This window comes from Lagopus muta, chromosome 7 (genome assembly GCF_023343835.1).
Source record: "Lagopus muta isolate bLagMut1 chromosome 7, bLagMut1 primary, whole genome shotgun sequence".
Lineage (NCBI taxonomy): Eukaryota > Metazoa > Chordata > Aves > Galliformes > Phasianidae > Lagopus > Lagopus muta.
In genome coordinates, this window is record NC_064439.1 from 46,433,766 (window position 1) to 46,722,123 (window position 288,358).

A 288,358-nucleotide genomic window follows, 5' to 3' on the forward strand; every position below is an offset into this window, starting at 1 on the left:
GGTTAACATTGACAACGAGTAGATGCATGCAAACAAAATCCCTTCAGCACTCATGAATGCATTTCCTCACCAGTGGTGTTTCATCAAGTAATGAATAATTTCTGCATCTCTCTTACTGAACAAAAAATTCCAGGTAGCAGTATATTTAGAAGGAGCAATTTAGATTTAGCCTCGATGTAGCTTAATGCAGAGAGGTTATAAAAACAAAAACACACAAAACAAACAAACCCCCACCCTGAACTCTCATAGTATTACCTTCATGTGTATGGAAACTGTTAGATCACGGCCTGAGCCACTGATTGCTCACCTGGGGCAAGCACTGAGTCAGCCATGGGAGCACAGGTGAAGGCGATTCAGCTGTGTGATGAAGGCTGGAGCCTGGCTGCGCCTCTCATAGACCCCATTTAAGAGCTGACTGCCACTGGGGAAGGGTCTCTTGCTGGAGATCCTTTCTTTGTGGGGTCTTTCCTGTGAACCTCCATCTTTGGATACAGGTGAGCATTCCTTTGTTTGTTTCTTTTCTCATTTTCACCTCAATAATCTTTCCAGCTGTAACACTGTTTCAATAAGAGGAAAAGAAAAACCCAGTTCTTTATTTTTGTTGATAGTGCCACTTTGCCGTTGATTTTTGGGGCTCAAATTTTGGACTCTAAAATAATGAAATGAAAGTGCAGTGAGAAATGTTTGTAGGTCAGCGGTTGTGAAGGCTGTTGCCTGCCTACCTCGTGCTCATAGGTGCCATGTTGGTAATCCCACGTGTGAGATACTGGTACATGTATTTTGCTTTTAGAGATAGGCTCTCCCTTGGGCATGGCTCAAGTACACTGAGGTCCTAGCGTCTCTGGCCAATTCATGGATAGGCTTTTTTCTTCTCGCTTAAGGCAGTGGTGTGCCATGTGCTGAGGTCCTTCCAAGAGATATCCTGACCCATTGCTGCTTGGCTGCAGGTGTTCTGGCATTTAGTCAAAGGCAGTTGTCAACTTGTTTCTGAGGCAGCACATCTCAATAATCACAACGGACCATGGGAACGCACTGAATAGAGCCCCTTCAGGGGGGATTAACACTCAGTAATCCTCCATTCAGGACAGAAAAGTCTCAGGTGTTTGCCAGGAACTTATGAGCCAATTTTTTTTTTTTTTTAATAAATAAATCTTCCTGAGATTATGAAAGCAGACCCAAGCGATCGTAGTGACTCAGCTGTACAGCTATAAGCAATTCGCGTTGCAGATTAAATTTGTGGTAGGTAATATCATTTTGCTGCACAGATGAAAATGAGAAATGATTCCTTCCATATTTGCTCTGTGCAATGTGCCATATGCAAAATTTTATACCAAGCCAGAGCAGTTTCTAGAAGAGGAAAGAGAGGAAGAGACATAGTTTAAGAGACCATTCTCACCTATGTCTTGCTGTGACAGTACAGTGGTCTGGGCTGGGTGTATCAGCAGAGAAACAAGAAGATATACCCCAAACAAATAAATGACAGGGCATTCATTCACAGCTGGATGTTGCAGGGAATGGGATTTTATTTCTTACCCAATTGTGGTAACTTTTGCCTGGAAATAAAACAATTTTTTTTTTTTAAACTGTGACTCAACCAGAGTGACCAAAACTGCGGTTGCTGCTCCTGTGCAGTAAAGTATTGGAGAGTTCACAAAAGGTTTAAGCTGATTAAGCTTTAGCACAGAGTACTGAATTCCAAATGCCAGCATGTTAATTAAAATATTACATTTACCATGATTGCTTGCAGGTTTGATTGCCTTTGTAATTGATATTTCTTCTCTGGTTATGGGACAAACTAAATAGGAGAGTCTAGCCTGCTCTGTCTCTCTGTTCTATGTACCTTATTGCTCTCCTTATAAGTCATTTGTCCCAGCAGTATGTAAATGGTATCACTTTGTTGTACAGATTCTGACTTTTTCCCAGGGATGCAAAACAATGTCTGTGTGAATTCCTGGTTCCTTTTGAAATCAAAGGTAGAATTGACAGCAGGAAGCCGGAGCTCCTTCATAGCCTCAAAGCTTCCCCCTGCTACCCAGCTGTTGCTTTGTTTGCCCTGTCTTTTAACATGCCCTGTTTTTACTGTGCTCTCCTGGGATGAGGTCAAGAATTGGCTTTATCCACGCTGCAAGTACCATATGCTGGTTTTTCTGTGCCACCACAACGTTATCTAAAAGATACCTGGACATTTTACTCATTTTCACTAGATATTAAAAAAAAAAAAATCAGTGCTTTGAGTTTGTTTCTACCCAAAAATATCAACACAAAAATCAGGTTTGGGGGCTTCTAGAAACTAGTCAGCTTTTTTTTTTATCTTTGGTTCTTACACTACTCAATGCAGTTAACCATTGCTGGAAGAGTTCATGCAAAGCCATGCAGAAAGTAACTTTGATGTTTAAATATTTCAAAATGTGGAAGGGCAGTTAATTTCTGTTCATGAAATATAAGCAACTCAGCTTTGATTAAAAGGCATTGAAGATGAGCAATCCAGTATTTCTCACGGTGATTCCTTCCACTAGTTAAACATTTTCCCTATTAAAGTGAGATCCTTATGTCTGGTTTGATTTGTAGGTTTCAGCTTTATATTACTGATACATCATGCCCTGCTCCACTCAATTTAATTTTTTGGCACTTTGTTTTTCTCCCTGTGAAAGTTCTTATACATTGCCACTGGTAATCTCTTTCTAAGCAAAATAGATTGATTCTGAAGATTCTTACTGCACCTGATTTTCTTCCATCCTCAGACTTTTTTATTAATGTCTCTTTGCTGAGAAACTGCATCAGTTTTGTAATTGTGTTTGAAAAAGATATTATATCCACATCTGTTCTTCCCATTGCATATGGAAGGGTATCAAACAGCTTTCTTCTTTTCCCTGATCTCATCTAAGCCTCCAATCGCACTGAGAGCTCATGCTATGTTGCTAATTTGTTGTTATACTCTCTAGTTCCTTTCTAGATTGGGTTTTCCAGCTGCAGAGCCACTATCCCTAGATAAAGGGGGCATATTTTCCCCTTGATGCATAGGTTGGTATTTGACTTTACTGAAATGCACTTTGTCAGTATAAGGCTAAGTTATGGAACGCACATCTCCTGATCTTGTGAAGATTCAGCCCTCTTCTGCATTTATTTGTTTGGTGTTAGCACAACTTAGCAGAAGAGATTTCATCTGTATTTCCAAATGAGCGGTAAGTGTACAGAGTTATTTGATCACCATGAAACATGAAAAGACAGTGAAATACAGCACTTCTACGTGCCCTTTTTGGCCTCTCTACAGGCCTCAGGCTACCTAATGTTTGGTGGCAATGTGACTGCTGGTGAAGGGGCTCTTGCTGAGGAGGAATTGCCCAGAGCCTGTGTGTCTTTTCTTAGTCCCCTTATTCCCTCCTGAGATGTCCATCCACTTGTCTACTTAGCAAGTGGAGCAGAGGACAGAGTGGAAAGGACTGGATGACTATCAGGATACTATGCTCCAGGTGTACAACATCTTACAAGGAGGTGGTGGGAAATTTCTGATGTGCCCTAAGGGGTTCTAAGGTCTTTAATAGAGTGGCAGAAGAAAGGCCTGTATTTGAGAGAAAAAGGGGCTTAATATGTTCAAATGCTATGCTAAGACCTGTTGGTATCTGAAGTGCTCTGTAAACAAACTTCCCTTGGGGTCACTCTACATGAGAAACATCTTTTTCTTTTTTCTTTCTTTCCCCTCTCCTGTTCTGTAACGCATCAAATGAGTTACAAGGCTCTTTAGAACAGAAGTGCCCCCTTTGCCTCTGTTTGCAGATATCCCACCTAGAATAGTATGAGCCATAGATTACTTTAATAGATAGCAGCAGCAACTTCACAAATCCACATGATTCAAACTTCAGAGGAAGCTAATGTAGCAATTCAGAGGAGGAGGATTGCAGTCATGCATTTTCTGATTGAAAAGATTATGAACTGAATTTAGCTGATCGCGTAAGGGGTGTCAGTCAATAGAGCAATAGTAATATGTTTAAAGGGATTAATGACTCTGCTCGTGAAAGTCCTATAGCTTGATAATTACTTGTGCTGGAGTTAATTATCTGAGCTACGTTTGCTTTGTGAGGCAGTGATGAGAGGTGAGTGGCTTTTGTATGCCGTAGAAATACTAAAATAAGATTGCTGTATCACTAATCTCTAAAAAACAATGTCTTGGCAGGGGAAGTGCTTTCATTTTGCAGCTGGCCTTTTGCTTGTGTCTCTTGGACAACCAGCAAGACAATCAGGCGTGACAGGTCTTTTATCCAAAAGCCTTCACTTTGTTAACAAGATAGACATCAGCCTTGATTTGGCTGTGGCCTGACCATAAGCGTGGCACACATGCAGAGGAAGTGTCCAAGGATGCTGCAGGGTGTGGGAGCATGCAGAGCTGTCTAGACCAGCTCTAAATCCAAAGCAGAGTTGTCAGGATACTGTGGCCCCTGTCTTCCTGTCTGTTTCCACAACCCTACATGTGCACAAGGCTGCTATATAGATGGTTTCATAACTGATAGGCTTGGGTATGGATTTTTCACTTGTGAGTATATCTTTCCCAGACTTTCTCCCAGCCTGCTTCCCTCTCTCCCCAGGCTGGGATGTAGGCTGCAGTTTCCCTTGATGCAATGAAAGAATGCAACAGTGACTCCTTGAACTCTTCATCAAGGCACTGGCACTGTGGAATACTCCAAAGTCAGATGGTTTTGATCATGGCCTGAGACCAAGGTAGTGAATTTTACTGACTCTAAGACTTTCTGTCTGTTAGGATCTTTGAAACAGATCCCATGGTGTTTGTGCTGCTCAGTCCCAGTTAAGAGTGAGAAGAAGCAAAATTCATTGGAAATCTTATCTTGACTAGGAAGGTCTTACCCTGTCCTTATAGATTCCTATAAGCAATCTAAGTCCTTATAGATGTAATTCCAAGCATACTCAGTGAACCAGGAATTATGTTATTTCACTGCTGAGACTATAATGAAACCAAGAGCATTCAGGAAGTTGATGTAGTAGTCTTGGAGTACCCTATGTCCCCATAGTGCCACTGAGTACTTGTTTCTAGGCTGCTAGTGTTTTATGATTTCCTGCTTGTAGCGTCGCTTGAATCTTCCAAATGCTTTCTTGGTATCAGGACAATCTTTCAAGAAACAGGAATGACTTGTGCTTCTAGGAAATGTGTTACTTTTTCACTTCTCTCAATATTGAAGTGATATCTCCCAACCTATTTATTAGGTTTTCTTAAATGATTCTGTGTCAGTGTGCAGTATTTCCTCTGTGTTTTGCTTGGCTGACCTGAAAAATCTCTGTGACCTGTTTTTAAAATGTCAGTTTGAATTGAGATGCCAGTTCAATTAGCTCAGTACTGAAATAGTAAGAGCAAACATGTTAAAGGGGTCTTGTGTTCTTGAACTCCTACTAGAAGCAGAAAAAGAATCTACCTGACCTGTGCTAAGTATGGGTCAGTCTATCACTGATATTCACTTGTCCCCTAACAGGCATCCTCTAGCATGTGAACTAAAGTTCATGTTGCTTTATCTAAGCAAATTAAACTGATTAAATAACTTTCAAAATATAGCAACCTATTTGCCTTCAGGCTTCTGCAAATATCCAACTGGGTAGAATAATGACCTTTTACAATTATTCTTATGAATTTACAATTATACCTGATTTTGTATGGCTGCTGATAGCTCAGAATGATTCTCTTGTATGTTCCTTGATGCATGAATGTAGGCCTCATTAAAAAAAAACAAACAAACATAGCTTCAACTGAAAGTTATAAAGCTGTGCTAAGACACAATAACTGACTCCTGGGTCAAACAATTTCTGTGAATACTTTGAGTTATTTTTTAAGAATTCAGTTTTCTATCCTCAATGAGAAGTCCCAAGGCACACAAAAATCCTGTTGCAGTAAGCGTCCGTTCCGCTTCCCCAGGAGACCGTAGCTGGGCCAATTACTGAGGTGACACCAATGTGATGAGCAGCAAATGGCGTTTATTACACGTATACACTAACTTACGTAGCCTAATTACTTCGTCTACACCTCTAAGGGCACGCACCACACATCAATCATTAGAGCAGGGAGGGAGCTTAGCATGTCACAACCCACAGGGGGGACTCGCAGTTGCTGACAACAATCCTGTGGAAAGGAAGGTAGGCTGAGAAAGAGGGGAGCAACCAAAAAAGGATGAGAAAGCAAAGGCAGCCTCAGGAGTGGGTCCACTCCCTTGAATGTGGAGTTGCAAGCTGAGCCTGGAGCTCTCACTACCTCAAGGGCCATGGACTTGCTGAGATGCCTCCCCTTTCTGTTTGGTCCCAGAGATGTTCTCTGCAGGGAAAAACCTTCAGAATCAAAGTTATCTTAAAAACAGCGATTTCCTGCAGGAGTTTGTCTGACAGTAAATGTTCCCAGATGACTCTACACCCTACCCCATATGAATAACCACATTAACAGCCCATTCTCTGAGGGACACTCAGGGGAATTGCCAAGTATTCCCAAAAGAGCGAGTGCATTTATCTTTCCTCTACAAATTATCCTACATTCATGTCATTTTGTAAACACTGCAAAACAAAGTCGCCTTTAAATTATTATTTTGGTGCCGTGTGAACATGTCTTTCACCTACTTGCTGTCAGTGCTTATCACTAATTCCCCTATCTAGATTTTTAAAAAGACTCTTGGAGTAATCCTTCTTTCCCAAATAAGGAGATTAAGCTATGGGCTCCAAATGGGAGTTAGTGATATTTTCCCGTTTGATCACTTTAAAGCCTTTTCTCGCTCTATGATAGCTTCATAATGTACCTCTTAGCTTTTAGCATGACCAAGGGAGCCTGATTTCACTTTAACTTTCTGTGTAATGCATTTAAGGGACCCAAATCCTTTAAGTCAAGGACACTTTGTTAATTTACAGCTACGTGGATTTTTCCCTTTGGCATTACTCTGTACTGTCCAGGAAGTACAGTTTTCCAGTCATTTCATGTGTAACTGCATGCCAGTTTGTATGCTCTTAATTGCTTCTTTGTAGAACCATGAGCACATGTGAAGTTAGCTGAATGGCAACACAGCTGCTGGGAGCCGTGGAGCCAAGTAGTGTGAAAGCCTCCAAGCATGGCTGTGGGCTGCTGTGTGAAGTTGAATTGTGTGAATCTCGGTGTCTTGGGCGAAGAGGAGAGGGATTAGGGTTCCGAAAGTAATGCTTGTATAACTGTGCTATCGCCAGTGTGAGGCTCAACCTGAAAGCCTGAGCATCAGCTAAAAGGTCAGCTGCCACCTTGTGCTTTTCTCAAACTTGTGATGTGATCTGGGAGGGCATGCAAGTGTCTGGACGTTTGTATGCTTTCCCAGCTCCACCAGTTTAACTGCAGAAGACATGAGGTCTCAGAATAAATGTCACCCACAGTAGTGTTCACAGAAAACCTCCTTGCTGTACCACTGCAAAGGTAGGGCCATTAACTTGATGCAAAACTAAAGGAATCAGCCACTTCCTCCCTTTCCCTTCTCCGTAAAGCACAGAGAATTGTGCCTTACCTTGTTAAATCTCAGTAAAAGGCCATAACACAAAATAGGATACGTCTCTTACTCCCAAAATCTTGTTGCTGATCCATGCAATATTGCTGAGTAAGCTGATTTGTGTCTCTAAAATATATTCAAATTTATTCACAGTAAGATTATTCCAGGGGGTGGCATTTGTTGCACAATCGTTACGCGTTTTTAGTTGTCTCCTCTCTGTCCTTTCCCCATTCAATGTTCCTAATGTGCTAACAAACACCTCTTTTCCACTTCTCATTTTACTAGCCCCAAAAAACTATAACCTCAGGTTTCTTTGTTCCGTGTCTCTTCTTTTTCTTTGTGTAGAATGTTCTCAATGAAGGCTCACAATAATGCAATTGGAGCCTTAGGTCTTCTAATAAATGCCTCAGCAGATGCACATTGGATTATATTAGCCCCTCACCCTGTGTTGTTGTCAATGACTGGGCATCATCTGACCTCTGGATACTCTCAGCACTTTCTCCTCCTCAGACATTTCCAGCTGATGAGCTCCCAGTTTATAGTAGAATTTCTCATGATTGAAGTAACTGATTATTAGCACACAGTATTGTACATAATGTCATGTTTCTGCTAATATAGTTCTAAAGATCATTCAGCTCTTTATGAGAAATGTTCAACTGTCTTTTTTTTTTATTGAATTCATTAAAGATGCTGAATTTTAGTCCATTTGCATTTGTTTCACTTGAGTTTAAATTAAGAGTTAGGCTTGTAATTATGTACCACTATAAGCAACTCAGTATGAGAATCCAGCAGTGCCTATTTGTAAACCCATGCCTGTGTTTGTACGTCTAACCCTCTACTCCATATGTTATGCGTACTCAGAATAAGATGCCATCAAATGTGACTAAAGATTATCTGATGAACCATTCAGCTCTAATGCTTATCTAAATTGAATGCTGTGCAAAATAAATTGCAGTTTGCTAAAAGAAAATGAAGCACGCGTTACCTTACAGTAAAAATTGCATCTACTCCCCAAATCAATCATTTTTCTGAAGGTTGATGAATAAATGGAAAATTCTGTGAACACTGGGCTCTTGGTTGGAAGGTAAAGTCCGATAGTTTCTACTGTAGTTTATTTTTATCATGGAATTATTTCTCACTGGGGAAAAAAGACACCCCAACAATACATACATACATTTTTTTTTTCTGTGCTTTCTGCAATTCCTGTTGTAGTTCTTCTGTTTTCATCAAGTGCTTCTGAAGAGTACATGCAGTCCTTGCGATGGGTAAGGTGAAGTGGCAGGTAGTGTTATGCCTTCTGGTTATCGTGTGAAACAAACCTGTACAAACAGCACAGTAATTCCTACTGAAGGTGCTCATAACTTGAGGTATCTTGCCAACAAGTGTCTTCCCTGTTCAGAGAATGCCAAGAGACCGTTCTCAGGAATCTCTGGTTGGTGTTGCCCTAAAGCTCTCCTCCTCAGAAATTCTCTGCTGAAGTTGTGTTTAAAATGATCTTTTATTGAGCCATTTGTTCCTACACTTGAAATAGAGGCCTTTGGTTTAGAAAGGATTTTGCTGTTTTCCTGTGGTGTCTTGTAGTGTCATGAAAACATAAGGTCCTAACAACCATAAAACCTTCCTGTATTGAAGTACCAGAGTTTGAACTAAAATAAGTACTAGTTTCATGTGTACTTCTGCTTATGTGACCTTCTTAGGGACTTCAACCCATATGGGTCTGATGCTTGCAATATCCAGGACTATAAAACCATGTAGGCCTGTTTCTATAGCCTGATTTCCATTAAAACAATTCATATTTAGGTGTCTAGGTGACTTGTAGAACAGGGACCTTCACTCATTTATGCTTTCCATGTAAATCTTGTTTTTGTTCTGTGGGAGACAGATCATTCTGTGTCATAGGACAAGTTTTTTTTTCTGTGAAATATAGCTGTGAAGAAGAAGACAAGCATATAGAAAATAAACGGATCTCAGAGGCAGAGATTTGGAATGGAATTTTATTCTAGAAAACATCTCTTTCCTAAAGAAATGCACTGAGCAGCCGTCGTGCACGGTACCCTGTGTGCACCTACTTCTTCCCAAAGGTAATCTGTTCCAGAAACTTAAGGTTGACATCTGCTTAACTGCAGGTACTACAGAATCCATTTGCTGCTACAAAAATGGAGTGCTGTGGCATTACACAAAAGAGAAATGTTAGCCCTCCTGGGAACCCTGCAAGGCAAGCACCATCAAATGTTCTGTGTCTCCTATCCTGAAAGCAGGCAGGAATAGGGATAGGGGGGTGCCTGTCATCTCTTTTCCCAAGGGCATAAATTGTTGCAGAGGTGAGAGCATGGCCTGTGGTCGTGGGGTGCATGGGTTGATTCAGTGGAAGGAGTGTGTGGACCTTGTGTGTTCAGATCCTTGAGATCTGCACAGAATCTGGCTCCATCAGCTACAGTGGATATCATTTTTCTTGACTAGCCCACCATTTTTCTTGGCTGATAACATCTGTGCCTCTAAGATCTCAGCCAGAAGTATGCAGGAGGATGCAAAATGCCTCCGGGTAGGCTTTCACTTTGTTATTCTTCCACAATTTCATTGTGGAATACTGTACTCCATTACTAGATTATACCTACCCAGTGGTTTGGATCTTAAATTTTCTTGCCTGCATTAGCTTTTGTTCAAATTAAAATGTGAATGGAGTTTTTAAGGACTAAACCAACAATATGGACAAAATACCACTTTACACTTTTTTGCAACAGATGGAAATCTGGACTGAGAATTTAATTTTAAACTGCATCCAGAAATGAATGAAAGCTGGATAGCTTTCTCATTCATATTTTCTTTGTGCCTGTCATGGGAAAGACTTATTTCTTATTTGCTTGCATTACTTATTAGTTTGAAAGCTATACTAGTTTTAGGCTGTTTGGTGTGACTTGTCTGAGGGTTGAATATCTCATTTTCACGACTCCTAGGGATCTATGATCACAAAGGACTTTATAAACAGAAGGTATTCTACATCCCCGCAAGCATGCCTGTTGACATCTATGGTTACTGTGGGCACGTCAGAAGGATCTCTCAGCTGGGTCTTGAAGTGTCAGAGAAGATGCAACGCACAACTCACAGACTGTCACAGGCAACAACCCAACTGAGTGCCACATTCTTTTGTTCCAGACTCTGTCTCTTGGCATCCGGACCCTGGCGTTGCCATTTATTACCTCTGCTGGTTACTCTGGGATCTTTCTTAACAATTGCATCACAATTAAATCAACAGGTGAAGAGTGGGTTGTGGACACGAAATTAGAAATCCACCAGAGTTAAATGAAAGCTGCCAAATTATTCACTCATGAGACAAAGGACTGTGAATGTATTTTGTGGGCTAATGGCAAAAATCAGTTCTTTTTTTAGTTTTTAAGTATAATGCATGCTATCTTCCAACAACAACAACAAAAAAGCATAAGAGCTTAGCAAATTTGCCTGTGCTACACAGGAATGAAGCAGGAAGAAAATGGGAAAAATTATTTCTGAATACATGCTTGGAAGGGGTGCAGACAAGTGAAATACAGGAGGATATTTAAAGAGAAATGTCTCCTAATGGAGAAGGGAATTGCAGTCAGGGCCCCAGGCAAAGTGACAGGAACAACATATAAATGGCACCTGACGCAGTAGTGCTTGAAAGATACCATCTCTTTGAAAAATAAGTGAGTAATGACTCCATTCAAGGCTGGATTCCTACATTTATTTATGAATATGTTTAATTTTGGTGGGCTAATCCATATGCTGACCAAATATATATGTCTTGGGAGGGGGAGTGTGGACGATGACCGAGGCATGTAAGTTTGCAAACCAAAGTACTAATAAAAAAAGTATCTGATTTCCAGGTATTAAGTCTGCAAACTGCATTGAATGCTCAAAAGTAGGCAACTGGTGTAATTGTGTCAGATGAAAAATAGTGTGGGGGGGGAAAAAAACCCAACATCATTATGAAGATTAAACCAAGCAGTCCACTAATGGAAATGTTATGAGATGCCTACAAAAAAGTTTTCTGGTTCTTATAGACAGTCTATATACATAGGTAGGGGTTGCAAAGGGTGGTGTGGATTCATGGTTTTAATTAAGCTGGTTTTAACACCAACATTTATATGCGACAGAACTTCATAACAATAAAAAGAGAAACCCTACTCATTTTCCTAAGAACATAAAGCCACATGATTTTATATATCCTCTGCTTAGGAAAAAACATTTTTGTAACATAGGTAATGAAGTAAATTTTATTCAGTTCTTGTTTCGCAGGGAATAAACTCAGTGTGAAGCAGCAGCATCATAAAATAAAAAAACAACAAACCTGTTTAAACAGACTCATGTAAGGATGCAAATTTTCCACAGGGAGAAGCAAAACTATGCTGTGCAGCTGGTGAGAGCACATCATCATGCAAACAATTCAAGCTGACCTACGGTAAAATAAGCATTGACGTTCATATTCTTCACTCAGTTGCTAAAACACTGAGAACATTTGTATTCAAACTCAAGGGTTTGAGGGAAGGGATGTCCAGCAGCTCAGGATACTGTGCCACAGGGTGCTGCCTGGTACTCTGTGAACCCCACAATGAATTTATAAGACTGGAACATCAGCCAGTAATTTTTAAAAATATAATTTGAGTTTTACAATTTAACCCATGCTTTTCTCCAGCTTTGAGCTGCTCTAAAGATGTATACGGTTCCCTCTATAATTTAAGGGACATTAAAAATTTTTGTAGGGAGGGAAATACCTCTAGATATATCTCTTATGTAGAGAATCTAGAGCTATATATCATCTCTTATGTAGACAGGGAGAAATACCTTTATGTTGTGGAAAGATTGATCTGCACTGCTGGAGTGTCCTGTATGTTAAATGTACTCATGTGGCATGAGCGTAGAATCCCCCAAGGGCTGCTTGGGCTTTTGTCACAGGGATGTGAGCAGCAGAGCAGTTGAGGAACAGTAGGATTTGGGGTGGGCTGGCTGACATCTTATTATACAGTAGCCCAGAAGAAACTTATCACCCATATTTGTCATGGCAAGTAAAGGTAGGGGAACCAAGATAAAATAGCAGGGAAGTTCTGCAAGGGAATGGGAGGATGAGCTACAGAGATGGTGTGTATGGGAGGATGGCAAGGTGGGAGGGAGTGAACCATCCATCCCTACAGTCCCCTCTTTTCTGGTAGGGCATTGTCAGTGGTTGCACGTGAAGCCAAGGCATAAACTTAGAGTAACAGTGGTGTATTCTCATTTGAAAAGTTCCTAGGTTCATTTTAAGCAGGGTACTCTCCTGTAACCTTGTAAACACTTCACCAATTCTATGAGCTGCATGGTACTGGATGGCTGCAAGAGACTCTTGAAGAACAGAGAGGCTTTGACTAGACACTGTTTACATTGCTTTTTGCCATTTGGAGTACAGATGTGTTACATCTTGCTTGAAAACAGATGGCTAAAATGAGCCATCACAAAAGTAGCATGCAAAGCCCTTGTGGCTGGCTTGGTCCTGGCAGAGTGTGATAGCTGAAGGTGCAGTGCTGGTCCCAAGTGCTTGTGCTGTTCAACAGCAGCAAGGCACAGGTTCAGTCCAGTCAGTTCATGCTTGGTGTCTGTCTGTCCTTTGGGGAAACCTCTGCTCTCCTCAGCATGGGTCCTGCTGTGCTTCTGAGGGCATTACCTGTGCTAGATGTATTCTGGTTTGGACAGGACCTGCATCTCCTGCCCTCCATCACTCCGGTCCCGGAAAGTCCCCTCCAACCTTCGTGTTCTTCTCTCCCTAAGGAAAATAAGGAATGGTCAGGATTAAAACGGGTGAAAATAGGGGATGAGTTCAGCAGCTGTGCTTATCTCTCCCCTCTGTTTGGGATAGTCAGGGTGAGAGTAAAGGGACGGTACTCAAAGGGGGTGCAGAGGTGGTTGCTGAAGAGGCAGTAGATGAGGGGATTGATGGCACTGTTCAGGGCCGGCAGGTTTTGAATTATCACGGATGCGTAGAAGCGCTCTTTGGTCTCGGGGAGGATGTTGAAGTTGTCCAGGATATCAAACAGAAAGTAGGGGCTCCAACAGAGAGCGAATGCTGCAGGAGAGACAGAAGAGCTTGACAGTATGGTTATTTAAGGAGTTAATCACATACGCACAAATAGAGACTGTCATAACACATAAGTATTTGTTCATGCAAGAGAAATTGCTCCCTACGCAGGGTCTTATTTAAGAGGATAGTTATTAAATTGTGTTTTTATTTGTCTTCATTTTTATTTTAATGCCCATAAAATACATTACGTGTGCTCCTTTAAGTGCTTAGAGTGCTCCCTCTAGATGTATTGAGGCACTTCTGTACGCTGCACACACATAAAGGGTAAATAGGTAGCCAGTTAGAGCATCATCACTTACAGAAAAGCGCTCTCTTAATGGTCCCCTGAGTGAACAGCCCATCTAAACGCAGACAGCACCAAAGTGCTGCTCTGTGACAGCCCTGCCTATCACAGCCACCTATTAAGAAAAGGCTCTTAGGCACCTAGAAGCAAGGAATGACACTTTCACTCTGAATTACAGCAGGCTGACGTACCGTTTTGCATGCTGGTTGGAGGTGCCCTGTAGTAAGGGAATGTAGGAAGACTCTACGATTCCCCTACTGCTATTGGAGAAACAAGTCTGAGAGGGCTGCGTCATTCGTAGCTTTTGTTAGGAGGTGGTAGAAAAAGAGGCCATGGGTTTCGCTTTTTTTGCAGGCATTCAGGAATAATTTGTCTCATAAATGCCTACGTCAACTGCTCTCACAAAGAGTGTTGAGCATGCTGGGGCAGGCAGTTCACTCAGCTAAGTCATAGGCACCTGGATTGCCAATGTGCTGGGCACAGAGCTGGGCGCTCAGTGAATGTGCAAGGAAGAAGTAAGCTCTCCTGTTTTCTGGAGTAACCAACCTAATAGTGTGCACACACAGGGGCCGTAGTAACAACAGTGTGCCCTGTCAGTGCGTGGATCATAGCACTGACTACAGATCCCCCACTATAGGAGGATTTATGGAAATCCATGAGCATTACATGCCTTCACTTTCTCGCACAGTGAGAGTTGCTGGGTGCCTGATATTATCAAGGTCCTCTGAAATACTGAGCACCTAGGTGAGCTCTTGCCATCTGGAGGCATTGTGGTAGTGACTGTTTCTGTGTTTCTTGCACAGTCTTTCTCTGATGGCCACACAGATAAGTTCAGATGCAGAGAAGGTGTCCTTGGATTTCTGAGAGCTGTGAATCACAGCAGCATCTCTCATGTCCAAGGACACTACAGCTAACCAGTGAACTAAGCACCTCTAGTAGTAGCTATTATCACAGTATCAATCAATCTGAGTTTTGTGTAGGACTGGGAAGAGGAGCGATCTCTCCTGCAGTGCCCTGGGGAGTAAATAGCTTCAGATATCTCCCTGTCTGTCTCCATCAGCTAATCACAAGTGCTGTGTGATGTTGCCTTTATTTATCGAGATTAAATGTCAGCCTCCTAATTCCATCAGGATAATGTCATCTCCCTGGGAGACGGAGGACACCTGCACTGAGTCATCAGCATCCTGGCTGGGCGAGGAGAGCTTGTTCTCCCCACCTCTGCAGGCAACGTGCTTCTGACATCAAATTTAATTGCTCTGCTTCCCTTGCCTCTCCTTCCTGTTCCTGCCCTAATGAAGCAGCCTGTATTCTCTAAACCTAAAAGACAACTCATTTGCCAGGTCCTTTAGCAGCTTGGCTGTGTGTATCACTGCATACATCAGGTGCCTAAAATAGGATCCTGTCAGTCATAGGAGGGCAGAGGAGAAGGTCAGAAGGCAAGTTAGAGGTCTAAGTAAAACTCCTTTGCTGAACCACTTCATGCCCTTTATTTGCTGGTGATGAAGGGAGATCCCTAACTTCAGTATCTGCCCCAGTTGCAGGCTTTTTTTTTCATACTTACCAAGAACAATTACAATGCTGTACTTGATGGCTTTCACTTTTGCTCTGGATATGAACCCACGACTGGTGTAGCCAGCAGAGGTTCTGCCATCTGGGGACGGAAGAGTAGAACCAGTGAAAGAGCAGGGCTGGTGTATGCATTTCCTGCAATTCATATATTAGCAAGTCTTCTCCCACTAGGCACAAAAAACCTGAGCCCTCTAAAATCAGAAGTGGAAATATATGTATAGGAGATGTTTCTGAAGCACTGTAGCAGCTGAATATCCCTGAGTCTCCACGCTTGGAACTATAGGCAGGAGGAACATTGTAGATAAACCCAACAATATCAGTTTAGCAAAAACCTCTGGTCATCACAGCTTCAAAAACACAACTGGAGTGGTGTTAGAAGAGATGTTTTGTGAAAGGATCTGGCAACTGTAATTAAAAAAAACAACATAGGATATAATCTGGCAAAACAGACTACCTGTTCAGTTTTTAACTGCATTTCAATTAGATGGGTTTTGAAAGCTACATACTCCATTCCCTTAACCTCTTTTTGATGCTTTAGATACAGTCATGCATTTTGCTCTTCTGTTGGACTCAGTAATAAAAGAAGAAAAGAAGAAATGCTGTTAGATTTGCTTTTCAGAAGTAAAATGTGCCTTGAATTGAGAAGCAAAGTCTATTCAGTTTCGCACTAAGGCTGGTTGATCTCATTTCCTCTGAAGTCACGCTAATGTCTCTGAGAACCAATCTCCACATTTCAATGGCAGTACCAGCATGATTGTAATAATATGCTTGATTTCATTATTCATGACAATTTGCTGCTCATGTTGCCCTGTGAGAATAATTAGGTTCATCATAGTGAACACACAAGAAGGTCATTTTTTATCAAAACATCTTTCAACTCTTGAAATCCGAGCTGAGAAATTGAATTTTAATGAATGTCATTGGAAATAACTATGTGTACATGACTTTCTGCACCTCTTAGAAAAACAACATATCCAGGCTATGTAATCTGTGAGGAAAAAATATAAATAAAATTAATGAGAGCTTGTTATCAGTGAAATATTGTATAGAGGAGCTTGAAAACAGTCCATACCTAATAGTACTGGAAATTCCTTGGTTTTTAGTGCAGAATCTATCTCTTGAGTAAGAAGAATGACTTTTTTTTTTTTTTTTTTTTTTTTTTCCCCAAGGTTTCTGGTCTTACCAAAATTCAAACTTCCCAAGGGCATTTGAAAACATTCTGAAATTTTTATCTGAGTGGCTGCTAGAAAACAAACCATTCTACATATGGACAAAATTCTTGGATTAAGGATTCTGAGTTCTAGAGTAAGGATTATTACCTTCTAATTCTTTTCTTGTAGATGTTTTCTATCGTTTCTCAAAAGGGTACTTAATGTCAAAGGAAAGAAGTATGGAACAGGTATGAAGGAGCAGTGGCAGATAACCCAATCCACAGTGATGGGGTCCCAACTCAACACCACATATGTGGGCATTCCCAGATTTGATGTGGCTCCCCAAATCTGAATCCTGCGTCTGGAGACATGTGCGTGCTGAGACTCACCAGTGCAGCTGGATATAGTGACAGCCTGAGCTTTGCTCTTCATCCAGATGGTTCGAATCACGATTGAGTATATGACACTGCAGAAGGGAAAGAGTCATTGATACTGTGAGGCATGGTAAATTTAACTGACATCTCAGTCATTCGTTCTCTGTGAATATACTTTTCTAAGTGTAAGAAGCCCACGGAGATGGCAGAACTTCATAAAAATGATAGTAATAATAATAGAAATAGTAAATTACATATGACTCTACCAAAATATTTCCGGGAGCAACCCAAAGAATTTTCACATTGAAGTTTGTTACCACTGTCCAGGTTTTACAGATGTTGGCTTTGAAGTCAGAAGCAGAGACATGGTTTTGGCCAAGCTCTCCTAGGCAAGAGCTTGTTGGGGATTTTGAGCTGTCTGAGGCCAAAACTGTCTGATTATAAGATCCTGGCAGGAGGCACCTCATCCTGTGCTAGGATGTGCTTGTGAGTGCATAATGTGAGAACTGCAAGGAGGAAATTTGTCCTGAAATGGGGGAAGCAAGAAGAAGGAATTGTTTCAGCTGTATGTCTGGCTCTGTTCTGGTGTTACTTTGGGAATATGAAGCTGATGAATAAGATGGTAACTCAGGGAAGAGAATGGGGACACAACCCATGAAAACATAATGTACCTCAGTGCTCACTCAGCTCTTGAGGTCCTGGGAATCTAATCAAGGAGCACAGAAGTGCCAGGTAGATCGAAAGAATTAGGTAACTTAGAACCAGATTCGTTGCGGTTTGCATATTTAGAAAGGAATATATGCCTGTATCTTTGATGGGAAAGATAGAAAGTGCTCTAGTGCACAGTAACCATGGGTAGTTACAGCTTCTGCCTAGGTGATAAAAACTGTGGGATTCTATTTATTTGACATAGAATAGGTGAATATAATTCCTCTCAGCTGAAGAGATGTTTGAACTCACATCTTGGATGAGGATGTTATCATAGAATGGCCTGGGTTAAAAAGGACCACAGAGATCATCTGGTTTCAACCCCCTGCTGTGTGCAGGGTCGCCAACCAGCAGCCCAGGCTGCCCAGAGCCACATCCAGCCTGGCCTTGAATGCCTGCAGGGATGGGGCATCCACAGCCTCCTTGGGCAACCTGTTCCAGTGCCTCACCACCCTCTGGGTGAAAAACTTCCTCCTAATATTCAACCTAAACTTCCCCTGTCTCAGTTTAAAACCATTCCCCCTTGTCCTATCACTATCCATCCTCATAAACAGCCATTCCCTCAGTTCCCTCAACCTTTCTTCATAGGAGATGTGCTCCAGCCCTCTGATCATCTTAGTGGCCCTCCTCTGGACTCATTATGTTTGCAGCAGCTGAAAGAAAAACAACACACAAGGCCTTGCTCTGACTTCCTCTTCCTCCAGAGAGTGGATAACATTATTATTACCAGAGCTTTCAGACTAATACACAAGCCTTTCCTATAGCACCTCAGCTCCTAGCCATGCTTCCAAAGGCAGCACTTGTGCATCCTGTAGGTATATTTTCTGTACAGGTTTGAGAGCTCTTGTTCCCAGGCTTAGAAGGTGAGAGCTGGAAATTCAACACACAGACCAGGTTGTGCAGCAGAGCAGCACAGTTCTCACCCAGCAAGGATTTTGCATGCCTCTTCCATAGACATCAGCTTGCCCTCCTTAATCCCTTCAAAGGTCCAGCATGGCTCCCAGCTGACTCAAACATTTTCCTTTTATCTCCTGGCTTTTCAAGAGCCTGTTTATTTATCAGCTGGTTCACTTGAGAGTTTCTGTGTACTTTGCTCTGATAAAAGTCGAAAATCCATGCATCATTTCTCCTTTGATTGTTTCAGTGAATCAGAATGTATTATGATGATGACTGTTGTTATCATGAGAAAACTTCAGCCAGCTCCTGCAAGACCTGTCTCTATTTTATCTCCAGCCTGCTGTCTCTAGCCTGACCTTCTTTATTTGCCATTAGAACAGTGCCCCCTTTGATGCAGATCTTTCTGTGTGCCCAGAAGAACACATGCAGAGTTGCTCAAGTATCAGGATGAAGGAGCTTCGAATACTCAGTTTCCATCCTTCCATTCAAATGCTTCTGCTATTGAATTATGAACCCAGGCTCTTCACTTGCTTTCTGCTGAGGGCTTAAAGGATGGGAATAGATTCACACTTGATGGTAAACAAAGTGGCAGATGAGCAAAGAGTAGAGAGGGACAAACAGGATCTGATGTTCAGATGGTTGGGAAGTCCAGATGTTGTTGGGTTTCTTTGCCAGAATGTACTTAGTGTACTAGTCTTGCAACCCTGACTGTGACTTTTGGATGCCATGTAAATGTGCTATGGTAGTAATACATACTACCATAATGAAATACTATATGAGTTGTTGTGGCTCATTATTTACAAGGAGGGCACTTATTGAAAGGGAAGAAGAGATCAGATGCAGTGGAAAATCTAGATGGAAAAAGAATTAAAACTTTTTTTTTCAGAAGGAGTCACTCAGGCTGTGATGAAGACCATAGGATAAAGTGGATATGCTGTTCATATGAAAATGCAGTGCTTCTTTTTCATAGCCCCAAGGAGATGCATACGTGTAGAAGTGTCAGGAAATTACAAGAACATAATTTAGTCTAGGGATGTAACTCAGCAAATTACATTCATTGCACCTCCAAAAGCAATTTAGATTGATCCAGATTCTGAAGAACTAAGAAGCACATTCATTGTAGCATGTTATTAGTTAATGGTGTTGGTTAATTTGACTCCATGGGTAATTTTGGCAGCCTTTGTCCTTGTGAATAACCAACTTGAGGTAGCTTCCTACCTCACTTTTGTTTTGGAAAATAAAATGCTTTCTGGTAAAACTAGGTATTGATAAAAACATCCCTAAGATGCCAGCTCTTCAAGAATGGGAATTATGCTTTTGTTTTAAAATAAATGATGACATCATGTTAGCATCTCACCTGGGCACAGTCTTTACTAACAAAACGAGCCATTGCAATGGCAAAGGGTATACTGAAGCTCCCTGTTAATTGCTTGTATTTGTCCTCCAGCATTGTCTATTGTTTCTCATACTGTATTTGTGCAGAGGGCTGCAGCTGTCCTATGTTGTGTGGTGGCTGATTTGCAGCACTGTTTATCCAAAGACAAAAAGTGCATGTAACTTCATCCAGACGAATCATTGTAGGCATACATAATGAGCAAGTGAATAGACAGGCAGATAGTAGAACGTACATACAAGGTCTAGAATTTCTTCCTTTGAAATGGAAATTGCAGGCAAAAATGACTGTTCTCTTTGAATCAAACTCAAAATCAGATCTTTGCAATTTTTATTAATACCTTTTTTTTTTTTTCATTTTATTTGATTTAATTCTGATAACTCATCTACTCACCATTTCATTATAGAGCTTGTATTTCAATTCAATAATTTTTCCTTATAGGTTAGGTGATTCTGGTTTTTTTTCCCTTCTGACCAGTTTTTTGCTGCTCAACAGCAAATGTTCTCTTTGGAATTCTGATTTTAAACAACAGATGGACTGTTTTTTTCCTCTGTACCTCAAGAGGAATTTTTTTTCTTTTAACTTGTATTTGGAATTATATTAGATGAATGTTTATATATTGTATTCAAAAGGTTAAAACAGAGAAAATGCATCTGACAATCTTGAAGAACAGCTAAAAAGAACAAAACTTTATGAATTCCAAATTTCTGATATCCAGCTGACAGAACTCAATTATGGTGTGGCACAGAGTAACAATGCAGGACAGAAAACCAGCAACTTTCATGTCTCTCCATCACAGGACCTGAGAGGTCAGGTGCAAATGCTTGCAGGAGGAACAACTGTAATCTTGATCTGGCCCCTGTTTAGCAGTGCCCCAAAGTATCTTCACCTATCACAGGTATCATTCAGAGATTCACTTGGCTTTATTCAGTGCAGCTGAAATGGCTTTTGTTGTAGCTGTGGACTCTCATCCTGGAAGAACAAATCAGGAAGATTCCCTTTTCCTTTTTCTGTGCTCTTTGGTGTTTGGTAGGTTAACAATATCAGCTGCAGAAAAAGTGGTAGTGCAGCCCAAATGAGAAGAAAGAACAGGCCAAACCTTCAAGTGCTGCAAGGAAAAATGGGATGTGATGCAGGACACTTAGATCTCCCTGACCAGCACGAAGAAAGAGGAGGGGATCTTTAAAAAGAAAACAACAAATCTTCTTTCCATTTCTCAGCTTTCAAAGATAACCAGGCTTAGATTAAAGAGCCTTCATTCTCTTTCTGATATTTTGGTCTTGTTCATTTGTATTACAATTGGGTAAAAAACTCACCATTTGTGCAAAGTGGCAGTGGAAATACATCTGTCTAGCACTGAAGTATTTTGTGGTTTTATAGATAGACTGCCTTTTTATGTGGACATTAACAGAATTGAAGAGCAGGTTATTTGCATGTTTTTGCCTGGTTTCCAGAGAATTTGCTCACATTGTGTCTGGAGGGTTTGCTCACCAACGGAAGGGCTTCCCAGGCTGACTGTGAGGGTTATCAGCAGAATTACATCATTTGTGCTGTGGTACTATGGACGATGCATCTCGCCTGAGTTACTTGTAGGCTGTATTGGGAACATGTGAAATCAGCTCTGAGTGCTGGAAGATGGATGACAGAAACTTAAAGACGACGGTATGTGGATTGTAGCAACTGAAAACTTTGCAGCCAGAATGGCAGATCAGAGCAGAATTAAGTTCTGCACTGGAAAAGCAAGATTTTATTCTTTGCATGAACTGTGCCAGAAAAAGTGCTTTCCTAGGTGAAGTGCTTTGCTCTGGATGTGAGGCTTCCTGCAGATGCAGGTGGCAGAACTAATCAAGAGTTAATTCAGGCAGCATCCCACATTGCTTTGGGCACCCACCATGCTCTTAGGTTGGAGTGCTTCAGAGGAGAAAATAAAGAAGCTGCACAAGCAAAATGAGTTATTGCAGAAAAGGTCTTAGTATTAATCTATGTGCTGCCTGCACTGTAAGGCTTGGCTGCTTTGGTGACCGTGCTATGCACTCCAGCTACTGCTTTATTCATATTAAATTTGTATTTCATACAAGAATTCACTCCATATAGGAATTTAATACAAATAAATCCTTTTCATCCATACTACTATTTGAGTTTTCAGTTGCACATTTATGTATTGTCTCTCCATTGTTAAGTTATGGTCTTTTTTTGGAACACCTTCACCTAAAAGCCACTAAAATCAGAAACCACACAATACCTTACTTCCTTGACTAAATAAAACCTCTCATTTTTATAATTAATCTTTCAACTGAATGTCGCACACCAGTTACATCTGGACATTGCATCTGTCCTCGCTCACCCTTCTGCAACAGTGTCTCACCGGTCCTGCAGAATGTCCAAAGGGACTTAGTGGAACGTGTCTTTTGAAGGGAAATAGAATCCCTGCAGGAAATAATGGCCATTCCTGGTGCTCTTTAGCTGCAAACTGCCTATTAATATGCTGCAGCCACATGAGGTAGGTTAGATTCAACCTCCTGGACTGCCAAGAGGTGTTAAAGGAATAGGTGTTGTGCCTCAAGGCTGCATCGACAGAGGTCTGGCAGATGTGTCAGATGGGATGTTGCAACCTTCAGCTGTATACTTGGCAATCCAAAACTTGAAAACATGGTTCAAAAACTAGACAGTTGTTTCCAAAGCATGGGGTATTTGTTCAGTGTGTCTGCTGATTTTGTTCTAATGGTAATCTTCTTCTGTGGCTGTAGACATTCCTCTCTGTTATAAAGAAAATAGAATCATAGAGTAGCTCTGGTTGGAAGGGACCTTAAACCTCATTGAGCTCCAACTCCCCTGCCATGGGTAGGGCTGCCAGCTAATAAATGGCCATAAACCAAGAAATGGCCCTTACTCATCCTTCCATGATCCACCCACTTCCATGTGCCTGCCACCACTTTGGACCTGTCCAAAATTTGTCTTGAAGATGAGGTGGGAGCACTTGCACTACATACCCTGAAATGAGAAACTGGCCACGGTTTTAAGTTCCTGCCCTGGCATAAACTTTTTGTGTGAAAGTCACTTAAGGTTAAAGCCACGGAAATTTGAGGATGTTTTATTCATCTCTCAGCTGTCAGGGCAATCTCATGAAATGCTGCCTTCACCGCTTTTCCCTATTCCCTCCTGTTCTCATTGCCTTCTTGCTTCTGGGGATTTGCTGTAAGTCAAGTCACATAGTTTTGACAGGGAGGAGGGGAAACATAATGTCAGAAAACTGGAAAAGACTTTCTGTGTGTTTTTTTCTGTTGTCTGTAAACCTATACATATTCCATGTGAAAAGGAGTGGCTGAGCTGTCCTAGAAAATGTGTGGACATGTAAATTGGAGTATGAAGGTGAGGTTTTACACACCTGTGTGATTGATAAGTTGACAGGATACAGGCCTCTCCCCAGAATCATTTAAGGTGCTGGATAGAATTTCCTAATTGCTAACTATTCAAAAAATTCACAACAAATCTCTCCCAGAAACAGTAGCCAGGCTCAGTATTCTCTGAGATAATTTCTATTGCACAGTGAATTAATTTTGTCTGTTTATGTTTATTCTTTGTGCTGAGCTCCTTTCAATAGCAGATTTTATTGTGGACCACCTTTGTGGTCTCAGGCAAATCAATCTGAAATACTTGCAGTTCAAATTTTCCTTTGCAGTGTGTTTTTTTTTTTTTTTTCATATTGTGGAAGTGCCTGACAGCTTCAAACAATTGGGAATTTCTTTTTGACCCTGATGAAGTAGCACTCCTCAAATACTATGAAGCTTGAGAGCACTTAAAATTAATTTCAGTTTAATTAGCGCTAAGTGTATTTTCTGTTCTTTTATTAAATTCATGTTTTATCGTATAAGCTAAACATTCATATTGCATTTATAAAGGTCTATTTAAAGCCTGAAGCTGCAGAGATAAGTGGACACACTTAGAGATGCACTCCTTGTTCAGAAATAATGTTCCTGGCTATTACTGCGTGGAGAGCACTGCAAGGCAAGCACAGCGACCCATGTGCTGTGCAATATGAATCAAAGCCACCGTGAGACAGGTGTGGAAATGAAACCATAATGAGTGACTGAAATTAAAGCATTAAGCTGATTGCATGCTTGACAGCTTTCACCATGCACTTCCAATGGCAGGCTTACCTGATAATGATCAGAGGAATGAAGTACACAAGGAAAGCAACCACCGTCATGTAGGGGATCCAGTAGGAATCATCTGGCCACAGAGCCCAGCATTGCACTTCCCCATTGGAGAGCTGTCGTTTCCCAAAAATGATCAGAGTTGGTATTGAAAACAGGAAAGAGAGGCTCCAGGCCACTCCAATAAGAACTTTCGCCTGTCTTTCTGTTCAACAGATTCAAACAGACATTGTTAGCAGGGTGGGCAGTGGGATTGGCCCTTTGTAGCAGAACTGAGAGAGAGGTGGGGATGGTCTCTGAATAGTAAGTGCTGAGAAGACTGCAGAGGAGTGTGGGAATTTCATCTCTTTCTTGTCCCTCTTGCAAGGGACAACAGACCTGTCCTGCTGCACATTTGTACCTGGGCACAGCAACAAATCAGCTGGTATGGGAACAGATGGAAAAGAAGGAGCCCTTGTGCTTCAGATAGCAGATAGCTTCAGATAGACCAGGAAGGGTTACGTAAAACATAAATGGGTTGGAGGTGCTGAAAAGGAGAAATGACCTCCTTAGATGTTCAACATTTTGCTGCATTTTGTAGTGAGAAGACTTAGAAAAGACTTAGGAAAAACTCATCAGCTCAGTGTTGAGTCAGAACTGCACATTCATCTGCCTTTAGCCCTGTCTGCACTCCTCAGCATCCCACGCAGACCTTTGTGCTCCCAGAATGCTCAGACATCTTTGCCAATTCCCAGTGATGCAGTGGGGACCAACCTCATCTCCAGCTGATGGGCACATGCTCATTGATGCTGAGGGTGAGCATCACTGAGGGTGAGGAAATCCTATGGTTGTGCTCAAAGTGCTGAGCAGTTTTAATTGCTGCAGCAGCCAGCAGCTAGGAGATTCTGCCAGGCTGCCTGGTGAAGAATGGCAGTTCAAGGATCAAGAATAGGAGTTCAAGCAAATTTGTGTTACTACTTACACCTGGCTTATGGCCTCCTCGACAGATAGGGAGAGATGGTAGATAACCAAATGATGCCATGTGGCACCTATGGGATGCTATAAAAATCAACTGGTTGGAGCAAACAGCCCTGAAGCTTTAGTTTTCATAAATATATATCTTTTGACTAAAATCCATGTAGCTCTTGCTAAAAAGTGTGAGGAGGAGCAGCTGATCTGTGTTATACAAGTGATCCTCAGCAGTAGTTATGCCTTCTGAGTCAGATTGCTAGAGGAGCAGATGAGGACAGATTTTTGTGAGATCTGAGAAGGTTCAGCGTTGAAACTATTTACTGTCCAGCCTGCCTACAAAATACCTGCAGTGGCAGTGAAATAGAAAATCACTTTAAATTATGAATATGAAAAAGTACAACTTTCTTCCTTGAAGCTCAAAGAGCAATATGAAAGCGTGTGGGAGAAGCATTTTAAAAGTAATTTTATGCTTTATAAAACATCAGTTGCAAATATTCATTTATCCTGCTCATCTTTAAATGCTGCCCACATTCAGCAAAATATAGTCCTTCTAATCTTGGGTTTAGGAGAGCTCTGATGACAACCACATAAGTGAGAGGGTTAGATTAAGTCTATAAATATTGCACTAGAAGAGGAAAACCATGAGGTTTCACAAAGCATAACAGAATAAACTTAGCAAAAGGAATATTAAGAGTTTCACAAAATATTTCCTGACGGAAAGGGCTTTAGATTGTGAGCAAGCTACTTGAACAGCATGCACACAAGCCTCGATGGGACCCACAAGTCTGTTTCTAAGGTGGAAAGGTCACTGTTAGATAACATACCTAACTTTTTGTACACCCTTAATTTGACAAGAAGTAGGCAGCTTGGTTTTGGCAATAGAGTTGTTTTATTTTTGTGTTTTATAAAATATTAACTGAAATGTTCACTGATTTTGGTTTTTAAATGTTCCGTGTGTTTGATAAAACATGGCCTTGCTAGTCTTAAAAGCTTTGCAGAGCAATGGTAGCATCTGGGTAGATGCCACCATTACTGGATTAATGTTAATTGGCTGCCTCATAAGCAGTGTATTTGTTCATTGTAAATGCTCTAAATGCTGGCAAGTGATATAACTAGACCATATAAGTTATAAATGGAATCAAATAAGTAACACGTTTCTAATACTCTGTATAACAATCTGTATAATATTCTATTTGCCCTGTGTTTTCCTTTCAAAATTGTACTGAGCTTTATATTGGGAGTTTTCCATACTAGAATGTTCAAAACCAGCACCCAGCATTAGCAGGAATCTGCCATCAGCTCTGGTTATTGGCTCTCATAACTGTCCTTTCCACAGAGCCATAGAATCACAGAATAGCCTGGGTTGGAAGGGACCTTATAGCTCACCCAGTTCCAGCTCCTTGCCATAGGCAGGGCTGCCACCCACCAGCTCAGGCTGCCCAGGGCTCCATTCAACCTGGCCTTTAATGACCCCAGAGATGGGGCACCACAGCTTTTCTGGGCAGACTGTGCCAGTGCTTCACTACCCTCTGTGTAAAGAATTTCTTCCTGACATCTAACCTAGACTTCCCCTCTTTTAGTTCACAACTGTTCAGCCTTGCCTATCTCTAGCAGACCATGTAAAAAGTCAGTCCCTGTCCTTTTTAAAGCTCCCCTCAAGGTGCTGGAATGCTACAGTGGGGTTTCCCAGGGGCCTTCTCCAGGCTGAACAAGCCCAGCTCCTGTTGCCCATCTTCATAGGAGAGGCAAAGAAGGAAACAATCAATTCTCTTGCCTTGTTGGCCACTCTCTTTGGATGCAGTCTCAGCCTCTCTTGTTTCTCTTCCTTCATCCACACTGTGACAACAGCTTTGTGTACCTCTGCCTGCCCCCAGCCACATCTGGTGGGAGGCACCTCCCTGCTACTGTGAATGGCGGTGCTGTGCAATCCTTCCTCCAAAAAAATGCCTTTTTACATCTGGAGAGAACCATTCCAGGATCTCAGTGATCTAGTGGACCTCCGTGTTTGCACCCCAAAACAGCAAAAGGGACAGTTTCCATCTGTTCACATTTTGTCTTTTATTTAAGCAGTTCTGTTGACTGCTGCTGGTCAGTTTGCACACTGGTCATACGTATCTTCTCAAAATGGTGAAATATTTATGTAATGCGTTCTGTTGTAACTTCTCAGTTTCTCTTTGAGCTTACAGTCTTCACATTTTTTAATGATTTGGTTGGTTGGTGCCTCATAGAGCAGAAGTGCTGGCATTAAAAAGTATATATAGCATATAAAGTTCTTCTCCATCTTGCAATTTCTGTGGTCAATTAGGAATTTGCAAAGTGAGTATGAAATATTTAACTGTCCAAGTCTATCTTCTTAGAAGCCTTTAAGAAAGCAGCTTCCTTCAAATGTTTTTTTTTCAACATAACTTGTGTTTAGGAATTAAACATATAATTAAAAAAATCAAGTACAAATTGACATTTTCTAAAGAAAATGTTTGACCTTATTTTTTTTTTCCAAAATAATATTTTCAAGGAATGTAATGTTTGAAACTCGAGACTCACCAGGGGAGATTTAGGCTGAATGTTGGGAAATACTGCTTTTCTGAAAGGGTGGTCAGGTGCTGGAATGGGCTGCCCAGGGAGGTGGTGGAGTCACCGACCCTGGGGGTGTTCAAGGGATGTTTGGATGTTGTGTTGAGGGACGTGGTGTAGTGAGAACTACTGGTGATGGGTGGATGGTTGGACTGGGTGATCCTGTGGGTCTTTTCCAACCTTGGTGATTCTGGTAAATGACTTGTGTGTTTCTTGACTGAAGGGTTTTGGGGGATGAGCATTTCACTCTGAAAAGAAAGAATACATGCTACTTGCCACTGATTCTCTCAGGGCTGTTTTGACAGTATCTGGGTCATCACCAGTGAAAAAGTTTTGTAAATCATTTTATTCTTCTACAAGACTCCTGAGAGCTGCACACAGGAAAGCTCTGCCAGGGATAGCTAAGTGCAAAAGGTTAATGTATGCATGTATGTATTCCAGGAAGTTTTAGTGATGAACATGCCTTCTTAGGCATTCTGATGAATTTACCACTGCCTCCTTTTTCCCACTTGAACATACACAGCTGGTTACACGATTCTGGCTCCATGAAAGACATCTCTCCATGGTACCAGCCCTGCTGGAAGCAGGTGCTGCTCATTAGGGTGCTCATCATGATGAGCATGCCAGATCTTAGAAAAGCATCCTGAACCAATTGGGCTTCAGTAAATGTGATGAGGGGAAACAGATGTACTCCTTCAGCCATCCTAGACCCGTTATCCCTGTGTTATACAATGAACTGCAGCTCAGCCTCTGGCCATCCTGTGTCGAGTGGTGGAGGAATGGTGTGCTTCTGCATGCTGTAGGACAGATGAGGGGTAACATGCATTGTGGTGGAGAAGGATGAGTACTGAGATCTCTTAGGACTGAGATATTCTGCACCCCAACAAGTGTAGGAAGTGTTTAAAGGAGCCTGCATCAGATAAAAGAAAGCACTCTTCCTGTGAGAGTAGAAAAATATTGCATACAATTTGTTCTTTAAACTAGCAAATTTTCCATAGCAACAAAAAAAGAAAAGCACTTATAGAGGTTTTTGTTGTTGTTGTTACAACCTCTTTGCTAAGCTCAGTAGGTACTGTAAGGAAGAAATGTCATCGGGCCTGCTTGGCTCAAGGTGATTTGGGAACCCCAGGCTGGTGGGAGCTGCAGCATGCACTGCACACCCAAAAGCCTGCTCATAAAAGTTTGGTAGCAATCCTCCCACTCTGCAAAAGCCAGCCTGCGTGCTGGGGCTGAACTTCACATAAGCATTTGAAGCTTTCGGGCTTTAACATCTGCCAAGGGTGCAACACTGCCTGGGTTGTGATGGATTCACAGCTTTCCGAGTCCAAAGAGGACCACTATTCTGATCCCCTGAATAGAGCAGGCTGTCAATAGTCGTCATTTGTCCAAAGTAAGAATGATATTTCTTCCTGACTGAAGTGCATTTTTCAGCTGCCATCTCTTTTGTAACCGATCCCCTTCCCCCCTGCTGCTATTGCTATTTATTCCCCCGGTGCAACATACATAACTTCAGACTTTAAGCTGCGTAGGAAAGAAATCGTGTTCTTTAAATTGTGTCGCTAAGCATACAAGGTGTATTTGAGTGCTGCAAAAATGACAAATTGAAGAAATTTTAAGATAGAATCAATGTCCAAACTTAGTTGCTATAGTTTTTGAAGTTCACATCAAACTGTCATGTCAATTCTCAATACTGCACTCTATCCAAATTATTTTTTCATGTGAATATACAGGTAATAAAGCCGTTGCTGCTCCTAGAGTCAGTATAGCTGTAAGGGATACCTTTTGCTCATAATAATTTTCTCAAAATGCTGGAAGATAATGAAAACCTCCGTGCTTTTAAAATGTCATTTCATTCCTTGCAAACACAATGCTTATAAAAACTGCTGAGGGCTAAGTGCAGTTTAATAAATCTGGAAATCACAGCTCCTTTGCCATTCAGAGAATGGTAACAGAATCCAGCAGGAATTAATAATTCACGGGAACAGGATGAATAATTTTGAAACTTTTCTTAGCAAAATGAAGCTAGCTAATACTATCCATGGCAGTAGCAAGGTATGCAAATGCTCCTACCTCCTTGCATGAACTTCATGGGGTAAACTATGGCATGATACCGGTCTATGCTCAGTGACACGAGGACATAGGTTGAAGCATAGAGGAGGACCACCTAGAGCAGAAGATACAGAAGGAAGTAGTTGAGGCATGTTTGCTGTAGAAATCAGTGCCAGATAAAACACTGCTCTAGGAATATATGAAAACTTATACTACTTTTTAAAAAAAAAAGTCTTACAGTTAGACCTATATTTTCACCCAGACCTTTTTCCTTTTCCAGGTCTGCAAAAGGTAAAGGACTTAATAGGTTTGAAATAAAACGTGTTTTAATGTTAAATGACTACTGGCAGCATTTAGCAGTCCTGGTGGAAGCAAAGCATCTGTGCAGCATTTTGTTAGGGTGAGTTCAGGCATGCAGGATAGCATGTGGTTTTGTACCTGTAAGTAGCGGACGACTCTGCAGACGATGTCAGGGGCCATGAAATCTCCTGTGTAGCGCCAGATGATATCAGTCATTATGTTTATGAGTCCCGTGAATGAATCTGCAAAGGAAAGCCACCGAAACTACATGAGAAGAAGTGCAGTTATGCTGCAGAGGCAGGCAGGGCCCTTGGGATGTACAACTCCCATCACCTGCAGGGGCAGCCCCTGTTGCTGGTAGCATAGGATGCTGAAAGAGATGGAAAAGTCTCAGAGAGTGCTGGATAGCTGGACTTCTTTGATCTTGTTCATTTGGAGAGACAAGGTGAGATGAATGCACACTTAATATACACCTGTGTACACCTTCATGCCTCCCCTTAGAGAGATGAGATCTGGTTCTTCAGCACGCCTGCAGCTTCTCCTCCAACTCTTTGCCTCCTGTTAAGGCCCCCAGCTTTCCCACCAGGAATAGATAAATTATAATCCTGGAGAAGAAGTAGGTGAGCGCCCAGGTGCATCTGCTCCAAAAACTGAGATATCTAATGTCTGGTTTTCACTGCCTTTTGTTTCACTGCAAAAAGAAATGCACATCCCTTGAAAGCACCTGGGGTGAAATCCAGATGCTGCTGAAGTTAGCAGGAATTTTGTCAGGATTTTATTCACATGCTTAGTTATTTAATAAGCAAACCCACCCTGTCAGCTTGAAGTTAATCTACTTATGCCTGGTCAGTCCTGTACACCAAAGTGAACAGACCTCAGGCCATCTTTTATTCTTTGAGGAGATCGGAGAAGATATTCCAGTCTCCATTCTGCTACTTACTGAACAAATGAGCACTCACAGCAATGCGAGTTGTAGAAAGAGACTGCCAAAGCTGTTATTGCTCCTGTGCATGTGGGCAATATTAATTCATGTACCTAAAATCAAAATATTAAGAAAGCTCTTCCCCATAGATTAGGAGAGTTATTTTGATGTCCATCAGTGTAGTGTTTTGCTGTTGAGATTAGCAGAGCACATTGCTCTTCTTGTACAGGTTACCACAAGGGAAGGGAGCAGGCTGGGAAAGTATTTTGTGCAATTTCTGAGGACAAAAAGCAAAAAAACTTCAATTAAAAAAAAAAAAGAAAAAGTAGAGCAGTGAGATAAAATGCTTCATTCTGATGCCACCACTTTGCACGTTTTAAATGTGTCTGTAATATTTTCTGTGATAAAGGCATTATAACTCCCATATCAGAAAGTGTTGGTTTGAAAATGTGTGTTTTTGGAAAAAAGACATTTGAACAATTGGAAAACTATTATTATTATTATTTTTTTTTGTCAAGTAATAAATGATTGTGACCAGTGCTTTCATGCAAATAACTGTGATTTTGGCAGCAGTTGTTTATTTCACTCTCTTTCACATTACAGACATTTCAGGTACTTCCAGATGGAATTTGATGCTTTGGAAGCATCAACCAGTTTTGTTTCATTAGAAAAATAGGCTTGGTTTTTTTCTGTATCACTAATCCTTTATCTCCTTTTTTCATCAAGGTTCAGTTCAAAATGAAATTAGAACAGCAATATTATTCCTGCTACAAGTACACCCAATGCTTCCCTACTTACATCTTTATCTCATGGCCATTATTTCAATTATTTCAATATCTTTCAATTATTGCCAGTTTGCACTTTTCTCTCACAGTATTTCCCAACGCAATTTTCTCTCTCTTCTCTCTTCCTCTGCCTCAAAAATGTCTTTCTAAGCAGCATTTCTGTGTTTTCTATTTTCACAGCCACTCAAGGCAACAGAAAATCCTGGTTTGAAGCCATATATTAAATTTTGCTTGTTGATTAGACTAATGGGGGCAAAGGATGATTTTAATTCTCTGATGAGTATTACTGGCTTTAGGACATCATTGAAGAGACTGTAGGTGTCTGTAATTAAGGTGGTTTTTGAAGAAACCATAGAGTTTAAGTGCTTTAAAGTGAAATGTGTCTAGCAGTGGCTCAAACCCAGCTCTTTCCCTTTCCTTACTCCTGAATTATTGATTCATATTCTCTCTCTCCAGTAATGAAATATTCATTGATTCAAAGTAATACACATCAATAGAGCTTCAGCTCGGGGTATCTTCCAGCTTTTGACAATCTTAGCATCCTCCAAGCAGGCAGTAAGTGGGGGCTCATGCTCCCTGGGGAAGAGGAGGATGCACAGTCTGCTCTTCTGCCCACCCATCTCAGTGCACTCCAAGGAGAAGGGAGGCAGAAAGTAATGACATCTTCTCATCTTCCTCTTCACACCAGCATTTTGTCATCCCTTCCTGATACCCTTGGGAAATTCTTTGGACATGTGTGAAGGGTCAGTCGTATCTGGGATGCTGGCTGTGCACCCAAAACCTCCCTTCCAGCCTGTGCCCATCTCAGTATTTTTGGTTTGTGTTCCAAATGCATTTTAAAACTGCAGTAGGTCTCCATTTCTCTGACTCATGCCATGAAGCCAAGTGAATGAGCCTTCACTTCAAATGATGCTCGTCCCAGAACTGTTCTCCACTTCATGTGCCTTGCAGCTGTCAGCCAGTGCTGGGACACCATGGGGGCAGCCACTCATCTAATGCAACCCCCTCGAATGCATGGTGTGAATGCCAGCTCCATATCCCTCACTCTTCACTCCACTCTGTTCCAGCTGCACTACAACACCTGCCAGGATAGCTGTAGCTTTAGGTACTTTCAGTCAGCTCAAAGCTCTCCTTCCCTTTAAAGCCCTTCTGTTTTTGGGTGAGTGCAGAGGCTTTTTTATACAAGTTTTAAACTTTGCAGCTGCATTGTGCTGGCAGCTGGAACCCTTGCTCCTGTCTGGTGGTGTAAATTTGGGTTTCTGAGTTTCTGGAAGCACTGGGCAGGCGCTCAGCAGAGTGTGTCCCCAGGCACAGCACAGCTCCGTGTGCCAAAGCAGATAAAGACAAATTAGATTTCTCAATTCCCTTTCATTATGGAAACACTCCTCCACACAACAACGTCATGTCCATTGCACTATCATGTACCAGCCAGTTTTTTCCCTCATCTTTTGTTTCAGTGCCACACACATGAGACATGTGAGTGGAATATATCGTTGATATCTCTTATGATAAAAGTTGGTATTGAGGATCAGCTCAGCTGATACATTACCCTAAACCCCAGCATCCTGATTAATGCTAGTGTCTTCAGTTCTCCCCACTGAGCTGGGGGCTTGCATGTTAGGTACCAGTGTCCTTTCACCGATGTTTTGTTTCCAGGCCAAATGACACCACTTGCTTTCCTGAAAACAGCACTTATCAACCTTTGTTCATAACTACATGCTAGCTTGTCATTGCGATTGATTTTTTAATACTTTTTTAACCAGGATGTATTCTATGTGCTGCATTTCTTCGCCTGAATTGCTAGGCAACTGTGCGACTACAGGTTCATTTAATTCTTCAGAAAGAATAGTGGAAAAATCAATTAATTACTTACATTCATTTCTGACAGAAAATTAAAAAAATAAATGCAATCATGTGATAGCATGATCCAAAAGCGCGCTCAAAAACGATACAAAATAGTGATTCTTGGTTAAGGAGAAGACAGAAACACTAATATGATAGGAGCAGTGACAGTTTGCTTTTGAGAGGAGGTGGAGTTTCTAAAAATGTAATTTAAAAGAAGAAATCCACGAGACTTCAATAATAAGAAAAAGTAGAGGGAAGCAGGGAGCAAAGGTGGATTTGCCTGGGGTGCATGGGGAGAAAAAACAACTGATGGAGTCTGCATGAGCCAGGCAGCTCCGCAGCCCCTCTGCTCCCTTCTCATCCCCATCACAGCAACAACAGGTCTTCCAGGGCACAGCAAGTTCCTGGCCTTATGAATCCGCCACTGTTTCAAAATCACACATGCAGCTTTTTTAAACCAGCAGTTACTGAAAAGAGTGAGAAAAGGACTGAGAAGCAGCCTGTTCTGTAAGGAGTCTGAACCACACAGAGTATAACACTGCAACATCTGGGTAATTTGGCAGGTGCTGAAAGCAGCTGTGAAAATCCTAAAAAAAACCCAGTACTTACCCAGTCTCCACTGTGCTCATTAAAATCCCTTTGGACTTTTTGGGGTATAAATGAGTGCAAGACCTTGACTCGTTTTGTTTGAGTACAGGATCCACTTGGTTCCAGGAGTGATTGCATGAGCTGGTGTGGTAGACACTGCCTCACAGGCCTGAGGGCTGGAAAAATGGGAAAAAGACAGCATTGCCCTTGGAGGGACAAATGTGAATGTGCAGCAACTGCTGCAAGTGAGAAAAATGTTCATGGCAAAAAAAACTCCACTGAGATTGAAGTCCATTATGGAAAACAAATGGAGGTAATTAGTGATCTAGCATGGGAATACGGACATGTTACAACTGTCCCAGTTAATCTTTTTATAGAAATTCATTGACTTGATGGCATTGCCCAAGGGATGTATCTTGTGCAGGCTTCAGGATATTTCTTTCATTATGACCAATGAGGTTAAAACAAAATTCTGTGCTAGCGATGCTGTGAAAAAAGCCCTCCATCATTTGATTATTAGTGCTGACACTGATGTTCCCTTAAGTCATTTCCCCTAAAGATGCTGAAGGTTTTTCCTGTTTGGAAAGGAAGGAGCAGATTGCTGATAAGCTGCCATGGGTTAAAAAGCTTCACATGTCATCTCATCCCCAGGTTGGTCTTTTTTCCCTCGATGAGAGCAGCCCTATTAAGCTGGACGTAGTGATCCATGACTCTCAGACAAAGCTGGTAGCTGGGGCCACTTACTGAAATTTCATGCCTCTGTTCACATAATTTACTGAGCATTCTCATTGTTAAGTGGGATGCCTTGTCTTGTTTTGTTGACTGCACCAGACTTTGTAAGGCAAGTTCTTCCTCAGGGCTGAGCAGCAGCTCGTGTTTCGGGGACATCACCAGGTGTTCCCATCACCTGGCTGTGTGCAAAGAGCACCAGAAGCAGCACATCAAAGACAAGACACCAGTTACGTACCTAAAAATGCCATTTAAAGTGCCAACATTGTAGCTCTCAGAACAGTGTAGTGCCAAAGATGAGGGTACTCCTTCTCCCAGTGTTGTGGCTGCTCACAGCCCCTCTCAGCCCTGCAGATCATCTGGGTGCAGGGCTGGAGTTGTGGTTGGGCAGCACTTTGAGCAGGCAATCAGCTGCAGCTCTGCAACGTGCACTGCTGACACGCTGTGCTCTGCAGCTGTGTGTTTTCTGCTTAAGGCCTGGAGCAGAACGCAAAATGTAAGAGATGAAACAAATCCCACTTGAAAACCTTTGAGAGGGAACCTGTTCAGTTCTCCTGTTACGGCTATACAGACTTTTTTAAGTGGCAGAAGTGACGTTTTTCCTTTTCTTTTTCCCCCCTCTTTCTTCTTCTGGTTCATAGGAAGAGAGAAGTCTTGTTACAGTGGGTGAGCATTTTATGTATTTATTGAATTTCTTACATTTCTGTGCTCAGGTCCCCTACCCCTGAGATGAATCAGGCAAGATGCTAACAGAATGGTCTGAGTGAGGCTCCAGCCTCACCTCAGAGCTCTCTAGCTTAAATAATGAAGGGCTGAGACAACCTCATGCCACACAGCATCAACCTCTAAAGATGTAGCACTTACCAGGGAGCAAGAGATCAGATGCTTGACAGTTCAAATGCAATGTGTTGCAGCTGCAAGGGGTATTAGGCCTTTGAGTAACCTGCCTTTGTTAATAAATCTCTTCCTAAGCACTCTTCCCAACCCCCCCCACTACCCCATACTCACAGAGAGCTGGACTAAGGGCTGCAAGGGGATTGTGTGGAGTAGGGCACCTGCTAAAACACTGCATACAAGAAGGAGAACTTGGTTTATAGAATTGTTCATCCACATCAGCAGTGGTCTCAGGCTCCCAGAAAACCCTGTTCCTGTTCCTCCCACAAGGGTGAGGAGCTGAATGGAGAACTGAGTGGAGGACGAATGCCGTGGAGAGATGAGTTGATGGCAGTTCTAGGTGTCCCCACTTCCCTTGTTTTACTTGCATGCAGAAGAGAGTGGCCTATGAGGTTATGCAATTTTTTGTTCAGTGGGAAGTTTCTGCTCCAAGGAGAAATCTTCTCTGGAATGTAGCTCCACTCAGGTATTTGAACAGTAGACAACATTTCAGCAGCTGCTTAAGCAACAGATAAAGGCAAACACTGAAAACACCATCCATAAGTTGTGTTGGATGCTTTGGAGGTGGCTGCGGGTTTTGAAATAGGAATCAAGCAAATCTAGGTATATGAACCTAAGTCCTATGCTTGCCTAAATATCTACATCAAAACTAAGAAAGAACAATAATCACTATTATTTGGCTGCTGGGAAAGTATATCTCAAATGCAACTCATTAATTAACTCCCCTTCTCTCCTTCAGGCAAAGCAGAACAGGTAGGAAGAATGAAAGCAGTACGAAGGAAAATTCTAGCACATAGGAAATTGGCCTCATTTAGTGTAAATGCAGCTTCTATAGATCAACAGAGACATGCCTCCTCAAAGGACAAAGAAATTACACAGTTTGTAATTCATTGCTTCTTGATTTATATAAAGTGATGCCTATGTCTCTAATATTTTTCAGGAGAAATATACTTTGTAGGATATCAACTACTAACAAGTCCACTTTAATTCTGTCCTTCCCCAGTGTTTTCTCCATAGATCCTTTCGTTATTTCCTCTGGGTCCTTCTTATTGATCCTTTTTGGCAGCACTTTATCTCAAGCATTTTAAGGTCTGCTTATTCTTATATTGGTCACAACAGCAGCTGCATGAATTTTCTCATATAAAAATTGTGCACTATCCATGCAAGAAGTTTATATAGTAATTCAGATATTCTGGTCATTATTACTGTCACTGAGCACCAGCATTTATAATCCTTTCCTATTGTTTCAGATACTGTTGATGTAGCTACTTTAAGTTGATAGGTAAGAGTACAGTCTTTATTTCTTCCTCACTTTAAACTGTAAAGCAGATTGCCATGGTGTTCAAGCCATGATATTGCAAGCTGCAGCTCAATGTTTGTCTAACTGTAGGCTGGCAATTACACAGCAGTAGGACAGCATCCATTCTCATTTTCATACCTGCTTGGTCTCCCTTGGTATTTGCAGATAACACAAATAAAATATACTGGTAAGATTCCCTGGAGGAATGCCTTGTAAAATCGTCACGTGGGAAATACAATACATGAAAATACATGCTGAACTTCTTCCCATGAAGTACACTGCAATGCCAGAATGCACTGAATATTATTTAGCATCTGGATTTCACCTAAAACTGCCATAACCGATTTCTGAGCTTTTGATCTTATCAGATCATCTAGGTCTCCATCATAGCACGTTATAGCATCCATAACAAGTTGTCCCTTCAGTTGGAAGGGACCTTAAAGCCCATCCAGTTCAAACACCACTGTACAAGATGCAGCTGCCCGGGGCCCCATCCAACCTGGCCTTGAATGCCTCCAGGGATGGAGCACCCAAAGCTTCTCTGGGTAGTCTGTCCCAGTGCATCACCCTTCAAGTAAAAACTTTTCTCCTACCATCTAACCTGTAGTACTGCAGATGGGACCTCATGAACATACGGACACAGTCATGTTCATATCTTTCATGCAAAATCCAAAGTCCTTTAAAACCTTTGCAAACATTTGATACACAGCTATGCAATGAATTTGAAGGAAGTAACTGCAGAAAAAAAAAACAACTTTGGCACTCATGATAGAGAGTAGCATGAATTAGAGGTAAGGAAGCATGGAACATGAAAATGCTGGGTGCTTTGTGTGCAGCAAGATGGAGAAAAGTCTGTCTAAAGACAGATTCAGAGTAATAAATGTCACTGCTTTAATATGCAAGAGGGGAACAGTAAAAATCCCTGCTTTCTTAATGTAGCTTTATGCTCTACGTGCTTTTTAGTGCATGCAAAGGTTCTTTCCATTATAGTTTTTTTAGATTGCAGTTAGAAACGCTGCTGTAGAGATGTTGGACTAAAAGGTGTTAATAATATATTTGTACGTCTAATGGCAAAAGTTGAAAGTCATGTCTGTTAACAAGAGCTAATGAGAACCTAAATGATGATTCTTAGGAAAGCATACTCATTAGAGCCACACTGCTGGCAGCACCATGCAATGCAGCCTGTGCTCTGCAGTCATCTCTCTTAATGTCTGCTGCTGGCATATAAAGAGGCCAGGTAGAAAAATCTGCACACGTATCTTCCTTTAGCAACAGAAGCCAAACCTTCATGTAGAGTAACTGCAAAATTAGCATCCCCTCTGTCAGGTGACAATCCTGCTTGTTATTTCTGCGGGGAGTCAAACAGGAATCTGTATAATTTAGAGGCAACCTTTCCCAGGCAATTCAGAAAAAAAATCCACTTTCTTCCTTAATGCTGAAACACGGGACCCAAAGGATTACACACCTTGGCTGCGAGCACCTTTCATTACAAACAAAAACAAATGCAGCACATCTGTCACTAGGATTTGAATGTCTAAAACAGGCTGAAGGTAGGAAAACCATAATCAGTCCTTCAGGCCCACAGAACAATTTTGGAGCTGTCAAAACCAGAATTAAGTCTTCCGATAAACCAACAGAAATTGACACAGTGAAAGCAGATTGCTGCCAATGTAAAAAACACATCGTTCAGCCTGCTGGCAGCTGAGTGTATCTATAAGGCATACTCAGAACTGCCAATGGGACCTTTGAAAGACTGTCAAAGTATCAGCCATCCTAATGCCCGGTTTTGCTCTGGGGACCCAAAGAAAAGACCAAGCCCACCTCTTGCCCTTCATGTTTCCACACTGCGTGCACTGCATGTGGCAGGGATATAAAAACAGCCCTTCTCCTTGTACTCTGCCTTGTCCAAAAGCTGGGCTGCTTTGAAGAATGTCATTTGTGAAATGATGCGGTAAACAGGACCAACATTTTGTTATAGAGAATTACTGATGCTACTGGTCCCTTTTCCCAAACTTGTAACTAACTGAATGCTTCTGACACGCATTCAGAAATAAGCTGAAACAGAATCAGTTTCCCACCAGCAACGAGATCCTTTGGATGAGATGTGATTTGTTGTTTGAGGGCTAGGTCCACCAGCAGCAGGTGAATTCACAGTCTCAGCCCAAAGTGACCCCCTAGCATGCTACAAACATACAGGTAACAGTGTTTTCCAAATGTGCTGCTTCTCTTCCTGGCCAAAGTGTGATAGAGATGAATATCCAGAAAGTTGGGTTCTCCCTGCAGGTCGTTCAATGAGACCGACGAGCACAGAGAGTGTAAACCAACAACACAATTAAAAAGCAAAATCGGTTTACTTGTGCCTTTTCCACATCTTCCTAGTGCCATCCTGGAAAAGCTCCACTGAAATCTGAATGATTTCTGAAGTAGTGAATATAATTTGAACTTTCATATTTAGCTACAATTCACACAAGAAATGTAACAGTGGGAAAAGCTCGGTGCACATCAAAGTGGCTTTCCGTGGAGCAAAGACTGGTCAACCAAGGAGAGATGTGAACATTTTTAGGTACCTACTAAGAATGAAAAGACATAACATAAGCAGCAGACCGTATCAATTCAGCAAGGCAGTGAATGTACAAAGCCACTATCTTTTTGAAAAACTTTTCTGCAAAGTATAAAAAGTGTTGTGGATGCATCATCTGCTGAAAGTGACATTAACCTGACAAAGTGCTTATTTGAAAATGCAACAGTGTATTAATGAGGTGAGTGTTTAAGGATTTGGAAATATGATTGAAAATACACAATGCTATCTTGCAAGAGCAGGCAGTCCATTTGTTTGTGACATTTCAGGATGATCAAGTCAGTCCTGAGCAAGAGCGAAATAATTTGTTTTTAACGTTGCTCGCACATAATGAGGTCCAATAAAAGATCTCTTAAACGTTTCCTTTTGCAGATCCTTTCACATTTACAGCTACATTATAAACCAAATAAGAGTTATTTATTAGCATACCTTCATGGGGTCTTGTTTTGGAAGCACTGCTCTGAGGCGAGGCTTTTTTTGTTTTATTTGTGCTTTGATGGATCCCGTTGAATTGATTTTTTCCAGTCTATTTGTATTAGCTGTGCAAATTGTTCGCAGAAATGCAATTGTGTATTGTAATTTCACTTTGATCACAGTCATTTTCTCCCTTGCGTTATCCAAGCAGCCTTCTAAGAAATGCAGCAGTACTGGTATGCAGCGGTGGATATTGAACTGCTTGCAAATCACTCAGGCAGCTCATAAAAACATTATTAAAAGGCAAATGCCCTTTGTGCTCCTAAACTACGCACACTGAGGTGCTCTAATGCATCTCACGCACTGCAATGTATTGAGACGTGCTCTGCTGGAGTCAGCATCACTGCTTTCCAGCTGACCTCTCATCTCCACCTGTCAGTCACAGCTCGATCTGATTCTCACTGCAGTTCACAGTCAGATGTCTGAGCATGGTTTGCTGGGGACTTTGGTGCTAGGCAGGTGGCACACAGAGTCTCACCCAACAGCTGGGCACATCTCTTTCATTTCTGGATGTGTTGAAGAGCCATTCTCCCACCTCCCACGGTTAGTTTGTTCAGCAGTGTCCACAAACACAGTGTTCAAACCTTGTGTGAGCTTAATCCTTTACCTGAAGTACTGGGAGTAGGTCTGAGGACTCATATTCTCCCCAGACCGGACGCTGTGTGGGTGGCCTGTAGCTTTCCCCACGTAAAGGAGAGCAGCAATAATTTATTGCCATAGCTTGTTGTCTGAATGAGCTTTGCCAGACATCATAGCATGCTTAAGACTTTCCATCTGCCATGGGTTCAGTACAGTTGTTTCCTTTTTTGTGCTTGTAGGGAGTGAGGAAGCTTCTCCTTGTATGAAGGACTTCATATTTCTTTCCCTAAAGAACCTGCCTGCTGGTGCTTCTTCAGAATATGAAATTTACATTTTCCAGGCTGATGTCCAAGAGGGCTGTCAATACCTATGTGAAAGAGCTGAGCTCATTTCTTAAACCACACAGCTTTCCAAAGCAAGCAGCTTTTTATCTGGAAGGTCACAGCACTGAATGAAAGGATGCTGGAAATTTCAGTAACAACCCTTATTCCCTTCTTTTTTCTATCTTGCCTACCTTTTCAAAGCTAAGAAAAAGTTTTATACTGTCTATAAGGTGCAGGTTTTGTAGCCTAAGAAGTTTGCATTTGTAAAGGTTGCAGAAGACATCCTAGTTTAGGCTGGATATCAGGAAAAACTTCTTTACACAAAGGGTTGTTAAGCACTGGAATAGGCTCCCAGGGAGGTGGTTGAGTCACCATTCCTTAATGTGTTTACAAAGCATTTGCGGTGCTCAGGGGCACGATTTAGCAGTGGGTTGTTAGAGGTAGGGTAGAATGGTTAGGCTGTGGCTGGACTCGATGATCTTTTCCAATCTGAACAATTCTATGATTCTTTGATTCAGAATATGGTGAAGATCTAAGACTATAAGGACTAATCTAGCTAGTATCAAATTGTCAACATTTTTTTTTTTTTTATTTAGCCTCAAGAGCTTCATCCCAAATAATAATTTCTGTATTTACATATGATTTTCCCTTACTGGCAAATCATTTTTTTTTTCTTTTTCTTTTGGTCCTTTAGTGGAAAACACTTCCCCTTTTGTAATGAGTAAATTTTACCTGCCTTTAGATATGGTATGCACTTACAGTAAACTAGTCCCTGAGAGCAATACGTGTTTGTAATACTACTGCTGACAGAAAATCCATATTTGAAGTAGCATGCTCTTATACTGCACCTTAGACACAGTGCAGAACACTTTCATGTTGGTTACTGTCAACCACCCATGTATTCCAAGGCCTCAGAAGATGACTGGTGACACTGTCCTCCCCACTCCACATCCAGATCCTTGGTACATAATGTGCTACGTGCCCACACTACTCAAAACTTTTGTTCTAACAAGTGTTCACTGCAGAATAGATATATATATATAAAAAAAAAGCACTTTGGGAAATACCTGAGTGTAAAAGATGCCACTTTTTAATCAGAAATTTTTTGTTAACTTAGTGCCTTGAAAGAACATGAGTATTTGGGAGGCACTTGATGAAAACCTTGTGTGTGGTGAGTGGATGCTATTCCAGTTAACTTGACAATGGTGCAGCACTTACCACTGTTTCATTCATTTTAGAAACTTTTGTGTTTGAGGGGTATGCTTGTGCAGCATAATATTATGAGAGGACCCTTCAGGGGAACTAGCTTGATGTGCAGCTGATGCAGTTGGTCCTTAAGTATTAATATTAGATCAGATATTTTGCTTTGCAAAGGTTTCAAGTGGGTAGCTTTCTTTGCCGTGTTGCCTGTGGTGCATTAACATTTCATGAGAATTTCTGACACAGAGCAATGAGATTTGTCACTAAAAACACTTTGATAAAGAGAAACACATTTGATGTGTTGAGTTTTAGTACTGCAGAGCTGTAAAAATTCATCAGAAGATCAGCATGAAAATGCACGTGCTGCATACAAGTGCATCAGTTCTGCTGTGCAGACTTGAGGGCTCTCACTCTTGATGCAGTCAGCACTGTGAGGCTTACTTCAAATGGGTGCCATCGTGCCAGCCCAGTATTTTAATGTGTCAGACTCCTTGTCTGCCCGTGTGCACTTCTGCCAGGGAAATCCACATATTCAAATGTGAATTGACTGTGAAAATGAAAGATGGAAGAGGGGACATGCTATACTCCTTTTTGTAAGAGAAGCGAATCAAAACACCAAAGAAGTCTCATGCTATCAAGGTTATGTACAAAGCTGGCCTCAGAATTGGTGATGCTCTTTAGATCCCAGGCTGGGGCTGAAAGAAAATGCTTGTTTTGCTTTTCATGTTTTAAGGGGGACCTGAAACTGATTTCCATGAGTAAAGGCCCATGGGCTTGCACTTCATTACATATTGACCACTGTCATTTAAACAACAGAGAATGACTCCTTGATTTTTAAATACTTCACATGTTTCACAAAACAAAAAAAGGCTGGGCAGGAACTGACATTTCTTGTACTGAGTTAGACTTAGTGTACATCACTGGAGAGATAAGTTCTTAAGGAGCAGTGTGAAACAACAGTATTTAAGACAGTGTAACCTGTTTTGTGGGCTTAGCAGTAACATAGAAGTAACTCCACAATACTTTAGAATAGCAGGATTTATTTGATCACTATCTCTGAGCGCGGAAAAGACATATTCTAGGATCTCCAGCTCACTCACAGCACCAGTTCCAGTTTTTATTTCTGCATCTGTGAGCTAAATGTGGAAGTGGGTAGAAATCAGCCCCTTCACTCAAGACTAGAACACCTTTCGTAGAACAGTATCATCCTAAAATGTAGACATGTGGTATTTGTCTCCTGAATTAAGGTTACATTAAAAACCCAGAGGATAATAAGCTGTCCTAGCACATCCAGTGAATGGCTTCTAATTTTTGCTTTTAAATTTATTTCCTAATTCATTAATGGCAATTAATTCATAAATGGCTTCATAAAAATACTTTCACACACTTTCAATATAATGATTTTAAATATATATGTATATATTTATACTTTTGTCATGTTTCTTCAGGTTCATAGAGCTACAAAGCAATTCCCATGTGTTGATCCCCTCCTAGTAAATCATTCTAGTCTACAGGCTTTGGTCATGCTTGGATAATAGTTTGCCCATTCTCTTTTGCTAATTTACAAAAAAAGTACAAATATCTTTGAAGGAAAACGTGTATCATCATCAGTAACCTCCTCAGCTAAGAAATCAGTATGATCAACCAATCACTTCTGCTTCTTAGTGGTGCTAGCCTTCTTTCTTAAGCAGCAGCAAAAATTCTGTCGTGGAAGTGAAAAGCTTGGGGGTTTGTCCAGGTGTAATTTCCATCCAGTTCTGAACACCCCTGTTCTTGTTAAGCAGATCTTCTTCACCTTTTTCTCTCTCTAGCTACCACCTGCTATTTATGCCCTCGTGCTGAATAAGTCAAGTAGATGTGGATAAATACATGACCTACTTGCAAGTTTCTTCTCCATTTCGAATGTTGTACTGTGAACCTCATTTTCGCACTGTAAAGTTTGTTTGTTTGTTTGTTTTCCTCTTGGTGTGCATTAATGTGTGCAGAAATAAGGTGAGCTGCTAAAATATGCCCATATCCACATCACAGCCTTCAGTAATTTCATGCTGTTCTTACTGCTCAGCGCACCAGAGCACAGCAGCTATTTTCTGCATCTATCTGCCTGCAGAGGTTCCACTCAGGTTAGTTGTGCAGCCACAACGTTACTGCACAGGTTTGGAATAACATTTAATGTTTCAGATACACTGTTTCTTTTTTCCTTGATTCTTCTTGAATAAATTGCCTGTTGGTAAGAGGCCAAAAAAGTCTGGAGACGTTCCAGGTGGCTATTTAGAAATATAGATCAGCTGAAAATGATGTGTTTTCCTTCAGATAACATGTTGATATGCATTGCTGTGCATTAAAAAAAAAAAAAAAGACAAAAATACTTTCTCTTGAAAGCTTTATATTTGCTGACGGCGTTTGATTCAGAGCCTTTGGAGGCCTTAGTCTTGCAGTAGAGGATTAGGTTCTTAGTTGTCAGAGAGGAACATTAATCTTGACATATTTGATGATGTATGAATGTCAGAGGGATTTATATCGTCAACTTCAAGGGTCTAAATTAGGAACTGAATCCTTCTGTACAGCCAGAGAAACCCAATGGCAGCTCAGAGAGCTTTCCTCTGTTGGCTACAGACAGATCATAGCAAAAGCAACTTCCTATCTTACATACCTACAGCGAGGTGCCTAAAATAGATGGCATGAATAATCCCTACTATGAAAATCCGCGTGAAAGAATGCAGTAATGAAAATTAATCCAGCTATCTCTAGGATGGTTACAGCCCATTGTGTTTCTCAGGACTGAAGTTCAGCCTCATGCTTTCCACCGGCCCTAGTTTGCTATATGTGAAAAGAAGCTAAGAGATCATTTCACCACAAAATCACAGAATCACAAGGTTGGAAACGACCTGCAAGATCATCTAGTCCAACCACCCTCCCATTCCTATTAGTACCACAAGTGCTAAACCATATCTCGTAGCACTAAACCGTATCTCGTATTTCCCTTCTTCCTCATGATAATGATGCCTAATAAAGCTGAAGATGTGATGTCCCCAGTAACAGTAACTCCCTCAGGTGAAAAAGGTCACAGATTAAACTCTCTTTGGCTCATGGACTTGCAAACATGTATTACCACCAAAATATTACGCTGCCCAATTATAAGAGAAAGAATGATATTACACTGCCCAATTGTAAGAGAAAGGATGTATCTGGAGATATTTGCTTAAGTCACATTTCACGTGAGTAAATAGCAAAGCTTCTAAGATCAGAAATTGTTTCAAATATGGTGTGGCTGCTCCAGCATACACACCCAGCCCACTTTTTGCTCTACGGCCCTCAAAAGTGCTGTAGTTGGCCAGGCAAACCTTTATGATCTCCAGGCACTCTGTATCAGCAGAGCCGTGATGGCACAGCAATTTAGATGCATAGTGCAGACCTCAGCACAGGGTTAGAGAAATCACGTTGATGGTGAAAAAGATGCCACTAGCAAAAGCTGGCTGGAAGGAAATGCTTTCATTTTAGTCACACAGGCACGTAGTCAGGAACTGCATTTGTATGCAAGGTTCTGAATAAATGACAGCTCATTTTAAATAATATAAATGGTAAATGTGGCTCTCCTGCATGGAAATCTGTAGGTGGGAAGTGGAATCAAGTTTCAGCTTTGTGTATCTGTCGAAACGAGCAGACAATGCCTTTGAATAAAGATAGGGCGCCTGAGGTTCATTCATCATTTTTTAATCCTTTCAGAAATGACCTATTACCTAGGCAAAGCAAAGGAGTGACCAGTTGCACCACAGATTAAACACAATCTGAGGTGAATTTGGGGAAGCTGGATTATCACCAGGTGTTCCAGTAATTTTATCTTTTCCACTGTGGCAGTGCCCAAGGGCCCAGGCCTTTGGGATGGTATTTAAAAGCAATACTGGGTGACTTAGAAAGAGAAGTCTGGTGCCTGCTATGATTTAAGCATACATATACAAAGGAACAGTCACTGTGCATGGCACTGAATAGCTACAGGCATACTGGTGTCTGTTTTTCTCTGTGCTTCAGAGGCAGGGGGATTTGTGGGCTAAAGACTATTAAGCAGGAAAAGTTTGTTTATAGAAAGGCTTAAATTCTTTATAAAGGAATCCCAGCCTATACTGAAAATGTGGTGTGAAGTAGAAATTAAAAATGTCTTCTCTGACTTGAGAGTGTTACAGTGACTGATACACAGATGAGACACAGACAGCTCCTTTTCATTGCCAGATTCTCGGGGTTCCAACTAGTCCTGTGTGACAGGAAAAAAGCCACCTTGGCATACTTAAACTGGATGCAGTTTGTATCAGCAGGCACTGTGAAAATACCACTCTGAGCACCTGTGGCTGACATGAACTACCCCCTGCCAGAGCAGTTTAGCACAGGGTATAGATGCTGTACATTGAGCAAATGGGGAAGAAGTTGTTTTGCTCAGGGCTGATCCTTGTCTGAGGGGCACTATGCCTCACACAGGCTATGCTGCAGTGTGGTTTTTGCTACCTGCAATGGATCTGAGGAGCACTGCTCAGACACAACAGCCTGAAAAATGCTGGTTTAAGGATGCCTGCTTAGTGGGTTGTGATTGCATTAATGACAAACCATGAATCACGGACATTTTGTTCCTGCATTTGTAAGATTAAAGTAGGCTATATAAATAACAATCATTACAGAGTTTTTAAGTGGATGACCATTCTTGCTTCTGGTAGCAAATTTGGAGAGCTCATTATCTTTATATTTCCACTAATGGTAGGGACATTTCTTTCTACTGCTAGAAACATAACACCTCAGTTATTTTTGCTTCTGTAGCAGTGTTACTTTTTCCTGTTGCAATGCGCTACAACAGATGAAGTAATAGCAAATGGGCATATTGCTTCCAGACCTAACTCTCCAGTGAGCCTCTGAGAAGGTATTTGAAAATGCAATCAGTGAGCATTAGGCAAAATCTGAAGTCTAAAAGTCTGGGTCCAGGGTGGTTGAAAATTCTTAGTATTTGGTTCAGCACTGGAAACTGAAACTGAATGAATGTTCCCTATCCATATCTAGATTTATATCCATATCTATCCTTCCCTGCATAATTCCTTGCCCATGTATGCAGAAGGCAAAAGCAATCCAGCTGTCTTGCACATCAGCATTACTGTCAGTTCTCCAAAGCCACATTTTCTCCTACAGCCTCAGTCTTGTGGGAGCACAGCTTTACCTTTTCAGGGGGAAAAGTTTTCCTTCTGCATCAAAGGCAGTTTCTTTACAGCTGCAAGGAAGCTGTGTAACTAGACTGTTCATGTGCATTTCTCCATTTCATTGCTTTTGTGATACTAGATTGGAGCTACAAGTTTTCAGGATGCCAGGTTCTCTCCATTACATCTCTAGTGTCACAATTTCGCCTGTGAAACATGAAATCATCTTGATTTTCCTTGACTATTTTCCTTTGGCTGTATGACCAAGCACTGTGGAATGCAGGTCCATATCCCCCCCAAGAGACAATGTTCCTCCTTCACACAAAGCTGCTTTCTGTCTCTCACTATAGGTGTTAAAGATCACTCGGTTTCCTCTCCCAGCTTCTACATGTATTCCACTTTTTACCTCATCTAAATCAGGTTTGGAGACATCAGAATAGATACACAGCAGAAACGTTGCTGGCTGTCCACGCAAGAGCCGATAGTACAGTAAAACTGGAATTATATCACATCAGTGCCTGAGTGATTTATTTTGATCTAGGGCACTACGACTCATCTTGGATGTAAGAGTTCAAAGGAGAATTTTGGTTTTTATAAGGTGGCATTAAATTGCCAGGAATGGCAGTGGGTATCAAATGTGGCTGCCATGAGCTACCATGAGGTAATGCAGGCAGTGACATCACTGCATTTATCTTGTCCTGACTTATGTCTCAGCCTGGGGGATTTACTCTAAGGAAGTCTCCTGCAGCTTTCCACTTACTGAATTAGTCTTCTGGGCAGCATCAGGATGGAAAATGACTGCTTCTTCTCCAGGCACCTAATGCAACCATGCAATGAATTTTCTTATTCACTCCCAGTCCAGAAAAGTCAACATAGTTCCACAGGATACACTGAATAAATAATATTAATATTGCTGTTCTTAATCCCTGAGATCATTTTTGCTCTTGGTTAATTGATTCTCATTTACTCTGTGAATACAAAACGAGTGGTTTTGTCAAACCTCACAGTTGCTCTAATCTGCAGAGACAAGGTTGGTGTCATCTATTTTTTTCCCTGTTTTCCAAGACACACACAGATGATTTGCAGAGTCATTGGACTTCAAACTGGGTGTCTGATAAACAATCTGCTTCTGAAATGGTGGAATGCAGCTGCTTTTGCATTCTCCAGCAAATTCCAATGTCTGTGCCTGTGGCAATATTTACAGATGCTCTTCTTCCTTCCTGATTTTGACATACACTTTTCAGTAGTCACAGGAACATGAAGTGTAGAGCACAGACACTCCATTACCAGGAAGTGTTTCATTACCATATGTTAATTACATTTTTTGAGAAGTTCTAGGAAATAATGAAGATAAAAAATGTAGACATCTTCCTTTCAATTTATCAGAGAACTGTGCAAAGACTTCTCCCAAGTCTTTACTGCAGGAAGGATTCTTAAAAGAAAACAAGAAAAAAAAAAGCCTCTCCCTTTTTCTTAGGCTTTTTTTTTTTTTTTTTTTTTTTTTCCCTTTTCTAAAAATAAAAAGCAAATAAACGTGTAAAAAGAAGAGAAAGTCAAGGATTTCTGGGGATTGCTGGAATAAACTCTACTTAAGTTCACCATTCTACATTATGTTTCTGTACCTTGGGAGTAAATCAGTGGCAAGTTCTAGGCAAGACCCAGCTGGCAAAGTGCAAGTTTTCAAGTATGGCCAGGAACTGCATTGGCTCTTTGGCTGCCAAGTCCACCTCCAGTAAGGTGACTTACTGAATTAGAAGCTAATTGGCTCTATGCAATTAACTTCCAATGCTCATTATCACTTTGATATTTAAGGTACTTGTAAAACTGATGAATTTGTACTTATGATTTCTCTGAAGTGGGGAAATACAACAAATTCAATTTTCCAGATGACTAGCTGGATTATAATTATCTGTTAATATTGTTCTACGTGTTAATTTTGGTAATGGTTTTATTATATTAACAACTAACAAGTCCTCTTCAGTCCTTCAAGTGCAAGTGAGAGGCTGACTCGCCGGGAGTGCGTTTTGCTTCCAACACTTTGCTGGCTTGGTCGACGTTGTACGAATCACACGCCGTCTGCAATGCTTTGCATCCTTTCTTCTTCATTAGCAGGTATCATCAGAGGAGCCAGAGGACGATGGCGTGCAACAATCCAGAGATACAAAAATGCTGTCAGAGCATCCATGCTCCAGCGCTTGAGAGGACATGGAGGAAGATGGGGTAGCACAACCCAGACAACTACAATCCTTAGCTAGCCCCTGATGATCCAGCACTTGGGATGGCCTGTAGGAGGATGGAATATCACAACCCAGACGACCACAGTCCTTAGCCAGCCCTCCATGAGCCAGTACATGACAGGAGCTGTGGCAGCATGGGTACCACAACCCAGACAACCACAGTTCTTAGCCAGCCCACTGTATTCCAGCACACGGAAGGAGCTGTGAAAGGATTGGGTGCTGCTTCCCAGGGAAACACAAACCTTAGCCAGCCACCTATGATCCAGCACATGGGAGGTGATGGAGGAGGACTCTTTGGTGCCTCCAGTTTTGGAGCAGCAGGCAAGAAAAGTGCAGTCTCCTTGCAGAATGCGCTCTCTGCATTAAGCAGTGCAAACCCAGGTGATGACCACAGAGATGGACAGCAGAGACTTTTGTAAGTGATGACCCTGTCCCCTGGGAAGCGCTCGCAATGAGCTGCTTAAGTGCTTACTGGCTTCCTCTGGATAATGGAGAGGATGTGTTCTGGGGGATGGAAGCTGGGATGTGTGGGGGGAACCATAGGAAGCACTGAGGTTTTGTTTCTCTTACAGACCTGATGTGATTTACTTGCGGTTCGATGATACGGTAAAATGCTTTGTCGGACATCTGTGTGTCCAGCAGAGCGACTGCTGTGTCTTTCAAGATGGTTGTAGTATTCTTCAGTTGTTCCCTCTGAGCAGCATCCTATGGAATTAATTGGCATGGCTTTGGCTATTTGAGTTTGACTTTGCTTTTTGCCATTTGGCTTCCGACTGTGTAATTTCTTTTGCTGTCATGTTCTGTTTTCTAGTGACTGTATAGCAGAAGACAAGGCAACCCGGGAATCTTCAGTGGATGTTTTCATGTTATTCTCCTGTGATGGGCAAGCCTAATGTTTCAGGTCAGTACTGTTTTTAGCCTTGCTGAATGCTGCATGCTGCTACTGTTCAGGCTGCATTTCTATACTTGCCCACACTGCTGTGCCTCAATGGAAGCACTTGCAAGGTGATGTCTTGCCTTGTGATGCAACAGGGGCATTGGATTACGTTATTTCTTTGGTGTGTTTGCACCCCTGAAGTTGCACCAGGAGTCCTTTTTGTGTCTCCAAGTAGAACTGGCTTGTCCCAGGTGGTGTAGCAAGGGCAGTTTCTTATGTAACTCTAGAGGGCAATTTTGTATTTTTGTTGTATTTCCTTTGGAGCATATTGATTGTTTGCCTCCCTGCAGGCTTCCCAGAGATCTCCCCTGAGGAGCTGCGCCTGGGGTATTATAACTGCAGTGCAAAGGAGAGCACTGGATACTACCTAAGTATTCAAAACAGCTGACCTTTGGTGTGGACGCCTTCAGAGTAGGAGTGGTTACTGTTCTTCAGGTGGCCACTCTTGACTCAGTGAATACCAAACTCGAGGGGAATGTAAGAATGCCCCCATACGTTCACTTTTCTGTGCACCTAGTAGAAAACAGCAGGAGCTGCTGGCCTGAATGCTTTGCCATAACTGAGCAATCTGATCTGGCCATAGGTGTCCCTGTTCACTGCGGGGGAGTTGGGTCAGATTGCTTTAAAGGTCCCTTCTGACTCAAACAGGTCTACGATTCCCTTCCCTATGATTGCCTTCAACGTAGTTTTCAACAACCCGCTGTATTTGATTTTACCAGAAGCTGGTGCATGCAAGGGAATATGAGATAAGTCCACTCAATGCCAAGATGTTTGGCCCAAGTATTTGCAAGGGAATTTTCAAAATGTGTCCCACCATCTGACTCAATTCTTTCTGGAGTGCCATGTCACCACAGGACTTGTTTCTCCAGACCCAATATGGTGTTTCGGGTGGTAGCATGGGGTACTGCGTACGTTTCAAGCAACCCAGTGGTTGCCTCCACCATGGTGAGCACTTAATGCTTACCATCGTGAGTTCGTGGCAAGGTGATTTCATCAACCTCCTCATATTTGTACTTTTGCCATCGTCCTTCCCCCCACAGAGCTTTCACCTCTTGGCTTGTTTAATTGTGGTACGTGTAGCACAGTCATGAATAAGCTGTGCAATAGTGCCCATAGTTATGTCCACCTCTTGGTCTCTAGCCCACTTATATGTTGCATCTCTTCCTTCACAGCCCGAGGTTTCATGGGCCCATCGAGACAGAAATAATTCACCCTTGTTTTGCCAGTCCAACTCCATTTGAGCCACCTCAGTTGTGGCAGCTTGATGTCCTTGGTGGTTATTTTGTTGTTCTTCAGTAGCCCTGCTCTTGGGCACATGAGCATCTACATGATGTACCTTTACACATTCTTTATTTGAATAGTAATGTATTTCCACAGCTCAGCAGCCCAAATGGGTTTACCCCTTCTTTGCCAGCTGTTTTGTTGCCACTGCTGTAACCAATCTCATAAGGCAGTTGCCACCATCCATGAGTCTGTTATTGTAGGCAGATGAACTACTTAGTAAAAAAAGAAGCAGAAAGAATGGGAGCTTCTAATGTGTTTGTTCATGTTTAGCCATTGTAGTTGTAGAGTTAGATGCACAAATTTTATATAGGGAAACTCTCAGACTCTGCCTTTAGTCATTATGGCCAAAGTCATCTCAGAAGTCTGAGGCTAAGCACCAGAGAAATGAAATAATTCTTGCATCAGCACAGCCTGTCTCCACCTATTTGTTCACATAACACTCCTATGGCTAGCTCTTTGTGTACTGCTATTTTACTAAACACTAAAAATGAGTACACTAGCTTGTGGACCAAAGTCATTTTCCATGGTCCAATTTCCTGGGAGCAAGTGAGAAAGCTGCAAGTGATGCACAGAAACACTTTAAAAAATACATCCTTGTCTTTCCAGTGTAAATTTCTTGTCATTACTTAGATTTTGGTATTTCTTTCACAAGTTAGACTGTAGCTGAATATTTTTTTCACATCTTTCTCTTTTGCTTTTCTTTTTGTATGTATTCTACCATACAGAAGTTTAGCTGGCATTCTTTTTAGTTTTTTTCTTCACTACAACCGCAGCAATACCTAAATAAGCATGTATACCTTTCAAGTCTGTTGGCCTAAGGCTTATAATTAGGCATGTGGTGAAGTTGCCACTTTATATCTAACCCCAGTAACAAACAGAATCCAACATTCTTCAGATTCTGATTTCTGCTTAATGTTAGGACAGAAAGAGAAATCTCAGAGTCTTCTGTGAGAAATCACCTTAATATTTCCAAATCCCACTTTTTAGATATTTACTTGGGAAGGAAGTAGAAAGAAACAAACCAAAAATAACCTCAGACAAACAAATGTAGAACACAAAAACATATACATACACACATGTCTGTAGTCATTAAATCATAAGAAGGAACTTAAATACATTCTCCAGACAGTAGTGCTTGAAGTTGAGTGAAGGATACAGTTTATCAAAATTGATCTTGTGCTTCTTGATCCACTTTTGAATAGGTGAAATTACTATAATTTTTGTTGAATGGACTGTTTAGGTAATATATAATGCTTCTTATCCAATGATACTCAATGTACGAGACTGGTAAGGAATATCTCAAATGAACACGAGGCAATCACCAACACTTTGTGGACAGTTTTGCAGTTGAAAGCATTTCTTTGGAGTTGTTTGCCTTTGAATGGAAGGGCCCAAGAGTGTTTCCTGTCTGAAGACTTGCCTGAGAACAGGTGTTTCCAGCTTAATAAAGGAGACTGGGAGATGACACCACTGTATCCTGTGAAGGCTGGAGTATCCCTGTGTGCTCTTACCTGCTGATTTAAGTTCACAAGGCCTGGAAAATGGGAACAAAGGAGTTCCTGCTCAGATCTCAGAAGTCAGAAACTGTCGCTCCAAAAGAGCAGGCTTGACCACTCTGGACTATAAGAGTAAGTACTGTCACTGTAAGCAGTCAACTGACCACCACAACCTTGGATGACCCACCACTACCAAAGATCAGCACCTGACACCAAGACATTGCTAGGTTGAGGAGCGGTGAACCTCTTTGCTTTGCTGTATCTGTATATCTGTGTATCTGTATATCTGTATATCTGTATATCTGTATATCTGTATATCTGTACATCCATATATCTGTATATCTGTATATCTGTATATCTGTATGTCTGTATGTCTGTATGTCTGCCTCTCCCGATTTTCTGTATTTTCTCATTTTCTTCTTTTATACTTCTGCTTCTGTAGTAGCCATTGCCCAATATTGTCTTAACTGTAATGATTTTTAACCATAATTAGCCAATTAGCCAATTTTACCTTCAAGTAAAGCATTAATTGGTGTTAAGAAAGCTCTCAGTAAATTGATATGTATTATTCCTCTGATCCTTGGATGACTCCGTCACTGCAGCAACCCCTGCTAACTAGAGGAGGTGCAGCTCAGGAGACAGAAAAAGATTCATCTCCCTTGAAACCCATGGAGTGGGATGAGACATTCAAATACCTGAGATATTAATAGAAAAAAAAAATGCATGATCGTCAGCTGCTTTTACATTTTGAAAGTAGGGGTAAGGTGGCCTTTCTTTGGTAGAGCTGGGTAAAGTGTCTGAATAAGTAGAAATATTTTCTGAGTGCAACCATATTTCACTTGAAAATTTCCAGCATGATCACAGTGTCTGTGAACTTACCAGTCTGTCAGACCCCCACTCTCTTCTTGAACAACTTGGGGAATTCGGTCAGAGGCAAAAATGTTAAAGACTCTAAGGCTCTGCAAGGTATGTGAAATGGCATCAGATAGAGGGGGATGTGAGAGGTTTCCTGCCAGTAGAGATAGCTATGCCACAAGGATAAGTTGTGTTAAACTCAGAAGAAATCTATTTGGGAAAAAGTGTTTAGAAATACTCCCCCCACAGGGTAATCTTCAAAGCTTACACTTTCTGAGAAACTAAATTGCCTTGGAGATAGAAATCTGTAGGAAACCTACCTTTAGTTTCAGTCTTCACAGAAGAGCTTGTTTCTTGTTGGTGGTGAAAAAAAAGCATATGCCCAAAAGCAAAGTGAGCACTAGACAAACTTAGCAATATTACTCTTTGTTAAATTAGCTGACGAGTGATTAGTACTATTGTTCAACTCAGCTGTTAACTCTTAGCTGATTTCCTGGTGCTTAATTCCTAGCTAATTTCAAAGCAATTTATGCATGAGCTAGGAGTTAAACAGAGGCATAAATGCAGTACTGATACAGACATTCTATGGGCACATACTTAGTAAGAAATACTCTCTGAAATAAGCTTTAGCAAGATCTTTACATATCTACATATTCCTGTATCCTCCAGCACCATGACAAATTATGATGTAGAGAGGGATACGTATGAGTCTTATCTGTGAATCTGCCAAGTGAGTAAGACCACTGAATTTTAGTCATGTTGAAAGAAGCCTCAACCAGTTTGCTACTTCTCTTCCCCATCTGGCTTGGCAATGAGTCAAGGAGAATATCAGTGCTCATTTCCTATTCGTGTATTATGCACAATTTGCTTTGAATGCCTTTTCTATTGTAACACAAAAACTAGACTTTCATTTTATATTAGTGCTATGTTAGTAGGAGGATGTGAGAATTGAGGATGCTACTCAACTGATGAAACATATCTATAAAGAAGAAGTTTTTAAATGGCTTAGAAATGACTGCTTAGAAATGACTGCTTAGAAATGCCTGCATTGATGAAACTGTATTCATTATTCTTCTCTCTTGCTCCTCGGCAGAAATAATTAATATTTTAAGAATTCAAAAATAGATGGAAGTAGTAAGATTGAGTAAGCAGAAACTGATTGTCAGGAGATTAGGCTTTAGTTAGTAGGATTTAAATATGCCTGGCGTGTCAAAGCAATGTGACAAGCCAGTGTTTTCATAATGTTCTGTGTCTACCTCATAACTTGTTGTGAAAGGCTGATGACTGTTGCCAGCTTGCTTTGTTCTTATTAATATTTTTGAAGATAAGGAAGTGAAATGGCTCCATTTCAGGAATTAAGTCATTTCTTTGTGCCAAAATGCTGACAGGAACTCTTGGTGAGGGAAGATAAATTAGAGGTCTGACTCCTGCATCATAAGAAAGAAATCCACACTGCTTGAAAGGAGCCTTGCTGTTCAAAGTGGTGTTAACTCTTCTAACATTGCAGATGTGGGTGAGTTGCCTGTGTGAATTCATTTAATATGAAATGGAACACACTGCTGAACTGAGGCACTTTCAAGGTCTGATTTTAAAAGTTGGGAATAATTTTAGGAAAGAAGAGATCGAAAGAGCTAGCAAGTTTAACACATTGACCTTAGTCAATATGTTAATATCAGCTGTAGAACATTATGTGCTGCCCACATCTAATGGGATGTCTCCTTGTTTTTGTCACTGACTACTGCAGCTTCTTCAAAACTGTGTCTGCAGTCCCTTCTCCTCTCATCATATAGACTGTGTTCAAATCCCCAGCAAATAGCTCTCCATCCAACTCTGTATTTGTCCAGTAAAATAGCCTTTCCAATGCAAAAATGACAGAACTACCCAGCACAACACCAATAGTAGTTTCCTCCTGGTGTACCTCATATGGACCAGATGTCTCTCAACTAGTTCTGACCAATACTATCCTGCTATTTCTTTTGATTTTCCAGCTTAAACAGATACAACAGACGTCAAAGGAGGACTCAAAATTGCTGGGAAAACATGTATTAAATAGCTGTTTAGTAGAAAATTCTTGTAATTACTACTATTTCTTACAAAAAAGGAAAAAGAAAAAAAGGAACAGAAAAAGAATCAATGTATCCTATATACACAAGCAATACAACACAGATTTCTTGTAAACAGGGATTAGTAGCAGGACATTGTTATAGAAACTGTACACTTTTTCCCTTGGGAAACTGTTAAAACTCCATAAATTCAGGCAATTTAAGGCCACAGAGAAACAAAGCACTGACTATGCTCTTGTTCCCATTCCTTGCCATTGTGACATTTTACAAGCCAGGTTTCTGTACGCTCTCCCATATAATTCTTATTCCCCTCCCCACAGACACAAAACCCAAATATATTCCTCTCTACATTTACATCTTTATACCTCCCTTACTTGGTTAAATCAGACCACAGGAAATTATTTTCACTCTTCAATGCAAGCGTGCAATTGATGAAGCAACACTTTAATGAAGTACTTTAGAAAGGATTTTAGCAGAAAAACACTAGAGATTCATCTTGAACTATTTTAATCTAAACAGTTCTATGACAACAGCTGGGAACATAACTTTTGGGAAATGTGGATGCTAATTCAGACTGGGAGATAAGATTCAGTGAAAACAATGAGTTGCAGCTGCTGCAACTGACACAGACACTGCTACATCTAGCAACATCTTTTGAGATCAAAGGCAGACTGAGCCCTAAGATAAGCACCCATCCATCTGTCTTATGACAAGCTGCAGCTGCAAGTTGGGTGGCAACCGAATTCTTCACCATTCAACTTGCATTTCCATGTTTATGCAAAAACTTCTTGTCATTTTCATACTGATTTCTGTAAAGCTTAAGTGGCCCTTTCCCTCCCAAACACTACCTGTGATTGCCAGCTGTGTAACAAAGAAGGTCATTCGAGATTTCCGCTTCCTTCTCCATGTAGAGAAGAGCACGATGGCATTTCCAGCAATAGTAACAATAAAGAGGATCCAAAGAGTCACCAGCTGCTCTGTCTGCATCAGAAAGACAAAAAAAATGATGTAGGCAGGTGAGTGGATAGTGACTTGGGTTAAGCCAATCAGTTAACATAGGACAAATGAGATGAGAATGCAAAAAGGAGTGGAATGTAAGTTTTGACAATTGATTTTTAATTATATAGACTAAAAGATATTCTTGTTCTTTCAGAAAATACCTCATATGCATCATCACCAGTGATGTCCCTCCCAGATTGATTTGCAGTGCCTGTATATTACTGCTATATTCACAAAACTGCTATCGATGCCTGTGTTCAGCACTGGACACTAAAATGAGAGGCAGCCATCAGCTTACTCTTGTTGCTCCAACAAGCTGTGAAATAACCAACTGCCACACTTTGGAATACTGATAGACATGCTTCTTTGGAGCAATGGGGGAAATAAATACTTCTCTCCTTCCCAGGCCCATTGAGTATGGGTCACCCATAAGCCCTATGAAATTCAGACACCCACTCCATGATCTAGATGTATAGCAAGATTGAAAAGTAAGCATGACCCACTGTAAGAAAAAGTGAAATTGTGCAGCATGCAATACATGATGACAAAACGTCCCCTAGTGGTACTGTCTACAAAGAAAAGAAAAATAAGAAGCACTCTGGAAGCATTATGATCCTCTGACTGCAAGACTAAGGGCAAACACACACACATTTGTTTGCTTCATGTGCGTGAGCACACAATTTGCTCCCTCCTTTATGGCCTACTGAAACGTTGTTGGTCTTCTCTAAATGCAAGTTAGTTATTTTTCAGTGCTATTCTGTAGGTTTCTCCTAGCCACGTGGGACTGCAAAATTCAGTTTGTCTACATCAAGCCAACCAGCTTTAATGCCTGAGAAGCACTGAGTCTGCAGAGCATGGAGTCAGCCTGGAGAAAACATTCAGCATTTCTGCAAACTTAGAAAACCTAACTTGGATAATGCATGTATGGCAAGGGAGAAAACAATTCTGCAGCTCTTCTGCAAAGACAAGCAGAACAGACAGCATTTTTCACAGCAAGACTTTGAAGGGCATAGGACAGAGAAACAAGGAAAGGCAGAATTAAGAAGTTCTGAAGTATCCAGCAGTGATAAGTATCACTAGTATTAAATGGGGAGGTCGGTGGCCGTGCATATGGCAGGGGGGTTGGAGATTCATGATCCCTGGGGTCCCTTTCAACCCTGGCCATTCTGTGATTCCATGATTCTGTGATTCTGTGATAATACACATGTTGTTATTACAGCCAAGGGGAGAAAAAAAATACACACGTGGCTCAGCAGCCAGCATGCATAGCTCCTTTTCTACTGAGGAACAGAACCAGCTCTGCTTCAGTCTGGTAGCAATGGGACTTCATGACCTATGTGGCTGTGCAGAAGAGGCAGGACCCACTTGCTGTATGAGCAATTCCAGGCTGTGCTCCATGCCTGAGCCCAGGGATTAGTTTAAGCACACAATGAATGCTGTGTTTAGATGGTTTCATTTTTCCCAGCACGATAACTTCTGTTAGTTTAATCTGTCATTTGGGTCACCTCATCTAACTTTAAAGCTCTAAAGAGAGACAGCTACTCTAAATGGTCTTTGTAGTCTAGATAATGGTAATATCTCAGACATGAGTCATCATTCATCTCACCCACCCTGGGATAGCTGTCTCCACTGATTATAGAATCACCTATACAAGACAACCAGTGTGGGCTGTGTGCTTAAATTTTAGAAGAAAAAAAAAACAAAAAACGAGCAAATGAAAAAACAAAACAAGCAAGCAAACAACAAACAAACATGTTTTAAAATCTAACAATCCCTTGGAAGCAAATTCCCTTTGCAACACTTAGCAGAGACGTGGTAAAACTATGCTTACGGGGACACTTTTTTTGTACAGGGATTGGAAGGAGACATCTTTTTGGAAGATAAATAAAGTGGGGGGACAAAAAGAAGTAAGATTTCGTATCACATTTGTCCTTGAAATCAATTGGTTCTCCTAAGGGATTGGCTTGTCTTTTTCATTTCAGAAAAGATCTTTCATATGTTAAAAAAATAAGGGACAAGATGTGCTCCCATTTTCTCTGATATAAAATTGGGAGAGCATTTTTTAAAAAGAAATTCTGCATTCCTGTATTGTAATGATAAGGCTAACAACAGAACAAGGCTCTGACACAAATCTTTTTGCAATTCCTGCATAAGAAAATCCTCAGTGTCAGCCAAGCCTGTGTTAGAGGGGTGCTTCCTCCCCACATAGGGGTAAGCACACATTGTCAGTCCTCTTGCCAACTTAAAATGAGTGCTTTAAGCTCTACAGAAGCGTACAATTAAGCCAATCTACAAAAATGACAAAAAAGGTGCAAAAGTTGAGTAAGGAGAGCTAAATTTGAAAGACTGTAGACAAAAGCATATAGACAAAGTTTCTATTCATCTATTTGTGGTAGCTGCTGTTCAGAGAGCAGAGAAAAAGATCTCATTCTTGGGGATTAAGGAACTACATTAATAGGCAGCTTAAATCACTGCAGCCTCTATCAGTCTGAATTAGCTTGCGGAATGAAAACTTCTGTAGGTATTAATGGGATGCTCATCATGATAAAGGCCTTCATAGAAGCTACGGCTGGAATTCAAAATGTTCTTGATGAACTGGAAACACACGCTTTTAAAAACAGGATTCCATTAAATAAAGGAGCAGCACAGGACACTACGGTGCAGTAGCTGTAGTGATTCCAGGCTGGGTGAGCCTTCAAAACATCACCCCCAACACACAGCAGGTGAAGGTTCTCTGCAGGTGGAATACTTGGCCTCACCTCCAGCACTGGGTGCATGTTTGGGCACTGCACTCTAAGGGGGCCTACAAAGATGGGGAAGGATCTACAGGCAAGAAGCATGGGGACAACACTCCCGGACGTAAGGTTTGAATATTTGGGTGGTCCTCTGTGGAGTCAAGGGTTGGACTTGATGATTCTTATGGATCCCTTTAACTTAAGGGTATGTTTAACTAAAGATTAGGGTACCCTAACTTAAAGATATTCTCTAGTTCTACACTGAAAACAATGACAACTGCCATCAGACCAACACGTGTTGCATGTCTCTGCTCCACTGAACTCAGCTGCTATACTATTAGCACTTTGGGACACTGCACTTCAAGAGAGGCATAGGGTAAGGAGTTGACAGCAGTTCAGAGGATACAGCTGAGCAAGAAGAGTGAATTATTTAAATTGCTCGACCTAGCAAACAACAGACTCAAGGAATAAATGAACATATCTTTGAAGACATGATAAGGCTGTAGGAATAATAATAAAAAAAAAAGGAACAAAATATTCTTCTGGTCCACTGCAGATTGGCCCAAAATCAATGAACTAAAATTACAGCATAGAATTCAGGATGGTTACTTAAAAATTTTCATTTACAAAATACCTGTATAGATTGATTGAGTCAATGAAATCTCCGTCTATGAAAATAAGTCTTAGATTTGAGATACAGCTGATTGATCCCTGAACTTCACTTCAGCTGCATTGTCCAGAATTCTGTTCTATACTTCACAGTGAGGTGAAATTTTGCTTAAAAATGAATGTGTTTCATTTCATGTCATGTTCATCCAGCAGAAATTGTCTTTTTGTAGCAACCTTCAGCAAGGTGATTTGCAAGAAGAAAAGAGAACCACTGTTTAATAACATCTTACACAACTGGATAAAAAGATAATAACATCTCCTTGTGTAGAAGCTTTTTTCAAGGGCTGCTTTTGTAGTGGGTGGACTAACCACATTACAGAAGAACATCATGAGCAAGACCAGTGTCATACAGCAGTTCTTGTAGATTAGAAAAATTAAAAATGCTAGTGACCTAAATAAGGTTATAGGACAAATCAAAGTCAAGAGGATTTCCTTGGCTTGACGATTACCGTTGCTTATGCTTCTATTCCACAAGACTGCTGTTTGAAGCATGGAAGTGCTTGGCATCTGGAGCACATATTCATGTTTTGCTAATTTGCTTTAAGATTAAATCCAGCTTTAGCCAATGAAGCAAGTCGCCTCATGGGTGAAATGTAAGTCAAGAAAGCTGTCTGAAAAGTGCATACGTTTTCTTTTGCTTCCAGAAGTGTTTTGTTATTTTGTCTCTTTAACAAAATTTTGGAATTCACAGGCTACAATAAGTCTAGCATGAGGTGTACTGTGCTTTATGTTTGAAATGAAGTGCATCCTTGTAAGCCTGGTTTACCACTCACTCACCATCAAAGGCAGAAGGGATCCTTATGGATTCTAGTCATCTGTGCTATCATGATGTGATTTGTATTTATCTTGTATCAATGACAAAATTCACCCCTGAGCTCTTTCAGGGTCTCAAGTTCTGTGTCTATGAGTTATTGCAGTGTGGGGAATAGTAGTGGAAAAAGTTTAATATCTTCCCTCATGTTGCTGGCTGGTGTCTTAACATGTCGTTAGGAGGCTTATAGCGAATTCAAGTTGTCACTGACCTGGTGCTTTCCTGCTTCATGCCCTTGGTCTGTTGAGTGATGAAGACACTACTATTCTATGCACCCCTACTATCACAGGTTGGTAGTGATGTAAGTCTCTGAGCAGCTTCTTCTTACTAGGTGATTAAGTTCTGGGAATACGTGAATTATCTGGGGATAATCTGACTGCTTGTGTTTTGTTCATTTTAAAAATGATGTAAGAATTGTAACCTATTGCAATCACTGAGATGTACTCATGGAGTAAAGTAAGCAAATTCACAAGTAAGTTCCTCTTAACATGTAAAAAGGACACATAAAATTGCTTGCTAAATTGGGAAACTGACATACTGAAGATCATGTTCACCACTAGTAAATTGTATTGCTCTGTTCTAAAGGAAGTTTTAAAGAAAAAAATAGAGGGAAAACTTTTTCTCATCTCCTGAAATAAACACTTCAACTGCAGACCATGAAAGCAAATGGAGGACCCCAGGTTCTGCATTATTTTCACCCTGTTATAGAAAACATGGAGTCCTGAATTTTGACTACTGAAAATACGTAAGAGCAATATGTTATTTTAGCTGATTCCATGTAGGGTGGAACAGAAGAGGAAAGGGAAAGGAAAGGGGGAAGAAAAAGACAAGGGTAAATTTTTCTGAGGCAGTTGAGTGCCATGCAACTTCACTGATTCCAGCTGGGGATTTACAGAATCACAGAATGGCCAGGGTTGGAAGGGACCTCAAGGATCATGAGTCTAAAACCCCCCTGCCACATGCAGGGACACCAACCTCCATGTTTAATGCTAAACTAATTTAAACTAATTTACAGTCAATTTGCTTCTACTGGACCGCAACATTTAAAGAAATAATAAGAAGACACCAGTTGGAGCAGTTTAATTAAGAAGCTGCATCAGAAAAGGATCAGGTTGAGTATTAGGAAAAGATTCTTCACTAGAGAGTGTCCAGGCACTGGAACAGGCAGCCCCAAGCTACCAGAGTTCAAGAAGCATTTGAAAAATGTTTTCAAACATAGGGTTTGGTGGTACTGCATGGAGCCAGGTGTTGGACTCAATGATCCTTGTGTGTGCCTTCCTGTTTGGGATATTCTATGATTCCATAATGCAGTTCATGATGAAAGGATGAGAAGCACCAAATGGAAGCAACTCAGGACATTTTGATTATAGATTAGGAAAACAAAATCACTATGAGGATAGTAAAACACTGGAATTGGAGTGCAGAGAAGATGCAGGATCTCTGTCTCTGAAGATGTTCAGAACTTGTTTGGGCACTGCCTTGAGCATGCTTTTGAGTGGTCAGATCAAGTGACCTTCAGAAGTCCCCCTGAGCCTGAACCGTACACATGAGAGCGTGCATAATACTCATAATGCCTATTTTCTTAAAAACTTACATACTAAAAACTAAATTGTACTCATGCAGATATGTATTCAGATGGGAGCTTTGCACAAGACATATATTATTTATTGTACCACAGAAACAAAAACAACTCAGATCTTCGGGGAATTACAATTTACATCACCCTGCAAGTCAGGTGTAAATGCTGATGGGAATGGCACAAACATATCAATTTTAAGTAACTTAAAAAGTCATAGGTGGTGTTTAGCTAAAGCGTGTGCAGAAGTTTGAGATGAAATATTTCTGCCAGGGTGTGATAGGTTAAGCAACCTATCAGAAGTAATGTGCAATGGAAGTGAAAGATTTATATCTATTGTGATTACCTACATAGGGTGTAAAGTATCTCCATTCTTGGATGCATCTGAAGCCAGGTTGGATGGGGCTTTGGGCAGACTGATCTAGTGGTGGCAACCTTGCCTATGGTGAGGGGTTGGAACTACATGATCTTCATCAAAGGCATTCTCTGATTCTCTGATCCTGTGATTTAAAGTATAAAAAATAACAACCTTGGTTGAAGTGCCAATAGGAAACATCCATGTACCTTCCACCACGATTTGGATTGAGAAAAAAAACACCACAGAAATCTGTTTGATGATAAGCCATAGGTGCGTTATACATAGTTTAGTAGTGGCTAGCAGGTCTCACTGTCAGAGGACAAAATAAAAGGCACCAATAATTTTAAGGATTTTTAGGCTAGAAGTAAGCTTCATACATTAGATGTTAAGCATCTGAATGTGAAAGTTCAGATGATTAATACAAACTACCTCCTACTTCAAATGAATATGTAGGGAGGGGAAAAGCCACAAAAATATGGTTGGATCAATCTTGATTCATTTGCAGATGAACTATGTCTCAGAAGAAACACGTTAAAGAACTGAAAGATCACTGATATATCTTACGACCTAATTGTCACAACTGACAATTTGTATAATAAAATTATGCCTTGGAATCATAGAATTCCTCAAGTTGGAAAAGACCTTGAAGATCATCAAGCCCAACCACGACCTAACCATACAACCCCTAACAGCCCTCTGCTAACTCACCCTCCCATTCCAAAAAAAGCTACTAGCAGAGGATGGTTTCGATCCATCGACCTCTGGGTTATGGGCCCAGCACGCTTCCGCTGCACCACTCTGCTTCTTAAATGCTTCCCATCTAGCAAGGCACAAATGAGAAGCTGTTATTATGCACAAGACTCTCCTGAAAGTTTTTGGAATGCAATTTGATCGACATCAGAAAACTCTAAGAAAACTTGTGATGAGGTAGCAAAAACTGAGAAATGAATTATTTCAAAGCTAAGTTTTGTATCTTTTTACTTAAAGGTTCTTCCATTGCAGATGAATTTGAGAGGAAGGCAGCAAAGCCCTTTAGGAGTTGAATTTTTTGGTAACTTGGCCTGGAATTGAGCCCAATTCACACTGCATGAATACTAGCTCAGCTTCAGGTCTCTCTTGAACCACTGATTTCCCATTTAAGCCCTGGGGCTAAAACACAGCTCTGACTGCTATGGACCTTGACTATTAATTAGGCGGTTACTCTTCAAACACCAATATCCCCAAGCAAATTTAACAAAGAAAGCTTCTCACCCCTCTCTGAGTCAAGCACAAGCTTCGAATTCAGCAGATGCATTTGTCATGCCCAATAGTTTTCCCATCTCCTGCACAGTGGCTGCTTTACTGTGATGATTTCTCACAGGATGACTGTGTTAGCCTTCCAGCACATGGCTGTGGGATATTCTGGCATCTGTTGTCACATGAGGCCTTCAACACATGTCAGAGATTCTGGCAACAGTCACATGTCCATGCATCTTCATTCCAGCATGGCTGGAAGGAGACCTAAGACCATGTTTTCTATTCTGCCAAACTTAGGAAGTAGTTTTGTAAGAGTTTGTATCTAGATGGTATTGTACTTAGAGTCTGTGAATGCTAATGTGTTCTACAGAGGAAAATCTAAAGTATTTTCTACTTTTTTGGTGCAAGGAAAACTATTCATTAGATCAGAATACTTTCCCATAGAAAGGAGTAATTATGTTACTAATATTATTTTCACTTCTAAAAATATAGCCATGCTCTGTTACCTTTTTTTGTGAATCCTCAGTTTTTAAAAATATATTTCTTAGCTCTCACTTCACCATCATGGCTGAGGCAGGGTCACTTCAATGGGCAGCATTTAATGAATGTAGATGTGACTGGGGTAGATGGGGATCAAAAAGATTTAAAGTTAATAACAAATGGTAAGAATTCAGTCTTACTGGCTGATAGTTCACATTCACCATTTTGTTGTGTTTTGGTAAATGGATAATAAACAGGGACAGTTCTATTCAGAGAGTGACCAACTGGGACATATAGGACAGGGGCAAATGCTTTTAAACCAAAGGAGGGAAAGTTTGGAGCAGATGTCTTGGGGAAGCAATTCACAGAGAGGATGGTGAGGTGCTGAAACAGGATTGCCCAGAAAAGTTGTGTATGCCCTGTTTCTGGAGCTGAACAAGACCAGGTTGGATGGGGCCATGGGCAACCTGACCTAGTTTTTGATCTAGTAGTTGGCAACCCTGCCTGCAGCAGGAGGGCTGGAACCTGGCGATCCTTGAGGTCCCTTTCAACCCAAGCCATTCTATAATTCTATGATTCTATTGAGTTATTTCAGGGTTGGTTTTCTTTCAATAAATGTATCATAGAAGATTCCAAGGAAGGAGTTAAACAGATTTCCCTAATTTTGATGTCATCAAGAATGATGTATTTTTCATTATGTATCTATTTTTCCTAGAATAATTTCAACAGGAAGAGATAACATTAGGTCACTCAATAGCCCATCCATAATTGCATGATTTTGAAAGGCCTATTAAAAGCTGTGAAACTGTTCCTTCTTAATCACAGAAAAGGGCAAGATGATTAAATGTGCCTAATCTGTGAAATTAAAACAGTTCATAGACTAGAGACATTTTAAGCATATTTACACTAGAGATTCAGACAGATCCAAACCCTACCTGTGGGTCACATGGACAACAGTCAGAGGTGTGAGGAATGCTGGTGTAAAACTGCCTGAATTGGTTGGCTCACAGCTTCTGCATGCTGGGCTATTACCAAGTTAGCTCCCTTCTGTGCTGCATTTAAGCTAGTAGATGAAGCCAGCTCATCCAAGAACAGCTTTGTTTCACGAGGTGGGCAGCTATTGCCTCCTCAGCATGGCAGCTCAGCTCTAGCAGCACTCCTTACAGCATACTGCAGTGCCTGTGTTCAGGAGTTCTTGACAATGTATTTGTGTAGACTTAATTCTCCTCCTCTCACTCCAATTAAAGATAGCAAAGTCACTTATGAATTATTTGGTTGGCTCATTTTCCTAAAACATACAATTGCATTTACAGAGATTACTCCAGAAATTTGACAGCACCCATTAATATTTTTCTGTTATGTATTCAGGGATGGGATGCTCTATGCGGCCTGAAAATCAGAGTGAGCAATAATAAAGGCAAATGCTTTCCAGGAGATAAAGAGACTCCTGCATTTGGCTGAAATCATAGGGACACAGATACTGACTTAAATAGGCTCTGAGGATACCTGGAGACAAACCCTCACTAGTTGACAGTTCTGCAAAGCTTGTCTGTGGAAACCTGCTCTCCTTGCATTGATCTTCTCAGTACTTTGGTGGAAGTGATAGGCCCTGACCTTTGCAATGAAGATTATATTCCATGGATGAGAAGCACATGGTTTTATATTTGTGGTTACACTAGCATGGTTCTACAGTCTCATTTATTATCTGAACTAGCTAGGCTACAACATGCAGGTACTGGCAATGCTATGGTGTTGGAGGACATCATAGCCACAGGTACACAGTTCTTCCTGGAAAAAAAAAACAAAACCAAACAAACTGGGAATCTTAACTATTCATGAATAATCATTTGTAGTGGATTTAACGTGCACAGTATTTTTCCTAACAGCTCTTATCCTTCACTACCACTGCTGGGGTGACGCTGCACAGCACAGGGACCACGACTGATGGAGCTGGAGTAAGGAAGTTATCAACATATAGACCTGTTGTTGGGGTTTCCACCTCGCAGCATGGGACAGGGGTTCCCAAAAACACTTGGGGGAGAGCGACAAAATTCTGTGCTGCTGCACAGATAAAGAAAACAAAATGAGAAAGTGCAACTAGATGGTGGAAGGGAGGTGGTTGAGTCACCATCCCTGGATGTGTTTAAAACTGTTTGGATGTGGTGCTCAGGGACATGATTTAGCAGAGGGTTGTTAGAGTTAGGGTAGGATGGTTAGGTTGGGGTTGGACTTGATCTTTGAGGTCTTTTCCAACCTGAGCAATTCTATGATTCCATGATTCTAAGGCAGGGAACACCACCTGTCATTCCTGCCAAAGAAGGAAGAATGCCTGGGACTTTTCAGTATTTGAGTGCTCTTACCTTTACACTACTGCATCAAAGTAGAGCATCCCATTGTCCAACAGCCACGTCATACATAAGAATCGAGCCCCACTGGAGTCTTTCTAACCTTGGAGCAGCTGGGGCTGCACAAAGGGAGGTGCATCTTCCAGCCTTCACAAAGATTCCAGCCTTGTTGGCTACAGGGACTTCTTACTCAGCTTGATGAACCTATTCTGAGATTTTGGCTTCTCCCCAGGCTCTCTAGGAAGGCTTGTGGATAGCACCTTATGTCTTAGGCCCCCATGAGTCAGGTAGGCAGAACTGAGAGACTCTGAAAGTAGAGAAAAGTAACAGGCATTCTGATAACGTTTTCTACAGCTCACTGTATTCAGCAAAGGGCATTTGACACACAGAGTCTTCTTACACAGAGACTAAATGCATGTGGAGGAGACTGTAAAGGGATGTAATGAGCTTTCCATTGGCCTGGGAGGTTGGAGCTGTGATTAATACCAATTTGCACATCTGTTATGAATTTGATGCCAGTACAGACAATAGAATTCCTTGCATTTGTGGTTCCAGACGGTGAGCTACCAGCATGCCTCATACAAAGGCCTCAGGCAGAGACACGGGCTCAGCTTTCAGCAATAGTTTGCCATGTGGAGGTTGGAACTAGAAGATCTTTAGCGTCCCCTTCAATGCAAGCCATTCTATGATCACAGAACCTGCAGGCGGGGACGAGCTGCTCTCTTTACCACAGAAAGCTCTGGCTCATCTCATGAACTACATGACACACCTGGTCCTGCCAAAAAGATGTGACAACAGCTTTGAGCCCATTGCACATGGAAGCAGCCTTACAGCAGACCTGGGGGTAAAGGCTCACATAGCAGCTGGCCAGGCAGCTATCAAAACGTCTAACAGAAGGGAAGAGCATGTTCCTCCACGTGGATGAAATGCTCCTTTTCCCAGCTCAAAAAAATAAAAGGAGGGAAGAAAAAAAAAAATTAACTGAACTGGCAAAATGTTTTTTAATTTGAATCAGCATGGGATTCAGTTATTATGTTCTGAAGAGGACTGGAAAGGAAAGAAATTCAAATTGTTCTGAAAGGGGGAGCAGGGAAGCTTTCACAACTCAGCCCATAATAGGACCTTTTTTTTGGCACTGAAACGCTCTGAGTGGCATTATTTTACTTTTGTCACATTGCCACCACAATATAACCCAGATATTACCTGGGGGTTGGTACAGGTAGTACTTCTGAAGCATGGGTGGAAAAGAAGAATACAGTATTCTCCTTTCATCCCATAGTTTGAGCAGTGTTTGAGACACCCTACAGAGCTGCCAGTGGATAAAACTGTTAGAAGTCATTTGTGTTGGAACTGCTCCATTTACTGCATGAGCATCACTCCTTGGTCCCCTTCTATTGGTTTAGATTGTTTTCCTATTAAATCCCTTAAGGTAGATAACACAATTCCATATTTCCCAATGAGAAATAGAAACACTTGCTTGTTTTGTGTTGGATGTACAACAATGTGGCAATCCCCCCCATGCCACAGACACAGCCCCACATCCACCCTGAGACTTCTGCTTCATGGCCACACAGGGGTCAACCTGCACTTGCATGGTGGCCTTTTGTCAATCTTCTTTAGTCAGCAACAGCTATAGCATGTTTGAAAATCCCAGTTAATGGCCAAAGCCCATTTGCAGCTGTATTTTGAGCACCAATTTCAAATGACATGGGTTTTTAATCCACTCAGCCTGTTCCAAGCTGACCTTCTATTTCTCTAGCTGCCAAACCAAAGCTTTGTGAAAAGAAAGGAGATCCTGGGCACCTTGCTGGAGCAGACATGGACATGGTCATCACACAGTGTGGATGGTGAAGCACAGGCAGCTCTGTCAGCACCTTCCACACGTGAAGCTCTCATTGAGAGCTGAAATGGCTGGCAGAGAGCCCTGCCTTGCATAGTAGGTGTCAGCAGGTGCATTATTCCTCCTTTCCTACAGCAGCAACACCAGCTGTCACTTGTCTCCCGAGTCAAAATATTTCCATGCCTATCAGTAGTCAGTAATTGATGTGAAATCAGTGAACCTCCTTGCAAAGTTCGTCCTATATTTGCCAAAGCTAGACATCAGGCAGCAGAGTGCAAGTCTAATGAGAAGCTCTCAGCTAATAAAATCAAGTTTCCTTCAGCAATGGACGAGCATGCATGACTATCCATAGTATCCTAATTATTGTAATTTACTCAATCTGCCCTATTAAGAAGCATTTTTCTGCCTGGGGACTTTCTAATCATGGAATTAATTTGTCATTTTTACCATTATAAAATATTGCTCCCATGACATTGTTCAGATTTACAGCCCTAAGTGTGGAGAGAAGAGAGGAGATAAGAAGAAAATTGTGAAAAAAGGTTTTGCTCCTCACTTCTCTACTTTCTGAAGAGCCTTTTAAGCGTCTAACATGGAGGAGGGGGGGGGGGGGGGGGAGGGGGGAAGAAGAAAGGACTGTTGTGTTAAAAGAAACTCCAGTTAATGAATTGTAGGACTACAGATCAACTTTTTCCATAGAAGAGGTGACTCCCTGTTATAATTCCACTGATTCCAGGGGCAATGTATCAGAGTACTAACAACCTCCTGGAAGTCAAAAGTGCATCTGAATACATCCCCTGATTTCCAACAGATTGCCATACGATGCGAGTGCCTGCATCTTTCCATCTGGAAGTGATCTGCTTGGTTCTGAGCTCCGGAGGGAAGGCGGGGTACTTCTTGTAGTAGCTCCTTTTAGTAACTTGAGCACAACTTGTACAGTGTGCCACTACAGCATCATAACACATGGCACGCAGCATAAAGCTGAGCAATGACAACAGACACGGAGAGCTGAAGCAAAGATGTAACTCAGCACCTCTTTCATCTGTTCTCTACCATCACATACTGTGAGGGTGATGTTTGTTTTGGGGAGATGAATGAATACACTTCTCACACCATTCAGCGGCTTTTAATCCTGAATCGTTTGCCTGCTACATTCTAACAATGATCCTGCATCCTCCTCACAAGTTTAAAAGAAAACCAAGCCAATTAACTAATTAGAGCTAATCCCTGTTGTTGTTGGTTAAACACACACACACACACACACACACACACACAAAGCCCTCTTGCTTGAGTGCAATGTTTGTTGCAGCTGGGAAATTGAAAAGAAATTCCTTGTGTCAAGAGATGGCTAATAAGAAATTACACAAAAGGTGTGTTAAACTACAACACACTTTTGATTAAAGATGCACGTATATCTGCAATGCCACTTTAGAAAAATATTACCACCCCCTCTTGTAAGGGAATACTATTGCTAAGATCTGCAAGTCTGAACTCCAAAACCTGCAACTCTGTTTTCCAGTTAAATGCCTCACATATACTGTCAGGTGCCTTCGCAGGGCAAATGCCACCTATATCTGGGATAAAACATTAATAATCCCAGCTGCCTGCTTGCAGAGGCACTGAGATGCACTAAAGCTTGTGAGAAAAGCAATGCACCAGCTGTACCTTAAAGGAGTAGTAAAAGGATTTCCACTCCTCTTCCTCCAGCACTTCGGTGAAAGTCACGGTGTCAGTGCAGGTGACAAAAGTGACATCCAGCCAGCCGGTGCCAGCCGGGGAGCTGCTGCTGGCTGCTGTGGGGCCAACCTCCATTGCCAGGCTCTGCTCCAGCTGCCTGGGCTCTTGTTTTCCTAGGAGTTAATGCAGCCAAGCCTCTCCTGTAAAAGCACAGCAGCAATACCAGCTTCTCACTGCTCCACCACTGGCTACCAGAGGCATCGGGCTTCAGTGCAGCTGAGTGATAAGAAAAAAAGCAAAGTGAAGGAAAAAAAAAAACAAAAAAAAACAACCCAAAAACCAACAAGCTAGCGTCGTCCCTTTGAGCTCTCCTTCAGTACAACTGACAACAGCCATCCGCATGCTCTTTCAGCAGCAGGACCAGCAGCTGGTAAGAAGTCAGCACATACAGAGGTGTTCATGTGCATTTCAGCCTGCCAGGCATCCACAGCTGCCACGTCTGTAAAAGCATAGACCTGAAGAGCAAGCATGCATTTAGCGCATCCAGAACTTGTCCAGCCTCATGGGCTGCTCTGCCTCAAGAGCAATACACTCCTAAGCAGAACTCAATCTGTTTTCACAGCTATGCCCTGTGCTGCTATGCTACCTGAACCACAGGTGTAGGTAGATTTAACCAAGTAGAGCCAAGTTCCCTGATCTGAAACAGTAGCCCAATAAATGTGCATTCTTATAAAACACTGAGGCAGTCAGCATTACCTTCAGGGATGGAGCCTGTGGGGATTAGAGAGACCTCTGGGTGTCACAGAATGTCCAGCCCCTGGCCTGGGCCAGCCAGGGGAAGATTCTGTTTCTGGCCCATAGAGGTGACTGGTACCATTCACGATGAGAAAGAATCAGTGCTAACCCATATGCATCAGTAATAGCTATTTAAACAACAGAAAATTGTGCATCCATTGGAATACAATCAGATAAAACATAGTTTTTCAGAACAACCATGTTGAGCTGAAATCAACAGGGAAAACAGTAACTTACATATTGATTGTGTGAAAGAGAGGAGGACATCTCTTTGAAGCCCGTCCTGAATGACTGCTCAGGTCAGCTCAGAACCTCTGCTCTGAGGCATTCAGGCAGCAACCAAGCTTCCTGAAAGCATCCCATCTCGCTGTCTCTTTTCTCCTCTCACCTTGTCCTCTCCTATTTGTGGAATAAGCTAAAACTTCTTGCATTGACTGGTTGGTGTTTTTTTTGTCTTTTTTTCCCCACAAGCATATCACAGGTGCCAAGAGGCTTCTCAGTAGTTCTTACACTCTTACACTGCCTCTGAATATTTCTTTGTTGCTGTCACTGCCCTGCTTTCTTGTTGGCTGCTTTGCTATGTTTTTTGTTGTTTGTTTATCTTGTATTTATTCTCAGAATCTTAGGCTATGGGCAGTCTGTGATACCTATATGTCTATAATTAGATTTCTATAATTAAACTAATTATTTAGGAAAAAAAACCTTATTTTTTAATCCTCTACAAAGGCGTGCTTGCTCTCTGAAATTTCCCTTTGGGTTTTCTCCCTCTCCCCTTGCCAGTATTAAGCAAGCTATTTGAATACCTCTGGAATGAATGGTGAAACAGCAGACTTTTCTGATTGAATCTCAAAAGCCTGTAGCAGGCAACATCAAATCCCAGCAATTCCTCTGTGCAGAATTGATTCCTACAGCTGACTTTGTTTTCCCCGGTCAGGACTTTCAGAAATCTCTAAGAATTTCAGCTTGAAGAGATTTAGGTAGCTTTACAAAGGGAGAAATTAAGTTTCCCCAGTGTTTTAACATAAAATACTCTCAAATTATTATTCTAACACATTTTTTCTAATGCATAACAAAACGCGATAGCGCTTTCTTAACCTAAGCTGTTTCTTTTAAGTCTCACTTTGGTAGCACACCACAGCATAAGCACGCTTCTCAAATAGGAAAGATCAAACAACTTTGAGATAATCCTTAAGCAAAGGGAATGGATTATATGCAAGAAGAACAGGGAGGGCTTCTTTAAGAAGCCGCTTCATTGGCCGTTCTCTTTACCTCGGACTCAGAAGCCACACAGAATTATATTTCTCAAATCTAGCTTTGAATCAGAGGACAAGAGAACTTGAGAGCACACAGTGGGGAAACATGCAGCACATCTTGACCCCACAGCTGCGCTGTGAGACAGAAAACAAAATCACTTCACCACTGTGCACCATGTTGATAATTTCCCCAGATTTGGCTGATATGAATCTTCTGATTTTTTATCTTGTTTAAAAGAAACAGGTACATCTGAACACACATCTGCTTAAAGCTCTCTATATATGTATATATACACACATATATATAATTTTTTACTGAGAATTTACTTTGGAGTTGACTTCTCTGCTTTTATTCAGCATCAAGAGAAAAGTGCCAAAATATTACCCAAATCTGTATCTAGTGTCCTTGGAAGAGGAAGGTCAGCCTGTTTATCTGGAGTATAACTGCATTTGCAGCCACCTTTTTTAGCCACACCAGATAGAGACAACATCAAGTTTCTAGATCTTTTAAGACATGAAGAAGTGAAAATGATCTTTTAGGATTTAACTTGTGAGTTCTAAAGTTAGAGGCTGGCAGCTGGAGTAGAAGAGACTTTCTTTTACACAGAAAAATTTCTGTTTGACTTTCCTTCGGAATCTGTGCAGACTCAATTTTGATACATTCAAAGACTTCATGGAATGAGATGCCAGATCTCTGTCTGCCTGGGCCCAGCCTGATCTCTGACCGGTCAGCAGCTATCGAGCTTTGGATTAAATCTCCAGACTGTCAGCATGTGGGTTCTTTCTACCAGTTGCACTTTTGGATGGAATCTTTTGCAAAAATCTGAACTTCACCCTCCGTAAAAAAGGGCACAAAAATCACAGTGATGAAATCACAGAAATCACGATGATGAGCACTTCACTCCTTTTCTATAGATAAATGAGCTTTAAAAGGACTTCTTTTTCATCTCCATTGCTGTTTGTGATCTAAATTCAAGGTGGTCCATTTTACGAAAAAAGATACTTGGCCATTTATCTGTATTTGCAAATACACTCTTGCAGAAGAATAAGCAATTCCTAAGGAAATGTCTTTGAGAAGAAGCAAGTGGATGAAGAAAGTGCATAGAAAAATGCTATTAAATCTGCAGACTATGTTAGTAGAACTGTCAGCACCATGGAATTTAAAATCTCTTCATTCTCTTCCCCTCAACATAACCACCAAGATAATCATGCATTTTGCAAGGTCTCGATTCTCCACTCTCTCCTTCTACTGTGCATTAAGATTGCTGTTCCGGGACAGAACCACAGGTAACTTTAACCAAGAAGAGCCAAGTTCCCTGGTCTGAAACAGTAGCCCAATAAATGTGCATTCCTATAGAATATTGAGGCAGTCAGCATCCTATCATTCACTGTACAACAGAGGAACACTCCTGCACTTTAGGAGCTGAGCGGCTAACTGTCACTAAATCCTGCCCTGATTTAAGAGCTGCTCCCCCATTGGAAGGCAGAGGCTGCCTGGAACTGACGAACCTCTTTCTTCCTCTGCAGGGGATGGAGAATAACCTAACGGCTAAGCCACAGGCTTGCAGTTCAGAGAAGATATGCTCCTTGCTCCTCTGCAAGTTCCCACCTGCCTTTGACTAAGCAACCCCTTCCCCATAACTATGAGCTCTGTCTATGGAATGCAGGTGGTGGGACATACTCACACAAAGCACTTGAAGAATCCAGCTATGTGCTTAACTATTGTTTTTGATAGAGCCTCTACAAATAGGGAGCTAACCCTCTGCTAAAGAGGACTGAGCCCTTGTTGGACGGGGTCCTGGGCAACCTGATCTAAATGTGCATGTTTGGTGGCCCTGCCAGGCAGGGGGGTTGGAACTACATGATACTTGAGGTCCCTTCCAACCCGGGTGATTCTGTGGTCCTTGAGTGCCCGATCCGAACCAATGAAATCAGAACCAAGCTCAAACTCCAAAGCAGGAGCAAGCAAGCCCATCACTGTATCTGAGTTGTTCATTTCAGAGCAAACTGCAGATCTGCACTGAATTTCTGTTGGATAGCAGATTTAAAGCAATACAGTTCTAGATGAAGTTTAAAATGAAAGTTTAAAACTTGGCAAAAAGCAACAAAAAAACCCCAAAACATTAGAACAAACTTTCAGACTACATCACCAACATAACTCTCAGCTCAAATGGTATTACAGAGGCTACAAAAAGAGGAATGGGACATCAAGGAAAATCAGACTAATCTATCAATGCTGCAAGCTTGGGAAAAGTCTGGCAAAAACCTCAATGAAGGGCAAAAAACTGGGGAACCTTCGTGCCCAGGAGGAGGAAGGAGAATAAAAGAATTTAAAATGCCTGCATTCCAGTTCTCATTTCTGTAGTAGCAGTTGTGTCTGAAGTAATGAATACACTCTGTCTTCTGGCGATGAGCAGCAGCCTGGAAGTGCAGATTTACAATGGAGGTGGAAAGCTGTTAGAAGCATTGCAGGACGTTTTATTGCCAATTACAATTTCATGGCAGGGTTATTATTTATTAAATATAGAAGCAGTCAGCTGAATTCTAACTGCTCCTAAGCTTATTTCCACTTATAAAACAGCTGAAGAAATTATGTAGAGATAGAGGAAAAAATCCTTCGCCATAGCAAGCGTGTTTCTCATGGCCTTCAAGTCTGCACACATGAACACACATGGAGAGTAAGAAAATAGACCACACTTCAGAGAGGGAATGGGCTATGCTCTATTTCCCTTTAACAATGCCCGAGGTGCACTAAACTGAACTTATTGCTGTCACTAACAGGCTAGTGGGGGACAATTTGAGCTGCATAAGTTCCTTGATCACCAAATCTCAGAGTTCAAAGCTCTCCTGAGAAGTACTTCACCCATGGCTCTCCACTCCAAAAGGAGCATGCAGACAGAATGAAATTTGATCACAAATGGAATCTGTCCCACAGCAGACCTGCATGGTACTGGCCACAATATACAACACACTGAACAAATAAAACCATTTGGTTGTCATAGAATCATAAAGGCTGCAAAAAGACCACTATATCATCTAGTCCAACCACCAGCCCACCACTGGCATTTACACTAAACATGTCCCTCAGTGCCGTACTTACACTTTTCATGAACAGCTCCAGGGATGGTGACTCTACCACCTACATAGGAAGATTATTCCAATTTCTCACCACTATGAGAAGAAATTGTTTCCAAAATCCAATCTCCTAGTTCTGATCCAATGAAGAAAGAGGAGCAAAACAAAACAGCTCACCACAGTACTTTGAAGACAGAAAGGATGTTCAGAGAAGCCAAGCCAAAGAAATATACAAAATTCAGCAACTGTCAGAAGATGTTGGAAATACTTGATGTAAATACTCACACTCCCTGGTGACTGGACATTCAGCAAGTTGTGACTGGGTCAATCAACTCAGCCCATTATCTTTGTCCCTACATTTAAAGAGATTTCCATAACTAATTAACCTTACTGGCATTTCAAAAAGATGCACACAGTCTTGTATATTTTATGCTAGTGACTCTGTTCACCACTTTAAGTATATCATAACACAAATGTTCGACAGATGTCAGAATGGGCACAATCACTCATCTAACCACATTGTTCGACCTGCAGTGAGTTATGGGCAGGCTGTGCCAGGTCCTCGTGGAAATGAATGGGGTCAACACTTCTCAGCTCACAGATTGCACATAAGCATATGAGCTGCTGATCTGGCTTTCCGGTGCTGCCTGGGGGTAAGCTATTGATTTCTTCATATGTTCACGATGAAATTCTTATATGTATAAGCAGAGCTGATTTTCTGTTTATTTAGTCAGATAAAAAATTTCAAGTCTGTGTCCAAATATACCCCTGAATAAGGCTGTCTTGTTCTTGTAATAAAGCTAGATAGAGTAAAATGCTAAGTATCCACATGGAGTGAAAAAAGTATTCAGCGCTTAATAGTGGAATGAGCAAAATGGCACATACAAAACATGATTTGTTTGTCATCAGAAACAAACATGGGATCATCATGGGATGTGTTGCTTCCTGTTGCCCAAAACCATGTTTTCAGCATTTCTAAAAGGGCTAAAACTGTTCAAGAGTTCTTTGGTTCCTCTCTTTGGAACAGCAAGAAGTTTTGAAAAAGAATTTTCATTGCTATGCATCCACATACATACCAAATTAGGGAGAGACTAAATGAAGGAAAAGCAAACTAACTCTGCACTTAAAGCATTCATCATTCTTTGTAACACAATTTGCTTTAGGAGAATATGATGCTTTCTGTGGTTATGAAGATGCAAAACGATTCTAGTCTTTATATGAACTGCTGCTTGGGGATTAGAGGAGGATTTAATATCTTTCTCAAAGAAAGGATTAATTAAAGTGTCTCCTCTTTGGGAAGGTGATGAGCAAAACAATACATTGAGCTTTTGATTTATTTCTCTACAGAAATAAATGATGATTTTTCATTTCATTTTCTTTAAAAAAGGAATCGTTTCAGAAATTTATCTGGCATAGGAGTTGCTGAAGGGATTTTAACATGCTTTCAAAGTGTCAGCTAAAACTGAACCATTGGGTCTCCTTTAGAAAACTCTGACAATCTGTTGTTACAAGCTAAGGAAATACTGCTTAAGCTTCACTAGGGATCTGTCCTTTTGTTTCATTTTTCACATCCTTAAGTGGAATTGATTGGGAAGCCTCGTTTTGTTGACAGCCCTCCCTGTATTTTGCAGTACTATGAACATCTCACGAAAAGTTTTGTTATTCTTTTCATAAAAGACCTCTATTTTAATCAAAAGCTGAAGCATGAAAAAAAAGAAACAATCATTTTTATGCTGGCAAAGATTTCCAGTTTTCAACTTTTATGTTTTTTTTTTTTTTTTTTTGGTCAACAGAAATGTCAAGGCAACCTCTACCATGAAAAATACATTTTAAAAAAGTTTCATCTACTTCTGCATAATTTTCAGCAGGTTCCTCTCTTTTTTTTTTCTTCCCAATGTTCCTTCTAGGTTTAGGAATTTGCCCCTGGGTTCTTTAAAACTCTGGTACAATTTGGACTTCTACATCACTAATGCAGAACTGCTTATTATCAGCTCACAATATTTGCAGAATCTGATGAGAATAATGATGAAAAAGTGATACAGTGCTTAAAGACATGGCTGTGATTTCATTTAACCTGGAACCACCAGTGGGATTAATGATCCCCTATATTCAATATACTATGGAAGAACAGTGGTACCTAACGGTCTATAACTCATTTATGTGCCCTGCTCCTGCATTGTCCTGTCAGCAAATTGAAGACAACAGAAAACTGTGATATTTGGTCCAAAACACTTGCCAAAAAATAATGAAACTTTCATTCAAATGCATCTACACTATTCATGCCTGGATTAAAGCACAGCTCATAGGACAATTAATGACTCCCTTCTTGGATAACTCAGTAAGAAAATGCAAAAACTTAAGTAAAGATACTGGAAAGATCATCAAAAGTCAGATACTGTAGACAGGTGGGGTTCATTTTCTAGAGCTCAGATTTGATCTGTACATAGATATATGAGGATAATGCATTCCCCATCAGCCAAAGCCCTGAGCTGTTACAAGAATGGCATCCAACTTCCTATTCTCACAGTAGGATTTGTGTTAGCAAAGTACTGTTTACACATTCTCTATAGCCAAGTCACTACTTGCAGGTTAATTAGAAATCCTTTATAGGCGTCACTAATAAGAAATGCCGTGGCTGCACTGAACACAATTTGGTGTCAAAGCATCTAACATATTTCACTCAGTTAACCAACAGCAGGTGCAAAGGATGCTTATCCTGAAATACATAAAATTCAAGGGAATGAAAAAAAAAAAGGAAGAAAAGGCAGTGATAGGCTGCTGAGAGAAGCAGCACTCAAGGAAGGAAAAAGCAAGGCTTTCTGTGCTGACTTACTGTCAATCTGCAGTTTCAGCAGTCCACGCTGCTGCTGTTTAATTGTGTAAATGATCCCCATCATGAAAGAAGATCAGTGCTTTTATTAAAATTAGAGACATACTAAGGAAAACCTTCTCTTTACTCTGAGTCTTCCATTCCAAAGATCTTTATCCAAGGTTTTCTAAGATGCCCTTTCCATTACCATACTTACTGCTACCTAACAGCTAGCAGCCCACACTATCAATCCCATGTGAACTTCAGGCACAATGCCTTTTGACAACCTCTCTCCAAGGTTGGTGACATTACAAGAAAATGTCAGTGTGAGACATTACACTAACTCACAGGAAAGAAAGAAAATATATTTGCAGGCCTTACAACTGTTGATCTAAGGAATTCAGATGAAAATGCAATTAATCTGGCCCTACCTCAGGGTCTGAAAATCTGGAATGACTTTCACCACTGTGTCATCAGAGCATCTCAGAGGAAATCTGTTTGTGCCCGGCCCCTTTCTTCTCTCCCTCCACAAAACAGAAATTTAAGGCAGTTGTAGTGAAAAAAAATAGATCAGTAAAGAGAGCAAAATCATTAAAGAGACCAAAATTTCTTATTCATAACTTTTTTGTCAAAACGATTTGCTGTCAAACCAATTAATTTTACTCAACCCCGACAAGCATTTTTGTGAAAGTTATTTCACAAGGATAACTTTTAATATCCTGATATGAGGAGTTCAACACTAGCAATTCTTAAAATACACCTTTTTGTTGGCTTTTTTTTCTGACAATATATCTGGCAATTTTTATACATAATTTTGTGTTAAGTGTAAATACCTTAGGTGGACCACTGCTCTGTTAGACTAAATTTCAGAGCTGCATATTCTTATGAAGCCCAAGAAATGTGAAAGCAAAGTTAATTTACCAAAACCAGAAGGACACATGGGACATCAATGCATATCCCATACGGGATATGGGGAAGAGGTGATGAATGGCAAAGAGAGAGTAGGCTCTAAACTATATTTGAGAATACAGGCTCAAACAAGTAACTTCACAACCTTTCACATACAGCTGCTCTCCTGTAAATGACCCGGACCGTGTATGGATTTTCACGCCCCAGATGCAAGCTGGTCAAAGCTTGTAGACCATGCTGCTTGATGATGAGCACCAGAAGAAGCACTGCTCTCCCTCACCCTGGAAGGCACAATCTTTGTCCCACAGCACAGCACAGGGCAGAAGAGAAAAGGAGGATATCTTCATGCAGATGAGCAACCCAAGGAGCTACCATGTTGTTTGCATTCCAGGGAATGTCTCACCACTGAACTGCAAGAAACATCAGCTTGAACTTTATAAGCAATCCGATCCCATCATTTTAGCACAGGTATTTCCCAGTGCTGAAGAAAGGATCGATGCCAGAAGTTTTACAGTCTCTGTCATGGTCTTGTAAGGCAAATATTGATTAACTGTCCTGGATTCAATACTCAATGCAATTAAATCATTTTTTACAGGTATGGAAGTGTGACTTTGTCATGTATTTTAATTACGCTTCAAAAAATGTCATGTCAGCATCTAATTTGTTCTGTTCAAACCCTAACATGCTCTGAAGATAAATGTCTTCTGTTTGAAGAAGGTTAAGATAGTCAAGGGAGCAGATCAAATAATTAGGCGTAGGTGAATTTAAAATCACTGTTCCAGACTGTCAAACAGATAAGAGTTCAAAGGCTGATCAGCAAATTATACATACATAAAATATACATGTACGATTTCTCATTCCATTTTTGTAATTGAATAAAATTATATATGTTACATTAATTCATCTGAGACTTTCATGATATTCGGTTGTAGGTCAGCAACTACATCAAATAAGCTGTAACAAAGTCTTTGGGGTGCCTGTACAGAATTAAATTGAGATTGGAGGTGCTGGTCGACAACTAGCTGAATGTGAGCCAGCAGTATGCTCAGGTGGCCAAGAGCAACCTGGACTGTACTGGAAATAGAATGACCAAAAGAAAACCAGGGAAGATTTTGTCTCTCTGTACTCAGCTCCAGCGAGGCTGCACCTTGAGCACAGTTTCGGCCCCTCACTGCAAGAAGAGTTTGAATTGACATGAATGATCAGGAAAACAAGACCTATGAGGAGAGGCTGGGGGAATGGGGACTGTCCAGTCTGGAGCAGAGCAGGCTCAGGGGAGACCTCATAGCTCTCTGTAGCTATCTGACAGGAGGCTGTGGTGAGGTGGATGACAAGTGATAGAACACAACAGCCCCAAGTTGCACCAGAGGAGATTTAGATTGGCTAAATCTCATGAAGAATGTCATGAAGAATTTTCTTCATGGTGGTCATGCATTAGAACAGCCTGCTCAAGGAAGTGAAGACCCCATCCCTGGAGGTGTTTAAGGGATGTGTGGATGTGGTACAAGGAGACATAGTCTAGAGGTGGGTTTGTAGTATTAGGTGGATGGTTGGACTTGGTGATCTTGAAGGTCTTTTCCATCCTCAACGATTCTATGATTCCACATCATAGCATACCTGTAGCTCAGCTTAGCTGACATGCTGTATGCACATAGCCTTCTACATTAGTTTTTGGAGCTATGATACGTAATGATGAGGTGAGGAGGTGTCAGCTAACCAGTACAGCAAAATGAAAACAAAAATTCAGCTTTCTTGCTTCAGGTCAGGTAATCATTTTTTGAATTGAATTAGGCATGGACAGATCTATAGTATTTCAAGATTTCCAAAATGAAGAGAATCTAGTATTCCACAGAAATAGAGCTGAAGTTCTAACTTATCTAACCTTTTATTTTAGCTAAAACTTTGCTAAGATGTTGAATGCTATCTGTGAAGCCAAGTGGCCATAAGGCTTCACAGCACTGGCTTCTTACTGGTTTGTACTGGTTTGCCTACATTCAGGCTGTGGTCTGTGCTGTGTGGCATCATTAAAAAGCATGAACCTGCTGCTCGGAAAAGAAGAATCATAGAATGGTTTAAATTGGAAAGGACCTTTAAGAAGACCTGGTTGCAAACCTCCTGCTACAGGCAGGAACACCTCCCACTAGACCAGGCTGCTCAAAGCCCCATCCAGCCTGGGTGGGGGCATTCACTGCCTCACTGGGCAGCCTGTTCCAGTGTCTCACCACCCTCACGGTAAATAATTTCTTATCTGGACTTGACTCCTTAGCTGTTTTTACAGAGAAGTTCACCAGTGGCACAGAGACTCAGAATCATAGAATTGTGAAGGTAGGAAAATACCACAGATCATCTAGTCCAACCATCAGCTCATCACCACTGTGCCCATAAACCATGTCACTCCATGCAAGATTCACCTTTTCCTTCACAGTGCATCACTGTTGCAGAGACAGCCTTGTGGAAGACTGCTTCTCCATTACTTTCAGTGCAGGAACAAGTGAAAAATAAGTGATAATGAACAATGTTGATGTTCAAAATCAGCAATGGCACCCATCTATCCAAACCTGTGGCCACTGTGCAACCTTTCAAATTTCACATTTTGAGGGATTCGGCCCGTGAAGAAATCCCTGGTTAGTTTTTAAGAATTGCCACATGCAGGACCTCATAAAGCATTTCTTACACCTCAACCCTGCTGTTCCAGTCTTCATCTACATGCCATCCTGTCTCTATGACACTGGTCTGGAGCAATGAGCTCTGGGCTTTTTCAAAGGACTTGAGCCCTTGAGAGCCAGGGCCCATCCGAAACATAAGAGGAGTCTGCTGAGCATGATGTTAGGATTTAACTAAAATGATTTTTTTCTGTCATCATCTCTCTCCTTCCCTTTCTCTATTAAGTACTTACCCTATTAACATCACTCAGAAGGCTTGGGGTATTTCCCACACACCCAGGAAAACCAAGCTGCCCTCCTCGCGCTTCACTTTAGCATAGGAGAAAATGCAGACCTTGGTGTGCAACACAGCTTCGCCACTGCCATTACCCTGTATTTTTACTGGTGGGTATCTCAGGTACCTGCCTGCCCTTTCACACCCTGCTCCTTGTCACTGGACCACATCATCCCCTGCCATCTTTAATACATCCACTTGTAGTCTCCACAGGCTCAGTATTCCACAGAAAATATGGCTAGTTGTCTCAAGTTTAGGCTGGCTGCCAGTCATTCTTAAGCCAAAAAAAGCAGTAACTGTCTTTTACAGTGAAATGCAACAGAACTTTTACTGATGCTCACACATGAGGAATCTCCTACATTATTTAATGTTATTCATCTTCAAAAGCCATCTTCAAATAAAAGCTTTAAAAGCATCTGTCACTATTGCATTTGGGTTCTTCTCCAAGCATATTCAGCTTGTAAGCCCCTTCTATCCTGTGTAAATAGCAAGACTGGCTTTGCTGGCATTTCTCACAGAACAGTGAAGCTTTATCAAAGCCCTCTGGGGCCAAGAGCTCCGTATGTTATCCACAGGAATGAGCAGGAAATCCCCCACAGAGGTCAGAGGCTGCAGGAAGGTTCTCTTGAGGTGATTACAGGTGTCTAACATACTAGTCCTGCCCTTATAGTTTCAGTAAAGTCTTGGAGGAAGGATGAAACCAACAACAAATCACATAAAGCTCAATATGGTATTAGTCACACTGCTGCACGGTTCATCTGTATCACTGAATTTTCTGCTGTCTCATATCCAGGAACATTGTGGCACCTTCAGGTATTCCCAGCTGCTACACAGACATATTTCAGTATCCCAACTTAAAGTGGAGAAAGCTAAGAAGAAAGGCTTCTAGCTCATGGAGACTTATTTCTCCTCATTCCCACAGTCCCCAGTCCTCCAATTCGCCTTTCCAAACTTTTGCACAAATTGATAAATAGCCCAAAGAGAGCAACTGTCTGTCAAGGACCAAAAATTCATGAGCCTTTGGCTTACTAAATTCAGAGACTCTGTGAGCTCTGGTGTGTTTCTGCGGGAACTGCTTGGGATTCACAAGAAACACACCGAGCCTGAGGTGTATTAGATCCAGTACTTCAAATAAATCCCTGTCTTTTGATAAAAAAGAATCCTGCTTTCTACTTCACTAGCAGCTGTTTTTTCAAGTTCTGTCTCTCAGTCACTAACAATCCTTTTTACTGCCTATAATTTGTCCATACCATAAATTGCAGCGTCTCCTAAATGAGGGGTTTTACCGGGAGCATCCGGTCATTTATGTATTGTACCCAGCACAGTGATAAAAGCAACCTTACTGGGACAATTATGAATTCACCAGGACCTAGCTTTTGCATCTCTGTCCTCCGTCACCAGTACGACAGCAGCTAATGCAGCAGACAGCATTGATTCAGCAGGTGGGCTCCACATGCACTGTGCTGGAAGAGTTAGGTGCTTACAGCACAGATTCTGCAAGTCAACAGGAAGAATGAGAGAACACGAGCTAATGAAGAGCAATTGCAATGCTGTCTAAAGCCCCGCTACATTTACAAGGATGTTGTTTTCAGCTGCCAGCAGCCTGAAAGTCACAGTCCCTCCTGCAATTGTAGGAGAGCATCACAGCAATTCCACATAACCACTTGAGTTCTCCACCCAGAGGGACTTCGCAATAGGCAAGAGAAAAACAAGAGAAGAGCGTTGCCTCTGTTCAGGAAACAGCCACAGCTTTAAAAGCCTGGAGCCTTTGCAGCTCTAAAGCAAAAACCCTCCTCTGTGTTTCTGAATAGCTGATGCAGTTACTCCTTCAATAACATTTTTTCCTTAGCAAAAGCAAAAATAATGCAAGTGAATAGAAGACATTACATATAATGTGAACATTAGTTAGCACCTCATTTAACTATTAATCTTTAACCTTCACAGATGTACTGACAACACACAATGGTATTTGCTACAGGCAACTGTTCTTTAAAACTCACACAGCAGCATTATTTATAGCACCAGTACACATCTGAACAAAGGAACATGAAAAGTAGTTATGAAAGATGTGTTGTATGACAAGCAATAAATTAGACAGCACTGGACTGCCAAACACTAAAGAAAAAAATCCAGTTTAAAGCAACATTAGCAAAAAAAAGCCTTTAAAAAGTGCTTAATACAAAGCACATACTTGTTTCTTACTGAAGTCAGTGAAATTTAAACTTTTATTCAGAATTAGGTGTGTTCCTGATTCAGCAAATCAGCTAGAACTAAAAGAGGATGAGACACGAAGATTTCCATCCAAGATTATATGATAGACAATGTTTTCAAGCACATCTCAGTTGATAACAATGAATATCACCGACAGAATAAATCCTATTATCATTCAATCCAGATAGAATCAGTAGCATTCCTGTAAACATTCATTTTTCAATTCTCACTGAAGTGCTCTGGCTCATGAAAATCTGCTTTAGGAGGCTCCAGGGTCTGCTACAGCTAAACTTCCCTCCCTTACCCATTATTCTCATGCAGCACCGGGGCAGAAATTCAAGAAAGTCAGGAATTAAACATCAAATTCACATCTTTGGTCTCTGCCTTTGAGGACTTCCTATGATTTTCATATGTGTGGGATGCTTTAGTTTGTACGTAGGTCACTCCAAAAGTAATGCCCCTTGTTTATTTCCATGGAAACCACAACAGATACAAAGAATGCAATAGCACCATTTGATAGAGCAAATTCTCAGTTACAAAAAAATTTTCAGCACAGCCATCACCAGCAGCTGTGCATTTTGGCCACAGTGAGGAAAAGCCTGCATGCTGCACTCAAAAATCTGCACAAATGGAGGTGACCCACTTTTGCTGCTACCATTGCTGAAAGCACCACCTACCACCTCACTGAGCTCATATCCACTGCTTGGTCTCCATAAACGTTCTGCAAGTGTTGATGATAGCCAGTGGGTGCAGTTTTTTTCTGCATGGAGAAATTCACTGACACGTCTTTGCTTCAGATACACTTCCATGTTAGATGCCATTTGGTCAGACTGCCACTCTGCTGCCATCTGTCAGATGACAACAAAACATAATGGAATATTAGCAGCAAGGTTCAAACTCTACTGCAACACCACCAGCATCCATCTAATATCTTTTGGGCTGACAAAATAAAATAGGAGGCATTATTTTCAGAGCAACCTTCGGATATAAGTGTGTGCTTATCATCTTAAATAATGACAATATAAACATTTAGTAAAGACATCTCCATATTTATCCCTTTGCTTGCAGAAGCACTGTTCTTTAAGCCATTAAGATTTGGTATTTTCTGTATTTAGCATGATTATTTTATTCAAATAATTTTTAACTGATTTAAAATAAATTTAAAAGCCTTTATAAAAAAAATAATCAAAAGCTCAGGGTATACAGTCCATGCAAAAACACAGAAAAACTTTTAATCATGAGAGGAATTGAATGAAGAAAGACATAGAAACAGTCTTCAAAACCATCAGCATAAGATGGGCAAGACATAACAGACATATACTGCAGCAAGGATTTTAACATGCACATTAGGAACTAAAAAAAAATTATAATTACAAGGCAAAGGAAAGCTCTGAGATCAACTGCCTGCAGAGGTAATGGAAGCCCATGCCAGGGGTTCTTATTTGGTTAATAAAAAAAACATCCACCAGGAAAGGTTTAAGAATAAATTTGTCTTGTCAAAGAAATAGGAGACAGGTCTCTCGAAATGTCATTCACATGTGTTTCTTCTGCTTGTAGGGTAAAAGCTAAGTAGAAAATATTTGAGAAAAGAGGAATGGAGGAGAAAGCCTGATCTAGTGGTTGACAACCCTGCCTGTAGCAGGACACTGAAGCAAGATGGACTTCAAGACCCCTTCCATCCTACACCATTCTGTGATTCTCTGATTCTATCACCTCAGCAGTAAGAAACAACTGCCTACATGCCCTCAAGTCTACAAAATACCCCATGGGGCCGCCATAGGTTGAGGCAGTTTTCACAGATTGTATTAGAATGGAATTCTAATAGCACCAGGTAATTCCATCTATTAAGACAAATGCAAATGCACCTGCTCTCTCTCAGTGGAATTTTATTTTTTGTAAAAGAGGATCATTGGCTTCATTCTCATATTCATATACATACACGCTCAATATGCAAAACTAGCCAGTGTTATCGGTGTTTGACAGTGCAAAGTAATGTATCTGACAGTGATAAGCAATCTTCGATACAGAGAACATCCTCAATCACTAAATTAGTTGCAGCTTCAGTTTATTATAATACGGCAGTGTTTTTGCAATGAAAGGCATTTGACTCATACTCTCCTTAAATAAAGAGAATCCGAGCGGCCACAAAGGTCGTCATCAAAGCAATGAGTCATAAAGTGAGTTTCAAACTCTGTTATGTAATGAATGCAAGCATATATTCCTCCTCTGCTCAGAAACAAAGCAGAACGTTATGAAAGGAATGAAAAATGCCCAGAAGGTGAAAACAGTTTTCTATCCTTTGATGTAAGTCACTGGCCTTTTTCATTTTGAAGACCCCATAAAAGTTTTCCATTGAAGCTTTATATCCTCCTCAGTGAATTTAAGCCTTTGCTGATAGCTTTCCCTTGCTCAGTACTCCTACTGATCCCTTAGATGTTGAAAAATACAGACATGTGAACTCCCTGAATCCAGTGAAATTTACAAGGGAAGAAAAATGACGTTCTTTGCAAGCATGCCTGAAAACATTCATAATTACCCAGCTGTTCTGGTTGCAGTTAAGGAAAGTCCAATCTGCTTTCTGTAAACAACCTAAAATGAACATATTTTTACCCTCAAAGTGTTTCAAAATATGTATCTCACAGCAGATAAGGGCATATATATATAAGGTGTCTAAGGTGTCTGCTGATCCCTTTTCTAATATCTTCACCCTAAATTAATTTCAGAAGACTTTTAGGCTACCGTTCCATCACCCACTGAAGCCAATAACATTGTAATTAATGAGGAATGAAAACCTCATGCATTGCAGCTCCAGCACGTTTCCAGTTTTCTGTGAACAAGTAACTAACGACAAAACACACTGGACACCTTTGCACATTTACTCTATGCAAGGTACTTACATAGATATTATTCCAGCTGCAGCAAGACCTAGCCTGATCTTAAAATTATTTCTCTTAACTTTGTTTAATTCTTCATAGAAACACAAGATTTTGGCTGTCGATACCTGGAACACTGTATGCAACTTTGGAACTAAGCCAGTACAGGATTGCAGAAGGCCTTCTGCAATGAACAGAAACCCACCTCTTTGAGCATCAGCCCTTATCCTTCCACCAGTTGGAGCTTTGTTCAGGCCATTACAGAAGCAATGTGAAACACAGCAAGGACTACATGATAGCTATTTTTACATGCTTTGAACAGCTGCACAAAACAACACTCTGCAAAGAGAAGACAACGAGATTTGCCTAGCCTTCATCTGAAGCTTTTAACCACTCATTTATTATTTACACCAATATGTAAAAGTGAGCTGTTCTTGGCAGGCCTAACAGCACTGAAATCATCTAGATGAAGTGACACTGTGCTCAGCAGTTGACCTTCCTGCAAGTGGAGCATACCTGATGCATCCTGACCAATAAAACACAATAAATTGTATTTTATTTTCCAGTTGGAAACACGTAATTCTCTCCAGCTGCATCTTTAGATACATTTTATATGTGGTTCCATCCTATTTAAGTGTCACAGCCTAGGCAGATACTTGAGACTTTTCACCCAGAAGCAGCACAGAAATATTAGAGATAATTACAGAAGTGCTGCATTTTTAGTAGCAACATTGTTGATAGCAACATGCTAGGATACTGATCCTTCCATATCAAATTTCTGTCTTGAACTGAGTTGATGTGATTTCCCAATCCTCCTCTCCTCACTTTAGGCATTCACTTCAAACGTATTTAATTTAGAGCTTTTCCATTCACTTTCTGGGTCAGGTCTAAATGGAACCAACTTCCATCTTCACATCCAAGGCATAAATTCTACTCTTAAATTCTCCACCTTTCCATATGTTTTTATCCTCCAGCAAATAACTTTTAACAACCACTTCCTTTCCTCCAATTCAAAAAAAGCTAATTTAATCCATGGCACCAGCTAGATCTTTTTAAGCAAACTCCCCACTTATCTTCTGACTCTTTTCATCTATGAGGTTTGGGGATTGTTTTGGCATGCTTTTCATTATCAACGTGTTCTTGAAGACCTAGAAACACAGAATTCTCTTCTAATACCAAACAAAACGTAAAGGCTGTTTTGGAATTTATAGAAAACCTCTCGTCAGTTTCAGCACAATGACAAGGTCATTTTTGAGGAGAACAGCAGTTGTGTTACTAGTGATTTATATCACTGCACACTAATAAGATATTGCATTCTCTGACGGCACAAAGAATCCCTTCTTCATGCACTTAGATGTAAAAGGCATTTTTATTGAATGACCCACTGCCTCACTCTGTCTGGTAAGAGTGATCACCCTTAAAGACCTTTACATACATCTACTGCTGCACTGGCATTCAATATCCTTTGTGTGTGCACCTCCCACACCAAAATCTTGGCATAAACATCAGAAAGTTCTAATCAATAACCTCATTCTGGCCCGTCCCTCATTATTATCACTGTATATTATGACATATATCATATTCACACTAGCTAGGGGCCAGAGTTTTCCATGAAAGTCATACAAGTTGGCAGGTGCAGGTTTCTGACTGGGGAAGACAGCTCAGGTAGCATTTCGATTTTCCCAGAACTTACACTGATTGCAAGAGCTGCAGTGCTCTTCATCAGAGACCTTTCAATTTGCCATGAAAGACAGCGATCCTGTTCTGTGCAGATCTCTGCCTGTGCAAGCTGCCATCAGAATAAGCAATCACCCATATACAAACTATCACTTGCCAGCAAAAGATATATATTTGAGTATTTCTATGGCACTTCTTGAATTGTTTTGATTTTGCAACACGTTTGCACATTCCTGACAACCATTCTCAGCTGATCTTCCAAGACAGAATACAGCTTCCCACACATACCTTTCTCAAAGAAGATACACTGTTATTTACCTTCCATTTTCCTTTTTTGTCCTCCTTTCCTTTCTGAAAAGTCAGAAAGAAAGTGAAAGAGCAGAGCAAAAACAGACTGACAGAAAGGCATTTTATTTTTAAAATAAATTGCATTTCTGTCACTAATTTAAAACCTACCTCGTCATAGTTTTCAAACTTAATCTAAATCTTAGCTCTTCAGTGTCGTATTTTTAGTTATTTTCTTGAGCAGTTCCTTTCAATATGATTCTTCAGTAGCTTAGAAGCAGAAGGAAACTTTAAGGTAAGTGCAATGCCCTCCTGCAACATCAACAACAACAAAAACCAACGAACACCTACCTGTCTTCTGTCCAAACGCATTTTCGGTGTTTTTTCAAACAAACACTTGTTATACCAGGCATGTTGTGTTAAGAACACACTCAAGAAGCTTTTTATTTCCATGTTTTTGTTGCCGCATCAGGTTTGGAGGCATTTGCTTCTCCATTCTCTTCCCACTGTACTGCTGGTTCAGTTAGGGAGAAAGGAAAGAGAACAAAACACACTGTTTCAAACTACAGCTTTGCAACTCTTGTCATTTATTTACTAAAAATCTTCAAAAACCTCAAGCAGCCAATAGTCATTTATTCTCTGTAAAAGCAAAAACCGTTCAATTTCTAAGTTAAACTGACATGCCCAATTCATCTTGGGGTAAACAAAGCCAAACTCAGGAATCTCTAAAATCAGCCTTTCAGAGTCACCAGACTTCTGATCTCTTTAAGTGATTTGCTCAGTCCTGTTTCTAACGAGAGGCATGGGTTTTTCAGTGAAGGAGCAATGGGAATGACATTCAGAAGTCTTCAGCTGAACTGCCTTGGTCTGGGAACTATGACTCTGTGCAACTGCAGAGTTTCAGACTGCAGCTGTCTCAAAAATAATCTTCTCAAGATATATTTAAGGTGAACGCAGAGCATTCTAGTTGTGCTGTATTGTCGTGCAAGTTTATCTGAGATTGATTATGACTGAAAATCTTTAGTAAACTACTGGTTTGTTTTTTTCTTGTTGCAACCAAAATCAAAATAACTGGTTCATTATGACTCTACTTTGGTTTTTTTGTTTCCTCAAAATTCACAAATAAGAGTTAATCAGTCAGTAGGTAATTTGTGATGGCACGAGAGCAAGGGATGTAGACAACTCTGCACTCCTTACTACGTTTCAACAGAGTTGTTCTCCTCTTTCAGCTCACAACACTATCAAACAGATTTCAGAAAATACAGTTTTCAAAAGTTTTCAGACAAGCACTGTTTGTCTCAGGGTAACCCTTCTGTTGTGGAAGTTCTTGGGGCATTTACTTCCTCCGATGTGGACACCATCAGCTTCTAAAATTGCCACCATGTAAAGCTCCCGAGTTTAATGGCCTCTTTTTTTCAAGGGTGCTTGTTTTTAACCTGGCTCTAAATGCCACGCTGAACCAATCTGCAGTGGCACATGTAACACATTTGTCCTTTCAAACAGCACATTCCCACCAGCAGGAAAGTAACAGAAGTGCACAACTTTCCAACATCTCTCACAGACTGTTTCTAATACTCTGCTGAGAGAGAGAAGCATGTGAACATGATTAAATGGGTGTGTTCTCCAGGACTTAGCTACGTCCAAGCTCTGCAGCAACTCCCTCGTTCCCTCCAGCCCCCCAGCACCTGGTCAGGGATGATCATTACACAAATCCTTCCTTCACCACACCACAGAGAGTAGAGGGAGGGGTGGAGGGATTATGATTTACCTGAAGATGTCTCTTCATATTCATCCAGGAGAAGCCTGGAGCTGCTTTGATTATCTTTGTTCTGAGCAGTCCCCGGTGCAACTGCAAAGGTAATGCTGGGTCTTTGGTTGCTTGCTGTTCATTTGTTTAGATTTCTTATAGTTAAAGAAGATACAACCTAAGCAAATTGGCTTGACAGAAAGACAGGCAAGTTAACAGGGAAAGCCTTTTGAACAAGTTGTTGAAGATCAGCTATTCCTAGTTAGCACTGTTCTTTTTTGTGATTTTTTTCTGTTGTATGTCCCTTTAACACTTTGAGAAACATTTGTCCCCCACCTATGATGGAAAGGAGAAATTCCTGGGATGCAACAAAAGCACTTCACTTCCATTCTGGCATAGTGTGCATAACACAGTGCTTCGGACCCTGCAGGGAGGTATAATAACACCAGATGTGCTAAGCCTTTCGTGGCCCTGCAGGAGAAAAGCAAGGGTCCTTCCTGAGTTATGATGAGTATTTCTGAAAAGAAATATGGTTAAAATAGCCTTTAACTTTGTGAGAAGCAGCTGCACTGAAATTTTACAAGGAATTTAATAGAGGCCTCAGATATAAGATCTGGCACATTGGTATGCTTGATTGAAGGGACACAGGCTGGACCAGCCAGGAGGCATGCTGCTCTGTTAATGCATGTTACCGTTGCCAAGTAACATAAATTCAGTGCAACATTCAAATACTGCCATAAGTCATCAGCTCTCCTCCAGCTAGTCATCAATCTTGGAATAAGTTCTTGAGATGCAAACGTAACTTTCATCATTTCTATACAAAGGAATGTTGTTTTTTTCCACCTTGCTTTCTCCTCTCCATTTCTTTCTCCTCCCAGCCCACTATGGACTAAAGACTGACAAAAAACGTCCACTGGTCTGTGACCAGCATTTATTTAATACCCATTATAAAGTCAACAGCTACTGCTCTCAGTTCAGTTTCGCTCCCTAATCAGCCCAACAAACCCAAAGTCAGGACTTCCAAGAGTTTCATTCTCACTCCTGCTGTGGTTTGCCAAGCCACTCCTGCTCACATGACCCAGAGTTTGTGCAAGTTTTGTTCAGAAGTCATGATGCTCCATAATGTACAATGAAGTTGGAAGAAGAAGAAAAGATGCCTTCCTGGACTGCAGAGCTCTTTCCAAATTAACTGTTGCTGTAATATACATCGCAAGTATCATTTAATGAGTTAATCAGAGACAGGAAGAAATGCCTGCTTACATAGTCCCAGAAATGTGAGAATTTTTGAAAAGCATAGGAGGTCTGAAATGCTACTCAGTGGTCTTGAGACACTAGTGATCCATGCACAGCCATTATACTTTGAACTCCAGTGCTGTATACAAGATTTCTGCTATCTTTGCATTGCCAAGGAGTAGGACTGAGAGAAAAAATTTTCCCTTCCCAAAATGGCAAAAGGCAGGCCATGTTTTTTTCCATATGTCCCCCATTCCATCCGTCATTCCTAAAATAGCTGTATAAGACACTCATCTTTACTGTTGCTTTTAGAAGAAAGATATATTTTCAAGCATAAGATACAAGTAGGTTGCTCCAAAAGTAACGCCTCCTATTTATTTAAACAGAAACTGGAACAGATCCAAAATGCACAATAACACCACTTGATAGAATAAAATATCAGCTACAAAATTATATTTTTCAACATAGCTGTCACCATTAGCTGTGTATTTTCACCAGCAATGAACAAGAGCCTGAATGCTGTGTTCATTAAAAATCTGTACCGGTGGAGGTGACAGTGTTTCACAGCTGCTATAGTGGCATTGTTGCTAGGAAAATGTTGCTCATGCAGTCCATCTTTCATTGGCCCAAATACAGAAATCAGGAGGTGCCAAATCCAGACTACATGGTGGATGTGCTAGGATGGTCCAGACAAGATGGGCAATGTGATCTGTGGTATTCAAACAGATGCAGGGCATTGTCATTTTGCAAGAGAAAGATTGTCTTCTTTTCTGGTCTGCATCTGAAAGTTCAAGTTTTCAGCTTAATGAGCATTGCAACGTAGTGTTTCAGACTTGGTGGTGTCGGTCTGAGTTCTAGGAGATCCAGAAGGGTCACTCCTTTCCTATCCCAAAAGGCAGTGCACATCACTGAGAGCTGTGTCTTGAACTTTTTCGTCAATGAGGAATTCACCGTTCACCAATCCACGCCTTGCAGCTTGCAGAAGCCTTACCTGGTTAATGCACTTGGCAGCTCTGTTGTAGTGTTCCTTCTGCCTCAGCAGCTCTTGGCACAGCCCAGCCTTTTCATCATCTGGATTATTTTCCAGCTGCTTCCTCCACTCTCCAACTCCTCCAGCAGCTTTCTGGCAACACAGTCCCTTAGGGTCCCTGTCCCAGGAAACATCCTTCAGATGGAAGATGACTGCAATAAAATATTGATATTGTCAAAGTCCAACAGCTGCACTGGGCCTACTGGGACACTGCCACCAAGTTCAAACTTCCATCTCGAGATCCAGCACAGTGCTCATCTGAAACCAATACAGAAGTGTTGTGTCATTTATTTGCTTTTTATAAGCTGTGTTAAAATTTCCACATGATCACCCTACTAAGCTATTTTAATCAGAGGGGTGCTTTCATTAACATGTTTACTGGATTGGTTTACGTTGTTCTCAAATTGCTAAAGTCTTATCTGTGAAGAATGCAACATGCTAGACTGTATTTCCTTTAGTGTCAGAGGTAACAGCTATTATCCTCTTCAAATTGGTATTTTTGAACTCCTTCCATGGTACATTGTGAAAGATCTCCTCAACATGGATCAGCACTGTACAATCCTCCCTGCACTGCATGTGTTTCCAGTTATTCTTCCCTTGAGACTCTAAGAGTTGATAGAAGATTCTGAGAACATATGACTGGAAGAGAATGCAAGAAATATTTTATAGCACTGATGAACACCCAAGATGCACTTAGAAGCTACACAGGATCCTAAGCCCCACCTTTTTCCATGGGTGCAAGGACTCCAAATACCTTTCTCATGCTAGGCTGTGCTGTTCTCTTTATCCGCATTCTCAGCAGCAGTATGGATGCACAGATTTCAGTCCCCAGTGTAGCAGGTGTGGACAGTGTGTTTTTTGATTCCAGTTCCTGGTTCCAGCTGCTTGGAAAGAACATTGGTAAGTACTGTTCAACCAGCTGTTCGTTTCTCACTCTTAAGTCAGTAGACTATTCCTCCTTCTTCTGAAGGAACACTTCCTGGTAAAGACACAACCACAGGTTACCTCTAAATAACATGCAAGCAAAGAATCCTCTCAGTTCGCTATATAATACACAGCTTGTTAACATGGCATGCCACAGTGTGCTAACCCATGCTACAAAATTTAGCTAAATCTTTCCGAAAGTAGAGTGAATGTTTATGCTCTTTGATCCATCTTAATTCCCTTCTGCTGCAGGCTAATGCAAGATCCCACAGGTATCACAGGGGGCAGGAAAAGCCATCTTTTAGTGCAATCTGCTCTTAATAAACTGACTGTGTCAATTGGTAATCAAATGATTACCAATTTTTAATCAAATCCTTATTATTAAATTCTCCTTTTTAGTGTAAATCTTTCCCACAACGTCTCTTGGTGCTCTGGAATCCTTCAAGCCACAAAAGCTGTGTAACCGAGGCTGTCTACCCACCCACAATTATCTACACACTAGCCACAATTAAACTAATTATCTGCCTTTTCCACTGACAACCGATCCCATACTCTTACTCTGCTTTAGACACAGTCTTCCCTCAAGACCATCCACACTGCCCTGTTTCCTATATCCAGTCATTGTGGCAAACAGTGAAAGCCCTTGTCTGGACAACATCTAGCATGTTCTGTTGATCAAAGAGCATCTAGCTGGAGCCAGCTGTAGCTATCCAAGAGAAAAAAAATCAGATTATAGTCTTGTTTGCAAATATTTAATCAAGTGTTCAATAAATGCACATCCTGTACTTTCCCTTTCATTAGAATGTTTAATTTCTTTAAGCACGCAATTGAGTCTCAGTCATTACTAGCAGCATGTATCCAACTCAAACTTTGTGTCTCCTATTGCTATACTTGGACATTTCCAGCTTCCACGTCCCTGGCATAAAATATAGCAAGCAGCTAGCATTTTCTTGGATTTCTACTAGGCTACAAAATCCTGGTTGTTAATCTTTTATCTGCCTGCTCACCAATTTCACGCCTTCATTACCTCATCCACGCTGCTATAATATTTAGACCTCCTGCTTGCAGGCACAGATAACATTGCTACAAGATGTATATACTTCAAGCAAAATTCCAGGCAAGTGAAAATGAATGAAATATATCCCAATCTAAAGCACATGCAAAAACATAATTGTTATTTGGCCTCTATATTGGAAAATGTACTTCTATCAATAAAGAATACAACACTGCCTCTATGCTTTATGTTGATGATATTTTTACAACATCATCCTGAGGAATAATCCAAAGTTATTCATTTATAAAAATATTCACTTCTACACAAGTTGCAATTTTTTTTTTTTTAATGTGTTCCAGCAGCTCAGTGTCATAGCACAAAAATTGAAGGGACATCTTGAAGTGTTATTAATCCATGTCCACTCCTCTTTCAGGCAGAAAGCCATACTATTCCTAATGAAATTTTATCTGCCTTAGACATGCTTTTTGCCCCCACTGCCATTAGAAGGCTGGTCCAGGACCTTGCAGCTCTGATAGCTAGGAATCTAATTTCTAGGGAATATTTCCTCATGGTTTAACTTTTTTTTTCCTTTGTGTGTCACTCTGGTCATTCCACTTTTAAGTGAATCTATTGTTCTGAATGAGAAGGGAGATTTCTTGAGTATTTCAAGCCATAAAATTCCATGAAGTCAGTACTTGATTTGAGTAACCAAACCATGCTTTTTTAATCTCTCTTACAAGATTAGGATCTCTGTTACTCCCATCATACTTCTATGACTGTCCCAGTCTGAGTTCATCTTTCAAGAGAGAAGACTGGAAGTTTGCACAGTTGTCCTGATAAGCCTTTATAATGTCTTGTTCAATGACCCAAGCTACATCTGTCTTTACTGATGAAATTTCCAAAACCCCACTGAACTGCAAATAGGGAACGAATTTCACATTCTTAATTCCCAGACGTTGCCTTCAGCTTCCTTCCTTAACTCAGGCTACAATACACAAGAAACAACTTCTGCAATCATGTTCAAAACTCTGGCAAGCTCATCTCTTACACGTTCAGGAAGCCATACTTCACACTTGCTCACCTTCAGTTGAAAAAAATACCAAAAAAAAGAGAAAAAGCACAACAAAAAACAGATGGATTTTATTGAATAACTTCAATAAGGAATGCTAGTAAGTACTTGAGCTTTTGCATCTGCCCTACAGGTAAACCCAATTAAATCTGATCCATTTGCTTCTTGATCACAGTGTCGCATACCCTCTCAGTAACCTCATGGCAGAGGTTTTCAGTTACTGAAAACATAAGCTGTATTTTTTTCCTCAAGCAAATTGCATTCAATGCAGATGATCTTCCCTGGGTATCTTGAGATATTCCTTCTATTTTCATATGCCCATAATGATACTCCAAAAAAAAAAAAAAAAAAAAGAAAAAAAAAAAGAAAAGCAAATTTGCTTTCAAGCAACTTTTCTGTGTGGGCTGCTAGAGTGCATTAAAACAGCCTTTTCACAAACCCCAGCATGTGCAGTGGTTTTTACCACCAGTTAAATCATAGAATCACAGGAAGGTTTGGGTTGGAAGGGATCTTTCAGATAGTTCCAAACCCCCTGCTATAGGCAGGGACACCTTTGCTCAAAGCCCCATCCAGTCTGGCCTTGAATGCTTCCAGAGAGGAGGCATCCACAACCTCACTGGACAACCTGTTCCAGTGTCTCACCACCCTCACAGTAAGGTATTTCTTCATAATATTTAGTCTAGATCTATCCTCTTCCAGTTTAAAGCCATTTCCCCTCATCCTGTCACTAATGCCCTTACAAGAAAATACACTACTTGAACCAATGCTGCACATTTAGCTTGGGAAAAAGTCACCTTTGCCAGAGCTGTGATAAGAAGTAAACATGAGATCTCTGTATTTCTTTCAGGTTTATGGAGAAGCCCACTAATCTACTTACTACAAGTCCAGGATGAACTGGAAGGATTACAGGCACTTCTATGTTAGCACTTTAGTTCAAGAGTGTCCTTCTGAAGTGTACCTCCCAGTCACACCCCGTTACCTGGTTCATATAGCTGAGCAGTCTCAGAGAGCACAAACTGAACATCCTCCTGAAATAGCGTATCACGAATGTAAGGTCTTCAGGATCAACTGTTTTGCTGTACAGATCCACTCCCGCTGGCCCACTGCACTGACAGCTGAGATCAACTAGAACATCTTGTTTCTCAGGCACCTCCTCCTCTTGCTTCATTTCATCACTGTGAAATTTCAGGAGTTTCAGAGTTGGAATTCAGCTGTGTCTCAAATAATTTGGATATTTCTTCAAACACATCTGTGCTTCTTAAGGCAGAAAAAATGGTCTAAAAATATTGTATGCATTTACTCACTTGCCAGAAATGTGGTGTTTCTGTTGGAGGTAACATAATGCAGACTTTTCTGCTGTTTGAGCAATTCTTCTTCCATGCCTGGCTGCAAACCAGTGTGAAAAGGAATAAACAAAAAGTCAGAAGAAGAAATAATCAGCTAACATCCCCCACTCAACTAAAATGTGACTCTTAGTCTGAATCATAATATGGCTCTGTAGTTTCATTGCATATGCCTGTTCTTGTTCTGGCCCCAGATGAGAAATAAACTATTCTCAGTGTAGCCTGTTCCTGTGCTTTACAACCCTTTGAGTAAAAAGTTTCTTCCCAATACCTAACCTAAATCTCCCCTCTTTTAGTTTAAAACCATTCCCCCTAGTCCCATCACTACCAGACTGTAAAAAGTCAGTTGCCCTCCTGTTTCAAATCTCACCTTAAATACTGAAAGGCCTTTAAGTACTGACTCAGTAACTAATCAGCCAGTTCCTTCAGGACCCTAGGGTACATGTTGTCCATCCCCACAGACTTGTATACATTCAGCCTCATCAAGTAGTCTCAAAATTGCACTTTTCTTACAGTGATGGGGGATCTTGCTCCCCCAGCCCCTGTCTAGAGATTCAAGGATGCAATAAACACGGGAATCCTGACTGCCAGTGAAGACTAAGGCAAATAATTTTTTTAAGTACCCTTGCCTTCTCCATGCCTTGTTGTTTATCAGTGGGGGTACAGTCCCTATGGCCTGTCTCTTCTGACCAATGTGCACGTAGAATCCCTTGTTATTTTCCACATTCCTCACCAAGTTTGATTCCATTCACACCCCGGCTTTCCTCATGCCATCTCCGTATGCCAAAGCTCTTTAAGCATACTTTTGGATTGTTCTGAGTCAGTGTTTGAACAGCAAGGCATGGGGAGAAGAAGCACAGTACATTTTTAACGCGACTGATGTGCTAAATTCAAAATAAGGGCTTACACATTGAGGCAAAGGATTACAAATATCATCACGCATAAGCAGCCCATCACTATTATTTCATCCTGTCCCGTCTCACACACACAGGCTATGGCTACATGCATCTATTCCTGCCAAGAGCAGTCTCCAAGGAGAGATTATCATGTGCTATCATCCTACAATGCATTAATTAGATCTGGGGAAAGTATTAATAGTACCCAACTTCTCTATCAATTTTCAGCTTTGTTTACTTCCTGTATGTTACCCACATACACGCATAAATACCAAACTATTCATTGCTATGGGAGGGCTGCTAATATTAGAGGTGGTGCTAGGCCTCCAAGGGCATGAGTAGCCCTTTCTGCCCTTGGTGGCCTCCCCTGGGGACGTCTCTGTTCCTGCCCACAGTTCAGATGGCTTCAGGTCTTTGGCACAGCGCTCCTCCATGAATATTGCTGCCATAAATGCATTTGCTAGGACATTTTTGCAAGATGATTTACACAGCAGGGCCATGTGTTCCTCTAAGCAGCATATGACAAGCTTTCTTAAAATAGCTATGTTAAAAACAAATGCACAGGTTTATTTGCAAAACACTGAAAAGGCAAACACAAACTGAAGTCATATTCAAGGCTCTGGGTCCAACCAAATATCAACCAGATGAAATAAATATTGGAAGTACTGAAAAAAATAAAAGCAACTCTTTCACATCTCAGAAGCCATTGTACAATGATAAGGGAGAAAGGAAAGCTTTCCACAGATGAAATTTGGATGCCAGCTCAAGGAACCTGGAGGAAAACAAATACTTCTGTTTCCTCTTCTCAGCCTGAGCTACCTGAAAGCTGTCTGTAATAGAACAAGTATCTTCTTTGAATTAAGTCGTATGATTTTGTGGTTTATGTTGTTGCAGAATGAGCTGAAGCAGAAGTTCTCAGCTCCGCCGCCCTGTGTAGCCCCTTCCTTGGCTGGTTAAAACCGAGTCAAGCTAATCACTAGAAAGACAGATAGACAAATTATAAAGAATTAACATTTTCAGGTGTGCTTACATAAGAAGTAGACTTAGAGACAGTTCAATTTAGTTAAGAAATCACCTACTGTGAAGTCTTTAAATGGAACATTCTGTGAAGTAATTTGTTTGGGATTTGATAAATGACAAGGACTCCATGGAAACTTCTGTAAATGCTAAGTCCTATGTAATCAGAAGGTAATGCTTTGTAAGTGACCACAAAGCATGGGGTAGTTGCTGTTCACTGAGATGGTGACCCAACTGAATAGAAAAGCAAACCTAGTGTGATCAAGTCTGCTGTAGTTTCTCCCTTTTACACAGTTCAAGAAGCTCTCCAAGAAGTTCTATGAGAGTGGGTCTTCTTAAAATGTCACCCTAATGACAGGATGCAAGCAAATTTACTCTCTGAATGGTAGAACCACTAATTTAGTAAAATTTGTATGGATGTGTAATCTTCTATCAGTTAATAATGTTTAAGAGTGGCCTTCAGTTCTGCCTGGACTCATAGTCTCCTGAGAGTGGCAAGCACAGAACAATATTCAATCACTGTGCTCCTCCAGCTTCCAGCAAGCTGTAGTTACAGCACTTGTTGAAACACAGGTAGGGTCAACAAGAATGGCAGCTCCATGAACATTGTCTGTTTGCATATAATATGAATAAAAGGAAGCATTCCTCTCTGAATGCTGCACGTGAGTTTTTCCACAAAGAAAAGCTTTCTACAAAGTCTGCAGGATGATGCACTCCTAGAAAACATATAGCCTTGGTATTAAGTAATCACGCTTGGTAAGTGGTGAAACAGATGAATGCTTTAAAAGGCTTGAGAGGAATCAAAGACCAGTTAGCTGATTTCCTCTCAAAAATTTAAATTTGTCCAATGATCTCCATTGTTCTGATGTCATAATTAGTTTTTCTAATTAGAAAGAATCATAGGATCAAAAGAAAATATATGTCATTAACAGATCAGCCACTTATCAAAGCAACTGTAGCTGGGTGAAAGAGCAGGTTTTTCCCACTCAAGGTCTCTAACCTGAGTCTGGAACCAGCTGAATCCCTACAGTCAGTCAGGCTCTGCTGCAGATGCTGTTTTTGACATGTTCTTTCTTCCCACCCAACTCCTGCTTCCTGCTTTTCTCAGGGAATTCCTAGCAGCATCTAAGGAAGAAATATCTATCAGCGCATTCTGCAGGCAAGAAAATAAGCTGTCCTTTAAACTGTCTCTGACATGATAATAGTAGCAGAAAAAGAGGCTTTAAACAGAATAAAAGAGAAACTTCTCGTGGACTTGTTTCCAAATTAATAAAACCTGCACCAAAAAGCATACAGGAAAGAAAGTTAGTTGAAACCAGAACTGCACAGTGGGAAAAGCATGCTGGTCTCAGCTTGAACAACGCTGTGCAGCTCCTGTGAAGCTATTCCCAGCCAGATAAGGATCAAACAAAAGGTAAGTAACTTTGGAGCAATCTGCCCAGTTTCCATGAAATCGGAGAGAGTGAAGAGAGGACTCTACAACACGTACAATATTTCCTTTTCACTTTGTCTTTCCCTTAGCAGTGAGTGCTGATGCTCTGCACGCTTGGTAGCTGACTGGGTGAGATCCTTCCAAAGCTTGATGCCAACAGCACTGCCCTTGCTGTGCAGTTGTGTTTGACAGCGTGACTGAGAAGCGCTTTGGCAGACCTGAGCATGCCAACCAGAAGGAAATGCAACAACTTGAAGGTAGTCCATGGGAAGGCATGTAACTTCTCTAGCAAATCCACATCCAACAAGGCTGCAAAGTCAAGTCAGAATATAAGTCTCCCATCTTTTTCTCCAGTATGCATAGTACCACTGATGTGAATGAAGTCAAGCAGCAAAACACCAGCCAAGTTAAAATACTGTCTGCATGGCATTTGGTCCATTCACATTCACATCCATGTTCAGAAACACTTTAGGATTTACAGAAGGTGAAGTCATTCACCCAAGACAGGATATAAGCTTCATATAATTCATTTGTGGAATGAAGTAGTTTCTCAGAGATTACTGATTAAACTCTCTCATTGTTAAGAGTTGCTATTTTTTAAGCTTCACTTTGAGGAGACCACTTGAAAAATTTACTGTAAGCCCCACTATGAACATAGGAAGAAAATGAGATCTCATCCTATACAGTGCCCTTAACATTGAAGTAAAGCCTGCTAAGATTCAACATGCCAAACACAACATTGTCTATCTGATAACAGAATTGTATACACCTAAAAGTTATCTGTGAAGTTACCCTGGGCAATAACAACAACCAAGATACTTTTCAGGCAGCTATAAGATTATCCAGCGCGTATTCTCTTCACACAAGGATGAATTACATTTGCAGGAGTTACATGAAAAGAGATACATGGAGGTAATACACTTCCTTGCTCGTATTCTCCATAACCACTCATTCTCTTCTCATAATTAAGTCCATGAATTAAATAAAAGGAAAGAAAGAAGGATTGGGTTAGCAGCCAGCTAACAACGTACTACATTTGGGACTCATTTTCTTTGGAAGTGATGGCATTTGTTCAGTAATGACATTAGATTGAGCAAAATATAATTTGCTATTGCTTCAGGCTTGTACATACTGTTGTATTAACACCAGAAACCATTACTACAGCTCCCGGTCATGAATCAAGATCTCAGATCCACATGTAAATTCTGCCTCAAAAAAAAAAAAAAAAAAAAAAAAAAAAAATCACAAAACGACAGAGCAGGTGAGGTTGGAAGGTGCCTCTGGAGATCCCCAAGGAAGACAATCCAGAGCTGCTTGCCCATGACCATGTCCAGACAGCCTTTAAGATCTTCAAGGAGGAGACTGCACAGCCTCTGGGCAGCCTGTCACAGAATCATAGAATCACAAGGTTGGAAACAACCTGTAAGATCACCTAGTCCAACCGTCCTCTCATCACCATTGCCACCACAAGCACTAAACCAGATCTTGCAGCTCCTCATCCAGATTCCTCTTGAACACTGCCAGGGATGGCGACTCCACCACCTCCCTGGGCAGCCATTCTAGTGTCTGACCACTCTCTGAGAGAAAAAGTTCTTCCTGATGTCCAACCTAAACCTCCTCTGGTACAACTTGTGGCCATTTCCTTGGGTCCTGTTCGTTGCCTCTGAGAAGAGGCCAAACCCCTCCTCATCACAACCTCCCTTTCAGGCAGTTGTAGAGTGCAGTGAGGTCTCCCCTGAGCCTCCTCTTCTCCAGACTGAACAACCTCAGCTCCCCCAGCTGCCCAAAGTGCAGGACCCGGCACTTGGCCTTGTTGAACCTCATCCCATTCACCTCAGCCCAGCAATCCAGCTTGGTGTTACCTGCAAACTTACTGAGGGTGCACTCAATCCCCTCATCTAGATCATCAATAAAGATATTAAACAAGATGGGCCCCAGTACTGACCCCTGGGGGACACCACTTGAAGCAGGACACCAGCCAGACTTGAATCCATTCACCATGACCCACTGGGCACAGCCCTATAGCCAGTTCTTTACCCAAAGAAGGGTAGGCCTGTCCAGGCCATGGGCAGCCAGTTTCCCCAGAAGAATACGGTGAGAGACCGTGTCAAAGGCTTTGCTGAAGTCTAGGTAGACTACATCAACAGCCCGTCCCTCATCTACCAGACAGGTCACCCAGTCGTAGAAGGAGATGCGGTTGGTCAAGCACAACCTGCCTTTCATGAACCTGTGCTGGCTGGGCCTGATCCCCAGGACATCATGCACATGCCGCGCCACAGGCAGGGCCACCAACCTGCCCATTTAATACTAGCCCAGGCTGCCCAGGGCCCCATCCAATCTGGTCTTGAAGACCTCCAGGGATGGGGCATCCACAACCTATCTGGGCAGCCTGCTCCAGCACCTCACCGCTCTCATAGTAAAGAACCTTATGCCCATTGCAGCACAGGATACCAGATCGAACAGGAAAAGCAATCTGATAAACATGCAGTGCTAGTGGCACAGACCACAGCTTCCATTAGTCTAATTCATGTGCTACTAGTGATAATCTAATAGATAATCTATCTTTCAAATACCCTTCCAGAATGTAGCCCTTCCTTCTCAAGTCAGAATGCCTCAAGTACATGAATCTAAAGCAACAGCTTGAACAGTCACCTTTGTTGACCTCTGACTGTGACTCTTCCTGCCAGGTTTAGTACTGAATATCAAAGATGAGCCTTGTTCTATACTTTTTCAAACAAAAGGGATTAGAACCAAAATTTACTCTGAATAAGTTGAGTTATCATAAAAAAAGTTTATTCATTTCTACTCCAGGCTCTGGTAGCTGTACCTAAGTAAAGGCAGATAACCAGTTTGCACGGTAATCTTTATGCTAAAAGAGAGCATTTATGGGTTAATAAGCAAGATTTAAAAGCAGAAATCTTTGGGAACCAAGGAAATAAAAGTCAATATGTGGAAATACAGGGTCTAAATCTGTCATATTAACTCAGGTCTTTAAATGCTAATCTACCTATCTCCACATAGAGTTTCCTAATACAATAATCTTTTTTATATGCAGATTGGTATGAGTCAGGAGGTAACCAAGGGATACCACTCAATTGAATCTGTCTGAAGGAGGTAAATGCATTGCTGATTCCTAATCTTGACTACCAGCAAGGTCCCTCTGCGAGACCACATTCATACACAGGAGGAACAAACTGGTCTTTCCTGGGTAGCTCTTTCTGTTTTTCTAGATGTAGGATAAACACTCTGTAGACAAGCAAGTGTGACAAGTGGATGCAAAGGTACTGTAAGGGCAAAGGAAAACTTCATGTCCACAACAGCAAACCACGTGTACCACAGGGGCAGACCTGCAGGATGAAACACTTTGTGCTGAGGACCCAGTTTCCAGACCATGCTGTGTTTTTATTTTCAGACTAAATACACTCTGGCCTCCCAGTGTGGATGGCCATTTGCGGCTGAAGTGCTGCACTAGAGCACATCTTCCAACTTCATTTTCCTCTTAAAACAGCATGGTTCATGAGTTCTGAGACCACTCCACAATACAAGGATAGAGGAGAGAGACAATGGAAAAGAGGAATCCACTCAGAAGTCTGGCCAAATTCAAAATCTTTTTGCCAGAAACTGAAGAACTAATCAGCTAGGTCATTATGGTACCATATATCTTTTCTTGTACTGAGCTGCCCAATATTTTTGTTCTTCTCATTTATTACATTGCCTATTGGTTGTACTTTATATAGAAAATCACACCTGATTTCAAGCAGTTGAAGGTTATAGGGCGCATCTGTGAGGGAATAAGATTACTTTCAGTAATCTCACTAGAGGAAAGACATGCATAACTCTCCACCAGAAAGAAGAAATTTTGAATGAAAAATGAAATAGGAATAAGAGCAAAAAGATACAAAATGGCCATAAGTAAGCAGAATGTGGAAAAAGAGAATTATAACCATCAATATGTTTGGACGGTGCAACTACTTTTCCAGCAGAACACAAGAGACAGATTTTCAGATGGAACTCAATCATTTTCTAGAGGAAGTTGCTAGAAATATCTGCCTACCATGGTGGACTACATTCAAAAACCTCCCTCCCCATTCCATAAGGACTAGATCAAATCTCAACATTGAGGAGCGCCATAAACATCATTCACCCCAGGGCCACAGAAGTTAACCTCCTGCTCTCACAGCAGAAGGATACTGGGTTTGCATTATCTTTGGATGAATGCTAGGGATAGTCAGAGCAGCAGCATTAGACAGAAGTCAGCCTCCACACTTCAAAAGCCACTGCCAGATCCTGTCTTTAGCATATAGAGTTGAGCCCACAATCATCTATCTAATTTTAGACATCACAGATCTTTTACCTACACAGCATTGTGCTCCAATTTGCCAAGCAGAAGAGATTTCTATCTTTGGGAAGGATGCATTTCGGTAAACATGCAAATGCTGGGCCTTATAAACTGTGCATTCTAACACACCTAGTGCTGGTTTGGAATAGTGAGTGCATACCAGAGCAGTGACCTCCAGTACTACCTGCATTCATAGTGCCTTCAAGCAATATTGCCTGAAGTTACTTCATTCCCAATATGTTATTTGGCTTTCAAATGTTGAGATTCTGTTTTTAACTATAGGGAAAACTATTAATTATTGCATATAGTGGTTTTATAGTGCATGTAGTGGGTTTGTGTGTGCATATACAGAGAGATAAACAATCTTTCATCAATGATTTGTTCCAAAGTGCTTTGGAAATGAAAGATCTACTTCACTGCATTAAAAATATGCACTGGACTGTTGTTATGGAAATGTTTACCCTTGTAAAAGCCAGTTATACAAAAACAAAAAGAAAGCTGAAAAGACTAGAAAATGATTTTCTGCATTATAACATATCAAAGGGCTACACTGACAGACCCTGTGAAATAACAGAGAGCAAACCAGGAACAGCTAATTGCTAGGGTGGGCCCATAGTAAATGTCAGAAAGGAATCAAAACACAAAAGTTATCAGTTAAACCAACAGGAGCATCTACTTTGCTACCTTTCTTTTCAAAGCTGCCCCCTTTTATTATCATCTTTGTTTAATTCAGCTATTGCATACACATGTTTAGAGCACATAAGACCTGAATTTCATGTTCTGGCCAAGCCCCAAAAAAATCAAAATATATTAATATTACTCATTTTCCTTCATACAAAAATAAGCTTTTTAATAATAATGAGAGATGCCTGTTACTGTTTCAAGGTGCCCACTCAGTGCAGAAGAATGCTGTTTTGAGATGAAGTATTGTAATGATTTGATTTAAAAAGATTCACACTTGTTCTGATTCTTTTTTTGTTTTTTAATCTGTGCAGCTAATACTTAGCATTGGCTTCTTCAGAAATTCTTTCAAGCAGACTGAAAATAGACTTTAGAAAAAAATGAATAAAGGTATTTGTACCAAAATAAAATCCTCAAACTCTATATGGACACATCCAGTGCTTCTCACAAACTTTGTTTTTATGGATTTTACCATTCCTTTGAGAGCACATCTTGCATCCTTGGCAATCTGTAGCAAATTAGTAATTAGCTATGGTGATATTTCAGTCCCTTTCCTTCTCTCTGTTTTGGGGAAAAAAAAAAAGATTTGAGGTTGAAAACCTGGCAGATGGCTTCACTCACATCAGAACAACATAATTCATTGGATAAATAATTATCATCATAACTGTGATTTCATTCATTAACTTCATCAACACCCTGTGTCCATTTGTGTTATTAGTTAGCTGAATTGTGATAACTTTGCTTGTTTCAGATTGCAGATATGCAATATATATGCAATATATTCAGATATGCTCACACTCACCTACTTACAGTACAGTTTGCTTTTAACTACCCTTTCTCCCCACTTCCATAACTGCTTATCATCTACCATTCGTAAAACTACTTATGCTTTTGAGAAGCTATAGAGTTCACTGGCACCGTTAACAGCACAGCTTTCTGTCTAGCATTTACATTTGTATTTACAGCCCAACATTTGTTCCACTCCCTGCGGTAGCAGAAATACCATATGCAAGGCAGCTCCTGGGGGAGAGAAAAGGATGAGTGCACCTGTGTGGATGCATTTGCACAGGCAGACTTCTCACAGTCCTCTGTCCATGGTACATGCAGAACTTTCTGCCCACTCTGGTGGATGACCTGCCTATTCCCATTGACTACACAATCACATTTGTCATGATATACACACAGCTTACAAGGCTGGGCACATACATTATGGCCAGCCATGCTAAGACAACTCTTCTTCTAGCCTCTGGCAGTGGGACATCTCCAAATACCTTCCAGGGGAGATGCTGTGCCAACAAGGAGCAGTAGGGTACCTGTGGACTTTGCCAAGTGCTAGGGTAAAACCTTGGCTCTTCTGGTGCCCAAGTACTGGGTCATGTCACTCAGCGTTAGCTTCAGGCCACTGGGAGAGTCTTCAAACCTGAGGCCCACAGCTCCTCTGACAATAGCATTTAACCAGAGGTACTCTTCATTGTGTTCTCAAAACAAATTCAGGTGTTTTCTTTCAAATAATACAACATGCATTTCCCTTCCTATCCCTCACACACATAAAGGCACAGAACTCCAATCAATCTCTGTAATGTGTAATTATCCTTCTGATCAACCAGAAAATAATCCTTTTTTCCAGACTGACTACTCAAAATGAATGCTATGCGACCTCCTAAAGGTCAACACCACTCATATAATCCACAGATCATTTTAATGTCAAAGCAGTCTTGTAATGTTTAAATAATGAAGTCTCATTTTCAGCAGTGACATCATATCAGATTTGTCCTTCTGTGCTTAAAACCTCACATATGTTCCTATCAGTCTTCTTTGAAATAAGAAGGTACATATGTCTTATTAAAAATAATTGGAGTTGAGCATACTGCTACTCTGAAAATATCTTCTAAGTACTTGCTTGTATCTTTAAGCACCTAAACACTTTTAAAATATGGGTTGTAGTGAGCACAATTTGTCCACATTTTCTGTCAATCACTATTTTTATTCTGAATTAAAGTGACAACGAAACGCTATCTTTGTTGATCCCTCCAGTCATTCTGGTGATCAAATGCCAAAAATAATAGGTTCTGAATTAGGGCTGCGAAGGTTGGATGGAGCATCACCAAAAACTTGCCTAATGACAGCCTGTCTTTGCTCAATGCCATCAGGGCATGTTGCAAACATAGAAGAAGGTAGAGAGGCCCCTGCCTTGTTACCCTATCTGATGCAGCCCTGCAGTGTGCTGGGGTATCACACGAACCTTGACCAGAGCCTTCGAGCCTGCTGGTGTCAGAAGTAGGGCAGATTGCCTGGTCTTCACTGGTAGTCACATTAATTGTGCCCATGTATCTTATTAATGGCACAGATGCATACCTTCAGGTTTTTGGATCATTTGAGAAAGGTGGTTTACTTCTAATTTGCTTATGCTCAACTCCACCAGCACACAACCTTGACAGAGTATGACTGAGATCTTTTTCAGAAGGCAGAACTGCATTTATTTTTAACAAATAGACTTCTTGATGCAAGAAGGTTTCAGTGAAGTTGTTTGTAAGAGCTGTATTGGCAGCACACCTTGCTCTGAGACTATACTAAAATCTAGAGGTCCATGCATCTAGGCTGATCCAGAAGCACGTAAATAGAGCACAGTACTTACATTAGTTTATTTTAAATGATCTTAAATACAAATTCTTTAAAATGAAGGTTAATAGATTGCATTATGCTAATATGCTAATCTCATTGTTTAGAATAGAAAAAGAGGTTAACCTCTCTTTAAGAAGGAGGCAAAAAGTCACTTTACAGATGCTGTACAGAGGCAGTACAGCATGCTCTGTCAGAGACAACAGGCATCTCCAGCTATGCCATAAAAAAAAAAAATGCTAGTGCCTATAGGTTATTATTTATTATTATTATTTTTTTTTTAAAGAGAGTTGGTCTTGGAAAAACATCAGATTGCCTTTCTGAGTTCTTGGCAAAATCCTGTCTCCACTCCTCCCTGTTCCCAACATCAAGAAAATACTACATTTTTTTTTCATAAGCAAAGTATTCAACACCAAACAATTCCACGTGCTTCAAATCCTTGGCAAATGCAAGAAGAGCACAGACAAATTACCACGATTTTGTTATTTCAGAAGTTACAAATATATTGATGAAGTGGTTAGATGCATATATCCCAGTTAAAACTTGCTTTCTCACTGCACAGCTGTTCAGAACAACCTGGCTGATGAATGACTAGCTCTGTCAGTTCTGCCTAGAAGCAGTGTCTCTCCAACATTTATATATCCCTACTACCTACCAAAGGGCTTTTAGACTGGACTCTTAAAAAACCCATCCATTTCAGCCTATAGAAGTGGATTTGCTGAGAATTAAGTTCAGATTTGTTCCTCGCATTTCCCAATCATATTAATACTCTAGTAGTGAGACAGATACATTTTAAACTAAGCTGATATCAATGCCAGTCCTCTTACCTGCATTTCAGATACCCTTCCCTGGCTACCTAATGAATTCTGGATGCTCTGCTTCCTATGATCAGTAAGGCATATACCACAGTGCAAGAAGAAATGCAAAACAAAGCACTAATTCTCCATATTCTGAAAAACAAGTACATAAAATGAACATATGTTTCTGTTCAGAGACCTCGCGGCTCACTTCATTACCTCTGCCTCTATTCTGGGTTTTAAAAAACATCCACCCAAGACATTCCAGTGCACACAACTCACAGCCTGTAGTGTATCCAAATTCACACCTCTCAGAGGGCTGAATAAACTACCCCTACTTTGTCAGGAGCAGACCAACATAAAGAGACATTCTTCTGCTGCAAAGAAGTCAGTAATGTGATAGGGTACCAAATGCAGAGCTTAAAAAAAAAAAATAATATACACAACTACTCACTAAGCAATGGCACACCTGATCTCTTGCTAATCACAGAATCACCAAGGTTGGAAGAGACCTCCAAGATCATCCAAGTCCAACCATCCACCTACCACCAGTACCCACTAAACCACATCCTTCATGACTACAACATAACTACTAATCCCTACAGCGTCCTCTACTAGGAGAAAAAGGTAGAGTTGAAAGCAAATGTTGAGATTCATACAGCAGACTGCAGGAAGAAGTTCTAGGCTCCCTCACCTCTGAGGCAGCCTGAGCCCAAATGTCCATCAACACAGTTTATGTACAACAGACTAACACACAGTTGCCAGAGAGATGAGGGCTGAATAAGCATTCTATACCCCAGGTTTCACTTTAAATGCACGCCTGCTTTTCTCTCTCTCACAGCCCTGTATCATCCAATAGAAGACTGCTGAATTGACTTAACTCTTTTTTTGTATTTTTTTTAGTATATTCTCTGCCAAAATCTCTGCATTTCACTATGAAGTCATCTCTACAGTTGTGTGAAGCAGCCTATCAGACTTCCTATTGTCATCTTTCATACGGTTTTGCAGTATTTTCTCAGCTTCAAATTATCTACTTGCATGAATACCGGTCAGGAAATTCAGTTCTTACTCTGTATATCGTTTTAGCTTTTTAACACAGCAGTAACATCTAAAATTGTTGTTAATATACGGTGCAGAAAGTTTTGAAAAAGAACAAAATACTGCCCAACAGATTCCTCAGCTCTAATAGCTTTATTTTGGGAGTGCAGGTACTGATACAACTGAAAAATACAGTGGTAATATTTGATCACTAAAAGCTGCTTTTGCATGAGGAGAGAGCGAGGGTAAGAGTGCTGTGCTGAAGGGACTTTGTGATATGCTTGTTGATGAGTTTAAATAAATCCCTATTTTAATTGCACTGATGAAAGTTGTGGTGCAAGCGCAAGAGAAACTTGAATTGAAAATCATAGAGATTCCCTTGCTTTATTGTTCTTAATGTGATGTTTATTCTTCCACTAATGAGATCAACACCTTCAGTTTCAGCTAGGACAAACCTCACCCAAAAAGCTGCATTCCCTGGGATTCATTGAAGGGCTGAAGGAACCAAACAGGGTTATACATCCATCTTCAGAAGATACTGCCTCTGAGCAGGACATTCATTCTGTCTCATTCTCTAGATTAAGACAGTCATGGCTTTCAGTAACAGAAAACTTCAGAGCAAATTTTCCTATCTCTTCCAGAATGCATCGGATCACCTTCAAAACTGCTTTTCTCTCAAGTCAAAAGAAAGAACCTTGATGACAATTCAAAGTGGATGCATAACTAACACAAGGAAGGCTTTTCCTTGGAATCACAGCAACTCATTTTTGTCAGGACAGCAGAGGAAAGCAATATCCAGGTATCTCTCTCAGCTGAAAGGCTGGGAAAAACAGAAGAGAAGCTAACTGCTGGAAGGAAAGACCCTTACCAGCTTGGTCTACTTTCTTGTTTCCTGTCTATGCCATGGCAATATTGATGGAAAGATGGAAGAAAAATACTGAGGCCTGCTATAAGAGAGAAGCAGCAGATGCTTCACCATTGTTGAAAGGAGAGTGCTGAAGTAAATAAAGAATGGAAGGCTATAGGATTCATATAAAAATAGGTATTTTCTTTTAAATTTTCATGTTCAGTCTAAATACAAAGTAAGTGCACATTTCTGTTCATCTTTGCTTCGTCCTGCAGTGATGCAGCTGTTTTACCAAAGCAAACCATCTGCCAAAGGAAATGGACTGTGTAATCTCCTTCCCAAAACACAGGTTTAGAATCAGAAGAAAATGGCTGATGTCCAACTGAAATCTCTAATTAGGAGTCTGCTTCTTTAGCCTGGAAAGGCCATGGAGATGCAAGTGAAAAAAACATGAACACCATCAGAACATGGCTCCTTTCCCCCTGCACCAACTGTGAGAACATCAGAGAGCAGTTCTACCAGAAAAATATGAAGATAACTGGCTTTTACCTACTGCATCATTGAATTTAATATCACATTTTGGCAAATTAAGCATAATCCCCTCGATTTAAGCAGGTAGCAGATGAACCCCATTCAAGAGAATAGCATCTGAATCTTGAACATCTGTGTTTCCCAGGTTACCTTGGTAAAACATAAGAGTGTATGGGCCATTTATGCAAGTAAGAAGTGTTTCCTTGGTTAGAGACATTGCAGCTGCCTCGAGACTACCTAGAAATTAACTGTTCAAAATTTGGATGACATTAATTAGCCCTTCAGAAAGGAAATGTGTAATCTACCGCCACAGCCATGAATGGGAGACTTCAAGAAACAGCAATTTACTCAGGGCTGCAGCTGTAAACATAAAAGCACCAGCGTATGCACAACACATGCTTTCTCCTACAAACAAACAAACACTTGGGTTTCCTATTTTAAGCCTTTGAACCTCATCAAGACACGCAAGCAGCATCATAACACTTTCAATAGCTCAAATTATTACAGCTACTTAAACTGATTGCAAGATTTGCTCTGAAATTACCTAACAACATTTTGCATACTTAAAAATCACAGCTGAAGGTGGGTCACTTCTCCTGGTGTACATGGAAACACATGAGGGCATTGCACTGTTTTTAAAAGCCTCCATGGGTTTTTGGAAGAGCCCTGTGGCAAGAAAGAGCAGAGAAGAGCAAGGGAGAACTCAGCTGGGCACCAAAAGGCTTGCCTGATGGCTTTGTTCCTTTGTGAATGTGTGATGCATCTGAGCTTTTTGTTATGGGGACATTTTAATGAAAATATCTTTGTGCCATGATAATTGGGACGGGGGTAAGGGTTTGGACAAGAACTCTGCCCACTGTGATTCGGGTGAGACAAAAATCAGAAGCGCTGCTGAACTCTCTGGATCATTTTTAAAGAGTCATGAAGCAATTTTTTTCTGACATAAAACTTCACAGAGTTCTGGAAAGAGGGAATATTTGGAAATGGTATAATTGAGGAAAGGAGTTCAGCCTTGTGGTTCAGGTGATGATTTTAAGTTGCCATCCCATTTTTGGGTATTAAATGTAATTATAATTTTAAAAATAAAATTGCAATTTTAATTCATCTGTAATTATGATTTTAATGTTGCAGTATGAATCCACCTGCTAGAGCTTTAAAAATAACATAATGAAATACTACACCTGACACCAGAAGACTAACAGCCTAAAATAGGGTCCCCCAAATCTGTTCACACTTATTCTGGTCAGGCTGTAGCCATAGCACTGTATGCTGTCAGGAGATCACTCTGCTCCACAGTTCCCATCTCTGAGGAAGTTCCTTAGTAAGAATGTGCCAGACAAAAGTTCCTCTTCAAAAGAGATGCCTGTGCTGAATATCTGCAACTTTTTCATGACTGATCCACCAGGAAAGTGTTTAATTAAGTTCCTGTGCCAAACTCTGAGCTGCTATCTAGTCCAGGAAGGATATTATGATCTTATTACAACAAGATGTCACAATTTTTTTTTCCTGAACTCAGAATAACCTGTCAGTTTTAGATTATAAATCTAATTTTACAAAAGAGCTTCAGAACATCCATATTTGAGTTAGACTGTTCAAAGAAAATCTGCTACTGCCCATGTAAATGAATTAAATATAAAAATTAATGAAATGTGGCACTTTTATCTCATCATACAGAAACCAAGTCAAAGAAGGTATGTCAATCAGCATGAATACAAGCCTACTTAGGATCATTATTTCCCATTACATTATTTTTGCACCCGTGCAAACAGTTGGAGTTCAACAGAGTTAAATTAGCCAGTGACATAACATAATGAAGAATCAAATTCCCTTGCAGAAGCTGCAAATAGAGACTGCCTCCCCATTTGTGCAGGTCTGGGTTGTTCCTTATCAGAGATTGTTGCCACGAATTGCTCTACTGGCAGGATTCAAGGTCCAAAGCAATAACGCTGAATGGAGGCAGATGTTCGAAGCAGGCAAAAACCCACTGAGGAGCTGAACCTTAAGCTCTCACCTCATCGTGCATTCAGGGCTGTGTTTCCTTCTTTTCAGTGTACAAGCAGAAGTTAACTTGGTAAGAAGTGAAGGCATGAGACAAGGGAGCCTACCTGCTGGAAGCTAGAGGAGTACCAGGCTGTACAGGCCTTCACAGGGGCCACCTGGAGCAGCAGGGAGCTGGCTGAGGTCACTAAAAGCATGCCACAGACATTCCATCACATCGAATGCATGTGATAACATTGTGGTCCCTGAGTGATTCTCAGATGACTATGGCTCATGCAGCTGCTAAAGCATTCAGTGCCATATCTTCAAAGTTGAGTCAAGAGGAAGAGGTCTCATTCCTACAGTGCATTTCCCTGTGACGTAGCAAAGGCTGTTTCCTCTTTCATGCCATCTGGAAAAGGCTTTTGGAGACTGAGCATGACCTTGTGAATTAATGGTGGTTTATCAGAACACTGAACTATGCAGTGCAAAAACACCCACATGCACGCAATACCACGCCTTGCACTTCAGTCATTAAAAAGATGGAATGTTTAATGATTAAAAGGAAGCTTCTAAGATTAAACTATGTTTCTTTAAAGAACTCCAAAAAGAAGGAAATAACAGATAATAAACAGAGAAATGTTTCCAACTGTCCCACTCCAGCATCCTCTCCTTGCCCAACATTGTACAACCTGATATTTATAAGTACTTCCAAACACATGGAACTGCACTCACTAGAATAGCAAATGTGAAAACACTATTTAACTGAAAGCCTTCCCCTTAGTTCATTCTGCTCATCTCTCTGACTACCAAGTCCCCTTTTACTCGAGTTTTGATGCATTTTGCATGCATGGAAAGTCATCCTGGAATTGGAAGGGTGTTCATTCAATTGAATCTGCCTGACAGATGTGATACTGTGAGATAGTCAATACACAGTTGACAGATGTCTACACTAGTGTATACACATATTAGGAATCAGGGACATATATTCCTCATATGGAAGACAGAGGATGACTCCGACACTCACTGGAGCTGAGCTCAGAATTGTTGCAGATCTACTTTATTTAAGCTAATTATACACTTTGAGACATGGTGAATTTGGGGAAAGTTCCAGGCCACTGGCAGAATGAATGCTCTTAGAGACCAACCACTGCTGTAAATACCATCCACTTCCCTCTTCGGCCCTCCTATAGCCCTAGAAGTGGCTCAAACTCTGAAGCCCCTTCCCACACACCTACAAACACTAAGAACTGGCTGGCATACTGCAGACTTTGGAACATATAAGCAGCAGGGATCACTGTGCCACTCTTACTTTGTGCCAGTAAGATGGTGGCACTGTGATTGTGCCTGACAACACAAACCACTTATTTCAACCCCATATATCTTTGTGCAAACTCTGATGCTATAGGAACTAGGCTCAGGGAAGGACTTAAAACGAACATTTAAAGACACTGTTAACAACAAGGTAGGGTCCCCACAAATTTCATCCAAATTTAAATGTTCAGATGCAAACCACCAGGTAAGTATGATTATCACAGTCCCTAGTAATAACATCACTGCTTTACTTCTGAACAGTAGTGTTTTGACTCACGCTGTACAAAAACTACGCCCACATACTGTGAGTCCTCCTTTGGCAGTGCATCAGCCTGAAACTTCCTTCAGAACACTTCACAGGACTCAATTCCTAAGCCAACTTACTGTGCCAGTGTCAAAGGCATGAGAAACTTGGACCTTCTCCTAGAGTGCTCATTGTTCAATTGAAATTGAAAATTGGAAAGAAATTAAAAGTGGGGAAAAAAGCCACATCATTCAGGTCTGCATCTGCAGCAATTAAAGCTGGGGATTATGTGAATGGAGCCTGTGGTGGGCTGGCATCCTTTCTGTATGCTTCGTGAAGAGGATCTGACTCAATGCCACTCATGTCCCCATGTTCCCAGTGCCCATCAGCCTCACAGAACCACAGCAATGAACTGCCAGAGGATTGCACAGCCCCTATCTGAGGAGATGCTGGAGATAACAGGTTGCCTGTTTCCTTTCATCCCAGATGGAGCATTTGCCACAGGCCTTGCAGAAGCCACATTAAAAAGCACGGAAGATTCTAGGGCCATTAGTCATGTGTTTGAATGTTCCAGTTCCAGGCAGTGAGATATAATGCAGTCATGGAACAGCAAAATCCTGGACAGGGACTTGTGAGTCATACTGCTCAACTAGATGCTAGGGAGGTAGTTGAGTGTTTCTCAGAAAATAAACAAGCACATCCTTCTGTAAGGATTTATAAATACCCTTAAAACAAGCACATAAAAGAACAGAAGCTAGAGAAGAATACAACCTCATCTTCTAAAAGGGAAAATAAAAGGTACCAGGCCTTTTTGAGTTCAAAACTAAACCTGTATCACAGCCTCCCTCATAAGCCAATCCTTCCTCACACCATGTTTTTTTGTCTCCTCTTTCTCCATCTGTGGGATAGAGGGAGACATTGCCTTGTGGGTTTACTCTTAGAGGAGTCCTCTCTGTGGAGCAGTCCAGTGGGACAGCATGCCATCTGGAGCTAAAATGGTGCTGGGCCCATGCTAACAAGACATAGAGAAGTATTTTACACCATCACAGTAGAAACACAAGACTTAATATCAAGAAAAGGTACTGAGACATATGTATGCTTATAGAGACACAAATATGTACGGATATGCATAGACAGCAGTATTTACCCTTCAAAATGGATTATACCCTGAAAGTCTGAAAATTAAATCCAAATCCCAGTTAAACTGCATAATGGAGTAACATTTATTTATTAACACTTTCATCTGCAGGCATTTGCCATGGTTTCCTAGCTGAGGAAGATGTAAAAAGATAATACAAAAGATTGGTTGAAGTTTGATTATATTTGATCATAAATAGTTAAATTCAAGCTTTCTCAAACCTACAGATCCAATGAACATCCAGAATGTTGTACTAAACCATTAGGACAATTAAAATGGTACAGCTATACAAAATGAAACAGAAGCTCAAGCAAACTGGCACATTCTGTTCAAATTGCAGAAACGCTGAATAACATCATTCCACATCTACTTGTTGAACTGCTACACAGCATCACTTTGTGCTGCTTAACAGTAGCATCTCAGAGTTATTTCATGAAGGTCAAAGAGTTTCCCCATCCATCTCCCAAAATAATGCAACCGTTCCTCATGTCAGGCACTTTAACATAGCAAATACAAGTGAGGTATTAATGATGCAAAGTGCACAGAACATGACTGCAGTCTCTAAAATGTTTTGAATGCGTTTTGAGATCAGTAGAATGGAAAAAATCTAAAGCACTCCACATAATTGCTTTCAAGGCTTGGCAGCATCCAGAATTAACATTATGCAAAACTCCACTTTATTAACAGTTTCTTAAGTTAGAATCTGATAATAAAACAATACTATATGATAAAATTTATATACCATAATAAAAATCTATGCAGGCCTTTTCCACTGCATTTCCAGAAAGGACTTCAATAATGTTGCCAAGCATAATAGGTTGTGGGTGGCTTTTTTTTTTTTCTTTTTTTTCTTTAAATATTTGCAAGGATCACTAGAATTCTTTTTATAAACGAAGCATTTACACATAACAGTTCTAACTACACTTGGTGAACGTGTGCAGTGTTAGAATATTCACCAAGCATTAAAAGCTTTATAATGAGGATTTTGCAAGTGATGAACAGAGTGGGCTTTCTAGAAAAGTCAGATGATAGCAAAATACAGACATATGAGTTTTTCCTCTCAGAACTGTCCCATTCCGCCAAGAACCTGAGCCTTAAGAAAGGTGAGCTTAACTCAACTCCTGAATGAATTTGACAGGCAATAGACAATCAAGACAGCACCACAGAGAAGAAAACAGTGAAAATGGCAGTAGCCAGACTTGCAAACAGGGAGATACCACCCAGACGATGCCTGTGGTGGCTAGTAGCACACAGTGAGTGGGCTCAGAGGCACTCATTTCTAAAAACACATCTCCATCTGTTTCTGCACTTGAGCACTGTAACACAGGTACCTTCCAGCTGCTGATCTTGGCAACCATTCTGCTTGTCAACTGGAGGTTGTGCACCTGGTGCTGAGAGATCAATTAAAAATGCCTGCATGCTGTCAACTGCCAAAATTTTCTTGTCAGTTGTGAGAAATGCAACCAACATCATTGTTTTTTTTTTTCCTCCCTATTTCAAAGTATACATTTTTTATTAAATCAAAGCTACAATAGTAGTGGATAGGATAGAAGGAAAAGCTGTAGTTTAACAGCTACAGTATCCTTCCTCCTTTCCCCAGCGCCCACCTCTTCAGTGGGGGAAGCCTTCCCACACTTTAGGGTTTCTCCTACTTCAGATGAAATATCCAATTACAAAAATCACAAGCCTATGAAAGCAATAATCATTGCTACAGTTTTGCTACTCAGAGTACACATTTATATGGGCTGACCACTCACTTCACGTATAATAATATAAAATACTCAAATAACTGATTGAAGGATACTAGTCCTAGATGAGCTAGATAATGCTGGGCTTGCTGCTCCCACTGTTGAGATGCCTGGAAGCAGTTACCCACATGGTGTATGCAGAAAGGGTTAAGGTAGTTGCAAAAACATGATAAGGCAGGTCATTTCATTATCTCTACCACAGAAACCTCTCATTAGCCTGAGCAAGTCTTCTGGCATGGTATTACAGATATGACAGGTTTCTTTTCTATATTCCAGGCCTAACAGAGAAAAGCATAAGAAGTCAGTAGAAATCAAAGATGAGAAGAAAATACAAAAATGAATTATTATTATTATTATTTTTTTTATACAAAACTCTGAGAAGAAGAACAGGGGTGTTAAAATCAGAAAGATTAGTGCAGAGGAAGGGTAATACAGGAGTGTAACAGCAAGGGGACCAGTGGGGATGGAACAGTGTTTCAAGGAAAAAGTGCTCACCGATCTCCACAAAAAGGCTCCACAAAGAAGAAATCTCCAGAGAACCTTACCCAGTAACAGCCAGCCCTTAAATGAGGTTTAAGAGTGCAGCCAGGCTCCACCCCTTCGATCACACAGCTGAATTGCCTTCACCTGTGCTCCCAGGGCTTACAGTCCTTTCCCCAGGTGCTCAATCAGTGGTTCAGGCTGTGACTCGACACTTACCATGCAAGTGGGCAGAAACAGTCTTGCTGTAAAAAATATTATTAGCTCTGCTAAGCAGTATTTTCTTACCTAAAATTATCATATTATCTATTAATTCAGTGTGTGTGTCCTTCTTGCCTGGATGTTATTATTGTTTCTGCTAATGTCCAAGTTGTGCAAAACAAAAAGATATGGAAAAGATGTGGACAAGATTTCACTTAATGTGTTGCACCAAGGAACATCAGTTAGGCATGCACATCTAGCTACAAAATTATCATCACCTTAAGTCCCAATTAAAAATCAACTGCATAAGGCTTCCGTTGTGAAGGCACGCTACAATCTATCTGATACTCACAAACATCAGAGAAAAAAAGAAATACAAGAAAATGCTTGGTTAAAGACTAAGGAAATTGCAAGAAGAACAAAGAATTAATTCGAAAGTCAGGGAGAAATCTACGCTGCATTGAAGTAGCCTCTGTTATATTGATTTCTGTACATACAATGCTGGTGCATTACAGTTAGGCTACTGAAAGGTCAGCAATTTGTACATAAACTTTTAATAGCTGAAAGATATGTAAATTGATTGAAATTTCCAAACATTTAGAAATCCTCTTCCAAAACCTCTTTTTATCTGATGAATGAGAAACAGGGGAGAAAAAGTATATAGTACAGCAATTTACAAGGATACAAGAAGAGCACTTGATTTACATGTCTTTTCTGCAGAGGCATCAAACAGTGCTACACCGCTGAAAGCAATGGAAAAAAAAATAGTGAAAAAGATTGAGGGCAAAAGCAGTCAAAGTCTTCACTTTTCTTAAGAATTTTTGTGCATTAAATCACGTGCACAACTGCTGTAACAAACAAAAAAAAATCAGTATTCTTCATGCTGAGATGCTAATCCTTAATCCTGTCAAACCAGCTGTCAGTGAATTGGACAACTAGCCTCTGCAACATTCTGGTAGGAAAATTATTTTCTGATAAACTGCAATTTACCCAATCACTGCCATATTTTGGAAGTCACAATGTACCATTTCAATAAAAAAGACAATTCCCCAAAGGCTGCAGTCCAGTTGTAATGATAAAACAAGTAAATAAGGAAAAGAATGATTTTGTGGTTACAAAAAACATTTGAAGCATTTCTCGAGCGTAGAAGAACTTTAATGAATTATAGTTTAATGAGAATTATACTATGGCCTATTTATGTTACTTAATGATAGCAATAACAGAAATGTTCTCTGAGATGAGTGTGAATACATACTTCATTGCTCCAACACTTTTTCAAAAGAGACACTTATTTCTTCCAAGTCAGCAAAGACTCAGAAGTCCATAATAGATCTTCCTAAGAATTTAATAATATCACAGTGCATTTACAGTGTCTAGGAATAATCACTGCCACCATATACTGGTAACCTCAATGTCAGCTCAGAGCAAAGAGGGGAATAAGTCTGTGGCACTCTTCACTTTCTATGAAAGGAGATACACCACCACCTTTAATTGCCGAAGGTCCATACTAAAATAAATCATGTAACGATCTACTTAACTGCTAACATCTTCCCCACTTCTTCAAATGACTTTAATAGAAAACAGGAAATGTGGCAATATTGTTTTTTTCCTTTTTTAATAGTGCTTTTTCTTATTCAAGTCACTATTAGTGGAAGTTGACAAGAATAGAAGACTTCAGTAAACACAGACAAGATTTTTATGCTTCCAATCAGTACATGGCAATATTTCTGTTTTACTGTAGGTGGCTTAGTCTCTGTTAAGACACTTCATCTTCCAGACAGTCTTCAGAGTTTATCTTCACTTAATATCCAAATCTGCACAAACTCAGAAGTTTTTCACTATCAAACCCTCCCAATCCGAACTCACTAATGACCTTGTAGTATTGAGCTATCTCCCCTCCAACAGCACAGTCCTAACAAAACGATAAACTACAAACTCTTTGGATTTGGCATAACCTGATCCAGACATGAATACAGACAGTAAACTCCTGGATAACCAAATTTGTTTTTGCAGCCAAGTTATCAATCACAAGCTATACGTGTGAAGCTGGGGGTGGCTGTGCAGCAAAACTCAGCTGTGCTTTCTTATGCTATCAGTCTTAATGGTACTCCAAGTATTCGCATGCAGCAAGCTTGAGGCAGACATGCTGGCTCAAATCCCTTTTCAAGTACAATGCTGAAAGCCAAACAGTCTGTTTCCACTTGCTTCTCTCTAATTCTATACAAGTTTATATTATTAGCTCAAGGAAACACTTGAGAAAGAACAATTATATTAACTATCCTATAATTAATAGCCATGTGTGTCAAGAGCAACCACCAAATCCACTTAAGTTGCACATCCGTAAACTTCGTGTTAGGCAAAAGGTAAGTGCTCTTGTTTAGCTTTTGAAATTTCATGGAGACATCAATTTGTGGAGCATACACAAAATAGAATCATAGAATCACTTCAGTTGGAAAGGACCCTCAAAGGTCATCTAGTCTAGCTTCCCTGCAATGAACAGGAACACCTACAGCTAGCTCAGGTTGCTCAGAGCCCCATCCATCCTGACCTTGAATATCTCCAGGAATGGAGCATCCACCTGGGCAATCCGTTCCAGTATCCCATCACCCTAACTGTAAAGACCTTTTTCCTTATATCAAACCTAAGTTTCTCCTCTTTTAGTTTGAAACCATTTCCTCTTATCCTATTGCAACAGACCCTGCTAAAGAGTCTGCCCTCTTCCTTCTTACAGCCCCCCTTTAGGTACTGAAAGGCCACTGTCAGGTCACCTCAGAGCCCTCTCTTCTCCAGGCTAAAAAGCCCCAGTTCTCTCAGCCTGTCCTTTTAGTAGAGGTGCTCCATCCCTTGGATCATTTTTATGGCTCTCCTCTGGCAGTGCTCTAAAAGGTCCATGTCTCCCCTGTACTGAGCTCTCCACATCTGGACACAATTCTCCAGTTGAGGTATCACAGATCCTGTGGCCTGCAACATCATGTATTACAATTCTCTTTGTCAACATAAAAACCTGCTGTCTTTCTTTGAGCATGGCTATTTCTATTTTTTTTTAGTAAGCTTTGTCAGCCTGTTACTCTCTCTAGAACAAAAAAACCAAACAAACAACAAACACATAGACCTGGTCATATATACAGCCAATTTGTAAGGCATTTACTTTACTCTGGTAAATGTTGTTCTATTAAGCAGCAGGAAAACTGAACTACTGCCAGTAAATTAAGAAGAAAGCTACATCCCTCCCCTGTGCTATATATTATTATTCATTGTAAGAGGATCAGCTGATAAAGAGAGACTGTAGTACTCATGATCCTCATCTCACTACTTTTAAATTTACGAGTAAAAAAAAAATCTCAATTAGAAATGACATTGTAATTACTTAACCTCTTGAGATTAGAAATTGAGAATATAAAAACATGATCATTAAAGTCATTCTGGTAGAAAATCCATTCTTCTGCATGAACTTTGCATTAGGGCTGAGAGATCAGAGAATTTTTTTTTTCTCTCATTGTGAAACAATACCTTTCCCAGCATTGCTAAGGACGTGAAAGATACCAGTCTCATTTGCAAGTTGCAGTACTGTGCAGGACTTACAGCACACTTATCGCACACTTATACCACCCTTGTCCTCCATCAAAAAGAAGAGGAAACAACCTGAAACTGCATGAAAAACAGTGTGAATAAGTGCTTGAGAAACATGCTCCTTCAGCTTAACTTTTCATATCCTTATAGTTATCTTCTTAGAGACAAAGTCAGGCGAGAGATGTTATACAAAAGCTACATAAATCCAGAGCCTTAAGCCTGGGCTTGGCAGCTGGTCATGAAGTTAAAGAATATTGCTTGAGCTGATCTGTATCATTGTATGGCCACTGACTCATCCAGCCTTTCACCAAATCAGTTCAGCCTGGTTAGGCAGAGGAAGGGCATCCAAAAAACAGTGCAAAAAGTCCTCCAGGAGTTAAACCACTTGCAGGGATGGCCTCAGGTGCCCTAGAGCCTGAGAGATTTTTTCCTCTTCTTCTTGCATAAGAACTATTGGAGAGCATAATTCTCAAACCAAAGAGGGTTTTCAGAATTGAAAATATTCCCTCGCAATGACTGTAAAAGCTCACATTCTACTATCATTGGAGCTTCTTCTTCCAGCATGAACGACAATGGTAATATGACAATTTTGCACATTTTTGTGCTTCTCTGGGAAATTTCATTTTTAGCACTTTGTTATCATTATTTAAGGGATGTTGGAGGCAAAAAGAGACAAAAACCTGTCATGTATGTAAGATAGATAGCCACATATGAGGCATATGTTGCAGCCCACATGCTTTACCGTCTGAATGTGAACATGGCTTTTTAAAGACTTTCTTTTTCATATTATCAAGCCTTAGATGCATATTTTGCTGATGAAGGACTGCATTATACACAGCTGCTGCAACAGTACCACACTTAGGGCAGTTTATGCCTTTCACTACTGCCATGACATATTTCCTACGCTTTAAAAAACTATGTTGTATTCTGAAATTAAGACAGCTGATATATGACAACTGGTACTTGGTTGAATACTGTCGTATTTTATAAACCCAAAATTCCAGTCTCATGACATAATAGAGAAATACCCATGGCCTTTAAAAATTTATTTCAATTGTATTAGCTTGTACGAGATGAGAAGCAAGGCTCTGAAGTCCTTGAAAGAAAGTGCAGTGCAAGGAAAGAGACATGTTCATGATAAAGACAAACCCATTGCATGCATTTCCAGGCAGAGATCCATCCATGCCATGTCTGTGCCACACAGGGAAGAACAATTTGAAAAGTCTTCTCAAGGGCCCAGTCGGTGGAAAGAAGAATCAGGAAGGACTGGAGAGAAGACCAGAGAGGCTGTGGATGCCCCATCCCTGGAGGTGTTCAAGGCCAGGTTGGATGGGGCCCTGGGCAGCCTGGTCTAGAATTAAATTGGGAAATTAGTGGCCCTGCATGTGGCAGGGGGTTGGAGATTCATGATCCTTGAGGTCCCTTCCAACCCTGGCCATTCTGTGATTCTGTGAAGCCTACAGGAAGATAAAAGAATGGTCACATGTGTGCCTGTGAGGATGAAGAAAATTCTGCAAGTTGCTGGATTATTTGAACATTCACTGATACATTCAGTAACCCAGACTGCACTTTTTATTCACCAAAATCCTTATGCTCAGCAGGAGTTTTTCATCCCATACCAGCTTCAGATTTATTTTTGTTCTGAACTTCGAGGAGACCGTGACTAACAAATCATACTGTTAGAACAGCAAGCCTTCTAAAGCAATCCTTTTAAACACTTCTCCAGAAGGAGAACTGGAAGACAGCAACTAAATCTGCTGGGAAAGAAGAAAGCAACTACAACAGGAATTACGAGTATGGGCACAAAGCACCAGCGTTAGGCATTTGATAATCTCTTGGTTTTGTTCTGAAAATAGATGAGAGGGAGTGCTTCTGTGCATGACTAGTTCCAGAGCAAATAAATTCATTTTTAAAAATACAGCTTATGCACAGATGGCTGCAGAATGATTGCTACCTATTAGCGCTTCTCATTCTGTATGAAAATTCTGACCTGCCAGTAACTCCCTCTTCTCCCACTCCAAAGACTCGACAGACAGACCTTGGAGAGATTTCGTAGCATCATTAGTTCAATAATTATGGCATAGTTGTATTGTATTTCACCTTGTTTTAGTTCTTCAAATACAGAATAACTTTCTTTTCAGTTTCTTTCATCCAACAAAGTTACAGTCTTCTTCTGATAACAAACTAGGGAGTCAGATGCCATCTGGCCATACCAATCTGCTTGCTGCCTGCACATATCATCCAGACAAAACGAAATATGACAGCAGACAGCCAATCTTGCTAAAATTTAAATGGTAGATATTTCGAGCTGCCATACGTTAACAGCAGCCTATACTTTTTGGTACATGTACCATTTATTCAGATTGACAAGGTATGCTCAGGCTGCAGTAAAGACATACCAGCTACACTCCAAAAAGGATTCCACTTCTGAGAACAAATATACAGCAATTCTGACAAAATACAGGTCTGACACGCAAATTACAGTCCCTTCAACTCAGACTGGGTTTACGATCAGGGAACAATTACTGACACAAGCAGGCTTGGAGTTACAGATTCGATTTCTTTTGTTCCCCTTTAAGAGCTGTGCCAAAAGTGATACTTTTCTTTTAACACAATAATGCCATTTAATTTTAGAACACCTCACTTTCTGAGTGAAAATGTAGAATTAGTTGCAAAAACATATGTTCAGTGATGAGATCCTTTTTTAAATTCAGTTTGCACTCATCAGGACCTGTTCTGGGCACATAATCAAGGCATGTCAGTGACTTCTTTGCATGTCTTCGAACTATAACTGTGCCTAAGTTCTGTCTGCCCCATCTATCACGTTCTTTCCCTTTATAAGTTATTGACATAAGGACATTTATATATCTGTACATTTATAAAGCCACCTGGAAAGTGGCATCCATTCCTTCTTCTTTTCAAAGCTTTTGGAATTAATGTCGTTTATGGGAGGTTTGGAGAAATCCACAGATGACGAAAGGTCAAAGGAACTGGATTTTTGCAGCCTAGAGAAGAGATGGCTCAAGGGGATCCCAGAGTTTTTCCCAAAACATAATTGTAGCAGAGATGTAGGAACTCCCTCCACAAAGATACGAGGTGACAGAAAAACAGCAGTGGGTGCAAACGGCTTTAAAAGTCCATCTAGGTAAGGAAAGGAATGGTACAGGCAGAAAAAAGAAACAACACAAAAAAAGGATTGGAACAATTTGTCCTATGGGATCTCTCTGACTGGAAATAACAAGACCGAACAGGGCCCTGAAAAGCACAACTTAAGGCACTGCACACAGCAAGAGTTTGTGCCATGCAGTCCCCAGAGGTCCCTGCCCTCCTGGCCTTTTGCACCATTTAGCAGTGCTATGCAGACCTCTGGATGGTCCATATTCAGCCCTGACAAAAGTGAGGAAAAAAGGGAAGCAAAGCTTTTGGTTTTTGAATGGATTATGAAACAGGATTCACAGCAAGGCATCAAATTAAGAAAAGACAAGGAAGAATGGGATAGCTAATGAAAAAGGAGAAACGACGAAAAATTCTGAGGAAATTGTTCAAATTTTTACAGCTCATTTCAGTTTGATCTAAAGGCTTTTGAAGATTTGATCATTTCCTGTGTCACCAACTACTAAAACAAATTTCTATGTTGTTTTTTTCTATAATATCAGCTATGTGTTTATTCCTAATATTCCTCTATGTTCTGTGGAATGACCACCTCTTCGAAGTGTCTGTCTCCTTCTGAAGGGTATCAGAAGACAAGATGCTACAGAAATGATTTAAACAGGTTAAAGAGATTGTTCCACATTACTAAATCACTGCTTATACAGTTCCTCTGACTGCTAGCTTAGAAGAACGGCCAAAAAATGTATAAATGCCTGTCCTGTGAAATAATTTATTGCTATTACTCAGGCTCTGTATTATACTAATAAAATTGTATTCCAGAGGGTTGGAATTATAAAGAAAAACACAGCAGAATATACCCAAAGTGATGTTATAGCTGTGGGTCTATAAGATTCACACTTCATACAACTACCAGAAGATGGAAGGAGAGGAAAGAAGTGGAGGAGTAAAATAAAATGTGGCATGCAAAAATAACTCTTCTGGAAGTTGCTGCCTCTGTGGCTTATGACAAAGCGTAAAGAGAAGAAACACAGTGACAGCTACTCATCCACCAGCTCAGCCCAGCTGACTGTCTCTACTGAGTGGTTCCTATTCAGTGTCCTCACTTTTACAGATCCTGTTTGGTCATTCCTTACCCTGAGCTTAGGCACTGCACAGTGGACACTACTTTACCTCAGGGCCGGACACACATATAACAACTCTGGCATTGTAATACCTATGTCCTTTCTTCAGTCTACAGGTTCTTTCAACACTGGAGAAAAAATATATGTGTATATATATCACAGAATCACAGAATCACCCGGGTTGGAAGGGACCCCAAGGATCATGTAGTTCCAACCCCCCTGCCTAGCAGGGCCACCAAACATACACATTCAGATCAGGTTGCCCAGGACCCCGTCCAACCTGGCCTTAAACACGTCCAAGGACGGGGCATCCACAACCTCCCTGGGCAGCCCGTTCCAGGGCCTAACCACTCTCCACACAACTGCCAGCATAATTTTAAAGTTCAGCTTTCAAACTCTGCTTGTGAAGACCAGAAGGACAATAGATTCATATGCAGGTTTTTGGGTTGTTTTTTTCCATCAAAGAAAGTAATTCTAGTCTATCACTTAGTTATTCGAAAGAGCAGCTGAAGTTCCTTTTATCAAAGTGCTCTTTCACACAGTCTTCTTTCTTCAGAATTGTCTATCCAGAGTGTCTCCATAGCACTGAGAGCACTCCTGTGGGATATCCGAAGGGTGACCGAGTGGGCAGTGGGGCACTGAGCAGCGGCAAGAGCCTCTGGATCCCCAGGAGCCCTCCCCTTTCCTAGTGCCCCAGGCTCACCTGGATGCTACTAATGCGATCTGTTCACCTCCTTCAGCGTTAAAACATTATCACTGCTCCCTCTAGTGTCTGTCCTGATTGCAGCAAATGCTCCCCGCTGACTTCCAAGGGCATCGGTTCAGTATGAAGAAACGCACGGTGAGAAAATATTCCAAAGGTGGGACGTTTGTGGAAACAAGTAATCTGCTCTGCTCTGCAACTCGTGTTCTGAATGAACAACAGGCACTATTATTTGTCCAGATTTACTGCCCACAGATGAAATCCTGACCGGTTTAACTGACCAGAGCCAATGACAAAACTCCCACTGAAATCTTCGCCTCCTCATTAAGAGCAAATGATGACACAAAGTGGCACAAAACCAACACCGCTAGCTGGAAGCACAGTATTGATTCACATGATCATTTTAGACACCTTCTAACTGCAGCAGCATTTTAAATTATTCTTCCCCCCTCCAATGGGAGAAGAATTAGAAAAGCGTGCCATAAGCAGAGCCCTTCTGCATGCAAATCACTGCCAGATGAAGCGATGGAGGCAGTAATTAATGGACATGTTGCGTTGTTCCCATGTTGTGTAGAACTACGGCTCAGACCAAAGTTCTGCTGAAAACATCTTTCAAGCTGATTGACTGAATAGTCTGTAATGACATCTGAAAAAGATGCTCGGTTTAATAGAGTTTAAGGCATGCTTTTAGAACAGGAAAAATGACAGGCTATTTTTAAACAGAGCCATATGAAGAACATACCCATGTTCATTGACATTTCAGTGTTAGCACGGCAATATCTCATCACAGAAAATGCCCCTAAAACTAAATGCATTGAAGGTGACGTGGTTACATAAGCTTAGTATCTTCTGATCCCTTAAAACTGAAGAGACAAAAAAAATCTCTCTGAAATTACCGCTCAGGAAACAGTCTCCATTTCCCTGCACTGCTGCTGTTCTGTTTTTTTGCTTATCTCACACCCCCTTGCCTATCTTAAAGGACTTTGCACTTAATAGTGTCATTTGCACAGCCAAAGGCCCATTACAGATAAGACCCTAAGAGGACATTGGCACTTGAAGATCTCTCCTACTTCCCATCTCTTAAAAATGAGATGACAAAATTCCAGATACAGATACTATCTTCATTCCCATGTCAGTGGCTGTCTCAGCCACAATTTCAAACACAGACATAATCTCTTTCTTTTCCAGTCACCCCTAAGGAAAAGACTGCACAATTTATCTGACCATGAAAAATGAAAGGATACAAATATTAATATCTAAAGCCATAAAATTTCACATTAGAGAGCTGATGAGCCTACACAGCGGTGATGGTTACAAGAGGAAGGGAAGATTTACCATAAACCATTGAAAAAAGTTGCTGTGCTTGTTTATATGAGAACTGCAGGAAAGATGGCAAAACAGAGATTAAAATAAACCATTAAGAGATCATCTGAGTTAGCAAGCAAACAGAAAACAAACACAGAAATGAAAGATGTTCCAAAAATCAAACACAGAGTCTTTCAGTCTTTAATCATGCTAATTATCTGGCCATTTGTCCTTCAATACTCATTAGCCAATTACCATAATACCAAGCTCTGATTTTTGATTACTTTTCAAGAGCTGCAATTCGAAGCCGAAAGACATGAAAACCATTACCCTTTTGTTCTAGTGTTTTTCAAATTGTCTTATGCTGGTACGTACAGATGTTGAGCTAGGAAGGAAAAAAATCACTGTTTTTGGAAACAGGACCTTTCAGTTTTAGAATTGTGGCATGGTTTTCCCTCAGCAGGGCTCTGCAAGCTCCCCAGAATATGCAGCCCTGAACAGCAGGAGCAGCCCTGCGAGAAACCAAGGCAGGAGGCAGCAGGGGCCAATGTCCAAGGCTGCTGCTGCAGCTGCTCTGCTCTTGCACAGGTGAGGAAGTGATCCTCTGGATGGCCCTGAAAAGGAGAATAATTAACCAAACTTCTTTTAAAATATATATGTATTTATTAAAACATAAAAAGAGCATCAAAAACATAAAACTAGTAGGATATTTGACTTTGTTTTTGTGAAACTAATGCCTCACCCTGATTTGATGGCAGTGGCTGCCATTCTCAGTGAGCTCTCAGGGTGTTCATCAGAGATTTCTGATGAAATGTTACTCTCCTGAATTTCATCCCTGAAAATGGTCATTCACAAATGTATGAACTGCCAAATAGCAATGGTGTGAATAAGGTGTGACTGAATGGAGGGATATTTCTCTTTGGTCAGAAAGGGGGGTACAAAGGTCAGCTGAAGCGACATAATCAGATTGTTGAGTTGAATGCCTGATTGCAACTCCACGCGCTGCAGTTGAAAATTTGCAGATAATGTATTTATGTCACCTCAGAATGGAGTCATAACTACAGCAACAGATTTTTTTTCAATCTTGAAACCTGTTCTCAAATTGCTGTATCAGGGGACAGCCGCAGTGTGTGTGGTGCAGTGCTTCTTCCTCTGGCTAGAAATGAGAGGTTCGTTCCTGTTGGGTAGAAACAAGGAGGGGACGCAGGAACCTACGTGCAAACTCTACATTTCCAAAAAAAAAAAAGAGACAACTACAGTTTTTATAAAAGAAAAAAAAAATGTTTATTTTGTGTTTTTGTTATTTATTTTGAATTGTTATTTTAAATTGTTGGTTGTCTAACCTTGAAAAAAAAGTCCACGTGGAGCATCTGGATTGGATCTTCCTGCTGAAGTTCAGCGCTTCTTCCTGTCTGAACTAAAGTCTGCTTCTCCACAGGAACAGCTGTCACTTCTCATCCCTTCTTTCCCTTGAGAAAGGATGAGGAAGGAGGAAAGGAAGGATGGGCTCGTAACAGCCTTGGCTGTCAAAAGAAGAATTACCAGGAAATGAAGGCTCCATGTGAGCCCACAGGATGGCCTTGAGCTGGGGCTCTCCTGGGTTATAATAAACCTATGGGATGGGAGGATCAGCACCTGCATCGAGGCAGCTGTTTGGAGGGAGGCATATTGATCCCAGCGCCCCTATGATAATCTCTGGGGCGCAAATCTCTTCATAGTTGGCCTGACAGTGATGGCTTGGTGACCGGTCTGCTCCAATGGAGGTGGATCCACTTCCATCAGGTCATTCTCCAGAGGCTGACCCACCTCCATGTGGCTCTTCATCACTACCATGGGCTCGATGTCATCATCCATTTCCATCATCTGTCTCTTCTTGAAAGGTGGATTCCTCATCCTCATTCCAGGAAATGAACTTCTTAATATATCTCACAAGTATCACTGGCTGCTTCAGCTCAGCAACTGGTGTTCTGTATGCAGGGTCCCCGTATTTATAGGGCTCGAAACAGAAGGTGGCCATGGCAATAGGATTCTGAGTGTCCTGTGGTGAACAAAACATGGCTGTTGGGAGTTGGGACCCATGGCCCATTCTGTGAGATGGTTGCAGGAAGGTACCAAGAGGGTTGGAGAAGGGGGCTCTCAATGACCCTGCAGCCGCATAGAGTGAAGCCATCCTGGTGTCAGACAGCAGCAGAGAAGAGGCAAAGCATACTGACATCATGCAAGCAGCCAAGGGATATGCAATCATTAAAAAATGGTTGACTTTTAAGGGTTCCATCAGCTGCCCTTTCCCTCCCTCACCTCTGTATCTGGGTATGAGAAGGTGGCATCTCTTCTGCCCTGATTCCAAAGGAGAATGATGGGGAAGAGGGGGCCTGGCATCCTCTGGGCCATACTGGGACTGCAATGGGTTCCTTGGAGGGCCTGTGAGGTCCTTGGGCCCTGGTGCTGGGGTTCTCCACCCTGAGAAGGCCAATTAGGGATTGCTGTCCTCAGCCTGTTCTCTCCTTGTCCCATTGACGCTTGCTGAACTTCCATGGGGACCAGTGAATGGAAACTACAACAGAGACAAAGCAGACAATAATGTTGTTTGATAAAGCAAATTCTCAGCTACAAAAAAACTACTTTTCAACACTGCCACCACCAATAGCTACGCATTTTCACCAGTGATAGACAAGAGCCTGCATGCCATGCTTGTAAAAGCATGTCATACGCACTTCCATGTCAGAGGCCATTTGGTCAGACCGGGATACTTGGTGGGAAGGTTCAACCTGTCATCCTGGGCAGTGCTGACTGCACACCACTGTGTGGTTGTTGTTGGGCCAGGCCAGGCTGCTCTGTGGAGCAGAGCTGCCACCATGTTGGCACACGGCAGGGAGAGGCTGCAGGGAGGGCTGGGCCGGGTCACAGCTGGGACATGGCTGAAATAGACCATTTGGAATCTTTTTTCTTATTATTAAACAGCAGTTATACAAGCTATGAAAAGTGCATTTACTATTCAGCCTGCACGGTAGAGATGCTAAGTTTGTGAAATGTTGTAGAACACGTGTCAGCATGTTAACAAGTCTGAATGTCAAGAACCGAGTAAAAATAGTGCAGTTCCATGAGAAAGTGGTTATGATTATAGCATCTCTTATTAATTACAAGCCACGGGGCTCTTTTATGGAGCTAAATGTGTCAAATAGTACAATAGTACTTAGGCTTTGAGTCACAGAAAACAAAACAAAGGGACCAAACTAGCTGAGCAACAAGAAGGACGTAAAGAAAAGTAATGCAGCCTTAAATACAGTTTTTTGTCTTTTCAAAAGGCCATCCTTCGGATATTTTAAAGATATCTATACAGTTAACACAGATTCAAGACTGAAAAAAATAAATAACAGTAATAAAAACAAAAACTAAACTAAAGAAACAAAGTGGGGTACAGTCTCTACCAGATCTTCAAATTATTACTTTTTACTTCTTCCTCGTGACCAAGGAATTCACAGCAAGGTACAACCCAACTGTATGCTGACATCTGAAAAGAGATTACCTGGAAGGGTTTCACAGCAAGCAGGAGGCTGGACAAGTAGACTTCTGAACATTAACAGGACAGAAACACACTGCGGTCTTCCAGGTCCCCTATGCTCCTAAGAAACAAATCACAGTCACCCAGTATTAACTCAGACCGAAAATGTGAAGATGTCATCAGTTTTCTATTCAGACTTTAACAGAGCAAATCTCCCTGTAAAATCAGTAGCAAATAGTCCAAAATCAATGGGCTGAGTAGTGACCTCAGGATTGAAAACCTGATTCAGAAAATGAAATAATATCACGATTTGCCACTTGGAATAGGCCAAAAATATGTATGTATACATACTCAGATAATATGCATATATACAGACACCCACACGTGCTTTTAGTACTGGATAGAGACACTCCAGTGTAGCCAACATATATGCATATACTGTAAAGAAATTTTCCAGTTTTATAACAGGCAAAATTAAACCCTTTATACCACTACTGCTAAACGCTCTGTGCATTTTGCTGTCAAAGCCAGAGTACTGTGCTCTCAGTATGTTGGTTAACCAAAAAAAAAAAAAAAAAAAAAGAAAAGATTCATGTTTAGGGATTTTTTCAAACAAAAGGCAATTCCCTCTAGAAAAACAGAGCATTCAATTCTGAAGAGATGTGCTTTTGGAAGGAGTATGGCTGTTACAATGCTTTGCATATATTAATGCAAATCACAGATGCTAGAGTGAATTAAAAAATGCATTCCCAGAGAGATTAATCCAAAACGAAAACTTATTCTATGCTGAGTTAAATAGGTGACATTGGACCCTCCTTTCATCACAAGCATAATAAAACACTATTTTGGATTGGGAATTTCACGTGTTCTCATAACAGTGATGACTGTTTCGATATTTATTTGCTTTGGTATTTCTAAGGAACACTTCCTACATTTTCCTTTATTCTTGGTATGTACACATTCCAACAGCCTTGTATCAAACAAGAACCATTTAAAAGGAAGATTTTGTTTGCAGAGATAAGCAGGTCAGCAACAACTTGAAAGACAGAGCTACTGCAGGCAAGTCTGGCAACCTACCACCACCAAATTTCTTACTGAGTGTAGTTGCCACCTGTGGCTACAATTTCCATGACATCTCATTTCTTTATTGGTGGGAGGATCATTGCGTTGTCCAGGTTTTGCCACAAGAATCATTAAAACTGTAGAGAAAAAGGCAAAAACCCACCAACAACCTTTGTCCACAGCAAAGCATTTACTGGAACACGAATTAGAGAAGCAGTCCCTGGCAAAGCCCACTAATCTTTACGCACATGCATTGCCCCAGCTCCCTCAGCCTGTTCTCACAGGAGACATGATCCATTCCATGGATCATTTCTGCGGTCCTTCTCTGGATGCACTCCAATAGCTTCACGTCTCTCCAGTACTGAGGACTCCACATCTGGATGCAGCACTCCAGTTGAGGCCTCACCAGCGCACAGTAGAGCAGCAGGATCACCTCCCTCACACTGCTGGCCATGCATCTTTTGATGCAGCCCAGGACCTGGCTAGCTTTCAGGGCTGTGAGGGCACATTGCTGGCTCATGTTCAGCCTGCCATCCACCAATACCCCCAGGTCTTTTTTGGCAGGGCTGCTCTCAACCCTTTCATCCCCCAGTTTTTATTGGTAATTGAGCTTCCCTCAGCCTAAGTGCAACACCTTGCACTTGGATTTGTTGAACCTCCTGAGGTTCACCTGGGTCCATTGCTCAAGCCTGTCTAGGTCCCTCTGAAGGCATCCTGTCCCTCTGGTGTGTCCACTGCACCCTACAGCTTGGTGTCATCAACAAACTCGCTGAGGCTGCACTCAACCCCACTGCTGATGTCACTGATGATGATATTAAAGAGCATCGGCCCCAGCACTGACCCTGGAGGACACCACTCATCATTAGTTTCCATCCAGACACTGAGCCACTGACCACCATCTCTTTGGACCCGGACCTGCAGCCAGTTCTTCATCCATCAAACAGTCCACCCACCAAACCTCTATCTTTCCCATTTGTAGAGAAGGATGTTGCGGGGTACCACGTCAAAGGTCTGAGGTTGAGACAGGTGACACGAGTGGCTCTTCCCTTGTCCACTGCTGCAGTGACACTATCAGAGAAGGCCAATAGGTTGGTCACACAAGATTAGCCCTAAACACGGGGCACACGGAGATAGGCTCCAATGGCGGCTGCAGAAAGGCAGATCACAGTAACTGAGTCAGAAAACGATGAGTTCTGAGGATGGGGGCGGGGGGGGGGACGACGGGACAGGACGGACGACGATTAGAATAAAGCACGAACAGGACGAGGACGATGTGTGAAGAGACAACGGCAGACGAAGCCGCGGTGCCGGGAGGGCTGCTGGGAGGCCGGGAGACGGCCTCCGCGGCCAACGGCTGTGCCCGGCGGGCAGATGCCGGCAGGCCGCGGGGCGCCATGGCGGACGGTTACCGGCTGTGGGCTCCCTCGCCCTTGGACGAGTCGCTGGGCTGGCTGCGGGGAACGCGGCCGCAACCTCCGCCCGCCGCCTCGGCGCACCCCTTCCGCTGGGCCGGCCTGCAGGCGGCGGCGGGCGGGCAGCGGGGCGGCGGGGCCGCGTTGCCGCGGCCGCAAGCCGTGAGGTTGCAGAGCCTCGACGCCGTCTTCGAGCGGCTGGTGACGGCGCAGCCGCCGCGCCGGATCGGCGTCCTGCGCGTTTCGGAGCGCTCGGCTTTCTGCAGGGTGGTCGACCCGCGGCGGTGGCGGGCCCGCGGGCTGCGGGAGGCGGAAGCGAGGGTGGTCGCCGCCATGTGCCAGCAGATGATGCGCGCCATCCTGCTGCTGTACGCCGCCTACAAGAAGTGCGCCTTCGTCCTGCAGCACGCCCACTGCACGCCGGCGGAACGCAGCTCGGCGGGGCTGCCTTCGAGCCGCGCCCGGAGCTCTCACACTTGGAAGCCCCGCTGAGGCTCGGCATGCTCAGCGCGCAGCCTTACCTGTGTGGCCCGACTCCAGAGCAGTACCGGAAGGCGGCTGGTGGAGGCAGGAGGCTGTGGAGGTGGCCGCCAGCTCCATCCGGTGGATGAAAGCCTGTGCGCCCCTTGCACAGACGTGACTGCAACGCCTGCCTGCGTTTGCGACCTCCGCCTCACTGGTGCTGCGGGGAAGCACGATTCTGGCTTGCCGTGCTGTGCGAAACGTTGAGTGCGTGTGGAGGGACTGGAGGGACCTCACCCAAAGGAGAGGTGCTGCTGCTGCTGGACGGCACTCAGAGAAAAAGTGTTTACACTTAATGTATAGCTGCGGGTACAGACTGCGAAGCTGCTTCCCCAAGCTAATGAACTTCTAATTAAAATCCTTCATTTATTCATTTCTAGGGGAAAGGAGACCTGCAGAAAACCCTCAGGGACCCCTAAAGATAAGCCTTAGTCTCCTTAGTTTGTACAGTTTACCACCCTTGTCCATTATGAGAATTAACTGGCTTACAAAGGATTCAAATTGCTGTTCAGCATTCAGAACAAAATCTCTGCTCATTTACAACTAGTGAAGGCACTCGTGGAAATACAGTCCGCAAAGTTAACCCATCTACTTTTTTCTTTGTTAGTTTGTTTTACTTAGAAGTAGAACTTACTAAGAAGTAGAGGAATACTTAGAACAAAAGTTGTGCCAGAAAAGTTATCAAGAATTTTTGCCTGTTTTAATTGAAACTTTCTGCACAATCAAATGCATAAATATGGTGCGTAGCTTGTTTACAGCTAATGAAAACAACTTGTAAAGAAAGTTTTTACCTTCAAAGTAACCTAAATAATATTTCTAATTGTTTTAAATGCTTTTTAAAAATGTGTACATAGCTTTCTAGAAATGTACTGCTTGTATTTTAGCAGTCCAAATAAAAATTGTTCTGCTGTATTTTCTGCTAGTATAGGTCATTTATTACGAGTTCCATTAAGTAGAGTTACAAAGTATCACAAAAATTATAGCTTTCAGGTAGAACTTCAGTTAATCTTGCCCATATAATTACAGGGGAAAACCATTTATAATGCGTTCATAGTCAATATTTAACGTCACTCTGATAACATAATCATTATTCATTCTACTATGGAGATGAACATTCAGGGTCATCCTAGCATTCAGTTTTTGCTTGTGATGACCTTCAGAAGTGCTTTTTCACTCCCATTTGTGTGAAGTATTTGTGCCCCCTCTTTCAGTAGGAGCTGGTTTGCTTTCTCTGCTCTCTGGAACAAGCTAACAAAGTTAGAATAGGCAAGTGTGACTGCTGAGAAGTACAGAACAAGAAAGAAAGAACTTAATGCAGAGTGTGTTCTTTACAACTGTTAATATTGTTAATGAAGTGTTCAGCATTAAGAGGAACCCAAGGTTTGTGCTATGCTTGCCTATGGTATAGCAGCAGGGTATCAAAAACAAATGCTAGCTTTGGAGCTGGATCTGCAGTTCCTGATTTTGATTCAGAGCTGCCTATTAAAACTGTATGGATTCAGCCCTGCAGCACTGGAAGCTGGATTTTTCCTGTAAGTCATCATCAGAGCAGTATTCAGACCTGGCTCTGTGTTTTGGGCTCCTTTGAAGGCAAATTCATATCTGCTATCCTTCTGAATGGGATGCTGCTCCTTTAACTAGGAAACGACAAGAGTAATTGAAAGTATGAAAGTAATATTTATGCAAATGGGTTATTTGACTAATAACTGATTTTTCTAAAAATCTTTTTTTAAAGTGATCATGAAGATTTTAATAAGCATCCTATTAGCTGCCATGCAGATAGGTAATCATAAAGGACTGTACAAAGGAAAGTGAGCATTAGGGTCTGTTGATGGAACCCCTGTGCTTGGAAGGGTTGCAGGATCTAAGCATGGGCCATTAGAACTCTGCTGTTCTAACGATTCCTGAGAAAGGGATTGCTCTGCTAAGTCTGGTGTATTTCTGAGATGTGTCTTTAATGAATTGCTGGTCTGCGATGATAGGAATTAAAGGGCTGTGTCTGCTGATACAAGCTGGTGCAGATCCCACTGTTTCACAAGCTACACTGGGAATGGATAGATTTTGAACTCTGTGGTACCGGGCCTCTGTTCCACACTCCTGACTTGTAAGTGCTAATCCTGAGGCAGGTAGGCACAACTAAGCAAGTTGGTCATGTTAGGCTGCAGAAAGAGCTACTGCTTTTGATACAGCAATCCTGTTCATATACAAAGATGGAGAAATACAGCCTTTTTAAACACAGTTCTGTGTAGATAAAGCTTTCCTTCCAGGAGGCCACAAGTTTTTCTAACCCTTTTAAGTTTCACACTCTCAATGGTTTCTCCTGCTGTTTGCTCGCTTTCCAGTTCCTTCCACACACACTACTGCAATGAAACCAGTGCACCCAGCACATCATTGCCACTGGCTGAGATCAGGCCTTAATCATTACACTCTTGGTACCTTGCCTTGGTACTGTGCTGTCTGTTGGTCCAATGACATTAAACAAGATGTGTAATTGCCTTTCTGTTTTCTCTGAATAAGTGCATGGCATAACTTTAGATTCAGTGAGAGCTGAGCTTGGATGTAAATTGAATAGCAGCCACCCGTTGCCGTACAGGATGCCTCTGGAGCCAGTTCAGTGGTCCAGGCAGTCAGGGTAAGAATTTATTTCCAAGCCAGCAGACACTTGCTTAACTTCACTGACATAAATCATTTTTCTTCAGCTTAGTTGGTGTGGTTCTCAGGGGTAGAGACCCGAAGATAAGAAAGAACAACTCATACATCTTTAAACAATATACCATCTGCTCCTGGGGACACTCTTACTGGTGTCCCCAAGTTAGCATTTTCACTTTTGAGTGAACAAAGTAAACCTGTGAAATCCAGATATATTTATACAAGCATAGTAGATACTTTCTTCTAAGGAATAAAACTCCTTCTATTACCTCCATTCTAAATTTCACCTGTAGCCAGGCAGTCTCAGTTATTTTATTATTATTTTTTCCTCAGTGGCAGCTTGTGACACTGATTAAGCATCCCCTTTGAGGGGTGCTGATCAGGTACCTGTAGGCACAGCTGCAAAGCATGCTCCTTTCAGTCTAGTCAGGGCTTTGCTCAGGTATTTTAAAGCTACATTATTCCTACCACCCTTGAAGCAGGTCTGCATAGAGCCAGCTGTGCTCTTTGTTTCAGCTCGCAGCAGGCTGCAGTAGGGACAGAAGGAGACAGAGAGGACTTGGGCTGCAGGTGACTGCAGCTTAAGGCTGCAACTTAGTCCTGGTTGCCCTGGAAAAGCTCAAAGTAGCAAAGCACCATCATCCTCCATGCTAGAGAGGGATATGCTGACTTGGGAGGTCTAGGAGAAGGAGAGAGAAATTGCCTTCACCATTTAAATGACAGCGACTTCTTTTTCTCAAAGCTTCATAGTCATTAATGATTTGCAACATGAATTACTCATTCTGTTGCCCTGGATTGTTTCACTGAGTTCAAGATTAAACTTGGCATTCTCAGTAGTAAGCTGAATTCAGAGCAGCATTGATTGCTGCCTCAGCAGTGCTGTGATCTGCTTGCAGCGGCCATGGAGACCAAGAACTTAAACAAAGGGAGAAGATGGGCCAGCAGATGCAGCTGAGCTGATGCATGTTTACATACAGACTCTGGACAATCTTGGCTGTGATTGTGTACTCCTCAAAACACTCCTAGGATCACTGCTCGGAGGCTCCTACAATTGCCTCTTCTACTGTGCTTTCAAAAAGAATTTGGCCATTTAAGTTTGGCTATATCTCAGATGCATCCACAGCATTTCTCGTCATCTGTGAGCAACTGTGCCATCACATGCCACAGAGACATTAGCAGCAGCATACCCTCCTCAGCTCTGGAGCAAGAAACAAGGCCCCTTCACACAGCTTGCACATGTAAAGCCCTAAGGGACCATCAGTCTCCTCCCTGAGCTGGTCTTTCACTCACATCTCTGGGGCTTTGACCCTCACGAGTCATTCATTCACTTCCGCTCTCAAACCTGAGCTCTGGCTTTGCTTGATCAGCAAAGCTGGTTTTTTTTTCTATTTAGAGATATGATTCATAACATCTCATGGCACCACGTATTTTCAAAGTTAATCTGATCAGGCCCAAATTGTGAATCACTCTGTTTTTCAACCACACTAAATGTACTGCAGATGTGAGACTTCTGTCTCCAAGTTCAACTGGCAGGTCATCACATGCATCCTTATGCAGATGCAGTGGAAAAGCATCCAATTCATATGTTCAATTCCTTTAAGGCATCTTAACACCAGCACTAGACCTGCAGCTGCATGGGGCTGGCTTATTGTTCAAACTACTGGAGGCAGGGATGAGGATGGCCTCCCCAGCTGCTTCTATAGGATGTGGAGATGGGTATCCCATTCTCTTTGCTTCTGGGACTTTCAGAGATGGCCAGATGTGGCAGTAATTGGGAATCTGGCTTTGACTCTAAGTTTGTGGCAGTTCTGTAATGTGACTGGCTGCTTAGCAAGCAAGCAAAGCATTGAAAAATGCTGCATTCTTTCACATCAGTGCAAATCCAGGGGTTTAAGCCAGTTTTGTAGGCATAAAAGGTCTTCTCGATAGGCTTTGCGTGGCCATTCCACAGCACATGGTCTGCAGCTGACCAAGTGCCCTTTGGGTTAAGGCAGAGATCAGACAAGGTTGGGATTGATACACAACTACTAGCAACTGATGTCAGTGTTTCTGTTCCTGCTGTTTGTACCTTATCAGCACTAGTGCACAAGGAATCTCCCTCTTCTAGATGTTCATTGTGAGCCCTTTTGGAAAAAAAAACAAAACCAAAAATACCCACATTGTTTTTGTTAAAGGAAATCAAACTTTTTGGGGGAAAAACAACAACAACAAAACCGCTTCAGAAGGAGTAAACCTGAGTTAAAACTTTCCTAAGCATGTTACTGAATTCTCTGTAGCATCCTGACTCATTGCCTACTGTCGCAGTATTCTGTTTGCTCAGGGTAGCTTTTGCTTATATATAACGACAGCTGCCTTATTAGGGATTCATCTTGAGATTCTGACACTGCAGAACATACATAGCACCTCGGAGCTGCAGCACCTTGCTTATCTTGCTAATAAGATGCCAAGAGGAGAAACAATGACGCAAGTTCTGGCTTAGTCATGAGACAGGTGCCACCCACACTTGGGTTGCGCACAGCCACAGCACAGGCTGATCTGTTGGTGCCAGAAGGAAAAAAAACCCTTGAATCAGTGACAGGTGTAGGAAGCAGTGCTTCCCTAGTGAGCATTCAGCAGCATTAGTCTGGGGCTCATCACATAATTTTCTTCCTCTTCTTTTGTCCACATGGCAAGTAGTATTTGGGAGCTTGGATCTCTCCCATTCGTTAAGTAAACCTTGATGAGCCTGGAGGGAAAGGGCAACAATCGAGAGAGAAACGATCCTGTTATTACCTAACTCCTTTCCAAATGTAAAGTTCCTTATAGCACACCAGAGGCTGTTTTGGAAGAATTGCTGTTATATCCTCATCCTTCAGACATTGTGCACACTGTGTACACTAAAGTAAGTCAATCCTGTTGGGGGCTTTTCGTTCAAATGGCTGTTTTTTCAATTAGAAAGAAAACAAGAAGCATGATTAAATTTCAGATTGCCAGTCTGTTTACAGACATTGGCTTTAAAACGTATTTGTTAAGCACCATCTGCTGTACATTCAGAAAATAGCAACTAAACCTGCTAATCTCTTCCCAGCTTTTAATGAAGTTAAAAACTATTGGAACATTATCTATTATCAAATATATTACTTCAGCTGCAGAATGTTCATTCTGCATTTCTATAGTACTCCAATTACATTAGCTCTGTACCGTTACACGCACAACAAAGACTGAAACAGGCACTTGGGGGAGAAGCTGCATTACACAACGCCACGTCCTAGGTCAGGACAGCAAAGGAGACAGGGAAATAATAGCTGTGTTGAGCCTGACTTCCAGATGTATTAAATAAAATGAGATGAATGCAACTGAAGACAAAACATTGCCTTTCAAGGGCAAATTGAGCGTGCCGTGACTGCAGGACAGTGATATAAACAGAAGCTACACATCAGCTCAAGATCCTAAATGGAGAATTTTAGCTTTGCAGTACAGTTTAATTATCAGATCTGTTATTACCAATGCTCTCAGCCGTCGCAGCTCTACTGACAACGAGCTGTAGGTGATGAGGGAAAGCACTCCAATTACCAGCCTGAATTGAGTGAAAAGCCTGAAAGGAGTAAATAAACATAGAAAACATTCAAATGAATAACAGCTGCCAGTCATTTCTTTTCCCTCAGCTTCTGTTAGGCCTTTCTTTCATATTTTTTTAAAAGATGATTTTCTTTCTGAGCAAGAAAAAAAATATATGAAAAAGAGTCAGTACAGACTGACCAAACCAATGAAGGAGAATCCTGATGCTTAAAAGTGAAGCTTTGAGTTCTGGCCTGGCCCTTTCCAGGAGGTTCCTATGTAATGCTGGGTGTCTTCACTGTTTGTGGTTCTCACAACAGATTTGGGGTGCAAGCACTTGCAGCAGCTGGAGGTATCCATAGGACCTATATTGTGCCCCAGGAATAGCACAAGTGCTCAGGAAAAGCCTTGATGTTGAGAGGACAAGGTGTTGACTGTTTCTGAGCTTAATCTCACCAACAGCCTGGTGAAGTCTGGCAAGAGAGAAATGAGGGCGAGGAACTGCACTTTGCTTGGGAGAAAAACAGTCACTGCAGCATTCTTGGTGAGGATGCCACATCTAAAATAGCTTTGAAAAATAACACTGAGGAGCCATCACCAATGAGTCCAAGGTTAGAGATATGTGACCATGCAAGTAGTCACCCATCCAGGCCTGCTCACCCAGCCTGCGAACTGTAGAGTGTGACACCTCTGCACTGCCTGACATCCCTGTAAAGGAACAAAGACTGGCAAGATGAGCCTGTCCTCCTCGCAATGAGCACTCCCTGTGCTGAAGAAGCCTGTCATGGGCACTTCACAGAAGTGTACTTAGTATAGACCAAGCAGGGAGTCCCATATCACGCCCCTTGAAGCTGGCATACTGTGTTCTTTTGGAGTCCTCAGTACAGGAGGGACATGGAGTGCATCCAGAGAAATGATCCAAGGGATGGATCATTTCTCTCCTATGAGAACAGGCTGAGAGAGCTGGGGCTGTTCAGCCTGGAGAAGAGAAGGCTCCAGGGAGATCTGATAGCAGTCTTTCAGTATCTAAAGGGGGCTGCGGGAAGGAAGGGAACAGACTCTTCAGTAGCATCTGTGGTGGTGAGACAAGGAGAAATAGTTTTAAATGAGAAGGGGGGAGATGTAGGTTGAATATAAGGAAAATGTCTTTTACAATGAGGGTGGTGAAGCAGAGGAACAGGTAGACCAGAGAGGTAGTAGATGCCCCATCCCTGAAGACATTCAAGGCCACGCTGGACCAGGCTGTGAACAGCCTTGCTTTAGATGTGGATATCTCTGTTCATTGCAGGGGAGTTGGACTAGGTGACCTTTAAAGGTCCTTTCCAGCTCTAAGGATTCTGTGATTCTATGATTCTATAGCTATGAAGCATGCAGCACTAGTAAACCTATGAATTTAAAAGCAAACAAACTCTTACCTTCTGCACTCTCCCTGTCTCGGCCCAGGAGTGTGAAATCCACCAAAAATATCTTCTTCTCACTCAGTCCTGGCCATCTGGGTTTATGAATTATTTGCTCTTTCCAAAGTAAAGCAGGTTCTTCTTTGCAATATCTACTTAGCAGCTGCAAGCTCTGATCTGCAGCCCCATGGATGCTTACAGGAGCTTTGCACAAACACAAATCAGTGAATTTCTAAGAAATCCATTTCTCCCAAAGTTTCAGTGGTTTTATAAAGCATTACCATCTCAGTTCCAGTATCACATAAGCCAGACATCACCAGAGGCCAAAGTATCAGCTCCTATGTCACAGGTATACCTAAAAGCAAAGCCTCCTCTCTCCTCCATCCACCCAGGAAATTACTGAATTTAAGATCTTGGAGAACACAGCATCAGCCACTGTGTGGAAAACATTGTGTGTTTCTGAGTTAGACCACGTAACTCAGAACAGCTGTTTCCACTGATAGCTATGAAATAATTGAGCCTCAATTTTTATCTAGATAAAGATAATAAATATAAACAAGTAAAGTCTTTAAAGGGAATAAATGAAGTATTTACAAACATATTCATCACAAACCTGCTTTTACAAAATCATATTAGTACAGTATTCTTGCATAAGCTGTATAGACGTGCAAAGACAAGTCATGTCCAAGTTGGAATTTTGGAGCTCTAGAAGATACATTAGACTATGTATTCATTTTAAATTCAACCAGGTATAAACTGAGATGTACTGATAACAGAAGTTTGTTAAAATCTTAAATAGATTTCAGAGTTCCATGAATGCACCTCAGGATAAATCTGTTAAAAAGTTAGCATGAGTACACAATGCAGTTCTAAATATTGCACTGTAAGCATTCTGCAGGAATGCTCTGGACACCTCAAAGCATTCTACCCAAATTGCTTATCAAATATCTCACGTAACCAATACAGACATTAACGACTTCAAACATCTAATATGTGTGATGCACACTGTAATTTTCCCTGCTGCTTCTCTTCCCCTTGGTCATTTGCAGGGTAACAGTGAATTATAATGAACAAGAGGTCAAAAACAACCCCCCCCCAAAAACCAACAGTGTAAAACTCCATTCCAAACTAAAAAAAACCCTCATGTCTTTTGGCAGAAATACTATTCTATGAGTTCCTCCAGGGTTATTCATGATGCACGTCAAGATGAAGAAATTCAGGACTGTTGTTGTCAGCAACTGCGAGACTGAGAGACCCCCCCACGGGATGTGACGCGATAGGCCCTCTCCCTGCTCTATGATTGATGTGTGGCACGTGCCTTAGGGGCGTAGACGAAGCACATAGGTTATATAAGCTAGAGTTCACGTGTAATAAACGCCATTTTGCTGTTCATCATATTGGTGTGTGCATGCAGTCATTTGGTCCTGGCCTGGTTTTAGGTCAGTACCGCAGGAGGCAATGCAACAGACTGTACATCAGACATGGGGAGATCCAAACCTCTGCATATTTACACCCCAAACTAGAAACATCCACGTGTCTGAGATGGGAGAAACAACTTCCTCCAAACACTACTCACTTGTTCCTGTCCATTCAAGACCTAGGGTGCTTTTAGCTGCAGAACTGCAGTAGTACATAAGCACGTCTGGATTTTGATCTCTATTCTGTTGAACCCAGCTGAGTGTTTCTGCAGGTCTTGAAATTCACTCAGTCCTTGTTAACGCAGTTGAATACTTGAAGGAAATGCAAATAAAATAAAATATTTAAAAATCAGTTTTGAAATCCATTTTTTTTTTCAACAGTTTCTATATTCACTCTTCCTTTCCCCTTCTTAATGCTATTTACCACAATCTGTGAAAGCAAGTTAGCTGCAACAAATTACTTTTATTTTTTTCCTTCATTTAAAAACCACAATTGTTTACACTGATTTAGGTGGTAGCTACTTTTATTCTAACACAGTGCTATCAGAGATTGATATTGAACTACAGTAGCAGCATTTAGAAGCAATTAGAAGTGAAATAATTGGGGGCAGATGCATCAGGATTGTAGTTTACTTCCACGACTATAAAATCTCAAACAGTTTAAAACCTGTATGGCTAGCAGCATTTAATTCACTGAAATCCTTCCTAAATAACATAAAACCAACTCCAGTGTGTTCCTTTTCTTTAAACACCCTTTTTCTTTTAACAAAATAAAGGAGTAAAACTGAGTAAAGGATTAAAATGTAAGAAATGACTGCATTAGCATCAGAAATCAGTAGAAAAAAAACATTCCCCGATCTTTTGAAGTCTCCAGAAAGCACTGACTTCTGTGATGTTCTAATAGCAGATAGCAGCATGATCATAAAACAGATCTATAGAAATGATAAAGTACAAAATATCGTCCTGAAAGATTTAAGATTTGATGCTGCAGGTGCTGAACTCCTTGGCCCTGACCCAGCAGACCATTTAAGCATGTGGTTAGGAATCAGCATGCATGTTACCCCGTTGAAACAAACACAGTTATTCAAACTTGGAGCACACAGTTAAGTGCTTTGAAAGATTGGGTCAATAAAGTACCAACCACTTACTTCCAGAGCATAAGTCTGAATTACTGCTAAGGCCAAGTATTACGTAGCTGTTTGCTACATGGCTTATATACCACTCTCTGAAGCACACTCTGAAGCATTTCTTCACCACAAGAAAGAAATGCAGGTCTGTCTGGGCAGGAAATTTCTCCATTCCCATCACTTCACTTACATGTGCAAAACCAAATTACACTGATGCTCAAGTATAAGCATCCCGTGGGGAGCTCATATCACTATCAAAGGCACGGTGGTTATATGATGCTGCCCGCTCCATCCCATGCACACACTCCATTACAGCCGACTTCCTCCTGTATGCAAGCCTAGCATAACAGCTCGCAATGAAAAGGGTAAAGTCATGCTAATGGCAAATGTCACATTTCATAAGAAATACTGCTTGATGCTGAGCAACGCTGCTGCCTGGTGAAAGAGCTGTTATCAAAAAGAAAGCGTGTGCCTCCTTAATACTGAGTAGAATTTGCAATTTGATCTTACAGGTAGGAGCAGGACTATTTCTAAATGTGCATTTGTAGCCTTTGTTCTGACTGTTGTAGACTGGGGAATAGCTGTGCGCTCGCTATAATACATATCAAGGAGGAAACCAAAACACATTTGTTACACTCATGGAAGCAAGAGAGCCGTATTCTGCAGATGTTTGCTGCTCTCAGACCAGGAAATAAGATCCCTTTCCTTAACTGAAGTGACTTTTACTACTGTTATTTAGAGGTTGTGAAGTTGGAATAGAAGCCCCTAATTTTATTTTAATTATGCTTTTATATACCTGTCAATATATACCAGTTCTGTTCAGATCTGAACATACGATTCCACTGTGGTTAGTGCTTTTTTGTTCCGTTTTGTTTTGCTTTGTTTTTGCTCAAGGTCTACACACCAATTTTGCCTTTGTTGGGCAACAGTTTGTAAAGTGAAAATATCCACATAGGACAAAAGTGTAAAACTCCTGTTACTGCTTTCTCCTTTCTTACTTGCCTCTGACCTTCTGCCTGATTCTGTCTCACCTTGTTGTACCATCTTCACTCAACTACAGCTACCTGGCCAGCTGGAGGATCCAGAGTAACCTCCTCACCTTCATTGCAGAACCCTATCCTGCTGTTACAGACTGCATAGTGCTCAGCTATCACGGTGATGATTGCACTAGAAATACTGATCTGTGCAGCAGCCTTTACAAGAGAGAGAAGGAATTCCGTAATGGCAGCACAGTTAGGTTTTTGTCCTGAAACGTTGCAGTGTTACTGTACAAAGGCAGAAATCCCTCTCACCACAGGGCTTTCTAATATGGTAAAATCAAGGATAGCAGAGCAAGCATTTGGTCAGTGCACCTAACATAAAGTTCCTGTTTTTCAAGAACTGAAACCTCAGAATAATGCTCCCTTCGTTGGAACAGCTCTTGAGATCCTGTAACATCTCACTGCTTTGGGCTAAACGCTATTGACTGCACCTCTTTCTCCAACTTATCCATCTGCAAATGCATGGGCTATTGTTCACACATCTCTTATCGCTGATGTTACCTTGTCAACTAGTCATGAAAGAGAAATAAATGTAACTCTAAGCAGTCGCTCATCAGTTCAGCTTTTGCAAATGTTGGCTTCTGTCAGGGAGAAGCTAAGCAGTGCTTTTGAACCCTGTGTTCAAACAAAGCAGATTCTGATGAGAATAGCTTATTTCTTTTAGTTTATCTATTGATGTGATGTAAGAATAGGGCCACATCTGGGCAGGATATAGAACTCTTTTCATTTTTTCTCCAACTGCATACCTCACTCTGCAGAAGAAAGGGATTCTTGGAAGAACCAACAAGGTCTTGGGCTACAATTCAAATTGCTCTGCTTGGCTATGTAAACCTCAATATGTATGATAAAAATAGACACAATTGAAAGTAAATGAGGAGGAAGTAAATGTATTTTACCTCCAGAAATGCCAACTGAAAGCTGGCTTTGAAGCAACAGGGATATGGGAGATAAGGGACAACCTGATCCAAAGCAGACCTAGACAGACCAGTAAGATACTTGCTGACATTCCCCTAGTGAAATTTAGCATTTTTCTACCTACAGACTTGAAAAAGGTGCATAAATAAAAATACCTCATTTTTCCCAGTGAAGTACAAAGTATTAAATGACCTGCTGAGGAACACATAACGGGTTAATGGCAAAGCTACTGATCCAAGTCTTCCCTTGAGTCCATCCACAGTTTCTCAGACTTCCCTTTTGGATCAAGTTTTGGTTGGAAGCTCTGCTCCTTCGAATATATTTCACTTATATCGGCAAAAAGTTATATGCATGGATTGACCTGAGCACAAACAAGATCAAACCCATCTGTTTTGTATGGTGAATACACCATATGAATCGTCAGCCTTCTGCTGTTATGAAAAATACATTTTTGCCATAGCGTACTAAAATGGGAGTATCAGTAAATTTTGTCAAAAATAAATCTCCACCAACACACAGGAACTTTCCAGCCCTGGCACACTAGGGATAATATTTCATGAGCCATGAGAGGAGAATGAGAAAGAATGCTGCATAAAGGAGGAAGATAGGCTGTAACCCAAACTTTCTGAGGCGTGTGGCCATCTTATTATTCCTGTTATTGGGGTAGACTTCCAGCTTCTGAACAGTGTGGAAGATGGGCAAACAGTGGAGTAGAGTGAGACAGCCCCAGCTGCGACTGACAGAGCATGAACAGCTCAGTTACACGTGTACCCTGAATAGCACTGGGTGCTATTGCATATAGCATATGGGTGCACCCATAGATGGGGATGGAACAACTCGTACCAAGCTGAAATGTGGGAGCAGTCTCTGGAAAAGCAGAGCTCCTTTAGCTTATCCAATACAAATGATCTAGGCAGATGATAGCTCTACCATGGCCTCAGTAATTGGAGTTCAGAGGAAAAAGCCCAGCAACGCAGCTCTAGGGCACAGATATCCTAGAAGGAAAAACCTCTTTCTTTTCTTTCCCAGTTTACATCACTAGCAAAAAGCAGGGGGCTGCCCTCAATTAGACAGATGTAGAAAAGCAATGCTGAGGAATGAGTCCTCATTTTGAGATAACCTATAGATCAGGTTTCAAACCGAAGCATTTAGGATTTCAAAAGTAAAGAGTTCATCCTACAGATAGTCAGCATCACCTCTTCACCTGGCAGCAATTAAGCACTGCTTGAATGCTGTCGGTAGCCTGAGAGAGCTGGAGGGCTCTCCCTTCACCTTTCACTCACCTTCATTAGTCAGGAGAAGAAAAGAGGACACCTTTGCATACTTTCATCTATGCAATTCACTGTGCATGTATTTTTGTTTTGGAAACACAGTAAGTAATGAAAATCAATCAGCAATGAAAATCAATCCCAACCTAGAGCTGGGCAAATAACCTTTTTATTGGTTAAGACCTCACATCTCAGCACCTAAAACTCACAGGCTGAAATGTTCTGCAGTACAAACTGATGCTTTAAATTATTTTAATGACTACAATTTTATGCTTGAACTCTACGGACCAATAGCAATTGTTCTACATTTCAGCTCCACTATTCAGTTATCACACGAGCCGCATAAAGCCCTCTGAGTTTCCTGCTCTGACAGGATCTGCACATTTGCAATTCTGCTTTCCAGCACATTTGTGTATGAGCCTTTGAAGCCTCCTCTGCCAGTAAAACTGAATTATTTGATTGTTCCAAGAAAAGAAACACAAAATGGGACATAAAAACAGCAAGCTGATTTTATTCAAATTTGGGTAAACATCCGTGGAATGCTCCTGGCATTATTTGCCCAGCTCTTTTTAACACTATGGTGGTACAGCATTTTGGATTGTGTGATGCCTACCCTACTCGTGCTCACTCAGCATCCTCCTCCAGGATAGGACTGCAGAAAGCTGTATAACTCAAATGCATTACATCCACTCACTCACTGCAAACTCAGATCCTGCAAAGCTTCCTGGAGGGTGAAATAAAGGAGAAAATTGTTCAAGGCATTACAACATTACAATGTGCAGTTTCGAATGGAATAATGGAAGTAGCTGTGTGGGAGGATATTACTTCATTACAAATTTCAATCAGATGCCTGAAGATTTCTGTCTTCTTTGGAGAACATGCCATTGGGTTCTACAGGAGGCTTTCCAGTGGAAGAAAAATACACCCCCTACTCCCCCTCCCTTCAGACTTGAGAAAGCTGTATGGCTTTTTAAACAGTTTCTAATGAAATCCCATATTATTGCTTCTCCCCTGGGACACTTCAAAAGTCGTGCAAACTTCACAGAGCCCACATGTTCCTAAACCGGTAAAAAAGACCAGTAAGGAAATAAACTGCAGTTCTCCAATTAGTATCTGACATTCTCTACTGGTTTTTTTTGGAAAGGGGAATTTGTCTTTCTTCTTCGCCACGCTGATAAATTAAATTAGTTATTATTATTAGTTATTAAACCCGGTATTATTTCATGTTTTATGGCACACCAAAATCAAAAACTCTTAATTCATAGTGGGATTTGCTTTCTGCATAGTATTTGGGGGAAATATGAAACAAGCCCAGCAGTTTAGAACATGCTAGAGGGGCTGAAACTGTGCGTGAGCGTTTTCTTCGAGCTCCTTATTGTGTATTCACAGCTATTGCCAAGCACAACAACATAAACGGGGTTTTAGGATATGAAATGGGAAGTGGTCAGATTTTCAAAGCAGGCTGCTGGGTGCTGAACACTTTTGAAAATCTGGCCCTTGACTCTTTGGTGCCATTCCAGAAAGAAATCTCTCTCCGCTGGCGCCTGGCCAATCAACGCTGGAAATCCTTTTGCACAGTTATTTCAGTAAGGCGTAAAAAGCCGATCCCTGGCTTTCTCTGCGTGATTAAGCACTGTCACCAATCACTATGCAGCTCTAAGGTATGCATGAAATATTCCCAGATAAATCCTCCATCTCCAGAGAAATGTGTTTCCCGTACAACCGTAAATCCGGGTTCTGTGTTGAAACTAATCCAGTCTGGCAATGCTGCAGCCCTAGAAAAGTTTCCTTGGAAACGACAAACTCATGCAATGGCAAAGTCATCCAATCTTTCCATGCCACTATGTTATATTAAAAACACCTGGTTTATTTATACAATGACTTACAGATAAGGGTTTTAGAAGTAATAATACATAAACTTTATAGCAAAAAATATACATATAATAATTCATCCTTCTATGATGTATAGAAATGATGTATATCTGTGTGTGTGTACATATATATAAATATATGGGTTGTACTTACGTTTAGGGCACTTGTGTATAGACATGTGTATCTACATACACACAGTATACATTTATATATCTTTGTTTGGGCCACGTGTGTATAGATAAACACACACGAATACACACAGGAGCATATTTACACTCTGTAAGTAGAGCTGCACTTTGCAGAACCTGCGCACGAACAGCTGCAGTCCTTTGCTGTCTGTGAGCATCAGGTGGGCCAGTGACAGCCACGTTAGTGTCCATGGAGAGAGAATAAATGTCATCGCTGAGGGCATAGGACTGGCTTGATGCATCTTCCTTTGTGAAGAACTAGATTTGCTGGACAGTGGCATCCTGCAACGCAGGGCTTGTTGCATGGGCCAATCTCATTCCAGTTGTCGCATGTTTTGACACATCCTGGGCCACAGGTGTCATAAACTGCACCGTGTTTACACTGCGTTGCTGCAAGGCAGTCAAAAGAAACACAAAGATGCACATTACACAAAGTCATACAAGGAACATTGTGTATTTAATTGCTTACTTTCTATTGAAGGCATCTAGAAGAACATTTTGGTATTATGATCACGTAGAGGAAAAGTTACTTATAAATAGATTCCACTGCATGAAATGCGATGTGACATAACACAGCAGATGTAAAGACAGTAAACTTCCCAGTGGAAAAGGCATCAGGTTCCTAACAGTCTTGAAATATTTGAGAATTTTAACACCAGCAATAGCCTATAGAAGTTTGGCAAGGTTTCTGTCTAGAAGCAGAAGTGTTTTCTATTTAATGCTTAACATTGTTTACATATTTGTTATATGTAATACCTTTTATCAAGCATTCCTGAAGTATTTACATGGCTAGACAGTTAGCAGTTCCAGTCTTACAGGAAGAAAAGATAGTCATTCACCACAACAGACTTTCTAAGATTATACTTTCAGTATTGCATATTGCAGCATATCAGAACGATGCCGTTAATTCAGCAGTTCCATATATATATCAGTGATTTCCATCCTTCATGCTGTTTTACCAAGGGATCACTGAGAATGAAGAGTCTCATACTTAATGATTCCAGTATCTCTTCATTGATTTATGCAGTTGACAGTTCAATGGATTTCCAACATAAAAGACCACTGAGGTTTCAGCTAAAAGCACTCTAAGCCCACCAGATCAATATTTAAACTCTTAACATTTTATATCCTGCCTTTTTAGTATGGAGAATAATGCATGGCTCAATAGTGAATAAAAGCCTGTTATTCTTTCTAACAGCTGTGCTGATGGCAAAAACAAGTACTGAAAAAATAGTTTATAGATGGTAACAGGCTCTCAAGCATCCAGAACCATCTCTCCCTATTTACAGAGAGATGGTTACTTCAGAAAGGTTTTGAGAGAGATCGGAGATGCAGATTTTGTTAAAGAACAGTTCTGTTATGGACCAAAAATGTGTGGAATAGCCTTAGAGTGTCACTACAGCACTGATATTATTCAAAAAGAGAAAATATGCAGGAAAAAAAAATACAAAACCTGATTAAAATACTGAAGTCTTAAGAGTGTAGCAGGAAGGATGGTGGAAGTCTTAGTGCTAAGGCATCATTAGTTTAAGGGTTCTTCTTCATCAGTAACAAAGTGATCTTCAAAACAGTGCAAGTTTTACTTCTTACACATCTTACAGCATTTATACCCATGCAAAAAGGAGAACTGAAAAAGGAAGGAATTCTGAGAAGAATGCATACAACATTTTCAGGACAGCTGTTAAGCAGCGCACAGACAAAAAACGGATAGTACAGCAGGCAATAATCCTGGAATTACAGCTAATTAAAGAGCTGAATATTAGACAGATATAAGGTAGATCTTAGAAAATAAAGTTTTCTAGCTGTAAGTATATGAAAACTCTAGAGCAAACTACTCAAGAACTGTGAGAGACACCTCTTATTGAACATCAATCTAGAATAAGATGGGAAAATCATCTTTTAGCAGTGTTTGAGATAAGCTTATTCTGCTTGGGGGTATACATCTTTTGGGGACGTTTTTTCTAGCTACACATTTCTGTCTTGCTGTGCATAACTTCTGTGTGCACTGAAGAAGGGAATAAGCAAAATAAAAAAATTAAAATGAAATTTAAACTAAAGGGGAAATTTAGAAGGTTGGAAAGGCATGTAAGCAGTAATTGAGTACACAGTAAAATGCTAGATTCACTGCAAACTGCATTTCCATAGCGTGTTAAGAAAAGAGATTAAATTTCTAGTGGGGTGGAAACAAAAATGCAAAGAACTTCCACAAGCTTTGCAAACATATCTGTCAGTGCATTTTGTAAATGCATTAATTGTGTAGAAAAGTAGACCAAGATGTTCAAAGCAGAACGTGAGTTAATTTAAAGGGTCTGTGATCTGAAGTTTTTAGGCTGTACACAACCCACAGAGCTTTACAGTAGTAGTAGCCAGCCCATTTGTTCCACCTGAGCTACGCTTGGTGCCTTAGCCAGGAGGTTTGAGGAAAACTGGCTCAAGATCTCTTTTCCACTTGCTCCTCTCTGCTCCAAAGTGAAGAGTATACATGACAGGCTGCCGTCAGCAGCTGTGGTGCCCCTAAGTACTCCCCATCTCTACTACACGTGGATAGAGGCCTTCTTGCATTGCAGACACCTCCTTCTGCTTGAGACACCATGTAGAAGATAGAATGGCTTTATTCTCTGCTGTAGTCACTTCATAATGGTGTTATTAGCTTACTGTCAAGGGAAAAATCAGAAGGGTACAATGGCTGCTGTTTAAGTTCCCTGCATGGTTTTCATCGTTGAGTGCTTTGGCTGTTAACGTGTGGTGCGACTGATCTAGAACATTCCACTTCATCAACAGTTTAAAAAATAAAGGCATTCTGCAATAGGCTTCCCAGGGACTGCTGAAATGAAATTTCCACAGAAATTTCTGAGCTACTGTTTTTGCAGCTTCTTCTGTTGATGTTGTACAATTTGGGCTTTCAAGGTGTTTCAGAGGACATTCGATTTAGATATCCCTCATGGTGCCTGAAGTTCAGCAACAGGTCTGGGTGCTAAACTTGTGGTACACGTGTGCTGATCTTTCCAATTTTCGGTGCTTAAGAAGTTTTCACTGAAAAGTCAGAACAGCCTTTCTCCCTCTGATACATACAGAATAAAATCATTAAGGAAAAGCAAATTGTAGCAAGGAAAAAGAGTGACTGGCCAGAAAATTCTATAGCGGAAAGAAAGAGACCCAGGAGAGAAGAGTCAAAATCAGATAAAGCCTCATCCTTCTCTATCACATAGGGATGAAAGCGGAAAATCATTCAGTTTTATGAGGCTGTTGGAGCATTTCAGCATATCAGTGCTTCCATGTGCACTTAGCACTCTCTTATAGTTCCTGTGTGCTTATTCTGTGTAGTCATGCCCATGCTAAACAGCAATTGGCATTGCCTTTACCAAGAAAGCCTCAAAAGGCCAGCAAGCTTTGCACTCAAATATTTTGCCAAGGCCTTAGAAGGAGGATACACTGTTGAACTGAGGGAGGAGGAAGAGCATGTAGGAAATTCAGCCTCTTGAGCATCCTGTTTGGCTGACTGTCCAGACAACACAAGCTTTCTAAAGATTACAAAATGAGCTAAGTGTACAGCAGTCAATGTATAGGAACTGGCAACCACACAAGAACTGGTTTTATAACACACAATAGAGTAATTAAAACCTAACTTTACTAATAACTATACTCAATTTCCATCAGAACACAGCTCTTCCAGGTATCCCACCAGCTATGAAATGTCAAAAAGGAAATGAAAGTCACAGAAAGCTACCTTTTTATTATGGATATATTGTTTCATACTCAAAAACTTTCATCCGTCATTAGGACTTCATCATTGTAACTACGATTGTGGAATAAAAAGGTAAATTAAAAAATAAAATCTTGGTGCTGGCCACAGGTAACATAGGGATGCATTTTACAGATGCAGTGGATGCACTTTATTTAATTTAATGCTTACTGTACAACTCACTATAGAACACTGTGCTGCTTGTTTGACACTGGATGCTAAAGTATTTTGAGAGTATTTGACCACATACAGCTTTTCCCTATTTTCTCTTTAATAAGACTTCCCTTTCCTCTCTATAAGCCTTCACTAAGGTTAAAAAACTCAGGTGAATTTACAAAATTCTTTCATTAGCTCTAATGGAAGATGTATGTTCAAATTCCTTCTTAATGTTCTCTCAAGAACTTTTTTTGACCTCAGTAAAACAAGAGAAAAAATGTGAAAAGAAGACTCAATTAGTGAAGTCATGATATGTCAACACTTTTACAAACTCCTTAAGGCAAGTACCGGAGTTTTTATTCATTTTACAGCATCTGCAACAGTGAGGTCCTTCTTCTGAAATGCTTTGGTGAAGGAAAAAAAAAAAAGAAAAGAAAAAAGGCTGCTCAATTCAAGGCCTGCATGTATCTGCTACTGGATCAATAGATTAAAATTGCTTACATTATTAGTGCTGAGACCACATCCTTGAACAGTGCTTTCATTTACTGACACCTTGTTTGGATTATTCTGTTCTGTCATAAGAAAAGATGAGCCTTTTGGGAACAGTCGATCAAATGTAATTTGCTCTGTCACTCACCCATTCCTGCTATTGTGTCTTCAACAGGAAAGGAAATTGAAGATGAGAGAGTAGACCCTGAGCCACAGACAATCACCAAAATCGACCACAGAGTGCTCTTTGACCAGCACTGAGTATCCTTCTCTCATATTTTTCCAACTCAAATTGCTTTACATAAATCTGAATACATTTCCAGGCAAACCAAGGCCATTATAGAGTATCCTAAATTATTGAGATCATCACCAGGGGAAAAATTCATCTGCAATATTGCATTTTACTTCAAGTGACGATGACCACATGTGACCACTTCTCATGGAAACAATTACTTACAATTACTTGCAATTAACGCAGTCCTAATCACAGGCAGAATTTGGTCCAAGTACCAAGATTAATGCACACCTATCTGCATTTTGATATTCCCATTAAAGACATTCTTTCTTCTTTCTTTGTTGAATCTTTTTCAACCACACATATATGTTGTCTAGGGAACTATTAGCAGTAGGTCAAAAGAATTTAAACAACACCTGCAACCAAATGTTTAATGATCCTCATAGGAAAAAGCATGCATTTTTTTTGGAAAGTATATAAAATTATGCTAGATGGCATTAAAAGTGACCAGTTTTGCAACTAAAAAAACATCTCTAATATATGATAGCTCAAAGTCTTAGCCTGTTCCTGTATGAACTTCCTCCTCAGGTAAAAGAGCTTGTTAACCTAAGCACAAGGTTACCAAGAGGCAGTTGCAAAATGCTTACCTGCACAGTGCTGCTCAGGTATCCACTGCACTCTCAGTCCTTCCCGCTGGCAGGCTCGAGCATAGGCCAGGAACGACTCGCAGAAGCAGTTTTTATGGACTGGGCACTCACACATGTCTGTCACACATGACCTGGAGAACAAAGCCCCAAAACAAATAAGCAAGGAAAGATTTTTGCAGGAATCTCACTGCGGTTTGAATCCTGTACTCTCCCAGTCACGTGGAGTTCAACAGGTCAACCCTACAGCAAATTTGTGCTAAGTGGCAAGAAACCATAAATGCTTTTGTGCTGCAAAGGCCTCATCTCTTTTTTGATGCAGAGAGAGTTACAGAGCAACAGGGAGAGAACCACACAGGAACAGAGAGAGATGTGTGAATAATAACTAAAATGTCAGACAGAGAGCAGTAAGACCACAGAGGGAGGAAGCAAGCTCCATTTTTGCAATGAACTGCAAAAACTGAACACACAGAAAAAGAGTCTTCTTGTTCCCTGGAAAGAAATAATGTAATAGAATTATTAGTAATTATGACAGCAGTATTAAATAGGTGACTTCAGCAGTTGATGAATAATGACCTTCCATGAGAACTGGTGCCTTCTCCCCAGGTTGCCTTCAGCTTCTCCTGACTCTGAAAACCCCAAAGCATGTATATATGTGTTTTCTAACCTGTACTACTGCTAAGTGACAAACTTTATAAAGGAGCTGGGCTGATGCAGTGTAACTGAGTAGTTCTTATGCTAGGAAACCATATAGGCACTTGTCAATAGCACCATCTTCTTACATTGTGAAAGATGCAATCACCATAAAACATGGCAGGAGAAAAGCTGCTAACATGACCCTAAGCAAAACTGGTAGCCTGTGTCACCACTATACTCCAAATTAGCTAACCCAGAATGCATATGCCCATTTGGCACAGTTCTAAAATACAACTGGCAAGAGACAGGAGATTTGCAGTTGACAGTTTCTGCACATGCAAAATTCTTAAGCGCTTCTGCAGATATGGAAATGTAAGTTCAGCATTGCCAAGTATCTGCTGCTCTGCACGAAGGCAGCGACAAGGTGTGAGACAACACACTCAGCCCTCGGAGAAACAAAGCCTCGGTTCTTCTGCCTTCCTGGGAGTGCTCTGGACCCTGGGGGTCAGTAGGTCTGAGCCTCCTGAACCTTGCATACCCATATCTTCTATCCATTTCTGAGAGGATAAGACAACGCTTGTGAGGCCTCTCTAGAAGTAGGGGTTGAAGTCACATGTGAGATCTCCATATTAATTGCTGTTGCTGCAGATCAAAGATTCAACTGTCTTTAGGAAAAGGATGGATACCAGCTGCCTTATTCAGAAACATTCCCCATAGCCAGTGCTTGAAAAGGAGAAAGTATTTCAGACAAAGTCATCTACAGCCTTAGTGCCCATAGGATACTCTGGAGTCATTGGGAGCCCTTTCTTTAAAACTAGGAGAGAGGTTTAGTTGCTTTCAAACACAAACAAGCTTCTTTCTTCACATCCAACAATGGACCCTTGTTGGAGTACCTGTCTATTTCAATGACTTTTCATATAGTCATATATTCGGTTCTGCCTGATGGTTCCATCAACTTTTTACCATTTCTCCTCTCAATGAATCTCCATCATGAAATTACCCAAAAATTCAATGCAATGAGTAAGCAACATAAGTGCTAGTGTAAAAAGAGCTGTCCTGCACTTATTGATATATACATGATATGCATATAGAATTACTTTTAATTGAATCTATAGCATGTTTGCATTTACAGATTTTCATTTGTAATAAGGATTACTTTCCCAGGACACACACCATAGTTATACTTCAATTTAGTTCTGTGGTAGGTCCTTTCACATCTAGTCCAGTACCAGAAATTTCTGCATGGGTATCCCAGCTGTAAGGAATGGATCAACAATGCCTTTGACACTGTCATCCTAGCAGATAAAAGACCTCACATAAGCACAAAGGGTCACTTTTTTAATGTGACACGCTAACTTCACACAGTTTCCTTCGGCACAGTGTGCCTGTAGTCTCTTACTAGCATCCTGTTATGCTCATAGCAGGCACCACTTCATGCTCCCATGCCATTTAGGATTTGTATGCCTCATTTTACACATAAGTACATGCTTGCTTCCTACTATAGCAAATCATTATCACCAAGAACATCTGTAATAACGTCCACAGTTATCAAAATACCTTTTCATCATCTTTTTGTTTCTGTGCTATTATCAATCAGTCACATTTTGTGGCTTTCCACTAAGATTTAGTTATTATCAATGTCCAAGGTCTTTCGGGATGCTTGCCAGCACCAGCCTGGTAACATATTCACACAATTCCTGTCTTAGAAATTACCAAACACAAAACCTGAGGTACTTACTCTGTTTTTGAGAGCACAAATACATTTTTTAGCATTACTCAGAGGGGGGTGCTACCCCCTGGAACGAGTTTATACAGCTTCATCTAGCTCAGGTGCTTGTATCAAGTCAGAAAATCTCTAGGTTCACCATCAGTCACTCATTCTTTTTAATTAATGGCATACTCATGGCAAGGCTAGCACTCACTTTGTCCAGTCCTGGGCATGGTTTGGAGAATCAGGGGGCAAGGGAACTGTTCATAGTTTGTGGGATGGCAGCATAGCAAACACATTGAGCTTAGCCTCTGCATGCACTCTATGCTATATCATTAGCCCTTGGCATGGAAACAGCCATGGGCATCCAAACAGTCTCCAGTTTGTCTGAGATCAGCACTGTTTGCTAATGAGTTCAGTATGGGTGTCCAGTAAGGAAAGTAGCATGACACATTCAGCACTTTCTGGTTCATTTCAGTTTTAGCTAATTGTTTGTGTATTTTTGTTCTCCTGAAGTGTTTTATCCTGGTGACACTGCTGGGCTCACTCCCTAGTCTTGGCCAAGGAGAAATCATCAGACTGCAGGTTTTTTTATGGATGAATTACAACTGCTAATTACTCTTAAGGGTAAACGATTATGAAAAATGATACTAAAGGAAACTATAACCATACCATTCAAGTTTAGTCAATCAATATATATGTATGTATTTTTTTAAGAAATTAATTGGTGGCAAGTTTAATGCACTGACATGAATTGTAGTGGGATGGATTGGCAGTTGGGTGGGGAGAAAAGGGGGCCTGTTATGTCACTTCTGAAATCAGAGTGCTATGAGGGGATTCTTCGTAAGATACATTTGCAAAATTTTTCTTGTAAGCTGTCCTAATCCTTTCCTCTTTCTCTTCTTTCAACAATCTTTGATATTCCTACACTTTTTATTTTTTTTTTTCAGACCTCCCCATTGGCACATTTCAGAATTCTTTGCTTCTTTAAATTCTGCCTCCTCTTCACTCCTTCTCTGAAACTGATACACAGATTCGATGGCTGTAACTGCATGTACGCAGAGGTTGTGGCTTATATGTACTCTCAACTGACTGTTCAAACAACCAAAAAGTGTGCTTTTACTAAAAACCTGGAATTAAGCTGACAGTGAAGCTCTACTGTCAAGTTAGCATACTGTCCACTGGTGGAAACATTGGGTCTTCCATGGTGTTGTGACTTTTCCAAGATCACAACATTTGCTTTAGTTAACTAAGTGAGAGTGCATTTAAAACATCAAAAGATTAAAGTCATAAAACAATAATCCCACAGGAAGACTGCAGCGGAAGTTACTTATAAAATGAAGCCATTTTACTGACTATGAAAATGCACACAGGATACTTCATGCAGCCTTAACTCTTCCCACAGTGAAATCATTGAGAAGCATTTTGTCATTCAAACTCATGCTCTCTTGAAAAGATCAATCCCAATTGCAAGAGTAAGATACTCGTATACATACTTACATGTGGAACATGTGCAACAGCAGGCTTTTGCTGTTCAGCCCTTTTCTCTGCATAGTAGTTGAGATAATCAGTGAGAACACTCAAGAACACTGAATGAATAAAAGGCTCTGACATTGTTCACGTCCAACTAGGGAAAAGGTGCTGTTCTTCCTGTGAGCTCCTTCAAAAAGCACGTTATTTGGAGTCCTGGCTCTGAATGAATACCAAAGCACAGCCAACCTCTCAATCCTCCACTGGCACTATGAGCCTTGCTGTTATTCCTTTTTGATGCTGCCTGCACTGCCTGCAGGGTCTGTGTTAGAGATGCTGCTAATTGGGTGCCTATAATCACTGTTTCAAAGGGAAATCCATGAAAGTGAAGGCATCTGGCAGCTGGGGGACACACCTTGGAAGGAGACACATATATACACACGCTGCTTCCACATCTTCAAAGTGAACTGCATGCGTACGCTCCTTCAGCAACAGCCCTTTTTCACATTAAACCATGGAAAGTCTCCAAGTCCCACAAAGGGCAAAGAACCGAATCCCGTGCCACATGAAAAAGAAGAAGGAAGGAAGATCAGGGCAGTGAATCCTACAGCCTTTGTCTGTGACATGCAGGACTGAAACTGCAGATTGTTTGGTGTCACATACTGAATATCAGCAGTCCACTTTGGAGTGCCACAACTCAGACCATGTTAGGATGCACAGTGCCTCTTGTTCAGTTTCTCCCATCTCTCAGCAAGAATGTGGTGTAGTACAGTTTTCAAACCTTTTGGTGCCTTCAGGCAGTGGTACCATGCAGAAAAAAATCATGGCGCCTTCACTGTTCTGCTCAGCAGACTCTGCAAAAGCTCTTGGAAATGGTGCATCACTGCCCCAGTTTTGTGTGTGTGAAAACTGAGGCATGAGGTATTGAAGATGCTTGTTCTTAGCAGAGATAAGCTGTGTGCTTAGAAATTCTGAAGCCTGAAGGGCCATCTGCCTAAAGAGGAGGATTAATTTCCAGTCCCACCAGCCTGTGAGAGATGTTTTAGAACGTACAGAAGAGCGTATAGCAGTTTCAGTACAAGGCTGGCCAAATTTAGCACTGGTTTTGAAAACAGCCAAACACTACACAACAGCCAGGTTGTATTCCTAAAGTCACAATGGAGTGCTCACAATTCAGCAGCAAAACTCAGGATTCATTTTTCCTAATCCCAGATTTTCCCTATTTATAGGAAAAAAATAAAGGCAATGGCTCCTGTCCGTAGGTACATTGTTACAAGAAAGTTTGCGTGGGTTGTTTTTCCTACCAAGTTTCAATAAATTGCCACTACTTATTTCTCCCGCTAGAGAAGCAATTTGAATAGAAAATGAACCATACTCCAAAATATAATGTAATAGCTCATGCTGTTGTAAACTGTTTTGCATGTTTAACCTTTCTAAAGTATTGAAGCTTGTTATTTAGAGCTGGAGACTTTTTATAGCTTTGAGGCTTGAGATCAGAGCTTTGAGATCATTCTCACTTTCTCCAGAACTTACTGATTTTAATACAAAAGTAACAGACAGCTCACAAAGGAGGTAATTTTGCAGGCTATGGAAAATACAGAAGTCCTTACACCAGTCCTTACATCAGCTGAGCATTCATTCAGAGCAGTTGCCAAGGGGACAGATTGTTTCATGCAGTGGACAGTCATTCTCATGGATTATATTTTTCTAAGACCACATAACTGCATAACTGTACCTGCACATTCTCTGTGCTTTTCTTACACATTCTAACAATGATAGCATTTCCTTAAATTTGAGATCTAAGAAAGGCATCTACATCACTGTTAAGTCATCACTGCTTCAAACCATTTTTCTGTTAAGTGGAAAAGTGTCCAGAATAAGTGGCAGGCAACCTACATGCATTTTGTACTGGATATCCCTTCCATGGCATTAGAACTCCCCTACCACTGATCTGGCTCAGCAAATAAATAAATAAAATTTAAAGCATGAGTACAGAAGCGGAAACCACAGCACATCTTCTGTGAGCACTGCATATCAGATCTATTGCACGCATATGTTTTCCATGGGGAAGTCTCACTCACATAAGAAGAGCCCTGGCCATAATGCTTGATAATATCAGCATTATTTTTGGCAGATTGCAAAGGAATTCACAACAGTGGGCATTTGAACCATGAGTTCAAATTTCATTCCGATCCCTCTTTTTTTTTTTTTTTGTAAATTCGAGTTAACCATGGATTGCATTGCTATGTGAATCCCAGAAGAAAGAAATAATAAAATATGTAACTTCACCAAAGAGGAAGAGCTCTGTATGATCTAATATCTTTTGGGCACAGCCCCCATTTTGCACACACACTGAAGATTTCTAATTTAACTGAATGCCAATGTTCCTGCTCCAGATATAGACTTGGCACTCGGAGTCAATTAAACAGAATCACACAAGATATCCACATCCATCTCTGCCTTGCCAAGGCACTCTACTGTAGCATTTGTTTAGAGAAGTAGGGTTGACTTGGGAAAAGGATGTTTTAAATGAAAGCAATAATTATTGTTTGCAATTTCCAACATAGCAGAGACAGACAGTAATTCAATTTTGATTTCTTTGCATATACAGCTCCTTTAAAAGAAGTCAGAACCCATACTTTCCTCACAAAGGGTAAGCAAAAATGACATTTTCCAGTGACGCTGAAGAAGTGAAGGTCCATACAGACTTCTGAAAAAGCATACTGTGCTGCACAATAGCACCATAAACCTACACTGCTTGCTGCCAAATGCATTATCCAAAAGTCCTTTGAAATTGCCAAAGAGAGTGTTCTGTGTATATTTTTAACTTTTATATAAAGAGCATGCTATGCCAGATTTGTGCTTTACTGCCCTAACCAATGTTACCCACAAGAATATGGTAAAAAGAACAACGATACGTTCTAGAACATTGTCTAAAACGACATCAAATTGAAGTTCTAAGTCCTCTAGCCTGTCATCCCATTTATAATCTTCCCTGACTATGTAGTAACAGTGGTAAAGGCACTTAAAAGGAGAGAAGGTGGAAAAAACAAACACAAAACCGAAAACCAACCTTCCCTACTTCCTTCTTCATGATAATTCTCCAAGTAGTGCGTCAAGTAGTCTTTTTCTATCCTTTACTTGGACCCATACAGGCTCTGCATCTTTAAATGTTCTTTCTGATCCTGAGAATGGAAAGGTTGGCTTAAATCCCTCCATGGGGAAAAAGCCCAGCCACAACTGAGGAAGACAATGGAGTCCCACGCTGGGCTCTGAGAAGCATCTGTATGACTCAGAATATTTCCTAGAGATGAAGGCTACAGTACAGTTGAGCAGCTGACTTGTTACTTTAACAGAGAGCAAATTATTGCTATAAAAACTCCAACAGAATAGAGAAGCATCATTTGCAACCCTGGAAAAAACTGACCCCTTTCAGTCCCACTCACTTTCAGAAAGAGGAAGAATTTTTCCCTTCTGTTATTCTGTCGCAGTTGTGCTGATCCATGCAGGGGTTTAACGTTTAAAGTCATGACATGTAAGAGAAATACCTGCATGCATGAATCTAGTTGGATTTCCTATATAACATATGCCTCAAAGTGAAACAGTTAAAAACAACTTCTCTGCGCACATGTCAAAACTCTTCATCCAGAATCACTATCAAAAAGAAGACATACAACATGTATTTCTTTGTACATTTCAAGGAGGGGCCCAGTATCACGCTGAGACATGTTCATCAATAACTGCTTTCTTTTTCTTGCTTACTCAGGCAGTATGAAACAAGTTGTCCCACTTTGTTTGGTGGCATTACTACAAACAGAATGCCTAGTTTGTACATCTAATTGTGAAAAACAAGAACCCTCCTAACTCTGCTCTAGAACACAGAGTTTCCAAAATCATTATAAAGAAGCCACATGCAATAAAGAGTTTAGACCAACAACAAGAAAAGAACAACAACAAAAACATAGATGAAAATTTAGAACTACCTAGAACCTGACACTGTAGGTTCAAAAGCTGGAACCTGATCTCTGAAGATATGTATTTCTTTAGTTAATTAATACCCACTGCCATCCACTTGCAAACATACATCAGAGAACTGGTGCAAATTACAGCAGCAGTATGTCTAATGCTACGGCTGATCAGGTGTTTGTGCAAAGCTTTCTGGCAAAAAGTCTTGGCATGCTGACATCTTAATATTCAAAGTCAACTCCTACGGGATTTTCTACCAAAAATCCTAACTTTCATGGCCCCAGTGTTCTAAGGACTGCAGCCCATGTGCTCATTACTCATTCTCTCTGCCTAAAGCTGTAAACGCGGCTGCAGTCTTTCAACCACATCAACATATTTTCTGCCTCAAGAACCTCATCATGTCTCTCTGGAGTCACAACCTAGACAAATTCCCAAACTTCACAATCCTCTGCTTTGAATTTATTAAACCAGTAAGATTTCTTATTATTTATCCTTCTCATTATTTATCCTCTTTTAACATAATACAGAAGTATTCACACCACTTCAGTTGATCACATCATACCAGCATTTCAAATGTGTATAGAAAGGCTTTCTTAGGAGATGAAAATACAGAGAAAATGTCCTAGTGGACCTTCTGAATATGCAAACCAGTACTTTTAAATTGCCATTCTGCTTGCTACCTGCACAAGTTTAGCTTAGCACTTAGCTGCTAATGTGAATTTAGGATTTTCAGTGTACTCTGGTGCAGCTAGAGTAACATGGAAAATCCATCTTATTTTGCAGTTTTTGTATATAACTGACATGAATGTTTCTCTTTTTCTCCATGTCTAGGATCAAATTATAAAAAAGATTCTACCCAGTCTCCAGTTCTTCAAGTGGAGACTGAATAGTCATATCTTCTCTACATAGATAAAATGACAGTCAATCCAGGAAAAAAGGTGTTAATATCTAACTTTGTCACATTCGAGTGATGCTTTCAACCAACAGCAAACTTTGGTTTTGTGTTTCGTACATGGCAAATGAACAAGGATTATGCTAAGTGAATCTAATATGACTGCATCAACTTTCACTTTAGTAGACAGAGGGCCCCTTAGTGTATTCTGTGTGACAGTTCTCACCCAAGAAAAACCAGAGTTTTGCCAAGAGTTTATAAACATCCTTGACAGAACCTCAAAAATTATTCAGAGGTTTTAAAGTCATGGCTCCAGAGCAACACAAACCATCTAGAGATTGCCATAGTCGTGAAATAGCCACATAAAATACCACAAGATTTAAATCTTCTGAAATGAAAATTCAAAACAGAAAATCTCCTTTTCTCTACCAACTAAATATACTGTGGCCCTGCCATGCTGTCATAAAAGTATGTCATATTCAATAACAAGCACAAAGAACAGGATGCAGGAAATATTTCCATTGTACAAATACATTCTGAAGTTATCTTCAGCTTTTGATGATGATTCACTGTGTATATTTCCAAGGAGTTCTTGCGGTATAATAATAAACAGAAACTCATAATCTTAAACTTTGCGTATTGCAGTTTGTGGCTTAACTCAATTAAGTACAGTCAAGCATATTTTTCCTCTAGGTGGCTGCAGAGCATTTAAAAAATTGCTAGCTCCAGATAGAATATGAAATAGAGAAAGTAAAGGAAAGAGTAGACAGGAGACTACAACTCAGAAAACAGCCTAACTCCTAATCTTCCTTCCTTTACAAAGCAGAAGGCAAAATCTCATTTCAGCAGTCAGGCTCACAGTGAGCAAGTCATACTTTCACACTCACATTGCATTTCATCTCAGATACTTCACACTATGCTCTTCACCAGAGATAACAGGACTTGCAAGAAGTGGCACGAGAGCCAGCTTATTTGTTCAGAAAACACTCTCTTCCTGGTTTTATGACTTCCTGTGTGGTCTTGGCCCAGACCCACAGGAAGATGTAGGCACATTAAAGTATGATTTAGGTAGAGTTAATACACCCAATTCCAAAAGTGTGGTCCTGGCTCAATTGCCCTGGCAAGGCATCCTGGCACTGCTAGAGACACAGTACCCGCTTTTACATTCTTTGTACACATATGCTTTTATTCCACATGTTCCTAAGGTGGCATGGGCAATGGCAGGCAGAAGCCCAACTGGCATCTCAACCCTGAGAGTTGAGATGAGTGCACAGAGTGCACAGAGAAGTGCTGTCTAACAGCAGAGGCAACGCTGCCATGGTTCTGTTCCAGATTCAACAGATCAGGGAGTGAGTGTAACAGTTCAATAGCGACCCAGCACTCAGCCAGGAGGCAGAAACCTGGCTACTAATGGCTGATCTCTGAACAGTTTGTCTTAGCCTGCACTTCATGCCTAGAAAGCTTTTGATGAGTGGCACTCTGCAAGGTACCACAGTCGTTTAATCTTCTTAAGTGCAAGATCTCAACTGTAAAACACCATACAGAGCCTGAAAACACTGTTTGTGAAGTGCTGGCTCCAGTGAAATCAATGGGAATTTTCCTACTGGCAACACAGGAGCTAAGACCCAAGACTGTCATCAGCCTTTCTCACTGTACTTCAAGGCTTTGAAGGATCCAGACTCTTTCAGGGCATGGCTATACATTAAATTCAATCTTCCTGAATTAAAATGCTGTGAATTAAAATTTCCTGTACTAGACATAGTGACTCCACAACACATTGGCCTTGCCTGGGAGCCACAGGAACCCACATGGATGTTGTAAAGTCAGAATGACCTAATTCTGGGTGAGGTGGAATGAGATGATGTGAGGATACAGAGCCAAGGTTTGTTCTCCTTCACGACAAACTTACCTTTCAGAGTGTTGGCTTGGGCACAGTAATTTACTCGGCTAAATACAAAGAGACCTCTGATGTGAATCAGCAAGTCTTTAAAGAGAAATACTGGCCTTGACCACGAGCAAACCCTCCCTATCACAAAATGATCACAATTTCATTATCTCCACACTTTCGAAATATTTTCTTGCTACTTCATTGGTGATGACCAGTGCCAAAGGTAATAATATTACTTCTGAGGTTTGTTTCGTATAAAAAGTCCTGAACGTGTAAGTTTGATTTTGCTTCTTTTTGTTGGCTAGGCAGAGACTCTACAAAAGAGGTCTGTGCCTGTTGTTAGCCACTCTGAGCACACTGCCTGATGGAGCCATAAAGCAATTCATTCTCCATCACTTTTCTCTCTGCAACGTCTTCCTGGCCTTTCCTCACAACAGCAGAGAAATCTCAAAATTGTACCAATTTGTTTTGAAGCTTGCTGTCAAACTTGGCAGTGGTTTCAAGCTACTTTCAAGCCTTCTCACTAAAGTCTGCGGGCAGAAATTTTTGACTGGCTACTCCTTTCAGCCTTCAGAAACAAGGAAGCGGCACAGCTGTGGTGAAGCAGCAACACAGCACAGCTCCTAAAGAGAAGCCCAGCTGGCAGGAGAGGGAAATACAGAAGGAAGAGCTGTTACTGGAGGTTACACAGGCTTCATAGCTCATGCTCTCCCTGAGTCCTTCGGAACCACGATGTTTGGAGTCTGTACCCCCAGGAGGCCACAGATTTCTTCCCTCTGAGACAAGCATGTGGCATCTTAGTAGTTTGCTGCTCCCATGGATCTTTCTACAGGTGAGAAGCCTGAGGGCCCATGTGAAAGCATGGGCGGATTAGCTCTGTCAAAACAAAGATCCTGATTTTGTGCCAGTAAGGGAAAAAAGGAGGCAGCAGGGAAAATATAAAACAGAGTGTATGATATATAGAAGGAAAATTGTTTTTTAATAGAATCTTTTCAAAGTTTTCCATTAAACTTCAGTTGCTTGCAGTGCAAGTTTTGGAATGCAACTCCCTCATCCCCTCAGGATGGTCTGCATTTTATTATGTTAGTTAGGAAGCCTAGCTTAGTCCTAGCAGAGCTACTGTACTAAACATTTCAATCTCAAGCCAGTGTGGCAGTAAAAACCCCTCCTGACTGATTTTCAGCCACTATTTTGGGGCCAGTAATTTAACACATTTTTTATCACGTGCAGAGGAAATGTTTATTACCAAGCAATAAGTAAACCAGAACTATCACATCATAATGAATGAGAGGATATGCACTCAAATGTTACTTGTATGATCAATAGATTTCAGCTGAGACACCTAACCAGAATGAGCAAAGGGATATATCAGAGGAGGCGGTGGTCGTGAGTCAATGGAGATGAACTAAGTAACAAGAGAGCACTAGAAGCTCTTCCCTTTCTTCCTTCCTTCTTTCCCTCCTTCCCCATTTCAGTAATGCAGGAATACGTTAGGAATGTTAGGAATAGCTGTGCTGAAAGTAGGGGAAGGCAGTCACAGAGGAAACAAGCTTGGAAGCTGGATGAGAGGCAGTGCCATAAGTCTGCCACAGGGGAGCATGCGAGGGTGTGGAATGCGCTGTTATACACCCATCATACGAGTCCCATCTTCTCAAGGTGCATCATCTGCAGACTTCAGTAAAGTTTGTGCCTTCTGATTTGATTCCTGACAAATTCTTCAAAAATGGCTATAGACAGTGATGTGGTTTCTCTGAAGTGATTTCTCTGGATGCAGTCAGCTTTGAACCACTGCTTTCCCAGTTTCTTCTGGAGATATATGGCCAGGACTCATTTCTCTGAGCTGCAACATGGCGGTCCTTGAATGGTGTCTAGAGAGATCTATTCTTCAAAATAATGCAGAAGAAACACTTCAGTATGTGTATGTATTTATCTGTGACTTTGTGTATGGGTATTCAGATTTGATCCTTTTCTGCTGCTAAGTAAGTAATATAATAGTCTGTGCATTGCACTTCAGGTTAGACAGCCATGTTTACTCAGTTGCCCTTCCTGTGTTGCACTTGATATTTTTCTGTTTGCTAGAATAACAGCACAAGAGGATCACAAATTTTAACAATGGTTTCCTTACCAAATAGGTTGATGAAATCATCTAACACTTCCATGGAGATTTGTGCATCTCCACATGGATGTCAACTGTTGTCAGACCATACTTCTGCTAGTAAAGAATAGCACCATGTATGCATTCAGAGTTTCTTCATATCTTAACATCGTCTTAGGGAGATTATATTATTGTTAACATCAAACCCAGTGGTTCTTAGAGGTCCCTTTATGTAACAGTAGCAGCAGCCATGGAAAGAAAGAATCAGGAGGCAACATAGTTCTTGATCCCATCTGGGCGAGGAGTACAAAGGGAATCATCACGTCTGTGTGAAGAGAGTGATGGTGATGGAATATTAACAGAAGAGGCCAAGTCCCCAGAGTCAAACACTGTGGGAATGAGTAAAAGCCACAGAAGGAAATGGAGGCTAAAGAGAAAGGCCCAGTAAATAGCTGCAGATGCTGTCATCTGAAATGCGGGCTGAACCAACGAGGATGTAGTCGCACACTCATGTAGCACCTACTAGCCTTGAAAAAAAAGTGAAAAAAGCAGCCTCACTGGTGGAGGAATATTCCTTTTAAGATCAAAAGTCAAGCAGCAATAAAATCCGTGTCAAAAAACATAGACGGAGGAGGTTGTGCATGCTCACTTGTGAACATCTGCACAGAGAAGCCTCTTAAGTAACCATGCAACAGCATGGAAGAAACATCTGCAGTGTGTAGACCACCAGCTGTGCAGTAATAATACTTTGAATATCCAGAGTGCCTTTCATCTGAATACTGCAAAGCATTTTCCAAACAAATTAAGCTTCACAACACCACTGTGAGCTTCTTATTTAATGGTAGGATTATTTCATCCTGCACCAAAATGCTATTGCCGCCAGAATGAAAAGTAACACCTGTTTATCATCTCGCAGAAATGAACAATTTTCATGATGAGAAGTGACAAAAAGGCTGTAAGTTAAAGTGCAGGAAGACTTGAGGTAGCCAGAATTAAATGCTTAGAAATTAAAACAGAGTATTACCCCCCTTTATTTGTTATGCAAAGTGTAACATTAACTTTTATGCCCAGATGCTCTTACGCTTCGGTCTTTATTTCACACTGGGAAGAGAAGACTTCCTTGAGTGCATACTTGTTGTATACAGATGTGCTAAGAAGTACAGAGCATACCTTTCTTGGTTGTGTACACTCAATAAAATGTATTGCTGTGCACTGCAAATAGCTTTCCTTTGTACTCCTTCAGATCTGTTTTTATAAGCCATCTTGATGGTTATATTAGAGCACAGCCTTCCAAGACAGCATGCCATCTTGTAAGTTCTAAAACAAATTTCTTGCTGTGTGCTTTCAGCCCCATAGGGTACCCCATGTAAGTAGTTTTATCCTGACGCTGCTGGATTTGCAGAATTTGATTCAAGCACAAGGAAGAAGGTTGAAGAATGTGTCACTTGCAGATAGGAAATATTACAGACACCCCATTATGTTTTCCTCTCTCTGCCTAATATATCCACTTTTCAATCGCATTGAAACGTTAGTGGAAGAAACAGTTTGATGAGCAAATTATAGCAGCAAAAAGACTAGTTACAATTAAGTTATGTACTGGCAGAACGATGCATATATCAGATAAGCCATTCGAGTTCTTCTAAGTTAAAGAAGTATACATCTTTAAAATGTAAAATGAGTTTATCTATGCTAGACACTAGCATCCTAGGTTCTTCACCTGCAGGGAAGGCTTTTTACTATAATGGTTAAGTTGAAAAATAGCTGGACTTGCAAATGGATATGTGAATTTTAATGTCCAAAAACCCCTAACAATGTTTTAAGCAAAAAGCTCTAGCTTCATCTAAAGAGTCTATTTTATAAATATCTACAATGATTACGTCCAAGCTGGTTCCATCTGGGCATGTGGTTAACCTCAGACCAACTTCTCCCTTCTTCTGAGAAGCTGGTTATAGGAGGACACTGCCTGGCTTGAGAAAAGAAGGCTCTTTCATGGTTAAGATTTTCCAATAACACTCAGTGTTGGTATAACTCTGTCCTGTTGAAGCCCAGGGTGAAATTTTTTGCCTGCAATGCCAGGTAAGGTTGGCCAGTACCAGCTGCTTTTGACGTCTCATCCTACACGACCAGCTCTGAAAACGTTCTCTCATACTTACACACTGATTTTTCTCCAAAAAGAGCTGTTTCTTTTCTCCATGGATGCAACTGAACACCTGTGCCAAGTTACTTACTATCCCGCCAGGACTGACTACTTCATTTCAAATAAACCATAAAATGGCATGAATTACTTGGGGAGAATTCAATGTTCCCTTTCAGTACATGCCTTCATTAGTTTTTTTTCCCCTTGTATGCCAGTTTCGTATGTTTGTTTTGTATATGACTTTCCTCAACCAGATTTCAAAATAGTGAAGATCAACTCTTAAAAATAAAAGATATCCTTCTCAGTTCTATCATATGTAGCATCACAAATAGCATAAGCAGCCATCTACTTTTTGATACACGATCTCAACCAGCCTACAGCCTCACCAAACTCATGCCAACAGTATATGAAAGTGCTAGAGACTTTGAAAGGTTTCTGTCTGCTGGAATATTAGCATTTTTTACTAAGATCTATTCCATTTTATTTTCTGAGACACATAATTTGAGTTTTATTTTGTGTTTCGGTTTGCATAAAACTCAGAACAGAGATGGTAACAAAGTTGAGACCTAAGCCATATACTCACCAGTTGAAATGATACCATTGCATTTCCAAGACAAGGAGAACCAAAATCTTTGATTCCAGACCCTACATCTGTTCCAATTTAGTAACAAACTAAACTCATTCTCCATCTCCCATAAGCATATCCACACATACGCACAATGGAACACTCAATTTTAAGGACATTTGCCTCTGGATCCACGTTGGGCCACTGCTAGATTCCAGACACAACCATAAATCAGTTCAGTTTCACTAGAAAGAACAGAGATTCAAAGAGAGCTCCAGGCAAGGATCTCTACCCAGCTTTCCTAGCTTCAAATCTGGCTCTGTGGTAAAACGTTATATTTATTTTCAGCAGCAGAATAATATCGCTTACATTCATAGTCTCACCAGGGACAATTTATGAGATATTTCCCTTAATCCCTCCTACATCTGGTCCTTCACAAAGCTTGCATCTTTCTTCAGAAACAGCATGAAAAATGCTAATTCTGCTTTGAACCTTCCATTTTACAAATACAGTAGCAAGAAGAACAAGAATTGCTGGCAAGGTCAGCAAGGCAGAGCCTCTGCTCTAGGGACACTGGAGGCCATGAGTTTGCCTGACCTCATGACCAGACTCAGTTCCCTGCTGCTCAGGCTCAGAAAATGCTCTTCTCCCTTCTCTTTCCATTCAAATAGAACCTGAAATTTAAGGAAAACAAACACAATGCCAACATTCTCCAAAGACTGTAAATTGTGAAGCAAAGAAGGGTCACCCACTTACACATCTGTTTTGCACCATGAACTATTCAAGGGTAATAGCCAACACACTTAGTGCTTTTAATGTTAATCAGAAGCTGCAGCAATAGTGAGCAGCCCTGATTGCCTGAGATCAGCACATGAGCTTCAGAAGCATTCCATTTTCCCACTGTCCATTTTCAGACTTCATTTCACATTCAAGTACATGGGCAATTTGAAACCCAAGAGTCAATGCAGTGCAAAAAAAAGCTTCATAGCCCCAGAACATAACGACATTCACGTGCTAATACATTTATGTTTTTTTAAAGTCAAAGTAGTTTGAAATGCCATTTTTTCTTACGTTTCCTGCAAAGGTTGTCCAGTTTGTGTGTGTTTTAAATTGCGAAATATCATAAATACCATATTTACAAAGCACTTGCAGGTCGAGAGCCTTGGTATTAAAATCTCTTATTTCACAAGAAATGAAGTAACGCATTTGCCACAGAGTGCTGACAATAATCCCACTGTAGAGGTGGGGAAAAGACTCCCAGCATCCTTACGTTGCTTCTTCTGAGGATGCTGCTTGTTAAGTTGCTAATTATTTACGTAAATATCTAATAACAGAGGGAAATCACCATTTCATTCAATGCAACTTGCATACTGCTCACTGAATAGAAACAGCTTTCCTCACCAGGCTCGATTCAAACCAGAGGCAGATGTAAAATTATTTGCATTGATGGTTAAGTCTCACATCTGTGGTGACAGAAGAGAGAAACGAGACCAAGCCCTAATTTCTTTTTCAAAACCTGAAGGCAACAGGCAACTCTAAGGAAGCACTACCTTCCCTTTAGGAACCGGGGAGGCACAGAAATAATGATGATGTGGAGAAGTGATTTCTCTCAAATCACTTCTTCAGCAGAAGGAGAACTGGCTCTGCCACCATCTTCCTTCATCACTACAGGCGCATTCACTTCCCCTCATCTCTGTGCGATAGGCAGAGCCTCTCTTATTTTTTATTTTTACTTGTGATGCATTCCTGAGGATGAACAAAATGTACAGATCACACCCTGTGACCACAGAGTGATATCTAAATCATGTTTCTGGGATGCACATGCTTTCTAGGGTTCCCTCTGATGCTGCCTGGAGCACCGCAGATACATGCTATCCGGCCTCTCCAAATCGCAGCCCTCCACAAGGGCACACCCAGCACACAGCCTCCTGCATCTGACTTCCGAGAGCAGCAAGGAACATATGTAGCTGGGGAAGATGTCCCTGCCTTGTCACTATCAGTGAATTACTTGTCTTGTATCTTCCAGACTCCATGCTGTCCTGGCTATATCATTTTGGATTAATCAGGGCTGAGCTATCCAGGTCAAAAACGGGTTCATTAGGGGTAATATTCAGAACGGAGAGTTCTTCTTGACAACAGAAGAAACAAGTGCTTCCCCATACTATAACCTGAAATAACACTGCAGCAGGTTTCCTATAACTTGATTAAAATCTGTAAAACTAACTAGGCACCACCAGTCGCCATAACAATCCAGCACATATTTTCTTTTTCCTGTGCTCTGTGCTATCAAGAGACACAGAGAGGTTTTTCCATTCATTATACAGATCGGGAAATGTGAGGTTAAAGGCTGAAAAGAAGAGCTTGGCAAGGAGCAACTGTTCTTGACTGTTATAATTATCTATGATTGTTGTTATTATTGTTCTATCATCAAAAGAAATAGCTCTATTGTTTTGCACAGCAGAAGTTGCAGGCCCTGTGATTCATTGCATGCAGTTGTACAGCACTCTAGGCTAGGCTTAAAATATGCTCCTCTGTTACTCCTAAAATGACATGTGAACCTGCACATACAGTTTCCTGGGGTGGCCTCAAGCAAACCATCTCAGCTGCAGTAAGATGGATAAAAATTGTTCCATTACGGTCTGACCCTGAGCTAACATGAAGGGGATGAGAGCTATAGAAATCGCCAGGCCACAGGCTCATAGTGAGAGCATGAAAAGAAAGCCTTTCTTTCATTCCCTGGGTGCCAGTAACAACCGGCATTATGTGATGCTTGTTTCGTCCTTACATCCTGCAACACAAATGGACAGTCTCTATTAAGACCTCCACTTAAACAGCAACAGTTAAAACATTTCTCCACCCAGATATCCTATTGCATTGTCAGTCACACTTGCTATCTGATCTCCAGGGAATTTCCAACCACTTTTTATTCTGGTTGGAGTGCAAATCCTACCACATTAGGGAAGCACTTCTGGCCCCCAGAGCAGCCCTTTTCCCAGAAATCTACATAGGAAAACTCATGGCACTCTGAAGGACCACGTGGTGGAACTGAACCTTTTCATTCTAAATCCACTTTTATTACTGTTTCCAACCATCATAGGAACCTCACAGTGTGCAAGTCAAAAAACACAGACACCAGAAATCGGCTAAGTGGAAATGCCTCTCACTTGTGATGAGCAGATCAAGCACCCAGCTGCTGTCCTCAGCATTAGCCTCTCATAAAGGCTCTGAAATCTGGATCACCTCAATGCTGCACCCATCAAACTGAAAAAAAAAAAAAAAAAAAAAAAACTCTAATTTTAACTTCTACAGTCTGCATCTCCAGCTTCCCTTCCTCAGTAATGCTGCCATAAGCTCAATGGAGAATACAGACACTAGTAAAGCTGCTGGGTGCTTAAGAGACCTAAACACAGGACAGCGAGCCCCTCCACAACCACATTTCTACTCTCTGCCCACTAACTGGCAACAAGGACAAAGTAAAAACCCCACTGCTGAGCCAATGGATAAGCCGCCAGGAAATTTCAAACTGCTCCAAGCATATTGGCCAACGGAAACCATGATGTAAAGTTCAGAAGAAGGTCACTGCTTCAGAATCTATTTCTAAAGAGAGATTTTTGTTATGGTTTTCCTTCTGCATGCATGCCTCAATACAGCTAGAGTACCAGAGACAGACAGAGAAGAAGGGTGGATGTATAAAAGACATCCAAAATAAATTTTGAAGTACTTTTTGCCTGGGTGGTTCAGGCACATATTTTCAGCCTTTGGTACAATTTGTGCATCTGAAAAACTTTACAGTGTTGGGCATTAAAGTAGCTTAAGTGTCTCCCCATGTTCTGCACAGCTGATAACCCACTTGCATCACAAGGCTGGGAGAGCTGGACTGAGAACCTGCAGCTGCCTGACAACATTCAGAGGGTTCAGTCTGAATTTGGAGACTTCATCTTGCATACTCACATTTTAAGGCTTTGACTGAGGAGTCACTCAGGGATACTCCATGTGATACATGGAAGAGCTAGGACCAAGCCTCAGACACGCTCATGCATCCATGTCAAAAAGACCTCATGAAGGCCTTGTAAAAAAAAAAAAGTCTTTCATGAAAAGATTTGGAGATTCAAAATGTAAGTTCTGGCAACCTAGAGATGGGATTGCTTCCTTGCAATGAGACTTTTGTCTCCTTCTGTTTCTAACTGGGCTACAGCTTGGTATGTGGCCACATTGCTTGCAGGTTCCCTATGCGGTGTCATAACAACACAACAGCATTACACTGAAGTGGGTACGTACTCCTTCATTAGGACTTTCACCTTTGTTTTAAGCGACACAATAAGACCACCCTAGGTTTTCTGCCAGAAGCTGTGAGTTCTGCTTTGACTAAGGTCCTCAAGGAGCTCTGCACATGCTAAGACAGCAGATTAAAGTCTTTTTTTCTTGCACAATTTGGATGTAGACTTAAGTTTTTCAGAAGTAAAATAGAAATATGACACCAGTTCAACCCGTTGTTTTCCTCTCCTCATGCTGTATTTCTATATTTGAAAGCTATCGTCCCACATTGAAACTCATCTCTTACAACAACCCATAATCATCCATGTGGCTAAATGGATCAAGCCCACATAAATACTGTGTGGGATCACAATGACAGAATGCAGGTTCAGAGATGATACAGCCATCACAGCTAAACCGCTGAGAGAGCTGTCAGTCTGAAGGTCGCCTGTAATCCTACTGGCTGTACACACACAATCTGCTAACTGGACACTAAGGAGTTCTTGCTGGGCTGACAAAATATTTACGCACGATCTGTTGCAGACCCTACCTGGGCTTCTACTTCTTGTGAGGTGATCACTTGAAACTTCTCTAAAGTACAGAGCAAAGACACATGACTGAACACAGTGAGAAAAAACAACTCACAGTGGAAATCTGGGAGGAGAGCAACACCTCTCTCTGTTGGTGGGCAACACCAATGTGGAGCCCTCTGATAAAGAAATAAATAAATGGCTTATGGGTAAGAAGTGACAAAGGATAATTAAAATTATATTTAACTTTATCATTGCCTTTCTTTGGTGTTTTCTGCAATGCTAATGTCAAAAGATTAATATGTTTACTGTGTAATGGTAACCACAATTGCTTCCCAAAGAACATTCAGTACAGCACCATTGCAGGTCCCCCTCTACCACCACAGCATTTTTCCATGGCATCCCCCTGGGGACTGTCACAGCCGAGAACACCAGCATGTAGTTCTCAAAGCATTAGATGTCCTTCCTGGAGAACCAGGCCTGCAAACAATATGGGAGGAAAAATAGACATGTTGTCTACCAGAAAAAAAAGAGATGCATCATGCAATCATGGGCTACAAAGCAATCTAGGCCACCAAGGACAAAACTTTTACATCCCTGCTCAAATCAGTATTAAACTCATCCCGCTATCTAAAATATTATCAGTAGGAGGAAAAGCAGGTTTACAGATTAGCCATAGAAATGTTCCATACCAACACTGAACTACATGCCTGTGACCTTACAGGCATGCACAAAAACTCACACAAGGGTTTTCACCGGAGCCAATCAGCAAGCATTCAGCCAAGTGGCTGCCAGTTGCCGCAGATAAAAGTGCTCATCACACCGCAGTCTGGCTCACTGTATGTTAAGCACATTCAAGTGAGAACCTGAGTGATTTGTCTGGGCTATTTTCATTTTTGGGACATGAATTTGACCTCAGCCATTTGTCTGAGCTGATCCCTTTTCTGAGTGACTATCAAACTTCTCACAATGGCAGGAGGAAGATCTCCTCCTAGGCGTAGCAGGAGCTCAGGATGTGTCAGATAAACGCATCAAAGAGGAGATTATTCCTGAATTCTAAAAGCCCACTGGAAATATATATGACATCCCCAAGGCTGTCTGACACTAGCATCCCTCAGCTGGGGTTGTTAGACAAACAGCTCATATTTTACTTAGAGTGAAAAAACCACACACTCGATGGTTCTCCGACACTCTTTAATCTCAACACAGCTGCAAGCTTCTTTCAACAAAGAAACCTTCTGGGTGAATATGACCTTTGGATAAATCCTTGCATATTCTCTGTGGTGGCATTTATTGTTACAGTCAGGATAGTGATTCACTTTGTGAACAACCCTGGGAGGGACTGCATTTTCCAGCAGCCCCACAGACCTGTAAATATGTTCCTCCATCACTGTCACACCTGTACTGCAAAAGGGGAAAACAGTGGATCAAAGGAAAATAAGATATTCTTTCACATCTTCATTTGGGTCACCGCACAGGTTGATGACCTGGAGCAGAGAGACAACATTCATATTTACAAAATATTTTGGAGAACATTAAGAAATTTTTAAAGCCGAGGCAACTGGGTTCTGGAAGGCTCTGTAAGAAGCTATTACTTTTTTTCTGGAAATGCTAGCTATCAAGGCTTAATGTGCTTTTCTCACCCAAAAGGAGCAGCAAAGCATTGCTGCTCTTGCAGAGCATTCACATTCAAAGCAGACTGTGGATGTTACAAGAGAGGAGGACAAACCAACACAAGCCTTGCAAATTAAACCATGGATCTCTTTGCATGCTTTCAGCAATACCATTACTCTTCAGCTAAAGCTGGTTCTCTTGCAGTGGACAATATCGCACAAAAACAGTTTCCGTTCCTATTGCACATAAGGAAAATAATCCTCTCTTGGTCATTTCACCCTTGGCTCACAACACAATCCTTTTGCTGAGCCACCAAGAAGCCAGAATTCAGCCTGACCATGTAATTTGACTTCCTTGACGGCTCCAGGCTGTCAAGGAAGGGAGGTGTCAAAACCTCCTGGGTAAACTACTGCTCTAACTATTGAATGAGTTATGGGCTACTTCATGGAACACAATTCTGTCTAGAGCTCCGAGAGCTGAACTAACTTTACTCTCACCACTTGACAAAAGATGGATCAAAGAGCTGGTTCATGTCAAACTGGAGAGCTTTCTCACATCTGAATGTAAAGCAGACTTCAGAATGTTATTAGCACCTTAAGCTTGAAGGATGCGATGCTGCCAGCCTCAAGCCAGCATCTGCAGGAGATTAATTTCATGGAGACTGAAAAAATAGCAGTGTTCAGATGTTTAGTAATGTATATAATTCAGACAACAGTCAGAAGCAGGCAAAAATACATATGCTGCATATGTAGGAATGATAGTCACGCAATATGTTGGTTTATGTGATCAGGCTCTGATCTTTGACTTTCCTGGCACAAACTCTGTGTTCCGACACCTGATGTTTTAAATGATAAAACGTCAAACACAAAAGGAAGAACAGTTGTGACCTGGAATGAGTTTAGCTGCGTTTTCTTGCTTTCCAGTACAAAGGAGTCTGTGTCACAAAAGTGCCCAGATTGTTTGCACTAATGAAGACATAGCTAAGAACCCTGTAGATATAAGGATCGCACCAACTGCAAACTTCAGAGAACTGCGCTGTCACAGCCTGAGATAGAAACATAACAGTAAGACACCATAAGATGCTCCAATTACTGTTGTTCATATTGTACCCACTCAACACTTCCTCCCCTAGGCTACCAGTCTAACATTTTTCATGCATTCTACATAACCCCACCAGTTCTGTTTCAGAGGGATAGAGCCACAATTAAACGGCTCTTTAAAGCAACACTGTAATGCTGTGTTCTATAAAGTATTATAACAAGCATTATAATGAAGCTAGTTATGAAGTCTGATTGAAAGACAGAGAAACAAGCTCCTATCTTCGTAAAAGGTTGCTATTGGATGTCTATAGCAAACAAACTTCTGTTTTCAGTCAGCATCCAGACTTCCTAGGCCTTAGGGGAAAAAAAAAATAAATAAAATAAAAAAAATCAAACTTAGTTTCCTCTCAGTCAGAATCGGTTCTCAAGTCAATAAATCATAATACTGACCACAACAGAAACCAGTAACTGTTTAAGATCTTCTTCTGGGCTTTAATTATAAACACTGAAGAAGTTTGTCAACTCCTAACTTCCTAGTCATATGGAAAAGCTTTTAGGCATTCTGCATAGACCGCTGTCTATCAGGCTCATCACGGTTATGGAACTAAAACATATTCCACCAACAACGCTTTGAGCATGTACACACAGGATCTTTAACTTCGGGTACGACTTTGAACCCAGTGTCTGCATCTGCTCCAAGGATAGTGAGGACAGTGAAGATAATAAATAGCATCTTTTTATGTTGCAAGAGTTATTAATTCCAGTCCCATTGCTAGATTTTTTGCACTCATATAAAACAGCAGCTTCCAAATACAGGGAACGTCGAGAGAAATCTCTGAGCTATTCCATAACTAGAAAGCGCTCCTGGCCAAGTACTTTATCATTTAGAAAGAAAGCATATGAATAGCACTGAGAGACAAAAGAGACAGGTGAAGGAAAACCTCTGGACTATGAGACAGCACAGTTTGTATGCAGCTGATAAGAGAAACACGTAAAGTGAATTCCTAGCCTCAAAAACCAGATGGGAATCCTGGCCAGAGACGCAGCCTGGCTACCTCGTAACACAGGCTGCAATCACGGAATAGATTACGTCAACTCAGATGGCAGCCTAAAGATCTTGTGAGAGAGTATGGTCTTATGAGATGACTCCTTGCCAGAGAAGGTCATCCTCTCATTGCCTCTGTGCCACTGTGGTTTGTGCGATATGCTAAGTCATGCATAGTATGCTTGCCATAGGTGACTGCTATCTGCTTTCCTCATGCACAGGGAGTGGATGGAACACCAGCTTAAAAAGACTATGCAGAGATCTAAGTAACCAGAGAGATAAGCCATCCAGAGATCAGAGTGCAGGTGAGTGAAATGAGAGCTAAAAGATGAACCAAATGTCTTGTTATTAATGGGCTGAAATGATTTTATACTGTACTTCAGTGTTATGCTTGTGGGTATTTTGTTTGTTTGAAATTAGAGCTTTTTGAAATTAGAGCACTGTTTGCAGTGAAGAACAGGGCTTTCTGCAAACTTAAGAATCATGATGCATGTGGTAGGAGCTGCACATTTCAAATGCTAACTAAATACGGTATAATTACTACATAGGCTCTGAGGCATATTTACAAAACCAATGGCAGGTGAAATGATCTCCTGTTTTTCAGATCTCCATAATTTTTCTCTGATTACCATATGACCCTCAAGCCCTTTAACTGATATCTTGGTGATCCTTCCTCACATTGTCAGCAAGTTGCCATCAGCACAACAGAGAAGAATCACGTAGGCAGACAGATGAGCAGAACAACAAAACGGGCTTTCAAACCCACTCAGCATGAACCTTGATTGCAGAGAACAAGGTATGTTTTTTTCTTGTATATTCACACCTGCTGTCCCAAAAGCAAGCCTTCTATAGTCCATACCTTGGTCTGGTATTAAGTTTTGACTTTTTATTATGTTTTTACTTGCCATAGACACATTACTGCATGAAGTATCAGCAGGCTGTTGTTTAGCTGGGCCTTAAAAGAGCAGAGACCTAGTTCCTTAAAGAGTAGCAATGCCTTCTTCTGAAAGCTTTAGAAGAATGTGCACTTCAACCAGAACATGACAGTACACTTCTTGTGCATGTGAAACCTCTTAAATAACATCAGAAGGACTTGAGCTTCAGGCACAGAACCAGGCACTTTCAGATTTTAATCTCAAATTTACCCTTGGCTTCCTGTACAGCAAAGGACTCTTTCTTTATTTCAACAACTTTAAACCAAGGTGCAGTGAGAATTAAATGTTTACACTGCAATTTGAAAATATAAAGTGCTAAGAAGGAGCACTTAGGAAATGAACTTTGTAAACTTCTTCCTTGCTTCCATGGCATCCACCATCCTCAACAGCCTCTTATTTCATGTACTCATAGAGTACATAACCTTAAGCACTCAGTCTGCAAACTACATACCTCACTTCAGAGCTGATGTACAAAAATCAGCTGTCTGAATACCTCAACACTTATGAGAGCTTCCTCTGGACTGATCATAGGAGAAATGACTTGTTGTCAATTTTCACATACTGACTTTATTTTAGCTTTTATGTTTTAGGAATATTTTACAAACAGACTATTGGTTATAGAAGTACCCAGAAATGCAAGAAAACACACAGCTCCAACTCCCTTCAGCATCCCCAGCGCATTCCCCACCAATTTTAATTTTAACTGGCTTAAATGGCGGAGTCACAGAGAGACTTAAAAGCTTTCACCCCCTTTATATCATGATGAAGATGTGAAATCACTGTCCCTGCTCTCACATACAGAGTCCTTCACTTGGATACAAATAGATCCCTCTCATAGATCCCTCTCACTCCCTTTGGATGAGGAAGGGATAATTTGCTGTATATTTCAGAACCAGTGGCATTTTAGTCCCTGCCCTGCTCCAAGACGGCACACTCAAGCTCCAGCCATTAGCCCTCTCCCCGTATTAGCAGAAATCTGCTCTGATGAGTTTACCAGAAGCACAGATAAGCATAGCTGAGCTGTGCATGCACATTTCTAAGTAGCACCTCAACAGTTTAAAAGGTGAGTGAACCTGAACTGATTAGCACTGTGTAGCTAATCAGAATTAGTTACTCTGATGGTAAATCTCAAGATGAGTAAATACCTATTCCTGTATAAGCACAAGTGCCTCCACCCATTCTTGCTTTACTTCCAGCAGTCTTTTTTTTTTTTTAATAGCACTGCTCAGATATTCTGGAGTACAATAACACCCTGGTGTTAAGATCTGAGCATCACAAGACCTCATCAGCAACAGCTGCGTGCTTGCAGAAAAACAGGCTGTGTCTGTTTATCATGCTCCATTGCCTGGCACTCACCTGCATTTGCTCTTGATGCTCTGCTGTCAAGGGAGCTAACGTTCTGCAGGTGGAATGGCTGCAGCAAGGGGCCTTCTGAAAGAGCTTGAGCTGTGCAAGGAAATTAAAGAGGCAGTGGGCACAAACTGGAATACGTGACCATCAGGAAATATTTCTGTGCTCATGAATGATGCAGCACTGGCATAGGTTGAGTGGAAGCTGCAGAGTCTCCTCCTTGGAGAACTCCAAAAGTGCCTGGATGTGGGCCTGGGCACCCTGCTGTGGTGATTTCTGCTGGAGCCCAGGCTGCACCAGATGGACAAAGAGGTCCCTTCCCTCCTCAACTGTTCTGTGATACTGTTCTGTGAGCCCTTACAGGGAAGGGCAGAGAGATCATCACTACAAATTGTGTTTGCCATAGATAGCTACCAAGAATCTCACAAAATGTAAAGATCCCCACTGATCTGTAAGACTGGGAACAGATTTCTCTGCAAAAAAAACAACCAGTGGAAAGATTACAATTCAGTCTAGCCCATATAAAGTCTCAAGAACAACCCTTTCACAAGTGGCAAGTCAGTTCTCCACCACAGCAAAAGCAGGCAGGATAAGCTGTTCTGGGCTGTCAAAACCTTCCTAAGGCAAACTTTCTACAAAAGTTTTTTTGTGCTCACGTCCTGCTTTGTCTGGTTATCCTGCCAGAAGCATAAATGAACTCATAAGAATAACAGGAGGATTAGGTTAAGCTTATTTTTAAAATGTTTCCCACAAATTCATCTCATTTGCCTGCTTATAAACACCCTCGTTCATCTTCGCTGTGTGTCTAATTAGGCAGGATATACTGCAGGTGGCTTAAAATAGGAGCTGAAATATAGTAGCTTTGCAGTTATGCATGTTAAAAGAAAGGTAATTAAAATTTCATGCTATGAGCTGTAAACTGATCATCTCAGGGGCCTGAAAGGGATTTCTCCACCATATATGACATGGCACAGTTGGCCAGCTACAGTATGGGTGGGTTTCCTCTTCCTTGCAACAATTATTAGCTTCAGCCCAAGGCAGAATATGAGAAGTGATGGGTTGGTTTCCTGAATTATTTATTCACGGAAATAGCAACATTTGATTTTTATTTCAAATCAATACTGCAATAAATTAAAACATAAAAAGCTAAAATTAAATAAAAACACATCTAGCAAGGAAAGCCTTGCCGTGAGCATGTCCTGGAAGCTAATTAGAGTGAGATCGAACAGAGTCTTGGACTCCGTAGCAGCCATAGTTGAAATTCTACAGTATCTGAGAGAGGCACAAAATACACTCTAATGATGCTGACAGCTTTTCTGAAGAGCATCCCTCCAAAAGCAGGATTTACTTTTGCCATTAAAAAGAATACTTCAGAGTAGCAAGTATTTTTACTTGGGGAGTGGATCAAGTTGCACTAGCTGACAGGTGGAGCCTTTTAAAACAGTTCCACAAGGGAGGATACCGCTCTGCCTTCCTAGTAGTTCCTCCCCACACCTGCTCTACTCTTCTTTTAAAAATTATGCATTGCATTACATTACTGAGACATCAGGGATATTTTCCAAAAAGTAAAAGGGCCCTTTCAAAAAAATATTTACACAGCAGGGATGTGCTTTTGCTTCGCCAAAAAGTAACAGTTGTAGTGCATGCTCATGAGTGGCATGAAGTGGCACTTTAAGAATGCGGTTTTAATAAGGAGCTTGAGGACGGGCATCTCTGTATTATAAAAGCAATGCCTGGGATGTTGTTAAAGGCCTATCAGATAAGGTCAGAAAAACATGAGGGATGGCTGTACCAGGAGTTGCAGAGTATTTCTATGAACACCTCGGAGCTGAGAAGAAATACGAGTGACCTCTGAGTTGCACACAGCCAGCCAAATTACATTGTCTGCTTCGCAAAGCCACCTCTTAGATTTCACAAGCAGTGGGCAGACAGGATCTGGGAACCCCAGTCTGGATGCATTTCACTTTTTGTCTACTCCAGTAATGAAAGAATCCTCCATCTCTGAAGAAGTTTAATCTGTGGGATATAAAGTAGCAGAAAGACTAGTCCAGGGCTACGAATGCACAGATCTGTGTACTAACCCTGCATGGGACAGGGACAGCCACAATGATGAAATCACTTTCTTCAGATATAGCAAAGTTCCCGTGGTCTTCAATGAACCAGGATTTTATCTCACAACACCAGGGCACTGTGGACCAAAGTCAACGAAGCAAACAAATTAAATCAAAATAAATTGAAAAAAAAAAAAAAAAAAAAAAAGGGGCAGACTTCTTTTAAAAGCAACCCAGAAAGAACAATTTCTGCAAATGCTTTCCATATTGGCAAATGAGAAGTGCATTTATGGCACTCTACTTGTTCTGTTAGATCTCTACCCCTTTCCTGCCTTCCCTACCATACTTTACAATCACTTCTGTCATAGTCAAATTGACCTTACATTTTCACAGAGAGTCTCACATCTGTCAGACAGAGAGCAAAGTAGAAGACAATATTTTGTTATGAAACACCTGACTTGAATTTCACTGAGACGGGTAATAAACCAAAGACAAATGAAGTTTTACTAGGCAGAAGCAGGTTTTTGTAATAAGCCTCTGCATGCATGATAAACACAAATTGAGCTCTTTCCTGGCAAAGAGCAGAAGAAAAGCCTCATATTACACTTGCAAGCAGTAGAAAATAACATCTCATTCAGTAAAGAGACAGCATCAGGTAGGGTTGTGATCACATAATTAGGTAAGAGAAACAGCCACATTCCAGACATGCCATCCTTTGAAGCAAAGGAAAATTCTCTAAGTTTTAATCACAGAATAGTATGTTACTTCATCCGGTCTTCCTATAAAAATATTTCCTTGTTAAAAAATAAAATAAAATCATTAACTTTCCATGTAGGGAAGCTCAAAGTGGGTCACCGGGGAAGCATGCATTTTTTTTTCTGGCTGGAAGTAAGCCACAGATGGTCCCAGGTGAATGGTGTCTGTCCAACACCACAGTCTTGTCAGATTTTGGAGCCCTCTCCACCCTCATCCTCTCCCCTGCCCATTCCCAATACCTCAACAGGAAAGGAGACATCTGTGAATCCTCTGGCACTGCTTCAGTATTTCACAGCTGTAATAACTACTGATACAAAGAGAAGAATGTTTTCTAGCCCAAAATTCCTGAGGTATTTTTTCTAAACAGACACAAGTGGATGAGACTTGGTTATGTGAAAAATACCTCACCAGGGGCAGGGGTATGGGAGAAAGATGAAGAGGAATCACGATCCACAGATAACTGAGCTCAGCTTGGTTCAGATTTATCTTTCCTGGCCATTCAACCCATTTGTCCAAATCCAAGCTTTTGATCCTTAAAACTAAGCAGTACTTTTCTGGCAGCCTGCACTAACTCTTGGCTAATTCAGATGAAAAAATACTGCATGAAGAGGCTTAGAACAGTGGTGATCTATAGATTTATATGTATACATAAGGTGGTATTTCTACAATACTCTTATCAGAATACAGGTAGTAAAGTTCGATCCTTGTTGCTAGGAATTGCAAAGTTCAGACACCACAAAGTTTCTTTTCTCCTATCTGTTGGTGCTGTCAGCTACCAGCACTCAGTCCTGGTGCCTCTTACCTGTGTCAGTGAGTTCATCATGACATTCCACAAGATTCACAAGTGTGACTCAGCGGCAGACATTCAGAAGTAGTTTTGGGAGTAATGTCAATTCCCATAAGGGCACAAAGTCAAGGCAGCCCAGCCAGATAGATAATGCTTTCCCAAGCACCTGTACTTTTGTAAAGCTTGGCAACAGCAGCTCTCTTGTTGCCTACACATTCAGGCTTTTTTCTTTTTTGCACAGTTGTCCAGTATAGAATGCAAAAAATCACCTTGTGTAAGTAGAATGACATAAAGCAGAGTATTTCTGAACAGAAAGCTTGAATTATTAAGCATTTAATAATACAAGCAGCTAAAACTTGGGATCACTACACATAGATAAAAGCCTCACTGACACTGAACAGAGCAGAGTGAGAAGGGGAGCATCTAGCTCATGGGAAACTCAAGTCCGGGTGAAGATTTCCTTCAAAAAAATATGATTATAATGTCAAATATTTTTAAATTCCTTCTAAACCAGAAGCTCCCTGGGCCACACAGCTGCTCAGCGTGAATTTGCCCAAGAAGCTGAGTAAATTGTTTCAACCTGAACTCCTCTCTTCTGTGGTTACACTGCTGTTAGTACCCAGAATTAGGGTCAGATTCAGAAAGGAGGTCAGGCAGGAGCATTGTTACCTCATCATGAAGGCAAGCAGGAGCAAGAGGTCTCCACACGGGCACCATCCACAGCTTCAGACTACTGTTACATTTTTCAAGCTAATACTACTAGCTCTGAGTTGAAGTGGGCACAGGCCAGCTGTGCCATCAGGAGACACAGCTGTTGAAGCTGGGGTAGGGGCAGGAGCTGCCCCAGACAGCATTCAGAGCTACAGCAACCCTTTGAGTGCACCACAAGAGCCCCAGAACTGCCTGACCTTAGCTGGAGCAGCACAGGAATCTGCCGTGCCCACATCAACAGCCAGGAGCAGAAAACCTCGCAGGGAGGATTTTGCAATATGCACCCTTGGCAGAAAACAGAAGGCTACAGAGATCCTAATTCCAACCACTCCTTGAACATGAAGAGGGCCTTTCTGAAGTCATTCTTCAGCCGACATTTCTTTTGCACTACCCTGCTGAGCGAACACAGAGGCATAACCACATGAATTTTACAGCTGTAGGACATCATTGTTAATGGGAGAAAAAGCCCTAAAAACTTGCTTCAAACCCTTGTTCTCTGTCTTTTAAATAGAGCTCATAATTAACTTAGCAGTCCTGCAGCTCACATGTTCTCTGCAGCCATTCATGGCATATCTGTCAAACCTAATAAGAGGGAGCTGATGGACTACACAACATTGCAATTTATGCACTGATGCTAAACAATAACATTTTCTCTAGTTAAGTGGAAAGTTTCAGGAAAATTAAGCATCTGAAAACTTCACTACACAAGGTAACTGAACAATAAACTCACTAATTCATTATGCTGGAATAAAATCAGCACTCTCAAGGAATATTTAAGGCAAGAATTGCAGAGTAGATTTGCAATTCCCAAATGCCTTTGAGTGATTCAAGTGAATGAATTACAGAATCACAGAATTGTTTGGGTTGGAAGGGTCCCTTAAAGGCCCTCTAGTCCAACTTCCCTGCAACAAACAGGGACACCCACAGCTCCATCAGGTTGCTTAGAGCCCTGTCCACTCTAACCTTGAATGTCTCCAAGGATGGCACTTCCACCACCTCTCTGGTCATCCTGTCCGGTGCTTCACTGCCCTTATGCTAAAAATCTTTTCCCTTTTATCCAACCTAAATCTACCCTCTTGTAGTTTGAAACCATTTCCTCTTGCTGTATCATTAAGCTATTATTAAGTTAATTAGCGTTCATCGTAAGACGTGGAATATGATTAAATTTAGGTGTTTAAGACAAAAAAAAAAACCAACAAAACACCTCTTACAACGATTAAAATAGAGAAAAAGAATAACTAAGTTTTTTGCATGCTTCTGACAGTTAAAAAATGTAATACCATAAATAACAAAAAATTAACAGTAGAAGTAATAAGAAAAAGACTTGTCTCAAGCACAGTTTTTCCAGTCTCAAATAGAGAGATCTACTACATGGCAAAAGCAAGACATTAAATATTTTCCTAAATCTATGTCAGTAGTTGGAGCCCTGAGCAATGCCTGACCAGTCACTGCTGAGCTCAGCCGCCGTATACATGCCTTACAGATGGGTGATACGCTGATACCATCTTGATGCCACATTCCAATTCTATCAGTGACACCAAATCATTAAAAATCCTGCTTACAAGGGCAGATATTACTAGGGGTATTAAGCCCTGTGTCTCCCTTCAAGCTGTTCCCTGCAGCCCAACCAGCTCCCATGCAGAGCAGTGCTGCTGTGCCTCCATCACTCCTGTATCTGCACATCCTGCTGGGTGCTGCCTGCTCCTGTGTCTCCCAAAGAGGCTTCCAAGAGGCACCGGCCACGGTTGAGCAAAGGAGGCACAGGCTATACCATGAAGCTGACCCCAACACTACATAGCTCACCAGGCTCACTGAGGCTGAAGTCAACTCCATGCCCCTGCTCCTGTGCAGCTCGATTATGCACAGTGAGATTAGCCATGGGGAAGGGCTCACTGAGCACTAGAAGATCTCTTCCTCAAATCCCCAAACCCTTAAATCCTTATTCAAGAGCTTAAAGAAAGAGTACCAAGATGATTCTTGATAAATGTGATGAGTTCTTTGTGTTAACAGCAGCATAACAAGATGATATCACTTATTATTACTGCTGCTTACGTTAAAGGGCAGCTTCAGAAGTCTGAGAGCAAGCTTTATTGCGTGCATGACCAGAATATTCCCCTCTAAAAAAACTGGTAATGTTCTGGCAAAGCGCAATCCAGGATTCTTTTCCAGATTTCTAAATACAGAGCAGAGGTAGTGGTGATGACTATCACTTCTTAATCTCTTCTTCACATGGAATTTACTAAAATCTCATAAATTGTCTCCCTACTTAAACTTGCCTTCATGAAGTTCAATCCTAAGACTTATTTTAGAGCATTGCTCAAGAATACTGAACAGCTAGCAAGGCATTAAAAACAAACAAAAAATACAAATCTCAAACTAAACAAAACAAAATTAGAAGCCCATAAAACACGTCTAGTCACAATACAAAGAATTAAAAGAGTGGTATAAAATTAAGTGCCAGAATTGTTAGCTGGAAGTCTGGACTATTTCAAAATCCTTTCTTTTATGCTTTGTTTTTCCAGGCACTTTGCAGAGATGCAAGCCACCAAAGCTACCACATCAAAAAAAGGTGAAGGGTAAGATGCAGAATCATCATTTCTCATAAGGCATCAAAGATCTATCAAGGTCAAACTCAGCGCTTAGCTGTTCTTCACCCCTGTTACAGTTGGTGCTACGGCTGGAAAGATTATTGTGGTGAATACGGGGAAAGAAATAAACAAGGAAGAAACGCTCACCTGTATGCAAAAATGGAGGTTCACAGAAAAGACTCCACAGAGGAAGGATCTCAAGCAAGAGACCCTCCCCCAGTGGCAGTCAGCTCTTAAATGGGGGCTAGGAGGTGCAGCCAGGCTCCAGCCTTCATCACACAGCTGAATCGCCTTCACCTGTGCTCCCATGGCTGCTGCCTCAGTGCTTGCCCCAGGTGAGCAATCAGTGGCTCAGGATGGGACTCAACAGTTCCCATACACCCCAACAACCACGCAAGAAGATCTTTATGCTTTCAAACACTAACCGTATCCTTTTCACCTAACAATCGAGGCAATCTTGCTGTATATGTTTTTTGGATGGCTAACAAAAGGAGGAACTACAGCCGTAAAAAGAATGCGACTTCCAATGAATTTGAGATGCCTTCACAAAAATCTCACCAGTAACACAGTGTCAGACAAATGTTTGCAATGCATTGTTCGCTGCCTTTTTTGGTATTTGCAGAAAACACACCCCAGTTTGTAAGGTTCCTGCTGAGTTTATTTCTATTTCTGAGAATTCTTATTAGCAGTAGGTCACTAAAAGAGCAGCATAGTGAAAATGAGACGATGTTGATAATATAGGCAAGAATAACCAAGAAAAAGTAATCCTTTGAGAATGAGGGATTTTAAATGGAAAAAAATCCATAAGATGTTGGAAATTAAAAACTGAGAATTTATCCAAATAAGAGAGAAGAAAAGCAGAAAGCTGAAAAAACCAGCCCCCAACATTGTCCTTTCTTCACTGCCTTTTGTTACCTGAAGCTTGTTTGTAATAAAAAAATAACTGGAAAAATTTAGTTAAACCAATAGTGGTGTCTCTGAAAAACATTCAGGAAACACGCAGCTCCTAGAAGTACTCATATTTTATATGTAAACACATGCATATGTAATTATATATGTAAATATTTCTAATAAAAAGCTTCCCAGAGCTTTCTCAAATGTGTGTTAACCTGCTTGGAATAATTTCTTAGTAAGAAAAAAGGCCGTGATTGTTGAATAAATTATTTGTTACAACTTTGTCGGTTTTTTACAAGCAGCAACATCCTACTAAATCTCTGCATTTATTTCTCACGTATATTTTATCTGTGACTCCCATATTTTGATCTGAATATTCTAACAACTGGCGATATTTAAATAGAAGCAAATGTGGCAAAACAGCCACTTCTGACAGGATATGATGGTCCTTTCAATGTAAATTCTCCTAAGAGAAAAATAAACTTTTCTCCAAAAGGACATAATCTAATTAAATACTTGCTTGATGTCAGTGTCCTTCCAGGAGAGGAGACAACATTGTAAAGGAACAGAAATGCTTAATGGTTATTCTCATGTGCAAGATTTTTTTTTTCTGTCTGCTCTAGCCAAAATGTAAATCATTTTCCACTGTAGTGTCAGGGAAGTGTATTGCAGTAAATCAATCACAGACTACTTTTAAAAAGGGACAAAAAAAAATCAACTGCAAAATGAAACAAATCTCCGTATGCCTGTTTTCCATTTGTATTGTCATCACTTACCTTCAGAGAACGATGGAAGTGAGATGGGAATGCTGCTGAAATGCATCCAACAGACTCTGTGTGCATGTGTTAGCAGCTCTAGCGGTCTCTGCTGTGTCCCCAGCCATTGGAAAAGACAAAGCATTACAGCCTACCCAAGGTATAATTTTTAGTTTTTGCTGGGCTGCTGAGCTGGGATACTCTATAGGAAGCTAAACGCAGAAACACAGAGACAAGCTGTGTGGTTTCTTTTAGCATTTCCTAGTACTCAGTACTAGTACTTCTGCTAGGGTAGATAAAAGTCTTTCTGCCTCGTTATAAAAGAAGAGGAAAGGCAATTCACGAGGGAAATGGAATCATTTTAGAAAGCTTTTCCTAATAAGCTCAATAGTTGAGCAGATGTGTGTGAGTGGGGAAAGCTGGGAGCTCAGAGAGCAGGCAGCTCCATCCGTCATCACACAACTGTGACTCGGCTTGCTTTTATCTTTTATGTCAGGCAATCAAATGAAAAGCCAATTTTATTTACTGAGTGAGGGGCAAATAAACTCATGCCAGTTAAAGAACAGAAATGATGTATCTGTGGTTTAGACTGGAAACATTTTAAAAATAAAAACTCTTTAATAGTTCCCTCAGACAAGACTTCTAGATCCTCTTCTGTCTTTGTTTGCTCCTAGGGCAAGATGGGCATGAAGTAAACATTTTGTTAACTCTGTCCTTTCAAATTTTCACACCCACAAACTACACCATCCGAGAGGAAAAAGTAGTGCTTGATGTCTCTGCTTTAAGTCAATTTCAAAACCTTTTCGGGAAGAATTCTCTGGACCACAAGCAATAGCAATTAAAGTCAGCCTAAGCTTTACAGCTGACTTTGAAATTAGAAGGTGCTTACCAAAATGTTTTGAAGTCTTTTGTTACTTTCCCCCTTCTCTCAGTCTCCAAAAGTACTTTTCCTTCTCTAAGTGGTCATAAGTCTGCCTTTCTCCCTGTTAGCTGCTCAGGTCCTTATTAGCTTATGACTGTCATTCTTTGATCCCTGTGTCAGAAAAGTGTTCCATAATGTACCTGCAAGTGTAAGTGTAAGCCTGTTTACTAGTTCTGCTCAAAACACGCACTGAAATTACTGAATTGGGTAAATTCTGTGTGCTTTTTTTTCCTCACATAATAATTTTTTCCTCCTCCTCAGCAAGCCACACTTACCGGTAAAAAGTTGTGTAATCCACCGTTGAATGACAGCTCTGAAAATCCCAGGCTTTGAGCTTCTGGCATTCCCGGTGAGCCCGGAGTTTCACCCTGACAGTCCCATGGCAGAGCTCAGGCACAGGTTTCCTCTGCGGGCGACTGCAGAACTCATTAGACTCCACACGCCAGGATTCAGCAAAGTCGTCCACGTCAAACTTAAAATTCCCATCCCCCCCAATCAGGTCATCTCGCTTGTGCCCATTGTAGTTACCACACAGGCCACAGAGTTTGCCCTTCAGATGCGGTGCAGCCATGACTTCCACAAAACTGTCTCCATCCCATGAGATTTCCAGGCCTAACAAAAGAAAGAGGTGAGATAAAAACACAGAGTTTCGAAAAAGAAGAAATTGAGGCTAATAAACTGTACCTTATATACGTGAAACAGTGTTCAGAGGAACCTAAACAAAGCTATTGGTTTCCTCCTGATATACTGTTAGATTTCTATTTACCTCTCAGTAGGCACCTCTGGCAAGTGCAGTGTTTCTTAAATCACTGTTGATTACAATATACTTGTCCCTCTCTGTGTTTACTTTTCTTCCTCCTTGCTATTGGATGGGGTCATCCTAAAAAAATCTGGATCCAAAGCAGAACTGCTCTCAACACTGAGTGATGGCTGTTGTGTAAGTCAGCAAATTGAATTTTATAGGGCAAATTTCTAGTGGATTTCAGTAGGGCCACAATTTCAGCCACTGTCACCCGCTGCACAGGTCATGGGTGTAAAAAGGTGACCGTGCCCTATGGGAATCTGACAGTGAATACTTCCTAGAACACATTCTTTTCTTATCTAAGGAGCTGATAATTATTTGGGTAAAGACAATAATTCCAAAATCAGTACTTTGAGTGAATAAAAAGAGATCAAAAACGGAAGCAAAAAGATGCCAGATGAGTAAAACTGCTGCAAGAAAGCATTCTGAAATGGATTCAGATGGTTCATCCAGAAGGTGTTCTTTACCAATCTTTTGAAGGTGACTTGACAAGTCAGCAGCATTATGGAATGGCAGTAGACACAGAACATCCATCTAGAGGCCAGGATATGAATGTCATGGTACAATCTATTTTACAGTAAGGTTTCATACTTCCAATGCATCAAAATTAAAATTGCTTTCTATGTGTGAAATCTGTTTTATGTCTATACCCATGTAAAAACAGAATGTCTAGCTTTATGCCTCTTTAATGGAGAGAAACAGGTAGTTCAGGGATCACAGCATGGATGTCTAATACAGTGGGAACAAACTACCTCCTGAATGCCCTTCTGTTTCCAGTGACATTATACAGTCCAGAAAGCAGGTAGAGCCTAAAATTATAATTTTAACCTGAGTTACAATGAAGTGAATTCTATCCTCTTATATGAAGTGAATTCTATCCTCGGAGCAATGCATACGTATCCCATAAAGGAACGCAATTTTAGTATTATACGTGATAAAAACAACACCAAGTATCACTTAACTTTCATCCCAAAATGGCCCTTCCAATGTCTGATGAATGCTAACACTTTGCATCTCTGAAGTGCCCTCCATCTGAAGACCACAAACCACTTTGCTGATGTTAATTTATTCCCATAAAGTACCCACGTGTGGCAGTTATTTAAGGATAAACAAAGGAACCTGCTTTTAAACAGGATAATCCAGATTTCTCTCTCCTCTGTGTCTGGCCAAGAATACCAAACAGCACCGCTTTGTGGTGCAGGACCAGGGATTTGCTCCAGATTTCTACATTTGCTCTGTGGGCTGGCTTAGCACCACCCTTTCCTCTTGTAAATCAGCACTTGTCACTGTGCAATCCAAATCCTTCTCTGTGCTCATGTAAGTAATTAACATACCAGCGATTCAGTTCAAAGCTGGAGCCCTTTGTTTAACAACACATCCCATTCTCTCCTATGCCAATTCCCACCTGTGCCACAGAGGATTAGAGGGAGGCCTAATGGGCAGTGATCACAGAATCATTAAGATTAGAAAGGATCACTAACATCATCTACTCCATGCATCAACTGCCAGAGCCCTTCAGTGGCTGCAGAAGGGGTGCTTTGCCATCAGTATGGATTATCCTGTCCCTATGTGATTGACACTACCTCAAGTGTTTGGGAGAAGATTTACCCAGCAAGGTTTGCAGATAATTCTGCATCAGTCAGTCTCCACGGACTATTTCATCACGCTTTCTTATTGTTATAGATATGCAATGATACTACTAATATATTCTATGATGTTGCTTGAAAGCAGCTTCAAATTCTTTCATCATCCCAGAATGCATAGGACCACTTTCTCCTCCAGAGGCATTTTTCACCAAACCAGCTGAGAAATTGTGCAAGAATACTTTGGTTAATGAGGCCAGCACAGTGGCAAGAAGGAAAGCTGCCTTTTCAAGCTGCTTCATACATTATCATTGCTGGACAAATTCAAATTCCAGCTGTCTTTGCTTCTGACAACGTTGAACAAAACAAAACACAGCTTCATTTGCAGACACCAGATTAATACTGCTGTGCTGGCATTTAGAAAAAACTTGCCATTAATGTATAAACCAAGATTATTTCAGACTTGAGAATCATGTAAACTTTCTGAAAGTTTGAAGTATCCAGATCCAAGTCTTCAGACAGCTCTTTTCAGAAAATAGCTCCATTTTTAAGGTAGTTTTCAACTTGTTCCCCAAATGAGCTCCCTCAGAAGCTGCTGACTTTAGAGTCAGGTAAATGATTTAATCCTAATTTTCCTTTTATAATGTTTGTTTTTCTCAAGTTATGAACTACTGACTTTCAGTGAAATCACCTGTATTTATTACAAAAGGCTAACTCTAATATAATCTTGAATATTTGTGTGTCCTTGGTGAGACACTGGCATCTAGTCATGCATTGTCCTGTGAACTCTAGATATGCAGACATGAATAACATAAACTTCTGATTTTTAACCTCAGCATATAAAAATGCACACTTTTAAATCTAGAGGTCCCTGCTTTGATTATGGGATTTGATTCAAGAGAGTTACAGTTTAACTACCAGCTGTGGACATACTTTTTCTACTTAGATATAACGTAATTCTATTTGCTGTAATTGCTAAGATGCAAGCATTGCAAGTAAATTCATTATGCCAGGTTGTCTTTAGCTATACTAACAAGATTTCTAGCTTTCATGAACAGCCTAGAGGTTTCTGTCCATAGTGGAGCTTCTTCTATTTTGGGGTAATGAAGAAGGGTATTTAATCCAACATGTATGATAATTCTGTCAGTGCCTGGTTGCACGATGCAGTGTGTGCCTTTTTGTTTGTTCACACACAGAAAATTCAGTTGGTTTCTGTAAACCAACTAGAGCTGTGACAGACGGGATTATGCTATGGAGCAACATTTAAAATGGTCTCCTTGGCAGACAGAAATTGTTTGGAAGAGCTTCCTGGTGCCTATAACCCCCTCTCTTTCCCTCCCAATGGATGAGTTTCCCATTCGCTTGGACAAGAATCAGAATCCAAGTGGTGAGACTGGAAGCCAAAGGATGCAGCATCTGTCCCATCTGGAGATGTGCAGAAAAGGAACATTCTCAGAGTTACTTTTTAGTGTATTCCAATTTTCCTCTTTCTTTGAAGGACACTTAACCAACTTGTTACTTGATTTCTTAACTTGGCATACTATGTGCTCTACTGCATTTGAAAGAAATTCTTCTGGATTTATGCACATCACACACTGAGTTTCACATGCTGGGAACTCCCATCAATTGTTCTGCATGATTTTTCATGGTAAAGGCATCCTCAAGAACTGGCAGATCATTCTTCCCTAAAGATCTAGGGCCAACAGAAAATCTCAGCAAACCAGATATGTGAAAAAGATCTGCCCAGAAGAAAAACAACAACAAAAAACCCTCCTGCACTGGAGGGACAGATGAATTAGCATCAACTCTGTGACCACCAGCTCTCTTGTCTTCTTAATACATTAATATGCACATTGTAGACAAGGACTCAACACCATGCCAGACAGTACTGGGGGTACCTGCAAGTTCAGGGTGCCAGAATTGCTGCTGTGGAACCCAGGGATACAGCTGGTGAGGAATTCAGCAACAAAACAGGTTTTCACGGGAAAATGCCAATTCATCAGAAATGAAATGCATCAGGGAGGCATATCAGATTCAATGAACTTCCAACAGAACCCAGGCATGGCTCCAAGCTGGTTTCATGCCAGCTCGCCTGGTGGGCTGTCTGGAAGCCTGGACTCTCAGGATATGTAACTCCAGGGCAGTTCTGCCATGCAGACTGCCTTGTAGCCAGGGACCACAAGGCTTCCTGATGCATTGGACTCCCCTGTTTTATCCAGGACTCAGCTCCCAGCTCTGCAAAGGGAAAACCAAAAACCAAGGGAATGCTGACTGAGCTGTAAGCACCAGACTCTGCACTTCCCAGACCAATTTTATTTCAATTTTTCTTCTAGTTCAGTAGCTTTGCTTATTTTTCATTATCTCCTTCCTTTGCCTCTTTTCCCCCACTGTGTTGAGAAAACATAAATTTAAAAAAAATCTATGCTCCAGAAAATTATCAGATTTTTTTCCCTTGGCATTTGGAATTTCTTGTGGAATAGAAATTTTGCCTTTTAAACAGCTCCACTCAGCACATTTCTTCTCCCTACAGCCTCTCTGCTGCTTATCCTCTTCCAGCAAAATGGAGTCATGTTGTTCTCTGCCTCTTTCCATGTCTTCTGTGCTGAGGGAAGGAGGACTTGGCCTAACGTGCTGCCTTCAGTAAGAGAAACCTAATCCTTTTCTGTTAAGGGGAGGAATTATTTAGACTATAATTTGCAGTGATTACACAGTGTTTGGTATGTTGTCATATGCCATGTTTGCACTCCCTCTGCCAACACATGGACAAGGATGTGTGCAGTCATTTATTAGGCTTGCACCAAAGACAAATGGAATAGCAGCGGGATTAGCTGTCATTCATCTTCAACTGAAAACCTTTCCGTGGGCTGTGGTTGGTTAATGAAATCCACATCGCCAGTATTCATAGTGTTCAGCTGGCTGCAAAGAGAAACCCTCAAGATGCTTTTAATTAGAAGTTGTGAATAATGGTCAACTTGTGTGCATTTTACAGACAGCCACAAAAATCTACACTGCCACTTTTAGGAATGAACCCAGAGCTGGGATCCACATTATACAGACTTACATTTCGAGGGGATATATGAACAGGTGTCTAAATTCTCAGTTCAACAGTGGGTGCTAGTGTACCCCTTGAAAAAAAAAAGACTCTAGATAATGAGAATGACTATGCTTCATGCTTGGGACCATACCACTCCATAAGAAAGACTGGTTTCACTGTTTGCACATGGCATTTAATTGAATTAACAGTAAATAGTATTCTCACTGAAACAGTACTTCACTGTTTAAGTGAAATCTCCCAGGACTACAGCGCTACCTAACACATGCTAATGAGGAAATTCTTAGCTTCCACTCAGTATTTATCTATGCGAGTGTACTATAGCTCAAAATAGTTTATCAAAACAAATGTAAGTCCTCTGGTTTAGAATTTTGACAATAAATGTGTTCTTTAGGTCTCTAAGGACTTGAGAATCTGCTATCTTCCCTCCTTTTTCTACAACAAAAAAATGTGCCAGATTCTCAAAGTTTCTCATTTCCTTTTGCTTCTGAGGCTGTGAAGTTTGTTCCACTTGGAGAGGCTCTTACCCAAACACAAAGCAAGCACAGAACAATGGCATTAAACAGCAAATTAAGCCTTGGTTTTCAAACGAGGATGTCTATTTTAGTGGGTAGCCTCAGTGAAATGTTTCCATAATTTGACAACTTAAACCAAATCCAACCATTAGTAACTATGATTTTCCACCTCCCACTTAAACTGCAAGGTATGTTGCTGCCTATGTAGAAAAAAATGAATGTTAAAGGACTGATTACATCCCTGCTCTTAGCTGTAACTATTAGAGAAACACAGAATCACAAAATATCCCAAGTTAGGAGAGCCACAAGGACCACTGAATCCAATTCCAGCAGCCTGGTGCTATGACTGCTGGTCACGGTGAAAAACCTGTTCCTAACCTCCAGCCTGATCCTGCCCTGGCACAGCTCCACGCTGTTCCCTCAGCCTGTTGCTGTCACACAGCAGAGCTCAGCGCTGCCCTCCGCTCCCTCTGAGGAGCTGCAGCCGCCATCCGGCCTCCCCTCAGCTCCTCTGCTCTGGGCTGAGCAAACACAGGGACCTCAGTCACCTGTCACACACCTTGCCCTCCAGACCCTTCCCAATCTTCATAGCCCTCCTTTGGATGTTCTCTAACAGTTTTATGTACTTCTTAGACGGCGGTGCCCAAACTACATGCAATGCTCAGGATGAGGCCACACAGCACAGAGGGACAAGCCCTTCTTTTGCCCAGCTGCCAGTGTGATGCACCACTGCTCAGCCCTGATGCACCACTTCCGGGTATGGTTGGCCCTTTGAGCTGCCAGGCACACTGCTGACTCGGATTCAACTTGCTGTCATCCAGAATCCCCAGATCCCTCTCCATGGAGGGGCTCTCCTGCCTCTTGTCCCCAAATCTGTACTTCTGTCCTGGGCTGCCGCACCCCAGGAGCAGAATTTGGCTCTAACTCTTGTACAGTTTCATGCACTTGGAGACTGCCCAGCCCTCACACTATTCAAGATATCTCAACAAGGCCTCTCTGCTCTTGAGCAATTCAACAGCTCAATTTAACTTAGTGTCATCCACAAAATTAAGCAGTAAAACTTCAAGTTCAGTACCCAAGTCTTCTTTAAATGATTACACTGAACAAACCACTCTAGTTACTGGAAGTGAAAATCCAATTGGAATCCAATTATCCATGCAGGTGGCTAATTGTCAACTGCAGAATGAAATACAGTCTAGGAAGTGTTCTGCAGAGGCTTCACTCACAGCTGCATTTCTGTCTGCTTGTAGGCTGAAAGAGTTTTGAAAGAATTGCCAAGTACTTGGGATACTCAGATCTCTAATTAATATATTTATTGCCATTGTTACGGTTTTATACCAATTTTTGTTCTTGTTGCATTTGAGAAGTTTTTCTAGGAGAAGACACACACACAGTTGCCCTACCTGCTTTGGTTGTCACTTTCAGCAAATAACCATCCAAATCGATCTGAAATTGTGATGTCTCGCAGGGTAGTGAGATACGGGTCCCATTCCACTTCACTGTGAGGTGCTGCTGGAGGCTGATGGTGCTTCTGCCCAACACAAGGTCCACTGACTTTGTCCAGGAGAAAGAACGGGTCCGACGGGCATCGTTTTTCACCAGCACCTGGAAGGGCGAGGCAGAGGAGGAGCAGTCTTTCGTCAAAACGTACTGACATGTTCCCTGAAAGTTAAATGTCCGTCCATCAAAAGTGTTGTAGTGAGGGTCTCCAAACACTGTGCAAACTCCAGGCTCTGCAGGTGAGTGAGAAACAAAAGTGCTATATCAGGATCAATCAAAGCTTGAAAAAAACAGTTGATAAGAACTTAACGGATGTTGCTCTCAAGTAATCTTGTTGCCCTACAGGGCAGATTTTTCTGAGGACCAATAGGGATACATTTATCTGAAAAGTATAAGCCTCATGGTTCTAGCAGAAATCTTTCCCAAAGCAAGTGAAAACCAAATGCCAATCAATCCTTAGGTCAACATGAGAAGGTTAACCTGTAGATTGGAACCAAAGACAAATCTTCCAACCTCTGAGTTAGTCCCTTAAGCATAATGTGCCACCTGGACAGCTGAGGTTGTTACAATGCCTTGGGAGACTGTTCAGTTTCATTGACAAAAAATGCAAGTCTCATTCACAGTATCAGGCAGAGCCCAGGGTCTTGCAGAGCCCTTGTATCCCTGGACATGTATGATGGGAGCCTTCCAACTTCATTCCAGCTTTCCAAGCATGAGGTGTCTACTCTGACCCAATCACCCAGTTTCTTTCTTACTGACAGAGAGAAACAAACACAACTAGAAACTCTCTCATCTCACTGGTTTTAGACATCTACTTTAATACGTCGGAAGTTGCTCTCTGAAGGAGCCTGTATCGTTCTGCTATCTGCTCTGAGAGCTTAGCTGGAGGCATTCCTTTCAGTCAAATTCACCCAGAATGAACTTTCACCCTTAAGTTTTGTGTGGGAGCAAACCCTAATCCAATCACAGTAGATTTCAAAATATCACCTGTATATTTCTGAGGTTTAGTTTGAATGTCCCAGGTTAGGCAAGAAGGATTCTTCAAAGTTAAAAGCCATCAAGCCACTTCAGCAGGACCCAGTTCTGTCCATATTTTACATAGGCACATGTATAAATATATAAAATAGGTATATTTATATTTTTTCTAAATCTTCTCTAGTAGCACTATTAAGTTGCTGAAGTATCACTGAGGAAATGCGATCAGCGTTTACTATACACATACTTTTTTAATACTACAAACTGTCACATGTTATTTATACAAAACTGACTCTCAGTGGTTATTGTTCTCACAACAAAAGCCAGCAGTACATGAATAGCATGACGCAATGACTATCTAAGGGCACAGTGTCTCTGCTAGTTATGTGCATTTTTACAATTAGAGGGAGATGTCTTATTGATGCTTGCAGTTCTATGCTGGTCAAGAGAAGTCACAGTTCTTAAAGGCAGAACTTGTCCACACTCGTGTCAACAATTCTGAGTTACCCTGCAGTTATCCAGCAATTGATTGAATCGCTCAGCAGTTGAGGAGAGCAGCAATTTGCATTTCAGCCTTTGGGTATAACAATAGGTCCTAACCACATCTCACTGCCGCTGTTCCTGGAAGAAGGAATCTCAGGACAGAGAAATGTACACTGCTGCTGCCAGCTGAATACTCATGGGCTTAGGCTGCTATTGAAAGATGATGCCTGTTTTAGGGGGACAGCTTGATACAGTAAGAAAATGTGACTCAGTAATCAGACAGCTGAGAACAGCATCAATCAAAAAACAAAACAAAACAAAAGCCAACAGCCTAGGGGAATGGAGAATAACAGAAAATGCTATTTCTTAGCTGAAAAAAATTATCGTACAATGTCTTCTCTGAAAAGGCAGCTAAAACAAAAAGGGAAAATTCAAGCCTACAAAGAAAGAAGGAAGCACGTTATGGAGAAGAGACACAGAATTTCTATGATGGAGTGTAATGCAGTTCTGACTAAGCAATATACCTTTCTCAGTCAGCCTATTTAGCCTAGGCACAGTGCTGTGCTAAAGCAGCTGTGTTGTTTCTGATGTTTTCACTAGCTGCAGTTAAAGGCTGTGCAGGGATATGTATAGAAGATGTGGATGAAGGGGGCCCCAGGAGACGTTATCTTTCCTTTTTCCAGCTGTAATGCAGAATCACCCATACCTTCATTATTTCTGATACACATATACCCTGTTTTCATAGAGCAGGAGTAACATGAATCCCACCACTAGCTCCTGCAGCTCTTAATGACCCTTACTGCAAGGTCTTAAAAGTCTAACCCCAGTCTTCCCCACTGCACAGTGCAATACCATGACAGAAGCAGTGCCTGGGTAACATTTGTAACGGACACCTAACTTGCCACATCCATTCTTTTTTTTCATTAAGTCTTCAGTTAAGCCATTCTTGGCATCATTAGTATGCCTCTTTACTATGTTTCATAACCAGGGACCAGAAGTTGTGATTTCTCAAGCACATTACGTTGACAGGTCCACTTGAATTCAAAATCACAGGATCACAGAATCACAGAGGTTAAAAGGAATCTCTGGAGATCACCTAGTCCAAATCTCCTGCTAAAGCAAGTTCCAAAAAGTAGATTGCACAGGAAAGTGCAATCCAAGGTAGGTTTTGAACATCTCCACAAGAGGAGACTCAACAACATTCTCTAGGCAGTTTGTTCTAGTGCTCTGTCACCCACAAAGCGAAGGTTTTCCTCATATTCATATGGAATTTCCTCTGTTCCACTTTGTGCCTGTTGCCCCTTGTCCTGTCACTGACACCACTGAAAAGAGCCCAGCCTCACTTGTCTCCCTGCCTTTAGATACTTATAAGCATTGATAAGATCTCCCCTCGGCCTTCATTTCTCCAGGCTCTCAGCAGATCCTCCAAATATGGCCCCACCATGCAGAGCAGAGAGGGATAACTTCTTGCCAGCCTCAAACTGCTGGCCATGCTTTTTTTAATGCACCCCAGGATACCATTGGCTTTCTTGGCCACCAGGGCACACTGCTGGCTCATAGCCAACCTGTTGTCCACAAGGACACCTAGATCCTTCCCTTCAAAGCTTCTTTCCTGCAGGTCAGCCCCTAACCTGTACTGATGAATGCAGTTATTCTTCCCCTGGTGTAGGACTCCACACTTGGCCTCATAGAACCCCTTTGCCCAACTTCTTCAGCCTGTTTCTCTTCAGCAGGTCTCTCTGAATGGCAGCACAGCCATCTGGTGCATCAGCCATTCCTCCCAGCTTCATAGCATCAAGAAACTTGCTGAGGATGCACTCGATCCCTTCATCCAGGTCACTGATAATCACATTTGATCGACAGCTATGGAAGTCAGGGCCCAAGGACTTGAAGTAGTGCCAGAAAACCAAGATGCCTGAGTGTGCTTTTAAGAAACATGCACTTTTGTGAATCTCCTTCTCCCACTGCCAACAATAAGGATATCAGTAACTGCTTTCCAAAGTCCATAAAATGATTACGTGACATTTATCCATGAGTATTTTTTGCAAACTTCAAATGAAGGGAACAATAGAGTTTTTAATCACCAGCGTGCTTTTCACCAACAGGAAAAAAATCTCCTGGTTTTACACAGAGAACGTCTGACTTTAGTGCCACTAAATCATACAAATAAGTTTTCTGATAGCCTTCTGTATTCATGCAATTATACTGCATGATGAATATTAAGATTCATTTTATTACGTGCTCAGATTCTATTTCATTTTTCCAGGTTTTTTTCTTTAAATATAATGAAAACTTTTCTAAAAACAAGGAAACTATCAACAAAAAATGAGCCCAAGCACCAGTGAAGATTTCAGCAATGAGAACTGTTTTTTGATTGCATTTTTAGATGCTAAGAATGTAGAGATGTTATACACGTTACTATCCCACATGTTGGGGGAGAGAGGGCAAGTTCTTCACCTATGGAAGTAGCTAAAAGGCAAAAATGAGAGAGGAACAAACGTAATTCAGAGATGTGCAAGTAAAATTGATAGTACCAATGGGATCCAAAGGAAATATTTATTTTTAATTTCTAATGTGTTATGCAGAGTAATGTTGTTTTATGTTATGTTACATCGTGGCACGTCATATGTCAACTTGATACAGTGCAGTTAAAATAAAAAAGAATGTATTTTGGATTGGATAGCTGTACGCCTGATCCAAACATTGCTGTTTTCTTTAATAACCAAGGAAGTGGGGGAAGGAAAATCTACCTAAAAACAGCCCGAATAATTGATTCTCTGATATCACTGTATAAAACATTCTTGAAAGGATTACAAAAATTCTGGGTGTCTTAAAAAATAAACCCACACCCTGCAAGAGTGTGTGAGATAACTCAGGCACTGAACATAAGAAGAACTGTCTGGCCTTGAAAGAAACCTTAACAACAGGGTGCAACAAGAGGGCAAAAGGCAGGCAACATAAAAATGCCCCACAAATTTTTAGGTTTTGAGTTGTCCACCTTTTGAGAGAGTTTCAATCACATCATGTTTTATGATTTCTTCGTTTCTGTTATTATTGTCTTTTGTTTTCTTTTGGAATTAAAAAAAGCCCTTTATGCATGGCTGGTTTTGAAATCTATTGGAAACACTTGTTCTCTAGTTTGTGTCATGTGTGAAATTCTTCTCTGTTGAGATGAGATGGAGCGGATGGAGAGTATCACTGCATTGCCAAATCTGTGCTCCCCAACACAGGAGTGTGACTTGAGCTACTGAAGCACAGAGTTGTGGATGCAGATCCTTTTCCCTACAATAACTTCTTACCAGCTTATTGCAGATACTCCTTGTCTCTCTCAGTTATCTAAGGCACAGTTAGAAAAGGCCAATAATATAAGATGCTCCTCCTAAGACTCTGTTAGCCCCCAACTATTTCCAGCTTAGGGACTTTCTGAGCTAGACAGGGTTTGTCTTTATTTAGTAGCCTTTGATAGACTTCTTTTCCATGAATTTGTCCACTCTCTTTTTGACCCAGAACCATTTTTAGCATCCACAACATCCTTTGGCACAGTGCCTGAAAAACTACCATCTCTTGCTTGTGTTAAACCTTGCATTTCTCAACTTCAGTATCTTCCGCCCATTTACACATGCACATTTATATGAAGGCAAATATATCCATGTTTCTTTCCCGGAAAGACACAGATTTTTAAAAGCACCACAGAGCTATGCACAAAGAGCTGTGATTTCCCAAGCACCTGACGCAGTTAAGGCACTCAACTCTGATTAAATGCTATTAGAAGCTGGCTGCAAACACCTGTAAATGCCTTTTGGAAATCCCACATTTTGGTGCCCAAATCAATTTTCAAAACTCCTGGCTTTCGTATAAACTTCTGGAACAAGACAGTTTTCACATTTGTTTTTTTTTTTTTTTTAAACAGCAAAATGCTCTTACATTTGATGGTCTGTGTAACTCACACAGTTTGCCTAGTCCCAACCTAAGGATCTATAGCTTTCTTGCAAACTCGTAATAATAGCATTTAGGTGCTAAAGTGAATATTGTGGAACTCTTGGCCAGCTCTCCTTGCATGTTACAAATCATGCACCCAATTCAAATGAAATACTGACTTTCATTAGGAAAGGTAACTAACTGGGAAGGTAATTGTAGGCAAGCAGCACAGGGTTTGAAAACACATTTATCTGTACAGAAAAAAACACAAAAAAAGAAGCTGAAAAAGAAACAGCAGGGAAAAGAACATTTTAGCATTCCTCAAGGTTTAACATACTGTTTAAGGAGGAAAGAAAGTTAATGAAATCACAACCGGTTTTGGGCAATTTAAAACAAATTTAACAAAGAGATGCTCAAGTTCAAGCAAATAGTATGCTGAGTAAAGTTAAGAATCACCTATTGAAACAACAGGTTGCCAAAAAGTACCTACGTGCCTTCAGGCTAATGCCCCTACCCCCAAGGTGGTATATGGCCTTTATATATAATTCAGCTTTTTCATAGACTGTTTAGTTGAGGCCAGACAGACAGTCAGCACACACATCCTGACCGGCCAAAGAGCATGAGCATATTGGCTGGCCAATTAGCACATTTTTAGCTCCAGAACAGCCACAGGATATATTGTCTCTAGCTCGGTTTATTATTTGTTAGGGTATAAAGGAAATGGGACACAAATCCATAGGAAACCGGGCTGTTAGCTCTGGTGCTCATGGAATAGCATGTTTTATTTTTTCAGGACATCAGAGCAGTCAATTGAAGTCCAAGATGTCCAGATGTCTGGTCACACTCTTCTGGGCTTGTAGCTAGTTAAGAGTGGCCAAGAAAAATACACTTTAAATTATAACTAAAATTGTTTTGGACATCTTCTGAGTGCGGAGAAGGAGGAAAAAAATAGAAGTTTACCAGCGTAAAAGTGTTCTGGTTGCACATCTATAATTCAGAAAAGATCCCAGCTTTTTAAAAATGAAATGAAACTTTGAATGCAATTAGTCCATATGCTGAATTAAGCCCTAAATCAAACAGAACACATTATTAACTTCTGAAAGTTAGCAGCAGAACACACATAATAGAATTTCATTAGCTTTTCTTTAAAAAATGCGTAGCCTTAGAGTACTTTCCTCATAACTGTTGCATAGTGCAGCTTGATATAATACATATTACAAGGTGTGGTGTCAAAAAACTCCACAGGAGTCTTTATGGCCTATTTCATAAATAAAATATCTATTCCAATTTGTTCAAATACATATTTATACAGTAGGCCATCACAGCTGAAATGACTGAGGAGCTAAGTCATGTACAGCATTCCAGTATGAATAAGCAATTGAAGTTTTTTTTGTTGATGTATTTCTCTATGGCAAGGAAATAACAGGAAACAGGACCATCAGACTTGTTTGTGATCCTTTAGTCCTGATTGCTGCTGTCATAGGTACCTACAAAGCATAACACTATCTTTTTTCTTTTTTTCTTTTATCTTTTGCTGTTGTTTTGAAGAGTCATCCATTTTAAAATATTTCTATAAATACAAATATACATATATATATTTACAGTATATATTTACATATATATACAGGAGCAGGTGAAAGTACCAACCTTTTAGTCCTAAGGCTGGTTGGCTGGATCCAAATGCCTTAAGTTTGGCTCAGTGCTATATGTCAATTTACAAAGATGCTGAATGATTGGTGAACAAAAGTTTTTGCCTCCCCCCCCCCCAAAAAAAAGAAGGTCTTTACTACAAAATTAATCATACATCCTACTAAACCTAGATGACTGTGGTACTCTTTGAAAAAATCCTTGTCCACAAGACCTAACAATGACTTAGGTATGACTGTGTTAGAGGTATTGATAATGATTACAATATATCTGCACAGTCACAGCAGGAAGCATTACTGCATGCTGTAATTTCAGCAAAGGCTATCAATTCTTCAATGTCAAGAACAAAGATTTAGCCTCCACTGCAAATTTCGAGCTTGCTCTGAGAGCAGTCTGTTAATATTATTTGAATTAAGGCTTAGTGTTTTCTTTTTTTAATATGAAAATGACCTTGCTCTAACACAGGATTACTAATTTATGGAATTGACGTCAGTGGTGATTTTTCTAAATCAAGTCCAAAAGAGTACATTTCATTACATTTTTACAGCAGAATAAACTAAACTGTTGAATTTTCCACTGGTATGACCACTGTGTTTAATTAGTGATAACTGTACACCAGCCATGGAGCTTGAACAGCAACATGCCAAAACCAACCACAGTTAACTTCAGCAACAGTAGACAAAAGGGACTCCCTAGTCTGTTAGGAGACAAGGTACTTTTTCTCTCTGCAACAAACTGCTTTGAAAAATAACCCTTTGATTTTTTTCTTTTTTCTTTCTTTTTTTTTTTTTTTGTTTTTACAGTTTAAAATGTCTCCTTTAACAACGTTTCTGTTTTTGACCCACTTCGTAGAAATTGGCTGCATTTAAACTGTACTCAGAGCTCTCCTGTGTACAGTATGTTCTCGTACCTCCTATGTTGTTTTTACTTTGGAAAATTAATATCTTCTGGACCAACAAATATGTCTGGTGTGTTAACATGTGGAGAGAGGATCAGTACGAGTGGGTGGGTGAGGGAAAGGGCTTTGCATCTGCATCTTATCAGGAATAGGTTGAATTGGCAAAGTTTCTAACAACTGGACTGCGATTGTGATCATCACTGAGACACTTATGATTTTACCTGTCAAAATGCTATGATGAGATTTACAGCACTTCTAGTGCAAAGATGGAATTAATTCCTTGCAAATGGCTGCTGTTAGAATGCTAATGGCTACTGGTGCTGTATGAGAGCAGGTATTTAAAGTCTTTGATTACATTAATAAAAGCTTGGAATTACTTTTAATCATAAAGCCTTAGAATCAGATCAGCATTCATCCTCCTCCAAATGCTAAATGTGCCCATAGTGAGACACCTCTCCAGAAAATAATCCATTTCACGTGCAACAGAGGAACATACCACTACAGGACAGTCAGTTTGCCTCCCAGTCATACACAGAGCCAGTGCAATGTAGACCCATAAGGAGAGGCTAAGAGAACAGGGTTGTTTAGCCTGAAAGCTAAACCAAGAGCAATCTGATGGTACCTGCACGTAGATTATTGAGAAGATGGAGCCAAGCTCTCAATGGAGCTGCACAGCAGAAGGACATGAAACAGCAGGCATAATTTGGAATAAGGGAGATTCCAGCTTGACATAAAGAATAAAATTTTACCATGAGATGGGGCAAACTTTGAAGAAGGCTACCCAGAAAGGTTGTGGTGTCTCCATTCCTGGTAGTTCGAAACCCCTGGCTGAATATCATAGTCTCAGTCTGGTGCTGAAGGAGGAGGCTGGCTGCAGACCTTCAACTGTCAAAAACTCACAAAATAACTGGACTTGTCAATTTCTTTGTACTAGAGACTTTCCAGATTTCAGGAAGATTTACTGCCTCCTCACACAGTGGACCAATGCATTTGAATTGGGGGAGATGCTCTAATGGCTGCTGAATCAGAGTCCATGGTATTCCCGTGGTATCCCTAGGGTTCTTTCTGCACACTTTTTAGTGGGGAAAAAAAAAAAAGACTGCTTTTTAAGTAAGATCAAGCATCTGCCACTTCATTCATAACAGGAATGTAAATGTAACATAGTCTGCTGGCTGCTGATACTCTCCCCTTAATTTCATGTTTTAAAGTCATGACCGTTCTCTTATATCATCAAGAAGTTCTGAGTCTAAGGTCATCTGGCTCCTATATGAGGTATTTTTACTTTAAACAAATATATTTTTTGCTTGCTTCCCCCATGAAACAGCTGTCACAAGTTATCACTGTCTAGCAGGATTTCTGCTAGAAGGAAATGCCTTCTTCATAACCACTTACAACAGAGGACCTTCAGCACTTTGAGGGAATGGATGGCCCCACTGTTTACCTCCCTCTAACAGTAAACTGCTCATATTACAAAAGAGCACATCAGAAAGGCTAAATGAGACTGAACTCTAAGAGCAGACAAGACAGCGATCAATAAATTCATGACACTAATAATATGTCATGTTCAAGCAGAACGATAGGGAAATGTCTTCACCCTTGAAACTGAACATACATAAATTCAGCTGCTAGTCAGTTCAATTTTTCATTTCTCCTTCTTCTTGGTATTCTTTATTTCAAGCCCGTTTGAGTTTGACATTTGTATTTCACTTCATTTTGATACTGAAGAATCCAAAACTAGATTTATTACAAGTTACATATTCAGAACAGTGTGGAAAAAAGTAGTAAGTTAATAGAATTTGTCTGCTTTATGTTCTATCCAGAAATGAGTAGATCAGTAAAAACAATTTGACTTTAGACAAAAGAATAGGAAACATTGTTTAAAAATAAACCTGTTCCTAAATCATAGAGCCCCACTTTAACATTCAGTTCCTGTTTAGTAAAATACTTAAATACATCCTGAAAGAAATATATGATTGTATCCTGATAACTTCAGTGAAGACAGGTCTCCATGTCGATTTAAATAGGATAATCTTAAGGGTAAATATTTGTGCAAGTAGGATTTGCTAGCTAGGAAAGATTGCAAGGGATATGAGAAGATAGTCATTCCTGAAGTGAAGAGTAAAGGAATAAAAAAAGGTGATGGTTGAGATAAACATCACACAGATAGAAGAACAGCCTCCTACTGCACTTTCCATTGCAGTTATGCAAAACTATTGAATTATATGTGCGCTTTGATTGCTTCCCCTCTCTTGCAGAGTGGGGTTGTTTATTTACAGGTATAAAAGTCACCCAGTCCTAAAAAGTACAACTCTGTATACATTGCTTATTTAATTACACACAAATTTCACAGGCCAAGTATGTCCTTCAAAGAGCAACGCCTCAGATTTAGCACAAATAGTGACACTTGGGGGGAAAAGAAAAAAAGAAATAGATTCCTTTTTTGGGGGCATTTTATTTAAAATTCATAGATTTATAGGAAACAAACTGTAGCCAGAAATAGTCACCTGCCCTTTAAAAAGAAGATCTATAAAAAGAAGGCAGAAAGCAAACATTTCCACTATATTTATTTTCTTTCAAATAATAGAAAAGAATTTTTAAAATGTGAAGAACGAACTTACTTTCAGTGCAAATAGGACAGCATCCTTTTCTGTTCAGGATTTTACCCTAATTGGGAGAAAGACAGGCTGATTTAATGAAAGAGTTTTTGGAGCAATGACTGTGTTATTTTGTAAGGCTGGATAAGCTTTTGAAAATAGTTTAAGTTGTTTGAACTCAATGCCCTGGTTACAGCTTCAAATATCAGGTGCTAAAAACAGACAGAACTATTCAAAAAGCTTCCTGGCAGTCTTATTAGAAATGTAATACTAAAAGACTTCTCTGTTAGCAGTTTTCTCTTTAGAGAGTGTGAGAGAACTTTGGGCTCACGTATTCACAGCTATCTAAAAGCAGACTAATTGTTTACTTACCAAGATCACCACCTTTTCCCACCTTCCAAAACACGTGTATTTCCTAATGTACCTATGGACACTTATGCAATCTGCAGCCCTCCACACCCCAGCACTCTCCCATGCCCTCAGATCATTCGTTTTTCTACAGAAATGAAGGAAGGAAAGAGGAACTACTAGATACCAGTTTGGCCAGATTTCTTTCACAGCTAAATCCCACAGTACCTCTTACCAGATTATATTACCAATCTCAGACCAAATTGCCTGATGAAGTAAATGGGCACACGTCCAAAGACATGCAACATCTAAAAATAAAAAATCTGGTCTAATCACAGGATTATGGATGAAAGTCTGAAGTATTTACTCACCTCTTTGCCTATGACAGTTTTATTTATAGTTGTGTCTTACACAAGGTTGGCTAGAAGTAGGAATTGCGCTTCTTTGTACATAAATTCATTCTCTTTTTCAGTCATCCTCAAATTAAAAGATGTTCTCTCTGATTTTACTTAAATTCCCAAAAGCTTACCATCAAGTCAGAGGATAGGCCTGGAAAATTTCAGACTGAATGATATGTTTTTCCAAGCAGAACCTGGCAGGGGTTGTAACAGAACTAATGGTGATATTGGAGCTCACCCACATTCTCGTAAGGGGAAGGAAGAGGCATATGGAGTTGTGCTGTTCCCCAGCACCAACACTTCAGTCCAATAGTAGAACTGTAGTTGAACACAGAAAGTCCCCTTTGTGTGACCAGTGGTCTTGTTCTCCACCAAGCAGGCAAGCAAGGAGCGGCCAGTAAGAGGGAACAAATGGAGCTGCAATATCGTTTGCTCCAAACACTCTCAGCAGTAGAGAAACGCTCACAAGGAAGGGGTGGCAGGTCCATGTGGAGACAGATGCAAGCCGTATTGCTACCTAGATTGCTTTCTGCCAAAACGCTGCCAAGCTTTGACATTGTGCACGGGGAGAAATGAGCTCAACCAGGAGATGAGAGCTCATCGTCATCATCAGGGAATAAAAGTCCAGCGTAAGCTTGTTCTTGAATGTGCAACTGCACATGGAAAGAATGGATTTTAGGCATGTTCTGGAGTTGAGAAATGAAATGGATTTGAGTTTCACTGGTGTGCGGGCAATGCTTAGACATTTGTGTGGCCACCAGGTCCCAGAACAAAGAAAACTACTGAGGACCAGGCTGCAATGAGAAGACCTATCAAGCACCTGCTAGAACAAAATCCTTTTAAGAAAGAACCAGTGAAACTGCACAGAAGTACAGAGCTGGGCAGCTTTTATTTGTACAAAAGAAAGACATGCAGCTGAACACCACACGCTGCACACCGTAGCCTTACCTCTGTTTCAATAAAAGAGTTGAAATCATCAGCCAAGCTGGAAGTGGCAAAAATTCAAGTGAAATTGGAATCTCCAAGGCAGCCTGCTGAGGCTGGTTACTTGAGCCACCATGTTGGCCTGAGATCCTGTTTTTGTCTTGTAGAATAAGGAAACCCATTATTGCTAACATGTGCTGCAAGAGTTCGTTAGCATTGAGGGTTCCCTTAGGAGTGGGCTAAGTGATGTGATCCCATTTTTCCCTATGAATATTTATAAGCAGACCACATTTGAGTCTATTTGTTTTCTGGGATTTTTCTTCTTTTTTTATGAGGTTTTCAATTTTATGTCTGAGGTTTTGGGTTTTTTTTCTAAGTCAAGACTAATTGAGGGGGTTGTTTGGTTGTGCAATAGCAACAGCTGTTGTTTTTTTGTGCCTCATTTGGCACCAGAGTAAAAACAGCAACTTTTTGTTTGTAATAATAACAGATGTGTATAACATTAAATGCTGTCTGTGTTAAAGATGGGAGAACATGTTCTGAATAAATTTTCAACTCTCTTCAAGTTCATGGGTTCAAAATTTACCCTCAAAATCAAACTCTGAAAATATCTTCACATGCCATGAATTTAATTCTATTAACTTTTGAGCTCTGGACATCAGGAAAGGTTGTGTGCTGTAAAATTCAACAGCCTCTCCTCCATGAGTACAAAAAGACCTCCATGACCAGTGACCATTTCCACAAGCAGGCATTATTAGTGGGGAATGCAAAGGCATAAGGAAAAGAGGCAAGGAGGAAATAGATAATCATGGATAATAGAAGGAAGATGGCAAAAGGAAAGCAGGAGGCTGGAGCAGGGCTAAGGCAAGCGAATAACAAATTAGGTAAGAAAAGGTCTAATGGATGTCTGAAATTCAGTCTTGCCAAGTGTTGAGATTACTCCATTTCTGCATGGCGTTTAAGCACGTGTTTAAGCAGACGTGGAGGACCTTCAGTAAGACTGGACACATGCTTAACAGTGTTGAATGGGGTCTAGCATGCACCACACCTTGCAGGCTGATGCTCGAGGTAACTGAGAGGAAATATCAACATAAAACCAACTGCCAGAAAGCCAGAAACAGGAACCACAACTTAACAGGGCTCACTAGAAGCCCAAGGAGGACTGATTTTACTATAGCTATGACAGGAGCAATTGAATTTGCAAGAGATATACTGCCCCTGCTGCAGATAAAAGCAGCTAAGAAAAAAAGCTTCCTATAATTACTGATACAGAATTAAACATTTCAAAAAGAGAAAAATAAAAGGAATGAAAAAACGTGCCTAGCTCTATGAAGAAAAGAAATGGCAGTAACAATCTCTTAAAATATGGCAGCCTGCCACCAACAGAATGAATAATACAAATGATGGCACAGTACTAGAAACTCCTGCTGAAATGTCACTTTGAATCTTATCCTTTCAAGAAATAACTGACTGTTATCTGTGTTGATAAATTAAATAATGATCCATCACAAAAACAGCGGAATAAAGAAACAAAAAACATTTAAGTCAAGAAACAATGTCGTAAGCTGCTTTGTGAATCCTCAACCCTTTTACACTCAGTTGTGTGTATCCTAATGCAATATTAATGAGATAACTGGATGTAGACTGACACCCTAAGGGGCAAGCAAACAGCATTTTACTTCACAGCAGCCTTCTTCAACAGCCAATAGAGGCTGTTATACCAGAAATATTGGTATGAGAGAACAAAAAAAATGGAGTTCATACTTCTACAATTTTCAGAGACAGCAACATAACCCTATTCATGATATCCATGCTTTCAGTATCAGAATCACTAAAATATCTTTATCTTGAATAATATGGTGTGTTTAATTAATGTTTATACATTTCTGACAGTATATCTCATCAAAGAGCGTAGCACAGATGAAAAGTGAAAGATTTACATCCATTAGCATACATTATTTGCCTTAAAATTACTTGAGGTGGTATCCATTTGGAATAGGAAAATAAATCTCCGTGGAGTTTACATTCCTTCTCTTGCTTGTCTTTCCAATTTAGATCGAAAGAGCAGAAATATAGCTTGTATCTGTGGAGGAGGGTGGTTTCACATGCAGCTTGGTGTGGGTTCCATTTTAAGAACGGAAACAGGGTGACTGGTTAGCTGCTAGAGGGAAGGGCTCTTCAGGATAACATAATCTGATCTTTTAGCCCTGAGGAGCTGAGCCTTGTCTGAAGAATCAGCTCAGAGGTTTAGTGCAGTTAAGGGGTTTGCATTAACCTTGGAACAGTTCCTGTATCAGCTGGTTGGTACACCAGTCAGTTTGTACATCAGTCAGTTACGGTCCCACAGGACTGCAGATGATGAATTTTTACCCAGTACTGTTTTCACTAACTTGTCCATGAACAGTGAATTCATTCACAGAAGCCACTTTAGTTGATTATCTCAATGCCATAATTCATATAGGGTAGTGCTGAAGTGGTTTATTTCACTTAAGAATTATATTATGTCAAACTAGTTATTTGATCTCAGAAACATCTTGAATGTTTGAAATGCATCTTGCATGGGGAAAACATAAATGAGATGTACTATGTGCCAGGGTCAACAACAAAGAATTTGAGGAGACCGGAAGGGTCCAAGCTCTCACCTCCTGCTTATGCTGTGAAAAGCAAGGAAGCCTGATCACCATGGGCCTTATCTGGCTCCCAGAAGAGCTCCTTTTTTTCCTATTCCCTGTGTGCAGTATCTCATATGAACCTATTAACAAAACTACCCTGTGCAGCGAGCACCAGAGTGACAGGAAAAGACTGTCCGCTCTTCTGAGGATGCAGTCATCACTCCTGCAGACCACTGGCACAGCAGAAACAGGAGCACTGTGGTACAGGCATTTTATTCTACCACAGCTTCTGGCTGTCAAAAGTTCACGCATATAAAGTTTTACAAACTAAAGTTTGTCATTTAAAATTTTATACCTAGGTGTCTGTGACTCATATTTTCCCGACTGGCTTCCAGGACAGAGAGGGAAACACTGAGAAGGTATAATGCTAACCACTTGGCTCTCACTTCTGCAGCTCTGTTCAAAGATCTGACCTTACATGAGGTGCTATTTAGAGCTCCCTCTTCTGAAAGCTTGGGCCATTAAAACAAAGTAATTTGTCAGTGACAGAAATCCAAGAAACAAAAGCTGATTTTACCTCAAGGTTTCATACGCTAAATTTTGAGGCAGTTAAGTAAGGCACAATTGCACCACACTCTGGGTTCACTTCAGACATTCAAATAATTTTTTTTCAGGCTGAAACTTCAGACAAAGTGGCATAGTTTGATTGAAAATTTTTTATTTCATTTAATTTGCCTGTCTAACCAAGTTTCAAGCCTCATATGCACTAAGAAAAGGAAGTACAAGCTTTTGGTGCTTAACATCTGCAAGCTAAATGTATGCTTACATAGTCATCTCACCACTCTACAAAGCTACATATTATAAATGAAAGAGATGTTGTATTCCAGGTACTTGAGACAAAGTAAGGAGGAGAAAAGGAACACAGTCTGCAGAGCAAAGACAGAGGAGAGAAGCTCTTATTCAGAGTATCAATAGCACACTTGGAAAGCACCAGCCTAAATTAATATGCCAAAAAATCTCTACTTTCCAATCTATATGCCCCAATGCTATGCACACACTTCCAAGAAGCACTGACAAACATAATGGTGGTGAAAAGCAGAGAAGAAAGCCACGCTCTTTTAAAAAACTCACTTGAGGACAGCTGCTGACTGGAATGCACTGCTTCTTGCGACACACTGTCTTGCCTTTCACACAAGCACAGATGGTGCAGTTCACAGAGGACCACATCTCTCCATCCTGCAAGAGGGAACATGATCTACTATCAGTTGGGGTGGCAACAGGAAGATATTTCAGCAATGTATCATTGCACAAGAAGGGATAACTTTCCCTGTTGGCATTATGTCATTGTTTTGTCTATATTATTTTAAGGTCCACATCCAGTTGTATTAAAGACAAAGATCAAATTCAGAGGGGTGTTCTTCCCTTCAGCCCTCCAGATCCAGCATTTATTTTTCCAAACCTAACCAAATCATACTGGCTCTTTCCATCAGTGTCCTGATCATCTGCATTGTTTTCTCTTCAGTATGAATCTAAGATACGATCACACCTCCCACAGATTTTCATTTAAGCTGACATAATTAGAAAAAACCTGATTCATTTGGTTGAGTGATGTCTTTAAGTTGTTGCACGTGAAAGTATTTGATTAAGATGTCAGCATATAGTGAATTTATTCCCAGATGCAGCAGTTTGGCTTAAGGCAGGAATGGTTGAATAATGAATTCTAATTTAGATTACTTACAGCACTTTCATAGAGACTTGATCTGCTAAACATCTGAAAATGTTTAGAAGAGATACAGGACTGAACTCCTCAAATGCATAGCAGGTAAGAGTCTACAGCTCTTGAAGTATTAGGTGCAGAGCAAAATATGGTCTTATCCTCACTTACTTGGGAAAGACTGTCTGTGGAACTGCCCTGGCTCATTTCTCCATAGTGCTTCATTTGCCAAGTGTGGTTCCTAAAACATTCTGTCTCACCCACTTACAGTCTTGTGCTAGGCTGCTTAGAGCCAAAATGTGCATGTTTTCTGTTTGCTGGACTTCTGTGAAGAAAGGGTGAGGATAGACCTGACAGGAACAGAGAATAGGCAGTCCAACCAAACAGCTGTGAACAATTATGTGCCCACCTCAACATGACATCCTGACCAGAGAGAAAAATAGACGATATCCAAAGTGCCAAGGAGTCCAATTTACTCAGTGCAACACACACAGCTAAAGGCTGTCTCTCCACTGTCCTGTATGTCCCCGCCACGTTAAGATCGCCTCATGTTTCTGAGGCAGCATGCATTCTGGTGCACTTCTATTGACCACTCTCCAAGCATCTGCTACGGTATCAGAATATTTCACAACTAACTGAACACAGCTACCGTGATTTTTGTTTCACAGCCATTTTTGCACAGGAGGGAAAATTCTGACTGCCCAGTCTCCCAGTGAACCTGTGCCCGTTCTACTAGTGTGAGGCCATTAACTTCAACTGAGCTACACCAGATCTATCTTTTCTTATACAGGGCAAGAAATAGATGCACTGCCTCTATTTTTTTCTTATTCAACATAATGCTTAGTAATATAATAAATCTTCACGAGAAGCAGACTGTTTTATCTGGGTGCCAAAGAAGCAGGCACTTGTTCTTGAAGCACAATAGTACCAGTGTGAAGGTTCCAATCAGATCCAGTATAGTCTCAGTCTACAGTAGGTTCGCATGTAATTTCCAGAATAAACACTTCAGCTATGTACACAAAAGATGGAAAAAATGGGAAGCAATTCTGGCTGAGCAAACGAAGTATTCGCATGGGATTTAACATTTGATCTGATTCAAGGGGCTCTTAATTCACAGATGGCCCATAAGGTGACAAAACCTTTTTCTGACACAGTGTTAAAAAAAACTGCACCACTTGGAAAAACATGCGGGGTCTCAGTGACATGAGAAGTGTTTTGCAGAGTATCCCCTGTGATTTGAAAACATTGAGTGAGAGCACAGTAGGTAACTGTTATTATATGGCTATCCCAATATGAGATGTCAGAGGTGCTGTCCTCAGCAGAGCTGTGAAATTTCAGTGAATAACTTTCAGTCAAGATGAACTTTGCACAGCTCCTATTGCTCAGCTGTGGAAGAGACTGCCTCAGCCAATAAAGCCTACACACCTCTCAAAAATATCTTATCCATAAATATCAGCATTTGCTTGGGAAAGCAGAACATAAAAAAAACTCATACTAAAAATGCATTACTTGTCCTGAAACAGAAGCTGGGAGAGACACGCACATCACAACAAGGAGGAACTAGTCTTAATTTCTGCATATCAGCAAAATCTGCAGAGACTCCAATAAAAAAAATAAACAGCTGGCAAATTTTGCTGTGCTTCACCTCTGAGCTGTTCCATCATCTAAAATGATGGTGAGAATTCTCCTAAAAGCAAGTCACAACACTAACTTACAGTAAGCCTATGTTGTTTCAGCATCTATTCTTAAATCACACCTGAAATTGTACCTGGAATATCTTATTGCCAAACTTGCACACTTTCATTTCTTCAGGAGCGATGTAGGAGACACATTCCTTGCAGCAGTGGTCTTGGTTCTTATTGCATTCTCCAGGAAGCAAGCACCTCTTCTTACATATCACTGTTGAATCCTGGGTAAAAGGATAACAGGAGATCATTAAACCATCACCTAGGCCTTTCTGCTCCTGTGCATCCTTATCAAAACATTTCTGCTTGCTCAGCCATTGCATCCAAGCAAGTTAGAGCTCAATTGCTTTGGATAGATCAGCTCAGAGAAAACAAAAATAATTTACTGGATTAATGGAATCTTTTATGGTCTGCGAAGCACTCTGTTTACCTGCAAAATGTTGACTCTGATCTGGCAACACTTTGTCCCTGGATAGGTGCAAAAGCACATATAATCATAGTCATACTAGATCAACTGCGTACAATAATCACTTCCCTTTAGCAGCAGTGTGTTAGCTCACCACGTGGTGTGTTAACTCTTGTTGCAGCGCAATGCAAACTCAAAGAAGGTCATATAACCTGTGTAACTTCATTTTGCATCACAGTGATAGGCATCACGTCTAAACCGAGGCACTCAGTAGCTTTTTAAACTTTCCTACACAACTGCAAGAACTCTTCAAACCCGACTCTCCAGGACCACACAAGATGCCAAAGCAGAACCCTATCAAGGCTTATAGTTCCACAGCCTTACAAGCTACTGCCAAGTCAGACAACCAGCACGCAATACCAAAGCACTGTGGGCTTACCTTGCATGTACACATTGTACAGTTGTCATAAATAAATGAGGATCCATTATCGTACACATTGCTATGAAAGAGACAGCTTCCAAATGGGAGGTCAAACACTTTCCTCTGTCCTGAATATAAATAAACAATAATAGAAACAGAATGTGGTTGAAGAGATGCCACACTGACAACAAAAATAGTAGGGCTTATTGTCACTAGACCAAATCCATCTGCAATATGTCATTTGCTGTGTGTTTCCATTTTGGTGTGAGAAAATATGTACTTTTAACAGTTCTCTGTTCTTCTAGCACACTCATCTATACAATTTTACTGTGGGAGGGAATATTAATATGATTTATGACATGTTTATATTGGAAAAATCTTTCTTCATCATAAAGTGCACAGTGCAGCTACATGAATAAAAAGTAAGCACTCAAACTCTTAGGGTTTGTACATTTAAACTAGTTTAAACAGTCTTTAACTTAATGTAATAACTTATCAAATAAAGCAGACTAAACTGGTTTTAGCCTATCTGCCTCAGTGGTTCACGGCAGCCAAACTAAACCAATCCAGTGACACTGATGCAAAAAAAATCATGTGTTGCCCAGTCTTATTAAAATAGCCTGGTGCACAATGTTTAGACATTGTTGCAAGAAATACAGGCATCTGCATAGTTTACAAGAATGAAACAACAAAAAATACTTTCCAGAACACACTAAAAAAAAAAGTTGTACAAAAGCAAGGCACTGCTTAGAGCACTGTGCAAGGAAGATAGCATCAATAGCAAATGCTTCCTGAAGTCCTGCAAATCTACAAACACTTCAAGATCAAACTTGGAACACGTGACCAACATGAAAGATAACCATGGGGTCTTTACAAAAACACTCTGAAATCACTACACTTATCTTTCTGGTTTAGAATATCTTTACTGTTTACTTTTGGTGGCAGCTAACTAATAAGTTCTCTTAGAAGTGGTTGCCAGTCTCCCAGCTTATCATTTCTGAGGTCTGATGTTAAACAGGCATCAGTTCCAAGGTTGTAAGTGGGCACTATAAGTAAATACAAGTCACTAAGTACCAGCCCAATAGTTTAGCTCCTGAACTGCCGAATCTTGGCAGCTGGGATAGCTGAAGTTTGTCCCTGTGTTCCAATTTGTAATCCCTTCCTTTTCCAATAAGTCTTGATAAAAGCAGAGCAGCTTAAAAGAAAAAGCTTCCAGTTTCCTCCAAGAAAAGAAGTGAACAGAAGGGTAAGCACACAGCAGAATCCATTGGATTAGCCTTAAGCTTTCACAAATATTTATATGCAAATAACTATTTTTTCAAAAGCTAAGAAATAATTGCTGTTGTTCAGTTAGACACAATTTCAATGCATCTGTCTTGTAAGTTAGGTACCTCCGGCTAATCTGTGCTTGCAAAACCAACTTCCCTTTTACCAAATATGCATACTTCAGCAAAGGCTTAATTTCTCATATGTTCATAAACATATGAAATCAGTTGAGGATGCTCAGTAGCCCTAAAAGGAACTGTTCCACATCCATGCACCACTTACAGGCGAAGCCAAGACATACCCCCATCTGTAACAACACATCTGAATCTCTATGTGGGGCCAGGACTTCCATCTCATAACTTACATCAGCAAGTGAGCAGAAGTCAAGCTCTCTCTCACGCTGTCTTGCCATGCCTTGCAAACCACCCAACACAATTCTGGGTGGTCAACCCAGTTCAAATAGTTGGTAAAAAAACAATGACAAAGGACTTATCCCTTAAAAAGATGTGGTGATGGAGATATTGGCTTAATGGTCGGTCAGCTTTGCTGGCTCATAACCACTAGTTAAACTAATAATTCAAGTCTCAGTGGAGTCAACTGCATTCTTCTAACATATTTATGCCGAGTATCAGAAATCCAATTGCAGGGAGGTCTTGCACACAATTCTTTAAAAACCATGCCTTGCCATCCCTGAAAACATATGTTTTTTTCCCTACTGCTTTGCCCTTTGCTATGCATCTCTTGGCTCCAGAACTTTCAACATTTCACTGTGAGTAGACATTACCTATTCACAGGTATCTGACATACCTTAATGTGATAACTGCACAAAATGGAAGTCACTGTTACTGGCAAACTCACAGACATTTCTAAGTGAACAAAAGCAAAGAAGAATCTGTGCAAATATACCTACGAAACAGTCAAATATCAAAGTTGGCTTTTGAACACTCAGATCAGAGAGGGAAAGATTCTGTTGGGAAAAACAGGAGGTGGAGAGGACAAGGGGAGTCTGCAGAAGGAAAAATGTCCTCGGCCAAAAAAGCAGCCCAGAAGCTCACTATTTGAACTGTTTTTCTCTCTATTTCACTCCTTACTCTTTTTCTCTCTGGTGCTGTGGTTAAATGTTCTGGGCAGGTATTTATTTATAGCATTTCTCAACTAATAAATAAATAAGCAAATTCAAGCTTATTTCAAGTAGTCAAAAATGTTAATTATTCTGAGAAACTGGAACTTCCTATAGCTCACTGCCTTCTAGGTCAGTACTCTGTGCTCTTATTCCAACCCTAGAAACAGACCAGAAACAGTAGTAAGTGTTTGGACAAAATGTCAAGGAGTTTCTGTTGAAGAACTGGTGACTAGCAGTCCTGAAAATTTGCAAAAACTTACTCATAATTTCATAGACCAAATTAAACCTAATTTATGTGGTAAGATCCTTGTTTATGAACCATGCTTATGAAATAGAGGGTCACGTGCTGAGGAATGTTAACCTGCTAATCAGATGAAATGGCACAAGCAAATAAGGGCTCTCATGCACTTCTTGGCATGGCTTAGAAGAACTTGAACCTTCTCAGAGGTTTCTGACTTACCCCTTTAAAATGTGTTGGGAAAACATTCCTGGCTGAAACTGTGATTCCACCTTAAGAAGGCAACAATAAGGCAAATTCTTGAGTTCTGGCCTCGCTGACAACAACTTCTAAGAATGCAATTTCAGCCCAGAAGTTTTCTTTGACCTGCATTTCCGCAAAGCCAAGAATGCAAATGCACACTTAACCAAAAATCTGAGAGGGAGAGGCCTTTCCTTTTGTGGTGCATTCCAATGAAACCTTTCCTTTCGCCTCAACCTCCTTCACAAAACACATGTAATGAAGGTGGGAAACATCTCTATATCTGTCTCTCTATGCAAGCCAACTGGCATATACTCAAATGCTCTCCTGCAGCTGCTTGCTGAGTGCCATCCATCACAACTGCACATGCTGACCCTGAGTACATACTGAAACCTGTATATTAGAGCAACTCTGTTTCTTCCACCTTTCAGAATTTACCAATATTAAGATTTAGCAGTATTACCAACATACCATCTTACAAATTACATAAATTACAAAATCGCCAGGAACGTAAACACTCACCTAAGCATTTGGGGCAACACTGTCCTGCAGGAACGTGACTGAGGTGCTGGGGACACGAGAGAATGGGGCAGACTTCTTGGATGCATTGGGTCCTGCCACCCTGAAGGAAAATAGGCTCATTTAGGATAAAGCAAAATGTCAGGATGACATGTCAAGTAGACACACCCACACAGACTGTTAACACAGACTGTTAAAAGCTTTAGCCAAAGCAGTTTTTGCCAAAAGAAATTTCTTCTTGCATCACACACGTGTGGAATGTGTACAACTGTCCATTAGCACTTCCTGCATCACTTGCAGTGACCTTGGATTTTTTCATTCTCTCAATGTTGGAAAAAAAAAAAAAATAGTGTCTTTATTTCTTGCTTTGGAAGTGAAAAAGAAAAACAAAGAATAAAACCACCATCCATTAACCTTTCTGGATGCTCAACAAAGTTATTGAGCAAGTTTTATTTCTCCCCTCCTGTGCCACACCCTTATAGGCTTGTCTGGAATGGGGATTAAGTATTGAAGCTGGATGAGAACAGGTGTTCTTCTGCTATGTCCCTGATTTCAGAAGTCAAATAAGCCAAAATAATTTAAGAAAGCACAATTTTGTTAGCCACTCAATCCAACCATGCAAACCCAGGCAGCCTGTTGCCTGTTTCCTTTGGAGGACTGAAAAATCAAAAGAGCACGTGAAATTTTCAGAATGAATGTGGCAAAAAAATAAATAACCTGTGCTAGATACATCTTCATAAGCCAGTAAATATCAGGTAAAAGAGAGACAGAAAGAACAGCAAAGAGAAAAGCACAGATATTTCTATAAGATTAACTGCAGTTAATCAGAAGAGATCTTTGTTGTCATTCTGCTGTGTCAGTACTTCACCATGCGGTATTCTCCAAGCATTCAACTCAGGACTCCATCAAAATGTGCTTCAAATGCTCGTAAGAGATGTCCAGGTTATTACACTTCAAAAATCAGCTCCCATTTGCCTCAGCAAGAGAAGGCAGTCTTTTTCATCTCGCCACCCTGCCTCATTTATCACTCAGAGCTGCACTTATCCTAACAATAACCTTTGTGTTCCTGGATGCTGAGACGGAAAGCTTATGAACAGTCTCCTCCCACACACATGCTGGATGCGTCTTGAAGCTCCCTAGGGAAAGATGGAAAAACCTGTTCATTTTGAAGAGCTCTGTGCCTGAAATGATATGCCATTCCACTCCTAATGGCCTCAGTGAATCACATAAAAGCTTTTACATACGGGTAAATCCACATATGCACTATTACACAACATGCTGACTGTACCCCCATTCTATAATAAGTTTTCAGGCACTGGAGTCTACCTGTCCCGTGGGGCTACCAAAGCATCCTGAATGCACATGGCTAAGGGCTGCTCATAATTCATTCACTGCTGCATGCAGAAACACAGAGGTTATTGTAGACTGAAATGACTGCTCTAAATTAAGGGTCAGACCAGAAACTTGACAAAATGAAATGAATTCTTCACTGAAGTTACGATGCTCTGGGAATAGTTCTGTGAGAAGAGACACAGGTGCAGGATGAGAGAATAAATATCAAAGAAGGTCTCTCCGGTCATTCTGCTCAGGGAAAAAGGCTAAGAGAAGACAAAGTTCAGCCTCTGGCGATAACTCAATTGCAACTGAGTTATTGGAATTGCAAAGGAGGCCGCAGTCAGGTACCAGGATCAGGAATACAACCACAGAAGATAAAGCAGTGCTCCAGAATAAGTTGATTGCAGATCTTTTCTTGCAACTTTGCTTCTGTATCTAATAGTCACATATCCCATGCCTCTACAGAAATGTTCTAGAGTCTTGCTTCTCTGACAGATGGAATCAAAGCTCAGCCTTACAAAATACTGAGGCATTGCCTTACAGTCTGTAGCATAGACTTTTTAAGAAATATATACAAAATGCCCAGGATAACTAGTGAGTGAAAAATATGAACTATTTCTTCATTTCTGTCTTTTGTTTACAGCTCCCTTTTACACCAGCAGTGATAACTGAACCAGTGCCTCCTCTGCACAGAACTTTTGTCTAAGTCCATTTTCATCTCTCTTCTTACCTCACTGTCACACTCAATTCCAATTGTAATGCTGCTAGAATTTTAACAGTGAAACAACTTTCTAGCTCATTGCTGCCTCAGGTATGCTCTTCTAAGTTTAAAAACCATCAGAGGGTATATATTCAAGAAGAACCAAGTAAGACTAACCCTACTTGCCCTTAAAAGTATTTAGCTTTAGTAATCAATATTCACAAAGTAAAAAAATTCAGAGTGCTAGTTCACAAAGCAGGATTACTTAACGTTGCCAGTTCCGTATATGGCATGAAATAGAATGGTACAGAAAACACAGCATAACAAAAGTTCATTAAAAATGCAAGGGAAAAAATAAATCCTGAGAGCAAAAAGATTGGCTCCAGAAAACATAAACCAGGATAAGAATTCCATAGTTAACACCTTGCCTCCTTCACCTCCCAACTACATCCACAGCTTTTAGCTCACATTTCCCTGTTGAGTGTAGCATCTCCCAGGCAGCCAGAATATTCCAGGTCTGAAGCAACACTTGCCAGTAAAATCAAACCGGAATTGGAAGCCAGTGCAGACCAATAAAGTACAAGCGACATCTGCTTCCTATGAGAAATACTATTCAAGAGCTAGGCAAATAAATTCTTGAGTGATAGTTACATGAAGCCTTAATCAGGATACTGCTGCAGTCCACAGTCTTCTGGAGGTAATGGATTTCATAAGAAATCTGAGGTCTAGAGTGCAGAGGGTCACCTTCAAAGGTAGAAACAAAAACTTTATAATCCCTGCTGTCATCTCATACCTGCAAAACAAAGCAAGAGGACCCCTGGAACTGGCTTGGAGGGCAATATGGGCTATCATGTCTCAGCAGCTTCCTCACAGACACGGGAATGAGGCAAAGATGGACCAGCACTTTCTAACTCTCCCATGAAATTCCCCTCTTTGAGAAAGAGAACTGCCTTAGTCGTTCCTAAAAAGGAATCATGGAACTATTCAGCTGTCTTTCCATCCACTTCTGACCCTGACTTTGACTATGATGCTTTGCTGTTCAACAGAGACACAAGAAACTCAGCAGAGACAAAATGTACACAGCCAGGCTGTGTCAGACTTTGGTGGGGACATGTGATGACAGAGAGGGTGTAGTTTTGGGACAGGCCACACACACACACACACACACGTAGTGTGTATGTAGCCTGTGTGCTAGGACTGATGGAGGGAAACATGTCTGCAGAAAAAAAACTGTCTGCCCCAAAAAACTCTTGAAGGCTGAAGAGTTGCTGCCATTAATCTGCAGAAGTCTTGGTCTTCTTGTATAATGAGAGCAAAAACAGTGACCATCACACTGAACAACGCCCTCAGACATACAGTTTAATTTTTAAGTTGTCCTGCATGGAGCCAGGAATTGGGGAAGATAAAAAAAAGTTGAAGACATACCAGTACTCTTATTTCATTATGCCATAATTGTTAAGGGGTGTGACACCTCCTATATGAATTGGATAATATAGTCGCTTGTATATAATTCTTGGTTACCAGGAAGCTACATCTGATGTATTAATTATTGTGTGATAGTAAAGACACCCTCCTACCTTCCAAACATCCATTAAATAAATAAAACTAGTCAGCAACATGCATTATGCAAACATCTTCAAAAGGCCCCCTCAAATCACACCCTCGTAAACTCATTGGGTTTACAGTCAGGTCTACAGTCCTTGATTTGTCTTGGAGGTAGCCTTCACACACAGAAGTGAAAGGATATCATAACTGGGGACAGATGCCTTCATCTTTACACAGTATTTGAGGGTCCCTGCAAAAGCCACACGATGCACAGTGACAACTCCCTAGAAAGATCACTGGAGAGGGAAGTGAACAGAGCAGCAAAACAGTTCTCAGCACAAAAGCAAACAGCATACCAATCAGCACAACAAACAGGCAGGCAGACAAGCCAGAGCTTCCCACATCCCTGCAGCTTGATATGTTGTCTAGACGAGGATTTTAAAAATGTCTGTTTAGAAAATGTTGGATAAAATTCAGAATAAGGAGATCTTGAACTTTAGTTCAGCACAAAAGGTATTTAAAGTGCCTTGTGTGCACTTCATTTTTATACTCCGGATCCAGATGTTAAAACCTTGTTTTCTGTGGTATTGCTGCTATAGACAGGCTTTAGAAGAAGGTTCCAGTGGCAGCTTGAAGTGGTGTCCTAAGAACTGGTATCTGCAGCAAGTGCTCTGAAGAGCTCTTCTTCATTTTAGTGTCAGATCACTCACGTGAGTATGGTTACAAAATATTGTCTTAAATGTCTTAAACATCAGCTAAGTTCCATAAAGATTAGAAGTGGCAAACAAAGATTCCTGTGAATAAACTGCTGGAGTAGCTTCTTGACAAAGTAAATGTACAATTCTTAAACCAGTATTTCTGTTTTCTTTGAATCTGATGAAAAGACATTCCTTGTCTTAGTCAAGAGAAGCCTAGAGAATTCCATCTATCTGCACCGTCTCTCCCTTTATGTGCAGATTTATGGTACAAGTAATTAGATGCACTTCTTGTATAATCAACAAGCTGCATTAATTATACAGTTCAATTAGTTCAACTAATACAAATTCACATACCCAAGCATCTAGAGAATTGCAAGCAAGGCTGTAAAGCGTCACATAGTTGCAACATCTTGACCTAAAACCTCAATTCAAAGGCCCTTCCTCTTCTGGAAATTAATCAGTATGTGGTTGTATCCAGCTGCTGATGAATTATCTAAATTATTCATTATTTAGTAGTTCAGGGCAGGATGAAGCCTCTGAAATAGTCATGCTTTCAATCAACTAAATAGCATGTGTACAAAGAGATTCATATAAGCTCTAAGTCAACCCAGCCTTGCCATCTACTTGACAGCCACGTTTCCTGGGGTTGCTTAGATGGAAAAAAAAATAACCCTCTCTTTTTCAGAGGGAAGTAGCATGCTGCATTTGTTTGCAAATGCATATTTGGAATATAATAGCATCCTCCTCTTGCAGGGTGAAATATGCAGTTCTGTGGTATGGTTCTCCACTTGGAAATCAAGCGCTCAGGTTCCAAAACACAATTCGGATCTCCTGCATGGGGAGGCGGAAGACCAAGGTATCTACTGCCAAGGGTAAAGAGGAACATTCTGGAAAATGAAATCAGGCTTTGCACAGTAGCTATCTTGTAGTCTACACCCAGAGACAGTGCTCCTAAAATTTCACAGTTCCTGGAACCACTGAGGAGCTCCTCGGGGAGGGTCAGGCAGAGCCCTGCTCTCAGCTGGGGGCTCAGCACAACCAGCACGTGGTCATATTTCTCTGGTCTCATAGCACCGTGCAGAAGTGTTGCTCGGATTATATTGCATCTGGCTTCACAGTCCAGCTGAAATCAAATTACTCACTGACCCAACAGCATAAAAGCACAGTCTAGCAGCTGAGCAACCAGCAGCCCTCTCCCCTCCAGGGTTTACATTTTGAGGGCTTTTGGCTCTGTTTAAAGTAACATCATAAATAGCCCCTCTTCACTTGGAAGCTATGAAAGGTTTAATCATAGCTTGTTCTCCTTTCAGGCTGATTTCCTAAAGAAAGAAGGCTTATGCAGGCACAAACCAAGCACACCTGTAGCTTGTGAATCCCCAGTCAGCTCCAACCACAAATGAGCAAGGGACTCCACTGAAAATGGTACAGAGATAAAATAACAAACATCTCAGAGATATTAAAATCTCAAGGACATCAAGTTGCTCCATGTCCCCTTAAAAACAGATGGATGCAGAGAGTACAGAAACCTAGCTGCTTTCCAGAAGGGCCACAAGAAAGCAGCCTCAGTGTTAGGCAGCAGCTGGCTGTCTGCAGGGTCTCCCACACCCAACACCTTTGCTTGGTGCTCAAATCATGGAGGAGAGCTCAGATTACTGTCATTAGGGCAGATAGAGGAACAAGAGCTATGGAGGCAGCTCATCTGTGGAGTCAGACCATAATTACTTCAACTCCTAGGACAACATCTACTCTTAGGTTAGCAGGGGCAATGAGACATGGGGCAGGTCTGTATCTGATATCTACTGCACCGTTCCCATGAGGTGTGGCATTTTTTTTCCCCTGACTTTTCTTTTTATTTATTTATTTATTTTTTTTTCCTCCTCACAGTACCTGCAGAGATTCATGATACTTGTGTTCCAGACTGGCCTGCAATTGAGTGATGGTTTCTTCCAGCTGGAGCCCATATACTTGTTCTGCTTTGGGATCTGTTTTTTATTGATCGTTCTCCTCAGCAGTTGAACAGTCTTTTTCCAGGGATAGATCTGTTTCTCTCCACAAATCTCTCCTGCAAGCTGAAATAGCGTGTCCCACAAATGACTCTGTATTTCATTAGGTACTCTTTAATGTCTCTAAAGTTACATGCAGAAGCCAGAGCTTTCAACTCTGTAATATGTCTATTCCTTCTTCTGCTAGTTGATAGTGAGCTAAAACAATCAACTCACTATCTCTCTACAGCTCAGAGATGTCTGAATTCACAGCACACCTCAAGCACTCTTGTGGGCTGTTTAGTTATCCTGAACATCATTTAAAACTTACTTCTCAGAACTTTTTTTTTTTTACCAGTGAGAGAGTATCTAAAAAGCTATCATCCTTCTCTCAACTCTTCCCATAACACTAATGCTCCATACCAGCTCAGTCTTTGTTTCCAACAAGTTCGGCCAGTATCTGAAATCAAGCTTTTATCTAGTCCAAATCCTTTCATACCACCTCCATTACATCCTGTCAATCTCCTGCTTTGCCGCAGATCTCACTGAACTGATAGCTGTCATTGCACCTTATATATCTCATGCTGAATAGTAGTATCAAAAGTCTTCAGACCTGTGAAATTGAAACTTGCTGTTCATTAAGAGTGACTTAAAACACATGCCATAATTATGGGTACTGCTTCACACAACCTCCCAACACATCTTGGTGTTTTCTGTCAACCATAACTCTGTAGGCAGTGCTTTGTCCCCTAGATTCCCTCCAGCTGCTGCCCAGGACACACTCAAATAGCACAAAGTAATCTTTCCAAAAGCTGCTAGAAGCAGCGGAGCCAGGGATGTCACACCACACAGCACACCCTAGAGCAGCATGCCTTTTTACAGTGCAAGAAAGCAGATGAGCACACAGTGCAAGAGGTTGATTTCAAGGTGGTACATCAGCAAGGACTGTATCAAAGACCATAAAAAACAGTGGGAGTTTTCCCACTGGTTGTCAGGACAATGCTTAGAGCACAAGACCTGAAGTTCAACAGAACGATGCTGAAAAAATGAGGCAAGACATCCACTTTGATGGAACTGGGCAGGGAGCAGCCCCACACTGCAGGAGGAGGCAGAGAGTAGCAACTTTATGGGGACAGTAGAAAGGAAGCAAAGACACTGGCAAGGAAATGATTCTGGCATGCCACTGCAGGAGAGAGTTCAGCTATTCATGATTAATTCAGCTGTTACACCAGAGGTCTCCAGTGAATACAGAACCTTTGCTGTGAGCCATAAGATTATTTATTTCTCTTCTGAAAATTACTGTTTCTGTGAAAAAAAATGCAATAAAACATGTTACTCTGGAAACTGACTGTGGACAGATAAACTATTAAAAACCACTAACAAGAATCATCAGCTTATTCACCTCCCATCCCTGATAACAAGAAAGTTAGGGTTAAATTCAAGGGACTTTCCTAACTTCAGTTATTTGAAGCAGAGCAGTAGCTTTCTAAATCAGGTCCTGGCTTCTAGCAGCCGTGACTTTTCCCCTTAATCAGCTGGAGGCTGCTTTGCTTTCACTGGCACTAAGAACAAATGAAGCACAGTTCAGTGGGTATACAGTTGTGTATATACACCATCACTGTATTTGCATGATGTTTCAGAGTCCAATCCTGATGCTTGCAAAATGATATCCACTGACACAATGCGTTTAAATAAATAGCACTTGCTTTTCCTAAGATGAATTTGCACAAAAGCTTTCATTTGTCTGTGTGCATGCAGAGTAAGTTCTGTGATACCACTCTACAAGCTTTCCTATGTCCTAAAGAAAAAGGTATCTACAAGCCCCACACTTTGGCAGCTATCACTGCTGCCTTCACCCCCAATTCCAGTTCCTACATTTCTGCACAGCACTGGCCCCAGCTCTGAGAACAGTTGTTCCTTCAGCACAATCTGTTTGCAGAGATATGCAGTTATTAAATCCCTGCAGTGTCCCAAGCGTGTTTCTTGCACACACAGAATATTAGTATCATTGTGGTCCTGAGAAAGGTGACAACTCTGACTCTCACTTCATCATCATTCTTTTAAATACTTGGTCACTACAAGAAACTCTACAGACGTATCCACAAAGCTTCGCCTTACAGCACTAGTTTTAAATAATTTTCCTTCAGTTATCTACAGAACTAAATTGCAAGACCAGAGTGAATTAAACTGCAAAATGCCCAAGTTTTGACATCTGACATTTTGCCCAAAAAATGAAAGCTTTATTTTTAGCAGTGTGGATAATTTCTTGTAGACAATTGAAGTTCCTTTAGTTGCACGATTTGAAGCTTCATTTTTGGAGGCGTAAATGTCTAAACAAGGTCATGAATAAAACCAACTAAGGCTGTTCTTGGAAAAGAGTGCACAATTTAGAAGATAGTGCCTGCACACCTAACTTTGGAAGCGTTGTTACTAAGTCAAAAACTGCCAGAATAATTCACACCAAGCCACCGTTCACAAAGAGAACAAATCTACTTCAATGAGCCAGCAGAGTGAGATACTGAAGAGGCTGACTTGATCCTTCACTGGCTGTTTCTACAACTTATGGATGCCACAGCCAGAGGGATTGATGATAAAACACACTGATATCTATAGGATATCTGTGATAATGATCCTGCTGTATGTAGGTCACTCCTACAAAAGCAATGCCTCTTACTTCCATGAAAACTGCAACAGACAAAAAGCACAATAGCACCATTTGATAGCACAAATTCTTAACTACAAACACTATTTTTCAACACGGTCATCACCACTAGCAAAACATTTTTGCCAGGAGTGAACAAGAGCCTGCATGCCATGCTTGTCAAAATCTGAAACAAGGATGGCAGTTTCACAGCTGCTACAATAGCATCCATATTATAGGAAAAAGTTGCCCATACAGTCCATCCTCCATTGACCCAAACAGAGGGAAGTTAGAAGGCATCAAATCCAAACTAGTAGGTACTTGACTGATAGGACAGTCCAGTCAAAACTGGCAATATGCTCCACAGTGTTTAAACTGATGCAGGGCCTGATGTTGTCATCTTCTCTGGCCTGACTCTGGAAGTTTGAGCCTTCAGCTTAGTTGGTGTTGTGATGTACGAGTCATATGATGGTTTATCTGGGTTCCAGGAAATCCAGAAGGAGCTCTCCTGCCCTATCCCAGAAGGCTGCACATTAATTTACCTGCTGAGTCTTTTTCTTCAGTGGGAAAGTCACGTCATCACTCCATGGACTGTTGTTTTGACACATCTTAACAGGAAACTTACTTTCAGCCTTGTATTTACTCAATAGATCCTGACAAACTTCCATACAGTATTTTTTCTAGTCCTGTGCGAACATCCCACCTGGAGCAAACTGCAATATTCTAATGCTGGAGCCATCATTTCCAATGCACTGAAGCCGATATCCAGTTCCGTACTCAGTTCCCTAATTGTAATCCACTGATTCATGAGAACAAGCTGAACAAGAAGCACTTCATTTCACGGTGTGACATGGCTTGCCTTTCTGTGTCATCACTGTTGAAACACACCACTCACCACCTCACCGTGTTCACATCCACCGTAGTCTCCATAAACATTCAGCAAGCAGTCATGAATGTCGGTGGGTACAATTTTCTCTGCATGCATGAATTCAATGACACCCCTTTGCTTCATATACACTTCCACATCAGATGTCATTTTGTCAGACTGCCCCTCTGCTGCCAAGGTTTTTATTAATTGGAAATTGTTTGTCTCAAGCACCTCGCAAAGACTTAAAGATACAACTTTAAGTGTCACAGAGACTTCAGCAGGAGACAAGTGTTGAACCACAACCCAGTCAGAGGATTTCTTGGAAATACAATTTTAAGAAAAGTGTGTGCCGCCTTTATGAAGCCAATAGGTTATGAAACCAGGAAACAGGAACAGCTGTAGTCTGCCCGAGGTGGTGTGGATTTGGACCTGCCATATGTCAGTGGGGCTCATCTATGGAAGCATCTCTGTTATCACTGTGCACAAATCCAATATTTTGTACTGAACTAGAGATGCCTTTCCCCAGAGACATGGCTTGGATTTACACCAGCGTATGGTACACTCTGTCCTGGGATTAAGAGAGAAGTCACACATTTTGGTATTAAACACAAGCATTAGAAAGGCTGCTGAAGAATATGCAGGTCCCCAGGAAAAGCTTTGGGGAGCACTTTGACTAGGAATCATTTACAAGCCACAATTCTTCTACCACTTCCTTCCTTATTCAGGGAAAATAATTTACAGAAGCATCAGTACCAAATCCTGACACTTTCCAGTCCAAGTTAGGAAGACTGATAGGGAATCACAGTTCTTCCTTCCTAGTTTACAAACCATCTGCACACACACAGGGAGAGGGTTGATGCACCCCTAAGAAGTCCTCTTTCTTCTTTACACATATGCACGGACTATGTCATAAACCCATGCCTCCTCCATCCTCCAATTTTTTTCCCCAACAAAGTTCTTACCCAGATACCACTGTTAATTTATGGGTGGGGTCCTGTTGCTAATTGCTGACTTCTCACTGGCAGCAGCGCATCTGTAAAAGGTTGATATCCAGATTTATAAAGAACATATTTCTTGGGGCAGTTTAGTAATTAGGTAAAATCCACGCAAATAAACATTTAACCATTTCGGCACCAAGCACTCTAAAGCTGGTTATAGTTTGGCCAGGCCAGTTCTTGCACCTGCCTGAAAATCTGCTGCTGTTCTTGCTCTGGATCAACACAAGTGGGACAAACCAAGCCACTTGGCACTTACCTCTGAGCCAGGCTCACGTAACATTCATAGACTGAATAGTCTCATATCTAACTACATCACAAGGCCATATGGAGTATGTTCAGAGCACAGCACAAGAACCATGAACTTGCCACAGAATAAGGTCTTATTAAGTCTAAGAAAGGGGGTCATAGCCCACGCAATCGCAAATATCAATTACATCACATTCTTGTATTCCACATACTGCCTCCTCATCAAAAGCCATTAGTAATTGCTAACACTGTTAATAAAGTAAATAAAATTTGGTTTGGGTTGCAAGTGTATGTCTGTCCTTGTCACTGGTAACTCTTCTTTCTACTTGTCTGATGATACAAAATAGTCTTAAAATCACTTAAAGTAGCTCATTATAGATTTTCATAGGAAACAGAATTGTGCATTTTTATGTACAGGAGTTGTTGAACTACAGTAAAGTAGTTAATTAGCAAACTAAGGTCAAAAACTATGAATTATTTCTATTGTAACCCTTATTCCACAAGCAGACAAATTTGACAGTTCAGTTCCCCAAACATTCTTGCCTTTTTTCCCTGCTCTTCATTTTATTTAAACACATTCCTGAATCTACAGTCTTCTCCCCAGCAAATTTCCAGCATTTGCAGCATTCTCAGCTTCATACGCTTTCAGTTACTAACTTCCAATCTACTCATTCTGACCTTTCAGGAAAGTTTTTTGATAATGTGAAAAAGTGTCATTGGAAATTATTTCAGAGCAGAGAGCAGCTACACACTCCAACTTAATATTTTAAGTTAACGCTAATGGAAGCTACACCTTTCAAAATGATACAATGATTTTAACTATTTAAAAACCAGACCCATCATGTTTATTTAGATAAGTGCTCCTCTGCTCTCATAAGTGGAGGCTGATGACAGATGTGTTTTTAAGGCAAAAATATTAAGTCTAGAAATGTCAGCATCTGCTTCTTTTCAGCCCAGCCTTACGGATTCACACATCATTTTTCATCCACAAGGAGAGTTTCTTTCTTCTTACAGAGAATCTAAAAACATGGGTGTAAATTACTAATCCCAAGGCCTGACAGTTTTATTAGCATGTCACTGGTGCTACACGTGTTAGGTCTGATTAGACACACAGAGCTGCTGGTTTCCATGGCCTGCTCCTTGTGGGATGAAGAAGGCTTTCACTTCCCCTCCAGGAACTTTCCAACTGACTACTCCTTCTCTGTGAATTGGTATTTGCTCAAGAGATGCCATACAAAAGAACTGTATGTAGGTGGTACTGAAGAAAGAGAGAAGAAAGAAAAAAAAAAAAAACAACACAAAGCAAAATTCTCTACAAAACTCAAGAAAAATTCCAGCCTTCCTCACAGTTAGCATGCTATTCTTTTTCATGTACTTTATATGGTATCTGTTGTGCTCTTAATCATCTACACAGTAGTGATGGTAGCATATGTAGTAGATGAAGCTATGTGGCCTTGTCACTACACCCAGAGAAGACCTCCTGTGCTTTACTCTATATAACAGCAGAGCACTGTGGAGTCAGGTTGCATATCAGAGAAATGCAAGTCAAGTTTATCTGTTCTTCAAGGACAGTTGTGTACAACCAGACCATGAAACCTTTGCACAGCTTAATAGGAGGCTGCTGCCATTAGCAGTTCAAGATAAATCATCTATCAATTAGAGCAAAAGACCAACTAGAGGAAATTAGAGCTGTAAGAATGGACCACACTAGCTAAGAAGACTCACTGAAAAGACACACAAAAGTCACATACTCATCACTAGCCCATACTACTTGAGACTTTTTGAATATCCAAGTTGGTGTTACAGCCAGAAAAATTATCATGGTGGAAATGGGAAAATAAACAAACAGGGAAGGAATGCTCACCTGTACCCAAAGATGTAGGTTCACAGAAAAGACTCCACAAAGGAGAGATCTCCAGTCAGGCAGTCAGTCCTTAAATGGGGTCTAGGAGAGGTGCAGCCAGCTCCACCACCAGCTGAATTGCCTTCACCTGTGCTCCCATGGCTGACTCAGTGCTTGCCTCAGGTGAGCAATCAGTGGCTCAGGCCGTGATTCAACAGTTCCCATACACGTACTCATCTCTAACCTATGCTACTTGAGACTTTTTCAATATCCAAGACAGTACCATAAGCAATACTCAAGATATTCCCAACATAATAAAAGATTTTCTACTGGAGACAGTGAGGGCTTCTCAACAACATATAAAATGCCCAGTACAAATAACCAAATGCTGTCCTACCCAGAATAGTAGCTGTACTCTGTAGCCAGCTATCTATATTTCAGAATATTCTCCACTTACTATCCCAGACATTTCAGTGATGATAAGACCACTGTGGATGCACAGGAAGCTGCTGACAAACCTCTTTTCCCATTCTGAGCAGGTTAGAGATGAAACATCATTTATGGCTAGCATGCAGGCCTCCCTGGCTCAACAGCATGGTGCCACACCTGAGATAATATGTCCCAGAAAGGGCAGACCATGGGCTGAGAGCTTGATACTGCATACATCTGCTAGAGGTGCAAGTACAAAGCACTGCCACTAAATGACACAGCAAAATTTTCCAGCTTTCCTTGGAGTGAAAGAGTACTGATCTGCTGTAAGAATAACTAATGTACTTATATAGATGTGAACTACGTGAGGTGAGATTTAAGCATGTACTAAAAAGCCAAAAGACAATGTTCTTGCCTGAGCAGATTTAACATTTGAATAGACAGCACGAAACAAAGCTAGGGGAATGAATGGGAAGCAGCTTGACAAAGCTGCGCATATGACTGTCCTGTAAGCTTTGTGATTTCTTTATTTGCTCACATACTTTCTTCAAGTTATCTTGCCCTTGCTCTTTGGCAAAAACATATTTTTACAGATGGGGCTAAAAATAGCAAGGGATGATAGAAGCAGAGGACTGAAAAAGGCAAGAGTTGGCAAGGGAGCCTGCATGAGTTCTCTGCAATTCTATCTCCAAGTTAAACTGATATCAGGACAGCCATTGCTATGGACTCTCAATTTTTCTTTTTCCTGTTGGTGACAAGCACTTCTGTTATTGAGCATGCCTAATGTTTCTGAACTCTTAATTTTCAGAATCAATCAAATATTAATTTTTTAAGAAGTTATTTTAACTGACAGCAAGCTGGTATTTTTAAAATAATATTACAGAGTCTGACTGGCAACTCCCTTTGTAGTTCAAAGTCTTTACAGGGACTTTATTTTCAAAATAATTTTATGTTTTCATTAGGAGAAAATGCTTTTTGTCTCATGAATATTCAGATTGCAGAAGAAGATAAGCTTGAATTTTTTGCAAGTGTTAGCATAACTCAGCCAAATCTTGGTTAGGATTTGCAAAAGATTGTATTTTGAGAAGATTAGATTAAAAGGTTATTCTCCGTTTGGGGACTTCCATTTCTCCCAAGGCCTCTAAATCATGCAGTAAGGTTGTCCAGATTGTAATCTGCAAGTGCAAACTGTCTTCCCCTACACTAATTAGGTTTTGGGTTTTTTTTGCAAAGTAGAAAGCAATCCAAATCTACTCAAAAGCCTACTGAAGGAAGGAAAGTTTTGCAGAGGTTTTCAGTGACGGAGGACAGCTATCACCTTCCAAGTGCCGGGTGCTTTCCAGGTGACATTAGAAAGAAAAGTAGCCTAGGAGAGGCAGAGTAGGTCACAGAGCTTGGCACAGGCATAACAAGGTTTCTTCCTTAGGCAAAAATGAAATGGAAGAAGCAAAATAAGAATGAAGAGCAATTCATCAGAGAGTATCCCTTAGAGTGCTGCCTTCTTCTTTCATGAATCATAGAACAGCTTAGATGATCTAGTTCCAACCCAATGCCATGGGCCACGACACTGAAAGAGGTGCAAAAGGATTGTCTGTTAAATGAAGATACAGAAAAAAATGTAGCATTCTTTCTGGAAACACCATGATTTGTGTGTGTGTTTGTGAGACTTTCACCTACTACTCTCTTCTGTTTTAAACAATCCGTGTAAACCCAAATAAATGTAAAGAAAAAGGGATTATTTTTCAATTCCATCCTCCCCCCCAGCTCTCCTCCCAAATGTGAAACACTTGCTTAGGAAAGGCTCTTCTTCAAAGCTAAATGAAATCTTCTCTGTATCACCCCCTCCATCCCTGGCCCTCTCAAACATTCTTAATTAATTTTACTGCTGCTTTCAAAGAGCTCTCCAAGTTGGCTCAAATCCCTTTGGATCACATATCAGCATTAGCAACAGAAGATATATTACCACTTTCTCTTTCCCCTCCTTTTCCAAGAGGAAGCAAGGAAGGATGATCAGTCACGTTACCACTGTAGAGTATGAGCCAACTACTGTATCCGAAGCAGACTCTGGACTCCTCATGTGTAAATTTTATACAAACTCCTAACATGATAATGCTACATTTGGGGGGTTGGTTGGTTGTATGGTGTTATTTTTTCCCTGGAAGTTTAGCGTTTTGTGTGGTTTTTTTTCTTTCTTTTTCTTCTATAGGAAATTCTAAAAGAATCTGTCTATTCTGTAATGATCTCATTATGTCATGACAGGTCTGAATTACTTTTTTATTGTTATTATTACTTCCTCCTTCCACGTTTACTGTAAATCTCACAAAATTAACTCAGATTTTTCAAAAGCACCAGAGCTCTTACATAGATACAATGGACTCTATGTAAGCAAGGCCTCAGACAGGATATTTCCTAAAGCAGGGATTTCTCAAGAAGAGTCCAGGAGCTTTCCGGAGCAGTCAATGCAGGCATTATGGCCAAATTCACACACAACAGAGGAAAATGCCATTCTAATACAGGCAATTTGAACAGTGAAATAGCAGGTGCTTATACCAAAGCTAAATTCAACACGAGTGATTTTAATGGATTCTTTTTCAGAAGTAATTATTCACTTTGTTCCTAAAAGAGTGAAAGAGAATGGAAGGAAACAAGAAAATAAAACTGTACAGATGTCAGGCACTCATTAAGGGATTCTTCTGTTGTAGTGCAAATTCTTTACAGATTGCACCAAAATTTTGTCCCATTTGCAAAATCATGACAATAAATAGAGAAAAAGCACTTTTTCTCCCCAGAGACAATTTTTTTTAATTGCAAACAAAGCCTCAGATTGCTATTTGAGTGAGATACAATGAAATGGTATTTGCAACTGTTTTCAAATGCAGTAAACCAAGAATTTTATTTTTTTTTTGCCTACTGTATATGTTGAAGATAAGCACTGAAGCCCTCCTCCAGCAAAAGTTAGAAGAAGTAAGTCTATCATAAAATCAACAGTTAACATATTCTTAAATAAATGTTTCACTTGTGAAATTTCAAAGGAAAAAACAGTTCTTCCCTTTTCTTGTTCCCACCAGTAACACCAAAAGAAATCTGCAACTTCCACTTCTCTACGTTTCTAATCAACCAAGTTGAAGATAGTTCCTACATGGAGTGATTTAGCAAACGGAAGTGAAGTAAATGGAGTGGAAAGGCTGGAAAACAGCAGTAAACTCTTGCCTAGAAAATGTTTATTTGAACTTGAAAGTTAAAAATGTAAAGTGTCGAACTGAGACATGCTGTTGGGAATTTGGCTGTTGCTGAACAACCCGCCTCTGTGGCACTTCCTTGTTAGGAATCTTCAATATGAGCAAAAATTCTTCTCTGATTCATCCTTGCTGTCTCTCTCTTAGTTGAGAAGATAATTTTTAATGAATCCTTTAAGTTCCTTAGACCCTTTTGGAAAGCCAAATGCCCTCACCACTGCAAACTTGGAATAAATGTTGCCTCTTATACATAGCCTCAAGAGTGCAGCTCAGAGAAATACAGATGCATCATAGAGCTCTCAGGAGTAACTTCTCCTGATAAAGCCTTAGTTGTGGGCACATTTAAGCAGGAACACAGAACTCTACTAGCATCCAGTGGAGATTAATCCAACAAGATTTCCAGCACAACTACATGCCATGAGTCTCTTCTTTTTGCTGTCTCATTTAGACTTTTCTCTTTTCCTTCCCATCTTCAGAGATTTGTGTTTTTCACAGAAACACTTAAATTGACTTTCAAATCTCATGTTGCAGATCCAATCCTCCTCTCCTGGGTTGCCTTTCCCTCCTTGGTGACACTGAAAATGCTATGAAGCTGTTTGTTCAGCAACGAGCCTGAGTGAGCACCAGTAGCAGCAATTCATTCAGCAATGCTGGGTTCTCCCCTGGGTTCCCAGGAATCTTTAATGCAGCCTCAGCAACAGGAGGGCAACATGCAGCTCTGCAAGCCAGCCCTTCAGCTAAATCCTCCTACCTCCATGCCACCCTGGACCTTTGTTTTCTCTTGCTCAGCTCTCTGTTCCCCAGGAGCTGATTAGTCAAGACCATTAAATAGCTCCATGGAGTTAGGAGCTGTAGGTTTAATTAGGAAACTGCTTGCATGTACACAGGAGATTTCTTCTGGGCATCTCCAAACACCTATAGCAATCCAGTAAACAGCCATCCATTTAACTCCAAGGGAAACTGAGATAGAAGAGGCTTATGAACAAGATGTCCTTGCAAACAAAACTAATTGCAGAGAGGTTTGCAAACAAGGTGTCTTTGCTCACAAACTTGTACAGAAGTTTGCAAATTCCTCTCCGCTTGGTGCCTGTAAACCCTCACCACATAAGGCTTCAGTTACAAAGGTCAATCGACAACTTGAACTTATGAACTTTGAGCTTACTGCACGGGCTTAATAAGCTAATTAATATTAGCAACTCTACCCTGGGCAGCATGAAGTTAATCATACTTGCAATCTATGGCACACAGGGGGGTCACATACTAGGGGGAACATGTATTAGGAAAATGGGGATGTCTAATCTCCATGTACTTCAGCCAATGAGGAAAGGAGGAGTGATAATACAGTCAGGAAGAAAGAGGTGATTCATCTTTGATAAGTTGAGAGACCCTAGGGGGGAAATGCCCCCATTAGATTCTCCCCTTATTCTAATAAAGGAAGATAAAGTCTCTCCTCTCTCTTTTTGGAATAAAGATAGTTGAACAAGCCTATTTGAGCAAAGTTTTCCCAACATAAATCAAGTACAGGTAAGTTTGGATCATGCACCACAGAGACAGGAAATTCTCCGCATTGATTCCCCATAACATCAAATAGAGCAAGAAAAAAACAGCCTTCCCAAGGTCAGATTACTGACATGAGATCTTCTGTACTCAGCATTGGGTCAGTTAAAGGTTTCCAAACAAGGTTTGCTAATTCCATTCAAAAATGTAAGGACCATAAAGATGATTTTAAAAATATATTCACTTCATTCCTAACCAAAAGAAGGGAAGGGGTAGGTGTGAATACAGGCAGCATCTGTGATCTAAGACCACCAGCTGAAGGTTGCCTTCCAGATCTAATCACTGTTACCTGGAGGCTATCCCATACTATGAGTCATGCCAAGGAAAAGGGCTGTATGAGCTTCAGGCGAAGGCAGACAGGTTATCTCAAGCCACCTATCTCAGCTGCTTGAGATTATACAGCTGCCTTTGCCTGAAGCCCATTTAGTGTGTGGTGTGCGCTTACTGGATCCCTTCCACTGGTGGAGCTCAGGAGACAGGAATGTATGCAAGATGGGAAAATCAAGCATCTGGAGATGGTAACATCATAACCAGCACAGCTGTCAGCAAAGAGAACATCTGCCTATTGCTGAGGTCTCCATTCGCGAAGGAGAGAAAAATGCTCTCTCCCACAAGCTCATTTGCTGACAATACAATTGCTTACTCTTTTCTCCAGTGTCAGCCCATGCAATGGTCTATGTTGCTGTGGCTAGATTGATTTGGACACAAAAGTTAACTGGAGTATACTGAAACATCAGAAACATCTCATTTTTTTTAATCATAAGTTTTAATGTAAACAAGCCACAGTAAAACTAGGAGAGGAAATTGCACAGAGAAGAATATTGTCTGTGACATTTTAGCATTACCTGTAATATGTACATGTTGGATAATAATGATGCAATTCCCTCAGATACTTTCTTCCCCGAAGAACATGACACATGGTTCTTAAAACTTAATTTTTTTCCATCTAGTAATTACATAAGTTATCAAGCAGCTCTCCCACATGTAGGCCAAACCATTGCTTATTAACTGCCTGGCGCTCTTTCTAAAGCACCATAGAGGATTTGGCAAGCCTCTTCGATCTAAGTGACAGTGTCATGCACACCCCATCTGCACTGACCCATTCATCATGCCAAAGAAAATGCTACTACAGTAGAAGGACATTTGTTAAAACACAGGGAATTCCACATTTAGTAAATCCAGAACCCAAAAGCAAATCTTAGTTTCAGGTCTATCCCACCCAAGAATGCAAACTGTGTTACAGCATTTCCACAGCGAGAGCAGCATCAGGCTGCTTACCACCCAGAGTTCAACAGGAATCTTTCTGGACTGGAAATATCCTGATCTCATGCCTCCCAGGCACTGCTGGCTTCACCCAGCATGAAATCACTGCTAATGCTGCCTGTGTCTCACAGTAGTTTACTTCACTCCAAAATACAATCAATTTTTATTTTATTCTGACTTGCACATTCCTACTGGTGATTTCTTCAGGCTCTCCCCTATTCTCATGACATCAATGAGATGCTGTCTTGCTCTTACTAGCCAACAAGTTTTCAAAGAACTGTTTTAAGAGAGGGAATTCCTGTCTAAGAGCATAAGAAGCCATTTCTCTATCTGGCCTCTTTACATTTTTCTTTTATCAAATTCCGTTCAGCTTCGTAAGCAAATGCATTTTGGACTGCTCACCTTTTGCCCATTCTGCCTCCCTTGCATACCTCACAGCACCTCTCAATTTCCCTTCCACTACTGCAAATTACACAGAAATGATTTGCTTTCCACCGACAGAGAAAGATAAACACATTCATGCTCTGCTTTTTCCATGCTTGCTTAAATACATCTCTGCTATTGCTTCTGACAGTCCGTATTGCAGAAGGAGCAGCAGGGGAAAAAAAATGTAACTATTCTTTTACTGAATTCCTCTGTATAATGGTTCATTCTTCTAATACATTTCCTGTGTTCTGAGAATTTTCCGTGTTTTAGAGTAAGGTGAATAAATCCTATAACTCACACGAGTGTTCTATTTTTGACAGTTCTCAAGGATATCAGATGAATGGACAATGTTCAGCATCACAAAAATACTGTGCAAGAAAAGGGAAAAGCCGTGTTCCCTGGGAAAATGCATAGAGATTAAGTGTTTCAGCATGAAATGTATTTCACTGCACTCCTTCTGGCTCTTTGCCTACCTTCATGTGGGGAGAAAGAATAAGGTGTGAAGCCAGATCAAGCTTCCTCTTCTTCTCCAACAGGACAAGCCACAACCAAGGAAAGAACACTGCCAATAAGCCCTGTGTGCAGATGCTTTTCAGGAAAGCAGGACGGGCAGTCCCAGAGGAAGGTGAGCTCATACTGAAGTTTGGTTGGCCATTTGCCCATTTTCTGCACAAAAGGTGTTACCAGTCCAGGGATATAGTGTAGTTGAAGTCATAAGGATTTTTCCCTACTTCCTAAAATTCTTCTTCATTAAGGCCATCACTAAAGTAACATGGAAACATACATCTTTGTTTTCAACAGTTACAGATACTATGTTTTATTGCCCACAGTTAAAACACAAGGAAATTCGGATACAACTTCTAATTCTGTTCCTCTTGCAGTCAGCGTACCTGCTAGAACTTTTCCTTCAACATAAGGCAGAGCTCTGCTTGCAGGATGTAGCTTCACAGAAATTGTCATTTTTTTGGTCCAGCTTTCACTTGCAGCCATTCACCACAAGCTCAACATCTGTACACATTCCTTCCTCACATTTAGTGCTTTACAAAACCTGCCACGTGTGAGAGTTTTCTCGGTTATTGTTGGTCACTGGAAGGTGTTTCTTATCTCCAGTTTTTGGAACAGCACCTCTGAAAGTGACCCAAGAAGGTTCTACAGAGACAGGCAGTGCCGTGTTTGGATACTGTGCAGCAGCATACTGAAAGAGTTATGACCATTCAGAACCAGCCCTATCAGCAAGATTAAACATAGGTTAGAAAGGCAAGTCCACTTAAAAAACAAACAAACAAACAAACAAGCAGACTTGCAGTAGTAAAGATACAAAGAAGATCATCCAAATGCATGGTTAAGCTTTTCCTAAATAAAAATGTATCTCCTTCTGCTGCCCCAACATCTCAGGCACTTTGCACTTCTTTTAAAGTTAAGACAGTCTGTCTCCATGCCCTGAAGATAGACTCTATAGCTTCTGCTATCTTCTCTATTCCTAAGTCCATGAAATGTCCTACTAGCCATACAGATATGCTTAGTGTCAAACTAACTGATTTTCCTGTAATTTTCACTTTAAATATATCTGTGTTTTATCTATTGTCTTATTTTAGCATATTCTCTTCCTTTCACCCTGAAAGCCAATAAAAATGCATTTTCATTATCAACTGAAAAATGAAGTATTGACAGTGCAGGCAGCTAGATTTACAGAGCTACTCCTGAAAAGCTGGAGTACGTTCTGGGATTCTTTGTCAAGCAAACAGTGATGCACTTGAAAATACCCAAGGAATCTGCTGGAACAGACCTAGAAAACTGATGGAATTCTTAAAAGAAGGAAAATATCTTATAGAAGTTATACTTTAAAGTGCAGAGCTTGAACTGGGACAGCCTTTCATGTTGTAAGGCATGCTTCATACACCAAGACATTTTGGGTGATCCTATTTTCCATCTTAGTTATTTTAATAGGCAACCAAACCTCCTCTACGTGGGCCATCATACAGCCAACCAAATTCTTACAATCTGTTTGAGCAAAGATGTCCTGCCAAGGCATCCATGCTCAAAAACAAACAAACAAAACAAAACAAAACAAAGCTGGGAATCAAACCAGGCAATTTAAAGAGCTGTAACTAAATAACTGAAGTGAGCACTTAAAGAAACTAAGGAATAGGTATATGAGTGATCATATTATACAATCAAATTAATCAGAATAGAATAATTCAAATTGGAAGGGACCATGGGAGGTCTCTAGTCTGAGCTCCTTGCTCAAAGCTCAGACCAAGGTGCTCAGGGCTGTATCCAGACAAGTCTGCTAAGGATGAAGCCTGCACAGCCTCCTGGATACCTGTTCCCATGCAGAATTGTTTTCAGGGAAAAAGGATTTTCCCTACACTCAGTCCAAACCTCCAGCGTTTCAAGTTATGTGTGTTGTCTCTCACTGTTTTACCATGCACTGCTACGAAGAGCCTGGCCCTTCAGATGCTGAGGAACTGCCACCAAGCCCTTCTGGAAGCCACTTCTTCTCCTGGGTGAACCCTCTCTACCCCTCAACCTCAGCTTATAGAGCAGGAGTTGCAGTCCTGGCCACTTTGGGGACCTCCCATGATGTTGCTCCAGTTTGGTGATATCGTAGAATGGCTTGTGTTGGAAGGGACTTCAAAGATCAACTCGTTTCAGCTCCCTGCCTTGGGCAGGGTTTCCAGCCAATGGAACAGAATGCCCAGGAACCCAATAAACCTGGTCTTGAATGTCTCCAGGGATGCGGCATCCAAACCACAACACAATATCTTTCACATATTGGAGGGCCAAAACTAGATGCAGCATGCACATGTGGTCTAATGAGTGATGAGAGAGATAGTCCCTTCCCTGGACCTACAGGCCATGCTTGGACCTATACAGGATGGATGCTGTAGGCCTCCAATGCTACCAGGTCACACTGGCTGGGAGCTCACACTCCAGAGGAAGGCCCAATGGTCCAACCACTTAAGAGCCTATTTTCTGTTTACAAGGGTGGCTGCAGAAAGGGCCTGGTCCTTTACTCTTTTCCTTCTTCTTTTCTCAGTCTTGTAATAGAGCGTTACCATACTTAATATGCATTACAGCACACATTTGCCCCTCCCTGTTGGTTTCAGTGGTGACTTGAACGATGACCAGCTCACCCACATAGGAATACAGCTACCCACCATACTTCTAAATTGAAGAGCTCTGTTCAGTACTCCGACTGCCCTGTGTGCAGGCAAGTTCCCTTCACTGTAGGGGCATTCCTTGCAAGTCAAACCAGAGAGAAGGTTATCCAAGCATGGGCTACACTGCAGCTGAGAGGCTGCATCCTTCTTGCTAGGCTAGGCTATGCTCAGCTGTGTTAGCTGCTACAGCTTCTTGGAAGTTTGTTGTACTTGCAGAAATATTTCAGAACTCTGCATATTGTAATCTAACAGTTGGTGATTTTGTTTATCTTCATTTTGAAAATAATTAACAACTTGAACTTGCAGCTGAGTGGAATCCAATTCAATACTGCCTTTTTTAACTCCCCAGCAGAATGCAACTGTTAGATTTCCTTCCTTTGTATTCTTCTTTCCTTTTAATTAGGCCAAAGTCCGAAGGTCATACATTAGTGCTTGCCATTCCAGTATTCCACTTTGTTATCAATTAATACATCTAAAAGTTTATTTCAAAAACCACGACGTCACCAGAAATAAAATCCAAGAATTTTCCCCAGCTGACCTCTGAGTTTCATTACCAGAGAGATGATTATGGGAAGAGATATAAGCAAAGAATAGTATAACTATTTAAAGGCATTACTCAAACATCTGGGTACAAATGCATACATGGTAACATCATCAGCTAGGAAGCTAGCACAAACACACAAAAAAAAAATCAAATACTTTCATGTTCCAAGGAATTATTCTAAAATGAGATTTTCACTGTATGCAGAAATGGAGTTGATGAAATCTCTGAATATGGTTCTTATTAAACATTTGTTATCAAGATTAATTGTCCGGTTAGTCATTATGGGCCGTTTTTCTACTTAGCAGTTCATAAACTTGGGGACAGTGAAGCTTCTTGCAGTACTTCACAGTGCCTGTATGTTTGTGTAATGAACTGACTGCAAGTTGGGTAACTGCTCCTTTTGTATTGCCCAGAATTACATTTCACTTTCTGCAGCCACATTTTCTGCTGGAAAGAGGAAAGAAAATATTCTTATGCCAGCCTTGACTGTCAAGAAGTCAAGGCTGTAGTCAAGAATAAAAACCTCCATTCTCTGACAGCAGAGGTTCACAACATGTGGACTTCTTTTTGGATTTTAGACAGGCTGCTCTGAAAGTAATGCCTTATGTCTTATTATGCTGACCCACGTCAGAGGTGGATGTTGGTGGTATGGAAGTAGAGGCTGAACCTTCCTGCCAATATTCCACTACATTTTGTTGTCATGTGACAGATGGCAGCAGAGGGGCAGTCTGACCAAATGGCATCTGACACGAAAGTGCATTTGAGGCAAAGGGGCATCACTGAATTCCTGCATGCAGAAAAAACTGTACCCACTGACATTCATGACTACTTGCTGAATGCTTATGGAGACCAAACAGAGGATGTGAGGTGGTGGGTGGTGTGTTTCAGCAGTGACAACAGCAATATGAATGACAAGCCATGTTCCTCCAGACAGCCATGCACAGCTGTCAGGCCACAAAACAAAGAACATCTCGACCAGCTCATCCATGTGAATCAGCAGACCAGGGAACTGTGTGTGGAGCTGAATATCAGCTATAAGGTGCTGGAAACTAATGGCAACAACAAAGCACCAGGTAGGTCCCATGAATATTCACACAGGACCAGAAAAGAACACTGTTTGCAAGTTTGTCAGGATCTACTCAACCAATACAAGGCTGAAGGTAAGTTTCTTGGATCACATCATTGCCAGTGATGAGGCGTGGTGTCCATAGAGGGGTGACATGATATCCCAATCAGTATAAAGTTTAAGATTCAGCAGGTAAAGTGATGTGCACTGTCTTTTTAGATAGGAAAGGGGTGATCTTTCTGGATTTCCTAGAACTCAGACAAACTATCAGCTGTAACCACTACATCCCAACACTGACTAAGCCAAATGCTTGAACTTCTGAGTAAGGCCAGAGAAGAAGACAACCTTTCTCTTGCAACTCAGTAACATCAGGTCCCATGTCAGTGCAGGTGCAGATACTGACAAGCAAGGTATTCATTTTCATTGGTGAAAATGCACAACTAATGGTGGTAACTATATTGAAAAACAGTGTTTTGTAGTTGAGGATTTGCTCTATCAAGTGGTGTTACTGAGCTTTTTGTACCTGCTGTAGTTTCCATGGAATTAAATAGAAAGAATTATTTTTGGAGAACCCTACACTACTTTCATTAAACTCCCTCAACTAAGCATTTGGATTTAGAAGTGTAATTTTGAGTGGTTCCAACAAGGTGGCTGATTAATGGTTGTTTTCTTCTTATACATTCTGTACACATTTTGGTCTTGCACTTTGACTTTACCTACATCCTTTTACAACCTAATACTGAGCACACCTAATACTGACCTAGCCTTGCTAAAGCCCTGCCTCATATCGCCGCCAGGTGGCGCTGTGAAACAGCGCTCAGCGCTGCCCGCCTCCCGGCAGCGCCCCCCCGCGGCGGGGCGGGGAACAGAAGGAGCACGGTAAGGAGGGCGAAAGGTGCACACAAGAATGCACCCACCAGCACCGTGCACACAATCACACACGCTCATGAATATACATTACCACGTGCAGAGGCACCCACACGCACATACAAGTTTTTACTGTTTCACTGGCGATGTTTCAGCTCAAAAAAAAAAACCCAAAAACAACACACACACACTTTCTCCCACTTCTCCCGCTCGAAATTATATTATTATTATTATTATTATTATTATTATTATTATTATTATTATTGCAATGCAGCAAAACAATCCATCCAGACTAAATTTTCTGTTTGACCTCCAAGCTGTTACGCAAGATGTTTCTGTAAAGTTTGCCAGTATTTTCTCCTGAGTATCAAAACAATAAGTTACAAAGGCAGGACTCAGTCAAGCCTTGAATTAACACCATTGAAATGAACCTAATTAAGCCAGGAAACCATGTATCCTGTGGGATTACAGGGAAAAAAGCTTTGCTTTTCAAAATTCAGAGATAGTGAGGAGCATTCTTCAAAGGCAGCAGGCTGCTGTTTTGACAAGGTTCTAGCAGTAAGTGATAAAATTTTGCAGCGGTCACAATTAGTTTCCCATTTTTATACCACCCAACCCGCACCCGGATTCCATTTTTATGAGCAACGTTATCTCAATTTTATCTCAGAAAACCACGCTCATTTTAATTTGTGTAACCTTTTAACTTTGGCCTCATTTAATTCAGGTGAAGAAGGAGACATCAAGTCTAAGTGAAATCAGGTTTATAAGAGATAGAAGAAACTTCTTCCCCAGGGCCAGGGATTCAAAGCCAGTGATGGGAAGGCTTTCTAAGTCGAGTACAAGCTGGTGGTATCTAGCAAGGCCTTATTTAAGGCTGTTTATGTTCTCAATCTGAAAGCCAAAACTAAAAGCATAATCATAAGCTACTCTGATAAAAAATTTACATCCTGTTCTTTCCTTCGTTGAAACTGCAAGCCTCGAATCTTCAAACGTCTTCATTTCTGTCAACAGACCAGAAGGAAACACTGATAATATTCCATCGGGCTGACACATCCTCATCCTGGAGCTCTGGCTGTTGAACACTGTCACACTCCCACACGTTTTCAACGTTCTGATTTATTATACCTGCAATTTTACAAGCTTTTATGGAAGACTAAATTTTATCTAAATTTATGTTCAGTGTTTGGGGGAAGCAGAGCTTAATACATTCAAAGTTATGCACTACCCAGAGAATGTGTTCTTAAATCACATTCAATTAATAAAAGTCACATTTGTATTTATTCTGTATTTGAACCACAAACACGTTTTTTTGGCATTCTAGATATGAATATTTCAGGTTATTCTGACTGACTATGTGTGGTATGCTACATTTTATTATAAGTTTTCCTTCTGTGGGTGAGAAATTGTTCCATCTGATAAAAGTTACTACGAATTTCAAATAAGCATTTAGAATTATTTTTGTGACACAGATTTAAAGCTGCTACTTCCAGTCTTACTGGTTTACTTTGCTGGCAAGAGCAAGAAATTATGAATTCTCTTGTTGCCTTTGCTTTCATCTGCCCACTTCCAGGACACGTGCTTACTTCCCCACTCTAATAAACACAAGCATTTAGAAAAAGACAGGGCTCCAAATTGCAGAAGAGATAAAGGAATAGTGGGTAGCTGGGAACTGCAGATTTTTATCTCTGTCCCATCTGGAAATCCCTGGGTTTTTGTGGGCAAGCTGGCACCTTGCTTAGCTGTAGTAACACCAAGGTTCCACTGAGTTTGAGCCATATCTGCTCCCTGTCAAGCACCATGTGCTCTACACACTGTTCTACAATCCCTGTGTCATGAAGGAAGAAATTCCTTCCTAAGTGTGACTTGCCTCCCTTCTGCTAAACCTTGTCACAGAAGACATCCTCCTAGCTGGAAACCTTTTGCCCTAAGTGAAGTATCATGCAGAATAATAATCAGCATATACAAGCAGTCCAAGCGTATTGTGGGAACTATGCCATCTTCTCTTTCCGTAAGTCTGAAGAAAGACTGAGATAAGGGGTTTCCCAGAGCCCAAGAGCAATGATAAGATATTCAGAAATAGAAAAAACAGGGGCACTCATTACGAGAAAATGCAAAATGTCCTTTTGGTCACTACTGGTATTGGTATTATCTTTATTAGCCCCATGCCAGACTCATGGCATAATATTACCAAAAAAGTACCTCGTGGGTAATAACAAACATGATAAGTCCATAATAAGTCTGTTGTACTGGACGCACAAGCATGTTTGTTCTGCGTCCTTCGCCCTTCCTGTAACTTACTCTTCATTTTATATAATTGCTTGCTATTATCCCTGCTGCACTGAGTACTTAGGAAGTGAGAACGTGTGCTTGAAACAGCATAAACACTTGAGCTTCAAGCGATGCCCATTCGAACACAGCATAAAGCATAAAACCCCACAGCCCATACTTCAGGAAGCAAAGCTATTACTGCTGACCACAAGGAATGTAACAACACCAAGGGGAAAGAAAATGCCTGCCTGGCTTGGTTTCTACTAGGTATCAACTTTTATGGTTCCTATTCCCATTTAGCTACTTTACAGAGTGCTTGCTGTGTTAGAATCAGGCTCACCATCAAAAAGACACAGTGGAAGATGCTCTGCAATTACTGCTGATAAGAGATTCTACACATCCATGTCAACTACAAAGTGCAGCAGACGGAAGAAAAGGTAGTAAGTGCAGAATTTTCCCTCCCTGCATGGTTCTAGACATGTACAAATCCATGCTTATTTAAGTGCAGCGATAAAAACCTAGATGAGGGAAGAACAGTAATTGCAGGAACCCAGGGGAATCTTAAAAACGACTTCAAAAACCAGAGAGCAGGGCAATTCTCAGTTGGCTGCTCAGAGAGCAAGGAGTGCATCAGCAACTGTGATTGCTAAGAACTGCTATTCAGATTCATCCAAGAGAAGAAAAGTTATGCTGCAACTAGGAGGAGGAGCACTGAACTGAGCACTGAAAAGCACAGGATCCTCAGGCTTCATATAAACTGCTTTATTTACAATATTTTTTTTGCCAGCATGCTGAATATTTGGATGCAGGGCTCAGGACAGCAAAAGAAACACTGCCCTCATTGCTATGCTGGTCTCAGCTCTGAATTTTTCTTTTTTCTCTGAAGAAAGATATTATTGGCAAGGGCACATTAGCTTCTGTCCTACACTCAAAAGAACTTCTGGTGCTGTGTTCTGCAGAAGGTAAAAAAGGGAAAAGAAAGCACACAAAGCATGCAAGCTACTCAAATGCTTTTGGGTTCAGACGCCTCAAACATCAGATCTGAATCTTCTGAAAACCCAGACTTTGCGCTTTATGTTGCATTGGCTCTGACACACAAGTACAGTTAATAAAGAAATTTCCATTTCAATTATTTTAGCACACAATATCACATAATGCCACTAAGCTCTTATTTTAATTAAAAAAAAAAACAACAACAAAAAAAACCCTCTACTGTCTGTGGAAAATGTCAATGCTTCATTACAAAGCTTCTGGCATAGAGCTATAAGCTTGTTTTTTCATTGAAACTTGGGCCTGTCAAGTTTATGGTGTTCTAGTCATGTTTGGGATGGAAGTTAAGGCAGTGTGGGAGTGGGGCTTCCTGGAAGAGACTTAGACATTCAGGCAACATCTATCACCATGGTTAGACAACATTTTTAAGGGGTTAGAAAACTTTTTTTAAGGTCCCATCTTTCATATTTAAGCATCTACAGTGGAAGATGAGGGCTTAAGCCCTGCTGTGATTCCCACCTCAAGTTGCTCACAAGTATTTCTGCATGTTTCCTTCAGATTGATTGCCAAAGATATTATGTTAGCTTGGCTACTGAACAAAATTAACTTCTGACAGGTTAAAGGCAGAATAAGTAAATCATTGTCGTGTCTCAAAGCATTTTTTTTTATTTTCTGTTTCCTACACCTATATTGATAGCCTCTTAATTATTCTAACTATACCACTTCTCAGCCTAAGAAGACGAGTTACATAAAGTTTCAGACTCACACGGTCCTGAAAATCAAATTTTCTGGGTATCATTTTTCTCTCCTCCACAATCCTATACATCTATCTCTTGTCATTAAATAGGAAACATATCAATAATATGTTTGTTAGCATTTTAAAAGTTAATAGAATCCAAAGGGCTTTGAGTAGTCCTTCTGTATGACTGCTTTCTTAAATCTCAGCACATCCCAGCTGGAGAATAGTTGTAACAGGCAAGGTTGGAAACTTGCTCTCTTAACAACATTTAAAACTTCCAGGGAAGAAAGCAAAAAGTCAGCAGTAGGATACAGTGGAAAGAGCCAGGAGAATTTAGGCAGGCTGATAATTGAGAAAGAATCCAGCAATCACAATCAACAGCAAGTCAAACAAACTACACTTTATGTCTTCTACAACAGACATTAAAAATGTCAGTGGCTGCAGCACAAATAAATAAATATAGTACTCAAAGCGATACAGATGTCATATTTGAGGATATCTGGGAAGAGACATTTTGGGAGGGATATATGAAGCCCTACATGTAACAGTGTATTGTCTCCAATCCTTTATTTTTTTTTCCCCTTATTAATCAGAAAAACAAGAGGAGAGGGATAGGTGTTGTTCAGTTAATTAAACTCTCTTGTGTAAATTCATTTAGCACTATTATACCTACTAAAACCGCTTGTCTTGGGATGTGTGCAAGCTTAAAATCATTAGCTATTGTTATTTGATAACAGCTGCCAAACTTGTGACATCCAAGTTGATTTAAAGTGAAAGGGTGACAAGCACAAAAGCTAAGCACTCGCTTTCAGCCTTTCCCTCATTGTAATGCCAGGCAGAAGAGACTTGGACTCTTCATAAAATGCTTGGCAAACAAAGGCCCTGTTAATTGATGAGCTATTGCTTTTACTGCTTCCTACCACAACTTGTGGGAATCTCTTAGACCCAAATCAATTTTGCACACAAGCGTTCCCACGAGATGCCACACGCATACCCCCATTTGAAGCCACTTACAAGAAGAGCTGCAGCAGGCTTGCATAAAATCTTTGTGCAATCTTCTGAAACCACGTGCAACCCTTTCATCCCCTGCTGGCCAGAAGGTTTTTGTTTGTTTGCTTATTCTAACCAGGTTCTTTGTTTTCTGCTGTCTTACTGCTGAGCTTTCGTTAAATGATAGTTTCTTGCCCTTGCAAGGAGTGAGTTATAGCAGAGATGTTTGCAGACTTCATTGCAGCCCTATGCCAATAAAAAATAGTCGCCTCATCAGAGACTGCTTGTCAACAGCTCTCTGTTATTGTTAAAGCTCTGTGTACTTAATTCTTCTTTGCCAATAGGAACAATCGATCTCAGCCTGTTAATTAGGAAAAGTTTAACAAGACAGAGAACAGACACCTGACAGCGTAAGCTCTCTGTTCCTCTGCTCTCAGGGCTATAGCAACTTACCCTCGATGCGTAAGCTTCTTTTATCACCATTTAAAAGTGGTCAACTTATTTTTCTTTCTTTATACGCCTTAGTAATGCAACGTGCACCCTGCTGTATGCATTCATGTCGTTTAAATGATAAGTCCTGTACTCTTTTCTCTGTAACAGCAGTCATTCATGCAGGGCACAGTCAGGAGGGGATGTTAACTGGCATTTACTTAGGCTCCCCAGGTACTTAGGAAGTTTAAAGTCTTTCACATCTTCTAGTATCCCTTAATTCATTAATTATTGCAATACCAAGTTGGGTCATCAAACTCCAAAGACAATTTCTGTCTAAATTTAAACAAATCATGCCTGAGGAAATTAGAGTTTTTTTCTCACAATTCCTCAGTCTTTTCACTCTTCAGTTGGAAAATATCCCCCTAGAAATCTGCCAAATCACCTTCCTTTAAATTCTTCCACTCTCTCTTCTCTTAGGGATGGCAACTGTGTCCTTCAGACTTAAAGCACAGTGGACGCAGATCAAAGATCACAGATGCAATCTCAGAAATCATATGAACTAGGTAATGTGACCTATGTGAAGTGATGGAGGAAAGGGAGGACAGCTGGAAGCAAAGTCAAAGCATGCAGTCTGCTGAAGTGCGGAAGGTGCATTTGAACTGATCCCTGATGGGCAGGAGGGGCCAACAGTGTCTTTGAGGGAGGAAGGGATATGAGAAAGATGTGATATTTTCTAGACCCGCTGTCCTTAAAGAGTCACCTGGATCTTTAGGAAGCTGCTCATTACCTCTGCTCTCCTGGAAATAAGCCTTAATTGGGTGTGGGCTCTTGCAGCACAGAAAGAGTGATTCAATCCACACAAAAATTAAAAGCGTGACAAGGGAACAGTACAGGAACAGACTTAACTGGGAGCATATGGGAATCAGGTGAGTTAGAAAGATCTCCAGTTGGAAGAGATGTAGGATGACATTCAGATATCCACTGAGAGAGGAAATCTGACCACGGAGATTCAAAGTGCCTGTGAAAGCAATTCATTTATACTGAATAATTACACTGAACTGTGAGCTAGTCTAGGGCATACTTGTCGTTCAGAAAAACTGTTATTAATTTGATTTTAAAATTTATATCATGACTGTTATTTAAACTTTTTTAAAGTTTTTATCAAACACACTTTCTCAGAAAATGTTCAGATGTTTTGAGATAAATCAAGAAAAGATTTTAATTGGTTACACTGCTCCTTCACTGGGATGAAAATAAAAAGAATAAAATACTCAGTGTTTTCCAAGCAATATTTAAAGAAATTGCCCAAGGTTTGGACGATTTCCTTGGTTTTTCACCTTGTTGCTTCCAAAGTTAACAGGCTTTAATATTTCAGACACGGTGCATGTCGTGTATAATCCTCCAAGGATGTAGATATAGTTTTCTAAGTTCGAAGAAAATCAGATAAAGAACAAATAACTGGACAGTGCTGTCTGTCTGTGTCACAGTATTTTTCTTGTTGAAGTTCAGCACATAGCTGGGTCCATTCCCTTCTACATCTACCTGCACAGCCATACTTTTACACCTAGCTGGAAGGTTATATTTTTATTAGGTCAGAAAACCAATCCTTCATGACTTGCAAAAAATCAGGAAGTGGGGAGGCTTTCAGAGAAACACAGAACATTACTCCATTTCCCTTTTCTGAATGCTTACTGCTCTCTACTTTCATCCACATATAAGACAAACACTTCTTCTTACATCACTCACTTTGAGCAAATAAACACTATTCTTACAAAGAGATCTACTCCACTTTTTCACCCTGACTAAAACTCGATCTCTCAATCTAATTGACTTCAAAGAGGGGCAGAAAGCATCTGCTGTAATTTGGAGCTGAATCAAAGCATGTCAAGTACATGGAAATTCAAAAAGATGGGCATTTGAACTGCAGTGAGAATATTTTAATTTGGACTTAATTTGCACTGCCACCTTTCACTGCCCTACACGTAACCATGCACTCCCCATGTTTAACTACAAGATTCCCTGTAGACTGGAGTTGTTGTGGGAACATACTTCAGCAGCTCCCTATATTTGTTAAAGTAAATCTTTTAGTGCAGTATCAGGATGCTCCATCACCGATCTGACTGCAGGGGTGGAATCCATCCTAGCTATCTTCAGCCATCTCACGGGCTGTGGGAGCCACAAAGGCTCCCCCTATAGTTACTAGAGAAAGATAGGCATCTGCAAGGGTAATCCATCCTACCTCTCTCCCTATCAACTGAAGAGGAGCCCAGATAAGTAGTTCAGACTAGACACATTTTTTCTAAATGTCTGGAGCTAGACAAGAATTCCACCCTCAATGTTCAGAATACTAGCATATGTAGTTTCTCCTTATTTATCGCCACTGCAACGTCTGTTACTCATTGATTTAGGAACAGATTTCTTGGTGTGATTTCCTTTTCTTTGTGCAAAACTTTCATTATGCAGTTTTTGCACTCTAACACTCGGGAACATAAACAACAAGACATTTCCTGCACAGACCCACAAGTACACCTGCAGACCAGCAGTGGTGTGCACATTGAGTCCCTCTGCTCAGGAGCAAAAAAGCCCTTGATGTATACACAGACATAGAGCTGAGGCCGCTTTTAAATTCAGTTCCCCAAACCCCCGTGCTCTGCTTTCATCCCTTTAAGTTTCACTTGCTTTGCAACACTTCAGGAGAGCAGCCATGAGGACAGCCCCACTATATGCATCCCTGCTGGACAGATGGACGGCACAACCTATCCCCTTTCCAATCCAGCTGGTAATACATGCATCCCTCAGCCATTCCAGCAATGCCATAATCTAGCCTGCGATTGTTCCCCAAATGCAACAAGCCACCGTTCGCAGCTGGGGTTTCAGGGGAAGACCAGCCCTCAGCAGAGATGTCTCCATAGCACAGCATGCTCTCAGCATGGCAGCCCCTCGTATGGCTGCATGCCTCACATGCCCGAATGCACAGCACCCACGGTCTGGGTAACGGCAGTGTGAGACTGTGCCTGTGGTCAGAGCAGCCAGTTATGAGTTTGGATACTACCATTAAGAGATATGCTTCTCCATGGTTACCAGTCCCATGCAAGGTCATTTTCCTGCCGAGCCTCCTCTCCTCTCCTCCCTCCCTCTCTTGCTCTCTCTCCTGTCCTCTTGCTATTGTTTTTCATTTTTTCAAATGTGCTACATCAAAAGAGAAAATGAAAACATTTAAGATAATCATAGTCTGACTGTTTCAATGCAGGCTGTAAGAAAGGAAACATGTAAGCCAAGTGCTCTCACCGTGCAAGCAGAAACACACTCTCAGACTCATAGAAGAAGTATCTGAGAAATAACACTTGATTAAAGCAGCCAGTCCTTCACTTAAGTAGGTGCTTATGGTAGGGAAAATATTCAAGCTCTCTCTAGACCACTCTACTGGCCTATCAAGAAAAGCAGGACCAGGCTAGACAGATGAATTACTGAGAGACAGCTGGGTTTCAGCCGACATGAGAGGAGATCCCTATTATCCTGTCCACCTTTCTTACACAAATGCATCTCCCCAGAGAAACCGAGTCATTAAAAGCCGGCCCATTCACTCCTGACAGGCAATATGCATTGAGTGAGAGGTGATACATTTTCATTTTCAGCAAGAAATCTTAGTCACCCTAAGGAGTAGATCGCTCAGGAAAGCGGTAATGGTATACGGAGCCTTTCATCCCTGCGTCACCCCTGTGAGGGCAGCCTGGTTTGGTAGCAACCCGAAAGTTATTAGCTAATGGGTTGTTTCAATGATCTACATGAAATGAGCCTGGTGAATTTGGTCTGGCTCTCAGCAGACAATAACAAGGACCACAAGTGGTGATAAACAGAAACTGCACTAGCAAGTTGATCGCATAGCAGGCAAGGACTGAAGGAAGTGCATGTCGCATCCTTTATGGCCAGGGGCTTGCAAGGAGACAGAGCTCCCCAAGCCCTAATGCCCTGCTTTGTCTTGATTTGCACAGAAAATGCACATTAAAAACAACAAAAAAACATCTTAACGACCACTTCACATTCCTTGGGAGCTCAACAGCGTCTAGTAGGCACTGCTTTGAGCTGAAAACACCACAGACTTGAACGACCAAAGAGCTTTATGAAGACTGGGCTCTGCAATCCTGAATTTCTGGCATGTGTAGAGTGTTGAGCACATCATTTTGCAACTGTAAAATTTCCTTTTATAAGTAATCACTCATTGTAATGGATTTATTAAGTGTGGAACAGCCCTGTTTCTCTAGAAATACAAACCACAGCCATCCCTCCTTGCTTTTTTCCTGTTTAATGCTGCTTCCAGTCCCCAAGGACAAAGATGCCCTTTGTAGCCCAGAATAGTTCACTATTAGGAAAGTTCATTCCTAAGTAAACCCCAGCATTTATGCTCGAGTGAGTGTTTTGCACCATCACCATCCCAGAAATACCTTGACAGCAATTTGTGTCACTTCCTCCATTACACTTCCACAACATATTCACTAAATAGTTACAACTGCAAATCATCGCAGAAGAAATCTAATTTGGGGCAAGGAACTGCCTTTAATCTTTTAAATACTGCACAAGTTAAAGCACATCACACTCAAGCCTGTTCCCATCGTATCACAGGCGTAGATTGGTATCTGCATATCCAGCAACTGCTTAGATAAGAGATTCACTGGAAACTCATTCCCAAAAGAATATGGATGCAAAGCAGGCAGTAAACAGCTACTGCAGCCTGAGGATGCTTCTGTTAACTTGCTTCCAATTTAAATTATGTAAGAATTAACACGGGCCCCAATTCTGTAGGAAATGGACAAGAGGTACTAAAAAAAGGAACTAGAGAGAGAGAATTCAGGAGTGGCATATACACAGACACTTTTCTTATGCTGTCTATAGGATTCAGCCTTAGAGCTGGATGTTTTATACAGATATAATTACCATCCCGAATCATCACATTGCCCTTCTCAGAAGGGATCATTACGTCTCTTGCTTCAGGCTTTAAACCTCTTACTATCAGCAGCTGATTTGTTTCCTTCTCTAATGTACCTGGGACTGGTTACTGTCAAGGAAAGGCCCTGAGGTCTGACCCTGTATGCCTATATTTCTTTATCTTTTCTCCTCCGAGATATCCCACTCCCCCACCGTGCTCTTCGAGGCGCAGCTGCTTTTGCTATTTAGGGAATAAAGGAAAGTTGATCGAGGAGATACTGGCACAGTATTTAGGAAAAAGCAATGCACAGCCCCAAAAGACGAAAGCCTGTCTCCACAGACTTCTTAACCACTCAGAGATCTGCCTTCCCCTCAGGAGCATCACCAAGGAAAGCTGCAGTGTAAAGCTGCTGCCTCACCTCTGCAGCTGAAGGGCAAGGGGACCAGAAGAGAACGCAGGGAGCTATGCCCTTCTGCTCAGGACAGCAGGCAGGCAGCGGAGCCAGGGGTGTACATCACCACTGTCAAGGGTGACAACATATTTTCATTATTACAGGATAAAACTTGGGGGGAAAAAAAGAAAAAACTAACAAAAAAACAACCCCGAGCTGCCCAGATCTCCTCAGGAGCAGTGATGATTTAGTGTATGTTAATTCCACAGATTAGAAGGAATTCTTTTCCCTCAAAAGTTCTCTGCAGTCTCTTCATTAATTATGTGTATAAATACGTATTTACTTTTTAATTCTCCTTCCCCCTCCCCCCCCTTTTATCTTTATTTTAGTGATGCAGGAGAGCCATGTCTGGTACTGAGAAAACTTGGTGACATTCCACTGAAAAGTAAAGTTCTCCAACCTTGCATTTTCTGCTGATAGCCAGCCCATCATTTGCAACAAAAGCAGAGATTTGAGCTTTGCATTTTACTGGTCTCACAGATCACACTGGTGAAGTCAAAGTTATCTACCCCAGCTATACAGCATTATCTTTTAACTTAATGGAAGTGAAAGAGAAGCCTGTGCTCATTACCCAGAGGATGCAATTATTACTTCCTCTCGATATTGTTGCTAGTCAAGGATGAAATCCAGGATATGACCTTTTCATTAAGCGTCAAGTCAAAATCCACCTGGGACAGCCTAGGAAGGCTACCCTCATCTTTTCACTCAGTAATTCAGAGCAAAAACCCTTGCTGCAGAAAGAAATCCTTGCAAAGGATCAGCATTTACTAGATGTTTCCTTAAACTGATCATTAGATGAAACCCAAAAAGCCTTTTCTCTCCTGCATGATCCCACTGCAGAAAAAAAAACCATCACTGATTTTCTGCCTCAACCCACTCCAAAACATCATGCTCTATCTGCACACAGTGTGTGGTCACGAAAAGGATGATAAACTGTGAATATCAGTGATACAGTGTATTAGCACAGGAAAAAATCTTCAACAGATAGCTTAACTCCAAGAGGAGAGCAGCTTTGAATTCCTTATATTGTTTTGTTTTGTTATGACAATAATAACATGCCTTTCAAAGTTCATACAGGGAGACACAGTGCCAAAAGGCAAATACTTACAACACAAGAGCACTTGGTGCATTTATTTCCTTCAGGCCTAAATTCTTCTCCTTCATTGTAATGCCTCCCTTCAAATATACAACCTGGAAAACAGTATTTGGATAAGTTTAGCTCAGGATACGACATTGCCATTACATTGACATTACATTGACATTACTGCAACACATCCTTTCACAGGACAATATGAAAAGTAAATCATACATCCTCTCTGGTACGAATCACTCCAGAAGCCTTTACAAAGGCCTTGAGAATCCCAAAATATAGTTTTGGGGAAAGCATTCTTCTACAGCAGTCAAATCTGTACCAATGAAATTGAGGCTAAATGAAGTCTTCCATTTAAAAGCAGCTTTGAAACATTAGTTCCTGAGTTCATGTTAGATATTGGCAGATACTTAAAAAATTAGTGTAATAAACCCATTATATCACAACAGAAGCAGCACTTGCCTGTAAGATTTCCATTCGAATCAAATTAGCAATAAAACCAGGTTAATTTGCCACTGCTTCACAAAGGTAATACATTCACAGCATCTTTCAAAAAAAACCAAACTTTCTTTTAGGATTACTCTTATATTTCCTCTCCAATCAAAATTCTGATCATCAGCCAGCAAAAAAACAGCTGATTGACTCTGAAAAACATTGTAAAGACATGCAGCCATTGCCAGAGGCTACATGTTCTCTACTAAAAATATTAAGCATTCTCTTGTGTCATGTAGCTTATTACATGAGCCAGTGGCCCATATTTAGGCAACTAGTACAGTTTAAAAGCAGAGTTCAATCAGCCTCCCAGGTAATACTTGCTACCATTACAAAAACAGCTGCATGCATGGAGCAGCATTTCCCCATAGAATATCTCACCTGGACACACGGGGCAACACATCCCCACAACTTTGGATGGGTTTTTGCAATGAACAACACACTGTACCTCCGACTCTATTATCACTCCCTCCTGCAAAAGAGCAGAACACACATGTTCATTGTTACTTTACAATGTGGTTGCTTTAAGAAGCTAAAATTCAGTTATTAACAGTACAGTTACAGCAGGGCAAATGCTGTGGAGAGCTGAGTGTCAAAGGCCCTTTACTTTCTGTCCCTGCTGCCTGGTATCAGGATGCAGGTTAATCCGCAGCCAAAAGATTCGCTTGAGTCTCCCTGACTCCAGATGCAGGATTTGCCTTAAAATGCATCAGGTAAGAAAGGAAGCACCTTTTCAGGAGAAGGAATCCTGATTTATCAGGCATCCTTAGCCTAAGCAATCTGCCATGCAGCTTTGATGGAATCAGACACAAGGTATTCTCCCCCTCTCCCCTCAGAGGAAAAAGACTTAGCAGATAAAAGCACCTTGTTTTGTAGAGGTGAGATGCTTGTCTTTGATGCTTCTCCTGATAAGTATTAGTTAAATTAACATTTCCTGTACTACTTGTTCAAGGAGTCACAGTCCATTTCAACAAACCTTGGGCTGAGGATCTGTGTATAAAAACATTGCTATGCTTTTGTTAACAGGGCAAAAACTGAAGAAAAGATTTGACTGTGGGTTTCTCCTGAAGGGCATTTCCAGGTATGTGGACAACATACACACAAAAGCACTGAATTACTAAAACAGTCATTTGTATTTCAGAAAATACCTAATGTGCTGAGAAAAGAGGAATGATTTCAAGGTCAAGTCAGAAGGAAATGGCACAGCCAAGTACCACTCTTTCAGCATCGTTTGGGCTCAGAGTACTCAGCTCATGTACAACCTACAATTCCGGATGCCTGGTTACAGTGGGTCACTTCTGAATGGATTTCAGCTGCTTTAAATGCAAAGTCTTTATTGCAGTTTAAGTATAAAATATTTTGGAATATTGGAATTGGATAAAAAAGGCTCTGACTTTGTGGAAAAGCTCATGACTCAGTTATTGTGGTACTTATGACATGCTTACCTGGCACTGGTATGTAATACAGGGATTGCTAGGGAGGTGCCATCTCATAGAGCTGTTGTATGTCTTTCCTCCAAAACTGCAGTCTGGAGGGAGAGACAGAAGCACACATCAGTCCAGCTGAACGCAGCAATTCCTGGAAGACTGCTGCTGAGGATCATAAAGCAGCATCCTTAATGTGCCCTGTTCTCTGCCTGGGGTTACTAGAAGAGCCAGAGCTGAGAGCTGACGAGCAGCGTTGTGCCATGTCAGGCCTGGCAGCAGTCCCCTGGATGTTTGCTCCTAGTGCTCAACTGGCCAGGCTGCTTACAAACTGTAACCATTCCAAATAAGCCAAAATCAGCAGCAATTTGCCTAAAAATGTGTGTTGCTGGTAATTCAGTGGCCTGTTCACGGGCAGCCTGTACTCTACCCCCGCACCAGAGGAAAGAGAATGTGAGAAGAGCCAAAAATGTCAGTCGTCCAGTCTGTCCCCATCTATTACCAAATCCCCCAGGAGAGCTCTTCAGACAGCGCAGCTCAGAATGGATGCCATGACATCTGCAGCACTCCCCCATCTTTTTGCCTTTCCACTTGGAAAGTGGAAACTCTCTGGACATGAGACCAACATCCATGTAAACTAAAAGCCATCAGGCTCTCCATGTGGATGGTAAGTAGGAACATTCTGGAGCCCCACAGGTTTTAGCTTTGTATGACTTTCTGTGTTACACTGCAACTTCATTAACAGCAAAGAGGTTGGTTCACCCACAGACAGGTTCTGTGCACGTTTTTAATGCAAAATGAAGTTTTGTTGAAGCCTTTTAAAAAAAAAAAATCTCATTTTTGATTTGAGATCCCATTAGTTTCCTTCTCGCTCTTTTCACTGTTCTCTGGTATTTTGCAAACAAACAAAAAAAAAGAGAGAGAGAAAAAAGAATAAAATAAAATAGCAGACTTATTAAGTGGAAATAAAGCATTTGTTAAGAAAAAAGTTTATCAGTGTAAAATTGTACCAATTAAAAATTAATTATTTGGAGAGACAAAGTGAATCTGATCAAAAATTTTAAAATCAGCACATGACCCAATTCCTACAGAAAAAAATGCCCATTTTCCTTTTACTGCTGCAAGGGTTTTTTCTTAGTCTACTTTATTGAAATTAGGCTTGATCAAAGAGCCCAGCCAACAAACAGAAGTCCTGACTGGACTGTCACAGTCCAGACACAGAATCATCAAGCACAAAAGTAAGATCAGTCAAATGATGCCACAGATGCCAAGTGATGCCATATACCTACCCACACCTGAGCAAATACTCTACCAGTCACCATCTGATATGCAGGGTGCCCTGTCCTGAATTGCTTTGGGCTACATTTTGCACCCTTCTGAAAACAAAGACAAGTTATCAGGCCTACACCAGTAGATCTTCTACCCCAGTGTTCAAGAAAACTTTAGGGTGACAGATCTGAATGGCTGAGGAGCTTAAAATCCCAGCAAAATCATTTTGTATCCAAACCAAAATTGAAAGGAAACCTGGGGTATGAAGATTATTTACAAACTGATTGACTACCTCCAGTTAAATGAAAGAAGACTTGTACTGCAGTATTTGCAGCATTCAGAAGATCTTCTGTGTTAAGTAAAGATCAAAACAAGAGAATTCTGAAGGTGATTTGGCAATTTCACTAGCTTCAGTTGAAACCAGTATGTTTTTAAAAGAGTTGATCAGCAGTCTTAAGAACTGGCTGTGGTAACTCAATCCTTGACAAATACTGAAATACAGCTCTCAATCTCACTTTTTTCACCCCAGTAGCAAAGCGCCTACAAAGTGATTTTGAATAATCAGGTGTATACATTCTCAGTATATTAATAAAGCTCTGTGTGAGAACTTACACTTGGAAGTCAATGTGAAATGAGGAACTTGAAGTCCTACACATTTCTTAAGCATTATAAAGTGCCATTCTGAAATACATCATTTTTATATTGATATTTGTACCAAAAAAAACCCCTAAACAACCATGATTTGTACAGTATTTTGTCATAATCCTTTTGCCCAGCGCAAACCCTGACAAAAGCAAAGCATTTTAGCAGCCTCTATTTGCAGAAAATGTGCCATACTGGGATTCTGAGTGCAATTCAAGGAAGTTTAAATACACGCCTGCACTCTAAGCACTCAGAATGGAACAAGTTGTGCTGCTGCACATCCATGCATGTGTTTTACCATATAGGTCTGGACTCTTCAGATGGCCCAACTTGGAACCTACTTTTGACTGCAAACATATTTGCTCACCATTCATGTTTTTTAACTTAAAGTGTTTCCTCTGTAAGAAAGTTAATGACCCTAGGCTAATCTGTGTGTGCAGAAGTGCAAATTAATCTGAAATTTTCAGTTTAAGGATTAGTCCGGCCAAAATCACAAGGACAGTGCAGCTATCCAAGAAGCACCAGCAATTGTCTCTGCATAAAGCAGTAAGATGGGATCCAATCTCTCACCATCCGTCAGCCACATACTCTGGTGACACAAGGGCTTTGCTGTCAGCACTTGTTGACAGCACAACAAAGGTCACTATAGCAGGGAGAGCTTGCAGGTAGTGAAAGTGAAATTTTGAAAGAGAAACCAGAATGCATAAGTCTTAAGAAGAGCTAGAGGTATGGAGACTGCTCCCGAACATTGGCACAGGCCAGAAGGTTGTATGAAAAATTTAGAGCAGCATCATGCAAGCACCAAAGCTATGGCCACCATTTTTTCTCCAAAATGGAAGGAAAACAAAGCCTACATATCAGCCAGTTTTTGTGATCCTCACTTTCAGGGAAGAAATCTTTCATTTGACATCTGAAAACATATACCTGGAGTTTCCTAAGCCACTTAATGACAACACAGAAGCCTGTGAGCCTCCTTTAAATTCAGCTAGGTGAAACCTTCCTGCTCTAATGTGCCAACTTGATTTAGCCATCCTAGCTCACCCATGGTTAAAGGTCCACCACCACACTTGGTTAGTAAAGCAGCAGTCACTGGATGATTCCCGTTCAGAGACCCCAGTGGAGGTGCTGATGCACCTATTTCTAAAACAGAGTATGTCCTAACATATTTCAAGTTTCTAAAAGCCATTTAAATTCCCTTTGGAAATATTATTACATTAAGTTACCGTCTCCATTCTCCATTTGAAAGGGAGAGTGGGAGAAAATAATAAATCAAGAAAGACCAGAGCCTAGCACAATCACTTGAATGCTAAGCACTTACTTCAGACTGACGCACACTTAAAGCCGTTGGAAGAAAGAACTAGAGAGAAGGTTTTCAGGAGAGGAACCCCAAAAGCTCATGAGAAGAGATTCCAGTTAGTCCACTGTGAGCCAGTAATTTTATCTCATGACTTACAACCCACCAGTAAAACTTTTAGGATTCTACATACAGGAGGACATTAAATATCACTGGTCTGTATCAATTTTAAGGGAGCTAATGTGTTTTGTGTCAGTCAAGAAGTGTGACCTAATTTTTTGGTCTTTCCTGCTTCTTTCTTCAGGAACAGCTGGTGTTTTATTAATGTAATATATTAACTTTAAGTTAGTTGTAGGTTTTGTTCCTATTACCACCTTCAATCCAAACAATTCAGATAAGTCCTAGATAAACATGCAAGCTGAAGGTGGCTTATCTGAACCAAACCTAACCACCAAACGCTTTGAAGTTGTTCAATTGTGATATATGCAGTGAAAACTGCTAATTACCTTACAATGACTTAATAAAGGCAAAATGATCTTCTACACTTGAGTCATTCCTGTACAATAAACTAGAAATCTTAGTCTTTTCTAATTTATTAATTTATCTGTTCTGGTTCAATGTTGTACACATCTTCTTTGAGCACCCTGGTTCCAAACATTATGAACCAATTTTTGGCTGATTTAATTTGAAAGAGAGCAATTTAATTCCAATTCAAATTCCATTTGAAGTAACAAAAAATGCAAGTTACAGCAGATTTCATTAATGGCATGTGGGCAAGCTGACAATCAGGAAGCCATTTATCATCCCAGATCCTGCAACATTTTTAAATGACCCTTCTTTCTTCCCTAAACACCCAAGCACAGAGCAGTATCGTGAAAAGAAGTAAACCGACTGGAGAAGATAGGTTAGTAGTGCTCAAACTCAACCCGTGTCCTCAGAAGTTCATTAAAAATAAGTTTTTGTGACTCAATTTGACACTGCCTAATAAGATTCCAGAAGAGAATTTTGCTTATTTTATGAGATGAGAATGAGAATAGACATTCTAATGAGAATTTTATAGACAAGTCATTTCCGTATTCTTGCAAGACAAAATGATAGAGTATAATAGACTGGCTCCCCATTTCCCTTTTCTTCAGCATTTTTCTTCTTCTATTAGTCTTTTTCTTGCTTTCCCTCCACTTTCTATTTGAAAAAATAACCTCTCTATTGACATGGAAAATAAACATCAGGAAAAAGAAAACAGCCAGAAGACATGTTTTATTTAGTTTTTGATAAATTAATCCTCAGGGAGGACCCAGGCATGCTAACACTAAATACCAGTTCTAGCCAAGCAAACAAAAAAAAAAAAAAAAAAAAAAAGGGGGGGGGGAGGAACCAACAAAAAATAACTTGTATATTGTGTAGTATTAAATCTGCTGGCAAAAATATGAGGAGTCTGAATCACATATACGCTTACTAGAAAATATATTTTCACATGTCTTAACAATGGCAAAGCCACTGACAGCTACTAGAAAATAAAACTTCATATTGGGTAATCCTGGTCTTCTTTCATCAACACAGAAGTAGAAAAATATATACAAAATCTCCCAAGCTTATTAAGTCATTCTCTAAACAGTGAAAATCCAACTCTTTCCCCTCTAACTGTGTACAATCAAACCTATTTGCAGCTGAGCCACTGCAATCATCATGACCAAGAGATGTGAGAGGCAGGGGCCATACAAAGGGCATTCAACACAGTGGAGTAAAATGGCCATGGGAGCGAGCTATGCCGGGACCACAGTGCTCACAAGCATATGATGCAATCCAGCTCATGTTCACTGAACAAATAACAGCAGAAAGCAAGACACCACCCCCTCCCAGTGCTTCGGTTTTGCTCCCCTCTGGACCTCAATTTTGCCTTTCCAAATGTCTCCTGTTTCGCCTGTATGCAGGGGGTAGGGAAGAGTCATCATGTGGGGTCTATAAGAATCTTAAAGTCTAAAATACTGCATATTTAGATCTGCCACCGATTCCTGTTCTGATACCTAACATGCTAGCCAAGGCTGACAACTGGAAAACCGTGACCTCCTATGGCTGTGAGGAGTGTGATGAACAATGTCATCATTTATTGCTGCTTTTCTCACACCGGCCAAATCCTTCACAATCAGTACATCTTACAATTTCAAAATTCTTACTCTGGTCTATTAAAATGTTCATCATATTGTTCCAGAGCAATGTTACATGAGAAAGCAGCATAGGAAAGCCTCCAACAGTCTTGAATTTCCTTCTACTTTGCTGCGCTGGACATGATGCCCACACACGTGGTACCAGTGCATCTGTGTATCACCACAAGCATCCCATACTATTTTCTAATACAAGAATTCTGAACAAATTCTCCGTGATTACTAAGGTCCGGGTATCTGGTGTTTAACTGCATAAGTATTTATGATAACATGGCAACACAGTGCATTAAAAATATTCTTACATAAATAGAGAATTAAAGTAATCGAGTGAACAAGAAAATCTAAAATGTAAGGCACTATATTGAGGCCATAGTATATAACAGATACCAAAGGGATCTCTTCATAAAAGAGTTAACACAAAGGAAGTGGTGATGATATAGAGACCTTTTCTTAGGCATAGCCAGAAGTAACACAAGCTGACACCATAAAGGGATGATACTATCCTTAGCAGCAACCTGTCACTTCTACAAAATCCCTGCCTTTACTTGAAATACAAAGTTAAAAACTGAATCAATGTCGAGGTTAACTTGAACCCTAGCCTCAAGAAACTGGCCTCCTGGCTCAGAACTGCAGCACATTAATACTGAGAGACTGAGAGGCAAGGAGAAAAGTCAGCCAAAGAGTCAGACTTCATAGGTCCCCAAACCATCTCTTTCCACACTCAATTTCAGACAGATGCCAGGATTAGATGATTCAAATGAAGGTGAAAAGGTTTTTACTAAGACAATATATTATTACCTTCCCACCCCATAACTTTCCATCCACCCATATCTCTAAGTTTGCCCTAAGGCATATGAGGATGGGCTGCATGTTATAGTGCCCATCAATGCCTCCACATAAAGTTCCCCACCAAACTGGTGGCACCAAACTGGTATTATCTATTTCATTCTGGGAACATTCACAAGCAAACTAAGTGCTGAGGGATTGGTAAAGCAGTCACAATAGCAATAAACTCCTAATCTTGCTCTAACTTCTTTGCAAGCCAGCCTTGGTAGAGGAAATTAGTTCAATCATAAAATATGATATCCTTTCCAAGAAACGTACAATTAACTGTGGTAGCTTTGGATATGCAATATTCTAAAGAACTAGCCATGCCCTTGCCTGGGCTGTGATTTCATTCTCTGGTAGACTCCTAAAAAATGGAGAATAGTTTGTGAAATTCTAACTTTGCTGATTAAAACAAAAAGAAAAAAGGAAGAAAGAAAGAAAGAAAGAACAGTAACTCTCAAAAGTTAAAAGACACAGGGAAAGCAAAACTGCATGTAGGAATTGAAAGAAATTTCACAATGGCAAATGATACATATGACAAATATCCATTGATTTTCCCTTTGTAATTCCATGGAATATTCATATTCTTAGGATAAAAGTAGGGTATGGCACATAATTTTAGAAATGCAAACTTTATACAGCCCTGAGCTGGTAATACTTCTTCACAGAGCAAACAACTTATTATTGGAGGTGCAGAGAGCTCTATATCCAAGTGACACGTCTCCAACCAACTAAATAAGAAAATGCTGCCAAATCTATTCCTATAATCTCAGTGATCTCATATGTTTTCATTAAGCATATTAAATAAAATGAAAGATGAAAAGTGGCCCATTTGTCCTACGCTAAAGTAATGAGAGGGCTTAATTTTTCTTTCATACTTTCAAAATGAATAGTATGCTGGAGGTGTATGGTCTGTTTTATAAACTACAGTAAGTATCTGTCAGAAGAGTAATCTCACTGAAAGTTTTCTCTATTATGCTGGGTTGTTTACATTCTGCTTGCAGCAGGGAGCCATAATCACAGGTCTACATTTCTCTGTTCCAGACTTTGCACAAACACACAGTAAGAGCGGAGCCCTGCCCCACTGACTTCACTATCCAGGGTCCTCTGTGCTGAAAGTCAGGATCTGTGTTCAAATACATTGCTGGTCTGGAGGATTAAAATATTAAGTAAAGCCAAATCTCTTAATGTGTTAGGGACAAAATGTTGTTTCCATCCCCATGAACGTCATTCTGTTTTTCTTTCTGATTGCAAAAGCTGTACTTGCTGCTGTTTTCTCTTTCCTTTTCATTTACGCACAGAAAGTGCTAAAAATTGCCTAAGTAGCATAAAGATACCAAAGCAGAAGCAAAGGACTTATGCTCACTATGAAGTCATTTGCAGAAGAAATTCTCCAGCTGCAGTTCAGGCTCCCCAGTGAGCAAAGCTCTAAACACGGGAACTCAGCTGGATGCACCACTGCAGGCATACAGTATTTCTTAATTCCAGTACGGTTTATGCTATCAGAAATACTGGGCATACGTACCAGCCCTCATGCCTTCCCCAGAACAGCATAAAATATCCTGGCAGCAGTGTCACAAATGACTCATGAGTGGTGGTTTCCACTCTGGAAACATACTCTTTGGTTTTGATGTTATCCTCCTGTTACTGTATTCAATGACAGCAGCCACCCATTCATTCACTCGTTCATTCATTCAGTACTTCAGAAGTTATGAAGACCTGAAGCTATCTAAGGGAGCTGGCAATAGCCCATAAAGCCTGATTAAGCCTTTCTAAGCTATGGGAACTATGCCAAGGAAAAAAAAAAAAAAAAAAAAAAAAAAGCCATCAGGTTCTGTTTTTTTTTTTTTTGGTAACATTTTGTTCATGTTTAGAAGAAATGCAACCAGCAAAAATCACAGCTTCCCTTTTCCTGCCTGCATTCCCTATGGGCATTCTGGCAGTCTGACAAAGTAGTAACTGAGAACAAACGCTGCAGGGTCAATCCCAGCTGCAGCTGAACTCCGCACTGAGAGTTCTGGGGATCTACAAGGACAGCAAAGGGAGCCGATGGGACACAAAGAGGGCTGAAGAGCCTCACAGCCAGGCTGGTGTGTACATCCTTCATTCCCCAAATGCTTCCCACAGGACACTTGTTTTAAATTTTTGCACAGAATAGAGAGGGAATTCTAGCAGCATTCAGAAGAGCAGGAAAGCAAGCAGCTTCCCCAGAGAGCTGGTTCCATCTTGTCTCTTTCTCTGGCATCAGAACATCCCAGTGAAAATGCCTGGCATCGAGACTGATGCAGTTACACAAGAGACTGATGAAGTTACACAAGTGCATAGCAGCTTTACCTTTCGCTTTACCCTTCAGAAAGAAAGAAAGTATTCAGTAGTTTAGCATTCCCTTTACAAGATTAGGCCCTCAAGAGCCTTTTTTTTTTTTTTTTTAATTCCAAAATTTAAAGCTTGCATCTTAAGTACATAGAAACTGCTGTCTAGAATCAATTGAGCATCCTTCTAGCCGAGTGCCTCCTCTCTGATGGCATCAATTTCCTCTGCCATTTTGTCAGCAGTTACCAATGTCCTAAGAACCTTCTGCAGCTCCTCACAGTCAGTTCTGCACTCATGCAGTATCTGCAATCATTCTGTTACTTCAGGCTCTACTAGATCATTTTGAGCATCTTGACAAGTTGAGAACTCTGAAGAAACTGCTGGTAACCTTTTTGCATTACAAAAGCAATCACTTACTGTCTCCATCTGCCTGTTCTTTGCTAATGAGAAGTATTTATCTACAAACCTGGGGCTGCCTAGTTCCTGTAGGAGAATTTGATGGGAAATCTTGTTGGATGCCCAATAGAAATGCAGGAAGATATCAGCCAGATCACTGTCTGTATATTTAACTGAGCCCTTCAAAAGACTCCAGCAGTTTTATAATACAGTGTTATTCCCACTTAGTTACCTGTGTGTCTCTTAATTCTATTTTTTTAACACTTTTATTAATTTTCCCATTAGAGACATCAAACATACTAATCTGCAGGTGCCAGTCTCAAGTCTATTAACAATGTATAATGTAATATTCACATCAATTCAGGGTAACAACAAGAAATCAGAATTAAAATTTCAATGTAATGATAATATTTATCTTTAGCTTACTTAAATGTCTGTATCCTCATCTTGGAAACATTCACTTTTTTTAGTGCAGAATCATTTTGTGTGCACAAGTATGCATACATGTAAAACTTTCAGGAAATTGGCCAGCTACACTTCATCCCTTTTCCAAAATGGAGAATTAGCATAATCAAACTAAAATTAGGACATTTTTGCTATAAATCTGACACTAAATAAAATTTGACTAAATAAATAAATTACATTTAACTTCTGTGAAAACTTTAACTACAAATTCTCTTTCAGTAATACTTTCTCTTTTTTCCCCATTTCATTTCCTTTTCTTCTAACTAGCAACCTTAGACAAATCTTTAGCCTAGGATTTGCCAAACCTATTCTAAAGTTGCAGCACAAGTGAAGACCAGCTAGCACAACCCTGCAGTCATTCAGGAAAAACATATATCCATCACGTTTCTCCTGTCTGAATTTCAATGTAACCTGTTCTGCATTTGTATTTCCTCTGGGAAGGCAATAAATGCTCACGTTTCCCAACAATTTATCCTACTGCACCTCTCTTCTAAACTGTAACACCACTGGGGAATTAAACAACACAGAAGAGAAACAGGAAAAGTGAATCCGTCTGAATCCCTCATTCTCCACCTCGTGGGCTGCATCAGCAATCTCTCAGCAAAATCACTGTTTTACTGCATATAAGTTACTGAATTAGAATTTAAAAAAGACTTTCTCAACTTAATCTGTTTTCACACTTTCCACACGTGCAAGCTTAATAACTGGATACCGTGCATTTTATTTTCTATCTGACATTTAGCTCCTTCTGAAGAGCTTTGAGGATACAGTGATGGTCAAGAATACATACATAGTGTTCAGATTGTAACCCACTTTGGCTTTAACAAAAGTGTCATTGATATTATTATTTGAACCAGGATAAAATGAATAGAATTTGGTTTATTTGTTTCTAGTACTGGGAAAAATAGAATGGATAATTACCATGTTTTTTATTATTAGAAAGCATTATTTCTGCTATGTCCAACCACGTGGGAAGTTAAAGAAATTCTTATGGATCTGTTACCATAAACAGATTGATTTTGATGTCAAGTATTTCCAATAGAAAAAGCTCAACAGGAGACACCACTCAAAAGACTGACAACCTTCCAGTGAAGTACAATCAAGATGTATTCCTAAAGGACTGCCACTGCACAAGACCTAACAATAGCAGAATGGAGATGTAAATTTACGTTATCTTCACCAGCTTTTGAAACGTATGGATTATAATTGTGGATACTGTCCTTTCAGTGACTAGCTGAGAGGTTTCTGACTTTGTCCCATCTCCGGCAATATAAATTCGAACAGATAACACTTTTTAAAGGAGAGAAAAAAGCAGGAAGAGCACCACACCTTTGCAACGTTCACAGCAAGCTCCTCTCTGCTTTATGACAAGAGCACATTCCTTGGAAAGCAGGGGACACTTCTCTCTTCTGCACGTCACTTCCTTATTCTGGAAATAAACAAACAAACAAATAAATAGAAGATATCGCTTATAAACTACACCCATGGTTTAGTTTCTTGCAACTCAGAAAATAAAACGTGAGCTTAGCAATCTGCTCTCTTGCTTCTAAAGCTTTTGTGGTTAAAAACGCCCTCTGCACTTGAAGGGCTGCAGTAGAAGATAGCCTCTGAATTGTCCAGAAGCATGAGTAAACACTGTTCTACTAGGACAATAATTCATAACTGCAACACATTATAGTACAGAAAACGTGCCCTGTTGAAGAAATCCACTTTATCATGCTAGCTGCATGATGTGCTTAATACAATATCCTTGAGGTCCTGAGGTGTTGCCCCATGAACCACACAGTTTAGGAGTCATTTTTCATACTGACATAAGACAGACATCTGAGGAAGAGCTGAAATATTTAGAGAAAACTAAACACTCTTGCAGCACTGAAATCATTTTTAGCTAGCAGTATTACCTGACTACGCAGGAGTCCTTCAAAAGAGGCTGCTATATACTACACTATGAAAGAAAATTCCATGATTTATCTCTTTCTCCCCAAAATACTTAGAATCAATGAAATAATACAAGCAGGTAGAATTACTGTACATTATAGTGTCATCTTTCTACAGCAAAGAGACAGTAATGAGGGAGGCCAAAGAGCACGTTGATCATATTAAGGGATGTCAATATAGGTTGTGTGACAATAAGCAGAAGAAATGTTCCATTTATAGCCTGACTTTACCCTGTAGTGTCAACCACTCTGGTTAACCCTAGCTATAAAGACAGAAAACAAATACTTGAGGTTTTTTTTCAGTCAAATTTTGATACTTGAAATTCCTGACTGAAATTAGCCCTCTGAAGTGACCTCTGCCTGTAATTAGTAGCTCAGTTCATTAAGAGACACAGGTGGACGTTACTAGATGCAAGCACCCACCTCACCCAATCTTATGACTTAATTAGAGACCAAAAAATCAAAGGAGAAGAAAAATGTAAATCATAAAACTAAACCACGCTTTCCAGTCCTTTTCTTTTGTTCCCTGTGGCCTCATTCAAGGTGCCTGTGGAGGATAACACACAGCTTTTATTACACTCCAGCCCTTTGTCTAAAATAAGAGGTTTATTTTCTTCAAAGTCACTGCCTGATCTGATGGGAGCTATAAAGGCTCTTCAATCTTATCAGTGTAAATGAGGAATAACTCCAGCCAAGACACTGTGAAATCAGTAAGTGAGGATCTGGCTCTAAATTGCTGCTCAGATGAAATGCAGCTGCAGTGACATGAGCTACTGTGAAGAGGCAGGTCACTGCTAGTCACCAATACATGCTGGTGGCTTTGCATTCCTCCAGTATTGCAGAGCAAACATACATGCAATGTAAACAGTCTAGTTAGAATGAATTTATGAGAATGCTCCAGTTCTGGGTTGGCACAAAACGGTTGCATCAGCAAGACTGCCTCAGCAACTTCTTTCTAGTACACAGGGTGAAATTCCACTTTTCTTTAGGTGAACGCAGTGCCCCTGACTTGGCTTTAATTCAGCCCGCTAAAAGACAGCAGAAACAACTTTACTGAATCAGCTACATACATTCGGTATTTTGAAAGGTTCTGATAAGATCTAATTATCTTTAGCAAAACTTTGTCCAATGCAAGATTTAAAAAGTGTAGTGGCACCATTCCCTCTATCTGCAGGACAGTCTTCTGCATGGTGAAAGTGAATTTGAGGGAAGAGCAAAATCCGTTGTGCAATATGTTCCTTTGGAGGACATGATTGACCTAGCTGAGGTACATCATGGACTCACTGGATGTAGGACATGTTGTATCCCACTAGGTCAACCTAGCTGGGTAGAATCCATGTTATAGGGCTTGGCAGGCAGCTGCCCATCACACTCCCTGAGGAAGGAATCACTATTGAGGATGAAAGAAGAGGAAGAGTAAAAGAGATCTGTATAGCTTTTTGATCCCTCATTCCCAGAATGCCCTGAGTTGAGCTGGGAGGCACTCACAAAGATCATCCAAATCCTGGCTCCACAATGGACCACCCAAGATTCAAACCATATGTCTGAGTGCCCAAACACTCCTTGAAAACCAACAGGTTTGAGGCCATACTCCCAGGGCAAATGTCTCCTGTAGCCCAACTTTCCAGCCAGCTTCTCCCCCTTTCTCCCAGGCGTGGACTTCCTTGCCCTGCCCTCAGGATTATCCTGACATGAGCATTCCCTTACAATCCTAAGGATGAGCCCAACACATATTTAAGCAGAAGATGCTTGCTAGATACTGTTCCTAACTTTAGCCTAGGTCACTTAAATAAGAAATAATCTCTGCCAATAACAAATTTGGTGCCATTGAGCCAATCAGTGAGTACAGCTAAATTTGGATCTCACTCCCCTTACCATCAGCAATACTAGTGGTTAAAGCCCAAACTCCTGACCTTCAGTACAGGTGAGGATCAAGTAACTGGAACAAGAAAGAAAAACTCAGTGTGAGCCATAACCTAGCTATAGATGGAAGATTTTGGAGTTCATGACCTGGCAAAGAGCACAAGGGCTGTTTTACGTTAAGTAGCTATTCCAAGTAAATCACTTTAATTGTTCATGGTGCAACTAATTCCACTTAAAAAAAAAAAAAAAAGAAAAAAAAAAAAAAAGAAAAAGAAAAAAGAAAAAGAAAAGAGAAAGAGAAGAGTAAGATCATCTTTGTCCTATGAAGAAGAGGTTACAGCCTCCTGCCTACAGGACCAGCTCTGTGTGCCACAGGTAAGCAGAGCCAGTCCTTTGCCACCAGGAGAAAGGCAGCCAAGCCCTGAAGCAGAGTGGGATTTGCAAAGATGGTGTTCCTCCTCTGCAGCTGGTGTTGCAGGCAAGCAGGAGGTCAGAAACTGGCCTTGTCAGATGCCACCCCAAAGTTCCTAACTCCCTGTGCAGGCAAAATGTGGAAACAATAGGCCAGAAGATGTGGAGGAAAGGGTTAATACTGTGCTGATCCAGCGTAGGACAGCAGCAGCAGATAAAACAGGGCTGGTAAATCATTGTTTAGTCTATTGCAGTCAGGCATTATCCACCGCAGATCTCCCAGGCCCACAGGGTGTAAAAGTACAAGGATAAAACAAAGAGCAATTGTCACCAGCAGGTATTTTTCACACTGTCATCCAAAACACTACTCTTAATGCATAGTGTCCATCTGCTCATTTCAATTTTGTTGCCTCCCTCCCTCCTGTTTCACAAGGGCAAAGCGGGCTGCAAGAGCAAACGGACTTCAGCAACAAATCTTCTCCTTCCAAATGCATCCCCCTGCTATCCCCAGTAATCATAACATAACATTTCACTATTTGTCCCAACCATACATTTAAAATGTTGCTAGCTAGCTGCATGCAGGAGCGCTGCATTACCAAACCTCCATCTGTGTTGTCAACAGCACCCCTGGAGTTGTTGAAAGCTCTCAGACACTTTGATTTCTGCTGTTCTTAAGAGAAAACTTCTTAGACAGCAACATTCAGAAGCCAACAGTTATGGGAAGGTGGGGGATTTTTTTCCTTTTGTTTGAAGGACGTGCACTCTGGCACCAAGAAGTGCGGAAGAGACACATGGCTCATAAATACATAAACCATTTGCTAAATCAGAAACCTGGGAGTCAGTCAAAATCCATAATAGGATCCCAAGATTCATAATAAATAACTTGTAATTATAGTCCTGCACCGTAGTTATTTTAAACAGATGGCTTATAGATTCACATCTGGGTGGTTTTTTTTCCTATTTTTTAATTTGGTGCTCAGGCACACACACACCCACACAAGGGGAGAGAACATTGCAAGAGATCAGCTAAGGTTTTTGTTAGTGTTGGAAAAATATGTATTTTCTAAAAGAGATCAGGCTGATCCAGAACTATGCTGCCATGGCTGATGCAACTCCCCACGAGCACCCGGTAAAGGACTTGCACTGGAATTTGGGGTTCCCTCAGAAGGGAAAATTGTAGGGATGTGCTGCAGCATCACCCTGGGCTCCTCCTCTGTGCTTACAGAACCCAATAGTGGAGAAGTTGCTTTTTAATGCATCTGGCAGAAGACCAGAAAGTTTTGCCAGGTGCCCGCATTTCTCCCCTCTCCCACACTCTGCCAGTGGGAACAAAAGATTTCTTCTTGAACCTGGCTTGCAAAGGTGATGCCAAATTCCCATATGAGAGAGGTATATTAGCTAGGGCTAATACTGGTGGTGCCACTTCATGTTGCCTTTATTGCAATCCCCTCTCAACATAATTTGTTCAACTTCCACATACACTTCATATTTTTACCTTCCAACAAAGGTCTCTGCACAAAGTAGCCCAGTCTAGTGACAAAATATATCAGACTAAAGGCATTAAACTGTGAACTACAGTTAAATAAGATGCCAACATGAAAAAAAATATATATATAAAAAAAAATCAACAACAAAACCAACAACCAAAAAAAAAAAAGACCCTAAAAATAAATCTGAATATTTGGCAAAGACCTTAGAGCAGATGTGTGCCAAACCACAGCTTGGAAGCTGCAGCCAACTTTTACAGGGTTCCCCACTGGGCTCCAGCCGGCTCACAGCAGCCACCAGGAGGATGGCTCTTTTCAACCTGGATGTGGCTTGGAAGAGATAAAAACTGGGAGTCCGTTTTGTTTCTTCAGGGCTGCACCCGTCAGCAGTACTGCAAGCCCCAGCCTTGGCTGTTGGCCGGCTGCGGAAGGCCAAGCAGATGTGGATTCTCAGGAGGCCAGATTTCCATGTAGAAATTCAGGGGTCTCTTTTTTTTTCTTTTTTCTTTTTTGTAAATGTGTTTAGAAGACTAGCACTGCGTTTCTAATATCCCAAGGATGTCGAGGGTTCATACTGAATAGGCTAAATGCTGCTTAAATTTTCATTTAACCAAAGAAAGCGATAGAGAGCTTGTTGTAAAAGCAAGAGGAACAGATCTGGTAGAAGCAAGAGCTACCATTAATGGCTAATCCTGAAACTGTTCACTTTTGACCATTGCTCATCGCAGTACCGCTAGCATCTCATCAGTAACACTGATGATACTCCTCCTGAAGCAGTCCAGAGCATCCTGAAGCATCCTGCAAGAAGAATAATCCTCCAAAACAATAACAATTTTCAAACAGTGGTGAAATCTACCCCCAGGGAATTTGGGATGGGGCTTTCCAGTGTGAAGAAAGTGCCATTTAAAACGAAGGAGGCCTGCGTGCTTCAGTCACTATGGCACGGTGAGGCACAGTGCGGGCTGCAGGAGGGTTGGAGCAGGCCATAGCCTGGTGCTGCCAGCTCTGCCAGGCATCGCACACAGCCAGGGCAGCCTCATAGTGCCCACAGAGCCATGCTCACTCCACATAAAGCACAGGGGCCAACACTGGCCACAGGCTCTGTCCCTCAGCAAAGCTGGGGAGCGCAGGCTCTGCACCCATTTCATGCAGACAGCCTCGATATCATGCCAGCTTGAACTCGAGAACAGGCTCAGGCACGTGCATAACTCATGCTCTAGACAAATCCTGAGGCACTTTCTGAAAATACTACCCCCGTTCTTTTGGCACTCTTGCCTGGAATTTCACATCTCAGGGCTCATCAACAAACTTCCCTGCAACTGGGGAAGCTGATCTAGCAGGAGGGACCTGCAAAGTACTGTGAGACTGCTGTCTGCAAGGATCATTTCTCCACCTGAGCCGGAGCTGTGCAGTGCAGCCCCAGGGAGGAGACACTGCTCCCCAGGGAGAGCTGTTTGCAGGCATTTCAGACCACTGTCAAGGGGAGTGACAGAAGAAATAAAGTCCAATTTCCCTTGTTTCCTTGCACAAAATCAAACTTCCTTGCTAAAACAAAAATGGCCTACCATACTAGATGTTCTTTTAAGTATGGGGTGGAAAAATATTCCTCTATGAAACAGTGACCATCTTCTGTAAAATGATACCATTCCTTTTGTTTATCCATGTAAACTCACAAACACAAAGAGACACGCTTCACCATACAGAGAGAAGCCTTATTAAATATAAGCCTGTTCTCCATTTCAATGGATCTATTCAGAAGGGTGCAACCAAACATGTGCTGCAGTACTTCCTGCCCTGCCCACAGTACAACACAACTACAAGTTCAGCACAAACTGCATTAGACAGATGCAAATGACAGCATTTCATCAGGAAAAAAATATGTCAGTGCAGATGACAGAGCATCCTTCTCCTTTTTTTAGGAGTGCGCACAGTTGCCTCTGATTCACTCGTTCATCCCTGTAACCTCTTTGGTTTATCTGCCTTAGTTTCAAGCTCCATACCACCATACACGTGGAGCAGGGAGAGGGCTGCAGGTCTCTGTACTGGTACCAGCCACTGACTCCCCAGGAAATGGGATTAAAGCAAAGGTCCTGCTGAAAGATGACACCGAATTTCACTGCAAACGGATATTTCTCACCACTGAGACAAACACATTAGTATGTGCAAATCATTCAGGACGTATCACTCACAACTCCTTCTAGACTGAACAGATTTTTTTTTTCAGTGTTTCATGATATTCACCAGCATGAGGAAAGTGACCTCTGTGGCTCGCTTCAATCCTGATATTCCCTGACAGCAGCCTGCTGCACTATCACTTGGTGAAAATGAAGTCCTTTCCCCTTACATTTGCTTGCATTAATGAAACAGCATAGGTTGCAGCTGGAATCAGAGTCCTGTAAGATCAAACACTGCCTGAGCACATTGTAGGAGCAGGTCCCTCCTCCAATGTGCTTGTCAACAAAGCTGACACAGCTGGATTAAATGACCACAACCGCACTTTAAGTCAGAAGGAAAGCCAGAACAGGATCCAGACCTCCTTGCTCTCCGTCTCCCTGTTTCCACCTCCACCTTTAAGTGTCACCTAGGTCACCTAGCCTTAGAGCTCATTAACTATACAGATGAAGGCAAAACTCTTCGAGTGTCAAGAGAATAGTGTGTGATGTACTTTCAGCAACAGAAGATGCACTCTTCAGAATTTCCCAGTAGCTTACACTGCTGTTCAAAACACTATCCAGTTTTCCAGGAGTCAGGATTCATGGGAGGGCTACACTCTGGGGTTCTTATAGAGGACCTTAGCACTTCACAATGTGTATGCATTTAAAATTCACACCTTTTTTCCCCTTTCTGTGTTTTCAACAATATATATATACGTATATATATTTGTATTTTGTTCACAAAGAACTCATATTAATTATGAAAACCAGCTAAAGCTGATGTAAATACCTAAGAAAAAGAGTAGTTATAGGCAGTACCTGTTTCTTTAAAGTTCCTGGTGGATACGTGTACCTGTGCTGCTAGAAAGGATTGTGTCCCATTGAGCTCAGGCTTTGCCCCTCACCAGACATTCCCAGTCACACAGATCAGTCAACAAAACTTTTCAGATGATCACAGCCCAACTCATTTTGGCAAAATGAGTGATCCTGAAAAGCGTGGTCGAAACCCAGCCTGGCTTCTGACGGAAGCCAATCAGGCAGATATATTCTCCCAGAGAAGAAAGAAAAACAAGATGTGCCAATGGTTTAAAAGAGATGGTTAAACCATGTGACTTCAACAGATTTTAGATCAAGCCACTATGTCATGCTCTGCCCCATCTCAAAAATGAACATTAACCTAGTTTCGTCAAAAGAACCTCCAACAACACGCTACTTATTTTTCTTAACTATTTCCATCCTGGTTCTATAGTTTATGTCAATTTAATTTTCCAGCAGATTGATTGCCAATAAGAGAAATGCAAAACCACAAAAACTGGAAGGAAAAAAAAAACCAAACACACCAAATCTAAGTCCATCAGCTCAAAATTCCTATTTTTGGATGAGTTCACTGTATCTCTTGCAAGCTGAATACTAACTGATGGTCATTTCTTTTCTATTAATGTAAATTAAAACTTGACCTGAAAATTATTTTAAAGAGGTGTGAGGACTGATATTTTGTAAAAATCATTTCATCGTATTTTGATGGGCTACATCTACAAATCTATGCTGTCCAAACAACAGTTAGCTGTCACTGTATCTTTACTGCCTTCTGTGTCTGAAGTCTGCTTACTCAGCCTTTACACGGGAGATTTAGATAGTGGCAAATATACCGGTCTTGGGTTTGAGCCTGTTCTAAAAATGTTGAACAAAGCAGCCCTTGAGGCAATGTACTTCTTAAAGGCTTTAAAAAGCCCAATGGGCCTCCTAACTTTGCAACAAGTCATATCCCATGAAGAAATTCACTTCTGTACAACACAAAAACTGAGTTAGATTAAAGAAAAAGGGAGAAAAAAAAGCAAGGTCCCCTGCTGCTCTGTCTGGCCAGAATCATGTCTTTTACTGCCCATATCCTCTAAAGAAACGATGCTCTCATGATATATTACCCTAATACATCACCAAGTGACAGTTTTCTCATGATACAGTATCCTCAAAGATGTGATGCATGCCAGAAGCAGCAACAGGAGATCTTGGATGGGGAGGGGAGGTAAGGGAAGGATTTTCTGTTTTCTTCCAAATTTTCAACCTACAATTTATTTTTTAATGTAATTTTGTCAGGAAAATCCCTGTCAATCCCAGCTTCATAATCCAGAGGACTCCAAGAAACTTCGCTTTCAAACTGGAAAGCACCAAAAAACCCCTCTTCATTTAATTGAAGCACGTTTTGAACTAGGACCAAAATGCTTGAGGAACAACAACGAAAGAATAGTAGCCCAAATGAAAGCAACAAGAGTCTGTTCTCTATTATAAAATTATGTAGGCAAAAAGCCTCAGGACACTGGTGTTTTAATGAACTTGTAAGTAAGCTGAGCACTGACCCCGCATTTGTTTTCTCATGTGATCTTGCCTGTGCTACATAGTGCTGGTATTTGGGAAAAACAAAAAAAAAAAAAAAAAAGAAAAAAAAAAGGGGGGGGGGGGGGAAGAAGTTATTCAGAAATAAGCAGCATTTTGGCCAAGACTTGTCCAAAGTGGGTGAGAGTTTTCAGGGTCTTTTTCTGCTGCCTTTAGATCGTGGGGCTCATTCCTTACTGCTGCAGCTGCTGTGCACTATCAGCATTTGGGAATATCTTCACCCAGTTGGTGCTAGCGAGAGAGGCTGAGGCCATGGGAAAAATGAGTTAGAGAAAGATATGCCACAATGATGTTTTATGTGACACATCTCTTTTCTATGAGTTTCTGCTTTAGATCCACTCAGATTTCTGAACACAAAGGTTTACTGCTACAAGAAAGACAGTGGAATAAGCTCCCCTTTGTTGTGTCCAAATTGGCTTTGGATTTTGGCTTTCAAAGCTTCAGACAACGTTGCAGTTACTAGGAGAAAAAGCACGTTTCGACTTGTGAACCAAGCAGAAGTGATATGGAAGTCATTGAGAGGAAACAAAAAGTCAAAGCTGTCAAAGTCACTTTCGCAGTCCTTTTGCTGACTTTGACCATATTTTGCGGCCTGGCCCTTGCTGCTTTTGGGCGAGATGTAGCAACCCTCACTCACAGCCCTGCTTGCTCAGCCGCATGACAATACCATTGCCATCAATTAAACCACCCACATGAGTTCAGGAGGTTTGAGCTGAGCTCCTCAGAGCAGACACATGCACAATGCCCTATGTACTGGGTAGACCCAGTTAATTAAACAGCTATTTTTAAATATGGCCCTGGAAAGAAGTTTGCTGTCCAAAATAAGAAACTAGTATTGCACAACTACTTTCTGCTTGAAAAATCCAGTGGTTAAAACAAGTTTTTGCATAATTTTTGCCCTGCAGGGCTAGTTCTCACTTCTGAAAAGCAAATTCCCTTCTTTCTGTTTTGCACATGTACATACAAACAGATCTGGGAATGTCCAAAGCTGGTGAATCTTGAATATAGTAACACATTGAATAGAGCAATAGATGCAGATTTTTTTCTTGGTGTATGTCCCTCTCATGCCTTCCTTCTTGCACTGCTGGAAGTTTAAAAAAAAAAACAAAAAAACATTCCTGACAAGTAAATGGAGCTGACATTAGAGTGAAGCTATGAGGTGAATGGGGTATATGCAAGCCATTTGTCATCTTGACAAAGTGATTTTCAGTCACCGGTGGGACACTTTAAAGACATCTGAACAGTTGGCCTTGACCACCAGCATTTCTCATGGCTTATAAGGAGCCCCACGGGACAAAGAACACAACCTGTTTTGGAAGCGATTCCTGCAGTGGTACCTCTTGATAGATGTAATAAAGGCAGTGTGATATATCAGGTGCCATTAAGATCTTTGCTAGCAGATTATATTTACATAAGTATGGAGTGCAGATAGCATCTTGTTAACCCAATTAATGAGACTCAAATGTCAGGAAAGGGATTATGACTGGCTGGAAGTCTGAAGTGCTAAGAAATGCAGCCACAGATGACTTCATTGTGTGAGACAGCACTGTTCCCTTTGAAAAGCAAGAAATTAGGCAGCAGCACTACTACCCAGGCAGCCAGGAGGAAAATCACAAGGGAGGGGGGAAAGATGGCCCGAAACTCAAAGGTTTCACACCTTCAATGTAAGCAGGGCTCTTTATGATGAGAGACTTAAGTGCCATGTAAAAATGAGAACCTGAAGCTGAACTAAAGAAAACTGAAAAGCATTCTCCTGAGGTCTTAGAAATTTAAGATTTTATTAAGTGTACCTTATTCTGCAATAAGAGAAGGCCCTCGTCACCAAGTTATAGCCTAGTCTGGGTTGGAAAAGAAGCAACATTTCTTCCATTGTGTCCACACTTCTCTAGCCTAGAGAAGATAAAGAAATTTCTTGACCATAATTTCTCCATCAATTGCTCTTGATGTACTTTACAACAAGCTCTTTGTCTTCCACAGTCTCAAATCACTAAGCTGTATGACACAAGAGGAGATGCTCCAGTCGTCCATTAGTGACTGACTGCACGTCAGAGCAGTAAACCCTGAATGGCAAAGAATGAGGTACTGAGCCCCAGAACAGAGTTCAGGGTCCAGCCTTGCAGTCAGTGCCTCCCATCATCTCTCTGCTCAGTATAATGACTGTAAGAAATCTTGTTCTGAGTTGTCTTCTCAGTGGAGGAGATAAGACATTTAGAGACTGCTGAAGACAACAGTGCAGTCTAAGCAGTATCCAGTGTGTTAACCTAAACTCTTTAATGGGAGCAATATCTTATGTGCTGTCTTGCATGGAAGAGGCAATGCCCACCAAACAGACTGGGGCTGCTTACTCATCTCTCCAGCTGGATGCCTTCCAGTGAACCTCCCTTTTGTTGTAGATGATTTGCTTTTTTTTTCTTCCCTTTTTTGGCTCCCACCTTTGTATGTTTCCATGTGGACTGGTTTAATTATGCCAAGAAACCTGATAACATCAAAGATATAAATTCTATACTAAAATGATTATATACAGATTTAGGCACCAAAAACACACCCCTCTTGTAACAACATGTACATAAAACCACTCTAATTTTTCAGTACCATGGCCTAGAATTCCAGATTTTTTTTTTTTTATTTCCACTACAGATTGATTTTTGAGATTTTGCTTGAGGATTAGGAAACTCTGCCAAGTTAAATTGGACATACACAGCTATTTTTCCAGAAGTTATACAGATTGCATGCTTCTTCTATTTCCTCACTGTTTTCCTGTCAAACAAGCTCTGGTTCAGTATTAGTGCATAATGTTACTTCTCATACATCCACATCAGCAAGCTTCTCCAGAAGTGCTTAAAGTGTTTAGATCACAGACACACTAGGCCCAAAGCACACTGTTAGAAAGGTTTCTTGCATTGCCACACTGAAAACATTTCAATGCATAATTTCAATTGTGCAGCCTTTTTTTTACCCACTGCTTTTACAAACCACTCATCCACCACCCCTTGATTTACAGACTAAAAGCTTGCACACTTTGCATTCTGCCCGTCAGCATAATCTTATTCGGCCACACTACCCAGTTCCTTCCTGCTCCAATGATTCCCAAGCAGCACAACATGGAGGTGCTTTACTAAATGGCACCATCAAATCTTAACAAATCCTTAGAGCCTGCTTTGTCAGCTCTTTTGCAAAAGATGCCTCAGTTGCATAAAGCCACTCAGACAGCAAAGGAGGAGACAATTTCAGGACATTCAGCATCTGTTGTTTTTCAGCCACCGAGAACTCATAAGATAAATCTGAAAATCAGATGCAAATGTATGACTCTAAGCAGACATCAGAATAAATCTGGGTGGTTTCTAACTCTGAAACAAACCCAATTCCCTTTGGAGCCAGTTGGATATGTGAAAAAATTTTCTTCTCAGATTGAGTTGTAAGTCATTAGAACATACCACCCATGGAAGTGGTGGAGTCACTTGGAGGTGCTCAAGAAATATGTAGATGTAGCACTGAGAGACGTTCTTTAGTGGGCATGGTAGGGATGGGTTGATAGTTGGACTAGCTGACCATTAATCTTTTCCAACCTTCATGATTTTATGATTCTATGAGTATAACTGAATATAAAGGTGCTAGGAATTATTAACAAGCACAATGCTTTTAACCAAGGAGTTGTCAGAAATCTCTTCTTCCTGGACAGAACTCTAGGACGCATCAGTATGCATCCTCCTGGGCAAGGAGGAGTGCAGAGCTTCTGCTTCTATGCCCCACATAACATCTCAGCTACAAGAGAGAAGGTGCATACATGCAGCTCTAAGGCAGAGTTAATCTGATTCAGTCTTTAACACTGAAGCTTTGAGAATATGTTTATTTATCATGGGTACTCCAAAAACTGGGACCTCAATTGGTCAGTGAAAGTGCCAGATCTTTTTCATCCGTTTTCTAAATACCATTTCATCACATATCCATCTTTCATGCTCACAAGAACTAACAGACTTCCAGCACTAATGCTATTTACTGGCTTCCTCAGCAGCACTTCATGGCACAAATAAGTGCCTCCCTCCCTGAACACCACAAAAAACAACACAGAAAATGTAGACCATAGATAGGAGGTTGCTGTGTAGAACAGGTGTAGAAATGAACATAAGAACACCTAAAGAGGATACAAGCCACAGACAGCACGTGAAGACATGTTATCTTTTCGCTGAGATAGCAGTATGCAGACCTAGTCTAACAGCTCAATTCTGAGCACTGTCTGAAGTAAGAAGATTCCAGATATGGAGGCAAACTGAAGGAAGAAAAGCAGAAAGAGGAAAAAAAAAAAAAAGGCAAAAACTGGAAAAGAAGTGAATTAGGAGGGACAAAAAAAAAATACAGGTCTCAGAAAGTAAGCAAGGTCAACTCCTGAGGATGACAGAAGGGCAAGAAGGGGTGAGGCTCATATTGCACTTAGAGAGCTCAGCACTTGATTCAGATGGATGCAAAATGGTGCACAAAGCTAAATCTGACAAGTGGTCAGACTGGAGATTTTTTAGCTGCAGCTTAATGCATGTGATGAAGAGGACAAGAGGTCTCAGAGGAAGTAATTACAGCAGTTACTAGGTACAACATGAGCAAGTACCAGCATGATAGTCATTTTAATAGTAGTTTTACAGGTAAAAGGTTTTATACAATACTGTTGGTTTTGTTGTGGGTTTCTGGTTTTTTTTTTTCATAATAGCCTTGTATTTGACCGTAAGCTCAATATAATAAAGGTTGCATTTTCATTTGATTTTTTTGGTTGTTGGTTAATATTTTTCTTCCCTCAAAAATTCCTATTAAAAAATGATGAGGGTATAAAACCAGATATTTTGTGGGGAAAAAATATCTATTTTTATATAGCAGCACAAAGCAGAACACCAGAAGTACTGACACTGTGAACCATTCACTTACAGGACCATAATTCTTAAGAAGACTGTTAACAACTCAATGGAAGAAACTTGAAAGCTAATAAAAACTATATACAGGTAACTGTATGCTTTTAAAATGCCATTCTGATATTGGACCAGCTCTTTAATAATGTTTTTCTTATTGGCAGTAAAAAAGTGCCTTAACTTAGACTGATCCATTTTGCACTTATTGTAGATACATTCCAAAGACATTTGCAATTTATATTACATTTTTCCATTTAGTTTATGGTATTTTTGTGCCCTTCATACTTTTCTCCATATTATTTATGCAATTTAAATATGTTCTTTTGTATCTGAGCTCTCTAATCCATTAATTACGCCAATGAGAATCTCATTTCCATACTTGGTGCATTGGATCTTCATCATTATTGCAATGACATATCACCAGCACTCTTCCAGGAGGGTTTTGCCAAGAACTATAATCAGTTCAGCACTGTGTGCATATGTCTGCTTGCTCGATACAGCTGACTCTGTGTTAGAAATGTGCAAGCAGTGATTTCCTCACTAGCCCACGTGGCCTGAGAACACCATGATATAGCTTCTTCAAGCCTGCAGATTTCCACAAAGGCTTAATCACAAGCTGTCACACATGACTGCACGCTGCGCCTCCAAAATAAACGTCACGACAAAACATGAGCTGAGGGCACAGATACCTATTTAGGGATGTATAAATCTCACCCACAGCGTGGGGGTTTGGAGAGATTTTTCTTTGCTGTAGCTCCAGCCTGCTCCTCTGGCTGGACACCCATCAGCAGCTGGAGCCTCTCTTCCAACTGGGTTTCACACAAGTCAGAAATGCCGGCACAGGAACACCGAGCCGGGCTCCTGCTCAAAGAAGGACTGATGGCAGCACAGCACTTTTTGATCTGAAAGGAATCTAGCCTGCAGGCTGTGGGACTGCTCTGGGATGTGAAGTGATGTGCAGCAAGTGGACTTCAAAAGAGCCACAGATGGCACAGACCCAACATGCTGCTACTCAACCCGTATTTGTTCCTCAGAAGTGAAAATTACCTGGAGATGTTACACGTGGTGCTACTTGGCCAGGGTGGCCTTATCTGCACACAGGACTAGGCTGACTTGAACACTGCCTCAACACTGCTGTTGTAAACCTAGAGGAACAAGTCAGAGTCACCATCTTCTGCCATCAGCTAGTTACGTTTCATTCTCAGATGAAAGTCTCACCTTATGCACAGGTATTGCATTAGTTAAGAGCAGAATCTACCTGAATTATTTTTAGGAGAGCCTATCAAAGCAATCACCTGTATAACAGATAATTAACCTGCTTTGGCTCTCGATTCAATTCACTTTTCACTCGCAAAACTATCTTCATCTACACATGCTGCTCCTTGGTCTCCCTATGGAAGCACGTATTGGACTCCAAGTTGCATCAGACATGGAGTTTTAACTGGTTTTTGTTTTCTGGGTTTGTTTTTGGCACTGTGGTTTTTTTTTCCTCCTCATTTAAAAGATGTCATATACATCTGTATCTTTTTTTTTAAATCGGATAAAAACTAATAAAGCTTTCATCATGTTGGGGCATGTTTGTGTTCCAGGAACCCTTCAAACATTGATCAAAACAATGTTCTCTTTTGCAGTAATACGGGGCTGAAGACAACCAGCACACTACCGTATCTTAGGCTATTTTTTTTTGTCTTTTTGTTTGTTATTTTTGTGGGTGAAAAGAAAGCTGATTATATTATGCAGTAATGGAGACCAAGAGTATTTAAATTGAAAGAAGATGCAATCTTGGTAGATTCTACAGCTGATGTATGTAAACTCTTGAAATTATATTAAATAAAGTAGGTATGAAAGAAATGTTTGATGATTTTTTTTTAAATGTGCACTTCTCCACTAGAAGTCATCTGGGCTGCATTATACCTTGACGCAACAACAATTGAATCCTGATGTACGAAAACACTGCCATCTTCACTGAACATGTGTCAAACACTTGCTCTCAGGCTAGCTTTTGAATTGCATATTGTGCCACAGAAATCAGCTATGTTATAGGTAAAGAATCTCAGCAAATCTAGCAGCTTCCTTGCTTTAGCCCACAATGTGGAGTTGGATCTTATTGGGAACAAGAAGAACTGGGACAGAGGTTCTTTCTTCCATTTTTTGGTTTGTTGCACTTGGTTTCTCTATTCAGTTGGTTCAAGCTAGGTAGAACACTAGCTCTTATAATGAAAAATTTAACATAATTTTTTATGAGCAAAGGTCAAATTCTACATTGCGCGTTTGGATTTAAAAGCGGAAATTTAAACTACAGAATGATGTTTCTAGCTGAATAAAACTTATGCCAAGCAAAACTCTGATTTCTAGTTTCTTGGGCTCCTGTCTCCAAACTTTTCTCAGATTTCCAACACTTGGTTATACTTTCTGGCTCACATTTATTTCCTTCTGTTCTGGATTTAGGCGATAAAAGGTTGAGACATATGATTACCACTCCTCAGGTACACTTGGCAAATTTGAGGCTCAGGCATGAGGGAAGGGAGGAAAAGTAGGGGGAATGGCACTGTTTTAGATGTGGCTTGTCAAGATCACCACTGGCATTTATCAGCTGTTTCTTGACACAACCCACTTTGTTCTAAAGTATTTAGGAAAATAAAATACAATCCTTCCTGACAAAATAAGAGTGATTTCCTGCCAAACTGAGGTATGTTCTTATGATATGCAGGATATCACTAGCTAAGGTGCACTTATCTATTTCCTTGCACTTCCTGGCTTTTCACCTATCTCTTTCTACTGGCATTTTTGATCCACT

At 40.9% G+C, this 288,358-nt stretch overlaps 3 protein-coding genes, 1 long non-coding RNA gene and 1 other non-coding gene across 9 annotated transcripts in view; 1 reads left to right on the forward strand and 4 right to left on the reverse strand.

Annotated features, from left to right (window-relative positions):
* Nucleotides 1-10,498: 10,498 nt before the first annotated feature.
* On the reverse strand, nt 10,499-119,284 carry NPSR1 (neuropeptide S receptor 1). Of its 3 annotated transcripts, XM_048950798.1 has the most exons (17): nt 119,230-119,274; nt 101,030-101,154; nt 99,832-99,988; nt 98,078-98,159; nt 97,753-97,948; nt 94,541-94,765; nt 91,545-94,425; nt 90,128-90,287; nt 70,941-71,228; nt 57,078-57,210; nt 30,111-30,214; nt 29,694-29,787; nt 24,105-24,306; nt 16,965-17,041; nt 15,417-15,506; nt 13,377-13,557; nt 10,499-13,257 (listed from the first exon to the last, which is right to left on the reverse strand). In XM_048950798.1, the coding sequence occupies exons 9-17, from the start codon at nt 71,085-71,087 to the stop codon at nt 13,164-13,166; spliced, it is 1,122 nt and encodes a 373-aa protein (XP_048806755.1). In that variant the 5' UTR covers nt 71,088-71,228; nt 90,128-90,287; nt 91,545-94,425; nt 94,541-94,765; nt 97,753-97,948; nt 98,078-98,159; nt 99,832-99,988; nt 101,030-101,154; nt 119,230-119,274; the 3' UTR covers nt 10,499-13,163. The 3 variants fall into 3 exon arrangements, 1 of the variants encoding a protein (XP_048806755.1); XR_007378067.1 differs by lacking the exons at nt 10,499-13,257; nt 13,377-13,557; nt 15,417-15,506; ... (6 more) ...; nt 99,832-99,988; nt 101,030-101,154 and adding an exon at nt 85,242-85,789 and having other exon boundaries at nt 119,230-119,284; XR_007378068.1 differs by lacking the exons at nt 10,499-13,257; nt 13,377-13,557; nt 15,417-15,506; ... (6 more) ...; nt 99,832-99,988; nt 101,030-101,154 and adding an exon at nt 89,948-90,046 and having other exon boundaries at nt 119,230-119,284.
* On the reverse strand, nt 64,109-64,180 carry TRNAM-CAU (transfer RNA methionine (anticodon CAU)). The gene has a single exon. It is a non-coding gene; the product is annotated as a tRNA-Met (tRNA).
* Nucleotides 119,285-135,183: 15,899 nt separating the features above from the next.
* On the forward strand, nt 135,184-135,693 carry FANCD2OS (FANCD2 opposite strand). Its single transcript, XM_048952195.1, has one exon. The coding sequence runs from the start codon at nt 135,184-135,186 to the stop codon at nt 135,691-135,693; it is 510 nt and encodes a 169-aa protein (XP_048808152.1).
* Nucleotides 135,694-148,791: 13,098 nt separating this feature from the next.
* The window catches only part of BMPER (BMP binding endothelial regulator), a 150,604-nt gene continuing 11,037 nt past the window's right edge, over nt 148,792-288,358 (reverse strand). For 2 of the 3 annotated variants that reach the window (XM_048950764.1, XM_048950763.1), the window contains 13 exons: nt 271,757-271,856; nt 261,080-261,162; nt 260,016-260,106; nt 259,161-259,243; nt 221,854-221,953; nt 218,483-218,592; nt 217,721-217,861; nt 215,370-215,474; nt 209,981-210,026; nt 199,345-199,674; nt 192,265-192,601; nt 156,404-156,534; nt 148,792-151,524 (listed from right to left, as the gene is read on the reverse strand). In XM_048950764.1, the coding sequence (XP_048806721.1) occupies nt 151,343-151,524; nt 156,404-156,534; nt 192,265-192,601; nt 199,345-199,674; nt 209,981-210,026; nt 215,370-215,474; nt 217,721-217,861; nt 218,483-218,592; nt 221,854-221,953; nt 259,161-259,243; nt 260,016-260,106; nt 261,080-261,162; nt 271,757-271,856 (1,839 nt within the window). In that variant the 3' untranslated portion in view covers nt 148,792-151,342. The remainder of the gene's footprint in view (nt 151,525-156,403; nt 156,535-192,264; nt 192,602-199,344; nt 199,675-209,980; nt 210,027-215,369; nt 215,475-217,720; nt 217,862-218,482; nt 218,593-221,853; nt 221,954-259,160; nt 259,244-260,015; nt 260,107-261,079; nt 261,163-271,756; nt 271,857-288,358) is intronic. The other variant, XM_048950765.1, reaches the window with a different exon arrangement.
* On the reverse strand, nt 228,338-234,780 carry LOC125695835 (uncharacterized). Its single transcript, XR_007378071.1, has 3 exons — nt 234,728-234,780; nt 232,582-232,652; nt 228,338-232,187 (listed from the first exon to the last, which is right to left on the reverse strand). It is a non-coding gene; the product is annotated as an uncharacterized LOC125695835 (long non-coding RNA).

Excerpts from the sequence above, each read along its gene's own strand:
- NPSR1 (XM_048950798.1), bottom strand. The coding sequence starts at position 71,087 with ATGGAGGTTGGCCCCACAGCAGCCAGCAGCAGCTCCCCGGCTGGCACC. Across the intron at positions 30,215-57,077 it reads TACACAGCTGGCAATCACAG|ATTCATTCACGGGACTCATA; the intron begins GTAGTGTTTGGG and ends TTTCCTTTGCAG. Across the intron at positions 29,788-30,110 it reads GAGTCGTCCGCTACTTACAG|GTGGTCCTCCTCTATGCTTC; the intron begins GTACAAAACCAC and ends CTTCTGCTCTAG.
- FANCD2OS (XM_048952195.1), top strand. The coding sequence starts at position 135,184 with ATGGCGGACGGTTACCGGCTGTGGGCTCCCTCGCCCTTGGACGAGTCG.